Source organism: Artemia franciscana, chromosome 2, assembly GCF_032884065.1.
Source record: "Artemia franciscana chromosome 2, ASM3288406v1, whole genome shotgun sequence".
Taxonomy (NCBI): Eukaryota; Metazoa; Arthropoda; class Branchiopoda; order Anostraca; family Artemiidae; genus Artemia; species Artemia franciscana.
In genome coordinates, this window is record NC_088864.1 from 38,240,207 (window position 1) to 38,479,015 (window position 238,809).

Below are 238,809 nucleotides of genomic sequence, written 5' to 3' on the forward strand. Positions count from 1 at the left end.
TATATATATATATATATATATACATGTATATATATATTTTATATATATATACATAAAATATATATATATACATAAAATATACATATATATATATATATATATATATATATATATATATATATATATATGTATATTTTATGTATATATATATATTTTATGTATATATATATAAAATATATATATACATGTATATATATATATATATATATATATATATATATATATATATATATATATATATATACATATATATATATATATATATATATATATATATATATATATATATATATATATACATGTATATATATATTTTATATATATATACATAAAATATATATATATACATAAAATATACATATATATATATATATATATATATATATATATATATATATATATATATATAAATATATATATATATATACATAAAATATATATATATATATATATATATATATATATATATATATATATATATATATATATATATATATATATATATATATATATATATATATATATATATATATATATATATATATTTATATATATATATATATTTATATATATATATATATATATATATATATATATATATATATATATATATATATATATACATTTATATATATATATATATATATATATATATATATATATATATATATATATATATATATATATATATATATTACAGTCTGTTCGGGGTAAAATCGCCGGTTTACTGAACTGTTTCCCCTTGTTCCATGCAAAAAAAAAAAAAAAACTCTAGGGATCTAAGGACGCTGACTGATTTTTAAAGACAATTAGATGGTACTACATTTTCTCAAAGTGGTACAGAAAAATACACGGGAAAACTTACGGTTGTAATATATTGTGTAAACGAAGTTCCTACTATTTATGTATTTAATTAAGTACCCAGGGGTGGGTCAAAGGAGGTCATAGGCCACTTATACCTCCCCCATAAATTCTAAATTTGTACTAATTGCAGGTATGAATAGGCGATAATACAAATGAGGGAGTATGATTTCCTCTGCTGCCCCCCCCAAACATGAATGACATATCTGTCCCCGTTAGTTCCTACTTCGCTTTTGTTCTAGAATTTAATTAAAGGTACCATTCGAGTTTCTGCGAACTTGTGCCATTTAAAAAGCAATTGTCACTTGGTCTATGGAAAGGTCTATTACTGGAAAACAAATTTGATTCGAGTTCTATGTTTATGAACCATGATAAATCTTGTTTTTAGAAAAATGACGCCTGTGCTATTTTTAAGATGTAGGATGATTCTCAGAATCTTCCTTTGAGTGTCCACAGTGATCAAATGGAGTATTTAATCCTCAAAATTAATCTTATCCAACCAACGGTTTTATTGTCAATAAAGCATATTCCATGGCGACGCTGTAGCTTGGATGGTCACCAGTAGGTTTCACTTCTGCAGACATGAAAAACATAAATCTGTTACTCAATATAATTCTGATTATTCTGATGTTTCATATTCTGTGTAATATTTGAACCATTCAGAGACGAATTTAAATAGGACCATAAAACTAAAATAAGTTTTATTGCTGATTTCAGTTTGAAATCACCAGCCATTTTTTGGGTGGACATGCACACAATTCTTTGGTGTTTGCATATGTGCGTAAATGTGAAAATTGTTTTGAACTTATGACGTGCTTAAATGTGCATATTTATGATGGGCTTAGGGGGCTCCAGAAATTTACTTAATTTTCGACGACGAACTTTTTATATATATATATTTTTTTTTAAGGCAGCAAAATTCAAGACGAAGAACACAAAAACTGTTAAGAGAATCCAATCGCTGGTTCCTAAGAACCATCAGCATTAAAAACATTGTAGTATAACAGAGTTTCATTCAGATCCCCTACAAAATATTTTACATCGGATCCCCTACGCACTACGGTTTACATCGGTTATAGTTTGCTTTGAGTTGTGAAACATTGCTTGGCTTAGGTGCTTGCATAACCCACGAGTTAGTCAAGCTTAAAACTGAAATTAGTGCTTCATTACCCTAGTCTGATCTTTTTTTTTCTTTTTTTTTTTAAATCCAAACTCGGGTCAGCAGTTTGCAGTCCCCAATTCCGGTACCCAAAAAACAATTCCGACATTCGGGATGGCGAGTGCTTATTTTGGTGCTTTAAGAATCAATGAAGTAAATTAGATAAAATGACAGCATCTCCAAGGGCATATCCAGGATTTTTTTTGGGAGGGGGGGGGTATTTTTCGCAGATTTTACAAAAACGCATCAAATTTTTTTTTTTTGTATACATTTTGTTACTATTTACAAATCAGATATTTTTTATTGCTATTTGTTAACTATATGGAATACATCCAAGAAGTGAAGTTCGTTGAATCCTAATAAAATATACCAAAATGTAATACTTTACATGCAAAAAAAAACATAATATACGAAGAATTATATACCAATAATATACATAATATACACAACAAACATAAAAAAACTGCGGCGAAGAATTATGGAAAGCAGGCTGTGCAGAACACATTATATTGAATACCTAAAATAAGCCAAACTAGCCCCTAACCACCTCTATATGTTAAATATTTAATTAAAATATAACTTTATCGCAGTTTTTCTCACTCAAAATAAGCAAATCATAACCGAATGTGAAAGGCAAACCGGTTTTTGTCAGATCTTAGAGAACGAAATTTTTGAGTGTGCTGCTTGTATATTAGCAAGTGCTTTTTGTGGGGGGGGGGATAAACTTGGTAGCCCGCCTGGATGGTCTTGGGTACGTCCGAATGGAAAAGGTACCGGTGGAATTGTTACTTGGTAAAACTTCTATGCTAGGAAAACGTAATTAGATAATGTAACTGGGAACAAGTCTTCTTTGTGCACTACCTTGACTCATTTCCTTCCAAAAGATATAAATTTAAAGTCACAATAATTTAAAAGTTACTTTTTTAAAGTATCCGTGGCTGTTATAACTGAGAAAAAGCCAAAAAGAATTTCTAGAGGCCCCTCTTAATACCGCCAGCCATGAAAAAGGAAAAGTTGTCTTGTCGGTTCTAGGCAGGGCCGTATCCAGGATTTTTTTCGGGGGTATTTTAAACAAGTATTTTTTTTAGGGAGTGGGCTTACACACAAAAAAAAAATACATACATTTTTTTATATTCGAATTGTGTTACGTTTTTACGAGTCATCAAACAATTCGGGGGGGGGATTCAAACCTCCTACCCCATCCCCTGGATACGGGCTTGGTTCTAGGCATAAGATAAGGGATAGCAAATGATAAAGATGGTTAACCCCCCCAGTTCCGAACTTTTTTCTCATAATATTCGTATAACTTTTTCAGAATCATTGAAAAAAATCAAAAAGCCTTTAAATTCCTTTGAGACAAGCACCAGTTACATCACTGATTGGAAAACGCATGCAAATAATTGTAAAACTATTCCGCACAAATTTTAATCCAAATTCCAAGGAATATTAATGATTTTACGAATGTCAAAGGATTCACTCCAGGTCAACAACATAAACACGTCAAATGACCACTAATTTTTTTTTCTATTGCGAAATAACCGGATAGAAAAGTCTGACTTAGGAGCATTTGATCCAAAAACTTACTAAAATTAGCATAAGGATAGACTGCATATATTTTATTTGCATGAAATATTACATAAGCTTTTATGCGGTTATTCTTCTAAGAATGTTTTTTTTCGGTACTTGTCTGTTATAGTGCCTATGTGTATAGAAGCGAAGTAGAAAGTAGAACCTGCTTTCTAGAAGTAATAATTTGTTTTTAACTTCACACTGTCCAAATAATTTACCCCCACCACCACCCCTAGTGTGCAAACATGAAGCCCAAATTAAATATATCCCCTCTATTCTGTCACTTTTCTTTGTCTGTCTCACGCTAAGCTGAAAGAAACTAACGAAGAAACCGGTTCGAATTAGCTTCTATATACATAGGTGCTATAACATAGGCGCTAGAACAGACAAGGGCCATATTTTTTTTTCAAAGCCGAATCAAAAGAGATGCTTGGATGTAGAATTGAATTGGCTGCACATAAGAGGTAGTAGGCCCAGGCTAATTCAAAACATTGCACATCTCCTTTGTGGCTAATTAATTTTTAGAAAAAAAATTCTGATGGAAGTAAAGAGTGAAGGTGAAACTTAAAACGAAGTAGACTTTTTCTCTGCGCAAGGACAGATCTAGAGCGAAACCCTGGGGGAATGTGACAAGGGTGCCAATAAGCAAAACCTTAGGGGGGACAATGTGACAAGGGCGCTAATAATTGACCAACTTGACAAATTCGTTTAAAAGAGTGTGAAAACAGAAAAAAAAACAAGGAATGAGGGCGCCTAAAAAATATCCGCCAGTGGCTCTGCAGTTTATATAGCATATATATTAAGACTAGCTCAAATAAAAATATTTGTGATGTTTCAGCTTATTAGTAGAATCCCGGAAAAATCACGCTTTACAGAAAACACAAAAAAGGGTGTTCTCTTAGAAGCAAAAAGTTCCTTAAGCAGCTTGCAAAAATTAAAAGACTAGCATTTAGTACTTAAAAGACTCGAGCAGGCTCAGTTCTCAGTAAAGCGCGAGATTTCCAGAATTCTAAAAATATAAAGAAACATCGCAGTTCAGTTTATCTGGGCTAGTTTTCCAAATACATTTTGCGTAGATTGCGAAGCAATAATTTTTGCTAGTTTTAAGTTTCAACTTTGCTCTCTACTTGTACCAGAAACACTTCGTTGTTTAAAATTAATTTTGTTCACTTTATGGTGTCTTAAATGTATACGATAAGCCTTAAAAAGAAATCTTTTCTAGCTCAAAAGATAACACAAAAGAATTAGGAGTTTTTGTTAACATGGGAATCAAAAGGACAGGGAATCAAAAGCACAGGTTTTACTTACCAACTCTCTTAAATTGCCCCACAAAAATGAACAATTTTGTCAAACAGTTTGTGGTAACGAACTGTTAGTAACGAGTGGTATGGCGCAATAGTGACCAAAACTCCAAAAAAAAACGGAGTTTTGATACCAATAGATACATAAAAAAAAATCTAACTTTCATGCTGATTCAAAATATATCAAGTTCATTAAGTTTGATGTTACCCATCAAAACTTACTGGCCTGGTAAATTTTCCTCAATTTTCGAGAAAGGGGAAAACAATCCCAAAACGTCAAGCGATCTTAATCATACCATCAAATTCAGCGTATCAGAGAACCCTACTGTAGAATTTCCACGCTCCTATATACAAAACTGTGGATATTTGCATTTAATTCGGAGGAAAGATCACGGAAGCGTGTTTTGTTGTTTTTTTTCCAGGGGGGAAAGTATCAAGGGCGACGGCAGAAAATTTTCCAGTGGGGCCAGACGCCCAAAATAGCAATGGTGGTTGGGTGACTGGGAATATATTTGAGGATTTTTTTCGTAGGAAAAAGTTTGTTTTCAATTACTTTTAGGAAAAAAGCTCTCAAATAAAAAGAGCAATTAAATTGCATCCAAAATGAAACAAAATACAGTAAATTTTAAAGGACAAGGATTCCTGGCAAAGGGATCAATTTATTTAACCAATAATATATTTAATTATTGTGCATTTAATCTTAAAAGAAAATTAAACTCAAACCAAAATTGCAGAAAGGTTTATTGCTTCTGTAGCTTCCAACAGATGTAGAATAGGTTATAACCTACGCCTTAGGATAATTTATAGAAGGAATAGAGATGCTCAAAAATCATCCTACCTGTATGGATACCACGTTTTGATTTTATAACGGTCATGCATAATGTAACTCTTTCATAACAGGACAGTTCCCCCCTCGAACTTCCTTATATATTCAGACATTAAAAAAAGTAGAATGGTAAAAGAAAACCAAAACTTAAACTTGTTTAAACTGTCAGATTGACCTTCTTTCTTTTTGTTATCCTATTCAACTAAATAAAATGAACAGGTTCAAAGAAAATTTCGTCACAACAGAATCTTATCAAATAGCTTGTGATAAAAAAAAAAAAATTAGAAGTAAAAAGTGACTTGGACCAATATTCGCCAAAACTATAAATGGAATTTTCATGACGATTGCTACACCAGTAGTATTGGCTTTTTATGCTGATTCTAAATATATGAAATTCTTTCTGTTTATTGTTACTCACCCAAAACCAAAAACCTGAGAAAATCTGCCTGATTTTTGAAAAAAGGGGAAACACCCCAAAACAGCGAGCGATCTTACTGAAAATCCCTTTATTAGTTACATCATATCAGAGAACCCTACCGTAGAGGTTTCAAGCTCCAATCTTCAAGATGTGGAATTTCACTTTTTTTTCAGAAGAATCATCGTCGATACATGTTTATTTGTTTCTTTTTTTCCCCAGGGGTAATTGCATCAAACCAAAGGTCCAAGATAATTGGGAGGGATCTCATTTAAACGTAAATTTAAAGCTTTTTTTTAAGTGACCATACAGACTAGGTCAGGGGAAAGTCTTGTTTTCTGCCATTTTAGGGCTCTAAACTACGACTTTACCCTGAAGAGGACGAATTTAGAATCAATTTAAAACTCTGAGAAGCTAATTGATTCAAAAGTGTCAATAACTATATTGTAGGCTTCCCAGTTGCAAAAGAAGTATTGCCACACGTTGGCAGTACTGGTTTAAACCAAGTTGATTCGTTTTATTTGTAATGAAATTAGGCTACGTTTGCGTGTCAGTTACGTGCGTATCAGCTATAATGAGGGGGGGAGTGAGTCATTGTTTAGGTTGGGTAGAGTAGATTCCTAAAAAATTACATTTTAATGACAAACTGCTTACTCTTCATGAGGCTTCAGATAAATATTGAAAGAGGTAGGGCGGAGTAGGAGTTAATCAAAATGTTTTTCTATACATCTGAAATGTTACTTTCCCATATCTACCAGCACAGAGGTGGAAAAAGCAAGGCAGGTCATCATTAGCCCGCCAGGAGATTTCTTTTGGGTGGCAGATACTGCTAAGAACTTAGTTTTCAGCAATTTTAAGGGTAATATTTTTCTTTTTCTATTTATATGAAGTACTTCAGCGTATTTAAGCAAATGTATGTAATATACTTACTGATAAGAAAATTCAATTGTAGAGGTTGTGATGGTTTCAGTTCTCTAGAAGATTATGAGTCTCACATAACTTCCATCCATACAAACAATAATAATCCTTTTCATCTAATCGAAATTCTTTAGTTGCAATATTAACAAGGACTTTTTACAAAAATTAGTATTCATCGCCAATTTTTTAAGTACATTCAAATTTTATCCAAAATTGGAATTTCAAATTTAAATGTAGGCTGGTACTAATCAACGTACAATTTTTTATTTACACATTTAAAAGCGGTTGACCGGGAACCTAAGGGTACCTCAAATTATATCTTGGTTAGGCCTGGGCATTATTTGGAAATAAATAAGGAATTAAATAAAAAAAAGAGCTTTTCAACTGAAAGCAAGGAACAGATTTGAAACCTATTAGAACAGATTATCAAACAGTTCGTGGTAACGAACTGTAGTAAGGAGCGATCCGGCTCAATAGTAACCAAAACTCTAAAAAATTGAATTTTGATATCAAAAGCTACATCAAAAGAATCGCATTTTAATGCTGATTTTAAACATATAAGTTTCATCAAGTTTAGTCTTACCCATCAAAAGTTACGAGCCTGAGAAAATTTGCCTTATTTAGGAAAATAGGGGGAAACACCCCCTAAAAGTCGTAGGATCTTAACGAAAATCACACCATCAGATTCAGCGTATCAGAGAACCTCACTTTAGAAGTTTCAAGCTCCTATCTACAAAAATGTGGAATTTTGTATTTTTTGCCAGAAGACAAATCACGGGTGCGTGTTTATTTGTTTTTTTGTTTTTTTGTTTTTTTTTTTCCCCAGGGGTCATCGTATTTACCAAGTGGTCCTAGAATGTCGTAAGAGGGCTCATTCTAACGGAAATGAAAAGTTCTAGTGCCCTTTTAAAGTGACCAAAAAATTGGAGGGCATCTAGGCCCCCTCCAACGCTCATTTTTTTTCCAAGTCAACGGATCAAAATTTTAAGATAGCCATTTTGTTCAGCATAGTCGAAAACCATAATAACTATGTCTTTGGGGATGACTTACTCCCCCACAGTCCCTGGGGGAGGGGCTGCAAGTTACAAACTTCGACCAGTGTTTACATATAATAATGGTTATTGGGAAGTGTACAGACGTTTTCAGGGGGATTATTTTGGTTTTGGGGGTAGGATTGAGGGGAGGGGCTATGTGGGAGGATCTTTCCTTGGAGAAATATGTCATGGGGGAAGAAAAATTCAATGATAAGGGTGCAGGCCGCAGGACGAATCTGGTCACGTTAGAAAAAACGTCAGATTCAGAGCTTAATATACAATGCTGGGTGTTCGGAGCCTCTCTATTATGGAGTATAATTTGAAAATAACTCAACTCTACGAGCGATAAAACATATATACAACAACCATAACTCAACTAACTAAAGAACTGCTAAGAGATAACACAACTATAAAGCGAAAACAGGTGAAAACTAACGGGAAAATAAACGAACTAAGAGGTGGAAGGGGCCCAGAGAAAAAAATATAATCCTTTTTCAATTTTGAGCCTATCTTCCGCAAAGGAGTAATAATGTCAGAAGCCCCGAAATACCGAATTATTTTCTTTTCAAACAGTTCGTGGTAACGAGCGACCCGGCTCAACAGTAAACGAAACTCTAAAAACGGAATTTTGATGCTAAAATATACATCAAAAGAATCAGATTTTTATGCTGATTTTAAATCTATAAGTTTCATCAAATTTAGTCTTTGTCATCAAAAGTTACGAGCCTGAAAAAATTTGCCTCATTTTAGAAAATAGGGGGAAACACCCCCTAAAAGTCACAGAATCTTAACGAAAATCACACCGTGGCATTCGGCGTATCAGAGAACCCTGTAGTAAAATTTTCAAGCTCCTATCTACAAAAATGTGGAATTTCGTATTTTTGCCAGAAGACAAATCACGGGTGCGTGTTTATTTGTTTGTTTTTTTCCCAGGGGTCATCGTATCGACCAAGTGGCCCTGGAATGTCGCAAGAGGGCTCATTCTAACGGAAATGAAAAGTTCTAGTTCCCTTTTTAAGTGACCAAAAACATTGGAGGGCACCTAGGCCCCCTCCCACGCTCATTTTTTCTCCAAAGTCAACAGATCAAAATTTTGAGATAGCCATTTTGTTCCGCATAGTCAAAAACCATAATAACTATGTCTTTGGGAATGACTTACTCCCCCAAAGTCCCTGGGGGAGGGGCTGCAAGTTACAAACTTCGACCAATGTTTACATATAATAATGATTATTGGGAAGTGTACAGTCGGTTTCAGGGGATTTTTTTTTGGTTTTGGGTGTGGGGTTGAGGGGAGGGGGCTATGTGGGAGGATCTTTCCATGGAGAAACATGTCATGGGGGAACAGAAATTCAATGACAAGGGCGCAGGATTTTCTAAAATTACTATAAAAAAACAATGAAAAAATAAGCATGGAAAAGTTTTTTTTCAATTGAAAGTAAAGAGTAGCATTGAAACTTAAAACGAACAGAGATTATTACGCATATGAGGGGTTCTAAAAATACTTTAGCATAAAGAGCGAGGTATTTAGGAGGAGATAAATACCTCGCTCTTTATGCTATAGTATTTTTAGTAATTTCAACTATTATTCTACGGCCTTTCTGATTCAGGGGTCATTCTTAAAGAATTGGGACAAAACTTACGATTTAGTGTAAAGAATGAGGTATTAACGAGGGTACAAACCCTCTCATATACATAATAAAGACTAAAGAATTTAAAAGTTTGTTACGTAAGATAATTCTTAAGTTACGTATATTTTTTACTAATAGAAAAATTCGTTAAAAATAAAAATTTATAGTTGCCTTTTTATGTAACCGAAAAATTGCATGGCAACTAGGCCTCCTTTCCCATCCCTTATTTCTCAAAATCGTCTGATCAAAAATAAGAGAAAGCCATTTAGCCAAAAAAGGAATTAATATGCAAATTTCATTTTAATAATTTATGCGTGGAGAGCCAAAATCAAACATGCATTAATTCAAAAACGTTCAGAAATTACATAAAAAAAACTAGTTTTTTTAACTGAAAGTAAGGAGCGACATTAAAACTTAAAACGAACAGAAATTACTCCGTATATGAAATGGGTTGTCTCCTCCGCAATCCCTCGCTCTTTACGCTAAAGTTTGACTCTTTGCCACAATTCTGCTTTTTAATACAATTAAAAGCTTTAGCGTAAAGAGCGAGGGATTGCGGAGGGGACAACCCATTTCATGTACGGAGTAATTTCTGTTCGTTTTAAGTTTTAATGTCGCTCCTTACTTTCAGTTCCTTACTCTTTACTTTGAAGTTTGGCTTTTTTCCAAATTTTTAAAGAAAATATGCAATTGAAAAGACAAATTTTTTCAAAGCACTAAAAACTTTTGTTTAATGAGCAAGGTGTTAAGAAGGGGGCAGTCCCCCTTATATACAGATTAATTTATATTCGTTTTTTAGTTTTAAACTCGCTCTTTACTTTAGCTGAATAACCTTTTCTATTTGTTTAATTATATTTCATGAAGCTGTATAGTCTTATGAATAGAATTAAACAAAAAAAACAAGTTTTTTTAAACTGAAAGTAAGGAGCGACATTAAAACTTAAAACGGACAGAAATTACTTCGTATATGAAAGGGACTGCTCCCTCCTCAACGCCCCGCTCTTTACGCTAAAGTTTGACTCTTTCTCTCAACTCTACTTTTTAAAACAGTAAAAAACTTTAGTGTAAAAAGCGGAGCGTTGAGGAGGGAGCAGCCCCTTTTATATACAAATTAACTTCTGTTCGTTTTAAGTTTTAATGTCGGTCCTTACTTTCAGTTAAAATAACTTGTTTGTTTTTTTTTTAAATCTGAACGTTTTTGAATTAATGCATGTTTTGATTTTGGCTCTCCACAGATGAATAATTGAAACGAAATTTGTATATTTATTTTTTGGGCTAAATGGCTTTCTCATGGTTTTGACCGAATGGTTTTGAGAAAAAAGGAGCGGGGGAGGAGGCCTAGTTGCCCTCCAATGTTTTGATTACTTAAAAAAGCAACTAGAACTTTTTTATTAGTAATAGATATACGTAATTTACGAGTTAGCTTACGTAACGAACTTGTGTATTCAGATGTTTTTATTACGTATATGAGGGGGTTCACCCCCTCGTCAGTACCTCGCTCTTTACGCTAAAACTTAAATTTTGTCTCAATTCTTTAAGAATTACCCATGAATCACAAAGGCCGTAGAATAAATAGTTGAAATTACTAAAAATACTTTAGCGTAAAGAACGAGGTATTAGGAGGAGGTGAACCCCTCTTATGCGTAATAATTTCTGTTCGTTTTAAGTTTTAATGCTGCTCCTTACTTTCAGTTGAAAAAACTTTTCATATTTATTTTTTCATCGTTTTTTTTTAATAATGCTAGAAAATCCCGTGCTCCGTACATGGGAATTTTCTTCCCCCATGACAAATTCCTCCATGGAAAGTTCCCCCAACTTATCCCCTAACTTATCCCCCTCTTCTCAACCCCTCCCCTCAACCAAAAAATCCCCCTTAAATTGTTTGTACACTTCCCAATAACCATTACTATATATAAGCACTGGTCAAAGTTTGTAACTTGTAGCCCCTCCCACGGGGACGATGGGGGAGTAAGTCGTCTCCAAAGACATAGTTATAAGTTTTTTCGACTATATTGAACAAAATGATTATCTCAGAATTTTGATTCGGTGATTTGGGAAAATAATTAGCGTGGGAGGGGGCATAGGTGCCCTCCAATTTTTTAGCCACTTAAAAAGGGCACTAGAACTTTTAATTTCTTTTAAAATGAGCCCTATCGTAAAATTATAGGACCACTGGTTCGATACGGTCACCCCTGGCAAAAAAGACAACAAAAAAAAACAAACAAACAAACAAATAAACACGCATCCGCGATCTGCCTTCTGGCAAAAAATATAAAATTCCACATTTTCGTAGATAGGAGCTTGAAACTTCTGTGGTAGGGTTCTCTGATACGCTGAATCTGATGGTATTATTTTTGTTAAGATTCTATGACTTTTAGGGGGTGTTTCCCCCTATTTTCTAAAATAAGGCAAATTTTAACAGGCTCGTAACTTTTGATGGGTAAGACTAAACTTGATGAAACTTAAATATTTAAAATTAGCATTAAAATCCGATTCTTTTGATGTAGCTATTGGTATCAAAATTCCGTTTTTTAGAGTTTTGGTTACTATCGAGCCGGGTCGCTCGTTACTACAGTTCGTTACCACGAACTGTTTGATACTTTTGGTAATGCAAAAAACGATCATTATTTCAATTATCTCTGTTTGAATTTTAATGGGTATTCGCACAGTTCGTAATAACGAACTATACGTAAGGAGTAATCCGCCTCAATAGTAACCAAAACTCTAAAAAAAGGAATTTTGATACGAATAGATATATCAAAAGAATTGGATAATTATGCTGATTCCAAATATATAAATTTCATTAAATTCAGTCTAACTCATCAAAAGCTACAACCCTGAGAAAATTTGTCTGATTTTCGAAAAAGGGGAAAAGATCCCCTTGAAGTCATAGAATTTTAATAAAAATCACACCATCAGATTCTCAGCGTATCAAAGAATCCTACTGTAGAGTTTTCAAGCTCATATCTGCAAAAATGTGGAATTTTGTATTTTTTTTTGCCAGAAGAAAGATCACGGATGCGTGTTTATTTTATTTTTTTCTCCAGGGGTGATCGCATCGACCCAGTGGGCCGAAAACATCGGAAGAGGACTTATTCTAACGAAAATAAAAAGTTATAGTGCCGTTTTTAAGTGACCAAAAAAATCAGAGGGCAACTAAGCTCCCTCCCACGCCACTTTTTGCCAAAATCGTCCGATCAAAATTTTGAGATAGCGTTTTTGTTCAGCATGGTTTAAAGGCCCAATAACTATGTCTTTGAAGATAAAATCAACCCCTGAAGCCCCTGGGGAAAGATTTTTTAGTTATAAAATTTGTCCATTGTTTAATTTGTTATTGAGAAGTAGGTATAAATTTTTCGGGTAGGGAGGATGAATTTTCTGCTGAGAGGATTTTGCACGGGGAGGATATTCCAAGCAGAGAGAAGCTTTCAGGGGTTGAACATTTGAGGGGAAATTTTACACTGCGTGAATTTGTAAAAATTCCTATACGAAATTTCTTTACATTTCTTGCTTTCCCTTTACCGGTTCAATTTTACGCATGGAGATGTTATGGCTAATTGTCCAGGGTAAATTTTCAACAGGATTGAATTGTTCAGAAGATAATTCTGTGGCGAGAGGGATTTTTTGCGTGGAGGTGGAGCCAGGTATTCTGGCGCTATTAAAAAAAACGATCAGAAATTAAATTAAAAAAGCAGTTTTTTTTTAACTGAAAGTAAGGAACAACATTAAAACTTCAAAACGAACAGAAATTATTATGTACATGAGGGGGATCGCCCTCTCCTCAGTTCTTCGCTTTTCACGCTAAAGTTTAAATTTTGTCCCAATTCTTTAAAATGACTCCTGAAACACAAGGGTCGTTTAATTGGAACAACAAGTAACTTTTTTAAAGTGCCAAAAAACTGTAGCGCGAAGAGCGAGGTGTTGAGGAGGGGGGCAGCCCCCTCATATACGTAATATTTTCTGTTTGTTTTAAGTTTTAATGTTGCTCCTTACTTTCAATTGAAGAAAATAACTTGTTGTGTTTTTATTTAATGAAGCTTAGAAACAAACATTTTTGTTAAGGCAATGGAAAACTTATGTCAATTAAAGTAAAAGTATATAAAAAGAAAAAAGTAAGTGATTACACAAAATACACTAAACAATAGCCTACTTACAAAACCTAAGATATAAACTCCCAGCATTCAGCTCTTTTGAGCAATGCCGAAGCATTGGACGGATATTTTTTAACAATATTGACAGTTTTGAACTTGGTTATCAAACACCAAAATATTTAATACATTTATGTAAATAAAAAGTAACGCATTATCAAAGTAGCTTGTTCAAAGTAAAACATTAAAACTATGATTAAGAAAATCCAATAAAAATCTTTAGTTCAATATTTTAATTTAATTTTGAATACCGAAAAGCAATATATTTGACACCTTTATACATCATAACTGTAAAAATTAAATCCTTTTCAAAGTGACAACTAGATAAATACAAACACTCCTGGAGAAAATGATGATAACACACAAAAAATGTATCCGTTCAGGTGAAAAATACATTAATTCCCATCATTCTGTTCAGGGAAAACATTTGTGATTATAGTAGCTTTATTTATCGGATCTTTGGCACTTGCAATGCAAGCCAAAGTTGACGGCATATTTTTACCGAAATTACCCCTTATTAAGTTGTTTTCCTTGTGTTTTCTATAATTGTACGAGCTTTCTTGTGTACTAATAACTGCACTAATTACTAATAAATAAATGCATATTTCGGATCACCATAAAAAACTGATTTTTTTATTGAATGTTATCAATAGTTAGGCTCTTATGTTTTTGTTATTGACAATGAAGAATTCGTTTTTTTTGTTCCTCCAACCAAATCATATAGAAAAAATGTGCTGGATAACTGGAAAGGGGCCACTCAGTCACAAATTAGAACTTATATTTTCCTTATTAAGGGTCAAAAATCTATTGGCAGGCAGCCAACAATGGGACGACACACATTTTTTTCATGGTTTTCCCCTATTTTGCTCTCTTTCCTTGGTTTCCTTATAATTACTTTATAGTCCCAAATTTCCAAGGGGGTCATTCCCCCTCCTACCCCCTGCCAGTGCCCATGTATAATATCAAACCATTGCTCCTAGATGATCCGAAGAGGGCTCAGCCGAACAGAAATCAAACTTTCTAGTGCTGTTTTAAAGTGACCGAAAAGAATGGAGGAAAACTAGCCCCCTCCCACACCCCTCTATCTTCAAAGGCATCCAATCAAAATTTTGAGATAATCATTTTGTTTAGCATAGTTGAAATTCCCAATAACTATACCTCTGTGGATGACATGACCGCCTACAGCCCCTGAGGAAAGGACTGTAAGTTATGAAATTTGCCCATTATTTACATATAGTATCTGTTTTTGGGATGGATACAAACATTCTATTAGTGGGTTATTTTCTGCAGGGGTTGGTGTTTTCTATAAGGAGAATTCTTCGTGGGGAAGAAAGTTTTTGGGGGTGTATTTTTCGGTGAAAATTATATGGGGGGAATTTACCAGAATTCCTCAGCGAAATTCTTTTTATTTGTCTTACTTTCTGTTTGGAGATTAAGTTTTACATGTGGAGATTAACCGGGGGAAATTTTTGGCGGGGTTGGAATGCCCTGGAAGATTTTCCAGGTTGGGGGAGGGGTTTCCACGGGATAATTCTCCACAGAGGAATTTTTCGTGGGATAAACTTTCCACCGGGAGAGGAAAATTTCTGGGAAACATTTTCCACGGAGCAGGATTTGAAAAACAATAAAGAAATTTAATAAAAACTATTTTTATTTCTAATGAATGTAGGCTAAGGAGAATTTTTCAGGTGGAATTATCCGTAGGAAATTTTCCTGGGGGATTATTCAGCGAGGATGAAATTTCCCTGAGGGTTATTTTATGTGGGAGGAAATTTCCACGGAAGAATCTTTTCATGGGGGAATTTTCAATGGTAGGAGAAGTAGATTTCTGGCATTATTTGGAAAAAAAAAAAAAAAAATCAGGAATAGAAAAATACAGTTTTTCAACTAAAAGTAAGGAGCAACATTGAAACTTAAAATGAACAGAATTTATTCTGTATAAGAGGGCGTTGCCCTCTCCTCAATAACTGTTCTCTTTACGCTATAGTTTGACCAGGGGTGTATCTACATAATTTTTAAGAGGGGGGCAAGAGGGGATGCTACTGAAGTATGCGCTGTTCAAACAGTAGTGAAGAAAAGTAGCTATTTCGCAAACACGCTACTTGGTGAATTTAAAAACATTACGCAATATATTATAAACGATAAACACAAATCAAACAATCATAAATATTAAGTGCTGGTGCTTGGCTTTTGCTAAAATTGTCAGCAATGAGCTGCTGCTGACTAAAGTAGTATAGCGTAAACAAGTTTTCGGGTGGGTGAAGGTGAATGTCGTATACACTCGGCTTTTTTCAGCCAGATTCACCACTCTAACTCTATTCTAACAGTACTAGGCGTATACCTCCCCCGGCGTTTACCTCCTGAAAATACCCCAAGGAAAATACCCCTCCCTGAGGAAAACACCCCCCCCCCGGAAAATATCCCCTGGAAAACACCCCCTGAGGAAGATAACCCCCTGCGGAAAATCCTCCTCCGAAAAATCCCCCTGAAAATATCTCCCGTGGAAGCCCCTCCTCCTGCAGAAAAGAACCCAGGAAAATACCCCCTCCTCTGGAAAATCCCCAATCGTGGAAAATAACCCCGGTTATTACACCCCAGAAAATACCCCCTTCCCCCCGTGGAAAATAAGGCTTTCCAAATTTGAGAATTTTATTTGAGTTTCGTTTCTTTTTATTTTCCCTAGGGAGAGGAAATTTTGGTACTTATGTATTATACGCCACATCCTCAAGTTTACGGTGTATATCACTCGAGAACCAATCGGTTTCTTCGTTTAGTTTAGTTCAGCTTAGCGCAAGACAAAGACAAGTGACAGAATAGATAAGAAATATATAATTTGGGCTGTATATTTGCACATAAGGGGAGGGATAAAGTATCTGGACAGTTTAAAGTCAGAAGACATTTCTTACTTAATGATATGCAGAGTAGTTGTACCTAAAACATTTTGCATGCAGACCCGCTACAATTACCCCCCCTCCTAATGTGCAAATATACAGGTTTATTTGTTTCTAAAGTAACGAATAAACTAACAAAGAAACTGGTTTGTTCGGAGCAGAAATTATTCCGTATATGAGAGGGGTTGTCCCCTGATCAAGGCCTTGCTCTTTACGCTATAGTTTGACTCTTTCTCACCACACAACTTTTTAAAACAATAAAAAACTTTAGCGTAAAGAGCGAGGTATTCAGGAAGGGACAACAACTTTCATATACGGAATAATTTCTGTTTGTTTAAAGGTTTAATGTTTTGATTTTGGCTCACCACACATGAATAATTAAAAAGAAGTTGGCATATCAATTTTTTGGCTAAATGGCTTTCTTATAGTTTTGATCGAACGATTTTGATAAAAAAGGGGTGGAGGAAGAGGCCTAGTGCCCTCCAATTTTTGGTTACTTAAAAAGGCAAACTTATATATATATATATATATATATATATATATATATATATATATATATATATATATATATATATATATATATATATATATATATATATATATATATATATATAGATGTGCGGATATCCATTATAAAAACATGCATTAATTAAAAACCCACCAGAAATTAAATAAAAAAAACAAGTTTTTTTAAATGAAAGTAAGGAGCGACATTACAACTTAACACAAACAGAAATTACTCCGTATATGAAAGGGGCTTTTCCTCCTCAACGCCCAGCTCTTTACGCTAAAGTTTTTTTTTTACTGTTTTAAGAAGTAGAGTTAAGAGAAAGAGTCAAACTCTAATTTCTGTTTGTTTTAAGTTGTAATGTCGCTCCTTACTTTCATCTAAAAAAAACTTGTTTTTTTATTTAATTCTTTAAGAATGACACCTGAATCACAAAGGCCGGAGAATAAATAGTTGAAATTATTAAAAATACTTTAGCGTACAGAGCGAGGTATTGTGGAGGAGACGAAGTTTGACTCTTTCTCTCAACTCTTCTTTTTAAAACAGTAAAAAACTTTAGCGTAAAGAGCGGGGCGTTGATGAGGAAGCAGCCCCTTTCATATACGAAGTAATTTCTGTTCGTTTTAAGTTTTAATGTCGCTCCTTACTTTCAGTTAAAAATCTTTTTTTTTATTTAATTTCAGAACGTTTTTGAATCAATGCGTGTTTTGACTTTGGCTCTCCGCAGAGGAATAATTAAAACGAAATTTGCATATTTTTTTTTTTTTTGCTAAATGGCTTTCTCATAATTTTGATCGAATGATTTTGAGAAAAAAAGAGCGGGAGAGGAAGCCTAGTTGCCCTCCGATTTTCGATTAATTAAAAAGGCAACTAGAACTTTTAATTTTTTTACGAATCTTTTTAGTAGTAAAAGATATACGTAATTTATAAATTAGCTTACGTAAAGAACTTTTGTATTCTCATGTTTTTATTACATATATGAGGGGGTTCGCCCCTTCCTCAGTACCTCGTTCTTTACACTAAAGCTTAAGTTTTGTCCCAATTCATTAATAATGACCCCTGCATCACAAAAGCCGTACAGTAAATAGTTGAAATTACTAAAAGTACTTTAGCGTAAAGAGCGAGGTATTAGGAGGAGGTGAGCACCTCATATGGGTAATAATTTCTGTTCGTTTTAAGTTTGAATGCTGCTCCTTACTTCCAGCTGAAAAAACTTTTTCATATTTATTTTTTCAATGTTTTTTTATGTAATGCTAGTAAATCCTGCGCTCCCTTCATGGAAATTTTCTTCCCCCATGATAAATTCCTCAATGGAAAGTTCCCCCAGAATATCCCCCTCTTCCCAACCCCTGCCTCCAACCAAAAAATCCTCCTGAAAACGCCTGTACACTTCCCAATAACCATTACTATATGTAAGCACTGGTCAAAGTTTTTAACTTGTAGCCCCTCCCACGGGGACTGTGGGGGAGTAAGTTGTCCCCATAGACATAGTTATAAGGTTTTTGGACTACGCTGAATAAAATGGCTATCTTATAATTTTGATCCGTTGACTTTGGGAAAATAATTAGCGTGGGAGGGGGCCTAGGTGTCCTCCAATTTTTTTGGTCACTTAAAAAGGGCACTAGAACTTTTCATTTCCGTTAGAATGATCTCCCTTGCAACATTTTAGGACAACTGGGTGAATACGATCACCCCTGGAAAAAAAAACAAAAAAACAAAAACAAATAAACACGCATCCGTGATCTGCCTTCTGGCAAAAAATTCAAAATTCTACATTTTTGTAGATAGGAGCTTGAAACTTCTACAATAGGGTTCTCTGATACGCTGAATCTGATGATGTGATTTTCGTTAAGATTCTATGACTTTTAGAGGGTGTTTCCCCCTATTGTCTAAAATAACGCAAGTTTTCTCAGGCTCGTAACTTTTGATGGGTAAGACTAAACTTGATGAAACTTATATATTTAGAATCATCATTAAAATGCAATTCTTTTGATGTAGCTATTGATATCAAACTTCAATTTTTTAGAGTTTTGGTTACTATTGAGCCGGGTCGCTCCTTACTACAGTTCGTTACCACGAACTGTTTGACTATTGGTATCAAAAACTAGTTTAAACCTAACTACTTTTTTTAATTACAATGTTTTGTAACTAAAGCATTTGGTTTTCTTCAACTAGCAGATTTTGTTGTAGTCAAAAGTGCATTTATTGAATATCTGATTCTCTGACTGAGCTTTTTGTGCTCAAAAGCGCTTTCATTAATTTCTTGATACTGAGTCAGCAACTAAAGCACTCGGAATTTGTGAACTACCTGAGTTTATTGTGCTCAAAAAGCGTTTTTTTCTTAAATTGATTCATTTTTTCGAAAAAAGGTGTAGCAGAATTGATTAGTTTTGATTCATTAAAATTCGGTTCGTACTATAAAATGCGTCCGGGTTACTTTACCCAAGCGCGTATCATAACATCAGTTTAATTCAACCCAAATAAAAAATGGATTCACATAATTGTCTTGGGATTACTGAATATTAAGTAATGATTAAATAAAAAAACAAGTTTTTTTAACTGAAAGTAAGGAGCGACATTAAAACTTAAAACGAACAGAAATTACTTCGTATATGAAAGAGGCTGCTTCCTCATCAACGCCCCGCTCTTTACGCTAAAGTTTGACACTTTCTCTCAATTCTTCTTTTTAAAACAGTAAAAAACTTTAGCGTAAAGAGCGGGCCGTTGATGAGGAAGCAGCCTCTTTCATATACGAAGTAATTTCTGTTCGTTTTAACATTTAATGTCACTTTTTGGTCACTTCCGGACGGCACTAGAACTTTTCATTTCCGTTATAATGAGCCCTCTTACAACATTCTAGGACAACTGGGTCGATACGATCACCCCTGGGGAAAAAAAAACAAAAACAAACAAATAAACACGCATCCGTGATCTGCCTTCTAGCAAAAAATACAACATTCCACATTTTTGTAGATAGGAGCTTGAAACTTCTACAGTACGGTTCTCTGATACGCTGAATCTGATGGTGTGATTTTCATTATGATTCTATGACTTTTAGGGGGTGTTTCCTCCTATTTTCTAAAAAACGCAAATTTTCTCGGGCTCGTAACTTTTGATTGGTAAGACTGAACATGACGAAAATTATATATTTAAAATCAGCATTAAAATGCGATTCTTTTGATGTAGCTATTGTTATCAAAATTCTATTTTTTAGAGTTTTGGCTACTATTGAGCCGGGTCGCTCCTTGCTACAGTTCGTTACCACGAACTGTTTGATAACGAACATCATGGTATGTGCAGTGAGGTTTAGGATATATGCAATGAGGTTTATGCTATAATCATTAGAGCACCAGGCGTCCCATCTGCAATGCCTAATCCATCCCTACTTAAGAAGCCATTCAGAAAAATTGCCTTGCCCTAAAATTCAAATTGAACGATCTAGATTTTCTCCAAAAAATTCGATAATAAAGTTTTAGAACATTAATGAAAGTTACGTTTATTCACGATCTTCTTTTTCGCTATCTAAAAATAATTTAAAATTATATCTAATTGATAATTATTAATTAATGTTACATCATGGTTGCCGGTGCTGATGTTAAGGTTAACATTTCATTTTAAGTGTGGTTTGTGAATTGAGCGTGGTGCCTCATCTTATTTTTATTTTGAGTATGTTTATTTATTATTATTATTTATTTTTTAATTACTTTTATTCTATTATTTATGTATTTATTTTGTTTTTGATGAATTTTAAGGGTACCGCTTTCAAGTATTTTAGGCACCTACTCACTTTTTAGATACCTACTGTAAATATCTTCGTATCCGTTGTATCACGTGTTGTATTGTTAATTTGTCACGCAGTGAAATTAGTATGAAAATCAAAAGAAATTGAAGTTTCACTACTCGAAGTTGGTTGCTCTGCCACTCTTATGCATTTGCCTAATTTTCAGATACACCTTTTTCAAAATCTGTCATTGTTTCCTTCCCTAATAGGAGGATAATCTACTTGCCCCCCTTCACAATTTATATAGGCTACATTTATTGTATAAGGCCTTGCGATTGTCATGCCTCGGTGAGAAAAAAGGGACTTGGCTCTTAAAAGGTCTCCGATAATAAGGGAAAACGCAAGGTCTTCATGGGAAGTTTTCAGTGTTAAATCAGCATTCACTAGTTTGGTTGCTCTGATAATAACATCAAAAGGGATTGGAGCTTCTCTATTTTATGTAAGCTTAAAATTTTTTACTGATTCCGTAAAATAAGGCTGAAAAAAAAAACAGCTTTTTCTGTTAAGCTCAAGTAAGAGAAAACGAAAAATCGAAATTGCACAAAAAATTTTCGCAAGCACGAAGCATGAAATGAACACTTCTTTTATTTTCAAGAGAGGATTGATACTAAATTTAAATAAAGCTTTTGCTCTATAAAATGCTTAAAAAAACAAGAGCTAAGAGCTCATATGGCACTTGTGACGAGGCGAGAAGAGCTAAGAGCCAAGAGATCATATGGTATGTGCTCTAACAAAATTCTATGAATCAATAGATTGATTTAAAAAGGAAAATAAGAGGCTTAATGGCGGTCAAGATTTAAAATAAGAGCTCTGAGTCACAAAGTCCTTCTAAATATCAAAATTCATTAAGATCCGATCACCCACTCGTAAGTTATAAATACCTAATTTTTTCTAATTTTTTCTCTCCCATTTGCCCCCCAGATGGTCGAATCTGGGAAAACGACTTTATCAAGTCAAATTGTGCAGCTCCCTGACACGCCTACCAATTTTCATCGCCCTAGCACGTCAAGAAGCACCGAATTCGCCAAATCACTGAACCCCTCCCCCCAACTCCCCCAAAGAGAGCGAATCCAGTACGATTCTGTCAATCACGTATCAAGGACATTTGTTTATTCTATCCACCAAGCTTCATCCCGATTCCTCCACTCCAAGTGTTTTTCCAAGATTTCCCCCTCCAACTCCCCCCAATGTCAAAAGATCTGGTCGGGATTTGAAATAAGAGCTCTGAGACATGAATTCCTTCTAAAAATCAAATTTCATTACGATCCGATCATCTATTCGTAAGATAAAAATACCCCAATTTTCATGTTTTCCAAGAATTCCGGTTTCCCCCTCCAACTCCCCCGAATGCCACAGGATCTGGTCGGAATTTGAAATTGGAACTTTAAAGCACAAGATCCTTCTAAATATCAAATTTCATTAAGATCTGGTCACCCTTTCGTAAGTTACAAATACCTCAATTTTCAAAATTACTCCCTCCCCCAATTCCAGCAAAGAGAGCAGATCTTGTCCAGTTATGTCAGTCACGTATCTTAGACAGGTTTCTATTCTTCCCATCCAGTTTCATCCTGATCTCACCGCTTTAAGTATTTTTTAAGATTTCCGGTCCCCCCAACTGCCCCCCCCCAATTACGCTTGATCCGGTTGAGATTTAAAATAAGATATCTGAGTTACGAGGTCCTTCTAAATATGAAGTTTCATGAAGATCCGATCACTCCTTCGTAAGTTAAAAATACGTCATTTTTTCTTATTTTTCAGAATTACCCCCCCCCCCCCAATTGAGCGGGTTCGTTCCAATTATGTTAATCACGTATGCAAGACTTCTGCTTATTTTTCCAACCAAGTTTCATCCCAATCTCTCCAATCTAAGCGTTTTCCATCATTTTAGGTTTCCCCATCCCAAACTTCCCCCAATGTCACCAGATCCGGTCAGGATTTAAAATAAGAGCTTTGAGACACGATATCCTTCTAAACATCAAATTTCATGGAGATCCAATCACCCGTTCGTAAGTTAAAAATACCTCATTTTTTCTAATTTTTCAGAATTACCCCCCCCCAACTACCCCAAAGAGAGCGGATCCGTTCTGGTTATGTCAATCATGTATCTAGGACTCCTGTTTTTCCCACCTAGTTTCATCCCGAACCCTCCACTCTAAGTGTTTTCCAAGTTTTAGGTTTCCCCTTCCCAACTCCCCCCCCCAATGTCACCAGATCTGGTCGGGTTTAAAATAAGAGCTTTGAGCCACGATATTCTTCTAAATATCAAATTTCATTGAGATCCGATCACCCGGTCGTAAGTTGAAAATACCTCATTTTTTCTAATTTTTAAGAATTACTCCCCCCCCCCAACTACCCCAAAGAGAGCGAATCAGTTCCGATTATGTCAATCATGTATCTGGGACTTGTGCTTTTTTTCCCATCAAGTTTCATCCCGATCCCTCCACTCTAAGTGTTTTCCAAGATTTTAGGTTTCCCCCCTCCAACTCCCCCCAATGTCATCAGATTCGGTCGGGATTTAAAATAAGAGCTCTGAGACACAATATCATTCCAAACATCAAATTTCATTAAGATCCAATCACCCGCTCATAAGTTAAAAATACTTGCTTTTTTTCTATTTTTTCCGAATTAACCGGCCCCCCACTCTCGCCCCAGATTATCAAATCTGGAAAACGACTATTTCTAATTTAATCTGGTCCGGTCCCTGATACGCTTGCCAAATTTCATCGTCCTAGCTTACATGGAAGTGCCTAAAGTAGCAAAACCGGGACTTTAGGTTTCCCCCTCCAACTCCCCCCAATGTCATCAGATCCGGTCGGGATTTAAAATGAGAGCTCTGAAACAGAATATCATTCCAAAAATCAAATTTCATTAAGATCCAATCACCCACTCATAAGTTAAAAATACTTCATTTTTTCTATTTTTTGCGAATTGACCGGCCCCCCACTCCCCCCCCCCAGATGGTCAAATCGGGAAAACGACTATTTCTAATTTAATCTGGTCCGGTCCCTGATACGCTTGCCATATTTTATCGTCCTAGCTTACCTAGAAGTGCCTAAAGTAGCAAAACTGGGACCGACAGACAGACCGACAGAATTGGCGATTGCTATATGTCACTTGGTTAATACCAAGTGCCATAAAAACAGTTCCTGATTCAATTCAGAAATATTTCAAATACACTTACATAGAGTCAGATTGGCCTTGGTTCCAAATGTATAATTTGCGCAGCGTAGAAACAGAATGGCGCTTGTCTGATGCTTGAAGATTCAATCTCGTCTGTTATTAAAAAGTCTCGTCTGTATGCTCCTCGTCTGTTATTAAATAAAAAAAAGCAAGTTTTTTCAACTGAAAGTAAGGAGCGACATAAAAACTTAAAACGAACAGAAATTACTTCGTATATGAAAGGGGCTGCTTCCTCATCAACGCCCCACTCTTTACGCTAAAGTTTTTTACTGTTTTAAAAAGAAGAGTTGAGAGAAAGAGTCAAACTTTAGCGTAAGGAGCGGGGCGTTGATGAGGAAGCAGCCCCTTTCATATACGAAGTAATTTCTGTTCGTTTTAAGTTTTTATGTCGCTCCTTACTTTCAGTTGAAAAAACTTGCTTTTTTTTATTTAATAACAGACGAGGACCGTTATATTTCCAGGATCTATGCTTTGCCTGGTAACTTCATGAGAAGAATGAAGCCGCAAAGGGGGTGAGCTTCCTAAAATAGGAAAAACTGTATACAATTACACACTTTATAAAAAAAAACTTTAAACTAACTATAAAAAAATGTTGCTCACTTTGCCTCCTCCCTCCCCTTTAGAAGAGACCCGAACTTCCTCTTGAGTTCCACTACGTTTCAGTCTGGTTCAGCTGTATTTATTAATTTTCAAAGAAGAAGAGAATGCATCGAACCATCTACGCAATGCGCTTGTTGAAAGATTTTGATTTGATCTAACAAAAAAAATGACTCATATAACACTTACAGTTTCAACCAGTTTGTGTACGTCTTATTCCTTTTTAATTACTTAGACCATTAACATGTTCATGATCAAACCAATTAGGGCACTATTAGGAGATATCAGCAAATCTTTTGACCTCTGTGATCTCTATATTTTTATTGTTGATTGTAGCTATAGCTGTATATAGCGATTCGCAAAGCAATATCATGTGCCTTTTGTCAAAGTGATATTTATAACTTATCGTATCAAGTAGAATGTGTTCAATCGATTAGCTCAATCCGCTTTCCTATGTCCTATTTGGTTCTAAAAATACTAAGAGAGTTTTTGTTTTTTTACATATCAGATTATATCTCCTTTCCTCAAATATGAAAATAGTTGGAATCTGGAGCTTTTCATATCAAAATTGTGCTTTACTTATGGTCATGGTGAAAAAAACCCTACCTTTTACAAACAACTCCTCGGCAATAGCAACCGAAAACCACAAAATGTTGTTTTTTTTTGCTTTCCTTTAAAATTTAAGCTGCGTAACCTACCATCTTTTGAATTGCCACAATCTTATTGTAGGTATGAAATCTGGATGGTTATGAATTTAGCTGCAAGAGAAAGAACAATATTCCTTGCAGTGACAACGAAAAAAACTAAATGGAAATTATGCTGACTGGACAACTTGAAATCAAAACCAACAGAAGCATATCTAACTATTTACGACTTTAACAATAACAAGTGGCAGTTTTATACTTTATCAGCCATCATCAAACAGTTCGTGGTAACGAACTGTAGTAAGGAGCGACCCGGCTCAATAGCAACCAAAACAGTAAAAAAATGGGGTTTTGATATCAATAGCTACATAAAAAATCGCATTTTAATGTTGATTTTAAATATATGCGTCATAGGGGAAAACAACCCCTAAAAGTCATAGAATCTTAACGAAAATCACACCATCAGATTCAGCGTACCAGAGAACCTGATTGTAGAAGTTTCAAGCTCCTATCTACAAAAATGTGGAATTTCGTATTTTTGCCAGAAGACGAATCCCGGGTGCGTGTTTATTTGTTTGTTTGTTTTTTTTTCCCAGGGGTCATCGTATCGACCAAGTGGTCCTAGAATGTCGCAAGAGGGTTCATTCTAACGGAAATTAAAAGTTCTAGTGCCCTTTTTAAGTGACCAAAAAAATTGGAGGGCAATTAGGCCCCCTCCCACGCTCATTTTTTCTCCAAAGTCAACGGATTAAAATTTTGAGATAGCCATTTTGTTCCGCATAGTCGAAAACCATAGTAACTATGTCTTTGGGAATGACTTACTCCCCCACAGTCCCTGGGGGAGGGGCTGCAGGTTACAAACTTCGGCCAGCGTTTTCATATAATAATGGTTATTAGGAAGTGTACAGCGTTTTCAGGGGATTTTTTTTTTGGTTTTGAGGGTGGAGTTGAGGGGAGGGAGCCATGTGGGAGGATCTTTCCTTGGAGAAATATGTCATGGGGGAACAGAAATTCAATGAAAAGGATGCAGGATTTTCTAAAATTACTATAAAAAACAATGAAAAAATAATTATGGAACAGTTTTTTTCAATTGAAAGTAAGGCGTAGCATTGAAACTTAAAACGAACAGAGATTATTACGCATATGAGGGGTTCTAAAAATGCTTTAGCATAAAGAGCGAGGTATATAGGAGGAGATAAATACCTCGCTCTTTATGCTATAGTATTTTAGTAATTTCAACTATTTATTCTACGGCCTTTCGGATTCAGTGGTCATTCTTAAAGAATTGGGACAAAACATAAGATTTAGTGTAAAGAGCGAGGTATTAACGAGGGGACTAACCCCTTCACATACATAATAAAAATTTAAGAATATAAATTTTGTTACGTAAGCTAATTCTTAAGTTACGTATATTTTTTACTAATGAAAACATTCGTTAAAAATTAAAATTTATAGTTGCTTTTTTATGTAACCGAAAAATTGCAGGGCAACTAGGCTTTCCCACCCCTTATTTCTCAAAATCGTCTGATCAAAACTAAGAGAAAGCCATTTAGCCAAAAAAGGAAGTAATATGCAAATTTCATTTTAATAATTTATGTGTGGGGAGCCAAAATCAAACATGCATTGATTCAAAAAACGTTCAGAAATTAAATAAAAAAACTAGTTTTTTTAACTGAAAATAAGGAGCGACATTAAAACTTAAAACGAACAGAAATCACTCCGTATATGAAATTGGTTTTCCCCTCTGCAATCCCTCCCTCTTTACGCTAAAGTTTGACTCTTTGCCACAATTCTGCTTTTTAAAACAATTAAAAGCTTTAGCGTAAAGAGCGAGGGATTGCAGAGGGGACAACCCATTTCATATACGGAGTAATTTCGGTTCGTTTTAAGTTTTAATGTCGCTCCTTACTTTAAGTTAAAAAAACTAGTTTTTTTATATTTAATCTTGTCAAAGGGTCTTCCTATACTTCCATGTTAAAATTGTACAACTCCTTTGGTTTATTTTTGTGACGTAAATCGTCATATCTTTTTTTTACATAGTCACGTTATTCCTTAGTTTGCTCAAAAATGAAAACTGAGTACTCCTACCTTTTTACCCGCTGTTGTATTTACCGGTTGTTGTCATATGAGATTTTGAGCCAGTAAAAAGAACGCAAGACCTGATTGTGTTCTGTATGAAATCTTGAGCAAGAAAAAAGAACGAAAAGTTTTTAAATCACAAAATTGTTTATGTAATATTTTGCAATAAGATGAATACTAGTGCGTTAAATTGTAGAAAAATCGACAGCTCCTACCGAGGCTCTTACTAGAGTAGACAGGTGGGGTGCCTTAACCAAAAAAAAAGAAAAACGTTAAAGGTAATGAAATAACAGAGCCTCGTTTCGAATATTTTTTTTTATCTGCTCTTCTATGTAATTAGGTTTTTAACAAGGGAATTATTTTCAAATGAAAGTAAAGATCTGACCTTAAACCATAAAATGAGTAGTAACTATCCAATAAGTTAGAGGACAATTATCAAGTAAATAAAATATTTAAATTAAATTAAAAACAAGGTTTTTCTACTGAAAGTAGGGAGAAACATTGAAACCAACAGAAATTATTCCATATATGAGGGGGAGCTTCCCCCTCCTCAATAGTATGCTCTTTATGCTAAAGTATTTAGTTCTTGAAAAAATCTTATAATTCCAATTCAAAGGTCCTTTTGTTTCAGGAGTCGTTCTTGAAGAATTGGGACATATTTCAGTTCGTTTTAAGTTTTAACGCTGCTCCTTACTTTAAGTTGAAGAAAAAGTGTTTTTTTTATATTTGATGTGTGATCATTTTTCAAATAATGCTGGAAATTCACCTCCCCTTCCATGGAAAATTACCCCTTCCCCCAATAAAAATTGCTCCATGGAAAGTTTCTCCTGCGTAAAATTCCCTCGGAAAATTCCCCTCGGACAATTCCATTCTCGTTGAAAATCCTCACAGAAAATTTTCTGCCGACAATTCCACCGGAAAAATTCTTCTGAACCAACTTTCATTAGAAAAAAAAATACTTATTTTCATTAATTCACTATCAATTTTCAAATCTTGCCAGAACTTCCCCCCTCCGTGGCTTATTTTTCATTGAAATCCATCTCCTCAATGGAAATTTTCTCCCGGGGAAAAATTCCGCGTGGAGAATTTCTCCCAAGTAGCCCCTTCCCCTCATCGGAAATATCCCCCACACAATTCTAACCCCGCTGAAAATTTCTTGGGTTCATCTCCACTTGTAAAATTGAGTCGCCAAAAGGATTATATGGGGAATTTCCCCATATAAAATTTGCCGAGGAAAGTTTACTCCCGAAAACTGACCTCCCCACGGAAAATTATTCCTTTTAGATGTAACCTCCCCCCCCCTTGTAGAAAATTCCCCTTTCCCAAAAATAAAAATGTCCGTAATCATCGTAATAGCATATACTATATTTAAATAATGGGCAAGTTTTATTACTAACAGCCCTTTCCATAGGAGCTCTAGGAGGTCATGTTATCCCCAGAGGTATAGTTATCTGACCTTTCAACTATGCTGAACAAAATGGTTATTACAAAATTTTAATTGGATGACTTTGGAGAAAAGGGAACTTGGGGGGGGGGGGGCAAAGGGGGGTCAATTCTTTCCGGTCACCTTAAAGGGCCTTAGAACGTTTGATTTCCGTCAGGCTGAGCCCTCTCCCGATATTCTAGGACCTTTGTTGGATACGATCACCCCTGGGAAAAAAAACTTGCATCCGTAATCTTTCTTCTTGGAAAAAAACAAAATACAATTTTGTAGATTGGAGGTTGAAACCTCTACAGTAGAGGTCTCTGATACGCTCAATTTGATCGTGCGATTTTCATTGAGACTCCATGACTTTTGGGGGCGTTTCTCCCTTTTTCGAAAATCACGCAAATTTCTCAGGCTCGTTGTTTTTGATGGGTAACATCAGACTTAATGAGTGTCATATATTTGGAATCAGAATATAAAACTAATTCTTTTTATGTGTCTATTGTTATCAAGATTTTGTTTTTTAAGAGTTTCGGTTACTACTGGGCCGAGTCGCTCCTTACTTACAGTTCGTTACCACGAACTGTTTGCTTTGAAAGCCTCCAATATCTAATATCCTGCTTTTTACGTTGGCTGCAACCTATTTACTTTTAGCACAGTGTTTCAAGAATACATCTCCTTTTGGTATGTTAATTTTACAGGATAAAATGAGATTTTCCCAAATGAAATCCTGAAGGTAGCACCAAACAATCTTTACGCTAAAGTTCAACTTATTACAGTCGATACATTTGAAAACTACCATTTTTGATTCAAAGCTATCATTTCAGCAGAAGGGGTACTAATTCCTGAAAATAGAAGGGGACAGGGATTTTGTATTCTTGTTTTAATGAAGCTGCGAAAGAACATATTTTTAAAATCAAAGATGGGGTAATTTAGTTTTTATTATTTAAAAAACAAATAAAAAGATATTTTCCCTTGAAGTGGGGGGGGTGAACATTAAAATATAGGGGGCAGTAAAATCTCCCCTGATTGGTGCCCTTGTCCTCTCAGAATCCATATTGCATGAATGGTCGACATATATTCCGCCAGATTAAGAGGTTAGAGGATACCCTGTCCTCCACATTAATCTCAAGATTTTGTTCTGAAAATTTTAAACGAAAATGCACTTTGTAGGTTTGAAGTCCATCCCCCTCTCATAAAACTTCTATTGTCCTCTTCCGATGTGCAACTAGGCAATGCCTTACAATCTTAATTATTTTTATACAAACGGTTTATAATAACCGTTCAGTTTATGTGGACTGCATACATGTTAAGAGCCGCTACTTAAGGCCGCAAGAACTTAGAATTTTCGTTAGAATGAGGCTTCTTTCAAAAGTCCATAAACACTGGGTCGGCACGATTCCCCCTCCCAACAAAACAACAAAAATTAGCATACATCTGCTGCCATCCTTCTAGGGAAAAATACAAAATTGCATGTGGGTAAAACTTGAAACACCCACTTTAGCACCAACTAATGAACCAACTTAGCACCAACTTGAAACACCATTAATTTTCATACATTTTGATTTTGATTATGTTATTTTTATCAGGATTTCAACCCTTTATTTGGTGTTTTTTTTTAACTTTTTTTCATTTGTGCAAGTTTTCTTAAGCTAATAACATATGATGGATAAATTTAAAATCAATTAAATCTAAGTTTTTAGAAACAGCAGTTAATCGGATTCTGCCCGTGCACATGTTGTGCTATCAGTTCTTTAAATTTTCAATTTCTATTGACAAACCTCACTCCTATCTTGCCGTTTATTTTTCATCCAAGAAATGAGTATTTAGTTTCATTTATCGTATTTGTTAACATTATCTGATATTCGTATATCTTTTTAGAATTCTCAAGTCTGGGTTTCAACCGTTTTTTTCCGTGTCACAATATTTCCAACAGCAGATTGGACATGCTCTTCTGGTAGAAATGTAAGTAGCTCTTATCTGTATGTATTATCTATGGATGGTTATTTTTCCAAGGACTTTCGGAGAGCACTAGAACTTTAAATTTTCAATAAAATGAACCCCGTCAAAAGTTTCTACAACCACCTCTTCAATGCGAAGTGGCGTGGGTAAAAAACAATAATAATAATAATCAATACATGGAAGCTATATGGCTCTTTACGAGGGCATCTTTCCTGTGCTACCTGTGAAATTCAAGTTCCATTTTTCCAAAATCCAAACTAGTGTTTTCCTCGGGGATCTTTCCTACTTGATAGAAGAATATACGAATTCATTCAATGGGTAAGAAAGGTAATAAAAGTAATGCTAAGAATTGCCGACCAGTTGTAATTCTGTCTTTCTTGTCTAAGGTTTTTGAAGATTTCAAACAGTCCGTGGTAACGAACTGTAGTAAGGAGCGACCCGGCTCAATAGTAACCAAAACTCTAAAAAGTGGAATTTTGATACCAATAGCTACATCAAAAGAATCGCATTTTAATGCTGATTTTAAAGATATAAGTTTCATCAAGTTTAGTTTTACCATTCAAAAGTTACGAGCCTGAGAAAATTTGCGTTATTTTAGAAAATAGGGGGAAACATCCCCTAAAAGTCATAAAATCTTAACAAAAATCACACCATCAGATTCAGCGTATCAGAGAACCCTACTGTAGAAGTTTCAAGATCCTATCTACAAAAATGTGGAATTTTGTATTTTTTGCCAGAAAGCAGATCACGGATGCGTGTTTATTTGTTTGTTTTTTTCCAGGGGTGATCGTATCGACCTAGTTGTCCTAGAATGTTGCGAGAGGGCTCATTCTAACGAAAATGAAAAGTTCTAGTGCCCTTTTTAAGTGACCAAAAAATTGGAGGGCACCTAGGCCCCCTCCCACGCTAATTATTTTCCCAAAGTCAACGGATCAAAATTCTGAGATAGCCATTTTATTTAGCGTAGTCGAAAAACCTTATAACTATGTCTTTGGGGACGACTTATTTCCCCACAGTCCCAGTGGGAGGGGCTACAAGTTAGAAACTTTGACCAGTGCTTACATATAGTAATGGTTATTGGGAAGTGTGCAGGCGTTTTCAGGAGGAGTTTTTGGTTGGGGGGAGGGATTGAAAAGAGGGGGATAGGCTTGGGGAACTTTCCATCGAGGAATTTGTCATGGTGGAAGAAAATTTCCATGAAGGGAGCGCAGGATTTACTAGCATTATAAAAAAAACAATGAAAAAATAAATATTAAAAAGTTTTTTTTCAGCTAGAAGTAAGGAGCAGAATAAAAACTTAAAACGAACAGAAATTATTACCCATATTAGGGGCTCACCTCCTCCTAATACCCTGCTCTTTACGCTAAGTATTCTTAGTAATTTCAACTATTTATTCTACGGCTTTTGTGATCCCCCTCATATATGTAATAAAAACATGAGAATATAAAACTTCTTTACGTAAGCTAATTTATAAGTTACGTATATCTTTTACTAATAAAAAGATTCGTATAAAATTAAAAGTTCTAGTTGCTTTTTAATTAACCAAAAAATCGGAGGGCAAAAAGGGTTCCTCCCCCGCTATTTTTTCTCAAAATCATTCGATCAGAAATATGAGAAAGCCATTTAGCCAAAAAAAAAAAAAAAAAAATACAAATTTCGTTTTAATTATTCCTCTGCGGAGAGCCAAAACCAAAACATGCATTGATTCAAAAACGTTCAGAAATTAAACAAAAAAAAAACAAGTTTTTTTTAACTGAAAGTAAGGAGCGACATTAAAACTTAAAACGAACAGAAATTACTTCGTATATGAAAGGGGCTTCTTTCTCACCAACGCCCCGCTCTTTACGCTAAAGTTTTTTCTGTTTTAAAAAGAAGAGTTGAGAGAAAGAGTCAAACTTTAGCGTAAAGAGCGGGGCGTTGGTGAGAAAGAAGCCCCTTTCATATACGAAGTAATTTCTGTTCGTTTTAAGTTTTAATGTCGCACCTTACTTTCAGTTAAAAAAACTTATTTTTTTGTTTAATTTTACAAAAGATAATGTAAATTATTTGGAAAAAACATTCTTTTTTCCCATGAGGTAGTTTGGATATAGATCAGGCCTCTTTTCTGAATAAGCAATTCTTGTGGTTTTCCTGAAAATTGATGATTCCTTGAATGATGGTGATCATGCATCCTGCTAATTTTTTTTTCATTTACTGGTGATTTAGCAATTGTTGCAAACTCTACCAATGATTTGCATTATCTACTAAACGTACCATTTGAATGAATGGTTTCAAAGAAACTTCAGATAAACACAGACAAAACAAAACTTTGGATATTTTAGAAGAAAAAATCTAAGGAAAGACAATGAAAATTTCCTGGCAATGAAGTATGCCAATGAGTAGCCAGGGGCGGATCCAAGATTTTTCTTAGCGGGGGGCGCATAGTAGCTTGCTTCAATAAACTTGCGAACAAACAAATACTGGCAATTTAAAGGGAACCTCGAAAATTATGCGTCGTAGGTAGGTAGTATGGTCATAAATTCAATCTAAAATCTAGTCTGGGTTAAAGTCCTCATAAATCTGTTGAAATTAAAATAATATAAAAATATTGATACAATAGTAAGTTATAAAAACCATCCCGCCATAAAAAAATAAAAAGCTGTTCATCATTTGTAAAAAAATTAATAACATTTAATCTTTTCTGCATAATTTTTCGCCTTTGCACTTCTGATCACTATAGCGAGTAAGTTAAGCTTTGTTTTGTCAAAAAGATTAGTCTTGCGCCATCTTTTGGGGTCATTTATTCATTGTGACTTTTTGTATAGGTCAACCCATTTAGTATGTCGCCTAACCTTATTGCATCGCTTAGTAATTATTATAGTAATGAAGAGTCGGAAATCAGGATTAAGATACAACTTGTATATTTGTAAAAGATGTATTTAACATTAAGTACTAGTTCGTTTTGGGTTGTAGCAAGAAAAGTAGAACAGAGAGATAGAAATATATAGAATACACTTAAAACGAGGGTTTTAACTATAGACAATAAAGCATTAACTTAAAACCCTCACTATTTTTTAAAATAGAATTTTGATAAACAGTGTCAACTTGGACGAAATTTCAAAAATTTACTAATCAAAATTTCACTTTTTATAACAACGTAGCGCATCTTATTACTTTTAAAAGTTTGGTATATTTTGCTTAAATTATAGAATTCATAATTTTATAAGAAAAAGTCTATTTCTTTATTTCCATTCCTGCCATATCTATTTATTACACGGTCGATGTCTACCTCAATATTATGGAGAACGTTTATAATGGCTAGTCCTGTCAGTTTAGACCCTGTTAGTTTAGAACTCTTCGTTAGTATTTCCTCTTCTATTCATCCTAAAACATTCGAATAAAGACAAAAATCGTCAGAAAAATATGAACTCTAATAAGGATGCATGTAGGTATGTGCTTCAAATTAAGTATATGAGTCTAAATGTCCCTAAAAAAACAAATAATTATGTGTTTTTTATTTTTGTATTTGATAGGTATAAGTGATGATTTAAATTCTCAGGATTTAGACTTCTGATTAATTTGCTTTAATCTTGAGATTTTCAGATATTCAATTCAAATGCATAAATCTCGATATGTCTGTAAACAAAAATACAAATTTGAAATTCTTTTAGCATTAGGCATTAAGAAATTCTTTTAGAAAGAAATTCTTTCATTAGAAATTCTTTTAGCATTTAGCATTAAGTAAGAGAATTGTCCTTTAAAAATTTTGATTCACTAACAACTATTCTTGGAAACAGATTGGATGGCATGTATCAAAATAAGTATAAACATCCTGAGCTGTATATATAGCAGTCTATACAATTTTATGGACAAATATATGCAACCCCTATTCAAAAACATTGCTATATTTTGTGACCTGTTGTTATTGAGAAGGTGAGTAATTCTGAAATAATATTCTTGTTGCATTCCGTTCCCGTGGTTAACTCAAGTGGTGTGAATTTTTACTTTTTTTCATCACTTCGTTTGTGAATATTAAAACGAATTGCTATTTTGCTGATTCAAACTGAGTATTAAGAGACCCATCTGTACAGGCTAGATTAAAAAGATAAACACATAATTAATTGCCTTCCTTTGTAAACAATTTTTTTTAAATCTAGTTATCTTAAAAGACTACTCCGACCTTTGAAGGATTATTTCGACTCATATACTTAGTTTTAAGTGTGTATTTATACGAACCTTTACTAAAGATCAGATATTTCTAAGGACTTCGGCCTTTATATTAATGATTTAGGATTAACAGAGGAGGCAATATGTCATATAACGCAAAGCTTTAATTAGATGGAAATAGGCAGTAAATTGGTCACCATTTGCTCACCGAAATCCGGAACGTAAATTAATAATATCTTTGCACTTCTAATAGTGCACTTCACGTGCTTCTCTTTAGTTATATTTTGTGCATAATCTGGACCCGGAAACTTTTAACGAGTTTTACCATTTCAGAAGTTCTGTTCATGAGCATGATACAAGAAGATGTGATAACTTGGTTGTGGATATCGAAAGTAGTGTGACATCTGGTTTTCTGTATAGAATTCGCTTCCAGTGAGTGTTAGGAGGAGTGACCACCTCATAGAGTTTAAAAAAATATTAAATGACTATTTCTTGGGGAATTAGTTTTTTCAGGTTTTTAGGTTTTCTTTTTTTGATGGGGGGGTTGAGCAGGCTTCAGGGCTAGAGGGAGGAGCGGGTTGAAGGGGTTGGGGTGGACATTTAACTGCGTAAAACTTGTGGATATACAACATTCTTCCCAGTGCCATTGTCTCTGCATATAAATAGATCGTCCGGTTTACCGACTCTAGAACTTGCAACAAATAATTGTCCATGGGAAACACAATCCGTATTAAGATCTATACTGGATTTTTCTAATGATTGCCCTTGAGCTTTGTTGATGGTGATTGCAAATGCTAATCGAATTGGGAATAGCAATCTTTCAAATTGAAAATGCAGATCCGTTGGAATCATGGGAATGCGAGGAATAAGAACAGCCTCATCCTTGGTAGGCCCTGTCAATGTTGTTGCCTCTATTACGTTTTCCATTGTTTTTTTTTATGGCAAGTCGCGTGCCGTTGCAAAGCTTTGGTGGGTTAATATTTCGCAACAGTATTATTGGTACGCCTAGAGATCCTCTGGAGATCCAGGGAATTTAAAAATTCGGATGGATAGTTAACCGCTTCATTTGATTCCAGAACTGTGTCGACTGACTTGTAAATGACTGCCTGGTCTCGAATCTTGGTCAGAATAATATTGTTGTTTTTGCGGACGACTTTGTTCTTGGCTGCCAGAATCGCTCGTTCACTTAGCCGTTTCTGATTTTAATATCTCTATCAGCCGCAAGCCTGGTTTCACCTTGCGAACATGGCGTCATTTATATTTTTTATCTTTTTTTCAGTTTTTTTCCTTTTTTTTTAGTTTTTTATTTTTATTTTTTTGACGTCATATTGAATATGACGTCATGTATAGTTCTTTTTTATTTTTTTTATTTTTTCATTTTTAGTTTTTTCTTTTTTAGTTTTTTCTTTTTTAGTTTTTTTCGGTTTTAATTGTTTCTTTTTTTAGTTTCTTTTTTTTTTAGTTTTTATCTTTTTTTTAGTTTTTTTTAGTTTTTTTCTTTATTTCTTTTTCTTTTTTTTAGTTTTTTACCTAATTTAGGTTTTTAGTTTTTGTTTCTATTTTATTTTTCATTTTATCTTTTTTTGGTTTTTTCTTTTTTCTTTTTCTTTAGTTTTTGTCTTTTTGTCTTTTATTTTAGTTCTTTTTTAAAGGTTTTTTCTTTTTTAGTTTTTCCTTTTTCTTTATTATTTTTCTTTTTTTAGCTTTTCCTCTTTTTTAGTTTTTTCTTTTTTTAGTTTTTTCTCTTCTTTTAGTTTCTTCTTTTTTTTTATTTTGTTTTGTTTTTTAGTTTATTTTTAGTTTTTTAAAAGTCAAAGTCAAATGAAAAAAGTCAAAGCCATACATTTACTTTCTATCATACAAATTCCTTAAAACACAATAATGTTCTAAAAACCACCCGCTTCGCAAATAAAGCAATCCCAAATTTTTAACAGAAAAAGCCAAAAAAGTAAAGATATCAATTTCTTTGACTGCGCCGTAGAAAGACTCGAAAACAAATTTTTAACAGTAAAAGTAGTTTAAATATTAAATTTTTCCGCCTCGTTGTGACAGCACAATCGTGAAATATCATTTCGATAGCCCAAAGAGGTTAGGATTTTAAATTTCCCCTTCTTGTTGTTACGAAATGAAGATTTTCGCCTCCCAGTTGGCTTTTGTGGTAATACGGAGAGATGCCTTTGATAAATCTTAATTTAGTTAAATGCTTCTAGGTAGTATGCGTTATCAGTAAAATCTAATAGAGACCACACAAAGTAACTGAAACTTTGTTTCAAGCTTGTTTGCAAAGAGAAACAGTCTTAACAATTAAAAACTTATGAATAACTCAACTGTTAAAAGCCAATTACAAAAAAACTTTCATCCCACCGCTAACCAGAACGAGTAGTTCCAACCCCAAATCTATCACTACGTTAGGTGGGCGCGCGCTCCCCACCTGGATCCGCCACTATGAGTAGCCTGAGACAGTTCCAGAAACAAAATATCTTACTTTGTTTTTAACAACAAGAGAAATTGGAGAAAGCATGTGTCAACCTTATTGTCACCCGGGAAAAGGACAATATTTTCTCTCTTGGGAAAATCTTGAGAAAATCTAATAAGAGTGAGAAACTTTACTTACTGAAGCAAATTTCTAATACAAAAACATAACCGATAGTTAGTTCACTGTGGCTGCGAGCTCTGATAAACAGAAGAAGCAAAGATTCTGGAGACGGCTCAATTAAACTACTGCAGTAGGTCTACAGTCTTCGACTTCTTTACTGGTGAAAGATGATTTATGACTATTTCATTAGATTTAAATACAAATATGGAAATGTCGAGTTATTTGATAAGAAATTGAACTTGAGGAAGGAACAACGTGAAAAAAAAATATATAGGAAAACGCTTCGCAAGCGCAGGGATCCTGACCCAGAAAATCACAGATTTTGATCGAGCCAGGTTTATTTCATCTGGAACTAAGTAAATACCCTTATTTGTGCTGAAAGTTAATTAGTAAGTGTTGTGGTTATTGACGCGTTGCAACTGCCTTTTAATATTTGTGAAACGCCTTAGGACATATAAAGAAAAGGGACAAGGAATGCACAATATTTACTCTGTATACGATTGATTAAAAAGAAATGAGAAAATAGTTTCTCAGAAAAAAGTAATAAGCCATGTTAAACTCTAAGACAAGCAGAAATGGAATAACAGAATAGTTCGAACCTAAGACGAACATAAATAACTGGCATTGAATAAATGAAACACAAGACGAAATAAATTAAAATGAACAATCTCATCAAGCATAAAGATAACAAATACTTTTATAGATGAATAAATGAAAAGTGAAGAGAAATTATACAGAATAATCAGGTCGAACTAAAAATGAACATAAAGTATTATTTGTATTTTGAATAATGTCCTTTTTATTTTTTATATCATCAACAGCAACACAACACCAAAAAAGAACATCACAAGTCCAATTAAGCTTTACAGATACTAGTGGTGCTACCCCAACCTCCCTCTCGAAATGTTTAATCAGCTCGAGTGCCACTTGTCTTTTGTGAAAAATCGTATGTATTTTGAACTGTGTGGTTTTTGTTTGTAAACTAAATAAAAAACAAGTTTTCAGCTGAAAACGTTGAGAAATTATCCCGTATATGAGGAGGACTGTCCCTTCCTCAACCCCTTACTCTTTAAGCTAAAGTTTGACTTTTGTCCCAATTCTTTAAAAATAACTCCTGAAGCATAAGAGCCATTGATTTGGAAAACTAAGCTTTAAAAAGCAGTAAACAAACTTTAGAGTAATGATAGATTCAGAAGGGGACAGCCCCCTTCATACGTAGAATAACTTCTGTACATTTTAATTAAATACCCTTCCCCTTACGGAGAAATCTTTTCGGACCTTTCTCCCTTAAAATCCTTGTCGCTACTTAAAACTAGCGCTAGAATTTCGAATTTCCGATGGATAATCCGTTTCCCAAATGCTCCTTATTTTCAGTTGCCTCAACCCCTTACTCTTAACGGTAAAGTTTGACTTTTTGTTCAAATTCTTCAAGAGCGAATCCTAAAACATAAGAGCTGTTGAATTGAAGAACTAATTTTTGAAGCACTAGAAACTTTAGCGTAACGATGGATTGAGAAGGGGGCAGTCCCCCCTCATATATTGAATAATTTCTATGCATTTTATGCTCTAATATTGCTCCTTGCTTTCAGTTAATAAAACTTGATTTTTATTCAATTTCCGGTCTTTTCAAAGCCTGCTGGGAACTCCCCTCCCCTTTCGTGGAAAATTTTCCTTGGAAAATTCCGCCCCGTGAAAAGCTCCCGTGTGAATCCCCCTGGTAATTTTTTCCAGCGTAAAATTCTTCCGGGCAATACCCTCTTCGCTACAAATTCCCCCAGACAATTCCCCCTGAAAAATTTTCCTTATTTTCGTTTGAAAAAACGTTTTTTATTTAATGTCTAATGTTTTTCAAATCATTTAGAAAATTCCCCCACCCTTGTTGAAACTTCCTCCCACGGAAAATTCCCCCGTTGAAAATTGCTCCGGCTGGAAATACCCCTCTCCTCACGGAGAAATCCCTTCGAACCTTTCCCTCCTTAAAATCTTTTTCGTTACTAAGAGATACCACTAGAATTTTGAATTTCCGTTGGAATGATCCGTTTCCTGAATTTCTAAGACCATTGGTTCAATGCAATCACAACTGGAATAAGAAAATAACTAATCCTAGACCTTGCTTCTCGATTTTTTTTTTTTTGCAAATTCCACGTTTTTGTAAATTGGAATTTGAAGCCTCCACAATAGGGTTCTCTTTCTAAATGTATGTTTTAATACACTGCATACATATGTTAATAAATTGAAAGGTTGTATATAACTGGGAAGAAAACAAAAAAAATAATAAATGGAAGGCAAATGAGTTTACCTTATGCAGCGATACAGTGCTGCCTCTGATTCTACTGGCAAGGGGCTATGTCACTTTTTTAAACTAATAAGGTTTCTTAGATACTGGGATTACTTTTAGGGGGGGGGTGAGTTGCCTCTATCTATTTTACTATCAGCTTCTCCTAGTGGTGTTATAGCAATTTATACTTTATAAAAACACTACGTTTTTTGTTTTGTTAGTTCTGGGTATAGTTTAATTAATCCACTGTCTCCAATGAATTATAACTTGGTTAAACTATTTACGTGCGTGTCCAGATGCCTGTTTTACTGTTATACGCATAAATTTGTTTGCATGTGGCTTAATAGCTTTGAAACAAAATGTTATTAATAGGCAGTTTTCACATCAGTTATTAAGAAGTCAAATTAGTAAAGTAACCGAATAGTTTTGGGCTCCTGTTATGCCCTTATTGAGATTCCCTTAATTGAGAGTGGATAAACCAAAATGATCAACAAAATTTTTGCCGTTGAGTCGCTTTTTTAAATCTTTTTAAGAAGCATGCTTGACTAACTCCATGCTAAATAAAACGTTTGAACAACATATCGATTGTGACACTTATGTTAACTATTTATATACGTAAAAACAAAAATCCTACCACATCATCCACTAGATGAATCGTGCAGTATGCTCGTAATAGCAATATGTCTGTAAACAGTGGCAAAAATCACGAAAATGCAGGGGGGGGGGGCAAGGATTTTTTGAATTTTTTTAAAGAAGATAAAAATAAAACAGAACAACATTGAGCAAATATACCTAAAACAGAGGTTAGCAATGACTTCACTGCTTGGAGAGATCGTCAACTAACCTATCCAGTCCAGTTTCTTTAGCTCCTCTTTTTCAACGGCCCTGATCATGAGATTACAGGCTGTAAACTGTAAACGCTCTGGCCAAACCTTTATACGCTCTGGTTGCATTTATAAAAAATAATAGTAAAACTTATAGGGCAGGTACAGTTGCGTGCATACATTTGATTTTCCGTGTTTGTCATCTTTGCCCACGTCTAGCTTATCAATTAATATAACAAATTATGATTCGGCCAACTGTCATTAAACAAAATGAAATATTTCTATCTATTATTTAATTTACAGTGACATGTCGTTATTTATTTTCTCATACTTTAGGTCAGAGTTGCAGAAAAGTGTGAAATTAATTTATGTGACGGGATGACTTTGGCCGCCATTTCTCATAGATTTTGACATTCCTGCCACTCTTCAATATTAGTATCACCGCAATTAATGCCACTAATGAAAAGTGCCAGAAAAATGCAAATGGACGAAACATTTGAATAACATTCTACTACCTGAAAAACAGGTCTCAGAAGGTGAATCTTGTTGCGAAAACGGACTAAAAATCTATACAATTTTTATTGTACAATGGAAGAGTCATCGGACTATATCTTCGATAACTATACGGAATATATTGATCCCTGTAATTGTACACTAAGGAGTAACGCAACTGAAGATATTTATGACTTTCTAGAATGCTGTCTAATGCCCAGACGAATAGAAATATCCATACTCATACCAGTAACTGTTATTTATGTTGTAATATTTATATGTGGTCTGATTGGAAATGTTTGTGTATGTATAGTGATTATAAAAAATAGCTCTCTGCACACTGCCACGAATTTCTACTTATTTTCATTGGCTGTTTCGGATCTAACACTCTTATTATTCGGTAAGTGGGCTCAAACATAATTTTTAGAGATTAAGGGACAATAGCCTCGTTTTTGTTTGGCTAATTAATTAGCTAAGTTCTAACTTCGGTACTTGTTAATTAAACGAAATACATCCAAGAAGTGAAGTTTAGGTTACTCCTAATGAAATGTAACCTTCATAAAACCTTTAGTTTGTGTAATACTATAATTTGGGTTATATATTTGCACATTAGGGGTGTGGGGTGGCGGTAAAGTATTTAGACAGCGCCCCTAGCATAACATAACCTGACATACCCCCACTCAGTTACAAATATATAGCCCAAATTATGTAAGTCCAATGCATCCTATCGCCCATCATTTGTCTCTGTGGGTATGAAACTGGTTTTCTGATATCTAACCTAAAATTAATTCTAGAGTGTTTCGTTTAATTAACAAGTACCCTTACTTCTCAGATCTGATATTGTCCTGCGCAGATCTTCGTTTCTTCTTTAATCAAAATTTTAAGGTTTAAGAGCTTGTGGATGTCAGTCACAATTGCTTACATTTAAAGTTCCCAGCTCAGTCAGACATTGAACGAAATATTTGATGCTATTCCTGTCAAAATCGTTAGACCTCTCTTCAGAGAATGAACTTCGATATCCTGAAAAAAATCTACTGAGCAGTGAGATCAGGGTCCTTAGATTTGCTTGAGAAATCATCGTTGTTGAAAGACATGAAATCTTAGCAAACTGATAAACGAAAGCCCACCTAATGTAAACTTAATTTTAGTTTGATTTTTGACAGTAAACCCAAAGCAGACGATTGGTGGATTATTTTGATTTTATTTTATCTTATTTTCATCTAATTTATGGTTCTTGCAATTATTCCCAGATTGCTTTGTTTCTTATTTCCTAGATTTTTTGCATGGTGTAATGACGTTGCTCAGGAGGCAAGGGGGGGGGGTATCCAGTCAAAAATACAATTCGTTATTCTAATCATAATTTTAAAATGCCTAAATGATAAGAGTTATATCGCTAACAATGAATTGGTAACTTCATCTGTAACATTCAACATACATCAGGCTAGATGAAAGTCGGCCAACACTTCCATTAAACGTTGTCCAGCTAAATTATTTTGATAATCTTGGGGGTACTGAAACAAGATAGATATTGAATGAAGTTCTTTTAACTTCGAGCGTTATTAATACTTCAATAATGAGAGGCCCCTCCCATTTGCCTTTGAGACAGCCCCCCCTCTCTATAAAGACGACAAGAATAAGCTACCATCTGATGTTTTCTTCTATTCGTATGTTCAAAAAGAAAATTAATTCCAACGCAAAATAATTTTTGAGCAATTGTAGTTTGAAGCCACGGGGTTGTAAGGACGACAGCATAATGTTTCATTCTGAGCAAAGATAATTAGGAAAGGAGGCTTTGTCTAGTTATTTTTACATATAACCAATCGACAGAAAATGGCTGACAAACACAAATGGTAGTTCTAGTAATTGTTTTTGTGGGGAATATGTATTGATTTTGAACGACTAGTCTGTTCCTACATAATCGATTTGGTCCCTGGTGATCTCTTTCAAACATCCTCCGACTGAGTGAAATGTTACCGTCGCAATTATCTTGGTAGAAGATTCTCAACTGAGACATTTCAGATTATCGTCTTGAAGTCAATAAAATTGTTGATGTATTAGGAAATCTTTTTGTACGTTCCTTTTCGACTTAGCACTTATCTCTATCTGTGTGGTGGGAAAAATCGACTGGCAAATAAAAAAAATGCAAATTGCAGTTAAACACTGCCCATCTTTATTTTGTGATCTATTTGTGCGCATATGCCACAAAAGAATTCAGATTTTGAGGATTCTGCTATATTTGGAGTGTTTTCCAAATACGGCTTGGAAGCCGTAGCCCTTCATAAATCTTAACATGTCATAAAGGAAGTCGAAGAACATAATAAACATCAGACTTTTTTTCTGCTTTGGTTGACGACGTAGATTTAAAAATATTTAGCTATTATTCACTGCTAAATTCCCATAGAATTCTTCAATTGCCCATCAAATAAATCAGTTTTCACGACTGTTTTTATCGGCGTTTTTTATCATGTAAATTACATAGGCTACTCCAAACATTGGAAGCTAATCAAAATTTACTTCAGGCAAGAAACTCAACTCGGTGTAGAAAGCTATGTCAAATTTGTTATGATTTCTGGAAATATGACACTCGTCTGGGAAACTTTTTGGGAGCATCTTACTTCGGGACACTACTGCTACTACAGCTAGCCATGTGCGGGGGAATTTATTTCAAATCGGGCCACAACGGTTTGGGGGATGAAAATAAAAAATAAATGATTGAGTTATATTAAATATATTAGCAAATACGAGGAAAATCTTCAAGTTCTTGAGAACTTGGAATGGGATCGTGGACCCCCATAAAAGATTTTTAAGTGGGGCTCCCATGGCATCAATAAAGTTAACAACGCTGTCCACAACGCTAATAAACCGTTTTCCTCGCATAACTTTGTTTACTTTATTGCCGTCGGGAAAAAATTGAACTTTATTTAACCTTTTTCAAGAAAGTTCGCAAGGTTCAGCCAATAGCAGAAGACTTGTGGGAAACTTCAAATAAACCACACACAAAAATGTATCTACATGTATAATAGTGTATACTTCTTTAAATATTTTGCTGGGTAAAAGAATAATGGTTACACAAAAAAAATTCATGTATTATAAAAGGAAAAATACTGAAAAAGATGGTTTTCACAACTCCGTGTTTATTATTTCAGTTAATTGCTATGAAAAATTGCTGTAAAGTCAAAAAGGTTTCATCATAACGTGTCATTTGAGCTTACTCGAATGTCCCACTCTCTTCCTTACTATTGGGCTATATTAAATGTTTCTAAGGGTTGAAGACATCCCTAGTGCATGTCCGAGTGAGTACATGTGCACAGAACTTTATTTCATAGGACCCCCTCACAGATGCCCTATACAGACCAGACCGCTCTTTTAAGATACACAAAGCAAGACTACCCAGATCAAATCACTCATGAAAAGGGGTTTTTGGAATTTTGTTTACCATGTTGTTTATAATTGTTTATGATGTTGTCTATAATTGACCGACAGATAAAGTTCCAGTGCCCTTTTTATGACACTTGGTATTAACAAAGTAACATATAGCGATCGCAAATTCTATCGGTCTGTCTGTTTGTCGGTCTGTGTGTCCCGGTTTTGCTAGTTTAGGCACTTCCAGATAAGCTAGGACGATGAAATTTTGGCAGGCGTATCAGGGACCAGACCAGGTTAAATTAGAAATAGTCGTTTCCCCGATTCGACCATCTGGGGGGGAGTGGGGGGCGGTTAATTCGGAGAAATTAGAAAAAATTAGGTATTTTTAACTTAAGAACGGGTGATCAGATCTTGTGAGATTTGATATTTAGAAGGATATCGTGTCTCAGAGCTTTTATTTTGAATTCCAACCGGATCCGGTGACATTGGGGGAGCTGAAGGGGGAAACCTAAAATCTTGGAAAACGCTTAGAGTGGAGGGATCGGGATGAAACTTAATGGAAAAAATAAGCACAAGTCCTAGATACGTGATTGAAAGAACTGGAACGGATCCACTCTCTTTGGGGGAGTTGGGGGAGGGCTAATTCTGAAAAATTAGAAAAAATGAGGTTTTTTTAACTTACGAAGGAGTGATCGGATCTTAATGAAATTTCATATTTAGAAGGATCTTGTAACTCAGATCTCTCATTTTCATTCTCGACTGGATCCAGTGTCATTGGGGGAGTTGGGGGTGAACTGAAAATCTTGGAAAACGCTTAGAGTGGTTACATCAGGATGGAACTTGGTGGGAAGAATAAGCACAAGTCCAAGATACGTGAATGACACAACCGTACAGGATCCACTCTCTTTGGGGGGTTGGGGGGGGGGAGTAATTCAGAAAAATTAGAAAATATGAGGCATTTGTAACTTACGAATGGGCGATCAGATCTTAATGAAATTTGATATTTAGAAGGATCTTGTGCTTCAGAGCTCTTTAGAGCTGACATCGGGGGGAGTTGGAGAGGAAAACTGTAAATCTTGTAAAACGTGAAAATTGAGGGTTCTATGAATGGGTGATCGGATCCTAATGAAACTTGATATATAGAAAGATTTCATTTCTCAGATGCTCCATTTTCATTTCGAATCGGATCCGGGGACATAGGAGGCTGGAGGGGGGAAACAGAAATATTGGAAACCGGAAATCTTGGAAAACAGTTAAAGTGGAGAGATCGGGATGAAACTTGATGGGAAGAATAAGCACAAGTTTTAGATACGTGATTGACATAATTGGCATGGATCCGCTCTCTTTGGGGGAGTTGGGGGGATTTTAATTGGAAAAATTAGATAAATTCAGGTATTTTAAACTTAAGAATGGGTGACCAGATCTTAATGAAATTTGGTATTTAGAAAGAACTTGTGTCTCAGAGCTCTTATTTTAAATCCCGACCAGATCTGGTGACATTGGGGGGAGTTGAAGGGGGAAACCAGAAATCTTGGAAAATGCTTAGAGTGGAGAGATCGGGATGAAACATGGTGGGCAGAATAAGCAAATGTCGTACATACGTGATTAACATAAACCGGACTGGATCCGCTTTCTTTGGGGGAGTTGGGGGGGTTCCAGTGCTTTGGCGAGTTTGGTGCTTCTGGATGTGCTAGGACGATGCAAATGTGCTAGGACGGTAGGCGTGTCAGGGACCTGCACAAATTGACTTGATAAAGTTGTTTTCCCCGATTTGACCATATGGGGGGGGGGATGGTTGAAAGGAGAGGAAAAATGAGAAAAAATTAGTTATTTTTAACTTACGAGTGGGTGATTTGATCTTAAGGCCTAGCCAAAGTCCAAAAATTTAACTCCCTTGTCAATTCTTTTTCTTTGGTGGCAAGTCGGTCAAACACAAAGGTATCAGTTTTCTTCGTCACTTCAACTAAACACACATAAGAGGGTCGAACTTAAGGGGGTTTTCACTCAAAATTACGCAAAGGCGCAGGTTATCCTTAGCAATCCTTCCTGTAATTATTTTATACAATTTAATTTTGTATATGTATTTATTAACCGGCAGTTTGATGTCTGCACGCTACTTATTCTCTAGACTCTGTTTAAACAGGTTACAACTAACTAATACTTGACTGAATCGCTCCTGAACAGTCCGAGTGGGTAGTCCCTTGGTGTAATTTATGCATTCTCACACGCTCCGATTACAACTGAATCTAGTCTTTAGAGGGGAATTTTTGACTTCGGGACACAAATATGTAATGTATTTGGAAGGACTGCAGCCAGGAAGTTTATATTATAGAAATAAGTTTCTGATTGTTGAATAGAAAAGTTTTTGCTCTAGTTTTTGATACCCCACAACAACAGTGTCAAGCATAGCAATCCAGAATGCAAACCCGAAACAGGTTTTATAGTTATTTTGGAATTATAAAAAAAAATAATTTTCGGCTTTAAGATTGGATTAGATCAAACTATTCACCGGATGTTTTTTATTTCTATTGAGATAAAAACCGCCGAAATCACTAATTCAAGAACGTCAGGCAAACTCCAAATGTTTAACATGGGAGGTATAGGAAGATTCCTTGAGAGTACGTCCTGCCTTAATAAATTTTGATATTTAGAAAGGCCATGTGTTTCAGAGCTCTTATTTTAAATCCCGACCGGCATTAAGCCCTTAGTTTTCCTTTAAATCAATCTAGTGATTCTTAGAATTTTGCTAGAGCTCATGCCATATGAGCTCTTAGCTCTTGGCTCTTCCGACCTCGTCACAAGTGCCATATGAGCTCTTAGCTCTTGTTAAGTAACAAAAGTGATCTTGTCCCAGCAAGATCACTTGTTGGTGAGCGTTCAACGTGATCAACCAGTGATCTTGGTGTAGCGTGCAGAACAAAAAATTTGGCCAATTATGAATACCTAATCAGTTTTAAACTGTCGAAAGACTAGACTAATCCTTCCAGCCTCAAAAGCCGTAATCTCGCGTGGGGGCCCATCCATTCCCAAAGCTACACACTATGCAAAATAAAATATTATCATAAACGATTGTTTTAAAGTTTCATTTAGTTAATTGGATTTATTTGATGCTTAATAGAATTGTGTAGAATGGTGTATAATCCTGGATCATAATTATGTAGGAGGGCCTTTGTGTAGACTTTTACCTACAGAAATAAGTTGATTAGATTCGTTTATTATAGAAAATCGGTACTTATAGCGTTGCATTTGTTTTAATGCACGGGCTTTTGGGTTTGTAGAGATCAGTCTTCTTAGTTATGATTGTGGAAGCGTCATAAGATAGCCAAAGGTCAGTGCTCCAACTTTGATGGCCAAACGAAAATTGCAATGGACATATAAACAGTTGGTTCCCAATCAGGATATCACCCACTGACTCTCTCCGTTTGGCGTAAATTTGGATTGGTGTTTCTTTAGTAGATAATTAGCTCTCTTACAAGCGAAGCTTGGCCATTTTCATTTTGGAAAACTATAGCTAATTCAATTACCCTTGGAGCATTGTATTGTCTTCGATTTAAACTATGATATTGTACTATTGGGTTCGCTACTGTGCTGGCGCAGTGCAATTCAGTTATGCATCTCGTAATACATTCTTTTTTTTTAATTCGAATAGCAACTAACATGCTTGAGCTAGGGTTGTTGTGGGGGGGGGGCGTTTAGCAACGTGAGCAATGGGTTGTTGTCAGCCATACACTGACAGTCATCAAATCAAGATTGCACTTGTGTTTAGTGTAGTTTGTTCTGCACATGTTTCATGAGGAAGAAAAATATACCATTGCGTAAATTTTCTTTGTTGATCATTATGTGTATGAGGGACATCTGCTCTGTGATGTATTTGACCGTTGGGACTGAAGTAGTAAGGTCCATAACCAGGAAGATGTGCAAAGTCGGCTTCTATTGACGCAAACGCAAGCAAACTTTTAATTTCAGACCGCTGTTCTGCTTTAAAGTATTTGTCTTGGCAATATTTGCAAATGAGGTTTAATTGTTCGCCATTATATGAGCCTATTTTGTTCTAGTTGAGTTACTTCAACTGTAGTTTTTAAGCTGCAACTCACATTTCCTCGAAATTTTATTATTCTTCTTGCACTGTAGTCTCCAATTTGATTGCATCGAAAATTCCTCATCCATCGTTTTTACCATTGTCGAATCTGATATTCCCGCTCTTCGCTAAAAAATTTTCGGATGTTTCCCCGTATGCCTCTGAATATATATCCTAAGGAAATATTTAATTTTAATTAAAAAAGAGTCTCAAGCCTATAGTCTTGTAAATTGTTAGAGCCCTTCTTGGTTCAATATTAAGCTTGGAAATTTCCTTTGTCTTTTTAAATAAGCTATTACTTCATTTTCCCCTTAACTTTTGTTTTAGCTTTGGAGGGTGTTTAGAAAGTGCATTTATGTTTTCTTGTTTTACTTTTTCTTTCAAGAGCCTATGAGTCAACCATTGCAATTCCTAAAAAAAAAAACATCTCACTCGAAAATTGATATAAAATTATAAATAAAATATGATCAAACAGTTCGTGGTAACGAACTGTAGTAAAGAGCGACCCGGCTCAATAGTAACCGAAACTCAAAAAAATTGATACCTATATTTACATCAAAAGAATCGCATTTTAATGCTGATTTTAAGTATATAAGTTTCATCAAGATCAGTTATACTCATCAAAAGTTACGAGCCTGAGAAAATTTGCCTTATTTCAGAAAATAGAGGGAAACACCCCCTAAAAGTCATACAATCTTAACGAAATCACACCATCAGATTCAGCGTATCAGAGAACCTTAATGTAGAAGTTTCAAGCTCCTATCTACAAAAATGTGGAATTTCGCATTTTTTGCCAGAAGACAGATCACGGATGCGTGTTTATTTGTTTGTTTTTTTGTTTGTTTTTTTCCCAGGGGTGATCGTATCGACTGAGTGGTTATAGAATGTCGCAAGAGGGTTCAATCTAACGGAAATTAAAATTTCTAGTGCCCTTTTCAAGTGACCAAAAAAATTGGAGGGCATCTAGGCCCCCTCCCACGCCCATTTTTTCCCAAAAGTCACCGGACCATAATTCTGAGATAGCCATTTTATTCACCATAGTCGAAAAATCGAAAAACCTGATAACTATGTCTTCAGGGACGACTTACTCCCCCGCAGTCCCCGTGGGAGGGGCTGCAAGTTGCAAACTTTGACCTGTGTTTACATATAGTAATGGTTACTGAGAAGTGTTCAGACGTTTTCAGGGGGATTTTTTTGGTTTAGGAGGGAGAGCTGAGGGGGGAGGTTACGTGGGAGGATATTTCCATGGAGAAGATTCTCATGAGGGAAGAGAATTTCAATGAAGGGGGCGCAGGATTTTCTAGCATTATTTGGAAAAACAATGAAAAAATAAATATGAAAAGTTTTTTCTACTGAAAGTAAAGAGCAGCATTAAAGCTTAAAACGAACAAAAATTATTACGCATATGAGGGGTTTACCTCCTCATTATACCTCACTCTTTACGTTAAAGTATTTTTAGTAATTTCAACTATTTATTCTACGGCCTTTGTGATTCAGAGGTCATCCTTAAGGAATTGGGACAAAATCTAAGCTTTAGTTTAAAGAGCGAGGTATCAACGAGGGTTGAACCCCCTCATATACGCAATAAAAACATACAAATATAGAAGTTCGCTATGTAAGTTAATTCGTAAGTTACGTATATTTTTTACCAATGAAAACGTTTGTAAAAAATTAAAACTTCTAGTTTCTGTTTTAAGTAATCAAAAACTTGGAGGACAACTAGACCTCCTCCCTCACTTCTTTTTTCTCAAAATCTTCCGATTAATTGCAATTAATTAATATGCAAAATTCGTTTTAATTATTTATGTGAGGAGAGCCAAGATCAAAACATGCATTAATTCAAAAACGTCCAGAAATTAAATAAAAAAACAAGTTTTTTTTAAATGAAAGTAAGGAGCAACATTAAAACTTAAAACGAACAGAAATTACTCCGTATATGAAAGGGGCTTTTCCTCCTCAACGCCCCGCTCTTTACGCTAAAGTTTCTTACTGTTTTAAAAATAGAGTTAAGAGAAAGAGTCAAACTTTAGCGTAAAGAGGGAGGCGTTGAGGAGGAAAAGCCCCTTTCATATACGGAGTAATTTCTGTTCGCTTTAAGTTTTAATGTTGCTCCTTACTTTCATTTAAAAAAACTTGTTTTTTTTTAATTTAATATATCTTAGAAGGTAATGGGAACTGACATTAAAATGTTCATCCCCAGAAGGGCCCTTTTCGTTTTGAGCCTTTTCACAAGATCCTTCACCTAGCCGAGTGGTTGGCACGCTAGAATTCAAATCATTTGTAGTTGAGGAAGGGGGCTCTAGTCCTGGTGTCGCTGGTTATTTGGTTTGGAACGAGGGTCAGTGGTGTGACTCTGTTAGCTCAGCCAGAGTCGACCCAGCTGTTAACGGTTATCTGGGGAAGGTAAACAGGAAGGGTGTGCGAAAGCACAGGATGGCTGTACTCCAGCCCCCCATTGCACTTCCTGGCTGAAGGGCCCTTCAGCCAGGAAACAGAGGTCAGCACCGATTTTAGGAAGTTTGAAGTCCAATGCCGTGGTATTTACCTTTACTTTATTCTTAATATTTGTGTCAATTTAACTTCCGTTTTGATGCCTTTCGATCTTGATAAGCTCTTTTAGTACGCTGCGAATCACCACAGCTTCAATTATAAAGTCAGAAATGCCGTCTTAAGACTGTACGAAGAAAAAAGAACAAATCAATAAACATGTTTTTCAAGTCAAAGTAATTATATTTCTTTTGATTTTCTTTCCGTTTAGGAAGTGACGGCTGAATGAACTCGATTACTGCGTCTCAGAGGCATAGGTGATGCTCGAAGTTTTCAAAGGTTATTTGAATGGTATACTTTGGTATTTTAGTATTTTGAGGTGTGGGATTGGTCATAATCCACCCCCACCAACCTATGCCTTCGATCTCAGGTGAAACGCCTCTTTGAATCTATCTTCGTTTTACTCGGGCTCTTACAGTTTGTTGAGTTTTATTGCTGGACTCAATATTATTACAAGTTCATTCATTCATTAATCTTTTTTAATTTTTACAGCATTACTATCGAATTTACGATTCTTTTAATGTTGGGACTTTGTACAATTTTGAAACTTTTAGGGCTGTAGGAAAAAGGTAATTAGTTTTATTACGACTCGAATAATGTTTCTTAGTGGAATGTAAGAAAATAAAGTGGTTGTAAATGAAGTGCAAATGTTAGGCCAGTAGTCTCGACAAATGAAAATAAAAACTAAGAACAGTGTAAGCGTCCATAATGAATAGATTGCTATGCAAAGGCGTATTCGGGATTTTTTGGCTGAAAAGGGGTTAAAAAAAACTTTAAAAAACGCATCAAAATTTGAATATATGTATTTTTGTTGCGTTTTTAAGAGTCCGACATTTTTTCGAAGGGGAGGGTTCAAACCCAGTTCCTAAGAGTTGTGGTCATAGCGACAAGGCTGTATTCAGAGGGGAGGGGTTCAAACTGACTACCCCACACGGCCTTGCGGCTGTGACCCCAATTCTTAGGAATTTTTTCCCGTCGATTTATATTCTGCTCTGAAGCTGCTGAGAATATGATTCATCGGAAAATAATGGCCACACAAAGAGCCTATTTAGGCTCTTTAAAAATAATCAAGCGTCACCAATCTAGATTCTATAACAAGTAAAGATTAATCCCAATTAATTTAAAAAGTAATATCCTAATAAAACTTGATGAAAACTTTGATGGTGGCAGAAAGGTGAGGGATTAGAACCATAAAACATTGTTATGAAATGTGCAAGTCCATACCCTATATATTCCTCCTCTCTTTCCCTTGGTTCCCACTGACGCGATCCGACAAATTTCTTCCTTTTTTTTGCTGCAAGTTTATGCGTCATAATGGTTCAGCGGCTACATTTAAATATTTCTACTGAGTTGTTGCAAACCGCACCCGTTATTCTGAATTGAAAGCTTTGTAGAACCAAAAATTGCAAGTAACTCAAAAAGTAATCATGTTTATCTGAAGTTTTCCATTAATATTTGACATACACACTTAGCCCTTCACATATTAGCCATTTGAATGTTGTTCTTGGCTTCTAGAACTTAATCTAGCCTGTTCCTGTGCATTTGCCTTTTAAATATCTCATAATAATTTTGCGGTTCATCGTTTGCAGTGAATCGTTTCTGTATGAACATTTTTAAGATTTTTTGGCATCTGCTATCCGCGAGCCGTTTTGCGTGAAAAAAAAATCGCATCAATGGGAACCAAGGTTTGTGTTGCGGAGCCAAACTCTGCTTCTGCATCTTTTTTTGTTGTTAAAGAATAAGCTGCCGCAGTTCAGTCGTCTTATCTTCTGCTTTTAGCCTTCAATGTTCGTGAAGGGAATTAGTAATGTAGCCCGTTGGTCACACAAGTGCTCTGGAAGTCCGTGGTATTGGGGGTTATCCTTTATTCATTTGCATTTATTAGCACAACTCTATATTTTTAATTTTGTTATGGGGGGGTGGGGCTCTTGTCTTCCCTCCTTGATTCATAAGGTTCTTGTAACAATACTATGCTTTCCTTTAGCTTTTACTTGACCCACTATATAGCGGTCTGTAGCTCCGAAGTGGTAAAAGATGCAAACTCGGTATTTTTCCTGGGCGTGGCACTTATGAAACGGAGCAGGGAAGTTCTTGCGTAGTTTGCAAAATTTCCGATAGTTTTATAGAAAAAATAAAACCTTTTCTTTCTCCGTGTTGCAGATGGTGTCAAACCCTAGCTGGGAAAGTAAGCTTTTTCAGATGTTGTACTCCTGCAGAACATTAAATTATATCTCTAAACCGGAGACTGAAAACCCAATTCTCTTTTAGATTTATTGGAAATTATCTCGGAAAAGTCGGTCAAGAATGGCAAATCCCAGTTTTTTTTGTGTTGTCCTGTAAGATTTTGATTTGATACCTCATATATTTTAATTGAGTAATGCTATGAAAAGTACGCAAGATGGCATGAACTTTCTTACATGCTAAATTACTCTGTTCACTTAGCAATAATCTCCAAAGTTTTCATGACGCATTAGATTTTTTGATATGTCAGAGGTAACTTCTCTAGATAGAGTAGATTTTTTTCCGACGTGGATGGACAGATCCTGATCTTCTAAGAACTGGAATTGATATTGGTGTTCCAAAATTAAAATTCCTTCCCTGAGCTTTCTATTTTCAAGCATTGGTTTTGCCAAGTCCCTTCATTTTATCAAAGTAAAATATCCTAGCTTCAAAGATAAACTTTTTGGAACTTAAATAACTTTGAATGCTAATAGAACTTTCTTTTCGAAAACCTAAGCTAATTTTTCAGAATCTCTCGCAAATTTTTGGAAATAATACCATAAATCTTGATTTCGGAACTCAGTTCCGTTTTTTCTAAGATCTTTTGATTTTGATGTTTATTATATTTTAGATGTTAAATGCCTTGAAAACTAAGCAAGAAGACATACACTCTTTTATGTCTGAAAATGAACTGGTCACTGTGAAATAACTTCTAAGATTGTCACCGGAAATCGATTTTCTTGACATCCTAGAGGTAATTTTAGACAAAATGGGATTCTTTCTAACGCGTATAGAGAGATCTTGGTCTTCTTAGGGCTGGAGTTTAAACTGATTTTACGAAAAAAATTCTTTCTCTGACTTTTTCTATTTTAAGGGTTTGTTTTTGCGAATCTCCTTCATTTTATCAAAAGTGAAATATAATAACTTTGAACCTAAACTTTTTAGAAGTCAAAAAACAGAGTACTGACAGAATTTGTGCTATCGCTTCGAAAACATAAACCAAATTTCTGTGTCTTCCGTAAAACTTGGGGAATGATACCGTAAATCCTGATTTTGAAACATAAAAGTTCCAGATTTTTTTTTTCAAACTTATGATTTTGATGTTTATTATATTGTAGAAATACATTCATATCTTATGGATAATTTTCATAATGCTATGAAAAGTAATCCATAAGAAATTCACGCTTCTATATCCAAAAATGAACTGTACTCTAAGAAGTAATTACTAAATTTGTCATTGTGCATCGATTTCCTTGACATCCTAGTGGTAACATTTTTTCTAGACACGGTGGAATTTTTTCCAACCCAATAGGTAGATCTTGATCTTTTAAGAACTGAAGCTTACATTGGTTTTTCAGAGATGAAGCTGCTTTATAACTTTTTCTATTTTGAACTTTTGATTCTGAGAAGTTCATACATTTTGTCTAGGTAGAAACCCTAGTTTCGAAGCTTAATATTTTAGAAAACAAATAACTTTAAATACTGATAGAAATTCGTATTATTTATTTGACAACCTAAACAAAATTTTGTATCTGTCATAAATTTTTGGAAAATAATAGTGGAAATCCTGATTTCGAAACAAAAGTTCCCCTTTTTTTATCTTTCTCTCAAACTTTGGATTTTGATGTTTATTTTAGACACTTAATGCCAGGTAAAGTAAACAAGAAGACGTACACTTTCCTACATACAAAAATAAAAAAACAAGTTTTTTAAATGAAAGTAAGGAGCGACATTAAAACTTAAAAATTACTCCGTATATGAAAGGGGCTTTTCCTTCTCAACACCCCACTCTTTACGCTAAAGTTTGACTCTTTCTCTTACCTCTAGATTTTAAAACAGTAAAAAACTTTAGCGTAAAGAGCAGGGCGTTGAGAAGAAAACCCCTTACATATACGGAGTAATTTCTGTTCGTTTTAAGTTTTAATGTCGCTCCTTACTTTCATTTAAAAACTTGTTTTTTTTTATTTAATTTCTGAACGTTTTTGAATCAATGCATGTTTTGATTTTGGCTTTCCGCAGAGGAATAATTAAAACGAAATTTGTATATTTATTTTTTTTTTGGCTAAATGGCTTTCTCATAATTTTGATCGAATGATTTTGAGAAAAAAAGAGCGGGGGAGGAAGCCTAGTTGCCCTCCGATTTTCGGTTAATTAAAAAGGCAACTAGAACTTTTCATTTTTTACGAATCTTTTTATAAGTAAAAGATATACGTATAAATTAGCTTACGTAAAGAACTTTTGTATTCTCATGTTTTTATTACATATATGAGGGGGTTTTCCCCCTCGTCAGTACCTCGCTCTTTACACTAAAGCTTAAATTTTGTCCCAATTCATTCAGAATGACCCCTGAATCACAAAAGCCGCAGAATAAATAGTTGAAATTACTAAAAATGCTTTAGCATAAAGAGCGAGGTATTAGGAGGAGGTGAGCCACTCATGTAGGTAATAATTTCTGTTCGTTTTTCATATTTATTCAAACTTTTTCATATTTATTTTTTCATTGTTTTTTTTTTAAGTAATGCTAGTAAATCCTGCGCTCCCTTCATGGAAATTTTCTTCCCCCATGACGAATTCCTTGATGTAAAGTTCCCCCAGCATATCCCCCTCTTCTCAACCCCGGCCTCCAACCAAAAAATCCTCCTGAAAACGCCTGTACACTTCCCAATAACCATTACTATATGTAAGCATTGGTCAAAGTTTTGAACTTGTAACCCCTCCCACGGGGAATGTGGGGGAGTAAGTCGTCCCCAAAGACATAGTTATAAGGTTTTTTGACTACGCTGAATAAAATGGTTACCTCAGAATTTTGATCCGTTGACTTTGGGAAAATAATTAGCGTGGGAGGGGGCCTAGGTGCCCTCCAATTTTTTTGGTCACTTAAAAAGGGCACTAGAACTTTCCATTTCCGTTAGAATGAGCCCTCTCACAACATTCTTGGACAACTGGGTCGATACGATTACCCCTGGGAAAAAAAACAAAAACAAAAAAACAAACAAACAAATAAACACGCATCCGTGATCTGCCTTCTGGCAAAAAATATAAAATTCCACATTTTTGTAGATAGGAGCTTGCAACTTCTACAGCAGGGTTTTCTGATACGCTGAATCTGATGGTGTGATTTTCGTTAAGATTCTATGACTTTTAGGGGGTGTTTCCCCCTATTTTCTAAAATAACGCAAATTTTCTCAGGCTCGTAACTTTTGATGGGTAAAACTAAACTTGATGAAACTTATATATTTAAAATCAGCATTAAAATGCGATTCTTTTGATGTAACTATTGACATCAAAATTCCATTTTTTAGAGTTCTGTTTACTATTGAGCCGGGTCGCTCCTTACTACAGTTCGTTACCACGAACTGTTTGAAAATGAACCTTATGGTAAGAAATAAAAGTTTACTCATTGAACAGTTTCACTGATTTCAATTAACCGCAGTAAACAGAACGCTGTGTTAATACAAGTAAAAGCAAAAACAATGCTGACACAACGTTTGACAATTGCTTCATACATAGATTAAATAAAAAAAAAAAACTAATTTTTTTAGCTGAAAGTAAGGAGTGGCATTAAAACTTAAAACGAACAGAAATTACTCCGTATATAAAATGGGTTGTCCCCTCCGCAATCCCTCTCTCTTTACGCTAAAGCTTTTAATTGTTTTAAAAAGTAGAATTGTGGTAAAGAGTCAAACTTTGGCGCAAAGAGCGAGGGATTGCGGAGGGGACAACCCATTTTATATACGGAGTAATTTCTGTTTGTTTTAAGTTTTAATGTCGCTCCTTACTTTCAGCTAAAAAAAAATAGTTTTTTTTTTATTTAATTTCTGAACGTTTTTGAATTAATGAATGTTTGGTTTTGGCTCTCCGCCGATAAATTATTAAAATGAAATTTGTATATTAATTCTTTTTTTGGCTAAATGGCTTTCTCTTAGTTTTGATCAGACGATTTTGAGAAATAAGGGGTGGAGAAGGAGGCCTAGTTGCCCTCCAATTTTTCGGTTGCTTAAAAAGGCAACTAAAACTTTTAATTGTTAACGAACGTTTTTATTAGTAAAAAATATACGTAACTTATAAATTAGCAACTTACGTAACAAACTTTCATAATCTTATATTTTTATTATGTATACAAGGAGGTTTGTATCCTCGTTAATACCTCGCTCTTTACACTAAATCTTAAGTTTTGTCCCAATTCTTTAAGAATGACCCCTGAATCAGAAAGGCCGTAGAATAAATAGTCGAAATTACTAAAAATACTTTAGCATAAAGAGCGAGGTATTTATCTCCTCCTAAATACCTCGCTCTTTATGCTAAAGTATTTTTAGAACCCCTCATATGCGTAATAATCTCTGTTCGTTTTAAGTTTCAATGCTACTCCTTCCTTTCATTTGAAAAAACGTTTTCATGTTTATTTTTCATTGTTTTCTTATAGTAATGCTAGAAAATCATGCGCCCTTTTCCTTGAATTTTTCTTCCCCCATGACAGATTCCTCCAAGGAAAGATCCTCCAACATATCCCCCTCCCCTCAGCCCCACCCCCCAAACAAAATAAAATCCCCCTGAAAACGTCTGTACACTTCCCAATAACCATTACTATATGTAAACACTGGTCAAAGTTTGTAACTTGCAGCCCCTCCCCCAGGGATTGTGGGGAGTAAATTATCCCCAAATATATAGTTATTATGGTTTTTTACTATGCTGAACAAAATGGCTATCTCAAAATTTTGATCCGTTGACTTTGGGAAAAAAATGAGCGTGGGAGGGGGCCTAGATGCCCTCCAATTTTTTTGGTCACTTAAAAAGGGCACTAGAACTTTTCTTTTCCGTTAGAATGAGCCCTCTTGCGACATTCTGGGACCACTTGGTCGATACGATGACCCCTGGGAAAAAGAAAAAAAAAAAAAACAAATAAACACGCACCCGTGATTTGTCTTCTGGCAAAAAATACAAAATTCCACATTTTTGTAGATAGGAGCTTGAAACTTCTACAGTAGGGTTCTCTGATACGCTGAATCTGATGGTGTGATTTTCGTTAAGATTCTATGACTTTTAGGGGGTGTTTCCCCCACATTTTCTTAAATAAGGCAAATTTTCTCAGGCTCGTAACTTTTGATGGAAAAGACTAAACTTGATGAAACTTATATATTTAAAATCAGCATTAGAATGCAATTCTTTTGATGTAGCTATTGATATCAAAATTCAATTTTTTAGAGTTTTGGTTACTATTGAGCCGGGTCGCTCCTTACTACAGTTCGTTACCACGAACTGTTTGATAACTTATTTCAAAACTTCACTATTTATATGTTGACCTTACAAATAAATAATCGTGACTATTCTACAAACATGACACTGGAGCATACACATTTATTATCTGGGAAATACAATTACATATGTTGCCTCAAAACTGTGGCCCATGGGTCACAGTTGCTGCAACACTCTACGAGTTTTTGGCACCAGATGTCCAGTTCTTGTACAATATACAGTATACTGTGTTTGGAAGCGAATTAAATTGGTTTCTGTTTTCGAGGCATTAAGCTTGACTTCTGGCAATTTCTAAGTCATTTGATCCTAGAGAAGCAGCACAGTTAGGTTTTCTTATTAACACTACTTGGCTTTCCTATGTCAAACCCTTGAATCTACATTAAAATTTGATTATGAGTCAAGTATGGATCTCTTTTGTTCTCGACACGGCAAGTCAATTGGCACAGTTAGAACTTTCCTATCTTCTACTCGATCTCACATACGAACTAGAATCGATAAATTTCGTGTAAACAGAGTGAAAACAAATTTTGACGATTTTCTGCCGCCAAAATTCAGTATGGTGATGCTAGAATTATAAAACCTAGTATATACGTCCCATAGAAACCAGGATTGCGAAGAAGAGAAGAAACTAGACTCGGAAAGCAGATTGACACCATCCTGCATTTTCATCTGTTTAGTCCCTTTCTAAAGTGGAAAATTACTAGTTTGGAATTTTCTCGACAACTTCCTTATGCAGGAGCTAGATTTTGGTAGAGGAAGACCGTAATGTTTTCGTTTTCTGTTTTATTTTGATCGGTGGAAATTTTTCTGGTATGGGAATCATGAAAAAGAACAGAAAAGGTTCACTGAAGTCAGAATCATTTTCAGTAGTTTATTCAGAAAAAATATACAACATAAAAATCATTAATTTTTTCTAACTTATTAAATAGTCTTAACAAGAAGCAAAACAGAACTGTTTTAACTCTGAAATTAAACATTTTAGGGATCATGTAAGTTACATTATATCTAGCATTTGTTGAATCTATGCTTGCAGGGGAGGAGAAGGAGGTCCGTAAATTCATGTCACCCAACACATTTACCAGAATAGGCTATATAGGATCTTCATAATCAGTCTAACTTGTATGGGAGGAAGAAGTCCATAAATCTTTCTCATCACGACATTTACCTGAAGTAGCTGTTAGATGTTAACGAAGATTGGTGGAAAGTAAGAGCTATTATCTTAGTTGAGCCTTTGCGGGCATTTCAACAGCATTTGGGGGACTGCTTTGATGTGGAGATTTGCTCTAAATAATTAACTAGGTTGTTTAATTCGCGACTGCCCTAGAGCAGTGGTTCCCAAGCTTTTTCAAATCGTTTACCCCTTTAAATAAATTTTAATCGTGGAGAACCTCTCTTCCACGCAGTAATTATAACCACCAATAATATTTCTAAGAAATTAGTTTTATTTTTTGTTATCTTAATAAAGACTGAGCTTTAAAGGCACTAATTAAATATACAACAGATTTGGAAACTCAGTATATGTGAAAACTCACCGGACTTGCCTCTTAAATTGCGGGGACAAGGTAGACAGCCTTCAACGCTTCCCTCATTTCTCTCGTGCTTCCTCCTCCGAAGAAGGACTTGTATATTTCATTTTTCCTCACCTTACGGACTGGCTATTTTTTATGGAGCGCAAAAATGGTGGTTTCTATAAACGTGTGTTCAGTTTTGAATTTGTGTTGAACGTGTGTTGTTTTGATTTGGAGTTTTGCTCCAAATAATGAACTAGGTTGTTTAATTTCCGACTGCCCTAGAGCAGTGGTTCTTAATCTTTTTCAAATCGCTTACCTCTTAAAATAGATTTTTATCGTGGAAAACCTCCACGGGTTCAAACATAATTTTTGCTCGAACACAAACAAAGAAATGTTCGAGTGAAGGTAGTGAGATACGAACATGCTGGCATTATCAGGATGGACATAGACTATGACGTTTCACAAATACTTATTCGGTAATACGGTAATACATGGGTAGTGCAGTTAAAATTCATATGTAAAGAGGAATTAAATCGTGCTATTAAACACAGAATCAGGACTGAATATGGTTTATTTCGGTTTATGTTGCTGACTGAGAAGCCGATTAAATGTCACAATTGTGAAGGCTTTGGTCATTTTGCTAGAGACTGTTCTAATCCTACTATATGTAGCAAATATACCGGTAGTAGTAACAACCGTGACAAGAGCTGTCACGCGCAGTCCTTCACGTGTGTGAGCTGTGGTGGCAATCACCGAAGCAACAGTCTGTCGTGTTTAGAGGTAAAAAAAAAAAACACCTACCTGCTCGGTGGCCTGATGTTAGAAGTGAAACTATGAACCTTGCGCGTTAATATGGGCTCCAGTCCTAGTGAAATAGTTTCTTTATTTTTTTAAGAATATTAATGGCACCCAGGAGAAACTAAGAACTCTTGAGAACCTGTTATTTATGTATGATGTTGTCTGTTTAACCGAACACTTGCTTAGTGTGGATAACTCTTCAATGCTAGAAGTTTCGTCTGACTATTTACTGTTTATAAGCCCTGCTAAAACTACTGCTGGCCGTCCATCTGCTGGCTTATTAATTGCTGTAAATAAGAAGTTTAGATGTGGTGGCTTTAAATCTAGAGATCTATACCTCGTAGTTGATTTGGGTAGTATTATTCCTGTCTGTGTTTATATGCCAACTAATTATCGAAATGCTAAGTCTAGCCAACAATATACGCCAGCTTGTACGTCCCTGTCAAAATTAATGCACAAAGTAAAATCAGCAAATAAATCGCTTGTTGTATGTGGTGGCTCCACCTCATATCTCAAAGATACTGCTGTGCTTTTTACACAGTTGCTCCTTTCTCCAATACCAAGTGATATGTTTTTGCTTTCCAAGTCCAAATCTTTCCCTTACATTCGCCATTCTGGTTCCACTTCCGATCTCGATTTTGTCCTCTCGAATGTTCAGGAATTCCAGAGTGTCATTGTTAACGTATCCAATGAAATGTTAACAAAACAAGTGATCATTTACATTTAAAATTTTTATATGAATTTTTTATCCCATAAATCAGGCAAAAGCCTCAATGGTTTTAGAAGATTCACTGGGTTAATATTGACTTACAGTATACTCGTACCACTATATCAAAGTGTTTTGGATTCTATGCTATTTAAATTCAAAATTCCTTTTCACCTTCTTTCTAAAACGCTGAATGGCAGCAGCCTGGATCTAGATTGCTATCTTGCTGAGATTACTCATTCGCTTGAAGTAGCCGCCTCAGTGGCAGTAACGTCTGAGAGAATTAGGATTGGTACGTGGAAAAAGGGCTGGAGCGATGACCCGGAACTACAACTTGCAAAGAACCGTCACAAGTTTTGGTTTAACATCTTGGTCGAATTTGATCGTCCCAGATCTGGTTTAATTTTTAGTATCCTAAGATCGACTGAAGAAGAGTACTGGGAAGCTGTACTACTATTGAAGAGAAGTTAAGTATCTATTCTGTCTCGTGATATCCGAAACGATCCGCAGCTACTATGGAGCAAAGTATCAAAGTTCACTTTATCGTCTTGTTCGCGTCCTAACCCTATTGATGTAACTTCCTCGAAAAGACGATTTTCCTCGTTATTCTGTTAGGAGCTATTATTCATAATTATTTTATCTCTAAAACGTTTTCTTCCGAAACTAGGGCCGTCTTAACTTGACGCCAATTCGAAGTATTATGTTTCGAGACGCACATTTCGGGAATTATTTCCGGGAAATCTGAAAGAGATACGGAAATAAGGTCTTATAGTTTTCTGCTTAACTTTTGATGGTCTAAGCTAGGAAAATATAAAACAAACCAAATTCACCAAAAATTTAAATTGCCCCGAGGGCATGACAAAACTTCCAAATAGAAAAACCCAAAGAAGGAATTTTATTTCGGAGAAACTATTGTAAGCTCCAGTTGTTAGGAGATCGAGACCTGTCGAACCGCATTGGAAAAAAAATTCTAGCTGGTCCAGAACAGAAGTTACCTCTAGAACGTCGAAACTTCGGAAATTATTTCTTAGAGAACGAAGCAACTTGGTATATAGAACACTTCACTTCTTCTTGCATACTTTTCATAGCACTACTCGATAAAAATATAAGAAACATCAAAATCGAAAATTTCAGAAAATTCCAAAAAAAATCGGAACGAGATGGACTTTTCCGGAATTATTTCCGGGAAATCTGTAAGAGCTACGGAATTTTGTGCTCCGGCTCTCGAAGAGACAAATGAAAGTTCTACATGAGTTCAGCATAACTGTATTTCTAACAAGGTTATTTCCGAAGCTAGGGTCGTCTTAACTTGACGCCAAACATCGAACGCAGAGTTTCTAAGAAAAAAACGGTTTTATTTTTTTTATGGCAAACTGTTAGAAATTTTAGGAACTTCTCTGGAATTTTTTTACTCTGTTTCACGTTTCCCTTCCCTCTGAAAAATCTCAAACTTTTTAACTCTTACCACTTCGGAGCTGCAGGTCGCTGATCACGGTGAAAAAAAAAAGAAAAAAAAAAAAAAACTACGAAAGCAGTAATGTTGCTCCGCAACACAATAAGGACCCTCAATCTTGTGACTCTTATCGTCCGATTACAGTTTGTTCAATTATTGCAAAATTATTTGATAATTTTGCAATTATTGAACGTACTTTTGTAAGTACTTTCGTAAATTTTGTAAGTACGTTCTCCGTGTTCCTATTTGGTCTCGTAACAGTTGCATCTCCAAGTGTTACGGAGTTTTTGAGCTGCGTATGGTAGATACGTATTTGAGATGCGTAGATACGTATGGGTCTTTATTAGTGTATTTTTTAGTGTTTGCGATGATAAGTGTTTTTATTATGTATGTTTCTTTCTCCATACTCCTCTAAATGTATTTTGGTATGTATAGAGAGTTCAAATAAATTATTATTATTATAATGCTAGAAAACAAAAACAGATCTAACTAAATTGTTTAGTAAACAAAATTATAAGAAAAAAAGCGTTTTGAGACTAATCGAGATAATAGTTAACATTCCTGAATCAGCAAAAAATGGCCATGTGTATTGTATTGTATTGTATCAGATTAACGACGCTTCTTGACTACTAAGGTCCCTGTGTCGGCCCTGCAGTGCATTGCTGCAGCATGATACGATCTCTGGGTCCCGTATTACCAAGAATGGCTATGTGCTGTCATCATCAGGTTAAATTCAAATTTCTTGCCAGAAAGTAAAATCACTTAACCTGATGATGAGAGGCCCAGGTCCTGTCGAAATTATCCTTAGAAAAATCAATCACCGGACATCCATAGCTTAGGTAAGCTTATTACCGTCTATCATTATTATGTATAAAAGTTAGGTTGTCCTCAGAGAATATATTGTGGCAACATTACCAAGTTATCAGATCTGCCATTAATGATGTTTTTTGTGTACCCCGTCACAGGTTTCCGAGCACCTTTAGCGGCATGCATATCACAGGTTGGGAAGCACTGCCCTAGGGGAAAGCAATATCTTCAAATAAATAAAAAAGACCTTGTAGATCATTTGGAAACTTCAGTAACAGATCAACTAAATCAACTCAGTACTGTATTTGTTTTGGATTAGAGAATAGTTGTGTTCACCTTTATAATCACAATTGCTTTAATTCAAAACTATTAGAACTTCGACGAAATATATAAAAGATGAAGTTCATTCTATATATACCACTATATTCAAGCCTAGATTACAATTATATAGATATAGGGTAATCAAATGTAGAAAAAAGGGATAGATTGCAATAAAAAAAGAGATGGTGGGTAACTGAAAGATTTGAAACAGTTCGTGGTAACGAACTGTAGTAAGGAGCGACCCAGCTCAATAGCAACCAAAACTCCAAAAAAGAATCGCATTTTAATGCTGATTTTAAATATATAAGTTTTATCAAGTTTAGTCTTACCCATCAAAAGTTACGAGCCTGAGAAAATTTGCCTTATTTTAAAAAATAGGGGAAAACAACCCCTAAAAGTCATAGAATCACACCATCACACCATCATTCTTTTCATGATTTTCATCACGAAAATCACACCATCAGATTCAGCGTATCAGAGAACCCTATTGTAGAAGTTTCAAGCTCCTATCTACAAAAATGTGGAATTTCGTATTTTTTGCCAGAAGACAAATCACGGGTGCGTGTTTATTTGTTTGTTTGTTTTTTGTTTTTTTTTTTTGTTTTTTTCCCCCAGGGGTCATCGTATCGACCAAGTGGTCCTAGAATGTCGCAAGAGGGCTCATTCTGACGGAAATGAAAAGTTCTAGTGCCCTTTTTAAGTGACCAAAAAAATTGGAGGGCACCTAGGCCCCCTCCCACGCTCATTTTTTCTCCAAAATCAACGGATCAAAATTTTGAAATAGCCATTTTGTTCTGCATAGTCAAAAACCATAATAACTATGTCCTTGGGAATGACTTACTCCCCCACAGTCCCTGGGGGAGGGGCTGCAAGTTACAAACTTCGGCCAGTGTTTACATATAATAATGGTTATTGGGAAGTGTACAGCGTTTTCAGGGGATTTTTTTTTGGTTTTGGAGGTGGGGTTGAGGGGAGGGAGCTATGTGGGAGGGTCTTTCCTTGGAGAAATATCTCAAGGGGGAACAGAAATTCAATTAAAAGGGCGCAGGGTTTTCTAAAATTACTATAAAAAAACAATGAAAAAATAAACATGGACAAGTTTTTGCAATTGAAAGTAAGGAGTAGCATTGAAACTTAAAACGAACAGAGATTATTACGCATATGAGGGGCTCTAAAAATACTTTAGCATAAAGAGCGAGGTATTTAGGTGGAGATAAATACCTCGCTCTTTATGCTTTAATATTTTTAATAATTTCAACTATTTATTCTACGCCCTTTCGGATTCAGGGGTCATTCTTAAAGAATTGGGACAAAACTTAAGATTTAGTGTAAAGAGCGAGGTATTAATGAGGGTACAAACCCCCTCATATACATAATAAAAATTTAAGAATATAAAAGTTTGTTACGTAAGCTAATTCTTAAGTTACGTATATTTTTTACTAATAAAAATATTCGTTAAAAATTAAAATTTATAGTTGCCTTTTTATGTAACCGAAAAATTGCATGGCAACTAAGCTTTCCCCATCCCTTATTTCTCAAAATCGTCTGATCAAAACTAAGAGAAAGCCATTTAGCCAAAAAAGGAATTAATATACAAATTTCATTTTAATAATTTATGTGTTGAGAGCCAAAATCAAACATGAATTAATTCAAAAACGTTCAGAAATTACATAAAAAAACTAGTTTTTTTAACTGAAAGTAAGGAGCGACATTAAAACTTAAAACGAACAGAAATTACTCTGTATATGAAATGGGTTGTCCCCTCCTCAACGCCTCGCTCTTTACGCTAAAGTTTGACGCTTTGCCACAATTCTGATTTTCAAAACAATTAAAAACTTTAGCGTAAAGAGGGAGGGATTGCGGAGGGGACAACCCATTTCATATACGGAGTAATTTCTGTTCGTTTTAAGTTTTAATGTCGCTCCTTACTTTCAGTTAAAAAAACTAGTTTTTTTATGTAATCATACAATAGTGTCATACAATAAGAGAATATTTCGATAAAAACGTTAATGAAAAAGCAAACGTTTATTGAGTACATTGATGATTGAATGAGGATATAATATTGCGAAATAAAAACTATACAATAAATCTTCTGTAAGTAAATATATAATATAAACTGGTTGTCTGTAAGCTTCTTATTGGGAAACATTGGAAAAACTTATTACTGACAATTCACATCAATTTACAAATTTGTAGAAATTCGACATATCAACGATAACATGTTCTTCCTAATGATAGTGTTATCTTTATGTAATAGTAAAATTAACACGATCTGATTGGTTGGCAATGCTATCTACAAATGACGCTACTTTAATGGATGAGGGATTTAGCATTCAATAATTTGTATAATGTACTTCTAATGAGAAAACTATCAAATCCATGAAAAATACTGGCATAACAATATATGCAAAGAATTTATTAGGGTTTTTTGACGACTTCTCAATGTGTTTTGACTCAAAGACAACACATAATCACATGATTCGTGTATGAATTGATTTATATTGATTACATGAAGTTGATCAAACAGTTCGTGGTAACGAACTGTTGTAAGGAGCGACCCGGCACAGTAACCGAAACTCTAAAAAAACTGAATTTTTATACCAATAGTTACATCAAAGGAATCGCATTTTAATGCTGATTTCAAATATATAAGTTTCATCAAGTTTAGTCTTACCCATCAAAAGTCACGACCCTGAGAAAATTTGCCTTATTCTAGAAAATAAGGGGAAACACCCCCTAAAAGTCATGGAATCTTAACGAAAATCACACCTTGAGATTCAGCGCATCAGAGAACCCTATTTTAGACATTTCAAGCTCCTATCTACAAAAAAATGTGGAATTTTGTATTTTTTGCCAGAAGGCAGATAACAGATGCGTGTTTATTTATTTATTTTTTTCCCCAGGGGTGATCGTATTGACCCAATGGTCCTAGAATGTCGCGAGAGGGCTCGCTCTAACGGAAATTAAAAGTTTTAGTGCTCTTTTTAATTGACCAAAAAATTGGAGGGCACCTAGGCCCCCTCCCACGCTCATTTTTCCCCAAAGACACCAAATCAAAATTTTGAGATAGCCATTCTGTTCAGCTTAGTTGAAAACCTAACAACTATGTCTTTGGGGACGACTTCATCCCCCACAGTCCCCGGGGGAGGGGCTGCAAGGTACAAACTTTGACCATTGTTTACATACAGTAATGGTTATTAGGAAGTGTACAGACGTTTTCAGGGGTATTTTTCGTGTTGGGTCCGGGTGTATCGGGGGAGCAGGCTACGTGGGAGGATATTTCCATGGAGGAATTAATCATGCGGGAAGACAATTTCCATGAAGGGGGTGCAGGATTTTCTAGCATTATTTAAAAAAAAAACAAAGAGAAAATAAATAATGTATTTTCAACTGAAAGTAATGAGCAGCATTAAAACTTAAAACAAACTGAAAATATTACGTATATAAGGGAGCCCGTCTCCTCCACAATACCTAGCTCTTTACGCTAAAGTATTTTTAGTAATTTCAAATATTTATTCTACGGCCTTTGTGATCCAGGGGTCATTCTTAAAGAATTGGGACAAAATTCAAGCTCTAATATAAAGAGCGAGGTATTGACGAGGGGGCGAACCCCCTCACATACGTAATAAAATACACAAATATAGAAGATCATTACGTAAGTTAATTCGTAATTTACGTATATTTTTACTAATAAAAACGTTTCTTAAAGGTTCTTATTGCATTTTTAGTAACCAGAAATTGGAAGGCAACTAGGCCTCCTCCCCCACCCCTTTGTCTTATCAAAATCGTCCGATCAAAACTATGAGAAAGCTATTTAGCAAAAAAAAAAAATGTGCAAATTTCGTTTTAATTATTCATGTGCGGTGAGCCAAAATCAAAACATGCATTAATTCAAAAACGTTCAGAAATTAAATAAAAAAAAAAAACAAGTTTTTTTAACTGCTAGTAAGAAGTGACATTAAAACTTAAAACGAACAGAAATTGTTCCGTATATGAAAGAAGTTGTGCCCTCCTCAACGCCTCGCTCTTTACGCTAAATTCTTTTTTAAAGTAGAGTTGTGACAAAGACTCAAAATTTAGCGTAAAGAGCGAGGCGTTGAGGAGGGGACAATCTTTTTCATATACGGAACAATTTCTGTTCGTTTCATGTTTTAGTGTTATTCCTTACTTGCAGTTAAAAAAAAAACGTTTTTTTAATTTAATAATAAAATAGACCTTTATGCTCTTTTACAACTGGAACCCCAAGCTGACCCAAACCTCCCTGTTATATTTATTAGACTAAAGAGATGCGGTAGCCAAGGCCGTATTGAGGGAGGCTAGCGAGTTTGAACTCCCCCCCCCGAAATTTTTTTTCTGACTCGTAAAAACGTATCCAAAATGGATATAAACAAATTTTTATGCGTTTTTTTTTCTGTTTACGCCCCCTGAAAAAAAAAATACGTGTGTAAAACACACCCCGAAAAGAAATGCTGGATATGGCCCTAGCCATAGCTAAAGTTTTAATAGAAGAACAATATGGTTCAGGCAGGGGAGAGGATGCGTTGACCAAATTTTCATTCTTAGATTAGTGATTGAGGAGTGCCTGAATCATCAGACCCCTTTAGTCGTCAGTTTTATAGATTATGAGCAGTCATTTGATTTGGCAGGTAGAAGAGATCAACTGAAGATCCTATTTTTATATTTAAAAAAAGGGACAAGTCAGTGTTATTCATGAAAAAAAATGCTTTTCCTTGGTATTCGACTCAGGGGGCTGTGTGTTTCCTGTATAGGGTTGTCGGCAATGGCAATTCTAATAGTGTACATTTTGTTTCAATTTGACGTCATTTTCAAGGGTTTTCAGGCTATTGTTCGAAATTCCAAAAAATAGTTTTAGAAATAACATTTGACGATTAAGATGAGTCGAGATAATAGTCAGCATTTCTTAATTAGCATCAAATGGCAATTTTTCCTCACTACCCAGTTGTTTTCAAAACGTGTTTTTAAAGTTCTGCTGAACGTGGTTCGTTCTTATCTAGATTACAGCTGTCATTGCATTCATGATACCAAATAAGTACATTAAAGTGATTAGTGCTATGAACGAGAAAAATATTACGGCGGTTAAGGTAGGAAACGAGGTTAATAGTCAGTTTGGTGTTGAATCAGAAGTAAACCTGTTTATATGGGTTATTTTGATGGACTTGATACCAAGGACCACGACAAAGGCCATGGGAGAGTATCGAATTAAGTGGGCAAGTGAAACTGTCCTAGACTTTGATTATCCAGATAACTTGGATTATGCAGATAACATGGATAAAAATGTTCGCAAAATGAAGACACTTTTGGAGGTTTTGAGCATTCAAGGTGCAATAAAAAATCTGAAAATTAATGTTAAGAAAACCAAGCCCCTTCGACTAGGAAGATCGATCAAGTGAATAACCTCACTTAAATTCTTAGTAAAGATGGTGAATACAGTAAAGAAACATAAAGCATAATAGACAAGGGCAGGGTGGTTTTTCACAGTTGAAAAAGGCCTGGAAGGATAGGAAGGTAAGTCTGTAAACCAAGATCAGAATATCACAACAAGTTGTACAAAAAATGTTATTCTATCTCACTTTCTGGCATTATAATGAAAGAAGGATTAAGATGGCTAGGACGCGTTTTACGATGGAGGATGGCGGGCTGCCGGGGATTTTTTCTTTTTGTTCATGAATCAGGGGCCAAACGAAAAACGCGTCTTCCCTGAATTGGTTGGGCAGAAGTCACAAATATGGATTTAAAGGAAATTGGAACTTCTTGGGAGGTGTAAAGAGTGAAACTTTGAATAGAGTGGGGTGAAAGAGAAGTGTGAGCAGTGTGGTTGACAGCAGGTGGCTTAGCGTTGCAAAGAATTTTGAATAGTAGTAGTAGTATTAAATACAAGTTTATCAATTGTAAGGCCTTCAGAAAGTGGAATGAATCTAACTTTGTCTGAATCAATATGGGAGGATTGTTATCAAACAGTTTGGGATGATGAACTGTTAGTAAAGAGCTACTCCTATCAATATTAATCGAAACCAAAAAAATAACACACTAAAAAATATGTGCATTGACGGATTCTTCTTTCCACGATAATTCCAAGTATGTAAAACCCAATGATTTTGAAGTTAGACCTACCCATGGAAAGTGAATAAATAATTTAGGACAAGGGAAAAACGCCTCTCAAGAGATCTTGACCGAAATTACACTCTCACGTACGGCATGTCTAAGAACCAAGATATTTAAAGCCCGTATCTAAAATCAATAAAAAAAAGTTTTTTCCTGTGGAAGGTAAGAGCAAAGTTAAAAACTTCAAAAGAAACAAAATTATTGTTTCTTGGTTTATCCAACATGTACATCCAACATCTACAAGATCAGAGAAAGCAAGCGAGATCTTAAGGATTGTTTGGCAATTTTTGTCTTCAATCCAAAAATGTGTATTAATTCATGTACGGTAAAGCAGCGAAAAAAAAAAAAAAAAAAAAAAAAAAAAAAAAAAAAAAAAAAAAAAAAAAAAAAAAAAAAAAAAAAAAAAACACTATGTGCTACCAGATTGTCAAAATAGCATATACATGCCATATCTCAGGAACAAATTAGTGCATTGAGCTGGAACTTCCAGCGAAGGTTGAGGGGGAAACTGGACATTGCACTATGACCTGGAGGAAATGGCAGAGCTAAATGAAAAGACACTGTTTTCATACAATCTATCAGCATACCATATCTGCAATTTCCTGGGGACAAAAATGGGCTATTGAAATGGGAACTTCAATCTTCTTCTGCATCTTTTAAGGGTTGAAAGTAGTTAAAGGGCAGTCAGCCCCCGTCTCGTGCCTTTTACTAGTTGCCCTACCCCTCCTGCAATCTCAATGACATACAATCAAAATTTTGAGATAACCACTAGGTTCAAAATTGTCGAAAGACTCAACAAGTGTTTCTCCGGGTATAAAAATTACCCTTACAGCCGCTTTGACGAGGACTGCAAATTAATCCAAGCTACCCAATGTGTAAACATAGATTTCATAATGGAAAAAGGGCATACTTGATCCTGGGTATCCAATTACCTCGACACTTTCAAGTTCAGTCTCTGGGCCAATTATACATTTCGTTTCAAGTGGGGGAGGGACCTTAGGGAGCCTGGAAAAGTAACAAAACTTTGTGTCCCTAACTATTTGTATGTCGAGTGAGTTTTTATGGATTATTTGCAAGCCAAGATTCCCAGAATTTTGCAAAAGTGTATTCTGTAAACGACATGCCTACCGAGTACGTCAAAAGACGGTATATGTACCTGATTTTTTTCAAATTAATATCTTTTAAATAGCTTGGGGAATAGAGTTAAAGCTACCAGCTTCTACTGTAGAAAGGAAGGGAGAGGATTGCGCGAAAGAAATTCAATTTACTCTGAAGAGGGGGGCGTGCGTGTGATGGCTAACCAATTTTGTCTCCAGTTTATACGTAAATATCGTATTTGTACTATAGATTCTTATGAGACTTGTAGTTTACGCATGGTTAAATGGCAAGATACATCAAAAGGCTCTATTTACTGACAGGCTGTCAAAGTGGCTTATATGCAGTATTTTGGGAACGTTTAGTACAGTAAATATAAATTTTTAGGTAATATTGAGGGGGAAGGACAACTAGACGCTAAATTGTGGCTTGGGAAAGGGTAAAGCTAAATGAAAAGATACTTCGCGCATCCAGGCTATCTAAATACCATGTCTGTAATATCGCGGGAACAAAAAGTAGCGGCTTAAGGGATCCAGTTGAAATTTGAGGCAATATTTGATGGGGGATATCAAGGAAATGTTAAATTTTTTACTTGGGGAGCCAAGGGGAGCTTATCAAGGACAATGAATTATTGTAGAGGAATATGGTCCTATTGATTCTTAGTGCAAAACATTCGATTTTATTTTGACACTGTTCAGGCCTTGAAGATACCTCAGTTAAAATTGTTGAACTAACGGAACGTCAGTCAGGAAAAAAAATTTAGTTACATTGATTACTGACATTCTGTTTTTAACGGGACTTTTTTAATAAATGACCTCAGGGGGCATTCAGGCTAGCAGAGAAGACTGCAAAGATTTACCGTCCAGGAATCTTAAGCAAAGAAGCGAAAACTCGCTTGCAACAAAAATTTTAACACAATAAGTTTCTTATAATAAAATGGCTGACTCATATTCGTCTATATTTAAGGTTGTAGCAGGATGGAGGCAGGTTGATTTCAACCCTATATAAGGCCAAAGACACTGCAGATTTTCAATCTTTAATGATTGAAAATCAATAGGATTGGTGGACAAAAAGGGATTGACACCCCTTTTGTCCACATAAAATAATGCTCTTTGCATGTAGAAGGCTTAGGGGGCTTTTGCCCCACTCCCATTTGTGGTAATTTCTGTTTGTTTAATCTTGATTGTTTATTGTAATTTCAGTTCGTTTTTGGGTCTTCCTTATTTATTCATTGGTAAACGTTTTACTTCTTATAGAAATTAAATAAAAAAACAATTTTTATCAACTGAAAATAAGGAGCGACATTAAAACTTAAAACGAACAGAAATTACTCCGTACGTGAAAGGGGCTGTTCCCTCCTAAAAGCCCTGCTCTTTACGCTAAAGTTTGACCCTTTCTCACAGCTCTACTTTTTAAAACAATAAAAAACATTTATTAGGAGTTGGGAATTAAAACTATCCAAAATTAACCATATGATCATAGATTTCAGCGGGTTTCAAGGCGAGTTCTTTGAATAAATCTTTTTCATAAGGATATTATCCATGGATCCCGGCAGGGGAAGGTGGGGCAACGCTACCGGGAAGCAAGAAAACATTAAACTATGGATATGAATAAAAACTGAGAAACAATCTCAATAAAAAAAAAATGCTTCTGAAGGTATTAATCCCCCACCCCTGAGAGACTTCCTAGTGGGGCCAAAAGTAGTCTTTTTTGACAGAAAGTGGTAGGAACCATTACGTTGATGTGGTGCTAACTTTTTCATTGCTTCAAATATAAACTAGAACCGCATTTTACAGTTTGAATAGGCCATTTTTCAATATTTAAAGAGTACGGGCTCGAAACAATCGTCCCTCTGAATACAATAAAAGCGCATCCGTATCCATCTTTTCCGGGAAAATATCATAAGGACAATATAAACCCTTCTCGTGACGAAATTTACAGTTTTGCCCATAAGAGCAGAAAAAGTCCACTTTAGGGTTTCTGGACATGTTTGATTATATAATGCACAATTTCCATCAAGACCAGCCTCCTTATTGGTTGCGTTAATCGCCTTTTAAAAAATTACCAAATTTATTATTGCTAACACTTTTGATAGATAACTTTTAAACGGTATAAATTTCATAATTTGAAATCAAACAGTTCGTGGTAACGAACTGTAGTAAGGAGCGACCCGGCTCAATAGTAACCAAAACTCTAAAAAATGGAATTTTGATACCAATAGTTACATCAAAAGAATCGCATTTTAATTCTGATTTTAAATATATAAGTTTCACCAAGATTAGTTTTACCCATTAAAAGTTCCAAGCCTGAGAAAATTTGCCTCATTTTAGAAAATAGGGGGAAATACCCCCTAAAGGTCATACAATCTTAAATCACACCATCGGATTCAGCATATCAGAGAACCATGTTGTAGAAGTTTCAAGCTCCTATCTGCAAAAATGTGGAATTTCGCATTTTTTGCCATAAGACAGATCATGGATGCGTGTTTTTTTTTGCTTTTTCGTTTTTTTTCCCAGGGGTGATCGTATCAACTAAGTGGTCCTAGAATGTCGCAAGTAGGCTTATCCTAACGGAAATTAAGAGTTCTAGTGCCCTTTTTAAGTGACCAAAAAATTGACCTAGGCACCCTCCAACGCTCATTTTTCCCCAAAGTCACAGAATTAAAATTCTGAGATAGACATTTTATTCACTATAGTCGAAAAACCTAATAAATATGTCTTTGGGGACGACTTACTCCTTCGCAGTCCCCGTGGGAGGGGCTGCAATTTACAAACTTTGACCTGTGTTTACATACAGTAATGGTTACTGGGAAGTGTACAGACGTTTTCAGGGGGATTTTTCTTTGCTCAGGGGAGGAGAGTTGAGGGGGGGTCACGTTGGAGGGTATTTCCAATGAGGAAATTCTCATGGGGGAAGAGAATTTCAATGAAGGGGGCGCAGGATTTTCTAGTATTATTTGAAAAAACAATGAAAAAATAAATATGAAAATTTTTTTCTGCTGAAAGTAAGGAGCAGCATTAGAACTTGAAACGAAGAAAAATTATTACGAATAATAGGGGTTTACCTCCTCGTAATACCTCACTCTTTACGCAAAAGTATTTCTAGTAATTTCAACTATTTATTCTACGGCCTTTGTGATTCAGAGGTCATTCTTAAGGAATTGGGACAAAATTTAAGCTTTAATGTAAAGAGCGAGGTATCAACGAGGGGTGAACCCCCTCATATAAGCAACAAAAACATGCGAATATAGAAGTTCGTTACGTAACTTAATTCGTAAGTTACGTATATTTTTTACTAATGAAAACGGTCGTAAAAAATTAAAAGTTTTAGTTGCCTTTTTAAATAATCAAAAAATTGGAGGGCAACTAGGCCTCCTCCCTCGCTCTTTTTTCTCAAAATCTTCCGATTAAAACTATGAGAAAACCATTTAGCCAAAAAAATTATTTTTTTCGATTTTTTTTATTTTTTATTATTAGCCATATTATTTATGTGCGGAGAGCCAAGATCAAAACATGCATTAATTCAAAAACGTCCTGAAATTAAATAAAAAGACAAGTTTTTTTTAATGAAAGTAAGGAGCAACATTAAAACTCCTCCTCAACGCCCCGCTCTTTACGATAAAGTTCTTTACTGTCTTAAAAAGTAGAGTTAAGAGAAAGAGTAGAACTTCAGCGTAAAGAGTGAGGCGTTGAGGAGGAAAAGCTCCTTTCATATATGGATTAATTTCTGTTCGTTTTAAGTTTTAATGTTGCTCCTTACTTTCATTTTTTTTTTTTAAACTTGTTTTTTATTTAATCAGAGTAAGAAGCAGATTATTTTGTGTATTTATTTAAGAAGTTAAGAGAAAGAGTCGAACTTTAGCGTAAAGAGCGAGGCGTTGAGGAGGAAAAGCTCCTTTCATACATAGAGTAATTTCTGTTCGTTTTAAGTTTTAATGTTGCTCATTACTTTCATTTAAAAAAAATTGTTTTTTTATTTAATTAGAGTACGAAGCAGATTATTTTGTGTATTTATTGTTCTCAAAGTTTCATATCTTAGTCTTCTAGTAGCCTAACGAAATTTGTATTTGCTTTTCATTACTTTGAACGGTTCAAGGTAATTTTTTAATATTCAGGAATTTAGTTTTATCTCTGCTGGAAAACAAAATGCTATGGGGAAGAATTGGTTCTTTGAACAGGACCTAAAAAAAACTCTAAGTGATTGACAGATACTTACTTTTGGTAGATGTTACCTCTACATACACCACAAATGCACTAAAGAGGAGTATAAAATTTTTTTAAGAAAACAAAAAGGGCACAGAAAAAAAAGAATACGCATAATTATTGACAAGACACTTTAAAACACTTTTTTTTGATAATAATAAAATATCATCCAATCAGCTACCAAAGGGCTCCTTATGAAATTACGTAATTCTAATAAAGTGTTGTGGGAAGTGCGGGTACCTGAGCTGCCTGTCCCCAGTAGTTTAAGGCTTATAGGCCAGACAGGTACCTATACGGCTCTCCAAACTCACTCCCGCTCTCTTTTGCACATTACAAAAATATAACTGAATCAACCCTTTATCCATTGTCTTCTTCATGCTCTAGTACATGGATTAAACGTCATAAGTTGTCACAGCTAGCGACGCTAGGCACTTGATAGAAGGCAAGTCAGTGGAAAGTTGATAATTCTGTTGCAGCGGTCAGCAAATCTACGTGACAATTCGTCTATTTTTTGACGAATCTCAAAAACACCATAGCGTCACGAAATGTAACTATTACGAGTCCAAATGGGTACACTGAGAAAATACTTGCAGAACCTAAAGAACAGCGATTGGATTTGCTTTTTATCAGATGCAGAGAAAAATTTCCAAACAGGTGTCAAAACAACATATGCGGTGCAAAAAAAAACATAGTACATCTGACCAAGAGTTTCTTCAAAGAGAAACTCTGAAATGTAGGGTCTGACTAAATTTATAGTAAGTGAACCCCCACAAGAATGGTCGGAAGAACCCGGGCCAAATTTTTTAATTCCTGCCCATCAAAGTATCGGAGATCGAGTATTATGTCCCTTACGTTTTTCCTCTGTTGTAGTGACGGGCATAAATGTTTTTCTGGTTTAATAGATATAGTATGTAAGCTATGGAGATAAATGAGGAGAAAACAAAAGAAAAATTCCTCTAAGATTGTTTGTCCAGTAAATTGTGGAAATAATTCTTATTAATCAAGTTCCGGAAACGAGAACTGATTGAAATGTAGTTTCAATTAAGGCGAAGCCTAGGAAATGGGACCCTGCCTGAGTTTGACTTGTGTTTATATTTTCGCATTTGTTTCAACCACCGACCAAATGGAATACAAAAACAAACAAACATATTGACAAAGATTAAAAATGAAAGTAAGGCGTTTGTGCTTAAATTATTTCAACGAAAATTTATATCATGTGCAATAAAATTAAAGACAACCATGAAGATAATTAATTGAAAAAAAAAAACAAAAAAACACTTCTCTAATGGAAGTAAAGAGCGAAGTTGAAACTTAAATCGAACAACAATCATTGCTTCGCAGATTACCCGATATATATCTACAAAATTACCTCAAATGAACTTACTCGTAACATTTTTAAAAATCTGATGAATTCTGAAAACTAGCTCTTTACTGAAATCAAATTAAATAAATAAGTTTTTTAAACTGAAAGTAAGGAGCGACATCAAAACTCAAAACGAACCGAAATTATTGTGTATATAAAAGGAGATGTCCCCTCCTCAAGGCCCCGCTCTTTACGCTAAAGTTTTTTTTATTGTTTTAAAAAATAGAGTTGTGAGAAAGATTCAAACTTTAGGGTAGGCAGTAGGGCGTTGAGGAGGGGACACCCCATTTCATATACGGAATAATTTCTACTCGTTTTAAATTTTGATGTCATTCCTTACTTTCATTAAAAAAAAATGTATTTTTAATTTAATTTCTGAGCTTTTTTGAATTGATACATGTTTTGAATTTGGTACATCGAACATGAATAATTAAAACGAAATTTGCTTATTAATTTTACTTTTTTAACTATTAATAACGTTATAATAACCTAAGCTTGATTTTTGTTCCAGTTATTTAAGAATGACTCCTGGATCACAAACGCTGTTTAATTAGATTGATAACCTCTTTTAAAAGTTAAAAAGGAAATTTTAGCGTAAGAGCGAGCTACTGAGGAGAGGCAACCCCCTCATATACGTATTAATTTCTGCTTGTTTTAAGTTTTAATGTTGTTTGTTACTTTCAGTTGAAAAAACTTGTTTTTTATTTAATTGCTGATCGTTTTTTAAATAATTTTGGGAAATCCAGCTCCACCTCCATGGTAAATTCCCTTCCCCCACAAGAAATTTCTCCATGGAAAGATTCTCTCAAGAAACTAAAATTAGCTATATTTGCGGAACCAATTTTGTAAGGCATAGCAACAGAACGGCCAAAAAGGTCGAAAATATTTTTATGAAAATGAAAGTCACAAGTTGAGCAATTCTCAAATTACTGAAACGAATGAATGAATGAAAGAAAAGAACTGTAGCCCCCTCATATACGTAATAATTTATGTTGGTTTTAAGTTGTAATGCTGTTCCTTACTTTCGGTTGGAATAAAACTTGTTTTATTTTATTTAATAACAACCAGCAGCCTAGGACATATCTTTGGTTTATTGTCACATAAAAATCATAGTTATGAAGCTGCTTAAGGTAAAAGTAAATTCTAAGATTAGCCGAAAAATAACACAAATAAATTGTTGTTTATATCGTTCATTATTTAATAAAACTCGAACTTTAGCGTAAAGAGCGAGGTATTGACGAGAGGGTGAACTCCTTCATATAAATTATATGAGAAACCCAAAGCCCGTTTAATTAAAATAAATAGCTCTTTTGAAATTACTATAAATGCTTTAGCGTGAAGAGCGAGGTATTGACGAGGGGACGAACACCCTCATATACGTAATAATTTCTGTTCATTTTAAAATTTAATGTTCCTCCTTACTTTTAGTTGAAAAAAATTGTATTTTATTTAATTTCTGATCGTTTTTTAAATAATGCTGGAAAATGTAGCGCCCCCTTCATGGAAATTGTCTTCCCCCATGAACAATTACTCCATGGGAAGATCCTCTCACGTAACCCTCTCCCCCCGACATCCCCCACCAGAGAAACTCCCTCCTGAAAGCGTCTTATTACTTCCCAGTAACCAATACTATATGTAAACAATGGGCAAAGTTCATAATTTTTAGCCCTTCCCCTGGGGACTGTAGGCGATTAACTTGTCCTCATAAACATAGTTATTAGATTTTTCGACTATGTTGAACAAAATGGCCATCTAAAAATTTTCATCCGGCGACTTTGGGAAAAATGAGTGTGAGAGGGGGCATAGCTTCCTTCCAATTTTTGGTCATTTAAATAGGACAATATAACTTTTTATTTCTGTTTGAATGAGCCCTCTCTTGACATTCTAAGACCACTGGGTCAATAGGATCACCCCTGGGGAAAAAACAAATAAACAAAATCTGTTATATTTTTTTTCTGGCAGAAAATACAAAATTCCATATTTTTGCAGATAAGAGCTTGAAACTTCTGTGCTAGATTTCTCTGACACGCTGAATCTGATTTTGCTGTTTTCATTAAGATTCTACGGCTTTTAGGGGTGTTTCTTCCTTTTTTCGAAAACAAGGCCCATTTTCTCATGCTTGTAACTTTTGGTGAGTACGACTAAACTTGATGAATCTTCTATATTTAAAATCAGCATAAAAATTCGATTCTTTTGATATATCTGTTGGTATCAAATTCCATTTTTTAGAATTTCAGATACTAATGAGCCGGGCTGCTCCTTATTTACAGTTCGTTGTCATGAACTGTTTGAAACTGAGCTTGATTGGGGTTTTTAGAAGATTGTGACTGTATACACAATGTTATCGATATCATGGCTCACAAGAGGCTATTGAAAGACTTCTAAATTAATCTTGTATTTCTGCAGAATATTTATGCAATTTTCTGCTCCTAAGAGAACATCCTGTTTTTCGGGGGCCGCTTTTGTGTTTCCATTAAGCGTTTTTTTTTAATTCTATGGATACTGAATTCTATGGATATTTTGAGGTAGTTTTGTAAATGTATCTTGAGTTATATGTGAAGCAATAATTTTGTTCATTTTAAGTTTCAACTTGGCTCTTTTCTTCCGCAATAGAAACTTTGTTTCGTACCTTAAGTTTTGCTTCTTTTTTTTCTTTTTTTAACACACACTTAACTAAAGTCACATAACTATAAAGTTCGAGGGTATGTTTTGTTCGATATCATTGAGAACTTTTGGACAAAGTATTCAATTATTTTTTGCGAAAAAGCACATAAATATATACAAATTTTTTCATTTTTTTTAAATACGTTATTTAGATTTTATTTACTAGTGGAGCTAGGGAGCTGTATTTAATATAAGGAATTGCAGGCCTCTATTCAAGGGTTTTCGACCACAGTCAAAAATAGGCTGCGTATAAAAGGTGGAGCTGTCCCGGTGCTGTGAGACGGTTCACGGTCTTTACTCCGTCATATCCTCCTTCCTCCGTCCCTGTCCCCAAAAGGAAAACCCTGGTTGCGTTGCCTCATAGTGGCGTCAGGGCCGACCTTTTACAAGCCTGCCTAACCAGAACCACGACTACAGACAGGGCTCCAGGGTGACCCTGAAGAGTGATGCCCCTCGAGGAAACTATAGCCTAGTAAACGACACAGAATTTGCACTGGATTCTGATGAATGGATAATTCTACTAAATTTCGTTTGTTTTGGTGGGCCTTTTTTACGCTGAAAAATCCCATCCTAGCTAAGCTAATTGTTATTGGCTGCCTCCCTATAGTAGTATAATATTTGTTGGCATGAATATGTAATAATTCGATGGTTATGGGGTTGAGATTGCTTGTGTAGGTTTTTAACTCTTGCTCACGAAGAGCATCATCAGGTGTGAAAAACCTTGTTGTGACTAAGATGGAACAAGGATTGTACAAAGCCTTTATTCAAGTTTTATTTTTGTAAACGAGCAGTTTTTTATGAGCATTTATTTTTAACCGTTATATTTAACCATTTGCATTAATGTACAAAATTACGAAAAAGAAACTATTCCATCAGAAAACTGTCAGTTTTTATTAGAAATGTAAAATACTGGAATCGTGTTGTGCTTATGGTCTTACAGGTAGGGGGAACAGCAGAAATGTTTCCTTGTTCATCCTGACTTTTGTAAGCTCTCCAACGTCAATCTTTTGCATATTACTTATTTATTATATAATTGCTGAATTTCTCCAAATATAAACAAAAAAAATACGTCTTCCAGAAAACTAAAGAGTAATATTAAAATTAAAAATTCCCACTTTTCCGCAAACACATGTATGCTCGGGTAGTGTCAGAGGAGGTACGGGCACAATTCGGTATTTCATTTAACCATTATTCTACAACTTAGACCGTTATTCTTTAACCTATACAAATATTTTTCAGTTTGAATAATTATTCTTCAATTTAAATAATATTCTTCAGCTTATATAATTAATCTTCTATTTATATCATTATTCTTCCTATTTAAACCAGTAACAAGGGACCAGGCTTCGATCGAGCATACCCCCATCCTTTGAAAACTTACCCTCTCCCCTCAGCAATACAGTTCCCCCCTACCCTGATTAACACAAGAAAAACCTTGTTTGTGTATTTTTTTCTAGATTTAGTTGTATAGTCATTCTTTTTTTCAATCTTTGAAAATAACTTGTCAATTTGTTTATTTTTTCAAAACTATTCATTTTGTACAAATATTTACTCAACGGATTTGTTGGCAAAAAGATAATAAACCATAAGGACCACCAAACAAAGCACTATCCAACAGTTTTACTCAAATATCAGTCAGCATCGAGAAGTTCTGTGTTGTCTCTGGATGAGATATACATTTTTGATTTCGACACAACATGTTCAATTAGAATCAAACATGTTAGTTTTCCTGGAAAACAAATGTACCCCTGTTAAGCCAGGATTTGCGCATGGGCTCACTAGGCCCGGGCCAACAAGGTGCTACCTTTTTACCTGTCTACTAGAAAAGAGGGCAACGGGAGAGAACTATGCACAGCTTAGAGTTAGTTTGTGTTTACACCTAGTCAGGACCTAGCTTGTTCTTCCACCAAATTTTTGCATGGAGTCAAAACTTAGGTTGTTTTAAACTGAGTTAGGATTTTGATCGCTTTTGTACCGAGTCAGTCCACCACTTTGACATAGCTGGTTTTCGCACTGAGGCACCACCTTTTGTTTATTATTGCATCAAATCATGACTTAGCTCATTTTTATACCGAATCAGGACTCAGCGTGGTTTTGCTCCAAATAACCAATATTCTGCAGCTCGAACTTAAATTGTTCGTACACCGAGGCATTACTTAGAAAATAAATGAAATAGAAATTTCGTTTTTACAAAATGAAGAGCTCTGTGGTCTAAAATACTATTGCACAGAGTCAGGACTTAATTTGGACGGACTTAATCAATTTTTAAGGCTCAGGTTAGAATGTAATGGCCTTGAACAAGGCTGTATCCAGGGGGGGGGGCGAGGATTAGGATTAACAAATACAACGTAGAGACAATAGGGAAAATTTCAAGACAGTGGAAATTATTTCTGTAGATATTTCGGCCCTATGTCCAAGGGCCGTCTTCAGCACAATACAAGAATAAGAGAAAAACTATATATATATATAAAAGAACTTACATCAAATTGTGGGGATTAAAACTGAATAATTAAAAATACTTTTTAAAACTTTTTTAAAAAATAGCCCTAGCATCCTTACTTCAACGAAGTTCAACCAGGACTAACGGGTTAACGGGTTAATTAGGATTAACGGGTTAACCCCCCCCCCCCCAAAAAAAAAAAAACTATCCGACTCATAAAAACGTAACAAAAATGCATATAAACAGGTTTGATGCGTATTTCAAAGTTTCTGTAACCCCCTCCCCCTGAATAAAAATCTTGGATACGTTTTTTGCCATGATCATGAAAATCCACTAACTAAGCGTGTTGAATCCTAGTTCAAATTGAGAAGTAGATTTTTGATATAATTATTTGTATTTTGCTTCACAGTTCTGCCTTGTTATTTTTTCTATACAAGCTTAGTGTTTGCATTGGAGATGGGAAATTCTCAGAAAACCGTTGATTTTCTGTAATTATATAGAAAAGAAGAGAGAACCTCGGAGAGTAAACGAAGAATCAAAGCCTCCGGGAAACACATCGGCATTGTTAGTTATTTGTGTTCCCGATCAGAACAATCGATGTCAGTTAAAAGTGAGACTCGTATTCCTCTAATTTCCTTTCCTGGTTCAACACTGAGTTTACTTTTTTTTCTTTTTTTTGTCTACTGACTCAGTAGAATTAAAGAGACTCGAGCTAATGGCTTAAATTACTAATTTTTTGTTACAGCCTGGAATCGTCATCTTGTTCTCTGTTCCGCGAAATTGCTCTTAAATAAAGAACTTTTGTCTCCTAAGACGTGAATGACGCAATAAAAGGTTAAAGCGGATTCTTCTAATGGAGTAAGATGGACACAAGTCAAGCTGCCAGATGATTCTGATGCAATCAAATCATTACCATTTGATTCGATGGGCAATCCTGTTTTAGCCATATTTTAGCGGACCGTTGACTAATTACACAGTTGAAAATCACTACCTCGAAGGCTGCTAATTAGTATTTATTACTTCATTATGCTAAACTGTTTCAGTTTGCCTTCTGAATAGACTTTCCGGATAAGGGCAGAGACAATTCTACGTCCGTTGACCTTACATCGAGGATAACCATTAGTTGGCGTCGCTATGATATTAAAAATGAAGGAACAAAAGGGCCTCATTTTAGTCAGATCTGTACAGAATAAGAAGTAGCATATTCATCTTTATTCAAAAGGGGCCAACAAAATTAGCAATAACACAAATCATATCATTCCTTGAGCAAAAGCTTATAACTGAAATAAAAAACATCACATTTAATAAGGATTCTAATCTTTTCTTCCAAGCCATGCAAAAATAAATCCTACCGTCCAATAAAAAGATTCAGAAGACAGAAAAACTACTGCTATAACAAAGCAACATTCAAAATTCCTGCATTCACGTAGCTTCACTCTCAGACGTACACGAACATTCACCCTCACACATAAGTAGTATAGAATCTGTGAGTTCAAGCGGGCCCATAACCCATTAGTCTGAGCGGGACCATATCCCATTATTTTAACGACAAACATAGCCTAATGTGCTATTCCAGTTGCAAATCCCTCGTATCCTTCTAAAGTTCCATGAGAGTCTTAACATTTTCTGAAAACAATATATGCACATTTTCTCGATGAAACCCTTCAATGAGTTTAAGCACAGCCCTACACATATGGCGCTATCACTATTTCCGGGCGATAAGAATATTCTTGGAAATGCATGTCAGCTATGATTTCTCTCTGAAGCATTGACATTGATACGAGCGTCATTTACCCCCATTGTGTAAGGTATTTCATGCAAATATTTTGATGTAAAAGAAAAATCGTCCAAGTTATTTTCATTGGATGAAGTGAGCTTAATCTAACAAGATGTATAATAAAAGGAATCTTAACAAAGACCCTAATATACAAGAGCTTTGGGATCTATACATTTTCGCTATATGCTTAGCGGATGGGGACTGTTCATAGGGTTTCGGTTTATAAAATGACATTTACAGTCCCCTTTAGTAACCGAATCGTATGTATATCACCTATAGTTTTAAGATCACCCCTCTCTACTAGCTATTTTTGAGCTATTGAATTCAATCCGTAAAATATTTTGAACCTCGATTTTCAGGGAACGGTAAAGAGCGACATCAAATCTAAAAAGAGCATTTGCTGAATTTTACGTGCTTTATTAAAACATAAAATCGCGAAAAAAGGAAGAAAACAAGGACAATACACAGGCAGTGAAAAAGTTGAAAAACTATGCAATTATTTCGATCAAGACCTCCGCTTGACCGTCCTCAGTGCAGAATAAAACTGATAAAAATATAAAAACCAAACCTTAATACAAAACTAAAATATAATGACCCTTTCTCAGTAACAGTGAAAGGGTAAGAAAGGTTATTCATCGGCAGTGTCTCACTACTCTTTGCTGTGTGGTAATTACTGACGGCTTAACAGTTCTTGTGCTCCAAATTTCCCCGACATTGCCACTTTTGAGGAGAATGGACCACAAGGATGGTTTTTGGAACTGATGGTGAAATACCGGGGGAACTTCACGATTCGATAAACGATTTTGTTTTTCCGTGCATAAGCAGACCAGTGACTAAGAACTATTTGAGTCCATTTAATATTTCTTTGGTAGAGGATGGGGGTGTGCAATTGACACCTTCAAAACAAAACTTATTGCTGACTTTCATCAGAAAGAGAATATCGTTGTACATCAACTTATTTTGAGATAGATGCTAGCCAAAGGTTTCAATGTCACAAGGAAACACAGAGCCCTTCAGTTTGACCAAAAGCCACATTTAAAAACGTTTATTGACACTCAGGTCAGTTAACGTTCAGAAGCGAAAAAGAAGACTGAAAAAGAAATCTTTGAACTCATTTTAAATGAAGCCTCTGGTAAAATGTGCGAGAGTGTGCGCAATAAAAGTTGTTGTGACATTGTAACTGACCCAAAAGAATGTACTCGAATCTTTGCCAATCCAAACTTCATATCATTCACCATCATATACTCCAATATGGTCCTCTTACACAGGAAAAAAGAAAAGTTATTTTAAATAAAAACATTGCTGCTGGTATCGCAATTACAGAAATCTTAAAAACTCATGTTGTCATTGTTTTACATTGTTTGTAGATGCCAATGACCGAGGGAGGGACAAGTTCAAGTATAAAGGAACACCGATCCAACTTTACTAAAAGTTAAAACCAAAAAATTATTAGAAGATTTGGAAAAGGAGTCCCTTACCCAGAGCTAGTGAAACGCCAGGCCTCAAACAAACTATTATTATTAAAATCCGAGACTGGGAGAGACTTGATTTCCCATTGTGTACTTGCAGGTCCGAAGGTTTAATGTGTACAAACACATAATGAGGAAATCAAAGAAGCCTACAAGGGGCTGCCTAATCACTATGTGAAAGAGAATTTTGATATGAGTTTTATAGAAACTCGGTGGAAAGTAATCTTATTCCAATAGCGAGAGGCATGGTGATTCGCTCTTAAAATTTCAAAAGTACGCAGTTTGAGTGGAAAAAAGGTCATGTCACAAGTATCGGATAAAGTGTATAGGCTTGCGGACGGTGTGAAGGTGCTACCTCATGGACATTATCTTCGGACAGGGATATGTGTCTAGAATATAGACATCGTCTTGATCGAGGAAAATTCAATAGATGGCGGGTGAGATCCATTTTTTCTATAGATGGGAGGGGGGGTCCTTGTTTCCCCCGTCCCAGCAGTGTTTTTCTTTAGCAAGGTAGAGTTGTTGTTGTATGTCAGTTTTTTTTATAAATACAAAATATTAAAAAATTTTTTTGAATTATTCATTTGGCCACGTGCCTTGGGCCGGCCCGGGGGGATCTGACCTTCAGCAGACTGCCACCAACTGCTGCCACAAGCTTCCAGGGGTGCCTTTCTAAGTAAAATTAAATATGATAAGTCTTTTCTTAATGTTTGTAGGGCCTTATACTGCAAATAAAAAAAAACCTGTGTTATTCTTTAAACTTATTTTTGTAGTGACTTAATAGTAAATAAAAAACATGTATTATTCTTTAAATTTATTTTTCTCAAAAATAGTGAATTATTATTTATTCAATGGACAGATGCATTCTATAGTTAGATGTATTTTGACATTGAGGGAGAGTAGTGTGCACCAATTTAAAACTCTATTCAGATCACTTCTTTGCGGACCATCAAATGTCTGGCAAAACGACACTTTTAACAAAAATAATTCAAAATCGTAACAAAATGTTTTATAGAAAACCCAAAAAACATTTAATATTTCTAGAGTGTCTGGCGAGAATCTTACGATAAAATAAAGATTATTGCACTAGACACGAAATTCATACAGGGACTTGATAAATATAATTGAACCAAACTCTTCGTTAATTTTGACGATTTGGCTGAATCCATTGAAGAATGGTCTCAGGAGATGTTACAAATCTTCACTGTCTGATCTCATCATGAACAGATTTCCATAACCTACACTTTTCTCTTTCATCAGAGAATGTGTATGAGGACACTTGCTTTGAATTGTACCTACTGTATCATATACAGGGTTGTTCGCGATTCAAGTTCTCTCATAAGTTTAAACAGACAAATATGTCCAGGAGAACTGAAATTTCTACTCTTGGCATATGATCAGGCTACAAATAAACCCTAGGTTTAGGTTCTACTGGTCCTCAATCAGAACAGACCTGAGGATCTACGCATAGTCACTGCTATTTTTGACATCGCCGTATATTGCCGTAAATTACCGTATATATCCCAATGAAAAGTTAAATATGTTTTTAGTTGCCATCTTGACACTGAAGAAACTACATGAAACCAGATATTTGTTCACCGTCCTAGGTAATACAAAACCGCGGCTTAGGAAGGCCATACTCGAATATGGTATTGACAGAGAATTCATTAATCTCATATCAAAGCTTTGTTTAAATTTAACTGAAGGCAATGTTCAAATGCCAGAAGCTTTATTAACTGAAAGTAAGGAGTGACATTGAAACTTAAAACGGACATAAATTGTTCCGTATGTGTTAGGGTTGTGTCCTCCTCAACACTTTGCTCTTTACGCTAAACTTTGACTCTTTGTCGCAACTACTTTTTAAAATAATAAAAACTTTAACGTAAAGAGCAAGGCGTCAGGGAGGGGACAGCCTCTTTCATAAACAGAATAACTTCTGTTCGTTTCAAACTTTAATGTCGCTCCTTACTTTCAGTTAAAATAAAAACTTGTTTTATATTTAATTTCTGAACGTTTTTCAACTAATGCAGGTTCGAGTTTGGCTCCCTGTACATGAAAAATTATTTATATATTAATTTTGGCAGATTTATTCCGTATATGAAGGGTCCCCCCTCCTCAATACCTTGCTCTTTACGCTAAAGCTGTTAGCACCTTCAGAAAAGTTTCCTATTCTAATTAAATAGAAAGGAATGGACATGGCCCCCGTGTTTCAGTTTTAGTAAATAGTCAAACTTTAGAGTAAAGAGTAAGGTATTGAGTAAGAAGCAACCCTTCATATATGGAGCAAATTCTGTTCGTTTTTCAAATAATTCCGGTAAATCCAGCTCACCCTCTATGAAATATACCCCTCCCTTTATGGAAAACTCCTCCGAGGGAAATCTAATCCAACGTAACCCCTCTTCAAATTCCCTGCAGACAGTTCCATATTCGCCGAGGATCCCCCTCCCTGTAAAATTCCTTGCGGGTGATGCAGCCTGAAAAATTCTCCTTAGCATTCTTGCATTTGAATAAGATTTTAATCTCTGATCGGTTTTTGATCACTCCACAAATTCCCCGTCCGTTGAAATTATTTCTCTGAAAACAAAACACGTGGAAAAAGCCCCTGAATAATCCTCCCGGAACATCTCCACATGAAAAATTTTGTAAAGAGAATATAAGACAATTAAAAAGAATTTCGTATAGTAAATCTGTCAAATCCCCCAGTGTAATATATCACCTGCAATATTCTACCCCCAGAAATTTCTTTCTCCAAGAAAGATTCTCCCCATATAAATCCACCCCAAGCACACCCCCCTAAAAAATGTCTGTATTCTTCCCAATAATAAATAGCCTACTATATGTAAACAATGGGTAAATTTCATAACTTCAAGGCCTCTCCCCACGGTTTGTGGGGGGTCATTTCATACTTAAGGACATAATTATTTGATCTTTTAATTATACTGAACAAGATGGCCATCTCAAAATTTTGATCAGATAATTTTGTGGAAAAAAGGACATGATAGGGGGCCTGTTGTCCACTAATCTTTTTGATCACTCAAAAAGGGCACTAGAATTTTTAATTCCCGTTTGAATAAGCCCTCTCCGATATTCTTCTACCACTGGGTCGATACGATCACCCCTGGGAAAAAAAAGAAAAAAAACAGTTTTCTGATACGCTGAATCTGATGGTGTGATTTCCATGAAGATTATGTGAATTTTAAGGAGTGTTACCCCTTTTTCATAAATAAGGCATATATTCCCAGGCTCGTAACCTTTGATAAGTAAGACTAAACTAAGTGTAACTTATATATTTGAAATCAGCATAAAAATCCAATTCTTTCAATATATTTATTGGTTTCAAAATTCCGTTTTTTAGAGTTTTGGTTACTATTGAGCCGGGCCACTCCTTGCTTACAGTTTGTTACCACGAACTGTTTGATATCTAACGTCCAATTATATACAACCGCACATAATCTTATCGAGCCTCACATGAATCAACTCAGTTAAATGAAGCTCTAAATGAACGTGTGTAATCACTATAGTTGTTGTTTTAGGCACCAGGCTCGAAGCGTGTTTTAAGTGGGTTCAGCAAAAATATTTTCTCGTTCTCCGTGTTCAACCCAGCGAAGTTTTGAAACGGTCCTATCTTACGGGTTCCAAGCGTGTTCAATAAGGGTTGTTCAGAGTTAGAACGTGCCAGAATTGTTGAACTCCGAGAATCAAAACGGTAATTTGCACAACCCGTGTCCAACTCCGTGTTGGATGCGGGTGGCCTAAAACCTGGTTCATTTATTTTGTATTGACTGCACGCATCTTTAGGAACGAATTCGCCACCATGCGGCATTTCCGCCTCTAAACCTGGGAAGCTCAATATGTAGGTTTTCGATTATTTTAAAACGACTGGCTATCGCGGAATTTTACTTGATAACTTTTATGGTCACTCTCCGGACCAAAACCATTGTTTTGTACCATAAAACGGCAGAAAAAGCCTTTTTGATGTGGCAAAATCTTTTTTGCTACTTCGTGCGATTTTCTAGGATCATTAATTCCATATGATTACTATTGGAAAACAAGAGCTAAGAGCTCATAAGGCACTTGTGACGAGGCAAGAAGAGCTAAGAGCCAAAGGCTCATATGGTATGAGCTCTAACGAAATTCTAAGAATCAATAGATTGTTTTAAAAGGAGAATCAGAGGCTTAATGCCAGTTGAAATTTAAAATAAGAGCTCTGAGTCACGATGTCCTTTTAAATATCAAAATTCATTAAGATGCGATCACCCACTCGTAAGTTATAAATACCTCATTTTTTCTAATTTATTTCTCTCCCTTTAGCCCCCCAGATGGTCGAATCTAGGAAAACGACTTTATCAAGTCAATTTGTGCAGCTCCCTGACACGCCTACCAATTTTCATCGTCCTAGCACGTCCAGAAGCACCAAACTCGCCAAATCACTGAACCTCTCCCCCAACTCCCCCAAAGAGAGTGAATCCAGTACGGTTACGTCAATCATGTATCTAGGACATTTGCTTATTCTATCCACCAAGCTTCATCCCGATTCCTCCACTCTAAGCGTTTTCCAAGATTTCCAATTTCCCCCTCCAACTCCCCCCAATGTCAACAGGTCTGGTCGGAATTTGAAATAAGATGTCTGAGACATGAACTCCTTCTAAATATCAAATTTCATTAAGATCCGGTCACCCGTTAAAAATACTTCAATTTTTCTAATTTTTCCAAATTAACAACCCCCAGCTCCTCCAAAGAGAACGGATCCGTTCCAATTATGTCAATCACGTATCTAGAAGTTGTGCTTATTCTTCTGTGCTTATTCTGCGCTTATGTGCTTGTGCTTATCGTAAAAACGTAACAAAAATGAATATAAACAATTTGTTGACGCGTTTGTTCTAACCCACTCCCTCGTATTCTTCCCCCCCCCCTCCTTGAAAAAAAATCCTGGATACGACCCTACCTCCCATGCGTCTAATACAGGTCTCTCCTAAATTGTTTAAATAAAAAAAATTCCCTTTTAATTAGTTTAATCCGGCGTTCACTATTGAGCATCTTGGTACATTAAAAATACCTTTACTCATCATGCCATTGTTAACCAATTTGGGACAAATCCTTGAATTATAGTTCCAGACTAAAATCCCACAGTATCAATTTTATGTACAGACAAAATTCGTAAATGTCACAGTAAAGACATCAATACTAATTGAAGCAACAAGTGGGCGTTGCTTACTAATTCTTTTGCCAAAAAGCCAAATGTGTGATTAATATCAGCAGTAAAATGTATAATATATTTGTTACCTTGCTTATTTTAGAGATGACACCAAAATTGCCAATTTTCGCATAATTTGGCGTTTGGTTCTGGTGCAGTCACAATGGGCCTGTGAAAAACAGATAGACAAAAACTATCTGTCAAATGAAGGGGTAGCGGGGATTTCGGCTACAAAATATTAGAGACTAAGCTTTTTTTCGATCAATTACTATTTTTGAGGGATTTGAATTTTTCTCGAAACAGTCGGAAATTTCTTATTTTGATCAGAAATAGCATTAAATTGGATCGATTTTGTAACTATTATTTTTAATAAATGCTAATTGGCATCATTTCTCACAACCCAGTCTCGTCAAAAAAGTAATTTTTGCTTTTTCGTTACTGTGGGCCGTAGCTCGCTCTTTAAAGAAATTACATTAAAAAAAACTAGTTTTTTTAACTGAAAGTAAGGAGCGACATTAAAACTTAAAACAAACAGAAATTACTCCGTATATGAAATGGATTGTCCCCTCCGCAATCCCTCGCTCTTTACGCTAAAGCTTTTAATTGTTTTAAAAAGCAGAATTGTGGCAAAGAGTCAAACTTTAGCGTAAAGAGCGAGGGATTGCGAAGGGGACAATCCATTTCATATACGGAGTAATTTCTGTCGTTTTAAGTTTTAATGTCGCTCCTTACTTTCAGTTAAAAAAACTAGTTTTTTTTAATGTAATTTCTGAACGTTTTTGAATTAATGCATGTTTGATTTTGACTCTCCACACGTAAACTATTCAAATGAAATTGGCATATTAATTCCTTTTTTGGCTAAATGGCTTTCTCTTAGTTTTGATCATACGATTTTCAGAAATATGGGATGGGGAAGGAGGCCTAGTTGCCATGCAATTTTTCGTTTACATAAAAAGGCAACTATTGATTTTAATTTTAACGAATTTTTTTTATTAGCAAAAAATATACCTAACTTTAGAATTAACTTACGTAACAAACTTTTATATTCTTTAATTTTTATTATGTATATGAGGGGGTTTGTACCCTCGTTAATATCTCCTTCTTTACACTAAATCGTAAGTTTTGTCCCAATTCTTTAAGAATGACCCCTGAATCAGAAAGGCCGTAGAATAAATAGTTGAAATTACTAAAAATACTTTAGCATAAAGAGCAAGGTATTTATCTCCTCCTAAATACCTCGCTCTTTATGCTAAAGTATTTTTAGAACCCCTCATATGCGTAATAATCTCTGTTCGTTTTAAGCTTCAATGCTACTTCTTCCTTTCATTTGAAAAAAAGTTTTCATGTTTATTTTTCATTGTTTTCTTATAGTAATGCTAGAGAATCCTGCGCCCTTTTCATTGAATTTTTCTTCCCCCGTGAAAGATTCCTCCAAGGAAAGATCCTCCATCATAGCCCCCTCTCCTCAGCCCCACCCCCAAACAAAAAAATCCCCCTGAAAACGTCTGTACACTTCCCAATAACCATTACTATATGTAAACACTGGTCAAAGTTTGTAACTTGCAGCCCCTCCCCCAGGGATTGTGGGGGAGTAAGTCATCCCCAAAGACATAGTTATTATGGTTTTTGACTATGCTGAACAAAATGGCTATCTCAAAATTTTGATCCGGTGACTTTGGGAAAAAAATGAGCGTGGGAGGGGGCCTAGATGCCCTCCAATTTTTTTGGTCACTTAAAAAGGGCACTAGAACTTTTCATTTCCGTTAGAATGAGCCCTCTTGCGACATTCTAGGACCACTTGGTCGATACGATGACCCCTGGGGAAAAAAAAAACAAAAAAAAAACAAACAAATAAACACGCACCCGTGATTTGTCTTCTGGCAAAAAATGCAAAATTCCACATTTTTGTAGATAGGAGCTTGAAACTTCTACAGTAGGGTTCTCTGATACGCTGAATCTGATGGTGTCATTTTCGCTAAGATCCTATGACTTTTAGGGGGTGTTTCCCCCTGTTTTCGTAAATAAGGCAAATTTTCTCAGGCTCGTAACTTTTGATGGGTAAGACTAAACTTGATGAAACTTATATATTTAAAATCAGCATTAAAATGCGATTCTTTTGATGTAGCTATTGATATCAAAACTCAATTTTTTAGAGTTTTGGTTACTATTGAGCCGGGTCGCTCCTTACTACAGTTCGTTACCACGAACTGTTTGAAACAGTCAGATCATCATATATGGTTCATAATCTGGAGCCTTCTGTTCGGAATAACCTGCCGGCTAGCATCAGGGAGTCTGTCTCTTTATACGGGTTTAAAAATAAATTGAAAACATTTTATTTAAGTAATACATTACGAAGGGCGGGAGGTTTTCGATTTTTTTTCGCAGTTTTTGGTGGTGGGATTGAGGCTGAAACCGGTAAAAAATAATTATTAGGACTATTTTGTTGTACAGTGCTCATGTGTATGTCTTATTCTTTTTTTATATATAGGATAGGCTAGGTGGTTAATCATTATGTATAGGCTAGGAGTTGTTATGTATAGATATTTATTTATAAGATATAAATCATAACAGGAATTTGCAGCACAAGTCCTTAGGACTTTCTTTTTGCTGCAATAATTTATTAGTAGTGTCATTTTTATTTATCTTTATATTGTGGATAAAAATAAAACCTACCTACCTACATACCTATAAAATAGGTTGCAACTGCCATGGCAACCGTGTTAACCCAAAAATAAATTTTCGACAACAATAAAAGTGAAAAAGTTCTAAGTCTCTAAAGTAGTAAGCTTGGGAATTTAGTTCTTTGCTGATGTTTCTCGGGATCACACATATCAGTTGGTTTCTGCATGTTTGAATTCAACTGAGAGATGGACGATGTAACACATACTTATCCCACAGGATTGTTCATTCTAATTTGAAATTCGAAAATGGCTCCAGACATTTTGTCCAATGCATTTGACAGACATCCACAGATCTTTACCAAAAATTGGTGAACCTTTGGCTATAATCCCAGAGGTCAAAAAACTTGCGTAGCTTTATAAAAAAAAAAAAAATAAAAAAAGTTTCTCACAATCAATAGATCTCTCTTTAATTTGATCCCAATCTTGCGAAGATGACATTTTTTCAATAGTAAGGGACACCATATTTGGAACAATATACGACTCCACGACAAAGCAAACCGATTGAAGTACGACAAACCCGGAAGATAAGTTCCTAAAATAGATTATAAACTCTGCAATGTGGGTAGTAAAGGCTCAAAAAAATTTCAAGCCTGAAAATATCCCACTTCAATATTAAATTCTCATCTCCCTTTTTTGGCATTCAGAGAAATCAAGTGCAAAAACAAACAAGTTTTATTAACTGAAAAAGAAAAGTCAACATTAGAACAAAGCAAACAAATTGTCCTATATAAGAGGGGTACACGCACATTACTCCAAGCTTGACCGTTGGTTCCCTGAAAGCATTTTAAAGAGCATCAAATATATACAGTTCATAATTAAGAATTTTCCTATTTCCCCATTGCTCTTTTGAAGGTCTGAACTAAAAATTTCATTGTTTAAAGTATAATGTGAGTAAAAAGTCTCTTCATTCTCAAAGTGCTTATAAAATTTTAACTTCTTATCACATTGCTTTTGTTAAGACAAGAACAATTGATTCCTGACGTTTAGGAAAAGAGCATTTATTCCTGAAGCGTGGAGGAAAAGAGACAAACTTTGACGTAAATAGGGTTGAGGTTTTCAGCAGTCCCCTCAAATACAGAATAGTTTTGTTCGTTTTATTTCAAAATTTAATGTCTCTGTTTAGATTCATTCCAAAAGATTTTCCATTTTCTTTTAATTCGTTTTGTTTTTATTAAACATGTTTAGAGATAACCTAAATTCTAGGGTACTTAAGAGCAGCACCCTAGACGGCTTGAGGGGCTATCTTTATTCCCCCGGGGGCTTAAGAGACGTTTCTCTTGTGTCTTTTCTCTGGTGACTCTGTAAGCTTAGCCAGAGTCGACCCAGCTCTAAATGGGTACCTGGAGAAATCTGGGGAAGGTAAACAGGAAAGGTGTGCGAAAGCACAGGATGGCTGGCCCCCAACCCCCCATTGCTCTTCCTGGCTGAAGGGCCAAGAAACGGAGATCAGCACCACCGGTACGGACTGTAAAGTCTAATGCCGTATCCTTTACCTTACCTTTTTTTTTACCTTTTCTCTGAGCTTCTGTAACAAACACTTTAGAGAGTTTGCGATTACAACTTCTAGTCAACCCTGTTTCAAGATTAGGTGGCTTTCAGAAAATAAAAGGGCAAATTTGGCTGATTATTCGCTCATTTAAAGAAGAGTCGTGGTAAAAGAAAGAGGCCTAACATAAGCCAAAAAAGAAAGCGAATATATCAGATTTGTTTTGGTTTCTTAAAGCAGGCAGCCCTGTAATTTGCACTGGGTCTGAATGCACAAACTTTTTTAAAGTTATATATTCTATAGTTTCTTGAAAACAAAAGGGAAGGCTTAGCTCTTCTTTATCCAATGATTTCAAGAGTGATTTGCAAATGTAAGCCGTCAATCGCTTTGTCGGCTCCAGTCAAGCGCCTTTTCTCAGCTGGAAGCGTTATTTTGAACTGCAAGAGAAATAAACTAAAAGACACACTCTTTTCGGAAATTAAATTAAAAAAAACAAGTTTTTTTTAACTGAAAGTAAGGGGTGGCATTAAAACTTAAACCGAATAGAAATTATTCCGTATTTGAAAGGGACTGTCCCCTCCTCAACGCCCCGCTCTTTACACTAAAGTTTTTTATTGATTTAAAAAGTAGAGTTGTGAGAAAGAGTCAAACTTTAGCGTAAAGATTGGGGCGTTGAGGGGGGGAGAGTCCCTTTCACATACGGAATAATTTCTGTTCGTTTTAAGTTTTAATGTCGCGCCTTACTTTCAGTTAAAAAAAACTTGTTTTTTTTTAATTTAATTTCTGAATGTTCTTGAATTAATGCAGGTGTTGATTTTAGATCACAGTACATGAATAATTAAAACCAAATTTGCATATTAGTTTTACTTTCTAGGCCAAAAGGCTTTCTCAAAGCTTTGATCGGAACACTTTGAGAAAAAAAGGGTGGGGGAGGGCCTATTTGCCCTTCAATTTTTTGGTTTACTTAAAAAGGCAACTTACTTTTAATTTTATTTACGAATGTTTTTATTAGTAATAAATATGCGTAACTTACAAATAAACTTATGTAACGAACTTCTATATTATCATATTTTTATTACGTATATGAGGGGGTTTGTCCTCTCGTCAATCCCTCGCTCTTTACGCTAAAGTTCAATTTTGCTGCAATTCTTTAAGAACCTTGAACCACAAAGGCCGTTTTATTAGAATAAATAGCTTCTTTGAAATTACAAAAAGTAGTTTAGCGTAAATAGAGAAATATTGAGGAGGGGCAGAACCCCCTCATATAAGTAATAATTTCTGTTCATTTTAATTTTTAATGTTGCTCGTTTCTTTCAGTTGAAAAAACTTGTTTTTTTTATTTAATTTCTCATTGTTGTTTTAAATAATGCTGGAAAATCCAGCGTCCCCTTCATGGAAATTGTTTTCCCCTTTGATAAATTCCTGCATGGAAAGATCCTCTCATGTAACCCCCGACCTCCACCCTCCACCACCAGAAAAAATATCCAGTGAAAACGTCATTATACTTTGTCAATAGCCAATACTATATTCAAACAATGGGCAAAGTTCATAACTTGCAGCCCTTCCCCCGGGGACTGTGGGGAAGTAAATCATCCTCTAAGACATATTTATTTGGTTTTTGACTATGTTCAACAAAATGGCATTCGAACAAAATGGTTAAAGGGGGAATTCAAATCCTAAAATGTTAGAAATAGCCAAAAAATAGAAAAATGGAATCCAAAAACTGAAATTACAATGGACAATTAAGTAAAACTTAAAAGCTCAGCCAGAGTCAACCTAGCTCTAAATGGGCACCTGGTAAAATCTGGGAAGGTAAGCAGGAAGGGTGTGCGAGAGCACTGGATGTCTGCCCCCCCCCCTATTTCACTTCCTGACTGAAGGGCCACGCTTTGGACCTTGAGGGTCTAGTGCCGTCATACTTTCTTACTTACTTACCTTTTCTCACTGTGGTATTTTCGCTTTATTGAAAATATATCAAACCGTATATACAATTTTAGCTTCAGCTACAAAATTATCAAAATAAAACTGCCAAACTTCTAGAAAGCCTTTTCTTCAAAATCAGTAATTTTTAAAAATTGTCTGTTAGTTTAATATTTTATCAAATGTATGCTCATGGTCTAAATAAATTCCTTTCAATTTTATTGAAAATTATTTGCTAAATTGAGCCTTCAGTTCAAATAATTTATCTAAATTTCAGTAAATGTAAATCACATCCTAGCCTTTCAGAAGATTAAGGAATGGTAACATCAGGCTGATTTGTGGTTGAATATCTTAAAAATGACGATTCACTTAATTTTACTGTTTGAAAAAGATTTCATTTTTATAAGTGATTTACTTCCTTTTAAACCAATTCCCTTCAAATGTATAGACAAACCATTAGCAAAACCAAACTTTCAATTTTAGTTATCTATCTAGCTTTCAATAGGGACGAATCTCCACCATTTTTATTGGGGGGAGGGAGAGGGTTCTACATTCGGATATTCAAGGGGCATGGGATATACAGAAAAATCTCCACATTATTGGGAGGCACCTGTCCTCTTGTCCCTCCAAATGACGCCCCTGGTTTTCAACAAAATGCAAATGGCACCTAAGCCTCTTGAAGGGTCTGAGGACTACCATTCTTGTTTGTGGTAATTCATGTTTGTTTTAAATGTTGCTTAAATTTGGCATGTTTGTTTTAAATTCTTTATAATTTCTGTTCGTTTTTGGGTTTTACTAAATAAAAAAAAAAAAAAATAACTGAAAGTAAGTAGCGACATTAAAACTTGAAATGAGCAGAAATTACCCCGTATATGAAAGGGACTGTTCCCTCTTCAACGCCTCGCTTTTTACGCTAAAGTTTGACTCTTTCTCTCAACTTTACTTTTTAAAACAGTAAAAACTTTAGCGTAAAGGGCAGGACGTCGAAGAGGGAACAGCCCCTTTCTTATACGGGGTAATTTCTGCTCGTTTTAGGTTTTAATGTCGCTCCTTACTTTCAATTGAAAAAAACTTATTTTTTTATTTAATTTCTCAACATTTTTTAGTTAATCCATGTTTTGACTTCGGCTCTCCGCAGATGAATAATTAAAGCGAAATTTGCATATTTATTTATTTGGCTAAATGGCTTTCCCATAGTTTTGATCGAATGATTTTGAAAAAAAGGAGGGGGAGGGAGGCCCAGTTGCCCTCCAATTTTTGGGTACTTAAAAAGGCAGCTAGAACTTTTAATTTTTTACGAACGTTGTCATTAGTAAAAGATATACGTAACTTATGAATTAGCTTACGTAACAAACTTCTATATTCGTATGTTTTTATTACGTATATGAGAGGGTTCGCCCACTCGTCAATACCTCACTCTTTATACTAAAGCTTAAATTTTGTCCCCTGAATCACCAAGGCTGTAGAATAAATAGTTGAAATTACTAAAAATATTTTAGCGTAAAGAGTGAGGTATTAGGAGGAGGTGAACCCCTTATATGCGTAATATTTTCTGTTCGTTTTAAGTTTTAATGCTACTCCTTATTTTCAGTTGAAAAAACTTTTTCATATTTATTTTTTCATTGTTTTTTTAAATAATGCTAGGAAATGTTGCACCCCCTTCATGGAAATCTTCTTCCCCCACGACAAATTCCTCCATGTAAAGTTTCCCCCAGATACCCCCTCTTCTCAACCTCTCCGCCCAACCAAAAAATCCCCCTGGAAACGTCTGTACACTTCCCAATAACCATTACTATATGCAAGCACTGATCAAAGTTTGTAACTTGCAGCCCCTCTCACGGGGACTGTGGGGGAGTAAGTCGTCCCCAAAGACATAGTTATAATGTTTTTTTACTATGATGAATAAAATGGCTATCTCAGAATTTTGATCAGATGACTTTGGGAAAAAAATGAGCGTGGGAGGGGGCCTAGGTGCCCTCCAATTTTTCGGTCACTTAAAAAGGGCACTAGAACTTTTCATTTCCGTTGGAATGAGCCCTCTTGCAAAATTATAGGACCACTGGGTCGATACGATCACCCCTGGGAAAAAAAAACAAACAAATAAACACGCATCCGTGATTTGTCTTCTGGCAAAAAATACAAATTCCAAATTTTTGTTGATAGGAGCTTGGAACTCGTACTGTATGGTTCTCTGATACGCTGAATCTGATGGTTTGATTTTCGTTAAGATTCTATGACTTATAGGGGGTGTTTCCCCCTATTCTCTAAAATAGGGTAAATTTTATCAGGCTCGTAACTTTTGATGGGTAAGACTAAACTTGATGAAACTTATATATTTAAAATCAGCATTAAAATGCGATTCTTTTGATATAGCTATTGGTATCAAAATTCCGTTTTTTGGAGTTTTGGTTACTATTGAGCCGGGTCGCTCCTTACTACAGCTCGTTACCACGAACTGTTTGATTTTTTCAGTCATGCTTCTTGTTTTAGGTTTGGGATCATATATAAGCTAATTTCTTATTGTGTTGGATTCTAAATTAAGTCTTTACCTTTCGCCGCCATTTTTTTTTTTTTTTTTTTTTTGACTTGAAAAAAAATCTATAATATGCTCGGAAGACCTTATGTTTTCAGTTCCAATTCGTGCTTTCTTATTGATTTGATATCCTTTTTTTTAAGAAACTTGATAAAATGGAAAAAGGTTTATCCCTCCATTCAGCGACCTTTCGAAGTAAATAAAACGTTGAGAGTAAAAACAAGAGGAAGCCAAGCAAATAATGCATCAGATAAAGACCATTGTGTTTTTATTTCATTTACATTATATCCGACAGTTAGTGACTTCCACTAATATTCGTCCAAGTTAGAATATTTATTTTGCATGTATAAGGGTATCCTTAGAAAAATGGACAAGGAAACTTTAACCCCCTCCCCCTCGATGACGACTAAAAGGAGTAGAAAGTGTTTTTTAATGTTTAAGAACTATGTGATACTTTTCTGGCAAAAAAAGTCGTTATTAAACGTTTGCTCATCCATTCCCTACGAAAATTTTGATGAGGTGGCCCTTCCTTTCAGGAAAGCTATGATGCCATATATAGAATGAAGTCATGACTTTTATCAATCCATCTTTATTAAAACAAAACTTTTGGACAGATGGATTAAAAATTAAATATAATCCTGATTGTATTTAATTCATGCACATTTTAAATGCTCAAAGAGTTTCTGGAGGCCAAGAAGTATTAAAACGCATTACTCTCTTATGTTAAAATTCCTAAATTATGCATTGGAGTTTTTGCAGTTTAAGACATTAATGTGTTTCACCTGAACAGATATAAATCAAACGATCTTTTATTTATATGAAGTCAGTGGAATCTTGTATAAGTGCATTTAGCTCTTTATTTGAATTTCTGATTTTGTATTTCTTTATTTGTTTATTTTTATTTTTTTACCTCCTAGTGTTAAAAAAATTTCTTTTTTCAGGATTACCAAGTGAGCTGCATACTTACTGGATTCAGTATCCGTGGACACTTGGCGATACATTTTGTAAAGCAAGAGGGATGGTGGCAGAAATGTAAGTTTCAATTTCGAATTGCACGTGCATACACAAATAACCAAAAGAAACACAAAAACAAAGATACCCAAAAAACAATCACAGTATTTATAGGCTATGTATAAAATCGAATGCATGTCTGCGTGTGTGTATCCTGTCTGCATTGCTGCAATATTCATCATATTGCCAAAAAACTTTAATGAGTTATTGAGTAATGTCTTGCGAAGGTTTTAGGCGTTTGTTTTTTCTCACCCCCCACCTCGCCCCAAGACCAGAAATTAGAGACACAATAACACAAATAATTGACAATTCCTTCTGGTCACACAATCTACATTATCTGGATATTGAATTAAGGGGTTTTAACGTTTATAAAATTATGGAATTCCATTTTGAATAATTACCTGAATTTAACATTCAGCATTTTCGTTAATTTTGTTTTCAACTTAATTTTTCAAATACTTTTAAATGTAAAAGTACTATCGCTATTTTAGTGCAGGAGAAATTTCCAGGGGAAATTGTCTAGGGTAGGGATTCTGTAAGGGAATTCTGAGATGTGGGGGGATCCGGGAGAATCTTCCATGGAGGGTTTTCGTGGAGTGTTCCCCGCAGGGGGAAATTTTCTGCATGGAGGGGGATTTTCTGGAGTGAGAAGTGTCCACAAGGTGAATTTTTCATATGCCTTTAAATTTATAAACTGGATCGTTGTTAATAAATGGGGGGGGGAGTTTTCCACGGAAGAGAATTTTCTGGGGTGGAATTTCTTTTGAATTTACAATTCTTTTGAGATCGCAAAAACACGTGACCGGTAAACTAGTATATTATATACTATATAAATTATGCCATAAAATTGTTATGTTTAAATCTTTTTCTTTTTTTTTAATTTTCTTGTTCTCCTAAATTTCAAACAAGCTTTATCTTCTCAGACGGTTTCGACATTTAAGTTTTTTAATAAAGCACGAACAAAAGACAAATGAGGCAAATTAGTTTTACAAATCAAAGAAACACTCAGCTATTGTTTCTAAATCCTATCTAGTTTCAGTTTAATGATCCACAAGATATCCTTTTTGTCAATTTAAATCTCATTGATTTTCTTGCTATTGCCCTTTAAAAAGTGAAATTCAAATTTATATTTAAGAGCGGAATCAAGAGGCAACTTGTAGTATCACATATTCCAATTTCACAATAAAGAAGCAATTTAAGAAGTACGTTCGGAATAGTCCTAGAGTTGCATTTAACGTAACTGTTGCTTATTAATTTTGAAATTGATCGAATCGAATTTCAAAGCATACTTCGAGTAAACGTTTTAACTCAATTTAAAGGATGTAAGAAGGGAAAAGCTTTAAATATTAATTTTTGTAAACAACACCATTAACTGTTAGAGGAAGGCTAATTCGATTCAAATTTAAATGCTAAAACCAGCATAATTGGTAAAACAATAACAATCTTTTAAAAGGGTAAATCAACTCATTCATAATAACCACTCTACATTGGATTGTTAAAGGAATGAAATAAGTATTTTAGAAAGTATTTCTCAATTGGTTCTAGCTCCGGAGTCGCGTTGAAGACAACAGTTGTTTTTTAACTTTGAGCAACACAGAATAAGATTTCTAAGACTAGTGGGTTTATCGCCTCTTCTGTTAAATTTGAGAAATACGAGAAGAGAAAATCCTAGAGGATAAAGCCTTGTAAACGATATATTTTCTACGCTCAAGTTTAGGTGCTGAAATAAGACCTGCAGATGAGGTCAATATTTCTTAAGAAATTAGGGTTGGTATGTAAATAACAATTGTTCATAGGGTTACTCACATTATTTAGTAATAATATATCCTCCTATTGTAATGCTACAAGAACGAAATAAGTGTTTTCAATCGTTTCCTCTACTCACAAACTTGTTTGAACTTTTGTCAAGCATTTTTTTTACTTTTTGAGCCTTTTTTTTACGCATCTGAATGTTCAATTACTTCCAAGATTTTATCAGTATATGCTTTTTCGACGGCAGTGCAATAATACAACGTCAACCCCCCCCCCTATTGTATACTCTTCCTTGTATAAATAAAGCAATATAAACAGGTGGTCAGACACAGCAAAAGGTATAAAACAAATATCCTTATTGTGTTGCGAGAGCAACACTTTGGTTTTGTCCCGTTTTTTTTTTTTTTTTTTTTTTTTTTTTTTTTTTTTTTTTTTTTTTTTTTTTTTTTTTTTTTTCCTATGCCGTCAATGTCGGCTTATTCCTGGAAACTGGTAAGGGCCTAACCTGTGCGGTTTTTACGGACAGTTTGGACCTGAGGCCGGATTGATGGATATGGCATTACATTTTGGAAAGCTCCGCAGAACTCTTGCCTGGGGCCAAAAAGGATGGATTTTGCTTGTCCACGAGCCAGAGCCTATGGTGTGCGAAGTGAAGTGGAGTTATGTAGCCTATGTCAGAGAGGAGTATCTGAAGTCGTGCATCCGAGCTTTCGTTTCATCAAACCATGTTTCTGCTTTCGAGTGGAAAGCTCCGTTCGAGCAGGCAAGCAGGCAGGCACCACTTTCAAATTGAAGATGGACTAAAATCTATAAGTGTTAAATATATGCGGCAGTTACCCGGCCCCACAGCCAATATATCTTCTTTGAGTGATAAATAGAAAAATTTACAGAAGCAAAAAAGCGGCATTTTCCCACGGGTCCGAAAGTGCTACCGTGATTTTGGCTGGGTTTATCATTTGTTTTTTTCGGACTTGGGATTGAGGTAGAGAAATGTTATCAGATGTACCTGTTAAGCTTTAAAATGTCTGTCATTGCTAAGGAAATTGGAGCTTATCCTTTGCTTCTTTCTAAGTGGTGACGTTAGAAAGTTGGCCTACGGCAAAAAAATCAACTTTTGAACTAAGACAGATAGATTTTTTTTTCAACGGCAATCGATAGCTCTTGATGAGCTGATCAAAATATATGTCACACATTTTTTGGTACAGAAATTCCTTCATGAGATATACGAGTTTGAAAGTTTCAAGGGGTTGACAACTTCAGTAGTAGAGTACACACTGAAACCAAAAACAAGCCGATACCAATTGTGAGACATGTAAGAGACTTGTAAGGAAAGGTCGGCTGTTCATCATCTTCAGCTCATAATCATCTTCGGCAGTGAGGGGTTTGCAAATTTTGATATTTGGTATACCTGTTATTTGTTTCCAGTGTATTTGATGGTAAGACCGAGTTGGTTCCAGTGGTAAGACATGTAGGGGACTTGTAAGTAATAACCGTCTGTTAGGCTACAATCATCTTTAGTGAAAAGGGGTTTGTAACTTTTGCTAGTTGGTGCAGCCTACCCATACTCACTGTAACCTAGAATTAAGTGTTTACGAAACGGGTACAAACGATAATGTAAAACAACGAAGCAGTTTCTTAATAATTAATAGAGTGTCATCTATGGTATTTTGATCCTGAAAAGTTACGGATAGCTTTATAATACCAACTAGATTATATAAGATTTTGTTCCATGTCTTGATCCGTCACGATGTCTACGATTGAAAAGGATAAAGTTCAATTGGCTGCAAAGTCAATTTAGTCCCTTCTTTTGATATTCTTTAGTTATTATTGTTTTTTCAACGCTGAGGAATAGCCTTTGATCATGTGATTATTGATCGTGTTCTTCTTTGAACATGACGTTTTAAAAGCTTCGATAGGCTGACAGCTTCAGCGTTTAACCGATAGCAAAGAAACAAAACCAAAGTGTTGCTCTCGCAACACTTTATTTGGCGAAGCCAGACAAAGGTTGCCGCAATACTTCATGTTATTCAGGCAACGTAGGTCTAGTATAAGACTTGATAGCGCAGCGGTGAGAACATTTGCCTTTGGCGTTGGTAGCTTAAATCTTAGATAAGACAAATTTATACCTTAAGGAAGACTTTTAGTTTGGAAAAGACTTAAAAATATAAAATAATTTAAATAAAAAAATTATTTTTGAAAATGAAATAAGGAGTAGAAAATATTCATTTTCCCTCAAGAATCTATGAATATAAGCGAAAACAAGGGGCACAAAACGGGGTTTGCTTTACATAACTACATGGTCTGGATTTTCAACAATGTGGAGTGCCAAAGCAAAATCAAATTTATGCCGTCATTTTCCCAGGAGCCAGTGTTGGCCTGACCAACGCCGGCCTAATATATATATATATATATATATATATATATATATATATATATATATATATATATATATATATATATATATATATATATGTATAATACCCTTACAATTGTCAACTAATTACGTTTGCTTTGATAACTGAAATCCCAGGAACACCGAAAAAGCCAAAATATGTTGTAAAAGGCAATAGGCACAGAATTTTCTTGTAATTACCAACCAGCAATGTTTCTTTAATATTTGGGACGTGTAGTAACACCGAAAACGACGAAATTTTCAGCTCAATCTTTGTAAAAGGTCAAGGAATAATTTCACAATTACGAACCAGCTGAGTTTGCTCTAATAAATGAAAGGACAATTCTGAGCGGCAAAATTGTCCATTCAAATTCATTCTTATTATTGAATTCTTAGTAACACTAAGAACAACAACACTTTAAGCTCAAATTCAGCACAGTTCAGCTCAGAAAGGCAATAGGCAGAGAGAATTCTTTGCCTCAAATTTTCTTTACCTTTATGGTACTATATGGCTCATTTTTCAATTTCCACTCTCATTTTCCCTGGGTTTGGGAAAAATTGACCAAAGGTTGGCCTTCCCCAACCATTTTACATTCTCACTTAGTTAAAGCTCTTGCTCGGCAGCGACCTTGTTAAGTCATTTTCCTCGACCTTATGACTTTTTTTATTATGCACTTACAACGTAGAACCAAATATTTAGACCAAATATTTCGAAAGGTAGCGTGGTCTAAGAAATTATTATCGCAGAACTATTTGATAACTATATTATGTAGAACTCAATCATTTTTGTGCCCATTGTTTTTTTCATAGATTCCATTTTATACTCATAGATTCTTGAAAAAGAAAAATAATTTTCTACTTTTTAGTTCACATTGAAAAGGGGTAAGAAAAAAACATTTTGGTGCTTAATTATTATACAAGAAACACTCGAGAATTTGGATCGCGAACATAAGGTATTACCCTTTTTTCATGGTGTTAGTACCAGACAATTAGCTTTGGGTGGCTGGGAAATGACATAGTAGCTATATTTTAATTAAATATTTAGTCGGTATTTTGGTTAGGTTAGGTTAGGTTAGTTTAGCTTATGTATTTAACGTAATGCGCTCTGATTGGCACCCTTTCCATACTTCTTTGTTGTAGTTTTCACAATTTTGCTAATAAAGTATTATATTTTCATCAAATTTTGTTTTATTTCATTAGCATTAACCAAACTTCACTTCTCGAGTGTTTCTTGTATAATACGGAAGTACAAAAATTTCGTGTTTGTTATTTTTGTAGGTAGCATATTCGTCTTAATTCTAGGTTTGTGTTGAAGACAACAGTTGCTCATTAATTTCAGACGAGGTCGAATCAGATTTCAAAGACTATCCTTCGAATACACACTTCAATTACATAGGTATGAGGTATGAGGAGGGAATATCCTCGAGAATAACGCTTCGTAAACAACATCTTCAACTAGTTGAGGAAAATTAATTCAGCTCAAGTTTAAATGCTGAAATAAGGATCTTTATTATTATTGGTGTTACATTTTAGTTTTATTTGAATAAATTGAATTGAATTGAATTGAATTGAAGCAATGCTGAATGCTTTTGCTTTCAGTATAAACAATGCTGAAATTTTAAATTCTGGAGGCTTCTTGAAGTTTGGTATGTAAGGTAATAACAATCTTTTGAAGTTATCCAAGCCCATAATAGATAATGAATACAAGTGTTTGGCTGAAAAAAGTTGATAAATCCTAACCTAGGTATGGTAACTTATTCATATGTCAAATTAGAAAATACTTCAATTCGTGGGATTTTGCCTTTCCATCTGTTTTCAAATGCTTCAAAATAAATCAATGAGGATACTTATTAATATTGATTATAGTTCATCAGTTAAGGATCTTTACGAAACTTGCGGTATTTTGTCTTTGTGCCAACTGCATTTAATTTATATCTCTGATATTTGCCATGGTTATTTGTACGGTATGTTGCCTTTGAATTTCCAGGGATTTTACCAACTAGCTTCCGTTACCATATTTATGTGACAACTCGTAGATCAGATTTTTCGTGATAAATTCGTCTAATATCAAGAGCGTGTATCAGCTTTCTTCAATAATCTTTGTTTAGTTCCAGCTAAAATCTAGGAGCGTCCTGATAAACGTTTATTTCAGAGTTTGCTAAACAACTATCTGAATGTTGAATGTGCAAGGCGATAGCTCCAATTCAATTTTTTTCTTCTTTCTGTTTGATAAGTCAGGTTAATGTGACTTTAGTTTTGGTTTTGTTTATGTGGCAGTGCTGCAGTATGCCACTAGGCATTTACGTCATTTTTCAAAATTGTAAGTATATTTGTGTTTCAATAAGAACGTTGTAATCCAAAATCTAATTTAATATGAATACTCAATTGTCCATAGAGCCGTTAAAAATGTTTTGGGTGGATAGTTTCTGTGAAAGCTTTTATATAAATTTTTAGTTATAAAAAAATTTGAAACTTCTTGCGTAGTTTTTAAACTCCCAAGAGATGATATTACACACATTAGGATAATGCATTAAACCGACAAATTCGTATAAGGACGGAAGATCCGATTTTAAATTTATTTATACAAAAAAAAAAAATACAAGGAGAAAATTTGAAAAAAATAGTTTGAGGTATGTTGTTTCCATCCAGACTTCTTAAAATAAAGAGAGCAACCGAAAACTCACTTCCTCTTCAAAAATTGAAAAAGATAAAAAAGAATGCTATTGAAATTGAAAGCTATTACTATCTAACTATGAATATCAACGACTTGGATGTAGTCTTTTGTAAACAAATCCCGTTGACAATTATGTGCCTCTAATCGTATCCCTGGACCTGTCTTTGACTAGGCCTCCTCTGCCTTTTATCATGAATTTGGTGTTGTGTCGCTGTCTCAGGTTCTGCAGTATGCATGAATTTATCTAGGGCATAATCCTTGCTTACACTATGTTTATTTTCTAGGACAAATTGTGCGTCTGTGTTGACAATAGTTGCTTTTAGTCTGGAAAGATACCTAGCAATATGTCATCCTTTATGTGCGTACACAATGGCTGGTTTGGGAAGAGCCGCTAAGATAACTGCTCTGATTTGGATTATATCCTTTGTCAGCTCCGTTCCTTTTGCTATCCATACGGCGGTTCATTACCGTCCTTACCCTGGAAGTAAGTTGTAAGCACTCGTTTTTCAGAATTGAAACAACATGAGGTAACTGCTTGGAATAAGGTGTGAGTTGGGTTACAATTGAACATATTACAGTTCAGCACTGTCATACTGATTAATTTGTACTAGTCTCCATTTATTTACCTTAGTCATTTGTTGTGTAACCTTTGTTTTTAATTTATATTACTGATTTAGTGTGTAATTTTAAATGTTGGGTAATTTTTAAAAAGGGTTGCTGGTACTTTTCTATTATATAATACACACTCGAGAAGTGAAATTTGGTGAATACTAATGAAAAACAACAAGATATAATGAAAGTACAATGCTTTAGTGACAAAATTAGGAAAACAACCGCAAAGAACTATGGAAATAATATTATGCCCAGAGCGCATAATATTAAATACGTGACCTAATCTAACCAAAATAGCAACTAAATATTTAATTTGAATATAGCATAATGTAGTCTCCCAACGAGCCAAAGGTAATTGTCTTGTATTGACAGCGTGAAAACCGGGTATTTTCTTGTCTTCGCGTTACAAGTTCTCGAGTGTTCTCAAGTTCTTTATAAAGAATGAACTGTCTTGTCATTTTTTTTTAATTAAATAAATTGTTGCCGCATAACTATTTGTGAAAGATATGCTTAAGGTGACTTTTAACGCAAATCTCAATGTCAGCCCTGTAATAAACATGCCCATCCTGGGTTACTGTTTTGGGATTGAAAGCCATAGAAGTATTTAGGCTACAAGCTTTATTCTGTTTTAGGACGATGCTATTGCAGTTTTAGCTTCATGTTTATAAATTCTGATTTCAAGACCTCTCCAGTACTAAGCACTGTTTGTAGAATATGCACTAACTGTATTTTACTTTGAAAACGCCCAATTGGCATTAGAAATGACAAAGTGTTCACGGGTGCAATGACCCCATGTTGAACCTTCCAATCGCACAGATTGAAGGCCAATGGATTTTTCTAACTTCAACAGGGTCAACAGGGTGTAACATACCCACCTTTCTAATAAAATATGCATACCAACCCTTGCTTTTAAATGCGTTATTTGCGTAGCTTAGAGTCCCCCTAGTCCTTGGGGTTATGTGCTCCTTTAGATAATGTTTGTTGGAGTTTCTACCGATTTTATTAAACTGGCTATCTTGAAGTTTTGATCCTGTGTTTCATGGGGCTACGGGAGCGCATAGTTGTATAAAATGTGTTCAAGGGGCGATTGGTTACTCAAAGAGTGGCTTTAGCCTCTACAAAGGGCAAGAAAATATGGTTTTCTTGTATTTGATCAAATCCTGAATTCAATTCTTGACTATCTTCGTCAATTCTAGAAAGAATTTACGATGAAAGAATTCCTTTGATCGGCCAATCACTTCTTCCTTCTCAAAGTCTATAAAGGATTACAAGTTTTGAGTGAACTTTTTTTTTTACTGCGGAGAATGAGAAGACAGGCAAGAGCAACATTTTTAAATGTTTTTTTTTTTATTGGCCACTTTTGGCACAAAGCGACAAAAAAAAACTAAATGATGCAAATTACGAGAAAAATTTGAGTATAGTGAATACAATGTCGAAAACTGAGAGTAATTAAAAAAAAAAACATTACACAAGTACAATTTATTATTAGTTTTTAACTTATCCAACCTGATATTCATGCGTGTTTACAGTGACAAAACAGCTGCTAATGGCTTTGTAGCCCTGCATCAACCTAGATTCAGGAGGACTTTCCAATCATACCTTGTTTTAGTTCAGGGTAGATCAAAAAGGATTCTGAAATATAAGGGGTAGACGCTTAGGCAAATAAAACTGTTACTATTTAAAGTGAACTAAATATTTAAAAATTGCTTCATTTACTGATTAGTTACGCACAAACATGAAGAAAAACAGAAGCAAAATGAAGTGATTGACGAGAAGAATTTGAATGCTAAGAAATCTAATTTTTAAAAAATGAGAATACTGGAATTAAAAAAAGTAAAAAACTCGAGGCACCAAAACCAGCTATTTATTAAATAATACAGAATTAATAATATAATTTTTTGACGAATATTTCAGTTCTTTTACTTGTTTTAGGAGGAGGGGGAGAGAATCAGTCAAGATCTTCAACCAGATAGGCAAAACTGAAAATCTTGTTTTCGTTTGTCTTCGGGATATATCTCCCAAAAGACTGAAAAAAGCGTTATTTCAATTCTCACTCTGGAAAAGTTTCCCGTTTTAACCAATTGTGTATAGCTTTTATAAGCTGGGAGCCAAGACCCCTGTTCCAGGGGCAAAATTAAGAGCGGGGAGGGGGAAGGTCCCCCCAAAAAAGCTTATGTTTTTAGTTTAACATAGCTTATTTTTCCACATTTGTTGGCACACTGGACAATGTTGTTGCCAGTTGCTTTATATAACCCCTCCAAACTCCAAACCCAAAATTTGCCCCTGCCCTGGTCATCCCATAAATAAGAGCCCTTGCTGGGAGACTAGCTAAATATAGCTAGAATCTTCCTAATTAGTGTTATGTAGTCTATCACTTAATCTTATCGGACAAAAAAAAAAAAAAAAAAAAAAAAATGTTGAACAAAATTAAGGATATTCAAATCATAGAACAACACCTATGCTTTGAATATCCTCTGTATTCTACTATATATACTTAAACATACTTAATATTCCAGCTTAAACGATTCAAACTTTTTGGCAGAGTGATGAGGTATGTCAGACTTATTTATAACCTTAGGATTAACTATATTACAAAAATTAGTTTGCTACCAAGGATATATTGACTACTACATTATTAAATACTAGTTCATCTACACCTGGAAATCAAAGTTTTTACAAAAAATTACTTCAGGTTTACATAAAATTAATATTCTGGGCCAATTTTTTTTCTTTACATTTCATCGATCTGTTGTTTTGAATTCAGAACATACAATTGTTTCTATCGTTGCAAATCATATCTTTGAGTATTTAAATGTATTTCTCACTCAGTTTAATGTTGGGAACAAAAATGCTCTGAAATATTTGCCCTTTTGTTATCAAACAGTTCGTGGTAACGAACTGTAGTAAGGAGCGACCCGGCTCAATAGTAACCAAAACTCTAAAAAATGGAATTTTGATACCAATAGCTACATCAAAAGAATCGCATTTTAATGCTGGTTTTAAATATATAAGTTTAATCAAGTTTAGTCTTACCCATCAAAAGTTACGAGCCTGAGAAAATTTGCGTTATTTTAGAAAATAGGGGGAAACGCCCCCTAAAAGTCATAGAATCTTAACGAAAATCACACCATCAGATTCAGCGTATCAGAGAACCCTACTGTAGAAGTTTCGAGCTCCTATCTACAAAAATGTGGAATTTTGCATTTTTTGCCAGAAGGCAGATCACGGATGCGTGTTTATTTGTTTTTTTGTTTTTTTTTTTTTTTTTTTTCCCAGGGGTGATCGTATCGACCCAGTTGTCCTAGAATGTTGCAAGAGGGCTCATTCTAACGGAAATGAAAAGTTCTAGTGCCCTTTTTAAGCGACCAAAAAAATTGGAGGGCACCTAGGCCCCCTCCCACGCTAATTATTTTCCCAAAGTCAACGGATCAAAATTCTGAGATAGCCATTTTATTCAGCGTAGTCGAAAAACCTTATAACTATGTCTTTGGGGACGACTCACTCCCCCACAGTCCCCGTGGGAAGGGCAACAAGTTACAAACTTTGACCTGTGCTTACATATAGTAATGGTTATTGGGAAGTATACAGGCGTTTTCAGGAGGATTTTCTTGGTTTGGGGGAGGGGTTGAGAAGAGGGGGATATGCTGGGGGAACTTTCCTTCGAGAATTTGTAATGGGAGAAGAAAATTTCCATGAAGGGAGAGCAGGATTTACTAGCATTATTAAAAAAAAAAAAAAAACAGTTAAAAAATAAAAGTGAAAAAGCTTTCTCAGCTGAAAGTAAGGAACAGCAATAAAACTTAAAACAAACAGAAATTATTACCCATATGAGGGGCTCACCTCCTTCTAATACCTCGCTCTTTACGCTAAAGTATTTTCGGTAATTTCAACTACTTATTCTACGGCTTTTGTGATTCAGGGGGTCATTCTTAATGAATTGGGATAAAGTTTAAGCTTTAGTGTAAAGAGCGAGGTACTGACGATGGGGCGAATCCCCTCATATATGTAATAAAAACATGAGAATACAAAAGTTCTTTACGTAAGCTAATTTATAAGTTACGTAAATCTTTTACCAATAAAAAGATTCGTAAAAAATTAAAAGTTCTAGTTGCCTTTTTAATTAACCAAAAAATCGGGGGGCAACTAGGCTTCGTCCCCCGCTCTTTTTTTCTCAAAATCATTCGATCAAAATTATGAGAAAGCCATTGAGCCAAAAAAAAAAAAAATATGCAAATTTCGTTTTGTTTATTCCTCTGCGGAGAGCCAAAATCAAAACATGCATTGATTCAAAAACGTTCAGAAATTAAATAAAAAAAACAAGTTTTTCAACTGAAAGTAAGGAGTGACATCAAAACTTAAAACGCACAGAAATTACTTCGTATATGAAAGAGGCTGCTTCCTCATCAACGCCCCGCTCTTTACGCTAAAGTTTTTTACTGTTTTAGAAAGAAGAATTGAGAGAAAGAGTCAAACTTTAGCGTAAAGAGCGGGGCGTTGATGAGGAAGCAGCCTCTTTCATATACGAAGTAATTTCTGTGCGTTTTAAGTTTTGATGTCACTCCTTACTTTCAGTTGAAAAACTTGTTTTTTTTATTTAATTCACCACCAAGACACCAGGCATTTTTATAGAACCATGTAAATAATTTAGGACAAAGAGAAGTGGAAGAAATTTGACTTTGGTTATTGATCTGGAAATTTATGTCTTTTAGGTACAGAAAACATGCCTGAGTCAGCTATATGCGGGATGATGCAAGTTCCTAAATATCTCTATGAAGTATCACTTATTGTATTCTTCATTTTACCAATGGGGATTCTCTCGGTGCTTTATACACTCATGGGTATGAAAATACGGTACAAAGCACTAGTTGGACAAGAATATTCAAACTGTGTTCATAAAGGAGACCATAGAAACTCCAACTCGAGGAAAAATATTTTAAGGATGCTGAGTAAGTGATTTCAAATCTAATGATCAATCAGTAGGTAGGCCCATATGCACCCTACAAATGTTTGAGATAATACAAGTGATTCGATGTAATAATATCTGAAAAACTAGTTTAATCATTTTTGCTGACGAAATTTGTAACTTTGAAAAAGGATTAGAAGGACATGAATCTTTTTCTTTTGAGTAAGTACTTATTCATAGCTGATCAAAATAGATATAGTAGCGTTCGTTAGCTCTTAGGTTATCCCGTTAACCTAAAAAAAATCCCGTTAATGAAAAAATTGCTTAAGGGTTGGAAACCCAATAAAAAAAAAGAAAAAGAAAATGATACACAATAACACAAATCCTCTACTACCTATATATTTACCTCGGTTCATCCAACCAAAATAGTCAAATAATATAAACATAAGAAGAAAAAGAATTAGACTTCGAGCAATGAGAAGTTTTAGCGTAAAAATTTTCGGAAAAATTCCCTTAACTAAATATCCAAAATCACATGCAGAAGTGTCCGATTTTCTGGGAAATAGGGGAGGATGAACTTGAATTTCAATTCTGAAATATCCCAAATGGGTTATATGAAATAACTGAAAATTATTTCAGAATTAAAAAATCCCATCATATAGTATCCTATGGTAAAAAATCTGAAATTTTGTTTTGGCATTCTTTTCTGGTTTAGAAGGTTCTTTCCAATCCGTTCAAGTCTTGGGATATCTAGACTGATATTAGAAGCGAAAAAAATCTCTCATTCCGAACCTTATTTTTCTACTTGAGCACCGTCAGAAGGGGTTAAGTACTGTCAGAAATATTTTCTGATCTGAACGGCGTTTAAGTTGAATTTCATTCTAACGAAACATACCTGAAGACTTGATTCTTCTTTATATTCTTAACCCAATTTCGCCTAAATTAACCCGGTTAACAAATATCTCCTTGTCGAATAAAGTAATTAAACAGACCTCGTTAAAAAAAACTCAAAATACGCAGAATCCTGAGAGGATGGTTAGGATCTTCTGAAGTCAAAAAGGCTGTATGCAGATTTGTGTGCTTGATGCAATTGATGACACTTTAATGAAAACCCTAACTGGAACGACCTAAGTAAGAAGTGACCGGCATGTTGAATTATTTATTGACTTTGTGAAGAAGAACTCATTGAGCACTCTTCTGCTAGTCAAACATCTCCAGTCGCTCCATCTATTTAGAGTTGCTGATAATCCTGTCAAGTATAAAAGTGACACATAGCATGAACGTCGATGTGGTACAACAGGTTGGAATCAAAGTAATCAATTTAATAACGAGTTACTGTGTTTTTTCACATTCGTTTAAGAAGGAAGATTGTGCAAAAAAAGGACTACTAAATCTCCACCAGTGACCAACGGCAGTCTTTCAACTACACCACTCCGGTTATGTTAGTTGCATTGTCCTAAGGCGTCAACCCATGCCTTTAAAATATAGTCTTTGCATTGCACCGTTCTTGTCTCAAAAATCCATGCGGCTGGCAGATAAAGCCACACTTGCTGGCTATCTATGGAAGCAGTACAAATCAGAGGTTCAACTATTCCCAAGCACACGTGCTACTGTGTAGTGTATGGTAGTTGGCTACGTCATGTGGGAGGAAGGGCACTTTATTCCACTTATGGTAAGGTAGCTAATACCTACGAATTTTTTGTACACGAGCATTTCGCAAGAGCCAATATCGTTTTTGACGAGTTTGCAGTTGGACCAGCCATCAAAGATCACATCTGACTGAAGCCAACGAAAACTAAGCGGTATTCTACCCTCAGTTTAACTTTCGTCATGAAGGTTGCTGGGAGGGCTACAGTTAAAAACTGTAGTTTTATAGAGTTGATAGTTCAAAAGAACAATGTACCAAAAATATACCCAACTGACAAAGCATGTTATATAGTAATCATTCCAAATATTATTTGCAATGATTGCTTTTCAAATATGGTTGCTTTTCAACTTAATCTTTCTTATTTGTTAGCTTTTTCATATGAGGTAATTGAAAATAACTGTGGGATTCCATCATGCTATAGTAAACCGCCCATGTTTCGTCTACTGAGAAAACTAACTATTCATAATTCAAATACCATGTAGTTCGACCACCCGTGGATAACGGAATTTCGCTGTTTTGTTCTCGCCAAATTGCAAACAAGCCTAAGCACTCAGCAGGTTTTATTTTGAATTGTTAGAACATAAAAACGTTTCAAAAGAATTACGACCTGGACGGACTAAAAAATTAAAATAAATAAAAGAATTCCTTGCTGGGTTGATAGCATGTATCTTGCGAAAAAAACTAGTAGAGCCCATTTCTAGTTGCCAAGTTAAAATACATGGTAAGAATATCTACAATAAACGGTTAATGCCATAATTGTGGACGGTAATTATTCCTCTTTTTGGGTAGTAAACGGGACAGCCAAAACCCGATTTGGCCTCCAGGTTAAAGGGATGAGGTCCCCTTAACCAGTTAGGAAACTATACTTAATTGCATTAATTGACTCTTTTGAAAAGGCGCGGTGCATCTTTTTCTGTCGGTCCTTCCCCTCATTCTCTATTTCTTGCCATCTCTCCTTTACCCCTTTCTTTCTGTCTTTTCATCCATATTTTTTATCACACAATTTTCGTTAGTTTAGTTTATTTATAACTAAAACTCAAAACATATGAACCACTTCTTAAAATAAATTACTACGCCAGGGAAAAACTACTGGAGCCTTGCTGGCATGCAGCAACTAATATCCTTACCTTTACACTAAATTGAAGAAAAAAAGAAGTTTTTTCTTCAGTTTAAGAATTAAAAAATTAAAAATTTTCAAATTAAAGAATTAAAAAAAAGATCTTTAAGCTAAAAGTAAGGAGCAACATTAAAACTTAAGACGAACCGAGATTCTTCCGTATATGAGGGGGACTGCTGCTCCTTAATACCACTCTCTTCATGTTAAAGTTCCTTATTCCTATTAAACGGTCCTTATGCTACAGGAGTAGTTCTTTAAGAACTGGAACAAAAGGTCTAACTTTAGCGTAAAGAGCGGGGTATTGAGGAGAAGGCAGCCCCCCTCATATATTGAATAATTTTTGCTCTTTTTAAGTCTTAATGTTGCTCTTTACTTTCAGTTGATAAACCGTGTTTTTTATTTAAAAAAGTAAAGCATCGCTCTTTACTTAGACAGCACTATTGCTCTGCCTGTGATTTCTGATCGTTTTTTAAATAATAATGGGAAACCTGTCTCCCCCACCAAGGAAATTCCACCACCCACGAAAGATTCCTTCGTTGAAAGTTCTGCCACTTAAAATGCCCCCGTGGAAATTACCCCCAGACAATTCCATTTTCGCTGCAAGTTCCCCCAGAAAATTTCTTGTAGATGATTCCACCTAAAAAATTCTCCTTAGCATGCTCTCATGCAAAAACAATTTGTTTTTTATTTACCTTCCGATCGTTTTTAAATTCATATACTTGATTTTTCTGACAACACCCCTTCCCGCAACCCCCAATGGAAAGTCTTTGTTGCGGAAAATTTCACCAGGGAGAATTTATCCTGGTGATAATTCCCCATGGAAAGTATCTCCAGCGAGAATACCCCTCCACAGAAAAGTCCCCCGAAAAATTTCAACTCCGCTAAAATATTTCCCGAGATAATTCCTTCGCAAAATCTCCACATGTACAATTTAGTCGCATAAGAGAAAAGTAGACAAAGGGAACCAATAGGCGCTGAGTGTGTGCTCAAAGTAGAAAGAGTCTTCATCCTTTGGATTTGTTAGTACTATATTTGGCAATGGGATTATCAACAAAAAACGAATGGAATTGAGAATGCATAAAAACACAACATTTGCTTCCAATTTTGAATAATAGATTTCCCACTTCTTTCAAGGAATTTTAGGACGTGACGCGTGTAGAATCTATACGGTAGAACAAGAGGATCAAATTCTATATTTTTCGCTGTTTGAAAGAAGCCTAGCCAATGCCTTGTCTGCCAAGTCAATGGAATACTATAAACAATGATAATAATTTTGCTAGCACTATGTATATGTTCAAGGATGACCGAGGGTATGCAATAAGATTTGTATTTCGACATGAATGGATCCAAGTTAAATACATTGGTTATTTGAGCTGAGTTCATGGTGCCAAGTGTAATAGAACACTAACGTCAGGGGCAATTTCCCAATGGGTCTCCAGTTGATCTAGCGAGATTAATGCTAAACTCTCCGTCAATGGTTTGGTAAAGGTAAACTCTAAACGTATAGTGCCCGTTCGGATAATACTCATATCTTGAGTTCCAGACAAGTCCAATACAATGACACCGTGGCTTTTTGTGAGCATTTTGTCGGTTGTACCATTTTCAAATAGTTTTGAATCTTGATCCAGGGATTGCATTGTCAATGCATATAGGGTCCTATAGTATTCATCAAAGGATAACTTGTAGAGAGGAAAGTTCAAACATTTCAAATGCGTTCAGAGAATTTGTCCATGATCCTATGGCACCGATTTTTTTTTACAAATGCCAAAGCAGATATTGAAAGAATTTCACCATTGATAAATAAAGATTCGTTGTAGGTGCTTGAACAGTGGCAATATGTCGTTAATTGGTGATGGTTTGAGGAGCTAGCAATTTGATATTATTTCCTGTGGCTCTTAATTTTTCAATTGCCAAAGCAACAGAACTCATATTCTATTGCTTTCTTGCATGAAGTATTGCCGAGGTGAGATTGACATTTGCATCGGGTGTTGCATCAAGTGTTTTTCTCAAAATGAAATTGGATGGAGTAAGTTGTAACTTTAGGTCAATCTTAACATTGGGAGGCACCTATTGAGGTATATTAAATATTTCATGATTTAGTTTATCAACTAAATGATAATAAATGATTTAGTTTATCAACTTCCTGCTCACCGCCCATGTGAGTTCACCATAAGCATAAACACTCGATCTATAATCATAGCCAGTCGCCAGACCTCTCAATTTTGTACAGGACTTTGGAGTCACCTGCATAAATTGTTTGTAGGTCGAAAAGTCTGATAGATTGTTGCTAGTGCTCACCAGTGTTCCATTTATGTAGACATATATTTGTCTAAACAAATTGTGTAGTATGCAATTTTCATAGGATAATCCGTCGGTAGTGGTGGGAGTTTTATTGTCTGGCTTTTTCCTTACCACAATTTTTAAATTAATAAATTTATATGATAAATCTATGAAGTAGTCTTCATTAGAATAAATTTGAACATGAATGTTTTCAAAAAGTGGTTGTTGTGGGTAGAATTGTTCATAGTAACCATGTTTTACACTGACATCTAAATTTTCTTCATTGGAAAGATTTAGAGATGAGGTGACTGTGGGATCGACTTCCTTTTGGAGTAGATATGTCATATCAGTATGGGAAAAGAAATCCTTTTTCGATTTAACAATTTTTGCTTGGTTTCTTTTTCTTCTTTGACAAGAGTGATGTCCTAAGTAGAGACTGATGAGTGACATGAGTGGTATGGTGTTTCTCGACCTTTTTAAACCTTTTCTACTTTGTCGTGATTTTAATCGCTCGCCAAAGGATCGTGCGCTGAACCTTAGATTTTGTGATATACTTACTTTAAGATCTTTTCCAGTCCCCAATCGTGTAGCATAAAGGGTGCAAAATCCGTGTCAACTGGATCAATATATTTTAGTCATGGGTAGTGCAGAGTGAGATAACTTAGCAAAGCAACTACCAAGACCAAAGCCTAACATTGACGAACAACCTATGTAATAGCTCATTCCATGACCCAATGGTCTTAGAATAGTAACATAGCAATCAATAGCAGGACAAACAAACGTATTTTGTCCATTAGCCATCTAATTGTTGAGTGGGTCGAAAATGACATGTAATTACGGCTAAACTTTTATTATTGCTAAATGATTACCTAATTCACTTCTTAATGTTAACTGGTAGAGTTCCGAATCCCAAGTGTTTACAGGAACATACTGAAGATGCTTTATATTGTTTTGATGAGCGTGTTCGTAGGTGATTATTCGTTCAAGAACATGTAGGAGGGGTACATTACTATTTCAAACTCTTGATGTTTCAACAAACGATGAATAAGGAAAAGGAGGGGTACATTACTATTTCCAACTCTTGATGTTTCAACAAACGATGAATAAGGAAATATACAACTGTTTGAGGAGAAACCTGCTGGATAGTCTGCAAAAGTAACAACCAATTGACAGTTCCAGCATTTTTATCATTGTTCATATTCTGTTAAAGCCAAAGACATCCCTCAGACTATCTTTGAGATGATTCATTTCAATGTCAATGGGCTAGCTAATGTAAATCTTGCCAGGTTCCATTCAATAATTAAACTGGAATGCACCACTCTCACAAGCAGGGATTTTTCTATTGATTGCACAACACAAATCAGTTATACTGCCAAATTCTTTATATTTAGTGTGACATAGGGGTGTTCACTAGATTTGTGTGCTTCTATGCATTCATAGTGGACAAGGAGTGACCAATCGTGTTGTCTAACTTTTATCTCATATGTACCGTCTTTTCTCAGGATATCATATGTATTTTGAGAATACAATCAACAAGAGCAACTTCATACTTTCCCTCGTTGAATTTGATGGTGGAGGAGAATTCTGTCAAAAAATGGCTTGTTTTATTCAAATCATTGTAGAGGGGATCGAAGACATTTGACGTAAACATCACATAGAAATTAACGAGCATTGTTTATGTCTTCAGCAGATATTCAAGAACCAAAATCAGAGTTGTATCCCAGCCAACGAACAAGCAACTGTCTCTTGCCCCTATGAGCACGACTCTTTAACGTCTTTTCAATCTAATGAATTCCACTGTTTTTAACTTTTTGTAATTCATAATCATAAAAACCACCGAGTGTCTCATCATCTTTCATTTCACGTAGACGATACGCTATGTTCTTAGTGTCTATGACTCTGGACTCTTTAAAAAGTTCAATGGACCGAAAGTAGTTACCCTTTTCAAAAACATTTGTAGTTCGATTGATTCCAACACTATTACCAACATTGGATTTTTTTTCTTTTTCACTTCCCTCCCATTCATATAGTATATTTTTCAGTGTACAGTATCTTGAGACTAAAAGTCGAATTTTTCTTATAAGCCATTCAGCCAATGCTGCCTTTATTAGACTATGATCGTGATAGAGCATTTTATTATGCTTTAATACAACCTTCTTTACATGTGGATTAACAAATTCACTATCTCGATCCATTTGAATTCTCCTGTAATAATTGTGTTCAATGATGAATTCAAGAGCTTTAGCAACTTCATCAGCTCTCTTTGACCGCGATAGAGTGGGATATGCATAGTGACTAAACCACTGATTGCAAGTAGAATGTACTTGTATAGCCCATTGTGACGCCGTTGAATATCATCTAGAGGCAGAAGATCTGCTTGTCATATTTGCAATGGAAAAATTGCTTTAGTTTTTCTATACTGACTACCGTGAACTTTATGATTACGATGTTGGCCGTAATTTGATTCATTCTGTTAATACTCTGTCGCTAGTTTCTTTTCAAGTCCAGTGACTTGAGCAATTGTTGTGGGTGAACCTAAACTTCCCACTTCACCAATTTTCCCATAAATATGTTTCAAAACTTCAACAATTTTGAACGTAAAGACGTTGTAAAGTGTCCACTACCCTTTCGCATACAAATAGGTGAAGGTGGTGGAGTAATATTAAGACACCTTCCCTTGAGGCCCCCTACTCTCGTAAAATCACTGGAAAGCACGAAATTTTGCAGATACTATCTCATTACTTCTCTAATAAACATAAATTGGTGCCTGATATCACATACTTGGCCCACATTAAGCCAATGTAAAGACTTGTGACACTGGCAAGTGTCACTTACATCTCTTATAGGTTCACCAATTGCTATTACCGCTTTATTTCGTAAAATTTGAACACGAAGTAATTACTCTAGAAATTACTATTCCAAAATAGGCAACTATAAGATATATATGAGTAAACAACGGAATGATCCAGTAATTACTATTCTCTTTCTCCCTTCTCTTACTCATTGGCGCAGGTAATTGAAAGTCTGGTCTAATAGTTGCAAGAACCGCATTATAAAAATTCAACTAAATTTACTACGAATGCCGAAAACCAGAAGAATAATAATAAATAAAAAATGGCAAGCCTTATCTGTTCACTAACTTTTAGTTTCCTTCATGCTTCTTAAAGATTGTGAACTTAACGTGTTAGGTGTAGCATCATAGTAGCAGCGGTAGCTGTCACCTAGTAAAGAGCCAATCGCGGTTCTTAGTAACTAACACTTTAAAAATGCTTTAAAAAAAAATTATCCCATGAGAAAAATTTCTATTTGTTGCAGATATAGGAATGGTATCTATTATTTCTAATAATATGAACAGTAAAATGTTTATGTGAAAACAAATTTCGAGAAATTTTGGAAAAGATCCTGAAAGCCTATAAAAGTGACGTCAGATTAAAAGAAACCATTGAGAAACCATACCATTGGTATTGCCATGGTTGAAAACCCTTTATGCGAGAAGTATATCCCTCGACTTTGAACAACAAGGAAGATCACGTTTTGCATATGACACACTGATATGTCCTCCTTATTACTTTGATTTATCCTGTATGAAACAGATCGTGGTAACGAACTGTGATTAAGGAGTGACCCGGCTCAATAGTAACGGAAACTCTAAAAAACTCTGAAAATACATCAAAAGAATCAGATTTTTATGCTGATTTAAAATATATAAGTTTTATCACGTTTAATTTTACCAATCGAAAGTTACGAGCCGGAGAAAATTTGCCTTATATTTGAAAAAGGGGGAAACCCCTCCTAAAATTCTTAGAATCTTAATTAAAATCACACCATCCAATCCAGCGTACATGCGAGGATCTTTCAATAGAAGAATTTTTTATAGGGGAAGAGAGTTTTCCGTGAGGGGGCACCAGATTTCCCAGCATTATTTAAAAAACGATCAGAAATCAAATAAACAGTCAAGTTTTTTTATCAGAAAAACTTTGTTTAGAAAAATTATTACATGATATTAATTTATAGACGACGGATAGTAAGAATCCTTTTGTTGTGGCTAACGTGTCGTGTATGCATAACTATGTAACTAAAAACACTTACACCCGCTAATCTATCACCGACGTTTTATGACTATTTTATAATTGTTTGCGAAAGACTAGTTTCAGCGTCATAGTCACTTCTGACAACCACTTACATGCGTCAAAAAATATTTTAAAAATTCAAGCTTTTCCCTGCAAGGAGATGATTTTAAATATTAATGAGATTTTCTGTACTATATAAAATGTGTACTTCAAGGGCAGTTACCACTTGATACTACTGCGAGAGGGGGGAGTCTTTATGCTCGGTGAGTGTGATATCCCTTGCAAACACAGGAAAAAAAGTTGTATGCCGTTGCCATGATTTTTTTTATTTTTGTTTCAACTACTGAATACAAAGGACCACCTATGTTAGAATTGAATGCAAAATTTGACTTGAATACAAAGTTGCCCTATGTTAAATGTGTATTCCTTAAACAGAAGAGGGATTTCTACCTAAAGGATGCAAGAGTAGCTCTATTGTTATAAATATGCTTTGAAAGTTAATCACATTCAGCTTGTTCAACTTTGGTCATCTGAACTGTGGATGGCAGAACATAAACAGAATTATTAGAATCACCATAATTTATTAAAAATAATAAAAGAGAAAACAAATTAGTAGCCATTATGCTTGGACAACATCAGCCAGTAAACAATGTCGTGCAAAATGAACAAATTCATTATGGAGAACGTTAGTTGATAAACCAATGATTTACTTTAAGTTTATATAGATAAATTATAGTAGATCCTTTAAAACAAGAAAATTGATAAGACCTTTTCAAAGTCTATTGTTTTACACATTCAAGTCCCTTTACAACAGCATTGAGATGACATTATCAATTTAGACATGCTAAGGCTAACAACCCTATTTCGTGAAAAACACGAACCTTGTGATCCATCACAGAAAGTTCAATTAGATGAAAGTTCAAGTTTTAGAATCTAAATCTCTTGCCAACGTTCAAATTTCCACCGTTCAAATTAACAGTCAATATTTTTCAAAGCAAGTTTAAGCTAATAAACAAAACTAAGTAAAAGAAAAAGCGAATAAGAGCCAGATGATAAAAGTTAGCTGTTTATCTTGGATTAACAACGATTTATTCTTATGACATTGGCTCCAGCTTTATCACTGTTTTATCAATCCTGGAACAAGAAGAATCCTTTACTGAATTTCTGGATAGGTCTTCAAGAAAAACGTGTCTCGTGAGTTATAAATAAATCAAGAATATCTTTATGCTAAGAAGATATGCAAATAGGAGCTAAATTTGTAGGAAAGGCCCTAATTCTTATGTTCCGATTCACAGCAAGAAGGGTTGTCAAGTAAAAATCGTTGATCTTGAAGTTTTTACGAAACTTAAATGCCTTTAGTTTCTCAAAGAACATGCAATACATCCTTATTTCATTTCTTGTCTAAGGATAAGGCCAGAAAAAAAAGAAGGAAAGAAAAAATGGTTATGCTGGAAAATAATGTCGAATTCCAGACATCTCAATAACTGACCCCCCATTCGTAACTTTTACGGATGGAAATTCTGGGAATATTCATCTGTTAGTGTAGTCTAACAATATTTTAGATTAGTTTCAAAGGTTGTTTGGGTTTGCATCATTTTTTTGTGCGTTTTCCTGTTTTTTCTTTTTTTTATAAGAAATTAATTTTGAAGTTCAAACTGTGTTCAATAGAGCTCAATAATTACACCAAAGCAATAAGTTACTACATTTAATTTTATTGAAATTTTCCGACGGAGGTAATGGGAGAAGATGAAACATAAAACGAACGAAAATTACAGCTTCAAACCCCATGTAACAATGATAAAACAAGGTGAATAAACGGACTGATTATATTTTTTATTTTTTTAGGACTATGCAAAATTAGCGCTTTACTATAAAACAAAACCGACGCAACAAAACGAGACTAATTTATAATGCTACGATTATGCAGAACTAGGGCTTCACTGAAGACACTAACTTTTTGTAAGGTAGCAACAAACCACTTAAGATTATTTTTTACTGTATAAAAACAAACTATTTTAAGAGTTTCACAAAACTAGTACTTTAGTGAAAATACAAAACCGACGCAATAAAACAAGACTAGCAACAGAAAATACTTAAGTAGCTTACCGAAAACGAAAAACTAATTTGTAAAGCTATGGACGCAATGTTTTACTATGCAACTTTAATCTTATAAAATACTTAAGCAAGCTTAGTTTTCAGTAAAGCACTAGTTTTTTACAACTCTAAAAATCATAGGCAGCACATGGAAGAAGCTGTCGCAGAAACTAAAGAAGGTGCTCATTCGATAGCATTCCGAAACTCATAGTGCCCTTTATTAAGAGTCAAAAGTGATTAGGGGATATTCAGCCCCCCTCCCACGCACACTTTTCTCAAAAGACTTCCGATTAAAATTTTGAGACAGCCGTCTTTTTCAGCATAATTGAAAGATCCAACAAATATGTTTGAGAATGACAATCTTCCCCCTAAGCCCTTGGGACAAGAACTGTAAGTTAAACAGTTCCCCCATTGTCTACCTATATATTTTTTATCGGGAAATGAGGGCAGGTTTGACCTTTTGCGGTCAGAAAGGCCAATGGTATTCAGGTAAAATTTCCAGGGAATACCGAGGTAAGTGCTGAAGTAAAACAAAACACACTATGTGCATGCGGACTATCAAAGGGCCTATATCAGGAATGACTTAAGAACAATAAATTGAAACTTTCAGGGAATTATGAAGGGGATTTTTAATTGACCAAAAAGCAATATGTGCATATTGCTACTGCTTTGATTACTTCTTCTAGTAGTACTACTTCTTACTACTACTATTTTATAAAGAATTCTTAAAAAATTAAAAGAAAACTAGTCGTCCGTAGATGGTTTTTCGTTGCCACCAATGCTGAAAGCTGGAATAATCCCAGCATATATAGCATGATTGTAGCTTGTAACTTAATTCTTTAAGAATTGATTTTTTTTCAAAAAAAAAAATACGCGTTTTTAGCAATTTATTAGATATATCTTCATTGGTCGTTTCATTCACATATTTATCTTTCGAAGAGAAGTTGTCTCCCTACCCATACCTCTTGAAATACCCTCTGACTGGATTCTATTTGTCGATGGTATTTTTTCTTGAGAACAATAACAATTATCTCACTCAAGTAACTGTGCAATAATTATTTAGCTTCAAAGCTGAGTCATTATTTTTGTGCTATGGAGCAGTGAGAACGACCCTCAACTGAGCTAACAGCATTCTCCGTGTGCCTCAACGGAGAAATTTTTCGGAAATTTTTTTCCGAAATTTTCGGTAAAATTTTTCGGAAATTATCACTGTAGCCTGGTTATTGTCATTATCACGGTTTGGTCATCATAATGAATTGTTGTTATTAGTCTCTATTTATCAAATCTCATTTTTCCCTACCATTTGTTGAGTGTGCATGTTTAATAATTTATTATACATACAAAATTTCTTTCTGAACAAAAAAAGTTATTTGAAATCCCTGATCTAAACTAAGAAGCCATAATTAAAAAATGTAAAACCAAAACGGAGTCTCTACATACATCAAGATATTCTTGTGTTACATTTTTTACATGTAATTCTATTCCTATACGTTTTTTCTTACATAATTCAAAATATCCTAATACAGTTTTTAAACCATAGATTTTAAAAATCTCAAACTTGCGCAAAGGTTGGGAACATTAGTTGGCGATTTTGTGTCTTCTATAAGAGATAAGATTTGTTAAAAAAAAATTGCTTTTACAAGCCCAGCTAGGCTGAATTTGTGCTTTGCTGGTCATCATGGTTATTGTTACCTCACTGCCAATACCACTTAAAGCCTCTTTTTGGATTTTATTTATCGATGGCAATTTTTTTTTTTTTTTTTTACTAACAATGGCAATTGTCACACTCAAGTAACTGCGTTATAATTATTTAGCTGGATTGCTGAATCATCATCTTTGTGCTACGAAGCAGTGAGCACGACCCTCAACTGAGCTAAGAACATACGATACGTCCCTAAAAAATTTAGAAATGTTTTAGAAATAGTCGCTAAAGCCCAATTATTCCTATTATCACAGCTTTTTCACCAAACTAAAATGTTGTTCCTAGTCTCTATTTGCAAGTCTTTTTTTCCTACCATTTGCTTAATAATTTATTTTTACATTTTAACCTTCTACCGGAACAAAACAAGAGCTAAGAGCTCATATGGCACTTGTGACGAGGCAAGAAGAGCTAAGAGCCAAGAGCTCATATGGTATGAGCTCTAACAAAATTCTAAGAATCAATAGATTCATTTAATAGGAAAATCAGAGGCTTAATGCCGGTCAGGATTTAAAATAAGAGCTCTGAGTCACGATGTCCTTCTAAATATCAAAATTGATCATGATCTGATCACCCACTCATAAGTTATAAATACCTCATTTTTCTAATTTTTCCTCTCCCTTTAGCCCCCCAGATGGTCGAATCTGGGAAAACGACTTTATCAAGTCAATTTGTGCAGCTCCCTGACACGCCTACTAATTTTCATCGTCCTAGCACGTCCAGAAGCACCAAACTCGCCAAATCACTGAGCCCCTCCCCCCAACTCCCCCAAAGAGAGCGAATCCAGTACGGTTACGTCAATCACGTATCAAGGACATTTGCTTATTCTATCCACTAAGGTTCATCCCGATTCCTCTACTCCAAGTGTTTTCCAAGATTTCCCCATCCAACTCCCCTAATGTCAAAAGATCCGGTCGGAGCTCTGTCGGAGCTCAGAGTTAAGAGATCTGAGACACGAATTCCTTCTAAATATCAAATTTCATTAAGATCCGATCACCTATTCGTAAGATAAAAATACCCCAATTTTCACGTTTTCCAAGAATTCCGGTTTCACCCTCCAACTCCCCCCAATGTCACAGGATCTGGTTGGAATTTAAAATTAGAGCTTTAAAGCACAAGATCCTTCTAAATATCAAATTTCATTAAGATCTGGACACCCTTTCGTAAGTTACAAATACCTCAATTTTCAAAATTACCAAACCTCACCCCCCCCCCAACTCCACCAAAGAGAGCAAACGGGTCCGGTTATGTCAGTCACGTATCTTAGACAGGTTTTTATTCTTCCCATCCAGTTTCGTCCTGATCTCTCCGCTTTAAGTATTTTCTAAGATTTCCGGTCCCCCCCCCCCAACTGCCCCCTCCAGTGACGCTGGATCCGGTTGAAATTTAAAATAATCGATCTGAGTTACGAGGTCCTTCTAAATATGAAGTTTGATGAAGATCCAATCACTCCCATCATTTTTTCTAATTTTCTAGAATTAACCTCCCCCCCCCCAATAGAGCGGATCCGTTCCAATTATGTAAATCACGTATCTAAGACTTCTGCTTATTTTCCCCACTAAGTTTCATCTCGATCCCACCAATCTAAGCGTTTTCGGTGATTTTAGGCTCCCCCACCCCAAACTCCCCTCAATGTCACCAGATCCGGTCGGGATCTAAAATAAGAGCTTTGAGACACGATATCCTTCTAAATATCAAATTTCACTGAGATCCAATCACCCGTTCGTAAGTTAAAAATACCCCATTTTTTCTAATTTTTCAGAATTAAACCCCCCTTCCAACTACCCCAAAGAGAGCGAATCCGTTTCGGTTATGTCAATCATGTATCTAGGACTTGTGCCTATTTTTCCCACCAAGTGTCATCCCGATCCCTCCACTCTAAGTGTTTTCCAAGATTTTAGGTTCCCCCCCCCCAATGTCACCAGATCCGGTCAGAATGTAAAATAACTACTCTGAGACACGGTATCCTTCCAAACATCAAATTTCATTAAGATCTGATCAACCGTTCGTAAGTTAAAAATACTTCAATTTTTCTATTTTTTCCGAATTAACGGCCCCCCCACTCCCCCAGATGGTCAAATTGGGAATACAACTATTTCTAATTTAATCTGGCCCGGTCCCTGATACACCTGCCAGAATTCATCATCCTAGCTTACCTGGAAGTGCCTAAAGTAGCAAAACCGGTACCGACAGACAGACCGACAGACCGACAGAATTTGTGATTGCTATATGTCACTTGGTTAATACCAAGTGCCATAAAAAAGAAGCATTTGAAATCCTTTCTCAAACAGTTCGTGGTAACGAACTGTAGTAAGGAGCGACCAGGCTCATTAGTAGCCGAAACTCTAAAAAATGGAACTTTGATACCAATAGTTACATCAAAAGAATCGCATTTAATGCTAATTTTTAATATATAACTTTCATCACGATTAGCCTTACCCATCTAAAGTTACGAGCCTGAGAAAATTTGCCTTATTTTAGAAAATAAGGCGAAAACACTCCCTAAAAGGCATAGAGTCTTAACAAAAATCACACCATCAGATTCAGCATATTAAAGAACCCTACTGTAAAAGTTTCAAGCTCCTATCTGTAAAAATGTGGAATTTTTTATTTTTTGCCAGAAGACAGATCACAGATGCGAGTTTTTTTCTTTTTCTTTTTCTTTTTTCCAGGGGTGATCGTATCGACCCAGTGGTACTAGAATGGTACAAGAGGGTTCATTCTAACGGAAATTTAAAGTTCTAGTGCCCTTTTTAAGTGACTAAAAAATCGGAGGACACCTAGGCCCCCTCCCATGTACATATTCCACCCGAAGTCACTGGATCAAAATTTTGAGATAGCCATTTTGTTCAGCTTAGTCGAAAACTTAATAATTATGTCTTTGGGGATGACTTCACTCCCCACATTCCCCGGGGGAGGGGCTGCAAGTTACAAACTTTAACCATTGTTTGCATATAGTAATGGTTATTAAGAAGTATACAAACGTTTTCAGGGGGACGTTTTCGCGTTAGGATGGGGTTGGGGGGGGGAGGGTGTTATGTGGGACGATCTTTCCATGGAGGAATTTATCATGAGGGAAGATAATTTCCATGAAGGGGGCGCAGTGTTTTCTAGCATTATTTAAAAAAAGACAATGAGACAATAAATAAAAAAAAAGTTCACCTGGAACTTAAAACGAACATAAAATATTGTGTATATAAGGGTGTTAGTCTCCTCCACAAAACGTTGCCCTTTACACTAAAGTATTTTTAGTAATTTCAACTATTTATTCTACGGCCTTTGTGATTCAGGGGTCATTCTTAAAGATTTGGGACAAAATTGAAGCTTTAGCATAAATAGTAAGGCATTGACGAGGGGGCAAACCCCCTCATATACGTATTAAAAATGCACAAATATATAAGTTAGTTACGTAAGTTTATTCGTAAGGTACGTATGTTTATTAAAAACAAAAACTTTCGTACAAAAAATAAAAAAGTCTAGTTGCATTTTTAAGTAACCAAAAATCGGAGTGCAGCTAGACCTCCTCCCCCACTCCTTTTTTTTATCAAGATCGTCCGATGAAAACTATGAGAAAGGTCATTTAGCAAAAAAAAATTAATATTCAAATTTTGTTTTAATTATTCATGTGCGGTGAGCCAAAATCAAAACATGCATTAATTCAAAAACGTTCAGAAGTTAAATAAAAAAAAACGTTTTTTAACTGCAAGTAAGGATTAAATCTTAAAACGAATAGAAATTACTCCGTATATGAAAGAGGTTGTTCCCTCCGCAACGCCTCGCTCTTTACGCTAAAGTTTGTTGATTGTTTAGAAAGTAGAGTTGTGACAGAGTCAAACTTTAGCGTAAAGAGCAGGGCGTTGTGGAGGGGACAACCTCTTTCATATACGGAGTAACCTCTGTTCGTTTTAAATTTACATGTCGCTCCTTACTCGCATCGCAGATAAAAAAAACATGTTCTTTTTTTTTGTTTAATTGGAGTAAAGCCAACACAGATAGTCTCAGTGAGAGATTAAATTAAAAAAAACTAATTTTTTTAGCTGAAAGTAAGGAGCAACATTAAAACTTAAAACGAACAGAAATTACTCCGTATATGAAATGGGTTGTCCCCTCCGCAATCCCTCGCTCTTTACGCTAAAGCTTTTAATTGTTTTAAAAAATAGAATTGTGGCAAAGAGTCAAACTTTAGCGTAAAGAGCGAGGGATTGCGGAGGGGACAACCCATTTCATATACAGAGTAATTTCTGTTCGTTTTAAGTTTTAATGTCGCTCCTTACTTTCAGCTAAAAAAATTAGTTTTTTTTATTTAATTTCTGAACGTTTTTGAATTAATGCATGTTTGGTTTTGGCTCTCCGCACATAAATTATTAAAATGAAATTTGTCTGTTAATTCTTTTTTTGGCTAAATGGCTTTCTCTTAGTTTCGATCAGACGATTTTGAGAAATAAGGGGTGGAGAAGGAGGTCTAGTTGTCCTCCAATTTTTCGGTTACTTAAAAATGCAACTAGAATTTTTAATTTTTAACGAATGTTTTTATTAGTAAAAAATATTAGAATTAACTTACGTAACAAACTTTCATAATCTTATATTTTTATTATGTATACGAGGGGGTTTGTACCCTCGTTAATACCTCGCTCTTTACACTAAATCGTAAGTTTTGTCCTAATTCTTTAAGAATGACCCCTGAATCAGAAAGGCCGTAGAATAAATAGTTGAAATTACTAAAAATACTTTAGCATAAAGAGCGAGGTATTTATCTCCTCCTAAATACCTCGCTCTTTATGCTAAAGTATTTTTAGAACCCCTCATATGCGTAATAATCTCTGTTCGTTTTAAGTTTCAATGCTACTCCTTCCTTTCATTTGAAAAAACGTTTTCATGTTTATTTTTCATTGTTTGCTTATAGTAATGATGGAAAATCCTGCGCCCTTTTCGTTGAATTTTTCTTCCCCCATGAAAGATTCCTCCAAGAAAAGATCCTCCAACATAGCCCCCTCCCCTCAGCCCCACCCCCAAACAAAATAAAATCCCCCTGAAAACGTCTGTACACTTCCCAATAACCATTACTATATGTAAACACTGGTCAAAGTTTGTAACTTGCAGCCCCTCCCCCAGGGATTTTGGGGGAGTAAGTCATCCCCAAAGACATAGTTATTATGATTTTCGACTATGCTGAACAAAATGGCTATCTCAAAATTTTGATTCGTTGACTTTGGGAAAAAATGAGCGTGGGAGGGGGCCTAGATGCCCTCCAATTTTTTTGGTCACTTAAAAAGGGCACTAGAACTTTTCATTTCCGTTAGAATGAGCCCTCTTGCGACATTCTAGGACCACTTGGTCGATACGATGTCCCCTGGGAAAAAAAACAACAAACAAACAAATAAACACGCACCCGTGATTTGTCTTCTGGCAAAAAATACAAAATTCCACATTTTTGTAGATAGGAGCTTGAAACTTCTACAGTAGGATTCTCTGATACGCTGAATCTGATGGTGTCCCTATTTTCTTAAATAAGGCAACTTTTCTCGTAACTTTTGATGGGTAGGACTAAACTTGATGAAACTTATATATTTAAAATCAGCATTAAAATGCGATTCTTTTGATGTAGCTATTGATATCAAAATTCAATTTTTTAGAATTTTGGTTACTATTTAGCCGGGTCGCTCCTTACTACAGTTCGTTACCACGAACTGTTTGACAAAGCTGGCATAACTCTTTTTTCAGAATTATTTAAAAATGATATTATTTCACCGATTGATAGATCCATCCTAGGGTAGAACAAAGGTAGATAGGCATGGAGTAAGGGTGATTCAAATGAGCTTTGACCTACTGGCAAGGCCCCATGGAATCGCAATGGGGATGACTAAGATTTTTAGGTTGACTCAAATAAAGGCCATAATTAACAGCTGTAAAACAAAACGGAATCTACGTACTTCAAGACATTCTAGTTTCACATTTTCTACATGCTACCCTATTCCTATAAATATTTTGTCTTATCCAGCGTAAAATAACCTTGTGAAGCTCTAAAGCCTTAGATATTAAAAAACTTAAACTTGCGTAAAGGTCGGGTTCATTAGTATGCAATATTGCGACTTTAATAAGAGATAAGATTTATTTCAAATTGGTCATCATGGTTGCTGCGCCCCTCTTTTCCAGGCTAATTTTATCTGTCTTTTAAAATATACTTTCATTTGAATAGTAAAGAATGCGGAAACTAGCCACCAGCACGACAGATCAGCGCCCATCCTTGCCACAATCTATTCAGGTCTTGTTTATTTTATATATTCTTTCGAGCGTAATTATTTTCAATACTAATGAAAATTAGAACTGCCAACAAAGGAAAAATTCCTGCACACACTACTCCTATAATCCAATTACTTATTTTTTATGGCACTTGATATCTACCAAGTGATATATAGCGATCGCAAATTCTGTCGGTCTGTCTGTCGGTCTGTCTGTCCAGGTTTTGCTACTTTAGGCACTTTCAGGTAAGCTAGGATGATGAAATTTGTCAGGCGTATCAGGAACCAGACCAAACTAAATTAGAAATAGTCGTTTCCACGATTTGATCATCCGCGGGGGAGGGGGGCGGGACGGTTAAATTGGGAAAATTTGAAAAAATGAGGTATTTTTAACTTACGAACGGATGATCGGGTCTTAATTAAATTTGATGTTTGGAAGGAAATCGTGTCTTAAAGCTCTTGTTATAAATCCCAACCGGATCCGGTGACATTGCGGGGAGTGGGGGGTGGAACCAAAAATCTTGGAAAACGCTTAGAGTGGAGTGATCGGGATGAAACTTGGTGGGAAAAATCATCACAAGTCCTAGATACGTGATTGACATTACCGGAAAGGACCCGCTCTCTTTGGGGGAGATGGGGGAGGGTCAATTCTGAAAAATTAGAAGAAATGAGGTATTTTAACTTACGAAGCAGTGATCGGATCTTAATGAAATTTGATGTTTGGAAGGATGTCGTGTTTTAGAGTTCTTATTTTAAATTCTGACTGGATCCGGTGACAATTGCAGGGAGTTGGGGGGACCTAAAATCTTGGAAAACGCTTAGAGTGGAGGGATCGGGATGAAACTTGGTGGGGAAAATAATCACAAGTCCTAGATACGTGATTGACATAACTGGAACGGATCCGCTCTCTTTGGGGGAGTTCGGGGGGAGGTTAATTCTAAAAAATTAAAAAAATGAAATATTTTCAACTTATGAAGGGGTGATCGGATCTTTATGAAATTTCACATTTAGAAGAACCTCGTAACTCAGATATCTTATTTTAAATCCCAACCGGATCCAGTGTCATCGGGGGCGGGGGGCGGAAATCTTGGAAAACGCTTAAAGTGGAGAGATCAAGAGGAAACATGGTTGGAAGAATAAGCACAAGTCCAAGATATGTGACGGAAATAACCGGACTGGATCCGCTCTCTTTGGGGGAGTTAGGGGGTGGGGTTCAGGGCTTTGGCGAGTTTGGTGCTTCTGGACGTGCTAGGACGATGAAAATTGGTAGGCGTGTCAGGGAGCTGCACAAATTGACTTGATAAAGTCGTTTTCCCCGATTCGACCATCTGGGGGGGGGGCTGAAGGGAGAGGAAAAATTAGAAAAATTGAGGTTTTTTTAACTTACGAGTGGGTGATTGGATCTCAATGAATTTTGATATTTAGAAGGACCTCTTGACTCAGAGCACTTATTTTAAATCCCGACATGCATTAAGCTTCTAATTTTCCTTTTAAATCAATCAATTGATTCTTAGAATTTTACCAGAGCTCATACCATATGAGCTCTTGGCTCTCGGCTCTTCCAACCTCGTCACAAGTGCCACATGAGTCTTAGCTCTTTTTATTTTATATTTTCTTTCGAGACTAATTTCAGATTTTCACTCCTGAGACTTTGAAATTTTCTTTTAATGTCATGCAATAATTAGGACTATCTACTGAACAAAAGCATGGACAATTGCACTTTTTAAGCCAAAAATACCTATATTTTAATGTTCTTTGATACTACTCACGTAGAATCTTATGATTTTAGTTACCTCTCTATTTGGTTAAAAGGCAATTTTATCCATGGCCTCCACTTAGTTCAAATTGTAATGCTTTCTTCACTTTCTTTACATTCATCCCATTTTCAAATGATCCATCATTCAGATATTAGTTACAAGCCCCTTCTCATCTCTATTAAAAATTTTCCGTACTGGTTGCCTTCCAATGACTTTATAAAGGGCACTAGAACTTTCAATTTCCAATCCAGTGAGCCCCATCCAGAGTTAATGCGACCGCCCTTTCCATAAAAACTGTATATGCCCCCTGGGCATAAATTACAACCCTTGTCCTGAGGACTCTGAAGGAGTTGTATTCCTCAAATACATAATTACTGGGTCTTTCAACTATGCTGAACAAAATGGCTATCTCAAAATTTTATTGGTTGTATTTAGGAAAGTTACGGGCGTGGGAGGCTGGTTACCCTCCAATCACTTTCGAATATTAGAAACGGCGATAGAACTGGCCATCTCCAATCAAGCGAACCCCTTTTGAAGTTTTTGCGACAACTGCTTCTGTAAGAAATGCCTCTGTTTAAAAAAAATAGAATAAATAGTTAATACATTGTGTCCACATCGATCTTTACTTAGGCAGCGCTTTTGTGCTGCCTATGATCTTCGGATTGTTTTCTGAACAAATAGCTATCTGAAAATTTCTATCATACATATTTCGGGAAAATAAGAGTGTGGGGGGAGCGGTAGCTGCCCCCCAGTCATTTTGACTTTTAAATAGGACACTAGAACTTCTGATTACCAGTCCAATGGGCACCTTCCAAAGTTTATACGACCACCCTTCCTACATAAACCTTATATGCCCCCGGGTTATAACTAACAACCCTTTCCCTGAGATCCGTGAGGGGATTGTCATTGGCAAAGACGCAATTTCCAGACCTTTCAACTATGATGAAAAAATGGTGACCTCAAAATTTTGATTGAATGTGCTTGAGGAAATGATGAGCTTGGGGAAGGGGGTTGCTGGTTGCCCTCCAATCACTTTCGACCATTGAACAGGACACTAGCCTTTTCAATTTCCAATCGAATGAATCCCTTTCGAAGCGTCTACGACAACTCCTTCTCTAGGAAGTGTCCTGGTCTAACAAAAAACATGAAATAAAATAAATAATATATTGTGCCCGTATCGCTCTTTACTTAGGTGGCGCCATTAAGCTACCTATGAAACTAAACTTATTTTTTCTTGCACTTTAATTTTCCCGATTACAAAAACACAACATGGTGATATCTCCCCTACAACTCACCTAATTATAATTAAATAAAGATAAAATAAGAATCTCATTGTTTAAAAAGTGGGGTGAGGGGATTTTTCGGGGCAAGGGAAAATATCATAAAGTCCAGGCGAATAGTATCAAAGGATATAAATTTTTTGCTCAAAAAGTGCAATTTTATATGTTTTTACCCAGTATGTGGGGCTAATTATTAAATAGAGTCAAACAGTTCGTGGTAACGAAGGAGCCACCCGGCTCAATAGCAACCAAAACTCTAAAAGATGCAATTTTGATACCAGTAGCTACATCAAAAGAATCGGATTTTAATGCTGATTTTAAATATATAAGTTTCATCAAGTTCAGTCTAACCCATCAAAATTTACGAGCCTGAGAAAATTTGACTTATTTTAGAAAATAGTGAGAAACACCCCCTAAAAGTCATAGAATCTTAACAAAAATCATACCATCAGATTCAGTGTATCAGAGAACCCAATTGTGGAAGTTTCAAGGTCCTATCTACAAAAATGAGGAATTGTGTATTTTTGCCAGAAGGCAGATTACGGATGCGTGTTTATTTGTTTGTTTGTTGTTTTTTTTTTCTTTTTTTTCCCAGGGTGTGATCGTATCGGCCCAGTGGTCCTAGAATCTTGCGAGAGGGCTCATTCTAACGGAAATGATAAGTTCTAGTGCCCTATTTAAGTGACCAAAAAAATTGGAGGACACCTAGGCCCCCTCCCACGCTAATTATTTTTCCCAAGTCAACGGATCAAAATTCTGAGATAGCCATTTTATTCAGCATAGTTGAAAAACCTTATAACTATGTCTTTGGGGACGACGTACTCCCCCACAGTCCCCGTTGGAGGGGCTACAAGTTACAAACTTTGACCAGTGCTTACATATAGTAATGGTTATTAGGAAGTGTGCAGACGTTTTCAGGGGGATTTTTTGGTTGGGGGAGGGATTGACAAGAGGGGGATATGTTGGGGGAACTTTCCATCAAGGAATTTGTCATGGGGGAAGAAAATTTCCATGAAGGGAGCGCCGGATTTTCCAGCATTATTTAAAAAAAACAATGAAAAAATAAATATGAAAAGTTTAACCTTATAACTATGTCTTTGGGGACGACTTACTCCCCTAAAGTCCCCGTGGGAGGGGCTAGAAGTTATAATAACATGAGAATACAAAAGTTCGTTACGTAAGCTAATTTATAAGTTACGTTTATCTTTTACTGATAAAAACATTCGTAAATAATTAAAAGTTCTAGTTGCCTTTTTAAGTAACGAAAAAATCGCAGGGCAACTAGACTTCTTCCACCGTTCCTTTTTTTCTCAAAATCATTCGATCAAAACTATGAGAAAGCCATTTAGCCAAAAAAAAACTTGCAAATTTCGTGTTAATTATTCCTCTCCGGAGAGCCAAAATCAAAACATGCATTGATTCAAAAACTTTCAGAAATTAAATAAAAAAACAAGTTTTTTTAGCTGAAAGTAAAGAGCGACATTAAAACTTAAAACGAACAGAAATTACTTCGTATATAAAAGGGGCTGCTTCCTCATCAACGCCCCACTCTTTACGCTAAAGTTTTTTTTACTGTTTTAAAAAGCAGAGTTGAAAGAAAGAGTCAAACTTTAGTGTAAAGAGCGGGGCGTTGAGGAGGAAAAGCCCCTTTCATATACGAAATAATTTCTGTTAGTTTAAAGTTGTAATGTCGCTCTTTACTTTCAGCTGAAAAAAACTTGTTTTTTATTTAATTAAAAGAAAGCTTCAAAGTCATAGGAATGAAAATTTGAAAATAGCCTCGAAAGAAAATATAAAATAAATAATAGTTGATTAGGTTGTAGCAGGGGTGGGCGCAGAAATTTTGTGTTTATTGGTAGTTTTAATTTTTGTTAATATTGAATTACGATGAGGCTCCAAAGAATATATAAAATTACTAAGAGCTGAATAGATTATAGCAAGTGTGGGCGCAGTTCTAGCGCGTTGATTGCTAGCCTTGGCATTCAGTACCATTTTAATTAAATTCATATTTGAAAAGAAAGATAAAATCAGCCTCGAAACGGGGGTGCTGCCACCATCATTTCGTGGTTACGAGCTGTAAGGAGCAGTCTGGCTCAATAGTAACCAAAACTCTAAGAGACAGAATTTTGATTCTGATATAGATACTACTACTACTACTACTAATAACTCACTGCAGCACCAAGCCGCCTGAGGCCAACACAGCTACGCACGCTCCTCCTCCAACCTAATCTATTTAAAGCCTCCCTCTTTACACCCTCCCAGGAAGTTCCCATTTCCTTTAAATCCTTATTTATGACATCCTCCCAACCCAGACAAGGACGACCTGCTTTCCGTGTAGCCCCAGACGGTTGGCCAAAAAGGACAATCTTCGGTAATCTGTCATCCTTCATCCGTAGAACGTGGCCTAGCCATCTCAACCTTTCTTTCATTATAGCCCCAGAAAGCGGGATTGAACCACACTTTTCGTACAACCTACTGTTTGAAATACGGTCAGTCAGCCGGGTACCCAGAACAATCCGTAGGCAATTTCTCTGGAAAACATCTAGTAAATTTTCATCTGCTTTTCGGAGTGTCCATGCTTCAGAGCCATATTTGACCACTGTCATCACTGTAGCTTCCAATATTCTAATCTTGGTTTGTAGGCTTATCTTTCTATTCTTCCAAACTTTTTTTAACTGTGAAAAAACACCCTGAGCTTTAGCTATTCTACTTTTAACATCTTCACTGCTCCCACCATCTTTACTAATAATACTACCAAGGTAACTGAAGCTCCCAACCTGATCAATCTTTTCGTTACCTAAGGTCACCTGCTCATCTTCACTTATTCCTAACCTTAGTGACTTAGTCTTCTTAACATTAATTTTCAAGCCTATTTTAGCACCCTGAACTCGTAAAACCTCTAAAAATTCATTCATTTTGCTCACACTTTCATCTAATATGCTTAAATCATCAGCATAATCTAAGTCGAGGAGCGTTCTTCCTCCCCATTTGATTCCATGGTCTCCAATTGCCTTTCCTGTGCTCCTTAAGACGAAGTCCATCAAAATGATCCATATAAAGGGGGATAGAACACAACCCTGCTTAACTCCTGATTTAATACAAAACCAGTTGCTAACCTCATTTCCTACCTTAACCGCAGCAGTATTATTCTCGTACATAGCGCAAATCACTTTAATGTATTTTTCTGGTATACCATATAACGATAAGACCTTTGTTAACGCTGTTCTATCAACAGAATCGAAAGCTTGCTCATAATCGATAAAACTAAGGACCAAAGGTGTTTGACAACGAAGGGACTTCTCAATTATTAACCTAAGAGTGAAAACATGGTCGACACATCCTCTACCTTTTCTAAAACCGCATTGTTCTTCCCTTAAAACTTTGTCTACAGCATTTCAAACATATAAGTTTCATTAAGTTTAGTTTTACCCATCAATGGCTACGAGCCTGAGAAAAATTGCCTGATTTTTGCAAAAAGGGAGAAACATCCCCTAAAAATCATAGAATCTAAATGAAAATCACAACATCAGATTCAACGTATCGGAGAACCCTAGTGTAGAGGCTACAAGCTACTGTTGGCAAAAATATAGAACCTTATATTTTTTGCCAGAAGGAAGATCACTGATGTGTGTTTTTTTTCCAGGGGTGATCTTATCGACCTGTTGGTCTTAGAGCATCGTAAGAGGGCACATTCAAACGGAAATTAAAAGATCTAGTGCCTTTTTTAAGTGACAAAAAGATTGGGGGGGCAACTAGGATCCCTCCTCCCTCTCTTCTTCCCAAAAGTGTCTGACCGAAATTTTGAGATGGCCATTTTGTTCATCATAGTTGAAAGGCCCAATGACACTACCTTTGGATATAATATGACCCCCTCCCCCTACATCCCCAGGGGAAAGGTCTTTAAGTTATAAAATTTGTACATTGTTTACGAATAGTATTTGTTATTGGGAAGTATGCATAAATTTTCGGGTGGGGGTGGGATGATTTTTATGTTGAGAGTTTTTCCATGGGGAAGAAGTTCCAGGGGATTAACTTGTCAGGGGAAATTACACACTGGGAGAATTTGCCTGAATTCTTATGCAAAATTATTTTTATATGTCTTGCTTTCTCTTTTTCGTCTCAATTTTATGTGTGGAGTCTGTCCGGGGTAAATTTTCACCGAGATTGAAACTTTCTGGCACTATTTATAAAAAGACCATAAATTAAATAGACGAAAACAAGTTTTTCTACTGAAAGTAAGAAGCGACACTGAAACTTAAAAATAACAGAAATAATTACGTATATCAAGGGCGTTTCCCCCTCCTCGACACTTCGCTCTTTACGATAAAGTTTAAAATTTTACCCCAATTCTTTAAGAACAACTCCTGAAACACTACGGTTCAGACTGTCTGATTGCACAGTATCAAAAGTTGGTTGAGCACTTTTTTCAGGGCACGCTATTCGCCTTCTTTCCTTTGACACCGCAAAAGTCTTTGGTCGTGTATGGCACAAGGGACTTCTTTTTAAACTGAAAGCCTATGCCAATGGAACTGGTGGTCGTGTATTTGAAGTGCTTGTTGACTTTCTTCGTTAACAATCTTTGCAATTTGTCCTTGACGGCTTCATATCAAAAGAGCACCCGGTCATATGATGACCTAGGGGACCGCCTTGTGAAGAAAACTCAACATTTAGCTGATGACACGACTACAAAAACACCAATTGCAAAAAAGAAAATCCCAGCGAACCCCACAAAAATCTTCAGGCTGACCTGGAGAGAATTGAGGCGTGGGCAAAGGCATGACCAGTCAGTTTTAACGCGTCGAAAACAAAAGAGCTCCTAATTTCTAAAGCGTACAGTATGAGGGCTCATCCTGATTTCGTCTCAAAAAGAGATGTAATAACGTGAGTTGATACACTGCGGCTATTTGGAGTTAATTTCTCTTCGGATCTCTCATGGACTGAGCATCTCAATAAAATTAGATCCTCTTGCTCCAAGAAGTTAGGAGTTATCCTAAGATACAAAAGTCTTCACCCTGATGAGTCTATTCTACCACATTTCATTTCTTGCATCAGACCTGCCATGTAATATGCATGTCCTCTCTTTGCTGGTGCTCCAAAAAGCCAAATCGCTCCGCTCCAACGAATTCAAAATAGAAAAGTTCCTGCAGCAACCTCTGGCAACATGAAAACTAAAACCCACAGTTGATTCAGGAACGCCTTTATATGGCGTCCATGTCGGTTTTCTACTAGTACATGTATAACCCTCCATCAGAGGAGCTATCGAAGCTTGTTTTTAATAGAGCGAAGCCCTTGCGATCAACTTGCCGAGGTACAGCTCGTCAGGACTACACGGAGCAGTGTACTCCCCACCAAGAATATCTGAAAACAAGTTTCGCCCGGCGATCGGTTGCTACATGGAATAGATAGCCGGCAGATATACTCCCGAAAATCATTCCCTTGACGCTTTCAAGAGAAAGTACAACAAATACCTCAGTATTTGAAATGAGGTGGAGCCTCCATCTGTAATGGAGCCGTGAAGCCTGTAAAATAACATATATGAAGGAGTTGGCCCCCTTCTCAACATTTCGCTCTTGACGCTAAAGTTTGAACTTTGTTCCAATCCTTTAAGAATGAATACGGAAACACAACGGTCTTTTCATTAGAAGAATAAGAAGCTTTTCTACAAGTACTAAAAAACTTTAGCACAAAGAGTGATGTATTGAGGAAGGGGAATGTATATGAACCCCTTCGTATGCGCAGTAATTTCTGTTCGTTTTAAGTTTTAATGTTACTCCTTACTTTCAGTTGAAAAAACTTGTTTTGTTTATTTAATAGGTAAAAAAGGTAAATGATACGGCATTAGACTTTACAGTCTCTACCGGCGGTGCTGATCTCCGTTTATTGGCCGTTCAGCCAGGAAGTGCAATGGGGGGCTGGGGGCCAACCATCCTGTGCTTTCGAACACCCTTCCTGTTTACCTTCCCCAGATTTCTCCAGGTACCCATTTAGAGCTGGGTCGACTCTGGCTGAGCTTATAGAGTCATGCCACTGACCCCCGTCCCAAACTAGGTAATTTGGTAAACTAGGATTCGAACCCTCGTGCTTTCAGACAAAGGATCCTGAATACAGCGCACCAATCTACTCGGCCAGGACGGCTCTCCTGTTGTTTATTTATTGACCTGTAAAATTTGAATTTGGCCCAGCCGGGATTGAAATAGCTATTTTGTGAAACAAATCTTATCTCTTATAAAAGACACAATATTGCCAACTAATGTTCCCAACCATTACGCAAATTTGAAATTTTTTAAATCTCTGGTTTAAAAACTTCATTAGGATATTTTACGTTTGATAAGAGAAAAAAATGTATATGAATAGAGTTGCATGTAAAAAATGTAACAGAAGAAAGTCTTGATGTATGTGGAGACTCCATTTTGGTTTTACAACTGTTAATCACGGCTTCTTAGTTTAGATCAAGGATTTGAAATGACTTTTTTTTGGTTCTGAAAGAAATTTAAAATATATAAACAAATTTTAAACATAAATATTAAACAAACGGTAGAAAAATGGAGACTTGCAAAAAGATACTGAGAACAAAATTTTAGTTTGATGACAAAGCTGTGATAAGGCTAATAACCGGGCTACAGCCACAATTTCCGATGCATTTTCACCATTTAAGGCACGCGGCGTATGTTGTTAGCTATGGTTGAGGGTCGTGCTCACTGATCCATAGCACAAAGACAATGATTCAGCTGCGAATCTAAATAGTTATTACGCAGTTATTTGAGTGAGATAATTGTTACTGTCATTAAAAAAACATCGACAAATAAAATCCAGAGAAAGGTTACTTTAAGATGTATGGGCAGTGAGACATCTCTTCGAAAGATAAAGATGTGAACGTAATGAAAAACTGAGATATATCCAAGACGCTGCTAAACACGTGCTAATTTTTGAAATAGATTTAATTCTTAAAGAATTAAGTTACAAACTACAATCATGCTATATATGCTGGGTTTGTTGTAGCTCTTACTATTGGTACCAAACGAAAACCATTTACACACAGCTAGCTATTGAAACATGTTCATAAATTTATTTAATTTCTTTACAAATGAAAAACAAGACATGATTGAAGGAATTAAAGATATGCCAGTATCAGCTTGAACATTTGGCATCGCATTGGAAATTTGGCCAAAATACTGACAAAAAGTTTAAAATTGGTTTATTATGCATCGACGTAATTATCTTTACAGTTGATGAAATTACATTCTATCAGCGATTATTTTTAAAATGAAAATATCTATGGTTCGAACGTTTCTTTAATGTTTGTATTTTGGCTGATTTTTATCTACAGCTGAAAAATATTTCTGACCCGTCATTTAGATTATAACACCATCCGTTAGCCATATCAAACAGCTCTTGGCAACGAACTGTAAGTGAGGAGTAACCTGGCTCAATAGTAACCGAAACTCTAAAAAAAACAGAATTTTGATTTCGACGTTGGGTTTCCTACTGGTCAAAGGAAAGAAATTCTCGCTATCTATCTACCAATCATACTGGTGTAGGGTTTCGACATAAACTTTATTAGATAGACAAATTGTTTCTCTGAAACTAGCGTTCCTTGGCACTAAAATCTCGTTGTAAGCAAATTTCAAAAATGTTTTCGTCCTCATTTATGATATCTAAAAATGCAATATTTATATACTATAACTAATAATTTGCTATAAGGTTAACAGTACTGATTGATTTTGAAGCTTATGGCATAGTACCAGTAAAACAAAGTTCCTGGTTTCGTCTTGAAATCACGCTAAATGTGAAATGATTCTGGGAATGAAATTTTAAGACTAACTTTAAAATACGTAGTATATAATTCAATGGACACGCTGTGAAATGGATAGTCTCGGTTCCCCCTTGGGGCTGTCTGATAGCAATCTCTTGGCAAGACCGTCTGAATTTTTGTTCTGAATTGTTTTTCTGAATATAATTGTTTCTACAGAATCTTTTTCCTTTATTATTTCGTGAATTAAGCTCAATTCCTGATTATTTTAAAGCACCAAAACTTGAACCTAATTGTCTTATTTCTATTTCAGATTTTTAAATGTTTCTTGAATTTCTAATAGCTTTCCGATATTTCAATTGTTTTGGTCTCATTCCTATCAATTTTTAGCCCAAAATTCTCCGATACTTTTCTGATGAACCAAACTCTCCCAATCAATTACTAGAATTTTATCTTTAACTGAATAATTGCAATTTCATCGATCGAAAATTCCAGCCTCTATTCAAAAACAAAAAACAAATTTTGGAAAGAAAACAGGATTTAATAAATTTTTCTGATAAACTTGAAATTTTTTCTTGACTTTGAGTATAAGCATAGGTCGTATTGATGAAAACAATGTCAAATTAGCACAAAAAGAGCAAACGAAGTCATAAGCGGAAATACAAAATAATTCAAATTACTGAAAACCCTGCATTACTCACTTTGCATGGTTTTGGTATTAGAATTGTCCAGATAACTTTTTCAAGATTTGAACATGAAATAAATGAGTAAAGTAGCATTCTTTCTGCATCAGGAAATTAAGAGCTATCTTTTTTCGAGATACGGAATTTTTTTTTCGTTTCTATCCATCCTGTTTGTTCATTTTCTTTATAAACCTTATAAATAAGTAATCATAAAAGATAGGTATTCTCTTGAACGAAAATATTCAAGCGTAGTTTCCTGTATAATAACTCAAGTTCTAGCAATACAGTCGCGATTTAAAAAAAAAATGACGTATGGAGCCAAGTTTGAACTTCTTTCCTCTCTGCTAAAGCCTCAGGAAGGCTTTAGCCCTCCTGAGGCTTAGACTTAGCTTCTCCTAGAAAATTCAAGGTAAATAGCAATCGCGACATTTAGAAAAAATAAAAACATTTTTGACAATGATCTTTTTCATGTCTAAGCCCCCCGGGTCAATTTTAGCAAAAATACCATGCACCCCCCCCCAATTTTGGTAGGTTTCCTTGCATATAACTATTGACATTTCTATTAGTGTTTTAATTCACTGTATACCACACACTGTTTATATTTGTTCCAGTAGATTCTCAAATCGTATAAGCAAAAACCGAATTCGGGAAGGTGTTTCTAGCTAATTAGACATTTTGTGAGAAATGTTTGTATTGTAAATCTAAACACTAACTATACACTTGCTTAAAAGATACAAAAATTTTTAAAGCATTTTCATCCTTTTAGCAATGCTGTTTTTTATTCTTGTTTATCCATAACAAAAAATACTAAAGAATAATATTGTTTAACTATAGTACTGCTTTTCAACTATAGCTTCATCAATGAATTGTGTTTTCTGAAGTTGTGATTTTAAATTCATTATAGCGGCAGTTGTTGTTGGTTTCTTCATTTGCTGGGCTCCTTTTCACGTTCAACGACTACATTTTAAATATGGTCTTGGAGTTGTAAGATATGACATATTTTTGAAAGTGAACGAAGGTCTGTTCTACATTGCTGGATGCTTTTATTTCCTTGCAGCCGTCATAAATCCCATATTATACAATGTTATGTCGGAAAAATATAGATTAGCTTTCAAGGAAACGTTTTGCAGAGGGAAAGATAGAAGTATACGGAGCAGTTTTTACTCGCAAGCAGATCAATTTCAGACAAGGTTAGCCAATACATTTTTTCTAGAGTGTATCTTCAACACGGCATATATATATTTATTATATATTATTTGGCATATATATATATTATTTGTGAATATATGAATATATTCGTATATATACTTACTCTTTGATCTTTAAACTTGTGTTTCCGAAAGACTGCAGTTGCGTCCTCAGTCATATAGTCCTTACAAGTCTATCAAGTTCATGGAAATGGAAAACCAATTAAGACTCATCTACGTCGTGCGGATGTAGTTTAAAGTTACGCAATATGTGCAAGAATTAATAATTTATTAGTAATAAGTAATTAGTTATTAATTAATAAATTAATCAATAATTAATTTTACACCACTTGATCCTTTTGCCATTAATATGCAAAGAAAGACATGGCTTAGCTAGCCACATGACGATTTTACGGTTTTGCAAAAGAGTTACTTTCCTACTTCAGAATATTTTTTTAAATCCATGTGATTAGAAAAAAATAAATACGTTGCCAGATCGAAAACAATTTTGACAGAATTATGCCAGGAATTTTGACGCGTTGTTAAAGTTGGCTACAGATATTTGGACATGAGATTACTAGTAGGTGACGTGAGATTTTATTAGTAGTTTTGAAACTTTTAGAAAAAATTGAAAATCTAGAGCGTAGTAATATATCTAGGTTTTGACTGAACCTTATTATAAAATATGATAAAACAAGAGAAAAAGACGTTGAAAATGAAAAAAAAGACGAAATGCGAAAACGAGAGAGTTTTTCATTACAGAAAGCATTTTTCGGGCATCTCAAGTATGAACTAAAAACCAATTTTCACAAAAAAATAACTGCGATACTAAAATTTAAAACGAGCAGACATAAAGTCATTTAATAAGTCTAATAGAAATTATGGCGAATGACTGGATTGAACCAAAAAGGAACATAAATAATTAAGTCTACTTTAAAACGAATACAAATCATCACAATTAGGAGTTGTACTGCCGCTCTATCAAACCTCTTCAAGACTAGAATATTGTTTGCGCTAGAAAGAAAATGGCGTATACTGCGAAAAGCTTGATATTTATTTGTTATATAAAAAAGAAAAATCAAATTACCAATCAAATTTACAGGAAAAAAAAAAAAACTCAAGTGTGTGACTTTCAATTTAGTTTATCCATTTTAAAAGGACCATTTTTGCCATTATTTTCTATTTTGATTCCGTTTCGTTTCAGATTATAGAAAATTTATAGCTAAATAAAACTTTTATAACGTCAATTGGAATTTCATGAAGCAATAGGTTAAGTTTGTGAAGAAGTCTTGGAAATGGCAAATCAATAATTGGTGCGCCAATTGATTTTCTATGTATTTGAAAAGAATAGATTTAACATGAAGAAGACAATGAAGGAAACGAATTGCATATTTGACTAATAAATATAGATTGATTGCTTCAAATATACTGATATATAAAAAAGAGAATTCCTCAAAGGTTAAATAGTATTTTTGGTACTTACGTACTATACAGAACCCACTCGAGAAGTGAGGTTAAGCTAATCTTAATGAAACATACCAAAATATGTTGAAAATATTTTAGTAATAAAATTATTGGTACTACACCGGACAATTATGGACAGCAGGCCACCCAGATCGCACTATACTAACTAACCAAGATACCTAACTAACCAAGACCCTAAACTAACCAAGATGCAAACTCTATATGTTAGATATTTAGTTAAAATGTATCTACAACGTAGTTTTTCCACTGAGCCTAAGCTAATTGTCTCCGAATACAGATAGCTAAACCGGTTTCTGTCAGATCTTGCAGATCATACTTCTTGAGTGTGTTCTGAATAATACGTAAGTACCATATTTTTTAACTTTTGAATGTTATAACGAAAAGAAGAAAACTGTTCAAAACATATTTTAATTTCTGTTTGTTCTAGAGTTCATTTATTCATTCTTAGTATCGTTGTTCGTTTTGGTTTGGGTGACAATATCACTTTTTTTCATCAAACAGTTCGTGGTAACGAACTGTAGTAAGGAGCGACCCGGCTCAATAGTAAACGAAACTCTAAAAAATTGAATTTTGATGCTAAAATATACATCATAATAAAAACTATATAAAAAACTAGTTTTTTTTTAGCTGAAACTAAGGAGCGACATTAAAACTTAAAACGGACAGAAATTACTCCGTATATGAAATGGGTTGTCCCCTCCGAAATCCTTCGCTCTTTACGCTAAAGTTTGTCTCTTTGCCACAATTCTGTTTTTTAAAACAATTAAAAGCTTTAGCGTAAAGAGCGAGGGATTGCGGAGAGAGAGAGAGAGAGAGAGAGGGAGAGGGACTTAAACATTATATTTTCATTATATTTTGGTATATTTAATTACGATTAGCCTAGTTTTACTTCTTGAGTGTGGTCACTATAACACGTAAGTATCTAAGAAGCTATCAAGTGGGCTTAGTTACCAATCCCTTGCTTCATAATTCCATTTTTTACTACTGAACCCGGCTATTGTGCCAGGGCCATACATCAAACGCAAATTTAAAAAAACTAAAAATTTAGTGAAGTTTTATGAACATGCAAGAAATACATCGCAGTTCCCACTGTCATGGTTACCGCAAAACTCTTGAATAGACTCATTTTGTATAGTCCCCGCAGAAACTTTTCCATGAATATAATTAAACTAACTCATCAAAGATGAAAAAACATGATGATTTCTTTTGTTTTCGTCGTAGTCACGAAACTCAAGAAAAACACTATGCATAGCCTATAAATTTTGGAAACCACTCTTTTCAATAATTTCTCTCTGATTAGAAAGACCATCTACCTTCCCTTTGTCGGAAGTCTGTTACTGTGAGACATTATCGGTAACTATAAATTTAAAATTATCTCCTTGTAGTAATTCCAATCAAAATAGAAAATACATCCACTTTCCTTTCGCCAGAAATCTTGGTTGATACTTGTCCAAATTTTAGCCTTCTGGTTTGAATAATGTCTATTGTAAATAACACCGAAATACTATGTAATAATATTAGCATAGTCTTCCCTTTTAAGTATTAAACAAAAAAATTAGGCAAAAAAAAGTAAAGACAAAGATATTCAGTGGGTAGCTGGAAGTGTTTAACTCAATGTCTTTAATGGTATTTGGACTAAAATTTTTACTATTAGAAGCAATTGTAAACAGGCAATTCTGGCATTAAAACCCCCTTATTAGGATTGTATAAAAATGATGTTAGTTCTTTTTTTAATAGATATGTCTATCTATTTATCCGTCCATGCGTCATTCGTGGGGCAGTAGAACTAAGATTAGAGAATCATAGAGCTAAGATAGTCATAGAACCTATAGTTTTCCAAGTGTCGGAATGGGTGTTAGGCACGGGTAAACGGCAGGAGTAAGTTTGCCTCTCTTAAAAAATCTCTTAACCAATACTTTTCTGTTATATTTTAGCAAGGCTCGCCTGCCTAGATTCTCAGGCAGGTTGACCAAGAATTTAAAATTGACATAGGACCATTAGATTGCCTGGAATGAGAGAAACAAGGCACGCCTACCTATGGTCTTAGGCAGGTTGAACCAAGAATTCAGAATTGACCGTCAATTTTTGTAGAATGACAGGCAAACAAGCGTCTAAAGTCAAAATTGGGCCATTCTGCAACGAGTGTCAGGCAAGGCGATTCATTCACTTTATGAACTTAGACAGTTAATTTAAAACTGTTAAACTTAATTTATTAAAACTATTAAAATTATTAAACTAGAGACAGTTAATTAAACTTAGAAGTTAATTTAATGTTAGTTGAACAACAAGTTGACTGAAATTACAAGGGGAATAAGCGTCCAAAGCCTACAAGGGCCTCCTGTCTGCCTGGAATGTTGTGCAAGCGAACCCAATTATAAGCTAAGACAGTTGGGCTAACAAAAAATGAATGATATATTGGTTGACCAGTATTTAGTTGACTGTCTGAGTTTGTCTCTTGGGTTTTGCTGTCTAGGCTTGTCAAAAGCTCTGGTAATTTTACCAAAAAAAATGCCCAGATAGTCGGTAAAATGGTATTACCCCAGACAAGTCAGCTGAGGAAAAAAAATTGCTTAATTAATTAATTAAAAAAAGTGCAACCGGAACCCCTGTCGATAATCCACAGACTTTATATGAGGGGGTCACTATAGATGAAAAAATAGTGAAAAATGAAATTGGATGAGAATGGTAGACTGAGCTGAGGCAATGAATAGACACTCTTTGGAGAGTGATTGGAGACAGCGGGCACCCCCTCCCCGCCTATGCTGGAAAGAGAATAAACCACGACTCTTTGCATTTGTTAAACTTTTCCTTACCGACGCTTAGAAATGCAGGACATATTTAGGGGATTTGGTCATTTGGCCATCCACCCAATTCATATGAATGTCATGGAAGGTTAAAAGTTTCTATTTTTTAACTAGAAAATTACTCTTGATCGCTTTTTTAACTAAAAAACCTAAAAATCACTTTTTTGATGCCTTAGATACCTCATCTCTTTATAAAGAATCCACTTGCCTGCACCTTGATGTCTCATTAAGATTTTGTATGGACTGTATATTTCGTAGACTAAATGTAGCTTTATGATTCAATGCACCATCATGCAGCATTGTGGTCTATGGAACTGGAGGCTGAATGTATAACTTCTCAATGATTCTTAATTTCTTGAGTATATCATAATTTTCAGTTGATTGCCTTTGAGCCACAAAATGACAAAAACGCCTCTTTTCTGGGGCTCGATCCCATTTGCTACTTAAAAAGGACACTAGAGTTTTTAATTTCCTTTCGGATGTGCCCGCCACCAATACCACTAGGACCTCTGATTCGACAACGTCAAAACTGGGGAAAGCACACTAACAAACGAAAACAAAAAATAAATAAACACAAATAAACTACAAAATTTTGCATTTTGTAGATCAGGCTTGAAGCCTCTGTAATGGTGTATTTTCTTATATACTGAATTTGATAGTGTAATTCCTATCAAGATCACTCTCATTCTTAGGGTGATTTTTATACCCGTTTTGCCAAAAATTGGCACATTTTAACAGGGTCGTTAGTTTGTACGAGTGATTTGAAACTTAATGAATCTTTGGAATCACCACAAGAAGCCGTCTTTTAAAGTCCATATTGTTATCCGATTTTTTTGATTTTTTTTTTTAGTTTCGATTATAGCTAGCATAAGTCACTCCTCACTTACTATTCCTTACCATAAATTATTTGATAAAAGGTACATACTTTGATGAAAAATTTCTGACTTGTTTGTAAATAAATTGCGATATCTTCGTGATGTTTAGTTGTGTTTCAAATTTAATAAAGTTTAGAGGCTGTAAGGATCGCTCTCTATTAAAGTTCTCTTCTGTTCCCTAATTCATATTTCTTGCAGTGCTCGTTCATCCTACAGAAAAGAGCCACCTTTTTGGTCCTCTGATAGAACATCCATTGCAACGCGAATTACCCGCATGAACTCCATTGACTCTTCGACTTCGATTGATACAACACCTCGTCAATCATTCATATTGAGGCTTTTTACAAGGTAAGATATAGATGAGCATCTGAAACATAGCTGTCACTTTAAAATGAGAGGGAAAGGATTTCTATCGAGCTCTCTTGTCTACTTGTCACTGAATTGTTGACATCCAAAATAACCACTTATTTATATCAATAACATGAAACCAGCAAAATAGAAAAAAAACACGTCAATCATTCAGCAGTTTTCAGTCGGAAAAACACAGGTTGAATTTAAAATCAATTTGTCTCTGTTGTCACTTAATAGCTTTTAAAAGTCTATGTCTTTTCTTTTTTCCATGCTTGGAGCAGAGGACTAGAACCATTTTTTTTAACCAAGAGGGGGCCATTGTCATAGTTTTTTTTTTCTGTGAAGTGAAATGACACATTTTTCTTCCTAATAGAATGCTAAAAAGCTAGTTTTCTTTACATTGATTTTTTTTTAATAATAAACACCATTTGATTCTCATTTGGAGGCTTGTCCACCACCAGCAATCTCTCAAGGGGCCACTTTTGTAACCGAGCGTTCAGTTTTAAATTCGAAATGGAAAATATTTGGTTTCTATAGTCCATAGCTTTTGCATTTTTATGCATTAAACCTTCCCCTTCCTTTGGATTGTTCATGCTAGGAGCAGGTCACTAGAACCATTTTTTTTAACCAAAACATGGTCATAATTCTTCAGGATTCAATTTTAATTCCTCTATAATTTATGTCTCTTTGCATTATAAACGTGAAAATAGTTCTGTTCTAATTTATATCTTATAGCTGTTATTTTAGTTTTCTTTCTTTAGTTCCTGAAGTTTTTTCTTTTATTGAATTGAGCTATTACATCGCTATATAGAAGCCAACTAAACCTCCGTTGCCTGTGCAACGGGAAGTGTTGCAGCAACTTTGCCCTGTTCCTTAGGGCACAGTTGCGGAGCAACACGTGCAACTGTGCCCTACGGGACACAGTTGCGGAGCAACAGTCTCCATTATGTCCTTCAGAGGACATTTTTCTAATGCGGCTTCGATTGTTATCTTGAAGCATCTTTGATATGGTTTTATTTCGAGCTCCTCGAAATAGTTCGAGGAGCTATTATTCATAATTATTTTATCTCTAAAACGTTTTCTTCCGAAACTAGGGCCGTCTTAACTTGACGCCAATTCGAAGTATTATGTTTCGAGACGCACATTTCGGGAATTATTTCCGGGAAATCTGAAAGAGATACGGAAATAACGTCTTATAGTTTTCTGCTTAACTTTTGATGGTCTAAGCTAGGAAAATATAAAACAAACCAAATTCACCAAAAAATTTAAATTGCCCCGAGGGCATGACAAAACTTCCAAATAGAAAAACCCAAAGAAGGAATTTTATTTCGGAGAAACTATTGTAAGCTCCAGTTGTTAGGAGATCGAGACCTGTCGAACCGCGTTGGAAAAAAAAATTCTAGCTGGTCCAGAACAGAAGTTACCTCTAGAACGAATTTCTAGAAATTATTTCTTAGAGAACGAAGCAACTTGGTATATAGAAAACTTCACTTCTTCTTGCATACTTTTCATAGCACTACTCGATAAAAATATAAGAAACATCAAAATCGAAAATTTCAGAAAATTCCAAAAAAAATCGGAACGAGAAGGACTTTTCCGGAATTATTTCCGGGAAATCTGTAAGAGCTGCGGAATTTTGTGCTCCGGTTCTCGAAGAGACAAATGAAAGTTCTACATGAGTTCAGCATAACTGTATTTCTAACAAGTTTATTTCCGAAGCTAGGGTCGTCTTAACTTGACGCCAAACATCGAACGCAGAGTTTCTAAGAAAAAACGGTTTTATTTTTTTTTATGGAAAACTGTTAGAAATTTTAGGAACTTCTCTGGAACTTTTTTACTCTGTTTCACGTTTCCCTTCCCTCTGAAAAATCTCAAATTTTTAACTCTTACCACTTCGGAGCTACAGGTCGCTGATCACGGTGAAAAAAAAAACAAACAAAAAAACAAAAAAAAACTACGAAAGCAGTAGTGTTGCTCCGCAACACAATTGCTCCGCAACACAATTACAGTTTGGTACCATCTATGGTCTTTACCCTTTATCTTTGCATCATCTTTACCCAGCAGTCATAACCATCCTGAAATAAATCCAGCAATGCAGTCTAAATAGTACTCAAAAAGATAAAAACCAAAAACACTGGTAATGTTTGAAATCAGCTTTTTGCCAGAAAAATAGTTAAGAATTGTACTGTTTTTAAGCTGAGTTCTTAAAAAACTACTTTCAAGCTTATTGTTTCACTCTAGGCTGCAAAGTAGCAACTCCTAACTTTTTGTAAGTGTGATGCACTGTAGCTTACCATTATTAAATAAGTAAGTAAGTAAATAAGACGGTACTAGACCCTTAAGGTCCAAACTTGCGGTGCTGATCTCCGTTTCGCGTCCCTTCAGCCAATAAGTGCAATGGAAGGTTAGGGGCCAACCATCCTGTGCTTTCGCACACTCTTCCTGCTTACCTTCCCCAGGTTTCTCCATCAGTATCGGTATTGCGAAGGCGTGACCAATAAATACCAATTCTTCTTATATACATCACACTCCATTTCTTCCTATTTTGAAGAATTATTGCAACTACATATTGAAGTCTCCTTCAACTTTGTCTTTTGTTTTGGTGTCTCAATTTTGTTTTTGTTAGTATAATTTACTGATACCGCTGCTATTGTAAAATTCTCAAAGCAACGTTCATTCTGCTGAGGCCAAGGTAGTGGTGAATTCTGCTATATAAGAACAGAATCCTTCACAAAAAACATTTGTTTGTGCAGGTAGTATAAATGTCCTTCTAAGAACTGAGTATATTGAAAACAGATGAACATTTGATCTCTTATGTTCACTGATTTAAACTAACAGCACTGGGATCTGAGAACACCAGCCTATTAACAACTTAAAACTTCTTTTCAGGTCCATTAGTGAAAGAAGTAATGACTCGTCTAAGTCCTTGAATTCGTCTCCTGTGTCTAATACACTGATCAAGGAGCATTATAAAGACGACAGGGATGATTTTGTGACTCCAACCACGAATGAGAAAAAATTAATTAAGAGCACATTAAAAGCAGGTAGAATTTTATAAACTAGAACCTTGTTAATTATTTTCCTTTTTCGTTCTTTTTTTCTCACTTATAAATAACCCCAAGGTTATATATGGACTAACAAACGAACTATCCCCACACAATTAAGGTGAACAAAATTAGCGATGCAAACTAAAAAACTTGTTATAGCAATAACAGTGGTTCCAAATTGGGAAGCTCATATCTTAAGGTGTTCGAAAAAACCCTATACTTTATAAATTTCGGAATTGCAAATCAAAAGCAGCTTGCACAAAAAAACAATTCCGGGGAATCCGCTTTTCTAGAGGTATTTAATATAAGTTATTAATAATTCTGAAAGAAAGTTTTGCATCTAGCATCAGAAGAAAAATTTAATCTTTATACACAAATTAAATAAATAAAAAAATAATAGACGAAAAGTCAATCCAACGAAGCTTGGCTACCGAAGATAGAAAATCAAAAGTTTGTTTATTCAAAATATATTTGTGATCTAGTGTTATAACAAATTTGAGATGTTTTCAGTTTTTTTATTGCTGTTACTGAATTTTTTGATATATTTTTAAATCTCGATGTATAGCAGATTATAATACCTTTTTGCACAGTTTTTTCTTTTACATAGAAAACATCTTGCGTGAAATATATTAAGCTCGAAAGTCACGTTCATTTAAAAAAAAAGAAAAAAAATGCAGGCTGCAACCTACTATGCAGCGAGATTAAATTTTTTCGAAATCGTTTTGCTTCTGATTAAGAAATACGTTTTAGCACCCTACCATCTGTTTCTTTATCAGAAACTCGTTTCATTGAACTCCAATTTGTGACAAAGGTCTTGTGCTATATCCTTTATTTGGCTTCAAACAGACTACTTTCTAGATGCAACTTGTGTCAGAATATCGATCGTAACTTAAACTTCGCAATGGAATATCGGTAGCTTAAAGCCTCTATTATCTTTAGGCGATTCTTCAAAGCCATATTCAGATCTGTGAACATACAAGGGCGTTCAGAAAAGTTTCTGGCCCAACAAAGATGCAAGAAACATTAGCTTTAACTTTATTTTTACTTTTCTGCAAAGTTTCCTTGTGAGTCTTCAACTTATTCCAGTGAAGCTCCCATCTCTTTAATCCCGCCAAACAGAACTTGGCGTCTTTGATTGCCAAATAAGTGTTTACTGAAATGATGACCTCATTTGATGAAAATCTCTATCCTCAGACCTAAGTTGTTAGACTAGGGAACAAAAAGAAATCGCTTAGGGCTAGATCTGGTGAGTAAGGAGTGTGGTCAAGCCTTTCGAACCCTAGTTCATGGAATTTTGCCGTAATAATCGCTGAAGTCTGAGACAGAATTGTAAATGAGACAGAATCAGGGAGATAGTCTGACAAAATTGTGAGATATTGTCTTAGTGAAACGGAATTTTTTTCTTCAAATTTGGCCACTTTCCCGATATTTCTACCTTCGAAGTAATGACGCATGGTATGCTTCTCTAGGGGTTTTTCCTGTTGCGAGATGATCGATTAAAATGACTTGAACACGTTTTTGGTCTATCTGGAGGAAAAGCAGCACCCGGCTTGCAGATAACTTTCCCCCTCTCTCTCTCTTTAATTCGACAACCTTCGAGCACTATTTGGTAAACGTCAACGACGTTATTATTAACGGTTGGAGTTTTCAGACGTCCCGAACGTACATTGTATGCCAAGCTGGTATGGTCACGTTTAAATTCGGCTGCACAAAATCTAACCGTGCAAAACAAAGGTGTAGAGCCCCCGTACACAGCAACCAACTCACAGTTCATCGCCCCGTGCGTATTTCCCCTCAAAAACAAATATTTGATGACAGCCCATAATGTTCGATTTATCCATTTTCACACAAAATCTCACATCAACTTACTCAAACGATCCTCACATAGCAACTGCGCGTCCAGAATGCATGAGAATTTTGATGAGTACCAGTCAAAAAATATTCAACTCCATTACCCAGCGTTTACTGACGAGTTCTCCCATCTTAATATTATGGCTGGAAACTTTTTCGACAACCTTTGTATTTGCAAAAAACATGTGAAGTCATCATAAAGAGTCAGTGAAACCGGCCCTAGGTCTAGGTCCTATGTATATGTCTAAGAAATTAAATGTGTGTGTGCGTGTTTGTGCAAAAGGAATTGCATCAGTTTTATAATCACAACTGTGAATTCCCCAGAACTGTCGTTTGATTTCATTATTTAAAACTTGATTTTGTCTAAAGTAAGGGCTTCAGAAGTCTTGTTCAATAAGACCTCAATCTCAAAAATAGCTAAATTAGTTTTGTGTGATTAGTTACTTTAGCCTATAACATATAACTGCCAGAGTAAATTTTACTCCTTGCAAAAAAAAGAGTCTTAAGTGCTTCCATTAGGTAGGTTACTATTTTTCTGCCGTTCCATATATACTTACAAAAAAAAATGTTATCAGACCACTTAAACTGAAGGTGATTCAAGTGTCTCTAAGACAGTGTCTCATAAGAAACCAAAAACTTATTTACGCTCCTCAGTACAGTCTAGAGTTTAAATAAACAATAATAAAGGGCTTGTAAGCCCTTGCTTATCAGATTTTATTTGAAATGTGCGTGCAAGCGTGAAATCACTGCAAAAAGCATAATTTTCGCTGGTACGAAGATGTACCAACGAAAAACAACATTGACAAGGAAACCATATTTCCAGTACTGATGGTGGTTGTTATTTATATGCAGGTGCTTATTAGAAAAAAACATATTAAAAATAAATGCTTTGTACCTAAGACTTAATAAGGTTATAGGTTTTGTAAATGCATTTCAGCTGTTTTCTGCATGTACATAGAAAAGATGTACTTTATTTGTCAAAAAAAGAATAAAACGACCGTTTTTATCCTCGGGTATGTTTATTTTCATTTGTACCCCCAAGGGGACAATCGGGGCAGCTATATTGCATTATTTAAATGTATTTAAGACAGCACGATTTAGAAAAGGCCAGGATCTGAACGATCACCTCTGATCACTTGGTACAACAGAACTATCCATAAGTTCTCGATTTGACCACCGTTTTAAATCACCGTGAAATTGAGCTAAGAAATACTTTGATCATTCCATCCGATATTTAACTTTATTTAAACTGAATGTAACTGGTAGATATTTAGTGATATTTTGAAGAATAGCTGTCTCATTATTGAATTATAGGTAACCCACGTACTATTTTCAAATTTTAGACTTTAATATATCATGATTCTCCTTAAAGATTAGCATAAATATCAAAGGCCGCTCGGGGATATGTGGAAAGGTCTATGGATGGCGGTGAAAATGGCCCTAACTAGACTTTTATAATTTTGTATTGTATCAATTCTGTTACAAAAGTATTGTAGTTTTATAATTTTATATGCATTGTAGGTATTATATTTCGGAAAAAATTCAACAGTTCTTTGTATTTTGCCAGTAAGAAGAAAAAGTCGTTTCAAGTCAAGTATTCGAATTGTAACATCAAAAAGGGCCAAGGGAGATAATCTTCTGCAACGATGATTGAAAGCTCTAAGGAACAGGGTATCACCAGTGTTACGAATAAATGCTTGCTTGAAGTTTGGATACAATTTCAAAATAAGTTAAAAAAATATTTTCAATTAAATTAAAAAATCATAGAAATGACTTTCAGGAAAATTGTATATCCTGTAATCATTGTCCAGGTAAGAAAAATCGCTGAATACTACTACTACTACTACTAATAACTCACTGCAGCACCAAGCCGCCTGAGGCCAACACAGCTACGCACGCTCCTCCTCCAACCTAATCTATTTAAAGCCTCCCTCTTTACACCCTCCCAGGAAGTTCCCATTTCCTTTAAATCCTTATTTATGACATCCTCCCAACCCAGACAAGGACGACCTGCTTTCCGTGTAGCCCCAGACGGTTGGCCAAAAAGGACAATCTTCGGTAATCTGTCATCCTTCATCCGTAGCTTGAGAAAAATAGAGGAAATGTTAACCTATAAGATAAGTTTCGATTTGAACGAGAAGCCAACATTCAGTTTTAAGATGTCGAACTTGGAACAAATAGGTACGTCACGAAGAATTGGGGTTTATCCTCCTCCCCAAAGAAAAAAAATCCAGATGTCTAGAATTTAATTTAACAGGGTTCAGCAACAATGTAGAACCAAATTCTATGCACGATCCTTGATTTCCATGAGGTATTACATGCACACAATGTGTCGAAAAGGTGCAACGTATCTATGCTTGTCAGATTCGAGGGGAAGAGGGATCAGGCAAAAATTAGGACAAAATTGCCCCCACCTCCCAACATGAGAAAAGAGAATACAAAACTTCACTATGGGGCTCAAGGTACTGTGTCTTTCTCCTTTACCCTGGGATATATATAAAACTTAGTAATTCTGTTGCAGGAGCAATATTTTGGTTTTGTCCTGTCTTTTTTTCTGCTAGTTTGCCGATTTCAGCTTATTGCTATAAAATGGTAAAGGTCCAACCACCACAGTTCTTATGGAAAATGTGGACCTCGGGATGGATTAATGAGTATTACATTACATTTTTAAAGCATGTAATCCTTGCATGCGGCCAAAAAGGACCGTTTACGTTAGTAATTGAGCCTACAGTGGATAAGCTCGATGGAGTTTTATAGTATATGTGTTAGAGGACTATCAGAAGCTGTGTACCTAATATTCGATTCTATTAAGGCTTATTTTTGCTTTCGACTGGAAGCTTCGCATTAGTAAGCGAGCCAGTGAGTACCAGTTTCAAAACTGAATTTGGGGTTACAATAAATAAAGGCTAAAGATGTGCGAAGGCTACCTGACTCAATTGCTAAGGAAAAAGGAGCTTTTCCTTTGCTCCTTTCTGTATAGGGATAACAGAATGTTGGCTTGCTGTAAGAAAACTGGTTCAAAGAGAATTTTTTTTTGTTCAACGCCGATCGACATTCAATAAGAAAAAATTGGCTGTCATCCATCCGTCATTTTTTCAATGAGGCGTCGGCATCTTTTGCTAGTTGCTGTACTTATCATTTACTTCTGATGTATTTTAGGGGACAAAAATTCAGTTTCGTATCTGGTGCAGAGCAAAAGATGGAAGTAAGAATAGATTGCTAGAGCACGGTCATCGTCATGGTTAAGGGGTTATAAACTTCTGCAGAGTAGTTTACCTTTTATTTGATCAAAAGGATTGGAAAACTAAAATTAAAAACAAGGAATTGAGTTTTAACTAAGAATCGGCTCTTAGACTACGGTCGTCCTAAGAAAACAAGGATTATATACTTCTACTGATTGGTGTGTCCTTCTTTTATTTTTCCAACGTCCTGGCGTATCCTTCTGTTATTTTGCAGCATCTTTCTATTGAAGTATGACGATAAAAAGCGAAAGATAGCTATATAGTAGCAACTAGGTTCAATAACATTATTTGAAAGTTTTGAGATCTTTCCTATAGCTTTAAAGTATTAACTAGCCTCAATAAGATTACACTGTAAGTTTTAATCTATCCATGGTTTCCAAAGTTCTGCCATCTCCTGTTACTAGCCATTTCTGTTCGCAATTTATGTTGAGTTAATCATTTTTATGAATAGTCGTCGACAGCAAAGAAACAAATCCAAAGCAAGAGACTAGATACTAAGGCAAGTTTGTGTACGTTTTACTTGTTTCTGATGCATTCAAGGGTGTATTACTCATGCTTCAACTTACTACTATACTTCAACTATATATATATATATATATATATATATATATATATATATATATATATATATATATATATATATATATATATATATATATATATATATATATATATATATATATATATATATATATATATATATATATATATATATATATATATATATATATTATATATATATATATATATATATATATATATATATATATATATATATATATATATATATATATATATATATATATATATATATATATATATATATTATATATATATATATATATATATATATATATATATATATATATATATATATATATATATATATATATATATATATATATATATATATATTCCCCAATAACAAATACTACTTGTTAAAAATGGGCAAATACCAGAACTTACTGCCTTTTCCCCAGGGGCTGTGGGGGTTCCAGTCATCCCCAGAAGCATAGTTATTGGACTAACTATGCTGAGCAAAATGGCAATCTCAAAATCTCTATCGGATGTCCTTGGGCAAAAACAGAGTAGCAGGAGGGGGGCTAGTTTGCCTCCAATCTTATTAATTGCCTAAAAGGATACTAGAAACTTCAATTTTAATTTGATTGACCCCTCTTTTGATCTTCTAGGACCACTGGTTTGATACGATCGCCCTTGAGAAAAAAAACACATATCCACGATCTTATCTTTTGGAAAAGTCACTTTTGGGGGTATTCCCCTGTTTTTGAAAATCAGGCCAATTTTCCAAGGCTCTTAGCTTCTGATTGGTGATAATAAATTTCATGAATTTTTAAAATATAATTCTTTTGATGTATTAATTATTATAATAACCCCCTATTTAGAGTTTTGGATCCTATTAGGCCAATTAACTCCTTACCTATAGCTCGTTAACACGAACTGTTCATACTCTAAATCCCTTCTTGGATGCCTAGCCAGAGGTCTTCCCTTGCAACACTTTTGCTTGTGAAGCCAACAAAGGGCCTTTGAAGTGAGAATTTGAAAATGAGAATTTTTTTTTTTTTTAAAGCAAGTTTAGATTATCAAACAGTTAGTGGGAACGAACAGTAAGTAAGGAAGTGAAATTAAGTAAGTAAGGAAGTAAGTAAGTAAGTAAGAAAGTTGAAAAATTCCCCTTAAAACGTCTGTACACTTCCCAATAACCATTAGTGTATATGTAAACACCGGTCAAAGTTTGTAACTTGCAGCCCCTCCCCCAGGGACTGTGGGGGAGTAGTCCATCCCCAATGACATAGTTCTTATGGTTTTTGACTATGCAGAACAAAATGGCTATCTCAAAATTTTGATCCGAAAATGAGCGTTGGAGGGGAGCTAGGTGCCCTCCAATTTTCTTTGTCACTTAAAAAGGACACTAGAACTTTTCATTTCCGTTAGAATGAGCCCTCTTGCGACATTCTAGGACCACCTGGTCGATACGATGACCCCTGGGAAAAAAAACAACAAATAAACACGCACCCGTGATCTGTCTTCTGGCAAAAAATACGAAATTCCACATTTTTGTAGATAATAGGGTTCTCTGATACGCTGAATGCGATGGTGTGATATTTGTTAAGATTCTATGACTTTTAGGGGGTGTTTCCCGCTATTTTCCAAAATAAGGCAAATTTTCTCAGGCTCGTAACTTTTGATGACAAAGACTAAATTTGATGAAACTTATATATTTAAAATCAGCATGATAATTCGATTCTTTTAATGTATCTTTTAGCATCAAAATTCCGTTTTTTAGAGTTTCGTTTACTATTGAGCCGGGTCGCTCCTTACTACAGTTCGTTACCACAAACTGTTTGAAATTGTATTAAGCCTAGTCTTACCCATCAAAGGTTACGAGCCTGAAAAAATTCGCCCGATTTTCGAAAAAAGAGTAAACACACTCTAAAAGTCATTGTATCTTAATGAAAATCATACCGTCAGATTCAGTGTATCAGAAAATTCTATTGTAGAGGTTTCCAGCTCCTATCTGCAAAAATTTTGAATTTTGCATTTTTTGCCAGAAGAAGGATCATGGATGCGTGTTTATTTGTGTGTTTGTTTTTTGTTGTTGTTTTTTTTTCCAGGGGTGATTGTATCAACTCAGTGACCCTAGAATATCACGAGAGGGCTCATTCAAATGTAAATTAAAAGATCTAGTGCCCTTTTTAAATGACAAAAAATATTGAAGGGTAACTAGGCCCGTTTTTTCCCAAAATCGTCTGATCGAAATTTTGAGATAGTCATTTTATTTTTCATATATTTTTCATAGTTGAAAGACCCAATAACTATGGCTCTGGTACAACATGACCCTCCACAGCCACAGGGGAAAGGTCATTAAGTTATAAAATTTCCTTGTTTCTTACACATAGTATTTGTTATTGAAAAGTGTGCATACATTTTTGGGTTGGAAAGGGACGCATTTTCTGCTGAGGGTTTTTCCACAGGTAAATTTTCCATGGGGACGAAAATTTTCCAGGGAGTGAATTTGTCAGGGAAATTTAAACAGTGGGGGAATTTACCAGAATTCATATAAAAAATCTTTTTATATGTCTTGCTTTCTCTTTTGTGTCTCAATTTTACGCGTGGAGTTGTTAAAAGTAATTGTCCGGGGTAAATTTTCACTGAAATTGAATTTTGTGGAGGATATTTCCGTGGGGAGGGGGATTTTTCCATGGACGTGGGGCCAGTTCACGTGGCAATATTAAAAAAAAAACGATGAGAAACTAAATAAAAAAATAGTTTTTTCAACTGGAAGTAAGGAGCAACATTAAAACGAACAGAAATTATAAATTTATGAAGGAGGTTGCCCCCTACTCAACACCTCGCCTTTTATGCTGAAGTTTGAATTTTGTCCCAATTCTTTAAGAATGACTCCTAAAACACAAGGATCGTTTCATTAGAACAATAAGAAGCTTTTTTAAATGTGCTAAAAAAAACTTTAGCGTAAAGAGTAAGGTATTGAGGAGGAGGCAACCCCCTTCATAACGTAATAATTTCTCTTCGTTTTAAGTTTTAATGTTGCCCCTTACCTTCAGTTAAAAAAATGTTTTATTTAATCTTTTAAGAAAACATGACTAATATTGTAATTCTGGATCAGTAAATTCATATATCTCAAACAAACGAGTTCAGTGCACGTTACAGCTCTAGATTTGTCGCAAACTTGCATGTTTCATAACTTTTTAATGAGGACTTTGTATGTCCTCATAAATTACAGTATTTTAAAATACTGTATTTTTCTCGGTAAAAGGATCCTTTCTTTGTCTACTTTTAGGGCATTAAAAGATTAAAATATTTTGATCTATCTTTTTACTCTTTGGGAAATGCAGGGTAAAATTCTAGTTGATTGACTTTTGGCTATGTCGGAAAGGGGTTAGGTTAGGAAAATGAAACTTTCAGGAACGACTCTAAAGGCTATAGTATCTTGAAAAGGTATTTTGAAGTACCCACCTCCACTCCTTCTCCGTCTAGACGGCCCTGACCTTTGACGACCTTCAAAAATATGTGTGTTATAAAAGTGAAACCTTGCAAAACAGATCTTCTGCTTGAATGAAGTACAACAAAATTGTTTTCAGCTTCACAACTTTGCTCAATCCCAATTTATAAGGTTTTCAAGATATGCAAATAAATTTCCTAAATTTTGAAAAAAAAAACATTGACATGGCTCAGAATTCTGCTCAAATAACAGGAATTGTATTTTCAGAACTAAAGGCGGAGGAAAAGCAACTGGTAACTGAAAATTAAGGTAAAATGTTGTTTTGTCAAAATTTCAATACATATAGACCTGTCATGTAGGCGAATTTCAAGGCCCTCTAGAGGGAGAAGGATTGGAGGTAGGTACTTCAAAATACCTTCCCGGGACACACTTTAGCCTTTAGACCCATCCCTGAAAGTTTCATTTTCCTAACCTAACCCCTTTCCAAGATAGCCAAAAGTCAATCAACTAGAATTTTACCAAATGCAGTTACCAATATATATGTTACCGATATGTTTGTTACCAATTATATATTATACAATTTCTAGCCGTGACTCTGTCCCTTTCTCTTTCCAATATTCCATAGCCATAACATGGCATAGCAACGATAGCCATAACATTGTCTGCAGGTATTTCGTATTCTTTAGACTAGGGAAAAAGCATTTTTAAATTATTTTCTCTTACACGATGATTTAAACAGAGGAAGTCAAATAAAACCGTTTCCTAAAATAGTTTCAATGAATTTGAGGGGCCTATGCTGGATTAAATTTTGGAATTAAAATAAGCTTTCCAGAGCTATAATGAATTTTCCAAACAGTTGATATACACAAGCTTAAACTTCAAAATCAAAAAAGTATGTTGTAGTGAAATTTTCCGGGTAGCTGAGATGAGTTAGAACATCAAAAGAACAGAATTATTTCATAGAAAGCTAAGACTCTTGAATAGTTTCCTACATTTTGATTCTCCATTAATAAAGTCTTTTGTAATTTCGAGCGCCAAAACATTTTCATAAGGGGAAATTAGAATATATTTAATTAAGTAATGCTTTTCGTAACTCACTTACAGTTACTCTTCCGATTCTCTAATTGCAGAAGCTTAAACAGGCTTATAGAGCATAAATATACTAATTAATAGTTCATGATAGTTCTTAAGCTCTTATATTAGCCTGAATTACGAAGTTTACTTGCTTCTTTCAAGAAAGTGTTTAGTGTGAAAGCCTCGAGCAGTCCAAGAGCAAATCAACTGAAATTAAAAGGAAGGGGGTCCTTCTTATTAAATAATATAAATGATTATTTAAGTATGGATAATTCCTTTAAAATCTCCTCCTTCACTTGTACAAATACATCACCGGGATGTTCCAGTTCTCAGATTCATGCTTTGGAGATGTTATGGTTAGTCTGCCATATAGACATTTGCCACTGGCTCTTAATATGTTCAGGGTTGATTCTCCTTTCCCGGCCTACTGTTTCAACTTTTGTTCATCTGAAGCGTAAAATTCTGAATCCAATTCTTTTCCACATCAAGAAACTGTAATAGGGGCGTAATTTTCTATGGGGAAGGGGGGCAACTGTCCCCTCCAGGCCTCAGTTATCCCCCACCCGCAGCTGAAATTTAGTTTTGTGCGAAAAATTTGTGACAAAATCAAGATTAGTCTGCACAATTCAAGCATCAAGAGGAATAGGTCAGTTTTCATTAGTATATATTTGCCCTTATGGCGCTATATGGCTGATTTTTCACCGTCACTTTCACTTGATTTGGGAAAACTGGCTCAAATTTTTCCCTCTCCCCAGGATTTTTATGCAATTATGCAACTGAACTGTAACCGCAAACTGACATAGATTACAATGAGATTGGTTGTAACATTGTTCTGATGGAATCACGCGTTGTAATGCGTTATTAAAAGGAATTTGTAAACAGGATAACAACCTTCTGGGAATTTTTCAAATTTCAGTTAGGGTGTGATGTGGCCTTTTTTTATTTATATTTACAAAATATTTAACAAACAGTGCTCTACACCAACCAACGGAGAGGGGGGCTTCTTATGCAAACAATCTAAGTCATTTGTGTTAGTTTCAACTTGCGATCATTAACGTTTATCTTACTTTGCTTGGATGCTGGTGATTTTTGTATTTCATAACGTTCATTATCTTGAGTATGTGCAACACACCGTTCAAAGCCGACAACTCATGTTTATACATCGAAAGTAGGTTTTGCAGAAGTGCCTTCAAGTTCTTAATTGTCCTTTCCCTGTTTATAAGGCTTGATAGGCTCTAAAAGATTAGTCTTTAATTTGTAAATATAAGAAAAAACAACTTTTGAGCTTGTTTTGAATTCAGATCAAATCCTTATAACCGCCTCATAACCACCAGAATCTTAAAATTTTGCCGGAATATTCACTTCTGGAAGTTTTGTTAGTCCTTTAAACTGGAACTCGATTCTTCTAGAAACTAATTAGCCTTTGGAACAAAAATTTAGCCAACAAGGCTGTGGTCAAACTTTAACACCGTAATTTACCTTCTAAGCAGTAATTTCATGGTACTAATTTCTTACTCTGCCTCACAACTGACTCAGTAGCTCAAGTTAATCTCAACAAATGTTATATAACAGCCGCAAAATGCTATAGTAACAAACATAATTAGACGAAATTCTGGTCACCACAAGCAATAGCTAGTCACAAGTCATTGAAATCCTTTAAAGGTCATGTTAATCCCTAGAATTCATCCACTCCGTCTTTTTCTGGGCGGTCTTGGGAGAAAATCAAAATTTCCCTGCGCCTCAAATTTTCCCCTGCCTGTTACTTGATTGCACCAAAATAAGTAGGTAAACAAAAGCATTCTGAACTGTTGGACAGTTATGATTTTCGAGAAAGCTTCAATGTCTGCATAAAGGGCCTCAGAGTATAATTCGCTCTCCCAAACTGAAATTTTTGGATATGGACATGGCTTCCAGTAAAGTTTTCGTTTTAGAAATCTGAACTTTTTTTCTTTTTTTTTTTGCCAGAAAGACCAAGAATTTATCCTCATGCGGTACGATTTTAAGTAAACTAAAAGTCAATGGAAGACATTATTTTTCAGCTGTCCCAGCATAGCTGACTGTTCTGCCAGAAACCCTAATTTTCTATTCAACTTTGAGTTTCTATGGAAGGAGTGAATCCCCATGTTCTCACAGTTAAGATTCGTTTCCTGGATTTTATAGGACCGTTTCTTCCGAAAGTAAAACATATACAGAAGCTAGTACTATACCTTACTAACTAAAAGAAGAAACAATACTATAGACACATACATTTGTTTTAAACAGTTCGTGGCAAACGAACTGTAAGTAAGAAACGACCGGCTCGATAGTAACCGAATCTCTATAGACTTAATTTTGATACTAATAGGCATATCAAAAGAATTGGCTTATCATGCTGATTTTAAATGTATAAGTTTCGTTAAGTTTAGTCTTACCTATCAAAAGCTACGAACATGAGAATATGTTTCTGATTTTTGATAAAAGGGGTAAAGATCCCCTAGAAGTCATAGAAGTTTACTGGAAATCACATAATCAGATTCAGCGTATCAGAGAACCCTACTGTAGAGTTTTCAAGCTCCTATCTGCAAAAAAGTAAAATTTATAATTTTTGCAAAAAGAAAGATTGCGGTTTTTTTTCCAGAGGTGATCGTATTAACCCAGTGGCCCTAGAAAGTCGGGAATGGGCGCATTCTAACGGAAACAAAATTTCTAATACCCTTTTTAAGTGACCAAAAATTGAAAGGCAACTACGCCTCCTCCCACGCCACTTTTTTCCAAAATTGTCCGGTCAAAATTTTGCGATAGCTATTTTGTTCAACATATTTGAAAGGCCAAATAACTATATCTTTGGATTTAAAATTACCCCCCCCCCCACAGCTCCTGGTGAAAGATCTTTAAGTTATAAAATTTGCCCATTGCTTACTGATAGAATTTGTTACTGGGAAGTAGACATACATTTTTCGGGTCGGGAGGGGAGAAAGAATTTTCTGCTGGAAGGATTTTGTACAGGACGAATTTTCCATGTAAAGGAAAGATTCCAGAGGGTGAAAATTTCAGGAGAAATTTTACACAAAGGAAATTTTCTAGAATTCATATACGAAATTTCTTTATATGTCTTGCTTTCTCTTTACCGATTCAATTTTACTCGTCTAGTTGTTAAGGGTAATTGTCCAGAGTAAATTTTCACCAGGATTGAATTGTCCATAGGATATTTTCGTGGGGAGGGGGATTTTTCCGTGGAGATGCAGCCAAATATCTTGGTGCTATTAAAAAAATCACTAGAAATTGAATAAAAATAATCTTTTTTTCAATTGAAAGTAAGGAGCAGCATTAAAACTTAAAACGAACAGAAATTATTGCATATATAAGGGGGATCGCCCCCTCCTCAATACTTCACTCTTCACATTAAAGTTTAAATTTTATCCCAATTCCTTAAAATGACTCCTGAAACACGAATGTCATTAATTAGAACAAAAAGTAACTTTTTTAAAGTGCCGAAAAACTTTAGCATGAACGACGAGGGGTTGAGGAGGGAGCAACCACCGTCATCAATATAATTATTTCTATTCGTTTTAAGCTTTATGTTACTCCTTACTTTCAGTTGGGAAAACTAGCTTTTTTATCTAAATTGTGTGTAGAATTCTTGCGACACATTCTCTTTCATCTTATGCTTAGCACGATGAAAAATGGGTGCATTAATTGCAACGAAATTTCTTGTTTTCTTGCATTTTGGCTAGGAAAAAAAATGTTGCTTTTTTTTCGTTGTTTTTTAAATATCCTCTTTTCTAGTTTTGTGGGGTTACCGGCTCTACTGTGTCGTTGATTTTATTTTCTATTACAGCACATCTGCTTTTAATCTGAATAGTGATCGGTCGTAACAATAGTCTGTTTTAGGGTGCAATCCTTCATGTTTAACTGTAATTAACAGAAGTCATCCTGGAAGAAGGCGATCTGGTACTCAGTCATCTCAAGAAACAGATTCGGGGAATAGCGATGGAACACCAACTGTGAAAAGGATGGTCGGCTTTTCTGATGATATATCAAGAGATGACGAAGTAGATTCAGAGACAAAGCTCTGATGCATCTTTCATTATTGCTGCAATAACAAAGACGTTCAGAATTTGGAAACCCAGAAAAGAAAGACTCAATAAATGCTGAATTAATAACTACTATGTCTTTAAAATCGAATATAGCGAAAATAGTACGAAATAAGAAACACAGACTTTAATTCAGAACTTGAGGAAAGAATCATTGTAGTCTGTGAGCTGGACCACACTATTAATGCTGTGTATTTGAGTTATCTCAGTTTTAACAGAACATATACTATTTTTATGATTAAATGAAACGATTTTTTAATTTTTTTTGTTTAAGAAGAGACAAGGAAGAGAAGAGACAAAAGTAAGATATGCGTTAAGAACATGACAATCATTGTGTTAAAGCTATTTTTAGGATGTCGGCCAAAATATCTTGTTTTAACTTGAGATTTTTCATACTAAAGTGCTATACAAAATTCAGTCAAATTTGTTCTCAGCTCGTACATAAGGACTGTAGGTGAAAAAAAAAAAACGTGCAGGACTTACCTTCGTATGCACTAGACTTCAAGCCAATCAATGTCTCCCCCTTGGACGGGTTTATTCAGATGTTTAATAATTGAGATTCTCTTTAGTACATACTTGTACATCATGTAAATTTCAGGCACCTTACAGCATTATAAACTAGCTGTTTCTGAAAGGCTAACGTCAAGCAAAAATTATCGACGTCCAAGTACCAGGTGAAGGTCAGATTTTGAAGAATGGGATCACAATGATTCGAAAAATGTTCAAATGAGTACAGCTATGTTCATTGGTCGTAGACCCGTGGGTTAGACAGATTTTTTATCCCATTGCCATCTTGATTCCAAAAGGTTAAAAAATTTCAATATAGGAAAGTCCATTTCAAACATTCACGGAGTCGACCCCTTAAATCTGTTAACAACACCCAAAAACACACAAAAATAGGCTAAAATTGATGTTATATATACAAATTGCAGCGTCCAGATAAATTAATTAGTCGCTTGCCAATGTATGAAAAAGGGGAATTTTATTTCAAATTACCCCTATTTTTAAGGAGACAAAAATCAAACTTTTTATTAATTTCTTTCTCCACCATTTCATAATGATGGCTGTTTTTTTCTTGTGCTGCGGCTATTTTACCGATATTTTATTTTATTTTTTTAACCCACTGATAACAAAAAAGAAAGTGGTGGAATGAAACAAATTGACAAAACAACTTATTAATAAATAGCGATGTCACTAAGTGTCAAATTTGTTTTCAAGTCAAACCGTTCCTGCTAACGAACTGTAGATAAAGCCCAATAGTAACCAAAACTCTAAAAAAAAATAGAATTTTGTAGCAACTAATATATCAAAAGAATTGACTTTTTACACTGATTCCAAATACTATAAAATTTATTAGGTTTAACCGTACCCATCAAAAGCAACAAGCCTGAGAAATTTTGCTTGAATTTCGAAAAAAAGGGAACACCCATAATAACTCAAGGGAGCTTAATGAAAACCTTACCATCAGATTCAGCATTTCAGAGGACACCAATCTAGAGATTTCTTGGAACACGAAAGAATACCACCCTATCACGGAGCGGATGGTTTCTCGAAAATTCTAGAAATCGTAACGGAGTCTCAACATACGCTAAATCAATTGACACGAGATTGGCTAGTCTACAAAATCGAGTAATTTCTGTGGAAATGCTCAAGCTATCTTACAATCCAGTGATGTACAAGTTGAAACATATTGCAAAGTAGTAAATGAATAAGTTTTTTAACTAAGAACACAAATGCATATTGTATCCACTGAGGCAAAATATCACCGTGAAATGACGTTTTCTTTGTCAGCAAGAATAATTTCGGTGGAATATTTATCTATAGAAAATAACATTATTCTTTGGAATACGGTTTGTGTTGATGTAGCTACTGCTAAACATTTATTTTAAGAAATATGTGCCAATGGTTTAGAATTAACAAAGGTTCCAAAACTTACAATTGTTGCGAATAAAAAGGAGCGAAAGTTTTTCAAAGTGATTGTTAAATCACGCAAGGCGAAGATTATGATCTTACATTATGGGAAATAACATAAGAATAAGATTTTCGCTTCAAATGGAGCTATGAAAAATGTTCACGTCAGCGATGATGCTCCATGGTCTGTTCGTGAAGCGCGGAAGAGGCTTTACGAGATCAAATCTAAATTGAGTAACTCTGGAATTCGAACTCGGATCACGCAAACCTTTTGGTTAAGTGTTGGTTAAGAATCAGCAAGAAACGATGCAGATCCTGAAGTAGAAGGGGATTATTTGCGTGGCCTGGCCCCCTCTTTTTTTTCAACATCCATTCAGTTTTACCCAGATGGATTTTTTTTCAGTGGGAGAAGTTTTCCCTCCCTTGTCCACTACAACATTGTTTCACCGACAGACCGAAGTGTCTACTTTGCTCTGCGTTCGGAATAGCTCTGTATTCCAAACTCGGACCACAGAGATCCCTTCAGCTGTGTCGAAGGAGAACAGAGTCCATGGCCACTCCTCTATCCTATATATCCCTTCCCAGCCCAAACACGACCCATTTATTCTTCCAAATTCCAATCACTTACCTACTCAACCATTTAATAGGATTCATGTAACATATTTATTCATTTTTTTTCTCTCTCTATATCTCATGGGGAAAGATGCCAGGTTTTTCCCTTGCCATAACACAGGGCCGATACTCACATTCTTCCAGCTGTCATAAGCTTGACTCTTTTGTACTTGCTCTGAGTTTCCTGTACGTAAGGCTACCATTTCCGACCCGACGTAACTCTTAACTGTGTCTACAGGGACTCCTGCGTTCACCATTTCAATTACTGCAACCGATCTTAAGCCGTGTGGTGTCTCTCGTTCATACAGTCCCAGTTCACACAAATATTTTACCATACATAGTCTTGTGTCGTCGTATGTCCGTGGTTCCTAGCCGATTCCCCTAATATTTGCTTTCGGGAAGATCTCCCGAGAATTATACATAGTCCACAAGGGCGGAAACTGGACAGATTATTGAATACTTGTTAGGGGAAGTGAAGAGGACACGGCCTCCAACTGATTTAATAGTTTTACCGTAGGACAGCAAAAATACCAAGGATTTTTTCTCGCCTTTTCTTATTGCCATTGTTGGTAGTCTTTGCAATTCAGAGAACCCTGTGAAAAACTGAAGAAGTAACAAGTGCTTGTTTCACATTAATATAAATTTCTTAAAATATTCACTTTCAGACATTATTTTCCTTGCTAAAATTTCTGAAAGGCATTTTAACCTAACCATTGACATTGGGATGGCTTGTCGAACCAGCAATGGAGCCTAGTTCCGGTATGCCAAATACCTGCTCTCCCTTCCACCATGGTCAAGCAACTCCTGGGTCATTAAAAGATACGGCATCATAGACCCGAATGCTTCTATCAGAAAAAGCATAGAAGCTTATAATAGTAGAATTGGTCGGCACCCATGGAGCGCTATTTTGATTCAGTGAATGTTTTGTTTTTGTATGTTTTAAGTGTTTTTTAAGTAAGGTGAAGTATTGCAAAGTTTTTTGTTTAGTTCTTTTAGGTCATTTTCTTTTTATTTTTCCTCTTTTGTTTTATTCACATTATATTCCGTTTTTCATGTGTATTATAACGGGTTATAAATAAATTCAATTCAATAAAAATTGGCAATTTTCTTACCAGAAAAAACACTTCTTATTTATCAACGTAAATACCTAGGTGCAGTTCGCTAAGCCGTTAAGGCACGGCTGACTCCATAAATCGCCAACAGGAGCTCCTCAAATCTTTGTTTGAAAGTCTCAGTTAATAAATTGACTTCTGTCAATGCGTAATCATTAATTAGCTCTCTCCTTACATAAAAATATTTTTTTTTTGCATTCACAGAACAAGACTCCACCCACTTTGCTATTTTAGTTCATTTTATTTTACTTCAACCCATGTTAAAAGCACTAGCCAAAAGATGCTACTTGGCTGATAGCTGACTCATAACTATAAGTTTCATTTAGTTATGTCTTACCCATCAAATGCTACGATCCTGACAAAGTTTGCCTGATTTTCGACAAAGGGGAAACACCCCCTAAATGTCAAAGAATCTTAATGAAAAGCACACCATCAAATTCAGCGTATTAGAGAACCTTATTATAGAGGTTCCTCTCATCTGCAAAAATTTTGAATTTTAAATTGTTTGGTAGAAGAAAGATCATGGATGTGTATTTTTTTTTAGGGGAGATTGCGTTGATCCAGTGGGCCTAGAATACCAGGAGAGGACTCATTTGAACGGAAATTAAAAGCTCTAGCACCCTTTTTAAGTGACCAAAAGGATTGGAGTGCAACTAGGCCCCATCCCATGACCGTTTTCCCCAAAATCTTCCAATAAAAATTTTGAGATAGCTATTTTGTTCAGCATAGTTGAAAGGCCCAATAACTATGCCTTTGGAAATAACTTAACCCCTCAAAGCCCCTGGGGAAAAGTCTTTAAGTTATAAATTTTGCCCATAGTTTACGTATAGTATTTGTTATTGGGAAGTATGCATATATTTTGCAAAATTTGCAAGCATGGAAATTGCCTGCTGGGGAGATTTTCTATGGGGAGACTTTTCCATGGGAAGAGAAGTTTCCAGGGGGTAAGATTTTCAGGGAGACTTTTCCATGGGAAGAGAAGTTTCCAGGGGGTAAGATTTTCAGGGAAATTCCATACTGGAGAAATTGGCAAGAAATAATATACAAAACTCTTGTTATATGTCTTAATTTCTCTTTGCTGACTCAGTTTTACGCGTGAAGGTGTTAAGAGTAGTCGTCCAGCGTAAATTTCCACCGGGATTCAAATGTCTGGATGATATTTTCGTGGGGAAGGAGAATTTTTCCATGGAGGGGGAGCCAGATCTCCTGGCATTATTTAAAGACGATCAAAAATTAGATTAAAAAAACCAGTTTTTCAACTGAAAGTAAGGATCAAGCATTAAAACTTAAAATGAACAAAACTTTTTACGTGTATAAGAGGTATTTCCCCCTTCTCAATACGTTGCTCTTTACGCTTAAGGTTGAATTTAGTCCCAATTCCTTAAGAACGACCTCTGAAACAAAAGGGTTCTTTAATTAGAACAATAAGAAGTTTTTCTAAAAGTACTATCAAACTTTAGCGTGAAGAGCTACGTGTTGAGGAGGGGACAATCCCCCTTATATACACAGTAATTTCTGTTCATTTTAAGTCTGAAGATTGATTCATAGTTTCAGTTAAAAAAAAACTTTTTTTATTTAAATTACATTTCAGGCAAGCACATGATGACATTCACGCCAATTCAGCAAAATATGGAGGGCTGGGATAAAATATATTTTTCTTTTATCTAGGGTGGTTTTTCTGTCTTTTTAAAGTTTTATAGAAAAAATTGTTTCAAAAGAAATTAAAAAAACATATTTATCAAAATCAACGGGGACAGATGCCTTCCTACCGGAACCTTTCCAGCTGGCACAACTAGTGAATGATCCCAAACCACACATATGGAAGATGGTCCCCGCAGAATTTTAATGGTTTTAAAAAAAAATCCAAATATGATTTTCTAAATATTTCCATATAATTTAGTATTTTAAAACTTTTTTAAAACTTATATCAACTCCATCCAACAAAACATTAAAAATTATTATTACTACTACTACTTCTACTGCTAATAACTCACCACGGCACCAAGCCACCTGAGGTCAACACAGCTACGCATGCTCCTCCTCCATACCAATCTATTCAAAGCCTCCCTCTTTACACCCTCCCAGGAAGTTCCCATTTCCTTCAAATATTTCTTTATGACATTCTCCCACCCTAACAACGGACGACCTGGTTTTCCGTTTAACCCTACACGGTTTGCCAAAAAGGACAATCTTTGGCAATCTATTATCCTTCATCCCCAGAACGTGCCCTTACCATATCAACCTTTCTCTCATTAGAGCCTTGGAAAGCGGAATTGAACCACAGTTTTCATACAGCCTACTGTTTGAAATACGATCGGTCAGCCGAATGCCCACAACAACCCGTAGGCAATTTCTCTGGGAAACAGCAAACTGGGAAACACTAGAAAACCTTCATCTGCTTTTCGGGGCGCCCATGCTTCAAAGCCATACTTGACAACCGTCATTACTGTAGCTTCCGAAATTCTAATCTTGGTTTGTACACTAATCTTCCTATCCTTCCTGTGACAAAAAATACTCTGAGCCTTGGCTATTCTACTTTTAATATGTTCACTACTCCCACCGTTTTTCACTACCAAGGTATGTGAAGTTGTCCACCTGATCAATCATTTCGTTGCCCAACGTCAACTTTTTATCTTCACTTATTCCTTGCCTTAGTGACGTAGTCTTCTTAACATTTATTTTCGAACCTATTCTAGCACCCTGAACTCGCAAAACCTTTAAAAATTCATTTATTGTGCTCACCCTTTCATCTAGGATGCTTAAAACGTCAGCGTAGTCAAGTCAAGGAGACTTTTTCCTCCCCATTTGATTCTGTGGTCTCCTGTTGCCTTTCCTGTGCTTTTTAAGACAAAATCCATAAAAATGATTCATCAAAATGTGATGGGCGATAAAATGTAGGCTTGCTTTACTCCTGATTTGATACGAAACCGGCTGCTGACCTTATTTCCTATCTTAACCGCGGCAATGTTATTCTTGTACATAGCACTAATCCCTCTAATGTATTTGTCTGGTATACCATACAAGGATAAAACATTTGCTAAAGCTCCTCTATCAACAGAATCGAATACTTGTTCATAATCTATAAAAGTGAGGACCAAAGGTATTTGATAACTCAGGCACTTCTCAATTATTTACCTAAAAGTGAAAATTTGGCCGACACATCCTTCATCTTCTATTAGACCGCACTGTTCTTCTCTTAACACTTTATCTACATCACCTCTCAGTCTAAAAAGTATCATGTTACTAAGTAGTTTGCTACCTACAGAGACCAGACTAATGCCTCAATAATCACTACATTCACTCTTATCACCTTTCTTATACATTGGTTTGATTAAACTTTTATTTAAAATCGCTAGGTACTTCCCCTTTTGTCAAAAACCATATTCATAATCTTCAGTAACTTATTTCTAACCTCAGAGCCGCCATATTTAAAAAACGCATTAATCATACTATCAGCACCTGGAGCCTTATTATTTTTTAATCCTTTTAGTACTGTGGCTAATTGTTCCTCACGAAACCAATCTGCCTTCACATCCAAAGTGTCACAATTTTTTGTATTTTCTTCTATAACTTTTCCTGCAACCCTTCTCGGTTAAGCATATTCTCAAAATGTTCTGCCCATCTCTCTTTAACCCTTTTCTTATCACTAATTGTGGACCCTTTTCTATCTTTCCAGATCGAAAACTCCCTCTTAATTTATTAATTAATTTATTAAACTCCCTCAACATGCCAGTACAATATTTTACTATTATGCGGTCTAGCTGCATCTTCCATAACCTCGGCAATTTTTTTCCATGGCCTCCACTTCACATCTGCATAATTCATATTTTAAATTTTTCTCCACTTTTTTTAGATTCAACTTGTTTTCAAATGATATATCACTCAGATAATTGTTGTTCAAGCCACTTTTTCTCTGAATCAAACATAAAGCTTTTTCTCTAATAGACCTAGCTGTGGTCCTAACTTTCTTCCCCAGGACACCATCAGCAGCTTCAAGAATTATTTTCCTAAAGTTATTCCATCCATCTTCTACATTGTCAAATTTTAAACTCTCCAATTTAGTATTCAACTATAAGTTTCTATCAAATTCTCATTCTGGAGTCTACTATTATCATAAATTCCCAGGAGGTAGTTACCCTTCCGAAATTTCAGTTTTAAATTTACCCTAGACGCTATCAGATGGTGGCTTTACTTTTAACATCAATAACAGCGCTCCTATATACTCTAGTATCTTTTATTGATCCTGCCAGTCTTCGGTTTATCAAACACTTCGTGGTAACGAACTGTAGTAAGAAGCGACCCGGCTCAATAGTAAACGAAACTCTAAAAAACGGAATTTTAATACCATTAAATACATCAAAGAATCACATTTTTATGCTGATTTTAAATATATAAGTTTCATCAGGTTTAGTCTTACCCATCGAAAGTTACAATCCTGAGAAAATTTGCCTCATTTTAGAAAATAGGGAAAAGTCATTGGATCTTAATGAAAATCACACCATCAAATTCAGCGTATCAGACTACCCTACTGTAGAAGTTTCAAGCTCTTATCTATAAAAATGTGGAATTTTCTAATTTTTGCCAGAAGACAGATCACGGATGCGTATTTATTTGTCTGTTTTTTTTTTCAGGGGTGATCGTATCGACCCAATTGTCCTAGAATGTCACGAGAGGATTAATTCTAACGAAAATAAAAAGTTCTAGTGCTCTTTTTAAGTGACCAAAAAATTTGGAGGCCACCTAGGCCCCCTCCCACGCTCATTTTTTCTCAAAGTCACCGGATTAAGATTCTGAGACAACCATTTTGTTCAACACAGTCAAATAACCTAATAATTATGTCTTTCGGGACGACTTAATCCCCTACCGTCCCTGGGGGAGGGGCTGCAAGTTACAAACTTTGACCATTGTTTACATATAGTAATGGTTATTGGGACGTGTACAGACGTTTTCAGGGGGACTTTTTAGTGTTGAAGGGGGCGAGGGGGTTACGTGGGAGGATCTTTCCATGGAGGAATTTATCATGAGGGAAGAGACCTTCCATGAAGGGGCTGCAGGATTTTCAAGCATTATTGTTTTAAAAAGTAGAGTTGTGAGAAAGAGTCAAACTTTAGCGTAAAGAGCGAGGCGTTGCGGAGGGGACAACCCCTTCATATACAGAACAATTTCTGTTCGTTTTAAGTTTTAGTGTCGCTCCTTACTTGCAGTTAAAAAACTTATTTTTTATTTAATTTCTGAACGTTTTTGAATTAATGCATGTTTTGATTTTGGCTCACCGCACATAAGTAATTACAATGAAATTTACTTAATACAATAACATAATCAACAAGGTTTGCTGTCTTCCCATCACGTGAATACCTACCATGTTAAATTATGGGCCGTCCTATGACCAATCACTGTATTGGTTATAACTAGATTGTTATACCTACAAAATTGCAATAGTCTGTAGCCGTTGCTGTTTTCTTTTCCTATACCAAGCTTACTTAGGTTAGGATACCATCTATCCCTATTTCTACCGACCTGGGCGTTAAAATCTCCTAATAAAAATACCATATTTCTACCTGGGACCCTGTCCATTTGCCTCTGTAACTGTAAGTAAAATTCATTTGAGTTAACAGTATCTCAATCAGTCGGTTCTACAGGGGCATATACTACTACAACTGATATCCTAAATTTCTTAGTCATAAAATGAGCAATTAGTATTCTTAATGAGCAATTTTTAAAGATACTTCTGCTAAAGGGTATGGTCTTCACATTTGTGCCCTTGATCTTTCTAAGGCTTTTGATAGTATTGTACACAGTCGGGCTCTTTATTCTCTTTATAGTCACGGCATTAACCTTTCGCGGATTTTTCTTCTTAAGTTCTTGTATGGTAAATCCTATCTTCGAATTAAAACTAATGGTACCCTTTCTTCTTTTATTGTCCCTGTTCGTCGGGGTGTACAGTAGGGCGGAGTATTATCTCCAAGTATTTTTAAATTTTGTATTTCTAGTATTCTTGAGAATATATTTTCTATGTGTTTTGTTGGGTTAACTGATATTTCATACCTTGCTTGTGCTGATGATATTCTTCTAATTAGCAGGTCTAAGCTCAGATTATTGCAGATGGTTAGCAAAATTTCATATTATTTAATTAAAATCGGTCTTTCGCTTAACGTTGGTAAATGTGAGTATCTTTCTTTCAATTCTTCATCCCCTCCTAAACCTCCAAGCTATAAGCTTTTTTCCATCCCTTATGTAGATTCGATGCGGTGGTTGGGTATTACACTTACCAAAAATTTAATAACTTTCCGTGAACGTGTCGTCCGGGATGCTAAAATGAAGATCCATGTTGGTTACTCTAAAATTGTAGCTAATCGAGGCAAATATGATCGCATTATCCTTGGAAAGCTGAATTCTTCTTTTTCAGATCATGATGTTCTTTACCTTTCAGGGCTTTAGCCTATACTTAGGAATAAGAATTTTAGTGATATTCGGGTGGCCTATTTCCGTTTTTGTAAATATCTTCTTTGTCTCCCTATCTGGTATAGGAATAGAAAATTAATAAATAAGTTTCATCTCCCGAATATCACTGAAAAGCTGACTGGTTTGCACAAAAAGATTTCGGAAACAGGGTATCGTTGATTTTCGCCTCGTCATGGCTTAATTCGTTTTTTTTCATTAAAATTATTTATTTTAAGTTATTGTCGTTTAATTATTTTTGGTGATTTATTGTTGTTTGATATTTTTTTTTTTTTGTGTGTGTGTGTAATGTTACTGTTGATTTTCACTTGTGTTCCACTATTTATATTTTTATGTGAGTGGCTTATATATATATATATATATATATATATATATATATATATATATATATATATATATATATATATATATATATATATATATAACGCCCTCCCAGTCTAAACAAGACTTAGTAGCTTCCTTATTCATCATGAGCCCAACTCCTTGACTAGGTACTCCCTCCTTCCTGTCTGAGTAACCAAATTTTATATCACCTAGTTTCATGCTACATACCACTGGGATATAAGTCTCTGAAACTCCTAATAAGTGCAGTTCGAATCGACTGAATTCAACAACTCAAAATGTCGATACGATAGTCATTTTCTTAACTTTTTAACCTTCCAAGTTCTTTAAATTATTGAAATTATTTTTGAACAATTTATTTGATTTATTTTGATTTCAAAAAAGAATTACAAAAAACTTTTTATTAACCACAAAAAAATAGAATCTCCTCAGAATACATCTTGGTCATAGCTAGCCGTTTTTTCCATTACTGAGAAGTATTTGTTAAATAGGGAACGCGTCATTCTTTTCATTTTTATTTCTTATTTAGATTATGGTGGAACATTTCCTTTCGAAAATAGTTCCTCAGCCTTTTTCTAAACATTTCTGGCCATGTTCTACATAAATAGGGTCCCCAATTAAGCTTTTTACAGTAAGCCCTTCGCCACATTATTAAGAAATTATCAACTCCAATTTAGTTTCTTATGAAAGAGCATTAGCCTATTGATTTATTGCTTTTTTCAATCTTGTTATTATTTTAACTTTTTTTTATTATTAACGACAATATACGTCATAATCAGAAGGTATTGCGGAATTTAAAAAGGGGTTTCAGGAAATAATGAAACACATCCAAAAAGTAAATTATTGCAGAATAAAAATCGAATGCAAGACTCTTTAAGCAAGAGAGAAATATTTTAAGTGTTGTTTGTTTCTTAGGTGAACTGTCATCGTACCCACTATCACAATGAGAAAAATAAAAATAAATTCCTAGAAAAAGCTGTTGAAAGAAACAATCCATCCGGTTTCCAATAGAGTTATGTATTGTATGGTAGTAATTGCATCCTTTCTAAAATTAGAATGTTGTTGTCAGTGAGAAAAAAACTAATCAAAATACAAGAGACGAATAATCTAAATTTTTTCCGAATACGAAGCTTCTTCGGAGTATTCTTCACAGCCTCGAGTATTAAAAAAGGAGGACACAAAATAAATTAGGTCTCAGGTTATATAAGACCCTTTCGAGCATTTTTTTTACAGCCTTACCAGCGGGAAAAGATGTAAAAAAATTTAACAAGACTATGGGTTTCTTGAGAATTTACAAAAGTCAGAATAAACATAAAACTATAAACTAATTTCAAAAGAAAGGATTTGAGTTTGAGCAGGGTAATTTCCTGCTTATTTTACACAATGTGATTAACTACATCACAACAACGTATCAATACAGGCATTTCTTAAATGAGTTTTTAGCTTGTTTATCTAACAGTCTTTTTTTTTAATCGTCTTAAGTGAAGATTTTGATGAAAAACTAACGAATTCACCATGTTAATTCTTAAGCTCTCAAGCAAAAATCTGTTCAGGGGCTAAAGTTTAATTAAAAGTTTTTTTTTCTTTTGAAGCGCTTTCTTTGAAGTTTAAAGTTATGAACTTATGATCTATATATTACAGGACCGTCGATATTTAATTTGAAGTCACTTGCAAAACTTCGAGGGAGCTTCTCAAGGCTTTTCCAAATCATATTCAAGATGTATTCACAATCTATTTTGAAGAGATTGAATGTGGCTACTTCTATAAAGAATTAAATTTTAAAACTTTTTACACAAAACAAGTTTTTCAAAGAAAATTAAGGAGCTCCATTAAACCAAAAATGAGCAGAAATAAAGTCAAATAATCTTCTAAGTGTAAAACTACCACAAATTACTATCAATAAATAAATGAAAATCAAAACCAACAGAAATCACAATAAATAACCGAGCCAAACTCAAAACGAGCAAAAGTATCTGCTATTTACTGTAATTTCTGTTCGTTTTGAGTTTCATTAACGTATTGAAAGTAATTTGTTGTAGTTTTACGCTTGGAAGATTGTTTGTCTCTATCTCTGCCCAGTTTTTGCATAATGGAGCTCTTTATTTTTCTTAGAAAAAATTGTTTTGAGGAAAAAGTTTTTTAAAGTAATATTTGTTCTTTTTTTCTTGAAATAGTCTTTTTCATATTTTTAATTTTTAACATGCTTTAGGCTTTGCAAACACTTCGTGGTAACGAACTGTAGCAAAGAGCAACCCGGCTCAATAGTAAACGAAAGTCTAAAAAACGGAATTTTGATACTTTTAGATATATCAAAATAATTATTTTTTATGCTGATTTTAAATATATGAATTTCATACAAATTAGTCTTACCCATCAAAAGATACGAGCCAGAGAAAATTAGCACTATTTTGGAAAATAGGAAGAATCACCCCCTAAAAGTCATAAAATCTTACCAAAAATCACACCATCGCACTCAGCGTATCAGAGAATCCCACTGTAGAAGTTCCTATCTGCAAAAACACGGATATTCGTGTTTTTTGCCAGAAGACCGATCACGGGTGCGTGTTTATTCGTTTGTTTTCTTTTTCCCAGGGATGATCGTATCGACCCAGTGGTCCTAAAATGTTGCGAGAGGGCTCATTATAATGGAAATTAGAAGTTCTAGAGCCCTTTTTAAGTGACCGAAAAAATTGGAGGGCACATAGGCCCCCTCCCACGCTCAGTTTTATCCCAAAGTTAATGGATCGAAATTTCGAAATAGTAATTTTATTCAGCATAGTTAAAAAAAATGTATGTATTTTTAAGTAACCAAAAATTGGAGGGCAACTAGGTCTCCTCCCTCGCCCCTCTTATTATCAAAATCATCCGACCAAAACTATGAGAAAGCCATTCAGCAAAAAAAATTAATATGCAAATTTTGTTTTAATTATTCATGCGCGGTGAGCCAAAATCAAAACATGCATTAATTCAAAAACGTTCAAAAATCAAGTAAAAAAATGTTTTTTTTGGAGTGACATTAAAACTTAAGACGAACAGAAATTATTCCATATATGAAATTGGTTGTCCCCTCCGCAACGCCTCCCTCTTTGCGCTAAAGTTTTTTTTATTGTTTTAAAAAGTAGTGTCTTAACAAAGAGTCAAACCTTAGCGTAAAGAGCGGGGCGTTGTGGAGGGGAAAACCCCTTTCATATACGGAATAATTTCTGTTCGTTTTAAGTTTTGATGTCGTTCCTTACTTGCAGTTAAAAAAGCGTTTTTTTTTAAATTTAATATCTAGAAGAACCCATGGTTTGGTTAGCTAATTTTATGTTGGAGAAACTTTTTCAACAATGTTCAATCCTGACCCAAACAGTAATTTTTTATTTAATTTTATAACTCTTGAAGTTGACCTGAAAAATAAAACAACATAATTCCCAAAAAATTCTATCTAAACCTGGATACACTTACACTCTTTTTTTTAATTAATGCGTAAGAGTAGAAGTAGTAATAGTAGAAGCACCAAAAGTTTCTACTTAATATCCCCAGTCGTTCTCGATACATTGCTGAGGTGCCTTATTGGCAACCATAAACACAATACCTTTTCATTTAGTTTAAAGCAACATTTAGCTTTAACGAATAATTTTACAGTTGCAAAATTGTGGGGGCTTGACCTTCCCAATATCCCTACAGACAGGGTTGATGGACCGTTCCACTATGCTGAACAAAATGGTTGTATCAGAATTTAGACTGGATACGTGTGGAAAATGAATGGGCTTGAGAGAAGAGATGCTTGGCCTCTAATCTCTTTTTTACTCTTAAAAAGGACACCAGAACCTTTAATTTTGATTCAAATTAGCTCCTTTAAAAGTGCCAATGATACTTATAGCTATTATAGAGTGGTGTTGTGTATGATATAGCTTATATGCCCTTTTGAAAACCTGCATGCATACGTTCCCTTAGAGTTTCACCTTATTACCCTTAGCGTCATTAGTTATAGTAACTGTGGTTGTAGTATTGAAAGTATACACATAATGCATTCTGGCTAGTTCCAAATCCCCAACAAATTATCCTTAAAGGTCCAACTTAATAATATAAGTTGTTCTTCAGATATTGCTTTATCACCTTTTGAAAGCCCACATGCTCATAGTTTATTTTTATTTAGTTCAACATCCGCCTAAATATTCCTTAAAAGATTCACCTTAATGCCCTTAGCTTGCGCAGTAGCAATAAATGCAGCAGTATTAGCGGCAGTCCGCGCATAGCACCTTCGGTTTTTTCAACATCCCCTTCAACACGCGCTGAAAGTTTTAGCTCAATACCATCAGCCTTTCCTGAAACATTTCTGATTCGTCCGCTTGACAAGCTGTGTGGGCATGGTGTGTTTCGAATTAGTTCCACACAATTTCTATCCATCCCAAATTTTTACCTTAAAACCTTTTGTTTTAATAGCAGTAGTAGCAGTAACAGTAGAATTAATTGTAGTTGCCTAAGCTTTAGTGGCAATAGTAGTAAGAGAAGTTGCAATAATAGTAACAGTAGTAGTAGTATGAGTAGATACAGTAGCAATAGGATGCAAATATTTTCTTTTGGTTAGTTCAAAATCCCTCACAACAAGCCCTGTTGATTTCAAATTCACACATTAAACTGTTCCTAATATATTGCTATTTCACCCTTTTGACAGCCTGAAAAATACGGTATATTGTGATTCAGTTCACCTCCCCCCTCAAAATCCCTTGAAAATTTCACTTTCATACCCTTAAGCATAATTTAAACGATCACCCTTTCTATATATGCCCCAGGGCATAACTTACAACCCTCGTCCAGTGGGCTATTGGGGTTTGCCATTCTCAAATACATAATTTCCAGAACTTTCAACTACGTCAACCGAAATGGCTATCTCAAAATTTTGATTGGATATGTTTGGGGGAATGGTGGACATGAGAGGGGGGTTAATTGCCCTCCGATCACTGTCAACTGTTAAAAAGGGCACTAGCCGTTTCAATTTCCAATTGAATGAATCTTTTCCAAGTTTTTTACAATAAATCCTTCAAAAGGAAGTGCCCTGGTCTAATACCAAAAAAATACATTGTGCCCACACGACTCTTTACTTGAATAGCGCTATTGCGCAGTCTATAAAATGTATAACCAGTCACATTTTTTCAGAGATAAATTACAAAGAGAAAAAGCTTTCGGCTTCTTCTTAATTTGAATAGTAAGAGACGAACTTCAGAGAATCATGCAGCTAAGTAAATTAAATAGGCCACCATATCCTAAAAGGCAACTTTTCAAAAGGTGTTTGTATTATCTTTATTTTTAGTTATTATATCCCGCGCTTTGCTCTTTACTATGTGTCAGCTATCTCTACAGCCATTGTGTCGATGAGACTTACATAATCCTTATTTATCTCTATACCGATCATTTATTTAATCGTACTCCAGTGTCATACAAAAATGCAGATTTTCATAAAAGATTGGTTAGAAATTACCTTTTTTAGTTACAAAAGTTTCTAAGCATAAGAATTTCCTCTAAAATAAGCCATTAACCAGTTTTCTATTATGTTCCAATGCCCCACTGGCTTCAGAGAAAAAATTGTTGATTCAGAATATCGTGGTTGCAGCAACTTTTCTAGTTTTTTAAACCAATGGGTTTTCTTTTTGTTCAAGCCAAAAGATTGTAAGTTTCCTTTATAGGGGGTTTGGCGGTTCTAATAGTATACTTTGTGTTTCGATTTAACACTATTTTTAGGTGTTATGGACTGTTTTATTTCTTAGTTTGGGATGTGATCGTCTCTTACTAGCTTGTTAGAAACCACCACAACCTTGATTTTACTAGTTTGTCAGCTATGGCTGCAACCCTAACTCGAAATCACCACAGTTTTCTTTTCATTATAAACCTTTAATATTTGCAATAGCCCAAATAATAGCGACCAATCAATGATCCTTGTCAGATGGCAGTTTTTTTTTTAACTTTAACGCGTTTTTAACTTTTCGTTAATATGGGCAATGCTTCGGCTATTGATAGATTGCAGCTATAGCTGTAAGGATGATTTGTTTTTTTTTTAGCATTGGATCGTCTCGTCTTTTACAAATCGGAACTGACTAGATTTTTTCTCAGTAAGTTTCTTTTGAATTTTTGGTTTCTATGGCTCGTTCTTCAGTAAAATCCGGCTACTAAGTGGCTCAAATTTGGCGCCGTACCACAGAAAAGCCACTTTTCAAAAGATGTTTGTATTTTCTTAACTTTTAGTTACTATATGCCGTGGCTTGTTCCTTACTAGTTTTGAGCTATCTCTATAACCATGTTAACAATGAAACCTACATAATCTCCATTGACAATGAACTATACCGTGTCCTTTATGTAAGTTACATAATCCGCATTTATAATGAATTATATCATTTTTTTGTAATAACTATGAGCTAGAGTTCGTGTTTTACTGGTGCTGGAGTACAAATAGATACAATAACTATTTCAAAAGACATTTGTCTTATATTATCTTGTCGAAAGAAGTGTTTGTTCCATCATCATGTGTACTTTGATTTTCTTAAGTAAAAAAAAAAAAAAAAAAAAAAAAATGATTGTGTCAATTTTTGCGAAGACATGCTGACTTTCAAAGGGACATTTTTTAGGAACAGATTCGGGTATTAAGTTGGGACTTTCAGGAAATACTTCAAGGAGAGGATCAACTGACCAAAAAGCAATATCTAACGCTACTATTAATACTACTACCATTGCTACTGTAACATTTACTACTTCTCTTGTAATTACTACAAACGCTAAGGGTATTAAGATGAAATTTTCAACAAGTGTTTAGAGGAAGTTGAACAAAATTAAAACATACTATGAATATACAGGTTATCAAAAGAGCATATCGGCAAATCATAGCAATGGTTAATTATATTGAGTTGAAAATTCCAGGGTTTGACGAGGGGGAGGGTGTTAAACTGACCAAAAGAAAATATGATAACACTACTGCTGCATTCCTACTGGCACTATTACTGCTAATACTACTACTAGTCTTACAACTAGCACTACTAGCACTCTTGCTACTATTACTTCTACTTTAGCCCCTATTACAACTATCGCTAAGTGTATGAAGGTGAATTTTTCAGAGAAAATTGAGCGGGGTGGTAGGTTGAACTGAATCACAACACGCCGTCTTAAAGCAGATTGTCGAAAGGGCGTATAAGCAAAATCTTAGGAATGGCTCGGTATGTGAAGTTGGTACTTAAACTAAAGACAATATTTGTGTTCTACTACAACTACCTCTACTACTAATTCTACTACTGCTGCTACTATTACTACTGCTACTAAAGATGAGGCTACTACTACTAATTCTACTGCTACTACTATTACTGTTACTACTGTTACTATTGGCACTTCTACTAATGCTACTAAATCTTAAGGTATTGAGGCGAGAATTTCGGAAAATATTGAAACACTGTTGAATTAAATCAAAACACATTATCCGCATATAGGTTGTCAAGAAGACGGATCAGCCATGTCTCTGGAACGGTTTACGGTATTAAGTTGAGACTTCCAGTGCGTGTTTCAGGGGGCCCTTGCTAAATGCTAAGGAGCGGGGACAAATGCTAAGGATATTAAGGCGAAGCTTTCAAAGAACTTTTATTAGGATTTTGAACTAAATCAAACCGAATTATGAGCATATAGATTGTCAGAAGGGTGTAATAGCAATATTTAAGGAACGGCTTACATTGTTAAGCTGGAACTTTTAGAGTATGTTGGGGCAGATTATGAACTAGCCGAAAGGCCCTTTTGCCTTTCTATGTGTATGCTACTATTCCTACTACTGCGATTGCTCTAGCTAAAGAGGCTAAGCATGTTAAGGTTAAACTTTAAGGAAACCTTAAGGGGGAGCTTCAATCAAGCAAAAAACTATATGCTTGCGGGTATTCTAAAGGGCATATAAGCAGCATCATATCCAGCGCAGCGCTATGATAGAAACTTTTAAAGTAGGTCATTCGACTGGAAAATGTGCATACAGGCTGTAAAAAAGGGAAAACTCAGGAATGACAGAGGGTGTTAAGTTAGAGGTAGAGCTTTAAAGGAATGATCAATTGAACCAGGCCATGTTAGTGATCAATTGAACAAGGGTATTAAGTGGGAACGTTAAGGGAATGATCAATTGAACGAGTGCATGTTAAGGGGGATGTTGAGCTAACCAAAAGGCACTATATGCATGTTACCACTATTGCTACTATTACGACTGCTATGACTACTACTTCTACTGTGGTTTAGGATATTAAGTGAAACTTTCAGAGAACACTTAGGGGTTGTTGAAATCAATTAAAACACAATGTTTGTGTTCAGGTTGCCAAAAGGATGTACAAGAAATTTCTCAGGAATAGCTTAGCCTTAGAGTATTAAGTTGAAACTTTCAGAGAGTGTTGAGAGGGATGTTGAACTTACCAAAAGGAACCATGTGCATACTACTACTACTACATTTTTTACTTTGCTATAGCTACTAATACTACTACTACTGAGGCTAAGGGTAGAATGTTGAAACTTTCAGGGAATGTTTAGGGGGCTATTGTTCCACAAAAAAAAACTGTACAAACAGGTTATAAAAAGGGCGTATCAGAATTATTCCAAGAGTGGTCTAGGGTGTTAAGTTGAAACTTTCAAGACATATTAACAGGGATGATGAAATAGGAAAAATTCTAAGTATGCATACTGCTACAAATTCTAACACTATACTTATTGATACTACAACAAATACAACAACATCTACGGCTGCTACTGCGGCGACTGCTGCTACTTTTACTGAAGCAAAGAGTTTTCCTCTTTTTACAACCTGTTTGCACAATTTCCAGTCGAATGACCTACTTTAAAAATTTATATCATAGCGCTTACCTCTAAAAACGACCCATCCCCTCTGGAATTGCATGCTAGGGTGGGCCAGTCCCATATTGTCACGGTGCCGTAAGATATGCTTAGTCTCGGCTCAAAGAAACATGGCATTTTCACTAAAACCCCTCAGAACCAAGACAACTCAAAAATGTGTCGTTTTCTTTCAGGTGCGTCTAAAAGAGCAATAGAAACGATGCATTTTCATTAAGATCTCTCAGAAATACCTTTTAAGATGGCATAAATTTACCTCTAATAACAACCCTCCAACCCACCCTCCCTGGAATTCGTTACTATGTCCCCTCTCTCCATGCATTTCTGTAAATCAGGATTCTTTTTGCTTATATCTTGTTAATTATAAGCTTTTTTATGTTTTTTTTTCCATTTGTGAAGTTTTAATTACTTTATTTCTGTGCTTTGAAAATGATTTTAAATGTGTATTTATTTATAAAATGTGTATGTACTAAAGCCTTCATTCTTTAGATTTCTTATTCCAGGACGTATCTTCAATACGTAATCATTTACGCAATAAAATATCTGGAACCAATGATATGTAACATCTCACAGATTCAATAGCTAACTTAACCTGTCTAGGTTACGTTAGAAAATTAATAACGCTGTAATAGGCAGTGCATCTAATAGAGAAAAAATCAATAGCATTTCGATGCTTGTGCACTCTCATGTGGAAAGGTTTGGAAACATTCGAACAATTTAATCGTTCTAGTAAGCAGGACAGGGGATTCTCCTTGCGTGCAAGAGGTTATTACGTAGAAAGTATTACCTGAATAATAATATTAGAAACGCTTTCATAGTCCGCCTGTCTAGCGCCCATTCCATTGAGGGGAAGTCCCTTTCGAATCCCAAAGCGGAGAAAAAAATCTTTGGTTTGTAATGGTCCCTGAAAAAAACACCTTGAAAGAAAATGGAATCCCAAAGAAAAAAAAACGCCTTGAAAGAAAAAACACCTGGAAAGAAAAATGAGATTTCGAAATAAAAAAATCTCTTAATGTATCATGTAGCAACCCACCTGTTTCACCGTTATTGCGTAACGCCCCACGTGTGCGCTGCCATTACGTCACCCCCAGTAAATCTAATAAGTCACGCAAGATTGCGTCCCATCCCATGTTTGCACCGTCATTACGTAACACCCACGTGTTTCCCCCTCAGTTACTACCGGGGATTCCCTGCTTGACTAGCGGACTCTAACTAGTCCTACTACATAGCAACCAAAAGTAAACAGAAGCTATTATGTGACAACCGAAGAAAAAACATCCCTATTACGTAATTAACACCTGCATCTCGAAGAAAACATTCACTATTACGTTGGTGTGCTATACCGTTACAGGTGCGCTATAGTATCGCGCAAGACACGGGTGAGCGCTATAACGTCTTGAGGAAATAGTAGCTCCATTTGTACACCCCTATGGGTCGGTTTAAAATTGTTGAGGGGATGGTGCTGGCACGAGGAGGGACAATTTTCGTCATAAAATAAATAGTAGGCCAAACTGTTGATTTTTATAGAAAAAAACGAAAATATTAATTTTCTTTTTTTCAATAAAAAAGACAATGTCAATAAAAACTGAAAGAAATGAATTTAATAATTTTTTTTGACCATATAAGTTTTCCAACAAAAAGAAAATAGGCATATTTAATTTCTTGTAATTTCTGTTTGTTTTTGGTTTCATTTATTTATTGACGGTGATTTGTGGTAGTTTTACGCTTGCAAAATTATTTGACTTTATTTCTGCTCATTTTTGGTTTAATGTAGCTCTTTACATTTCTTTGAAAAACTTACTTTGTTAAAAAAGATTTTTAAATTAATCTGAAAAATCCGGAACACTTTACTTCCGCTTTCATTACATCTACAAAATTGTATTAGAGTCAAATTGCGAATCATACTACATTGGGTTATTAGGCTCTGAAATAGAGCGGTTCTTTGAACTCCTCCTCTTCTATTTCACCCATTTCTTATTGTTTTAGAAAATTTAGGTCCTCGCCTGACAAAAGGTCCTGCGTACTTGTCTGGTTGGTTGTAAAACTTTTATGCCTGATTTTTTTTTCTTTCATATTTAATCAAAACTTAAGAAACTAAGGTTATGACTTGGAGACAAAAGAGACGGTAAATTCAGTAGTAAATGTCCAAAACCTGCAAGTCGCAAGACTTTCTCCCTAGAGTGGGGACCTATTAAATAGATATACCCAAAAACTGACAGTTTTGCGGTACTGCGTTGATCGCTGGTAATTTTGTATTGTAATGATGTGTCTTAAGTAGGAAGATGCCTTTATTAGAGAAAAGTTCAGCTTGTATTATATTTGCCAAAAGCCGACGGAAAACTAGTATATTCTAGGTTAAGTATACAGGACTACTTAGTAGTGGCAAAAGGTCTTCGACTCTACTTAATCTGGGGCCTTCGGGCTCTATCTTACTCCCTTGCAGCCTGTTCAGAGGGACAACTATAAGGATTTGGCCTTCGTCCACACTGAGAATCAGCCCAAGCCAAGCTACATATGGGATGGGCTCCGAAAGTTAGCCTAGGGACTTAAAAACTATCTCTCTTATTATTTGCAGATGATATTGCTTTGGTGGCTAATAAACCGCAAGATCTACAGACTCTTTTGAATCTCATAGAAGAATATTTGCATATAAAAAAGTTAAGGCTGAATACTGAAAAGAGCGAAGTTGTTATTTTTAAAAAAAGGAAGGTTGGGGACGATGAAAAATATACGTTTAAATTTAATAATAAGGAACTATTTATAAGTAAAAGAATAAAATATTTAGGTTTTATCTTATCGGAAAATGGAAGCCTAAGGAGTCATGTTGATGAAATAATTAAGAGAGGTAGGGTGGCCATGTCAGCTATATTTAGAAACCCGAGGATAATGGGGATTAAAAACCTAAAAATGCATAAAAGAATATTTAACACAAAAATTTTACCCGTAATAGAATATGGAGCAGAGATATGGGGTGGAGAAACGGTGCAGCAACTGGAGTCCCTTCAGCTCCAGTATTATAAAAGAGTGTTTGGTTTACATCAGACAACTCATTCACAGATTCTGAAAGGTGATATGGGCCTGTTTTCTTTAAAGCTACGTAGGTATATTTTAATGCTTAGATTCTGGTTGAAGTTAACTAAGAGTAATGAAGATAGACTAGTAAGAGTGGCATATGAAGAGATGTTGAAATGTGGTTTAAAAACCTCGTGGCCATCCCAAATTAAATCATTACTAGAAAAAGTAGGAATGCCTTATTTATGGAATAATGGTCTTTGCTCTCGCGATGTACCAGCAAATTTAGAAAGCCAGGTACGATTTATATTAGAGAGTCAGGAAATTCAGCATTGGCAAGGGCTGGTTCTTGATTCTACAACCCTACAACATTATAATCAGGCAAAACCTAGTTTTGGGGAGGAAGTTTATTTTAAACTTAATTTACCGGCTATGATTCTACGTCGTTGGATTCAGCTTAGGGCAAATTGTCTTCCAATCCAGAACAGGCAAAAAACGTTCGACAAAAATAAAATAATAGTTGGTTCTGATAGGCGGTATCTTTGTCCTCTTTGTAAAGATGATGATGAAGACTTGGATCATTTTCTCCGGAAATGCCCGGTGCTCTTGGATTTACGGGAAATTTATTTGCATGGGATTAATTTGATGCTTCCGGGTATTCTACAAAATAGTAACCCAACCACAATATTTCGAGTGGGAGTATATATAGAAAAATCTTTAATAAGAAGAAAAAGTTTTATATGATTAATTTCTTTTGTAGTTAGATTAGGTACTTTTTGCGTTGAATTCTGTTTTTTTTTGTGCGTGTTCGTACTGTTGTTAATTTCCTTGCTTGTCTGTTATTTATTTATATTTTGTGTGTATATGGCCCACGGGTTTTTGAAATACACTTATCTATCTATCTATCTATCTATCTATCCTGCTGATTCTTAGAATACTGAGTGGGATCAAACCTTACGCTCATAAAGAGGAGTAGCCCTGTCACGAGTTATACCAACCATTATGCATATCCGGTAGGCATGCGCACAGATTCATTCCAAGCATATCTGGTAGGAATGCACACATGATCTTTTATTCAGTAAGGAGGATTAAAGATCACTTCGAAAAAATTGACAAAGTAGATAAACTGAAAGGGTAAAAACAAGACAATAAATCGATATTTCGAGGAGGGAGAAAGCTCTAGGTACATACCTAGAACTTTTACATAGCTTTTTACTTATCTTTTACCGAGATTCGAGGCCTAACTCTACTCATTCCTACTCCGGTGCCCTAATTCCGTCATTAATCTTACTTTTCTCCAAACATTCCTTTGATTCCCTCAATTTGCCTTGCGAATATGTCAGCTAATGTTTCTCTGTTTTAAAAAAACACAAAACAAGAGGAAAAGAGCATAATAAATATTAGTACTTTAAATGACAACTTAAATCTTGTTGCTAAATCACAATGTTAATGGACAGAAAGTTTATGATAACATTAATGTTAAATTAATATTGATGTTAACAAAAAGTTTAATTAATCCTGAAAGATTCGTTTGAACAGGGGAAGCCTGGTGCAATAAAATTTACTGTTCCAGGATCAAAGTTGAACTTGGCAAATAAAACTCTTTACTTATTTAATAGACACATTTTAAGTGAGGGATTTTAATTGTCTATTGACTTGGCATAAGGCTTTTTTTTCTTTTAGAGACAGGAAATGAAGCAACTCACTTATTCTGTTTCTTCAATTTTCAGTAGTACTACTGATTTTACCAGTCATAGGTATGCTGTGTTTTGTGCGTCAGGATTTTTTATTTTCTACTCATCTACATTTGCCTTCTCATTTCTACTCTTATATTCCACTTCCACTTTTTATATTTAAACTTGGAATACTAAGTTATTGATTTCAACATGGGTGCTCGTTGGCGAGGACAGAGGGGTATTTCAGACCCCTAGTAGAGGTTTTGCAGGGTTTTCAGGGATACCAAAAGTCTATATTACAACATCCAAAAATAATATGAAGCTCTTCTGGCATGAAAACCTTTTTTAAAACCTTGTCCTTTCTCCCCCAGGATTTTTTTTGACAAGCTCTTTTTCCTTGGCTCAATTTTTGTGGGTATCCTTGGGTGCCACAGAAGTGGCCGGATTATTCGAATAATCCGGGATGAAGTGGACTGTTTCTAAAAAACACGATTTTAATCACGGTCATTTAGCAAGAATTGAGATTTGCAGACCTTTTTGTTGAGTTCTACCCAAGATTTTACAGAAGGATAGCAAAAACACCGGGTCTGATTTGTTTCGCAATGACCAGGAGAGTGAAAACACTTAATGAATCCGAATGTAAACATCCAAGCTACGTGGTTGTCAGGGGCAAAAACTCTAGACCTATAGCACCCATTCATAAAATAGATGTGTATCTTAGAACAATACGAATCTGAACAGAAATGCATAGAAGTGACTTTAAAAGAAGAAGAATATGAAAAGACAAGATTTTGCTGCCCACTGACAATACGATTTATCATTGAGCACCTTAAGTTACGACGAACAAGATAATAAAAGGGCCGGTAAAAATTAATTATAGCTGCTAAAAAATTAAAACTTTTTCACTTTACTTAATGGAGAAGAAGAATTTTTTTATATTTGTCACTGTTTTTTTGTTAGTTATATGTTTTGCGGGTTATTTAGCATTTAAAGAAAACACCAAGCTAAAATGACTATATACAGGCATGGCTGCAAGAGCATTAGTAATAGTTTTCAGCAGCTTTTGCTAGAAATGGTAGTGGATGGTTATAACTAGAAAAAAAGGGACACAGCATAACTTTAGACAAAGCTATATATGCATTATAATGTTTCTTTTTCCTAGACAGAAAAAGAGCAAGAATTTATTCAGAGGAAGAGAATCTGAAACAAATTTAACACTGACAGGCGACTTTTTCAATAAAATCAACTAATTTTCAATTTATTTATTAAAAAAAAAAATCTTAGGTTTTTCTGGCACATTAGGAACCTGACATGTCCATCTGTATGTCATCGTTACTTAAAGACGAATCTACGGCTAGTTCTGATATGGTTTTTGGCGCAGTTGTACAAAACGAAGCATCAACATTTATCACTGACGGAACTTCCTCGATTCCTAGAAAAAGATATTTTGTTACGCGTTGTAAAAAAAAAAAAAAAAATATATAATACGACCTTTTCTAGAAACTTAAGAAACTAAACACAACGACCCTTGTATTTCAGGAGTCGTTCTTAAAGGATGGTAAAAAATTGAAACTTTAGCGTAAAGACCAAGGTATTGAGGAGGGGGCAACGCCCTTCATATATGCAATAAGGAGGGGGCAACGCCCTTCATATACACGATAACTTCTGTTCGTTTTAAGCTTTATTGTTGCTCCTTACTTTGAGTCGAAAAAAACTTTCTTTTATTTAATGTTTTATCGTTTTTAAATAATGCCCAGAAATATGCCTCCACATCCACAAAAAAATCCTCCCCTCCCGCGCAAAGATCCTCTATATAATTTAAACCCAGTAAAAATTTACACTGGACGTTCACCCTTAACATCTCCACACATAAAATTAGGCTGGCAAAGAGAGTAAGGGAAATGAAAAGAATTTCGCATACCGAATTAGTGGCAAATTTATCCAGAGTAAAATTTCACCCAAAGGTCACCTCCCCCCGAAAACTTCCCTCCAGATGTAAAATTCTCCCCATGAAAAATCCTCTCATCAGAAAATTCACCCCTCCTCCCCCGAAAATGTATGCATACTTCCCAATAACAAATGGGCAAATTTTTTAACTTTAAAATCTTTCCCCGGGAGCTGTAGAGGGCCATTTTATCTCCAAGCTCATAGGTACTGTCCCTTCTAATTATGCTGAACAAAATGGTTATCTCAAAATTTAGATCGTACGATATTGGAGAAAAGAGGGGCCTGGGAAAGGGGCTAGTTACCCTCTAACCTTTTTGGTCACATAAAAAGGGCACTAGAACTTTCAATTTTCGTTCGAATGAACCATCTCCCGATATTCTAGGACCATTGGTTTTATGCAATAGCCCGTGAAAAAAAAAACAGCAAATAAAGACACATCCGTGTTCTTTCTTCTGGCAAAAAATACAGTTCGCATTTTTGCAGATAGGCGCTTGAAACCTCTACAGTAGGGCTCTCTGATACGCTGAATCTGATGGTGATTTTCCTTAAGATTGTTTCATAGATCATTAAGAGCCTTTGATGGGTAATACTAAGCTTAATGAATCTTATATATTTGGAATCAGCATAATAAGCCCATTCTTTTGATGCATCTAATGGTATCAAGAGTTTGGGTTGCTATTAAGCCGCGTCGCTCCTTACTCACAGTTCGTTACCACGAACTGTCTGATCAATGGAAGAGTGCCCGGATAGCGATTGTTTAACCCAACCAAAATGACTAAAATGAAAATAATGATGAAAAAGGAAATTTGTTCAATCGATCAATTATTTAATCAAATGAAACACAGAAAACGTTACAGAACTTTAGACCCCCACAGAGGCTTTTGGGCCTGTCACAGTGGGAGACTAAACATAACATTAAATAATATCACTAAAGTCAAACAGAAGGACAAGAAGAAAAAAGAAAAAATACTGTTTAATAAAGTAGAATTGAGAGAAAGAGTCAAACTTTAGCATAGAGAGCGGGGTGTTGAGAAGGGAACTGCCCCTTTCATACACGGAGCAATTTCTGTTCGTTTTAAGTTTTAATGTCACTCCTTACTTTCAGTTAAAAAAAAATTGTTTTATTTGTTTAATATCTAATTAGGACTATACTTTTTAACCATAGATTTTCAGTTTGAATGCTTTGGAAGACAACGGGTAGTTTTATTTACTTTTGACTAGCCACTTACAATTACTGATCAGCTATATTTGTTGCATCATTATAGGCTTCCAGCATAGCAGAATTAATAAATTTTGCGTTAAGAGTATGGTAGTAGGCTGAAAATTTCCTTATATATCTGAAAACTTTAAGACTACGCAGTAGTTTGTTTAAGAATTAAACACGCTATCGCGTGAGAGTATGCCCCCTGGAATATTGTAAAATTTATAAGGTTTTTCTATGCTTTAAAGAAAATTACCTTCAGTGCAATTGATCAGTGGAACTAAAACCACTTTTAGTCTCATCGAGTTTCAGTCCAATTTCGGCTCAGATTGTAACTTTACAATGCAAAATACAATGCAAATATTATTGAAGAGTGGTATTTATTACGCTTAAAAAGAACATTAGAACATGAAAAAACTGAATGAACCCCTTCTCTATCTTTGATATGAGCTATATGAACCACAGTTTCTAAAGTTGGAGGGTGGAGACCTAAAATACCAAAAAACTTATTTTTGGGGTATTTTTCTCCAACTTTTTAATGGATCATCAGTCATTTTGACGCATAATAGCATTGAGGGATACATCGAGCTTTGGTATAATTTTAGTAGACGGGATACCCTGTCTAGTTCAGGAGAAGGAAAGTACTCTCTGTGGTCGTAAGCACATTAATTTACACTGGTTATTTGAATGCAAAACTATGTCAGTAAAAAAGGATATTCCTTTATTTTGATAGGTTAGGACATTGAAGACAGGATAGGATATTCTAGGTGGAGGTAGAATCTACCGCTCAAATTTACCTTAAATCTACGGTAAATATAAAACTGTGCTTTTTGAGGTTTCCCTTCTAGCGCTGTGGAGAGTCATTTCAAAATGAAGTTTCAAACCCACGAAATGAAGCTCTTGAATAATTGTTGGAATAACCGTTAAATCAACTAAGTTAAATCAAACATTTAGGTAAACATCCATGTTAATCCTTTATCTTCTACAGACTACGGAACTTTTTATGAACTTCCGGATTATTCACTAGATTATTTTCAGAGAGAGTTCAATGATAAAGATCATTTAAGTCTTGATGTAAGTTTCCTTCTCTAATCTTCGTATTCGTATTTGTTTAATGAAATAGCTATCGTAGCACTCAAAAGTGAAAGCTAAATTAAGCTACTTTTACAATCACAAAATGGTCACTAGTTAGATACACTTACGAAACAGGGTGCAACTATTCAATTCACTTGTTAAATGCACTTAAGAAATATGGTACAAAGGAGTTTGCGAATCTGTTCGTACGGCACTTGACTGGTTCTAGTTTGTTGTAATGCCTAGTATGTCTGCTGGTTGATGATCGATTGAAGATCCGCTGATCTTTGTAAAACAATCTAGTAAAATAATCTAGTGAATAATCCGGAAGTTTATTATTTTACGAATTGCCCGAAAAATTATTCATTTTTTTGTGTATAAATATGCTAGTTTAAATGTTATTATTTTAGTAATTCTACTTATAACAATTGCAGTATATGTGATGAAAATATCTGGACTTTTGTACCTATTTTTTTTACTGTCTAAATAAATGCCATTATCACCATTTAAAATTTATTTGTTCGTCATAGAACGGCAGTGTTGTCTAAGAAAAGAATACCTAATCTAAGGTGTTACGTCCAAAACACGTCTAAATATGGGGAAATGAGACCAACCAAGTGAACAACTGTAAACTCAACATTTCGTTTGCAAATAGAAGACACGGAAGCTGCCACCTTCATTGTAAATTTGTTTTACTTTTGATCAAGATTAAAGAAGGAAATTTACATCAAGACTTTGAATGAACTTTATCATTGAACTTTCTCTGAATATAATCTAGTGAAAAATATAGAAGTTCAATATTTTGTGAATTTTCCGAAAAGCTATTTTTTTGTGCATAAATATGCTAGTTTCAATATTATTATTTTAGTAATTCTACTGATGATGGTTGCTGTATCAAACAGTTCGTGGTAACGAACTGTAGTAAGGAGCGACCCGGCTCAATAGTAAACGAAACTTTAAAAAACGGAATTTCGATGCTAAAAGATATATCAAAAGAATTGGATTTTTATGCTGATTTTAAATATATAAATTTCATCAAATTTAGTCTTTGTCATCAAAAGTTACGAGCCTGAGAAAATTTGCCTTATTTTGGAAAATAGGTGGTAACACCCCCTAAAAGTCATAGGATCTTAACGAAAATCGCACCATCGCATTCAGTGTATCAGAGAACCCTATAGAAAAAATTTCAAGGTCCAATTTACAAAAATGTGGAATTTCGTATTTTTTGCCAGAAGACAAATCACGGGTACGTGTTTATTTGTTTTTTTGTTGTTTTTTTTCCCAGGGGTCATCGTATCGACCAAGTGGTCCTAGAGTGTTGCAAGAGGGCTCATTCTAACGGAAATGAAAAATTCTAGTTCCCCTTTTTCAGAGACCAAAAAAATTGGAGGGCACCTAGGCCCCCTCCCACGCTCATTTTTTTCCCAAAGTCAACGGATCAAAATTATGAGATAGCCATTTTGTTCCTCATAGTCGAAAACCATAATAACTATGTCTTTGGGGATGACTTACCCCCCGCAATCCCTGGGGGAGGGGCTGCAAGTTACAAACTTTGACCAATGTTTACATACAGTAATGGTTACTGGGAAGTGTACCGACGTTATCAGGGGATTTTTTTTGGTTTGGGTGTGGGGTTCAGGGGAGGGGGCTATATGGGAGGATCTTTCCTTGGAGGAATATTTCATGGGGGAAGAGAAATTCAATGAAAAGGGCGCAGGACTTTCTAGAATTACTATAAAAAAACAAACAATGAAAATATAAACATGAAAAAGTTTTTTCAATTGAAAGTAACGAGAAGCATTAAAACTTAAAACGAACAGAGATTATTACGCATATGAGGGGTTCTAAAAATACTTTAGCATAAAGAGCGAGGTATTTAGGAGGAGATAAATACTTCGCCCTTTATGCTAAAAATTTTTTTAAGTAATTTCAACTATTTATTCTACGGCCTTTCTGATTCAGGGGTCATTCTTAAAGAATTGGGACAAAACATAAGATTTAGAGTAAAGAGCGAGGTATTAACGAGGGGAACAACCCCCTCGTATACATAATAAACATATAAGGATATAAAAGTTTGTTACGTAAGTTAATTCTTAAGTTACGTATTTTTTTACTAATAAAAACGTTCGTTAAAAATTAAAAGATCTAGTTGCCTTTTTAAGTTACCGAAAAATTGGAGGGCAACTAGGCCTCCTTCCCCACCCCTTATTTCTCAAAATCGTCTGATCAAAACTAAGAGAAAGCCATTTAGCCAAAAAAAAAGAATTAATATGCAAATTTCATTTTAATAATTTATGTACGGAGAGCCAAAATCAGACATGCATTAATTCAAAAACTTTCAGAAATTAAATAAAAAAAACAAGTTTTTTGAAATGAAAGTAAGGAGCGACATTAAAACTTAAAACGAACAGAAATTACTCCGTATATGAAAGGGGTTTTTCCTCTTCGACGCCCCGCTCCTTGCGCTAAAGTTTGATTCTTTCTCGCAACTCTACTTTTTAAAACAATAAAAAACTTTAGCATAAGGAGCGGGGCGTCGAGGAGGAACAACCCCTTTCATATACGGAGTAATTTCTGTTCGTTTTAAGTTTTAATGTCGCTCCTTACTTTCATTTCAAACCACTTGTTTTTTTTTATTTAATATGTGAATTGAATATTTGGACTTTTGTACCTTTTTTTCACTGTCTAAATAAATAGAACTATTTCCATTTGAAAGTTTATTTGTTCAGCACAATTTAAATTCTCAGTACCAGTTATAGGTATAGATTTGTTACCTATCACCGACCCGAGTAGAAAAACAACCCCCTACTCTCCTATCTAGCAAGAAAAAGGAATCCATGGAAGAATAAATCATTTTATATAATCAAACCTAAACTGCAAGTTTTGCTACCGTGTCAGCTGCTTAAAAAAAGAGCCGAAAAAGAAATCTTAGAAAAAGTTTGCTAGTGCTTGGGACTTCACAAAAACACATTCTGTTTATACTAATATGTTTATGATAGTAGCCCTAGAGGGGTAGTATAGGACATATTTACGAGTCGACGACATAGATTTTACACGACTGTAACACAGTGCTACGGGAGTGCGCAAATTAATTTCGCACTCAAAAGGTGAAGTTGGTTTCTTAAATCGTCCTTTTTTCCCAAGAAAGGATCTCGAAGTGACTTCTAAGTTTTCCTTATTAACACATTCACTAAAAAAAAAAAAAATACTATTAATAAATTTTGTTTTTTACCTCAAGAGCGCTTAGCAGTATTTTCAGAAGGATGGGATTTAATCATCAGTTCTAAACTTCTACTTTACTTTGTTCTGCCATGGAAACCTAATTCAATACTAGAACGCGTCGTAAGAGAATAACAACAAGCCCTATGCCGAAAACCTCTTTTGTAAATCTAATCATATCAGTTGTAGATGTAATTGATATTGTTTATATGTTCTCTTTATTAGAGAATCCTTACATTAGAACACACCTCTAGTTTCCAACAATATCGATCTAGAAATTTGAGCATTTCTCGAGATTCAAATTCAGAATTTATTCTCCCTTCCTAGACTAAATTTAAAAAAAAATTCCAAGCCTCGGGATTTCACGCTGACTGCTTGTAATATTACGAATTCAACGATTACGAGTACAATTAATAACAGATCACAACACACCATGGAACACGGAGATAAATGAAGAATTAACAAAAAAAAAAAACTAAAAAGAACCTAATAAAGTAAAAACGGTCAACTTTTAAAAGAAAAAAAAAAACAACCTAGAATCAAAATAGCTTAGGATTCGCTATAGTAGATAGAAAGGAAACGCAGTCATCACACTGTCAACTACAAGGAATAAAAAGCAAATCAGACATCTAAAATCAAAACAAAATATGTTTTCAGCGCTAATTGGTAAACCAATGACGGCCTTAAAAAAGATCACTACATTTCCCCATTTGACATATATTTCCAATACACTTTATTCTGAAATTAAATAAAAAAAACAAGTTTTTTAACTGAAAGTAAGGAGCGACATTAAAACTTAAAACGAACAGAAATTACTTCGTATATGAAAGGGGCTGGTCCCTCCTCAACGCCCCACTCTTTACGCTAAATTTTTTTACTGTTTTAAAAAGTAGAGTTGAGAGAAAGTGTCAAACTTTAGCGTAAAGAGCGGGGCGTTGAGGAGCCACCAGCCCCTTTCATATACGAAGTAATTTCTGTTCGTTTTAAGTTTTAATGTCGCTCCTTACTTTCAGTTAAAAAACGTGTTTTTTTATTTAATTTTTGAACGTTTTTGAATTATTGCATGCTTTGATTTTGGCTCTCCGCAGATGAATAAATAAAACGAAATTTGCATATTTATTTTTTTTGCTAAATGACTTTCTCATAGTTTTGATCGGATGATTTTGGGGAAAAAGGAGTGGTGGATGAGGCCCAGTCACCCCCCTCCCAGTTTTTTGGTTACTTAAAAAGGCAACTAGAACATTTAATTTTTTACAAACGTTTTTATTAGTGAAAGATATATGTAACTTACGAATTAGCTTACGCAACAAACTTTTGTATTCGTATGTTTCTATTACGTATATGAGGGAGTTTAGCCCCTCAGCAGTACCTCAATCTTTAAAACAAAGTTTAAGTTTTGTTCCAATTCCTTAAGAATGACCCCTGAATCACAAAGGCCGTAGAATAAATAGTTGAATTTACTGAAAATACTTTAGCGTAAGGAGTGAGGTATTGAGGAGGGGACGAATCCCCTCATATGCGTAGTAATTTTTATTCTTTTTAATGCTGCTCCTTACTTTCAGATGAAAAAACTTTTTCATATTTATTTTTTTATTGTTTTTTTTTTAAATAATGCTAGAAAATCCTGCGCTTTCTTCATGGAAATTTTCTTCCCCCATGACAAATTACTCCATGGAAAGTCCCCCCAACATATCCCCCTCTTCTCAACAACCCCCCCCCCCAACCAAAAAAATCCCTCTGAAAACGTCTATACACTTCCCAATAACCATTACTATATGTAAGCACAGGTCAAAGTTTGTAATTTGTAGCCCCTCCCATGGGGACTGTGGGGGAGTAAGTCGTCCTCAAAGATATAGTTATAAGGTTTCTCGACTATGCTGAATAAAATGGCTATCTCAGAATTTTGATCCGATGACTTTGGAAAAATGATTAGCGTGGGAGGGGGCCTAGGTGCCCTCCAATGTTTTTAGTCGCTGAAAAAGGGCACTAGAACTTTTTATTTCCGTTAGAATGAGCCCTCTTGCAACATTCTAGGACCATTGGGTCGATACGATTACCCCTGGGGAAAAAAAAACAAACAAACAAATAAACACGCATCAGTGATCTGCCTTGAAGACCATGAAGACCACTTGGTCGATACGATGACCCCTGGGAAAAAAAACAACAAACAAACAAATAAACACGCACCCGTGATTTGTCTTCTGGCAAAAAATATAAAATTCCACATTTTTGTAGATAGGAGCTTGAAACTTCTACAGTATGGTTCTCTGATACGCTGAATCTGATGCTGTGATTTTCGTTAAGATTCTATGACTTTTAGGGGATGTTTTCCCCTTTTTTCTAAAATAAGGCAAATTTTCTCAGGCTAGTAACTTTTGATGGGTAAGACTAAACTTGATTAAACTTATATATTTAAAATCAGAATTAAAATGCGATCCTTTTTATGTAGCTATTGCTAACAAAATTCAGTTTTCTAGAGTTTTGGTTACTATTGAGCCGGGTCGCTCCTTACTACAGTTCGTTACCACGAACTGTTCGAAATGTAATTTCACACTTATTTAAGAGGTCGAGATATCCAGAATTCTTTATAATTATATTTCGTGAACTCGTTGTAAAAACTGTGTTGCAAAACGAATTTTAACGCCAATCCGTAACGAAAGGCATAAGGAAACACATTAAGTTCATTTGTTTTTCGCTACACAAGTAGCAAACCAAGTTCGCCGCCATGCGCACTATTGTACGCAAGTTTCTATCTAGAATCTAGAAATTATTATTCTAGAATCTAGAATCTTGAAAATAGAATCTAGAAATTATTATTATTACTTGATAGTTCTAGACCTATAGTGATCCTTGTAAATTTCTTAATGTCATTCTGAGAGTACTGGTATCAAAGTGAACTGAATTAACGTTTGAATTCCATGGTATTGATACACACTTGGGTAGGGTATAAGCAAAATAGCACCTATATCCTACAAAATCGAGTATACCACATCAATAAAACACGAAATCCACTTCCCTTTGTTTTGGTTTACTTTTCTCAATTTTAGCATGAAGTTATCATTATCATTCGAAATGCATACTGATCTTCCAATTATCTACTGCTTTAAGAAACAAGAGCTAAAAGGTCATATGGCACTTGCGATGAGGCCAGAAGAGCCAAGAGCCGAGAGCTCATATGGTACGAGCTCTAGCAAAATTCTAAGAATCAATAGATTGACTTAAAAGGAAGATCAGAGGTTTAATGCCAGTCAGGATTTAAAATAAGAGCTCTGAGTCACGAGGTCCTTCTAAATATCAAAATTCATCAAGATCCGATCGCCCACTCGTAAGTTAAAAATACCTCATTTTTTTCTAATTTTCCCCCTCCCTTCCGCCCCCAGATGGTCGAATCATGAAAAACGACTTTGTCAAGTCAATTTGTGCAGCTCCTTGACACGCATACCAATTTTCATCGTCAAAGCACGTCCAGAAGCGCCAAACTCGCCAAAGCACTGAACCCCACCCCCAAACTCCCCCAAAGAGAGCGGATCCAGTCTGGCTACGTCAATCATGTTTCTACGACATTTGCTTATTCTACCCACCAAGTTTCAACCTGATCTCTCCACTCTAAGCGTTTTCCAAGATTTCCGGTTTCCCCCTCCAGCTCCCCCAAATGTCAACAGATCTGGTCGGGATTTGAAATAACGGCTCTGAGACATGAGTTCCTTCTAAATATCAAATTTCATTAAGATCCGGTCACCCATTCTTAGGTTAAAAATACTCCAATCAATCAATCATTCAATATTTATTAATTCAAATTAAAAATATACAAAACAATATTATGCCCCAACAGAGAGCAGAGCTCGTAAGGCTGGGGCAGTACAAATGCATAGAAAAAAAAACACAACGTCTCGTCATACTAATAATTCCAAAAAGAGAAAAAAACGAAGACGAAAAAAACATACAAGGTAGGAGATAATAGAGGAGGCCACCCTAGCGTGAGAACACCACAGCAAAATACACACTAAAATCTATTATTAATCAATCTCGACATCTAGGCAAAGAACTATTTTTGAAATATGTTTTTTCAAAGAAAAACGACTTGTAAAACTTCGAGACATTTCTACTAAGTTAAGCTTATTTACAATATGAGGAATCTGGTATCTGATTGAGAATCTAGCTCTTTCTGATTTGATTGGCGGAAGGCGATGCTTCTTGGAGCGGATGCAGTGGACAGGAGAAGTGGGAGTCCCAATTATACCCAAATCATGGAAATAATTTGTTGAGGATTGGATATTATAATGCCACATTGCTGTATGCACGTCCTTCAATTGTTTGAGATTAAGTATATTGAGAAAAATTAATAAAGTTTGGGTTTCTGACAGATTTTTAAGTCTCGCAGGACGACGAACAAAAGTACCAAGAATTCTAATTACCTTATTTTGAATTATCTGAAGAGGTTACAGATGGACCATAAATGTGTTGAGATAAACTATGGGGCAATAATTAAGATATGATTCAATTAGAGAATGGTATAGAATTTAAGGATGGAAAAAGGAAACACCTGTTTCAATCTATGAAGACAACCTAAGTGATGGGCAAGTTTCAATCTCAAATAATCAGAATGCTTACGGAAAGATAAAAGCTCATCGAGAATAATCCCAAGGTAACGAAATGAATGTACTCTTTTTATCCTACTTTGATTTACAATTAACTCATCTATGCAATTTTATTTATCGCCCGCTGTGACCACCCGAAAATCATGAATTCAGTTTTAGAAAAGTTCGGAGCTAGGCAGTTACACGCAAGCCATTTATTCAAAGATTTCAGTGCTGTCACCATTTTCTCAACCAACAAAGATGGGGTTTTAGCTTTTACTGTCACGGCCGTATCATCTGCAAAAATTACTGCTAAGCTATTATCTTAGGGTAAACACCTTGGGAGGTCATTTATACATATGAAAAATAGTAATGGCCCCAATACTGATCCCTGGGAGACTCCAATATCATCAATAACGATATGGCTTGACAGATGTCCATTTATTTCTACCTGAATTTTTTCGATCATGCAGGTAAGATTTTATTAGATCTAGGCCTTTACCTCTAATACCTGTGTTATTAATTTTTTCCATCAAGATTTCATGGTTTAGCGTATCAAATGCCTTTTTTATATCATAGAAGAGAGCAGACAAATGATTATCATCATTTAGTGAATCATTAATCTCTAAGATTAGCGCAGCAATAGCTTGTTCAGTGGAATGACCCGACCTGAATCCAAACTGATATTTAGTAAATAAATTCCTTTTATTAAGATACAATACAATTCTTTTTTGAATAATTTTTTCTAGAACCTTAGATATTGGAGAAAGAATAGCTATTGGGTGATAGTTGCCTACATCTGTCTTATCACATTTCTTATTAATTGGAATAACTCGTGCAGATTTCCGTACTTCGGGAAAGATCCCTGATGATATAAATGCGTTTAAAATATGAAGCACTGGGACATGGATTACACAAGCAAGTTCTTTCAGAACATTTGTGGAGAGCCCATCTAGACCTAGGGAATTACCACGTTTTAAATTCGTAATTACTTTCTGGAATTCACCGAAAGTAACAGGGGAAAGGAACATACTAAAATTTTCGGATGACGGTAGACAATCTTTATATGAACAAAATAAAAATTCTGGGGATTCCAGATCAGCAGTAGCACTAAAATGGGAAAAGTAATTAAAAAAATAATCTGCAACAACATCCTTCCCCTTCAATTCAACACCACTTTCATTTATGATCAATTCAGGGTGTGATGTCTTAGTACTGTTTCCAATTTTTCCTTGATTAATTTCCATGTAGTCCGAGGTGAATCCGATTTTTTAAATGAATTTTCCTAATAAATTTGTTCACTTGTTCTAAGAATTTTAACCAGCAAATTTTTATAATTTCTGAATCGCTGTACATTATGATCTGAGGGGTATTTCATTTTTATCTTATAGAGTCGATTTTTCCTTGATAGATTTTAAAAGCGATATACTTATCCAAGGTTTTTTGGGTGAGTTTCTTTTCCGGTATGTAGCTCTAAGTGGGTAATGAAGATTCAGTTTTTCGTTCAGAATTCGGTAAAATACATCCAAGGATGTATTTGGATCACTCTAGTCAGTAACTTCACTCCAATCTATATCGCTAAGATTCGATTTCAGTTCATTCATATTTACTTTTGAGAAATTTCTCCTTTCCATAGGGTTTTCTTTATTGGCCATCTTTTGCACTCTGAAGTCAGACATTAAAATACAATGATCAGACGTATCTTCCATAATCACAAGATTCAATTTTTCCAATTTTTCCAAAGTAACACCCCCAGCTCCCCCAAAGAGAACGGATCCGTTCCAATTATGTCAATCACGTATCTATAAATTGTGCTTATTCTTCCCATCAATTTTCATCCCGATCTCTCCACTCTAAGCGTTTTCCAAGATTTCCGGTTTCCAAGATTTCTGTTTCCCCCCTCCAATCCCCCTGTCTCCCCAGATCCAATTGGAATTGAAAATGGAGCATCTGAGACATAAGATACACCAAGTTTCATTAAGATCCAATCACCCATTCGTAAGATACCTCAATTTTCACGTTTTCCAAGAATTCCAGTTTCCCCCTCCAACCCCTCCCCCCAATGTGACCGGATCTGGTCGGGATTTAAAATGAGAACTCTAAAGCACAAGATCCTTCTAAATATTCAATTTCATTAACAGATCTGACGACCCGTTCGTAAGTTACAAATACCTCATTTTTTTAATATTTCCGAATTACTCCCCCCCAACTCCACCAAAGAGAGCGGATCATGTCCGGTTATGTCAATCACGTATCTTGGACTTAATTCTTCCCACCAAGTTTCATCCTGATCTCTCCGCTTTAAGCGTTTTCCAAAATTTCCTGCCTCCAAACTCCCCCCCCCCAATGACACTGGATCCGGTCGGGATTTAAAATAAGATATCTGAGTTACGAGGTCCTTCTATATATGAAATTTCATTAAGATCTGATCACTCCTTCGTAAGCTAAAAATACCCCAATTTTTCCAATTTTTCAGAATAAATCCTCTCCCCAACTTCCCCAAAGAGAGCGGATCCATTCCAGTTATTTCAATCACGTATCTAGGACTTGTGCTTATTTTTCTCACCAAGTTTCATCCCGATCCCTCTTCTCTAAGCGTTTTCCAAGATTTTAGGTCCCACACCCCAATTCCCCCCAATGTCACCGGATCCAGTCGGGATTTAAAATAATAGCCCTGAGACACGATATCCTTCCAAACATAAATTTCATTAAGATCCGATCACCCGTTCGTAAGTTGAAAATACCTCATGTTTTCAAATTTTTCCTATTTAACTGCCCCCCCCCCAGATGGTCGAATCGGGGAAACGACAATTTCTAACTTAATCTGGTGTGGTTCCTGATACTCTGCCAAATTTCATCGTCCTAGCTAACCTGGAAGTGCCTAAACTAGCAAAACCGGGACAGACAGACAGACCGACAGATTTTGCGATCGCTATATGTCACTTGGTAGATACCAAGGTCCACAGAAATTAAAACCAAAATTAGGATAGATTCAATTTTCATTGCTTAACTTATTGAGCCTTTAACTAAAAATATACCCTTCTTTGTCTTAACCCCCTATTCCACTTTGACATATCGCATTTTGATTCTGACACATACTTGATATATAGCTATAGCATAAACCTACCTTCTATAGGAAAAGGACTATCAGCTGTCATGTCAAGAACAATGTTTAACATGGATGTCGCTACGGAGTCATCTCTTTTAAAGCTCAATGCTTTATGCAATGAATCACTTGCCTTGTGGAATTGTCTTAGTAAAGCTTGAACTAATCCGATAGCTGTGTAGGTTGATCCATTCCTGGGCTTGAGCATCAATGCCTACAATCAAAATGTGCATATCAATAACTTATGACACGTTTTAGCTATGCAGAAAATAAACCTAAAAAGATGTTAAAAAAAAGAAAGTATTCAAAGTACTTTTCAAATAAAAGGCAAACACGATAATAGACAAACTGGAAAGTAAATTGTAATAAAAGGGATAGTTGCATTACAAAACGAAATAAGGGTTTAACGACTTGACAGATATTAAAAGAAAACAGCTGAAATTCCTTTTAAAAACTGAGATAAAATGATGTTGGTCCAAACTCAAGTTTTTCATAGAGGCTATTGAGAATAAATTTATGACTGAAGCTAAGTGACGAGCCATCAAACATTAATCTTTACGAGCCAAATGGTTCGGACCCACTCAGTATTTATCAAAAAGTTCGTGGTAACGAACTGTAGTAAGGAGCGATCCGGCTCAATAGTAACCGAAACTCTAAAAATGGAACTTTGATACCAATAGTTTCAAAAAAAATCGCATTTTAATGCTGATTTTAAATATATAAATATATAATATATTCATCAAGATTAGTCTTACCTATCAAGAGTTACGAGCCTGAGAAAATCTGCCTCATTTTAGAAAATAGGGGAAAACACCCCCTGAAAGTCATACAATCTTAACGAAAATCACACCATCAGATTCAACGTATCAGAGAACCTTATTGTAGAAGTTTCAAGCTCCTATCTACAAAAAATGTGGAATTTAACATTTTTTGCCAGAAGACAAATCACGGATGCGTGTTTATTTGTTTTTTTTTCCTCCAGGGGTGATCGTATCGACCCAGTGGTCCTAGAATGTCTCGAGAGGGCTCATTCTAACGGAAATGAAAAGTTCTAGTGCCCTTTTTAAGTGACCAAAAAATCGAAGGGCACCTAGGCCTCCCACGCTCATTTTTTCCCTAAAGTCACCGGATCAAAATTCTGAGATAGCCATTTTTTTCACCATAGACGACAAACCTAATAACTATGTCTTTGGGGACGACTTACTCCCCCGCAGTCCCCGTGGGAGGGGTTAAAAGTTACAAACTTTGACCTGTGTTTACATATAGTAATGGTTACTGGGAAGTGTACGAACGTTTTCAGGAGGATTGTTTTGGTTTGGAAGGGAGATTTGAGGTGGGGGGGGTTACGTGGGAGGATCTTTCCATGGAAAAACTTCTCATGGGGGAAGAGACTTTCAATGAAGGGGGTGCAGGATGTTTTAGCATTATATAAAAAAAAACAATGGAAAAATAAATATGAAAAGTTTTTTTCTACTGAAAGTGAGGAGCAGCATTAAAACTTAAAACGAGCAGAAATTATTGCGCATATGAGGGGTTTACCTCCTCGTAATACCTTGCTCTTTACGCTAAAGTATTTTTAGTAATTCCAACTATTTATTCTATGGCCTTTGTGATTCAAGGGTCATTCTTAAGGAATTGGGACAGAATTTAAAATTTAGTGTAAAGAGTGAGGTATCGACGAGGGGTGAACTCCCTCATATACGCAATAAGAACATACGAATATAGAAATTCGTTACGTAAGTTAATTCGTAAATTGCGTCTATTTTTTACTAATGAAAATGCTCGCAAAAAAAATTAAAAGTTCTAGTTGCCTTTTAAGTAATCAAAAATTGGAGGGCAACTAGGCTTCCTCCTTCTCCTTTTTTCTCAAAATCTTCCGATTAAAACTATGAGAAAGCCATTTAGCCAAAAAAAATTAATATGCAAATTTCGTTTTAATTATTTATGTGCCGAGAGCCAAGATCAAAACATGCATTAATTAAAAAACGTCCAGAAATTAAATAAAAAAAAACAAGTTTTTTTAAATGAAAGTAAGGAGCGACATTAAAACTTAAAACGAACAGAAATTACTCCGTATATGAAAGGGGCTTTTCCTCCACAACGCCCCGCTCTTTACGCTAAAGTTTTTTACTGTTTTAAGAAGTGAGCTAAGAGAAAAGAGTCAAACTTTAGCGTAAAGAGCGGGGCGCTAAGGAGGAAAAACCCCTTTCATATACGGAGTAATTTTACTTTCATTTAAAAAAAATTGTTTTTTTTAATTTATGTCTTAAAAGAGCAACTTGAATGCCCTTGAGAGGATCAAACAATTCGTGGTAGCGAACTGTAAGGAGCGACCCGGCTCAATAGTAACCAAAACTCTAAAAAATGGAATTTTGATACCAATAGTTACATCAAAATAATCGCATTTTAATGCTGATTTTAAATATATAAGTTTCATCAAGGTTAGTATTACCCATCAATAGTTACACTAAAATTTGCCTTATTTTAGAAAATAGGGGAAGACACCCCCTAAAAGCCGTAGGATCTTCACTAAAATCACAACCATCGCATTCGGCGTATCAGAGAACCACACTGAAGAAGTTTTAAGCTCCTATCTGCAATTATGTGATATTCGTATTTTTTGCCAGAAGACCGATCTGGCACGCTAAAGTTTTTTACTGTTTAAAAAGTAGAGTTAAGAGAGAGAGTCAAACTTTAGCGTAAAGAGCGCGGCGAGTGAGGAGGAAAAGCCCCTTTCATATACGGAGTAGTTTCCGTTCCTTTTAAGTTTTAATGTCGCTCCTTACTTTCAGTTAAAAAAAAAACTTGTTTTTTTTTTATTTAATTTCGAAAGAAACGGCTTGGTGATAGATACCCTCAGGGCCTAGAAAAGCGGAATGAAATAATTTACAATTGCAGTCCAAGAAGAGGAGAGGATAAAGCAAGAGGATCCAAATTAAACTGAAACTACACAACCCATTTTTTCATCCCAGAAAATCTAGGGACAATCTCTAAGCTCTTGAATAGGTAATATTCGAAATAATACAGAACAGTAGAACAATAAAAACCGACAAGGTCAAGTCTTAGAAGGGTTTTTGGAAACGTTATGAGGACGGACAAACCGTGTATTATCAGCAAAACTGTAGGGATGGTACATAATACATAAATACAATTAAAAATAGAAAATACTAATATGTTTTTGAGCAAGATTTCTCGGCTCAGGCCTCCAAAGCCCTGGAATTTTACACACAATCTCTAAAGTTTCATGCGAACGTGTGGTAAGATATTTACCACATGAACTATAATGAACCAATTTAAAAGAGATATATTGCTTTATCTTATTTATTTCAACGGTCACACAATGTAAAAAGTTTAAGAAACGCTTTTTTGAGGGGGAGGGGATACAAACAAGTAGTGCTATAGCAAGGGGATGCTATGGTGAGGGTACAAGACACTAACCCGAAATATCTGAGGGAGAAAAACCCGCCTAAAATCGGGCTAAGTTATGGAAAAGTCCCTCTAGGAAATAACCAGGTCGATTTTTCTATACCATAATAAAAGGTTGTAATCGAAACGAATGTCCCCTAATCTTTTCTTTTCATTAGTAAATATAAGGATTCTATTCAGTGCTTTCACTCTGAATCTATTTAAATGCACGGGGAAGACTCTGAAATTCCAGGTATTTTTGGAGAAACAAGATACAATTTTGGGCAATATTCGCGAATGGATAATACAACTACCCTAGCTTCAGTGTTAAAATATATAGCTTCAATCCTTAAAGCTTGCAACTTAGTCTTAAATATAACAACGGTAACTTTTTTTTTCATTACACTTCCTCTTCTCTCAGTTGTACCAACATAATTTAAATTCCAAAGTTATAACAATATTTATGTACCACCTAAACTTAAAAACAGAGGTAACACATTCAAAATCTGTAACTTTGATGTACCAAAGATCTTTTTTGAGTGAAGTAATATAAGCTACAACTGTGGCCATGTTGGCTCCAGATACCTCAAGAAAAGCTCGATTTGGGCGGTTTGCAATATAGATCAAACGGAAGTAAACTTATTCAGCTACTGCTGGTCAAAATTAATACTATTTTTCTATTGTGTGCCGATTTACGAGGTTCTACCACAGTAATGTTTAAATAGGGCTAGCAATCAATTTTGCTTGAAAATCCCGCCGCAGTCAGGTGCAATAATAATTTAGACTAGAGATGACTCTAAGCAGTGCTTTGTTCTGAGCTATGAATTTTAGATTGGTCAGACAAGTGGTGTAATTTGGAGGAGGGAGCAGAGGAGGTATCTACCCCTCGAACTTTTTCTTCACCTTGATTCTCTTCACCTTAAAAAACTCCGTTTTTTACATTTTAACCGAGAAACGTTTTTATGGCACTTGGTATTAACCAAGTGACACAATCGCCAATTCTGTCGGTCTGTCTGTCGGTCTGTCTGTCTGTCTGTCGGTCCCGGTTTTGCTACTTTAAACACTTCCAGGTAAGCTAGGACGATGAAATTTGGCAGGCGTATCAGGGACGGGACCAGCTTAAATTAGAAATAGTCATTTTCCCAATTTGACCATCTGGGGGGGGGGAGTGGGGGGCCAGTTAATTCGGAAAAAATAGAAAAAATGAAGTATTTTTAACTTATGAATGGGTGATGGGATCTTAATGAAATTTGATGTTTGGAATGATATTGTGTATCAGAGCTCTTATTTTAAATCCCGACCGGATTTGATGACATTGGAGGGAGTTGGAGGGGGGAAACCTAAAATCTTGGAAAACACTTGGAGTGGAGGGATCGGGATGAAACTTGATGGGAAAAATAAGCACAAGTCCCAGATACATGATTGACATAATCGGAACGGATCCGCTCTCTTTGGGGTAATGGGGGGGGGGGTAATTCTTAAAAATTAGAAAAAAATGAGGTATTTTTAACTTATGAATGGGTGATGGGATCTTGATGAAATTTGATGTTTGGAATGATATTGTGTATCAGAACTCTTAAAATAATTTTAAGTCCTAGACACGTGATTGAAATAACCGGACCGGATCCGCTCTCTTTGGGGGAGTTGGGGGGGGTAGTAATTCGGAAAAAATTAGAAAAAAATGAGTTATTTGTAACTTACGAACGGGTGATTAGATCTTAATGAAATTTGATATCTAGAAGGATCTTGTGTTTTAGAACTCTCATTTTAAATCCCGACCAGATCCGGTGACATTGATGGGAGTTGGAGGGGGAAACTGGAATTCATGGAAAGCGTGAAAATCGAGGTATCTCACGAATGGGTGATCGAATCTTAATGAATTTTGATATTTAGAAGGACCTCGTGACTCAGAGCTCTTATTTTAAATCCCGACCGGTATTAAGCCTCTGATTTTCCTTTTAAAGCAATCTATTGATTCTTAAAACTTTGCTAGAGCTCATACCATATGAGTTCTTGGCTTTTGGCTCTTCCGACCTCATCACAAGTGCCATATGAGCTCTTAGCTCTTGTTTTAACATTTAACCAGCCTCAAGCCATATTTTCAACACAATATTTGACTTATATTCATAAGATTAGTACTATTTCTTATAGTAAAATTTTAGGTAGGGGGGGGGGATCCGAGTAGGTCAAATGGATTGACAGGTCTTATTGACAATAACATTAATTTCGTGTAATTTGTGCAAGTATCTGGATATGCATCAAGTCAGATACGAAAACTAAGATTGATTTTCTCAGAATTTTATATTACGACCCAACAGCCCCCCCCCCCCAATCACAGTTTTTTTCTCCTACTTCCTCATAATTATTACTAGAATCTTCAAAACTCAAATACACATTTTTCATTTTTATGGCACTTGGTATCTACCAAGTGACATATAGCGATCGCAAGTTCTGTCGGTCTGTCTGTCTGTCCCGGTTTTGCTAGTTTAAGCACTTCCAGGTAAGCTACGACGATGAAATTTGGCAGGCGTATCAGGAACCAGACCAGATTAAATTAGAAATTGTCGTTTCCCCGATTTGACCATCTGGCGGGGATTGGGGGGACGGTTAAATCGGGAAATTAGAAAAAAGAGGTATTTTTAGCTTACGAACGGGTGATCGAATCTTAATGAAATTTGATATTTAGAATGATATCGTGTCTCAGGGCTCTTATTTTAAAATCCCCCTTGGATCCAGTGAAATTGGGGGGAGTTGGGGGGGGAACCTAAAATCTTGGAAAACGCTTAGAGTGAAGGGGTCGGGATGAAACATGGTGGGAAAAATAAGGAGAAGTCCTAGATACGTGATTGACATAACCGAAACGGATCCGCTCTATTTGGGGGAGTTAAAGGGGGGGGGGGGGTTAATTCTGAAAAATTAGAAAAAATGAGGTATTTTTAACTTACGAAGGAGTGATCGGGTCTTAGTGAAAGTTTCACATTTAGAAGAACCTCGTAACGCTAATCTCTTATTTTAAATCTCGACCAGATCCGGTGACATTGGAGGAGTTAGAGGGGAAAACGAGAATTCTTGGAAAACGTGAAAATTGAGGTATTATCTTACGAATGGGTGATCAGATCTTAAAGAAACTTGATATAAAGAAGGATCTCCTGTCTCAGATGCTCCAGTTTCAATTCGAATCAGATTCGAGGACATGGGGGGTTGGAGGGGGAAACCGACATCTTGCTAACCGGAAATCTTGGAAAACGCTTAGAGTGGAGAGATCGGGATGAAACTTGATGGGAAGAATAAGCAGCCGCATGTAGAGTGACGGGGGCGATGCAGAGTACCGGGGCCCGGTGAGACTCAAACCGTTATCATTCGTTTTTGTGTTCGACATACTAGCGATTTGACCAAGACAGATCACGTATTTTGCTAAGTAAATTATCCAGCAATCTTTCCTGAAAAGTAACAAAGAATAATAGCCAATTTTCTGGGGTAGAAAAAAGTATATACGATATACACGATGTAAAACAGGGAGGTTTCTAGTCTTATTCATTTTGGCACTCCACCCAGGCCTAAACAAAAATAAGGCCGTTCTCTCTAAACCATGTCAAATTTAATCATTTGTTCAAACTTTGTAATCAATTGAGTTAAAGCTACTCATTCTTGGGAGAATTCACTAAATAAACCCCGTAAGATTAATTTATTAGTTCAAACTTTATACTCAACGGAGTTAAACCTTTAAGTCCTTAGGAAGATACAAGGAATAAACCGTGTCTAATTTAATTAATATGTTCAAACCTTATATTCAATAGAGTTGAACCTTTTTTCCTCAGGAATATTCATGGAATAGACCACGTCACATTTAATTCATCTGCTCAAACTTTGCAATCAAAAGAGTTAAAGCTATTCATTCTTGGGAAAATTCAAGGAATAAACTGTGTCAATTTTAATTCATTTGTTCTAACTTTATATTCAACGGAATTAAAACACTTAGTCCTGAGGTAGATACAAGGAATAAACCATGTCAAATTTCATTTGTCAGTGCAAAATTTGTAATCAACTGAGTTAAAGCTATTCATTCTTGGAAAATTCACTGTATAAACCAAGTCAAATGTATTTCATCTGTTCAAACTTTATAATCAACAGAGTTAAATCTTTTAGTCCTTAAGAAAATGCAAGGAATAAACCATGTCAAATTTAAGTTATCTGTTCAAAATTTATACTCAACAGAGTTCAAGCTATTCATTCTTGGGAAAATTCACTGAATAAACCTCGTCAAATTTAATTCATCAGTTCAAATTTTATACTCAACAGAGCTAAACCTTTTAGTCCTTAGGAAAATTCAAGGAATGAACCATATCAAATTTAATTCATCTGTTCAAACTTTATAATCAACAGAGTTAAAGCTGTTCATTCTTGGGGAAATTGACTGAATAAACTACGTCACACTAAATTCACCAGTTAAAACTTTATACTGAACAGAGTTATACCTCTTAGTCTTTAGGAAAATTCAAGGAATAGACTGTGTCAAATTTAATTCATATGTTCAAAATTTGTAATCAACAAAGTTAAAGCAAAATATTCTTGGTAAATTTTACTGAATAAATCACGTCAAATTTAATTCATCTATTCAAACTTTATATTCAACACTGTTAAACCTTTTAGTTCTTAGGAAAACTCAAGGAATAAACCATTTCAAATTTAATTCATATGTCCAAAATTTGCAATCAACAGAGTCAAACCTTTTAGTCCGAAGAAAAATTCAAGGAATAAACAGTGTCAAATTTAATTCATTTGTTCGAACTTTATAATCAACGGAGTTAAAGCTCTTCATTCTCGGAGAAAATTTACTAGATAAACCACGTCAAATTTAATTATCTATTCAAACTTTATATTTAAGAGAGTTAAACCTTTTAGTTCTTAGGAAAATTCAAGGATTAAACCGTGTCAAATTTAATTAGTCCTTAGGAAAAATTCAAGGAATAAACCGTGTCAAATTTTATTCATCTGTTAATTGATCTATTCAAACTTTATATTTAAGAGAGTTAAACCTTTTAGTTCTTCAAATTTACTTTGAATAAATCACGTCAAATCACGTCAAATTTAATTCATCTATTCAAACTTTATATTCAACAGAGTTAAACCTTTTAATTCTTAGGAAAACTCAAGGAATAAACCATTTCAAATTTAATTCATATGTCCAAAATTTGCAATCAACAGAGTCAAACCTTTTTATTCCGAAGAAAAATTCAAGGAATAAACCGTGTCAAATTTAATTCATTTGTTCAAACTTTATAATCAACGGAGTTAAAGCTCTTCATTCTCGGAAAAAATTTATTAGATAAACCACGTCAAATTTATTTATCTATTCAAACTTTATTTTTAAGAGAGTTAAACCTTTTAGTTCTAAGGAAAATTCAAGGAGTAAACCATGACAAATTTAATTAGTCCTTAGGAAAACTCAAGGAATAAACCGTGTCAAATTTTATTCATCTGTTAAAACTTTGTCACCAACAGAGTTAAAACTATTCGTTCTCGGGAAAATTCACTGAATAAACCACGTCAAATTTAATTCGTCTCTGCAAACTCTATCATCAACAGAATTCTAACAGATAACAAAGTGCTTTTATTAGTTTTTCTTGGCATTCAGCAAGCAAGTAAAACACCCAGAATTTATTAACTACCTGAGTTAATTGTAGTCAAAACTGCTTTTTATTAAATTTTTGACACTCTTAGTCAGTAACTAAGACACTCAGATTTTGCTAACTAGCTAAGTTTGTCCAAGGCATACGTGCGTTTTTATTATTTTTTTATCTTTAATCACCAATTAAAAAACTTAGAATTTACCAAGTAGTAGAGTTTGCTGTAGTCAAAAGTACTTCGATTAATTTTTTGATACTCAGCCAGAAAGTCAAGCATACCCCGCTCTTTACGCTAATTTTTTTTGAGTTTAGAGAAAGAGTCAAACTTCAGCGTAAATAGCGGGGCATTGAGGATGGAACAGCCCCTTTTATATACGGAGTAATTTTTGTTCGTTTTAAGTTTTAATATCGCTCCGTACTTTCAGTTAAAAAAAACTTGTTTTTTTATATTTAATTTACAAACAAAAACCAACCCTGCAAAAAACTCCTGTTCAAATGGACAAAATGTTGAACACAAAATGTCACAGTTTCAACCGGTTTTCTCAAGAGCAATACTAAAAACAAAGTAACAACAATAAAAAAACAAGTAATAGCGTCCAGTCCCTATAGTTCAATTGATCTGTCATAGGCAGCACAATAGCACTGTCTAAGTAAAGAGCGATGTGGGCGCAATGTATTTTTATTTTTTTAAGACCAGGACACTTTGCATCGAATGAGTTGTCGTAGAAATTTCAAAAGGGCTCATTTGACTGGGAATTGAAGGGACTAGTGTCATTTCTATTAGTCGAAAGTGATCAGAGGGCAGCTAACCCCCCTCCCATGCCTACCATTTCCCTAAATAAATCCAATCTATTTTTAGATAGCCATTTTGTTCAACGTAGTCGAAAGATCCTGAAATTATGTAGTTGAGTATGATGAGCCTCCCCCCCCCACAGCCCTTAAGGCAAGGGTCGTAAGTTGTGCCCTGGGGGTATAACTTACATACAAAGGGTGATCGTATAAACTTCGGAGGGGGCTCGTTAGATTGCTAATCAGAAGTTTTAGTTTTAGATTTTTAGATACCCCCCCCCCCTACACACCTCGTATTTTCCCAAAAAGGCATCTGATAGAAATTTTGAGATGGCCACTTGTTGTCAAATTTGAAAAGAGCTCATTCGATTGGAAACTGAAAGGGCTAGTGCCCATTTGAATAGTCAAAAGTGATCGGAGGGTATCTAACCTCCTTCCCATGTCCGTTCCCAAAACGCACCCAATCAAAATTTTGAGACAGCAATTTTTTTCAACGTAACTGAAAGGTCCGGGAATTATGTCTTTGAGGATGACAACCTCCCTGCCCCCCACACCGAGCCCTCAGGACAAGGTTTGTAAGTTATGCCCTGGGGCCATATAAGTTATATATATAGAAAGGATGATCGTAAAAACTCCGCAATCGGCGCATTTATTTGAAAATCAGATGTTCTAGTTCCCTTTTTAAGATTCAAAGTGATCGGAGGGTGGATACCGCCCCTTAAACCTCGTATTTTCCTGAAATCCATCTGATAGAAATTTTGAGATGGCCATTTGTTGTCGTAAAAACTTCAAGAAAGGCTCATTTAAGAGGAAATTGAAAGCGCTAGTGTCCTTATCATTAGTCATAAGTGACTGGAGGGCAAGAAGCTCCCCCCCCCCGCCCATCAATTCCTAAAACACTTCTAATCACAGTTTTGAGATAGCCATTTTGTTCAACGTAGTTGAAAGGTCTGGAAAATATATTTTTAACAACCCTCATACCTTCGCAAGACAAGAACATAATTTGCACTGCACTGAAAAAAATGGCTGTGGATCGTCATTTTAGTGTACATATGCTGATATATACTCCTTGAAACTTTGCTAATTTTTTATTTATTAAAGTTAAAACATTTGGAACGTATTTTGTTTATTTAAGTCATACAATAAATAACGGATTCAGACTCAAAACGAACAAAGATTAACACGAGTAGGGCTGACAACCCCCCTGTCTTCTCAAGACCAGAACATAATTTGCAATTATCTGAAAGCAAATACATTTCAAATGTTTTCATTTTGTTTTCACTTGTTTAAATATTTTTACTCGATATATGAAGCAGGAACTCCTTCCCCAATATATATATATATATATATATATATATATATATATATATATATATATATATATATATATATATATATATATATATATATATATATATATATATATATATATATATATATATATATATATATATATATATATATATATTGCACTCCAGTTAGAGCGCGAGTGCCTGGTCTCCTTTTTAAGAGTAACAAGAGATTGGAGGGCAAGCAGCCCTTCTCTCAAGCCCATTCATTTTCCAAACGCATCCCATCAAAATTTTGAAACAGCCATTTTGTTCAGCATAGTAGAACGGTCCAGCAACTATGTCTTTAGGGATATTAGGAATGTCAAATCCCCACAATTATGCATTTGGGCCATCGTGCTTTAAAATAAATGAAAAGCCATTGTGTTATGGTTGGCAATAAGACACCTCAGCAATTAATCGAGAACAACTGGAGGTATTAAGTTGAAACTCCTGGAGATACTTTTGGGGAAACTCAAAACAAACAGTAATTACAATAATTCGCCGAGTCAAACTCAAAAAGAGGAAAAATTAACATGAGTGGGGCTGATAACCGTCACGCCTTCAAAACACCAGAACACAATTTACATTATACTAACACAATTTACACTATACTAAAAAAAATAGCCGAGTCAAACTCAAAACGAGCAAAAGTCAACATGAGTGGGGCTGATAACCCTCATGCCTTTAAAAGACCAGAACACAATTTGCCCTATACTAAAAAAAAAAAAAAAAAAAAAAAAAAAAAAAAAAAAAAAAAAAAAAAAAAAAAAAAAAACTATAATAAAATAATAGATAATAAATAAATAATATCTTTTTTTAATATCTATAGTAAAAAATATCTTTTTTAACTAATAAAAAAAGATAAAACATTTCGGACGTATTTTGTTCTCAGTAAAGCGCCAGTTATGCTCTAGTCTTGAGATGGCATGGGGGTTATCAGCCCTACTTACCTTAATTTTTCGCTCCTTTTGAGTTTGACTTGGCTATTTATTGTAATTTCAGTTCATTTTGAGCTTCATTTATCTATTGATGGTGATTTGTTGTAGTTTTACGTTTGGAAGATTATTTGCCTTCATTTTTGTTTATTCTTGGCTCAATGGAGATCCTTACTTTTCTTTGAAAAACTTGGCTTGTAGAAAAAGGTTTTTAAATTAATCAAACAGTTCGTGGTAACGAACTGTAGTAAGGAGCGACCCGGCTCAATAGTAAACGAAACTCGGAATTTTGATGCTAAAATATACATCAAAAGAATCAGAATTTTCATTCTGATTTTAAATATATAAGTCTCATCAAATTTAGTCTTTGTCATCAAAAGTTACGAGCCTGAAAAAATTTGCCTTATTTTAGAAAATAGGGGAAAATACCCACTAAAAGTCACAGAATCTTAACGAAAATCACACCGTCACATTCGGCGTATCAGAGAACCCTATCGCAAAATTTTCAAGCTCCTACCTACAAAAACGTGGAATTTCGTATTTTTTGCCAGAAGACAAATCACGGGTGCGTGTTTATTTGTTGTTTTTTTTTTGTTTTTTTTTCTTTTCCCCAGGGGTCATCTTATCGACCAAGTGGTCTTAGAATGTCGCAAGAGGGATCCTTCTAACGGAAATGAAAAGTTCTAGTGCCCTTTTTAAGTGACCAAAAAATTGGAGGCAACCTAGGCCCCCTCCCACGCTCATTTTTTCTCCAAAGTCAACATATCAAAATTTAGAGATAGCCATTTTGTTCCGCATAGTCAAAAACCATAATAACTATGTCTTTGGGAATGACTTACTCCCCCACAGTCCCTGGGGGAGGGGTTGCAGGTTACAGACTTCGACCAGTGTTTACATATAATAATGGTTATTGGGAAGTGTACAGTCGTTTTCAGGGGATTTTTTTGGGTTTTGGGGATGGGGTTGAGGGGAGGGGGCTATGTGGGAGGATCTTTCCTTGGAGAAATATGTCATGGGGGAACAGAAATTCAATGAAAAGGGCGCAGGATTTTCTAAAATTACTATAAAAAAACAATGAAAAAATAAACATGGAAAAGTTTTTCAATTGAAAGTAAAGAGTAGCATTGAAACTTAAAACGAACAGAGATTATTACGCATATGAGGGGTTCTAAAAATACTTTAGCATAAAGAGCGAGGTATTTAGGAGGAGATAAATACCTCGCTCTTTATGCTATAGTATTTTTAGTAATTTCAACTATTTATTCTACGGCCTTTCTGATTCAGGGGTCATTCTTAAAGAATTGGGACAAAACTTACGATTTAGTGTAAAGAACGAGGTATTAACGAGGGTACAAACCCCCTCATATACATAATAAAAATTAAAGAATATAAAAGTTTGTTACGTAAGTTAATTCTTAAGTTACGTATATTTTTTACTAAAAAAAAATTCGTTAAAAATTAAAATTTATAGTTGGCTTTTTATGTAACCGAAAAATCGCATGGCAACTAGGCCTCCTTCCCCATCCCTTATTTCTCAAAATCGTCTGATCAAAACTAAGAGAAAGCCATTTAGCCAAAAAAGGAATTAATATGCAAATTTCATTTTAATAATAAATGTGTGGAGAGCCAAAATCAAACATGCAATAATTCGAAAACGTTCAGAAGTTACATAAAAAAAACTAGTTTGTTTAACTGAAAGTAAGGAGCGACATTAAAACTTAAAACGAAGAGAAATTACTCCATATATGAAATGGGTGTCCCCTCTGCAATCCCTCGCTCTTTACGCTAAAGTTTGACTCTTTGCCACAATTCTGCTTCTTAAAACAATTAAAAGCTTTAGCGTAAAGAGCGAGGGATAGCGGAGGGGACAACCCATTTCATATACGGAGTAATTTCTGTTCGTTTTAAGTTTTAATGTCGCTCCTTACTTTCAATTAAAAAAACTAGTTTTTTTTATGTAATCTCATTACAAATCTCATTACATTTTATTTTTTTATTTAATCTCAGAGATTGACTAATTTTGACAATGGCTTAATTTAGCCAAACAATAACTAAATAAAAAAAGACGCAATATTTTTTATTACAGAAAGCTGAATACACAGTTTTGAAGATTTCGGGGAAGATAAATTGGATTTTAAGGGAGATATTGGGAGAAACGGTGACTTTTGGGGAAGTTTCAGGGATTTCGGGAGCTCAATTTTCTTTCGGAGAAAATTTTTAACCTTTGGTGGTACTCCCAGAAATTCTCGGACAGTGATGGCATTGATTCAATATGAAATAGATAACCTTCGACGGTGTTTTCTCGATTCTAAGCCTTTCGAAAATTGATACTTCGCCAAGCTATCAAAAAGCATAAACAGGAAAAAGTGCAGTATCGATCAAATATGAATGCTAAATCAAATAAGAGATTACTCTAGGCAATAGATCAACTGTACATTTCTTGGATAGAAATAGGTAAAGCGGCTGGAAGCTTGGGTATAATTGATGAGGTGGATAGAGTCAGCTTTGGATAAAATTTAGTGTTCCCTCTTCAACGCCCCGCTCTTTGCTAAAGTTTGACTCTTTCTCTCAATTCTACTTTATAAAACAGTAAAAAACTTTAGCGTAAAGAGCGGGGCGTTGAGGAGGGAACAGCCCCTTTCATGCACGGAGCAATTTCTGTTCGTTTTAACTTTTAATGTTGCTCCTTACTTTCCGTTAAAAAAAACTTGCTTTTTTAAATTAATTTCTGAATGTTTTTGAAGTAATGAATGTTTGATTTTGGCTCTCTGCACATGAATAATTAAAACGTCATTTGCATAAAAAATTTTTGGGAGGAGGGGGGGCTAAATGGCATTCTCTTAGTTTTGATCAGACTATTTTAAGAAAAATGGATGGGGGAAGAGGCCTATTGCCCTCCAATTTTTCGGTTACTTAAAAAGGCAACAAGATCTTTCAATTTTAACGAACGTTTTTATTAGTGAAAAATATACGTAACTTACGAATTAACTTACGCAGCGAACTTCTATATTCGTATATTTTTATTATGTATGAGGGGGTTTGCCCCCTCGTTAATACCTCACTCTTTACACTAAAGCTTAAACTTTGTCCCAATTCTTTAAGAATGACCCCTGAATCACAAAGGCCGTAGAACAAATAGTTGAAATTACTAAAAATAATTTAGCGTAAAGAGCGAGTTATTTAGGAGGAGATGAACCCCTCATATGCATAACAATCTCTGTTCGTTTTAAGTTTTAATGCTGCTCCTTACTTCCAGTTGAAAAATTTTTTTCATTTTTATTTTTTCATTGTTTTTTTTTAAATAATGCTAGAAAATCCTATGCATCCCCCCTTCATAGAATTTTTCTTCCCCCACGACAAATTCCTCCAAGGAAATATCATACCACGTAGCCCCCTCCCTCAACCCCCTCAACAAAAAGTTCCCCTGAAAATGTCTGTACACTTCCCAATAACCATTACTGTATGTTAACACGGGTCAAAGTTTGTAACTTGTATCCCCTCCCCCGGGGACTGTGGAGGTGTAAGTCATCCCCAAAGACATAGTTATTTATTTTTTCGACTATGCTGAACGAAATGGCTATCAAAATTTTTATCCATTGACTTTGGGGGAAAATTAGAGTGATAGGGGCCTAGGTGCCCTCCAATTTTTTGGTCACTTAAAACGGCACTAGAACTTTTAATTTCCGTTAGAATGAGCCCTCTGGCGACATTCTAGGACCACATTCCAGGGCAAAAAAAACGAAGTTCCACATTTTTCTAGATAGAAGCTTGAAACTTCTACGGTAGCGTTCTCTGATACGCTAAATGCAATGGTGTGATTTTCGTTAAGATTCCATGACTTTTAGAAGGTGTTCCCCTCTATTTTCCAAAATAACGCCAACTTTCTCATGCTCGTAACTTCTGATGAGTAAAACTAAATTTATTAAACTTATATATATATATATATATATATATATATATATATATATATATATATATATATATATGTATATATATAAAATCAGCATAAAAACCTGATTCTTTCGACCACTTGGTCAATACGATAACCCCTTAAAAAAAAAATTAAACACACACCCGTGATCGGTCTTCTGGCAAAAAATACGAAGTTCCACATTTTTGTAGATAGAAGCTTGAAACTTCTACAGTAGCGTTCTCTGATACGCTAAATGCGATGGTGTGGTTTTCGTTAAGATTCTATGACTTTTAGAAGGTGTTCTCCTCTATTTTCCAAAATAAGGCCAACTTTCTTAAGGCTCGTAACTTTTGATGAGTAAAACTAAATTTATTAAACTTATATATTTAAAATCAGCATAAAAATCTGATTCTTTTGATGTATCTATTAGTATCAAATTCCGTTTTTCGTTTACTAATGAGCCGGGTCGCTCCTTACTACAGATCGTTACCACGAACTGTTTGATTTCCTTCTTTTTATTACTTCATTAGACGAAGCGTTTTGAATCTACTTCAAAACAGCACAGGAAAAAGAGAGGGGAAAAAATAGTCTTTAACATGGTTGTGCGGGTGGTGGTTTGGGATCATCAACATATAATTTAAAAGTCGAATTAAAGTCTCCTCTCTAGAGGGTTTCTTCCAGAAACCACACCGGTTTTCTATATGCGGTTTAGTTATATATGGTCTAGAAAATAGTAAAAATTTACGAAAAATCTATGAGAATGAGAAATCATTACTGAATTAAGCGATATTGGGGATAGGGTCTCAAACGCCTGTATAAAAGTTCTTTTTCAACAATTAGTCGCCATACAGAGTGAACACCACTAGAATTTACAGCCAGAGATACATAGCTAAATTCTTTTCAAGGGTGTTTTAACGTTCATGTGACTGGAGCTTTCAAAAATGAACCTACAGTCCAAACTAAAACTACTCGATTGGGATTCCAAATTTTTACCTCAGCTCCTTCCGTACTTGTAGGGCTTTGAGGAATCCTTGAACACAGGCCTATAATACTTTTTGTGACAATGAAAAGAAGCTCGGCTTAAAATCTGATCTAAGTTCAGCAAGAGCTCATTCTAAGCCAAATGAGATCTTTCTTCTCTATCTCTCTTTTCATTTACTCAAATCAAACTTGACAGAGTCTATTAACTAAGTAAAAAAAGTGGACAGGAGCACATAAATACCTTTTCATGACCTAATTTGGCCGTTGATCAATTTCAGAAAGTTTCAATAGTCTAGGACATTTAAAGGTTTTAATCAAGAACTAACGTTTAGCTTGCATTGTCTGAGTAGGAATCAGAATCGATACTGACACTTTTATTTTCCAAGTTTGGGACATACCTTTTTGTGATAGCTTAAAGATTCCTCGTAGTTTTCTAGTTTTCTACATACATGTCCCATGTTGTTATAGAGAGGCTCCCAAGTTTCAGGTATACATGTATGACTTGTTGCATCAATCTTGGAAATAGCATTCAAAAAATAAACCTTTGCCGTTTCGTACCTAAAAACAAAAAGAAAAGAACCACTAGAAACCTTTATTTTAAATAGCCCATATCAATCTCGAACTTTTAAAACTTAATAATCATCTTCTTTATTCAGATGGTATTAACAGAACTGATAGTCCACATTTGCTAACAATTCGCTTTATCTTTACAAAGCAATATATAAAAGTATTTTACAAAATAATTTCCTTGATTATGTGGGAAGGAAAGAGAAGAAAAACGGAGAATCAAATTAAGGAGAAAAACGATTACGTATAAAGCTTTAAATAGTTGATTTCTTCGTCAAATACAACTATAACCTAAAAATATTTCTGTAAATTTTCCGCAATAAATTTCATCTTGGATTACTAAACGCCGAGGCAGTATCCAGGGGGGGGGGCGGGGTATGACCCCCCACCGGAAACTTTTGTCCGACTCGTAAAAACGCAACAAAAAGATAAACACATTTTTGAATAGGGAATTTCTTCGTCAAACACAACTATAAACTAAAAATAACTCTGTAAATTTTCCGCAATAAATTTCATATTGGATTACTAAATGCCAAGGCCGTATCCGAGGGGGGGGCAGGGTGTAACCCCCTCCCCCCGGAAACTTTTGTCAGACTCGTAAAAACGTAACAAAAACACACATTTTTGATGCCTCTTTTAGTTTTTCCACTATCCCCCCCCCCGAAAAACCCAATGATTCCTTGTCAAATGCTATTTTTAAAAATATCTTTACAGATATCTTACAAGCGATGTCAGAACTTGAAGAATCGGAGCCCGGTAGCCAAAATTACAACGTAAATCTATCCAAAGTGGGCAGTTTTAACGTTTTTTCTTCTATTTTTAAAGCTGCTGATAGAAATGTGTTCATTCAGGACCCAACAATTAATTAGAGAAATTTGTACAGAAAGGCAAGTCATAAGAACATTCTCAGAATAAAATATAATTTGCCGCAATTTAAATGACGAAACATTGTTTCGTAAGTCATTAATCAACATGTCATACTCCCGTCATTTTTGAAATGCCAATAAAATATTATTTATATTTAAGTAGATTAATAAACGTCTAGATTATTATGACTTGATTGGATATAAATATGAGATTAAATTATTACAAAAATGACACTTTTATCACTCTAAAAAAAGTTCAGATGGCTGCGAGTTTCAGAAATTCCAATAAGAAAAGCAATCCCAGCGATTTTTGAACATGTTAATTTTGATGTGGCCAAAAAAGATGGATAAAAATGCTCACTTTTTCGTGCTCACAACGAAACGGGTCATCTCAGGTTTTCACAATCTAATATGATAAGGGAAATAAGGACTAGGTTTTCCGTTAAAACAATTCTTTCTTTTAGGATACAGATTAAACGAACTAGAAAAACAAAATAGTAGCTCAATAATATCCCTTCAATTTGGTATCTAGAGCAAAATATTGAAATGGGCAATCTCTGTGGAGGCACTGAAACACTACTTGTGTCAAGTTAGGGTTGGTCTCTCATACCTAACATGTTACCTATTGGACTAAATGTACCTCCTCAAGTTTTAACAAAAGTGGAGATTTTTGAGAAGCATTTTGTCGAAAAGTATAATTTTTGGGGGAATCTGAAATATTAAATATTTTCTCCTGGGAAAAATGGCAGCCAATTTGCATTGTTGATACGGATGAGTTCAAACAAGTAGCAACGCTTTTTTTCATTGCAAGCTTCCTGGCGCCATTTCGGAAGATGATATGACATTAGTCCTGATAATTCATATTCCTGCGCCAGAACATTTTTATACCTTCTCTTGGAACAACATTCTGTATGTCATTTGGAGAATAATTCAACAGAGATGTAGTTCCACGTGACAAGCCTTCGGGTACAAAATGGGGTACCTTAATCAAGAGAAAACGGTGTGTATTTTTGTAGGAGTTTGTTGAATGACCGAGGGGGTTCAGTTTGAACATATTCCAAGGAAATTTTTCTTCATTGGCAAAACTGAGTCGTTTGGAAGGATGGTTTTAAATATAGCAAAAGTAGGGGAGGATGAGGTTGGTTTGAACGAAAAAATTTGATTGGTTGTAGTTTCTGTTGTAATTAATATTTTCGTTTCGTTTTTGAATGCAATGAAAAGTAATCTCAGCAAATTTTAGGGATTATTTTATTTCAATTGTGTTTTGCCCTTTAAATCAGATTATCCAAGAGAAATAAAAGTCTAAAATCACCCTAACCGTATGGGGTGAGTTCAAAGGTTGAATTGTGAATTCGGACAACGCCTAATTTTTAATAGAATATTGTTTACCGGTAGCCAAACGCGACGGGAATGCAAGAATGATGTAACCTTAAAATACAAATACTATGCAGTTAGTATCAGCAAAGATATACCGTGCTTAAACCCGATCGTTTTCATAATCATCACTAAGAGTCACTCTGTATTCGCGTTTCCTGCGGGTTGCTAGCAGTGAGGCTGTAACAAGAACAGAAGATACGCCTGAGGCTCTAAAGATTATACCCTAAACCTCAATATACATACCCTATACCTCATTACCGTATTACAGACGGCACAAAATTTGCATACTGCAGACGGAACCTAATTTACAAATAGCCGTGAAGCCCGTAGCAACCAGATCAAACAGTTCGTGGTAACGAACTGTAGTAAGGAGCGACCCGGCTCAATAGTAACCGAAACTCTAAAAAATGGAATGTTGATACCAATAGTTACGTCAAAAGAATCACATTTTAATGCTGATTTTAAATATATAAGTATCATCAAGATCAGTTGTACCCATCAAAAGTTACCAGCCTGAGAAAATTAGCCTCATTTTACAAAATAGGGGAAAACAACCCCTAAAAGTCAGACAATCTTAACGAAAATCACACCATCAGATTCAGCGTATCAGAGAACCTTATTGTAGAAGTTTCAAGCTCCTATCTACAAAAATGTGGAATTTCACATTTTTTGCCAGAAGACAGATCACGGATGCGTGTTTATTTGTTTTTTGTTTTTTTTTTGTTTTTTTCCCCAGGGGTGATCGTATCGACTGAGTGGTCCTAGAATGTTGCGAGAGGGCTCATTCTAACGGAAATTAAAAGTTCTAGTGCCCTTTTTAAGTAACCAAAAAATTGGAGGGCACCTAGGCCCCCTCCCACGCTCACTTTTCACATTATTCACCATATATTCACCATTATTCACCATTTCTCATTATTCACCATAGTCGAAAAACCTATTAACTGAATAATGTCTTTGGGGATGATTTACTACCCCCCCGCAGTCCCCGTGGGAGGGGCTGCAAGTTAAACTTTGACCTGTGTTTACATATAGTAATGGTTACTGGGAAGTGTACAGACGTTTTCAGGGGGATTTTTTGGTTTAGGAGGGAGAGTTGGGGGGGGGTACGCGGGAGGATATTTACATGAAGAAACTTCTCATGGGGGAAGAGAATTTCAATGAAGGGGGCACAGGATTTTCTAGCATTATTTGAAAAAACAATGAAAAAATAAATATGAAAAGTTTTTTCTACTGAAAGTAAGGAGCAGCATTAAAAAAAAACCAACAAAAATTATTACGCATATGAGGGGTTTACCTCCTTGTTATACTTCACTCTTTACGCTAAAGTATGTTTAGTAATTTCAACCATTTATTCTACGGCCTTTGTGATTCAGAGGTCATTCTTAAGGAATTGGGACAAAATCTAAGCTTTAGTGTAAAGAGCGAGGTATCGATGAGGGTTGAACCCCCTCATATACGCAATAAAGACATACGAATATAGAAGTTCGTTACGTAAGTTAATTCGTAAGTTACGTATATATTTTACCAATGAAAACTTTTGTAAAAAATTAAAAGTTCTAGTTGCTTTTTTAAGTAATCAAAAACCAGGAGGGCAACTAGGCCTCCTCCCTCGCTTCTTTTTTCACAAAATCTTCCGATTAATTGCAATTAAATAATATGCAAATTTCTTTTAATTATTTATGTGCGGAGAGCCAAGATCAAAACATGCATTAATTCAAAAACGTCCAGAAATTAATAAAAAAAAAAACAAGTTTTTTTTAAATGAAAGTAAGGAGCAACATTAAAACTTAAAAAGAACAGAAATTACTCCGTATATGAAAGGGGCTTTTCCTCCTCAGCGCCCCGCTCTTTACGCTAAAGTTTCTTACTGTTTTAAAAATAGAGTTAAGAGAAAGAGTCAAACTATAGCGTAAAGAGCGAGGCTTTGAGGAGGAAAAGTCCCTTTCATATACGGAGTAATTTCTGTTAATTTTAAGTTTTAATGTTGCTCCTTACTTTCATTTTGAAAAACTTGTTTTTTTATTTAATCCAAATATAAGGCTGGATTTTAGATGTATTTTATATTAGTAAGAAAGTAGAATTCAGAGAGGGAACAGTTTGTATCTTTTTCATCAAGTTTCTAGTTGACAAAAGATACTAGCAAAAATGAGAGACTTGTTTACACTATTGGAAGTTCATATTGGAGCTGGCAGCAGCAATGATACAAAGACAAGAGTACCAAACGTAGGAGTAGAAGTTACAAGGGGATGTCGACTAAGCCTTAAATGGGATGAGATGTTTGCGAGGTAATTGCTCTTCTTTCAAGGTTTTCTTTAAGTTTGAATAATCTTATGACTATTTTTACTCAGTCCTACAAGTACTACTACTACTACTAGTAGTACTACTACTACTTCTTTTTTTTTAAATTGATGAATATTATTTTTCTCTATACTGTCTATTTTCTTTCGTTTACAAAGATGATGAGGGCAACATAAATGAATATTCAAAATTTTTATTCTAGGCTAATGAAGGTTCATCATAATCAAAAAGATCCAGGAAAATCAGAATCGTCGAAATCCAAACACCATGAACAATAAAACCTGTTGCCATTGTGAGGGAAGATGGGGGTGAAATACAACTCCCCGGGCATGTAGATCACTCAGTTATGGATAGTCCCTTGAACATGGTTGAGAGTATCCTCAGCCAGATAAATCCTATGATACAAGATGGGCCCAGCTAAGTTTCACAAGCCATTTCAAATATTTCTGAGTGACTCTGATGATATTTTTGAAGAGATTGGTTTAGATGTAATATGAACTAATCGCTCACCTCCATATAAAAATGCAAGATATAATCAATTGAATACTGACAGAGTAAGCTCAATTAAAAAAAACGACAGTTAACAGACCATTTGAAACTCGTGCTCCTACTAATGTATTGTCTGTTAACACAAATGAGCGGATTTACTTATTCCTCAATGATTCAGATAATATTTTTCAACAGATTGATTTGGAAACGATACGTCTGAATCATACTCCTCCAGATAAAAAAAAGGGCAGTACGATGTATCGAACCCGCAAACAATCAGTCTTTGTATTATCAATCTAAATATGAGACTTATATATACAATCAAGATTTCAGATATTACTCCTATCTCTACTGAATTACCGAACAACTTCACCGCTGGAAGGACACTTGAAAGAGACTTTCAAAATACAAAAAAAATGCCCTGACTAATATTTTTCGATAATTTACAGCAGTTTGCTTTACTTAAATCAGCTTTGGGTTATAGATTGCAGAAATAAGAACAAACACATTACTCATTCAACTATCTAGGGCTAAAAAATTCTAATAATGTTTGTAAATGTTGTTTATTAATTAAAATGCATATATATATATATATATATATATATATATATATATATATATATATATATATATATATATATATATATATATATATATATATATATATATATATGTATATATATATATATATATATATATATATATATATATATATATACATATGTATATATATATATATATATATGTATATATATATATATAAACGTTTTCACATGATTCAAATTTGCATGTTCATCAAAGAATTCATACAATAGAGAAGCCATACAAGTTTAGCTTACGCCGAAAAAGGTTTGTTCAGGTATCAAATTTCCATGCACTTGAAAGAATCCACACAAAAGGACAGCCTAATGAGTGTGAGGTATGTCAAAAAAAGATTATTTGTAATACAACTTTGCATGCTCATCGAAGAATTCACACAAAAGATACGCCATAAAAGTGTGATTATGTCAAAACATGTAACGAAATTAATAAAGTCGTATATAATTTAAACGATGATATGACAGACTTATGAAAGTAATGATACAAGATAAAAAGTTGTTAACTGGACCTAGTTGTTTAAGATATCTTTTTAAATATAGAATGCTGTTTGAGACATGAAGGTTCATTTTTTCTGAAAATTGAAACCTAGGCCCATAAAACATTCTAATGATATTAATAAAGTCGAAGAAATCTTAAGCAATGTTAAAGTGGTAGTATGAGGGAAATGATAGAAGTCCCAAACATTTTTAACTAGTTCTGAAGTGTTAAACTAATTCAACGGTAGTAATTAATAGAGTCGTATATATTTTAAGCAATGATGACAGCCCAATGAGATAAATAATACTAACTCAAAGATTGTTAACTGTTCCTAGTTAGTTAAGATATATTTTTAACCATAGGGCACTGTTTCAGACATGTTAGTTGAAATATATTTTAACTAAAGGGTGCCGTTTATGACATGAAACTACGTTTTTTATGTCCTAACAAAATTAATAAAGTCGTATATAGTTTGAGTGATGTTACGACAACCCTATGATAGAAATAATACAAGCTCAAACGTTGTTAACTGGTCCTAGTTACTAAGATATATTCTTAACTATAGGACGCCGTCTGAGACATGAAGGAACTCACGTAATGGTTGTGGAACATACTCTGTTGAGATCAGTGAACTGATACTTTTTCACAATTTTGAAACAAGTCTTTTTAACCTTAGATTCTTTCTACTTCGAATATCTCTAGAAATAGGAGCGACAACTTACTAAAAATTATCTAACAAGGAAAAGAAAAAAAAAACATTTTCGATTTAGAAACATTTTTATTTCATAATTACAATAAAATATATATCACTCTTTTTTCACATACTCATTGAAGTTATTATCCTCAATATATCTCGCTATTAAATTTAAAGCGGCTTGAAGTCTATGTATATGCATTATATCAACTTTTGCTGCAAAACATAGCTGTTCTCTAGTTGTCTGTCAAAACGTTCGGAAGTCTTAAGCTGGTTTTTTTCTTCATCTGACAGCGTTTCTAGCTACCTAACTAGCAAACTGCGTTTTGCTTTTGTCTGAAAGTTGATAAAGAATGGTAAAGCTGGTTTTTGGCATTTGTGGAAGCTTCCTCCGTTGACGATATTAAGCGTTTGACATACTCCAAAAGGGTAGTTCTTTATAGTCCGGGGGAGGATCTTGTCGTTTTCTTTTGTACACCCGACATGTCAAAAAAATGAAAGAAAAACGGTAGATATAAATAGAGAAGGTGCAGGATAAAAAACAACACAAGGAAAAAGTTGAACTACACAAAACTTAATTGGGCTGGTTTAGACATAGTCTGACCGCATCCCCGTGTGGCTTTCCAAACGAGTCCCGCCAGCAAGAAAACTTTTTTAACCTCTTCAGTGCGTTACCAACTATAGGTGCCACTAAAACTATATATCAAAACAAATTAACAGTTTCCACGTTATACGGGATACATAGTGAAAGCTATAAAATTAATAAAGCGTAAATTATCTCATAAAGTAAAGAAGACAAACAAAAGCTTTAGCTCGCCTTTCGGTATATCTCGAATATTTCCGAAATGACCACACGGAAGGTCATCCAAAACAAGAGCTAAAAGCTCATATGGCACTTGTGACGAGGTCAGAAGAGCAAAGAGCTCATATGGTATGAGCTCTAGCAAAATTCTAAGAATCAATAGATTGCTTTAAAAGGAAAATCAGAGGCTTAATGCCGGTCGGGATTTAAAATACGAGCTCTGAGTCACGAGGTCCTTCTAAATATCAAAATTCATTAAGATCCGATCTCCCACTCGTAAGTTAAAAATACCTCAATTTTTCTAATTTTGCCTCTCCCTTCTGCCCCTCAGATGGTCCATTAGGGGAAAACAACTTTATCAAGTCAATTTGTGCAGCTCCCTGACACGCCTACCAATTTTCATCGTCATAGCACGTCCAGAAGCACCAAACTCGCCAACGCACTCAACCTCACCACCTAACTCCACCAAAGAGAGCTGATCCAGTCCGGTTACGTCAATCACGTATCTACGACATTTATAAGCGTTTTCCAAGATTTCCGGTCTCCCCCTCCAACTCCCCCTAATGTCAAAAGATCTGGTCGGGATTTGAAATAAGAGCTCTGACACATGAGTTCCTTCTAAATATCAAATTTGATTAAGATCCGGTCACCCGTTCTTAAGCTAAAAATACCTCAATTTTCCTGATTTTTCCAAATTAACAACCCCCAGCTCCCTCAAAGAGAACGGACCCGTACCAATTATGTCAATCCCGTATCTATAACTTGAGCTTATTCTTCCCATCAAGTTTCATCCTGATCTCTCCACTCTAAGGGTTTCCGAGATTTCCGGTTTCCAAGATTTATGGATTCTCCAACCCTCTCTGTCCCAGGATCCGATTCGAATTGAAAATGGACCATCTGAGGCATAAGATTCTTCGATATATCAAGTTTCATTAAGATCCGATCACCCATTCGTAAGATACCTCGATTTTCCCGCTTTCCAAGAATTCCGGTCCCCCCCCCAACTCCCTTCAATGTCACCGGATCTGGTCGACATTTAAAATGAAAGTTTTAAAGCACAAGATCCTTCGAGATATATAATTCCATTAAGATCTGATCACCCGTTCGTAAGTTAAAATTACCTCATTTTTCTAATTTTTCCGAATTACTCCCCCCACCCACTCCACCAAAGAGAGTGGATCCGGTCCGGTTATGTCAGTCACCTATCATGGCCTTGTGCTTATTCTTTCCACCAAGTTTCATCCTGATCTCTCCGCTTTAAGCGTTTTCCATGATTTACAGTCTCCCCCCTAATGACACTGGATCCGGTCGGGATTTAAAATAAGAGATATGCGTTTCTAAGTCCTTCTAAATATAAAATTTCATTATGATACGATCACCCTTTCGTAAGTAAAAAATACCTAATTTTTTCTTATTTTTTTATAATTAATCCTACACCCCAACTCCCCCAAACAGAGCAGATCCGTTCCAGTTATGTCAATCCCGTATCTAGGACTTGTGATTATTTTTCCCACCAATTTTCATTTCGATCCCTCCACTCTAGGCGTTTTCCAAGATGTCAGGTTTCGCCCCCCCAACTTCCCCTTAATCGTATCCGGTCTGGATTTAAAATAAGAGCTCTGAGACATGATATCCTTCTAAACATCAAATTTCATTAAGATCCGATCACTCCTTCTTAAGTTAAAAATACCTCATTTTTTAATTTTTCAGAATTAACCCTCCTCCCCCAGCTCCCCCAAAGAGAACGGATCTGTTCCGGTCATTTCAATCACGTATCTGGGATTTATGATTAGTTCTACCACCAAGTTTCATCCCGATCCTTCCATTCTAAGCGTTTTCCAAGATTTTAGGTCCCCCCCCAACTCCCCCTAATGTCACCAGATCCCGTCGGGATTTTAAATAAGAGCTCTGAGACACGATATCCTTCCAAAAATCAAATTTCATTAAGATCAGATCATTCCTTCGTAGGTTAAAAATACCTCATTTTTTCTAATTTTTCAGAATTAACCCTCCCCCCAACTCCCCCAAAGAGAGCGGATCTGTTCCGGTTATGTCAATCACGTATCTAGGACTTGTGCTTATTTTTCCAACCAAGTGTCATCCCAATCCCTCAACCCTAAGCGTTTTCCGAGATTTTAGGTTCCCCCCTCAATTCCCCCCAACGTCACAGGATCCAGTCGGGATTCAAAATAAGAGTTCTGATTCACGATATTCTTCCAAACATCAAATTTCATTAAGATCCGATCAGTCCTTCGTAAGTTAAAAATACCTCATTTTTTCTAATTTTCAGAATTAACCCCCCCCCCCAACTCCCCTAAACAGAGCTGATCCGTTCCAGTTATGTCAATCACGTATCTAGGACTTCTGCTTATTTTTCCCACCAAGTTTCATCCCGATCCCTCCATTCTAAGCGTTTTCCAAAATTTTAGCCCCCCCCCCCGACTCCCCCAATGTCACCGGATCCAGTCGGGATTTAAAATAAAAGCCCTGAGACACGATATCCTTTCAAACACCAAATTTCATTAAGATCCCATCACCCGTTCGTAAGTTAAAAAAAACTTCATTTTTCTATTTCTTCCGAATTATCCGACCCCTCACTCTCCCCCAGATGGTCAAATCGCGAAAATGACTATTTCCAATTTAATCTGGTCCGGTCCCTGATACGCCTGCCAAATTTCATCGTCCTAGCTTACCTGGAAGTGCCTAAAGTAGCAAAACCGAGACAGAAAGACCGGCAGACCGACAGACAGACCGACAGAATTTGCAATCGCTATGTGTCACTTGTTTAATACCAAGTGCCATAATAAAAAACCAAGCAGGATATATAAGCTGATAATTTCATTGTATTTTTTGGTAAATTAAGAACAGCTCGAGAGATCGCGTTAAAACTTCAGCGGATGTGAAAGAGGTGAAGGAACGTTACAGTTTATGTTTTAGGAAGAAGAAGAAAGATCTAAAATATTTTAGTCTCTGAGAAATTGGTTCGCCCTAAAATGGAGTCGAGAAAAGGCCAATAATTCTTCTGAAAAGCTTGAAATCCATGAAATCTGTAAATCCAGGTCAAGAGGACCACCATTCACAGAACAGAGTTGATAGACAATTTTTTGAACGACAATGGACCAAAAAAATTTTTACCCTAGAATAAGACTCAAAATGTTTTTGTCAGCCCAGACTCAAAGGAGTTACTTGATTTGGAACGGTTTTGGTAATCCTAAAGCAACACACTAAAAGATTCTTGGCGCCAAAAAACTGGACCATGGATTGTATGCCTCCAATTAGCTTGAAATCTATATTGATTAAGTTTCTAGGCCAGGTGGACCGCTATGCAGAAAAATAATTTGAAATAATTAATTTGTCTGTATGTATTTGTGAAGCCACAAACAGACCCTGTATTTATTTTGTATCTAAAAGGCTTGAAAATTACAGTGTATGTAGACAACACTTGTTTGATTGTGTCGATACGTGACACCAGAAAATGACCCTCCAATCACCTCCAGCCATTAAAAAGGGCACTAAAATGTTCCGTTTCGGATTAAATTCTTCATGATCTGTGTCTCATCTTTCAAGTTTTATGACCACATGCAGTGGGACATGGCTTTTCATTAAAACAACACCAATGTATTGCCTCTCATCAAAGTTTAATGGCGAAAATTCGTATTTTTCAGCTTCACGAGGAATTGTAGGTTTCAAAATATCCAGAAGTAACCCATTTTTAAATGAATTGAAAGAACAGAGCAATTTCATTTCTCAATAAAATTGAAAGAATGCTTCTTTTTCAAGCAACTGAACATTAAATTAATATTTAAATAACCTTCAGGATTTTGCTTCAGACACAACAGATCGTCAGAATTGCAATCAAAGAAATTTAACGTGAGAAATTTTTATTGGTAGAACTTAAGAGCCGAACTCATTTTATCAAAAATCAACGTCTTCGATCGTAGTTGAGACTATTATGGCACCAAGTAAGTGCATCGAAAGTTATTGTGTTGTTATTGTGTTTAGTCGTGTTTTTTTTTTTCCTAGCACTCGGATTTCAGCTTATTCCTAGAAAGTGGTAAGGGTCTAACCTCTGCAGTTTTTACAGAAAGTGTGGACCTTAGGCCGGATTGATGAATCTGACTTTGCATAATTGAAAGCTTCGCAAAGCTCTTGCCTGGGGCCAAAAAGGGTGGTTTTTACTTGTCCTTGAGCCAGGGCCTATAGTGTGTGAAGTGACTTGGAGTTTTACAGCCTATGTCAGAAAGAACTATCTGAAGTTATGTAGTCAAGCTTTTGTTTCATCAAAACATGTTTCTGCTTATGAGGGGAAAGCTCCGTTCTAGCAGGCAGGCACCAGTTTCAAATTGAAGACGGACTAAAATCTATAAGTGTTAAATATATGCGGCAGTTACCCGGCCCCACAGCCAAAATATCTTCTTTGAGTGATAAATAGAAAAATTTACAGAAACAAAAAAGGAGGGACCGAAAGTGCGGCCATATATTGTTTCTACCCATTTCTGTTCGTGGTTTCTGCTGAATTTATCATTCGGTTTTTCGCAATTGGGATTGTGGAAGAGAAATGGTATCAGACGTGTCTCTTAAAATCTATAAGTTCTCTCATTGCTAAAGAAATTAGAGTTTATCCTTTGCTCCTTTCTAATTGATGACGTTAGAAACTTGGCCTACGGCAAAAAAGTCAACTTTTGAATTAAAACAAATAGATTTTTTTCGACGGCAGTCGATAGCTCTTGATGAGCTGATCAAAATATATGTCATTCATTGTTTGGTAGAAAATTTCCTTCATGAGATATACCAGTTTGAAAGTTTGAAGGGGTTGACAACTTCAGTAGTAAGGTATACAATGAAACCAAAAATAGGCCGATGCCAATTGTGAGATTTATATGAGAGTTTTAGGCTAAACAGTCGGCTGTTAGCTCATAATCATCTTCGACAATGAGGGGTCCACGATTTTTGGTAGTTGGTGTGGCTATTATTTGTTTCCGGTGTATTTGATGGTAAGACCAATTTGGTTCCAGTGGTAAGACATGTAGGGGACTTGTAAGTAATAATCTGCTGTTAGGCTACAATCATCTTCAGCAATGACGGGTTTGCAACTTTTGCTAGTTGCAATGAGGGGTTTGCAAATTTGCAAGTTGGTGTACCTAGTATTTACTTTAAGATCCTTAAAAATTAACAACTTCAGCATTGAATCGAAGCGAGGAAACACCAAAGTTTTGCTCTCGCAACAATTTACTCGGCAAAGCCAAACAAAGGTTGCCGCAGCACCCCACGTTGCCCTTGCAGTGTGGATCTAGTTGGATTCGTGTCAGACTAGCGATAGAAACTTCATACCAAATTTTTTATTGCTGCAAGCTAATATAAACAGATTTCAGCATATGGATGATTCAACAAGGATAGGCATTGAAGATAATGAATCTCCTCAGAGAGAGGCTACCCAGTGTAATCAATAATATAATCAGTGAAACATAAAATAAATAAGGTAAGAAATGCGGCACTTACTCTCCTGTTTGGTAGGCAGCAACTCCATATTCGTGTAAAACAAAAGGATCGTCTTTACACAGTTTGTAAGCCTCATTGAAGAATTTTGCAGCGAATACTGGATTATTCGTCAGTCCGTACTCAACTCCAACATACAATGTAGGTAAATGACAACTAAAAAAACAAAGAAAGAAAAAAAATGTTTTGAATACCAAAAGGGAAGTTCATAAAATACTAAATGGGTGAATTTTGGAAAAATGCTACAATTACTTCAAACTGCATAACTGAATGTTTATTGTTTAAGCACTTCATCCTCTTTTAGGCATCCTGGCATTGTTTTTTCCATAATTATTAATACTTGTCCCCATATCAGTATCCGAAACTAATTACGTCTATTAATATCAGAGCAAACAACTGCACATAGTTCATTAATTACTATCGTAAGGTGAACGTTTAAGGTGAATGTACTAAAAGCAGACAGTTATGGATTCAATAGCTTACTTTGAAATTTGTAATATAGTTTCTCAGTCTCAAAGCAGTATTCTGAAATGGCTTCGGCACCAAGATCCGGCAAAACTGGCAGCTATGATGTTGCAAGTCATCCGAAAATTTATCGACAAATCCCAATAAACATCGATACAATGCTTCCTTTATTATCATTGCAATATTCGCAGCTCCGTTAACAGTGATGATATGCCGTCAGTCCTAGTAATTTCCTCATTTTATTTTCACCCTTGATCTATTTATTGTACCTTCACTGTAACGCGTCAAGTGTGGGGTTTTCAGGCATTAACTCTGCTCAAAGGCTATTCTAGGTGGTTACAGATTGTCGACCGAAGGTCATTATGAGGCATTCCTGACGTAGTGTAGCCTGCTCAAGGTAGTCCTGCCAAGCTGTGTTTTAGCGAGTTACCCTTGAAAGCTTCGCTTTTTCAGGAACGAGTTTCGGTGACTCCTCTGGTGGAATGGATGCATGCATTTGAAAAACACCGGCATAGTTGTCACCTCGAAACTATCTTGGATGCACTGCGATAAGCGCAAGTTCAAGGCAACTCATGACTATGTGGCCAAGTAACATTCGCATTAAAAACTGGCTGCATACTACTACACCGTTCATTTCAAATATGTGTCTAGTCCACAGGAAGGCAAGTTTAAGGTAGTAGTACAAAATGGCTTTGCATGAGGATGTAGTAATTACCAAGTTTCACTGAAAGGAAAATTTTAGCCAGCAATCGACTATGAAGCAGGTCAAGAAATAAATAATAAAATCAACCACTTTGGTTGAGGCAAAATAAGGCCGTCACCAAACGAAGCTTATGTCAGTGTATTCTAAAAATTCAGAGGAGAGCCATTCTTTCGGAGTACAAGGACATAAGCAAAAATTTATTAGCAACCAGATCTTATTAGCAACCGGTTTCATACATCACAAACTAATTTTAAGATGACACTAAAATATTTTTAAATGTAGCATCAATTGAACTTATCCTGGTTGAAATATTTCATCTTAGATAGGTATCTTGTCCACCAAGTTGAGGGTTAAGATCAATTTAGATCCTATATAACCTTCTCATAGCGACCACAAATGCATAGATCTTCTTCTATATTTTTACAGAGAGTTTTCGTTCACCAAACGAAGAAATTGTACATTATTCTCATCTTTCTAAATATCTCTGGAATGTCCCACAGTAAATATCTGATTGATGATACTGTTTACCACAAAAAAGGACATTTTATATTACCACTTGAGAAGGCTTTTGGCAATGATCCCTTTTGAGCAGATTAGTTTATACGGCACTTTGCTGTCGTACTAATGGATAGGGCTGGTTAGGAGCATTTCCTGATAACAAAATATTGCCTTTCCAATCAGAGAAACAGTTCTAATTGCAGTTTTA

At 35.3% G+C, this 238,809-nt stretch overlaps 2 protein-coding genes across 3 annotated transcripts in view; one reads left to right on the top strand and one right to left on the bottom strand.

Annotated features, from left to right (window-relative positions):
* Positions 1-21,366: 21,366 nt before the first annotated feature.
* LOC136041312 (neuropeptides capa receptor-like) lies at positions 21,367-167,461 on the top strand. Its single transcript, XM_065725942.1, has 10 exons — positions 21,367-21,478; positions 30,847-30,930; positions 41,108-41,663; positions 100,212-100,302; positions 107,384-107,583; positions 112,421-112,657; positions 144,136-144,421; positions 149,781-149,930; positions 152,823-152,977; positions 167,000-167,461. The coding sequence occupies exons 3-10, from the start codon at positions 41,360-41,362 to the stop codon at positions 167,182-167,184; spliced, it is 1,608 nt and encodes a 535-aa protein (XP_065582014.1). The 5' UTR covers positions 21,367-21,478; positions 30,847-30,930; positions 41,108-41,359; the 3' UTR covers positions 167,185-167,461.
* Positions 167,462-192,393: 24,932 nt separating this feature from the next.
* Positions 192,394-238,809, bottom strand: part of LOC136041322 (cell division cycle protein 16 homolog) — a 122,475-nt gene continuing 76,059 nt past the window's right edge. For both annotated transcript variants that reach the window (XM_065725956.1, XM_065725951.1), the window contains exons 9-12: positions 236,939-237,091; positions 223,668-223,827; positions 206,310-206,502; positions 192,394-192,596 (exon numbers count right to left, since the gene is read on the bottom strand). In XM_065725956.1, the coding sequence (XP_065582028.1) occupies positions 192,463-192,596; positions 206,310-206,502; positions 223,668-223,827; positions 236,939-237,091 (640 nt within the window). In that variant the 3' untranslated portion in view covers positions 192,394-192,462. The remainder of the gene's footprint in view (positions 192,597-206,309; positions 206,503-223,667; positions 223,828-236,938; positions 237,092-238,809) is intronic.

Bases quoted from the DNA above. Each gene is read 5' to 3' on its own strand.
- LOC136041312 (XM_065725942.1), top strand. From the start codon at position 41,360: ATGGAAGAGTCATCGGACTATATCTTCGATAACTATACGGAATATATT. The intron at 144,422-149,780 runs GTTAGCCAATAC...TATTTCTTGCAG, and splicing joins GCAGATCAATTTCAGACAAG to TGCTCGTTCATCCTACAGAA. The intron at 152,978-166,999 runs GTAGAATTTTAT...AGTCTGTTTTAG, and splicing joins TAAGAGCACATTAAAAGCAG to GGTGCAATCCTTCATGTTTA.